The sequence below is a fragment of the Anser anser genome, assembly GCF_964211835.1.
Source record: "Anser anser genome assembly, chromosome: 5".
In the NCBI taxonomy this organism is placed as follows: domain Eukaryota; kingdom Metazoa; phylum Chordata; class Aves; order Anseriformes; family Anatidae; genus Anser; species Anser anser.
In genome coordinates this window covers 5,910,675-6,129,161 of record NC_139725.1, presented here as the reverse complement: position 1 = coordinate 6,129,161, position 218,487 = coordinate 5,910,675, and the positions used below count along the sequence as shown (strand labels likewise).

The following is a 218,487-nucleotide window of genomic DNA, read 5'->3' as shown; positions in this document are numbered from 1 at the left end:
ATTTGAAGTATGGACCTAGCTAGGGCTGACCCAGCAGCTTTCATAGCTGGCACAGCGGGCAGACCAGGTCCAAGTGTAGCAACACCAGTAGTATCTAGACCCTGTGCTCTGCTCTGGTGAGGCCACACCTCGAGTACTGTGTTCAGTTTGGGGCCCCTCACTACACGAAGGACACCGAGGCCCTGGAATGTGTCCAGAGAAGGGCTACGAAGCTGGTGAAGGGCCTGGAACACAAGTCCTGTGAGGAGCGGTTGAGGGAACTGGGGTTGTTTAATCTGGAAAAGAGGAGACTCAGGGCAGACCTTACTGCTCTCTACAACTGCCTGAAAGGAAGGTGTGGGGAGCTGGGGGTCGGCCTCTTCTCACAGGTAACTATCGACAAGACAAAAGGGAATGGCCTCAAGATGCGCTGGGGAGGTTTAGGTTGGAAATGAGGAGACATTTCTTCTTAGAAAGAGTAGTCAGGCATTGGAATGGGTTGCCCAGGGAGGTGGTGGCATCACCATCCCTGGGGGTGTTCAAGGCAAGGTTGGACCTGGTGCTTAGGGCCATGGTTTAGTGGTTGACATTGGTAGTAGGGTGATGGTTGGACCAGACGACCTTGAAGGTCTTTTCCAACCTTAACCATTCTATGATTATTTTTTTTGCATTTCTGTTTGTATAATATGGCTGTTACATTAGTTACTCGGCTAAACAACTGATAAATGTGACTGGAAGTGAAAGGAACTCCATGGTAAAGCATCAGGATAAAAATCTTGAGCATTTCATGGCTACATACAATAGGAGATGCTGGATCTCCTCAACCTATGCTTAGAAGCATGAGCCAGTTGCAGACAGCACACTGCATTTTTATTTTCAGTATTATCCCCCAGAATGATGTTATTTATTTAGTTTTTGTTTAGCCTTGGCTCAGCTGAGTCCAACTTCTACTCAGTGAAAAAAAGTTAGGTTTGAACTCATCATGGGGGGGAGAAGGTAAAGTATAAATGTAGTAGCTGTTTTGGTTATGATGCTGAAATTTCTGTTGAGGACAGGGTTGCAGCTGTTTACAAGATTTAATCTAATAATATCTTCATCATAATGAAGAAAATGCCGAGCTGACAAGGCTAAAACCAGATTTACTCTTTGCAGTCTGTAGTTTCTGTCAGCCCTGACGTAGTGCCCGCTCAGACACGGCTCCGTCCCTCCGAGGGCTCTGCCCGGCCGGGCCCGACCGGAGCCCTGAGAGGGGCGCCGCGCCTAAGGGCAAAGCCCCGCGCCGGAGGCCCGCGGCACCCACAGCTCCCACCGGCCGCCTCAGCGTCCTCCGAGCCCACCCAGGTGGGCGGGCCGAGGAGGGGCGAGCCGGCGGGGCGGGGCCGGGGCGGGCCGGGCCGTGAGGGCAGGGCCGGGGCCGCTCGGCGGCCGCCGCCGTCAGGTGCGGGCAGAGCCGCGGCCGGGCAGCCCGCGCCGTCCCCGCCTGGATGTGCGCGGAGGAGGCGGCGGGCTGCGCGCAGGGTCCCGCCATGGCCCTGGCTTTCTGCGGCGACGAGGGCAACTCCACCGCCTACAACGTGGACCACGGCGTGCTCAACAACGGCTGCTTCGTGGACGCGCTCAACGTGGTGCCGCACGTCTTCCTGCTCTTCATCACCTTCCCCATCCTCTTCATCGGTGAGTGCCGCCGGCGTCGCCTCGCCCCTCCGTCCGGCTCTGGCTTTCGCGTTTTAACCCTCCCGGCTGCCCCCTGCGCCCTCCTGCAGCCAGCCTTGGTGGTGCCCCCGCGCCCCGGTGCGAAACCTGCCCGGGAAGCGAGGGCAAAGCCTCTGCAGGAGCCGGGCGACCTGGAGGCGATGCCGGTGCTCTCAGAAAATCCCCGCTGCAGCTCCTGGAGAGTTGGAGCAGGCGCGCAGACCTCCCTCGTCGTTAGCGGTAATGAGGAAGGCTGCCCGTCTGCTGGAGCTCGCTGTCTGCAGTGGGTTCGGGTTGATAACCTGAAACTGGGGCTACCGGTAGGTGGCTCCGTGGTTTAATACATCCTTCTGTCGCTGCCTTTGAGTACCACTTCGCTCAGCCCGTCCTCTATGCAGCCGCGGTACGTGCGCTGTGATTTAGTACTCGTATCTGCTGATCGTAAGAGATAACGCAAACGCGTGCAGCTGAAGAACTGCTTGGGGTGTACTGCTGCTTAACTGCTGTTTGTCTGGCTTTTCACGGTGTTCCTAATCTTTATCTAGATCAGAGAAGCAGTTACTTCAAAACAAAACAAAAAAAATCTGTAAGATGCGATGAAAATTATTTAGCGATTAAATGCACTGAAGTGGGAAAAAAGTACACTTCTGTATGCATGTGTCATAACTTTCATTTGCTGTTCATTTCATATGCTAAAATGTTTAATAAATGTTTAATGAGTGTCACAATGTAACAATAAGTATAGGAATTTAAGGTTGTCTTCTGTTTTGTTGACTTTATTCTGTATGACAAATGAAGCAGTAAGAACACAGCTCTGAAAGGATACATGTGTAACAACACAGTTCTGTCAACTTTAGTACACTACTTTGTTACGCATGTTTTTCTGTATGCGAGAGCCGTATATCGATTTTGTTGTAAAGAAAGCTCTTAGTAACTTTCTTTTCCTGTTTAGGATGGGGAAGTCAGAGTTCCAAAGTACATATCCATCACAGCACATGGCTTCATTTTCCCGGCCACAACCTACGCTGGATACTAACTTTTATCCTCTTGTTTGTGCTGGTGTGTGAAATCGCAGAGGGCATAGTATCTGATGGGTAAGTGTATGTCTACTTTCTCCTGATATTACTGAGCATTTCAAAATGATTTCAGTGTAGGTATTGTTTCCTTGTTTAAATTGTCATCTAGACTATATTCCTTGTGGTTATAAACATGTATTTTGTATTTCTGGTGATTAACCTACCGACCTTGTATCAAAAATTCCACAGACCTTGCCAAGTATGCACACACACAATTGACCTTAATCATTTTTAGTTCAGCTTAATGACACTATCTTTCCAAAGAGTAATCATAGTTAAATCCTAACAACTCAAGCAGATGGTGACATTTTCATGATACGTTTCATGTCCAAGGACCCAGTCCCACAGTCCTTATTCAGGCAGAACTCCCATGTGCACAGTAGGTCATAACATTTCCCTGCAAGTTCAGTTCTGCCTCTCTTACTAAGAGGAGTAGATTTGATGGGCATCATCATCTCACCTGATAGTTTCTTCTGAGGTGCTATTGATGTTTGTGCAGTACATCCAATCTGTAATCTTAAGCAGGGAAGCTCACCGTTTTGATGAAAAAATTTGGCTACCCAAGAATTAAAATGTGTTAGAGCCTTCATTTGATCTGGTCAGTACTGATGGTGGCTTGATTTGAGTTATAAAGTTGAAGCTCTTCATTATATAGAACAAAATCTCTCTGTTAAGCCACCTATATAACAAGTATCCACCAACCAGTGTGAGAGGCACTGCAGAATTCTGTTGTAGAATCTGATATCGTTATTATTATAACTTATCTTAAATATATATAAATAGAATGTTTCTCAGTGCCAGGTTTTTAAGAGTTTTTCTCGTGCTTATTTGGAATTATCAGGGTGTGGGAGGCTCAAAGCAGCATCTCCTGCCTTGAGTTTTCTGTTTTATTTTGTTCTTTAGCAAACTCTCACATTATGTTTATTTGCTATTTAAATTGGCTCAGAACACTGCTGTTAAGCGTCACCTGACAAGAATCAAAGCTCCTAGCTATACAGGGGGAGTGCCAACCCACAGTTGTGCCTCCCGAGCACTCAGCAGGCTAGCAAGTGCAGCAGTGGATAAAAGCAGGTTTTGAGACTCGCCAGCTTTCTAAGACCAAAATATGGCATGCTGATAAGACCTTTTGACAGTGATTGGTTGTCTAAGTCTTTTGCACCTCAGGAATACATGCAGTCTGCTGGAGATAAGCTCATATAGGAGAACTCTAGCAACTTAATTCTGTCTGTGAAATAAATTTAAAACTAAACCAAAACAACAACAGCAAAACACCTCCCACTCCTGCAGTGTTACCTTCTGAAGCCTAGGGTGTCTGATCTGTTCTTGTTACTTGTTTTTGCCTGCCAAGAATTCAACCCTGTTGTACAAAAAACCCTGTCGTTACTAGGAGTTCAGAGACTGGAGAGTCTTTTCTCATTTTTCTATATCCTCGTTGATTCAATCGTCATTGAATCGTCAATTGTCATAAGAGGAGTTAAGTGTTTATGCCACAGGTTGTCAGCATGGCTCCAGCCAACTGTGTGGAATTCATTCTAGCGTTCACGTGAGGGAGGACTTCCCTTTCCTAGGTACAGACGCAGGAGGTGGCCCTTCCGAGCTCCTGTGGATTTGATGTTTGGGATATTCAGCTCTAAGTCAGGTGAAGTCCTGTGACGGTCTCCAGCTGCCTTACTGCACAGCCCATTTTATCTTTACTGGCTACACAAAAACAGCTTTTGCTGCAGCAAGAGCTTAGCCAGGGATGCTAATTTATTTTCCATGAGGTTCAGAGGACAAGGTGTGAATTTCCCCAGGTGTTTGTGCCCTAGAGACTTCCTCTTGGTGCTTCTTCTCACTGAGATGGATGGGAGATGGAAGAAATTGTACCTCTTGACAGCACAAGACACTCCATTAATTTTTGTAAAAGGTGGAAAATGGGAGGAGGGGAAAATGTCAAGTAGGAGGGAAGAGGAAGAAAACATGATTTTTATCCCCCCAACCTTTTTATTTCTTGCCTAAGCCAACAACACTGGCAAAGAGTACCCCCAAAGGGCTTAGCTGGAAAGATCCCATCTATTGCTTCCTGAAAAAAAGTGTCGGAGGTTTTGCTTTATAGGACAAAACTTCAAGGTATATGATTTTGTTGTAGGTTTTATTTGTTGGCTAGAAGTTACTGCAAACAGAACTCACTGTAAGTTCCTTGCTGTTGTGCTGTTTTTTTCCCTAAAGTGGAAAAAGAAAAACATTTTCACCAAATGTTTCTATAGAAAATCTTAAGCTATGCTATCGGTTGGCGTTATCTACGTATTTTGATGGACAGCTCCCAAACTAGTTTAGCTGAAATTAACTTCCCTCATTTTGGAGCTGAGCTGCTTATTCTAATTTAAACAATGTTCAGTTGATTTCAGTAGGAAATAAGGGTATACACTTTTCATTTTTAGCACAGGGGAAGAATTTGTTATCTAAGTATGTTATTTAAGAGCTTAAATCCCATTGAAAATTGGAGAACTTTACTTCCATAAAACATTTTAGAAAATCTCATCTCAGTGCTGCATACGGGACAGAATTCATAAATTAAAAGGGAAACATTTAAGTAGCAAATATTTGATTTTATTTGATGTTCGCTTTTTTCTTTTTTAAGGGTTTCAGAATCCCGTCATTTACACCTGTACATGCCGGCTGGGATGGCATTCTTGGCAGCCATCACATCTGTTGTCTATTACCATAATATCGAAACATCCAATTTCCCAAAGTTATTGATCGGTACGTTTTGCAACTTACAAGACATGGAAGTGTGACTGTGGTGTGACTGTGTGTGTGTATTCATTCTGTGACAGGTCACTGCAGTCTCGGCACTAACTTGTATGGGGAAAAGCTACATCTGTGTGCAGGCCTGCTGGTTGCCGTGACCAGACTCAGTTCTGAATAATAATGGAGTTTTCCTGAAACAGCTCATTATTTACAATGCTTTTAACTTCCTATAGAATTCTGTATGGTGTTCTCAGGGATCCATCAGGCCAAAGGTTTTTCTAGGAAAAGCTGGGTTTGTGGGAAAAGTAGCACACATTAGAAATCAAACTCTACCTGTAAAAGCTATCGGTATCCCACTACTTGTCAGCATGTTGCATTTAAGCATGATAGAAAATCGAAGTTGTCTTCGTGTGTGTTGAGATATGTACAGAGTCAAGGGAAATGAATGATGTCACTGACTCACTATGACCTTGAATATGTTACTTTGCCTGCTGGTTCTTGCTTCCTGCTCCTAAAACCTCCTTTCTAAATTGCCTTAAGGCATGCCATTTTGCTAAGGAAAAGGTGTAAGAACTACTTGTATACTAAATATGTTCTGCAAGATTGTAAATAAGCCATAGCTAGCTATGGAAAATCTGTTGCTGCTGACAGTCATGCGGCTGGCAATATGCTCTCTGCTGTCAGGGTAGATCACAGAATGGATGTATACATGTTTAGCCATCCTGCTAGCTGTTATTTCTTGGGTGATCCTGGCTCATCAAATTCACTTTTGGATTCTGCTAAGGTTTGTCTTGTGTCATTGTGGCTCTGTTCTCAGAATTCTGTTCTAATACTTGTCAGCTGGTAAAATGTAAGTAACAACTTGATTTGAGAAAGTTTTTAAATACGCAAGATGCTTTTGAACTGCATATTGTGATATGCAAGCATCCTGCTGAAGGAGTCTGTTACTTCTGTAAAAAAAAAAAAAATATATATTTTCTCTTCAAAAGGTCTGATTTTGTTGATAAAGAATAAAGCAACTACAAGAAAATAGGAAAATAAATTCAGATTTCTGTGCAGGTGTGGCAACTTTTGTGGTTTCTCATTCGAGACTTTTTTTTCCTTGCGCTTTTCTCTTAAGTAACATCTTTTTTTTCTTTTATGACCAAGTGGGGTTATACAGTCACGTTTTGATTAGTCAGCAGAGCCCATTTAATGCCTTATCAAAGCTTTAGATGTTACATTTCAGGAAAGCATTGCTAGCATGTTACAGTCAAGTACAGAAAGCAAGCAGGGTTTGCTGTTCTTGTGTTTTGTGGTGGTTATTTTTTGTTTGTTTCAGATATGTAATGCAGTGTTTAATAATTTAGTGTCGCATTCCTGCTGTTAGATCACTGCGAAGAGTAGCACAAATGTAGAGCTAGTAGTTGATTACCCATTTTTGCATAATCTCTTCCCTTTAGAGATCTCTCTTATGATAATTCTGTTCAGTATTTAGAGTGCTGATGCTGGATGAGCTCTGGACGATGTTGGAATAATAATCAGATATACCAATGAATACTAACACTCAAGTTTTATTGGTACTATGTAACTAGTAACTATAGTACTGAAGTTAATCATTAGGAATTCTCATTTTGCAAGAATTTCCAAGGAATAGACTCCTTTAGAAAATCTAATCTTAGTAGCTTACTCTTAGGAAAAAAAAAAAAAGAAAAGAAAATCTAACTACGTTCTTTACTATTTAGGTAATCAGATTTGAAATTTAATCCAGGGTCCTCATAAGATGAGGGTCTTAATTTTTTTTTTGCTTTTCTTTTCACTGCCATTTGTTTGTGAGAATACTGAATAAGCATGTTTTTAAGTCTCCATTGTGTTTTCTTGACTGCACAAATTTTTTATGTAACCCTGAGGATCACCATCTTTCAGTGTTAATTGCAGCTACTTTGTGTTGACAGTTGAGACCAGGCAATGATAATTTTATATAAATTAGTCCAGAATGAGATAGTTTTAATTATACTCATAGTCAGCTATTAACTGACTAGAGCACAGCCTAGCTGCAAAGTAGCTTTCACATAGAGCCTAATATGAATAAAGTAAATGGAATCATGAGGAAAAGTTTAAGGAAACTGAAAGAGGTTTCTTCCTTAGTAAAGTGTTGCAGAGATCTAATATTCCACACTCACACAGTAAATGAGCTGGTGTGGCATCTGCTGCTGCTTCAAGCATTAGTGAAGTTCCACCTAATTGCAGGGCATCATGTGCCTCAGCTGGAGGATTGATGCCTACAGCTGCAGTTGGTAGCAGTATAAAGCAGCAGACTAACTGGAAGCAGCATAAAACTAAGGCTCTTTGGCTAACAAGCCTCATCCAAAAATTACTAAATTCAGTGGAGAAACTCTTCATTGATGCAGTGCAGAAGGTCCTTAAAGGTCTGTTCGTTAACTTTAATCAGTATAAAGTTTCCGATCCTGTGAAACTTTTGAGGTTTTTTTTTTTTTGAAATATTTTTCACTCTGTATCTTAAAGAAAACAAGACCATTTGTAGGTCTTCATAAACCAGCAAGGGACAGATACTATAACAACTTTGGGGATTAGCACGTTGCCTTGGGGTATGTGAGAAAAGGGCGCCACGTTCCTATACTGATCCCACTTCGCAGCTTTATGCCCAGGCTGTTGGCTATTTTGAAGTAGTCCGTCTCATTATCTCCTATCAAAAAAGTTGTCAAGGTTTAGACTATTTATGCTCTGAAGCTAATGATTGAGTCCAGGATCCCAGCTGAGTGTCCATTCCAACTACTGGAACACTTCGTTGATATGATCTGAGTCAGGTTTTCTCTGTATGGTTTTGATTTGTAATTGTATTTCAACAAATATAGCTATTCCAATGTAATGCTGGTACAGTGTGGCTCCCTTAATAATGCTCATTTTAGTACTCTTTGCACAATGTTCCAGAATGGATGCATAACGATATGTTTTAGAATAGTTTTCATATGGAACTGGAAAGTCTCTTAACTTTCTTGACGTTCAAAATATGTAATTGATTAGTAGCATCTGATCGCACTATTTTTGGAATTAATATTTATTTGTTTTTTAGATAAATCTCAGAAATTAAACATTAGTAGAAAACTGAAATAACGGGACTGAGTTTTTAAGCTGACAGGGATAGTAGTGTGGGAAGACTACTATTTTTTATTTTTTTACCAATCTTAATTAGAGCACCAATGACTCACCATTCCTGACAGTAGTCTAGTTTTCTAATTAAAATGTATTGTATCTTAGTATTATAGTTAATTCCTTTGGAATTTGTTTAAAGCGGAACTTTGTGTTATAGTGCTCAGTGCACAAAGTTTTTCTCTGAGCGTACACAGGTTAGTTAACAAATCCCATGTGTGATTTTCCAGATCTTGGGCTTAATCCAGTAAAGGTATAAAACAGTGAGTTCTACATTGCCAGATTTTAAGCAATCTGGCCCCCAGGTGAGAATCTACAAACGGGTGCTGCGGGTTGAGGTCACTTACAGAGTCCAAGAAAAAGCAATGTCGTTTAGGCTGCAGACATCTATAATAGATCCAACTTGACGAAATAAACTGAAGTACACCCCGTGCGCTGGTCTCTAGGCAGCTTGGGTCAGTGGAAGTTATGGGTGATAGTTTTTAGGAACTCTCAGCCAATATACACGCATCAGTGAGATGATAAAAACACAGCTTAAAAGAAAGTGGTGCTATACGTATATTTTTGGAGGAACCTTATCTTGAAGAGCCTGTGAACGTTCACCACGTTGGTTATATGTACTTACAGTTGAAACAGAGAAGGTAGTTAGGGCCAAATGCTTCTAGGAGGTAGGACAGTGGGAGATGTGTTGTCACCCGAGGATGTTGCATTTGGCACCTTCCAACACTGATTAGACAAGTAGTCGTTTCTAAATGAATTCTCTAATCAAAACCATTGGTCATATAGATGCTTAGTTAAATTCCAAATAGGAGAATGGCTCTGCTAGTTCTTACTTCTTCATCCGAGAGCTCTACATAGGAATCAGTTGGCCTGATTGTTTTTTAGGTATCCTCTGCTGGTGTGAACTTTTAGCATGCTACATTTGTACAAGCAGTACCCAACAGGAACTCCAGTACTGTTCCTTTTACTGTCCTTATTTAAGTGAGAGTTTTGCAACAGATTTCCAAAGAACCAGAATTAGAAGACCCCCCGCAACCCAAATCCCATGAGGACCATCCATGCTGAATTTCGTTTGGCTTGGAAAGGGTAGCCCTGTTCTACATCCCTGTGGAGCTTTCTAGGGTACCTTAGAATAGCTGGAACACCACACATCATCTGAGGTTGTGCAGGTTGTTGACAGTTACCCATATTTGCAAGCTAGGCTTGTAATTATTAGTGTCTTGGTAGATGACTTTCCCTGGTGTTGCAGCAAGACACTGAGAAAGCATATCAATGTTTCTCTTGGCAGTTAAAGCACATTCCAGCTGTAGCGCCATGGCAAATACACCAGCAACAAAAAATTCATGTGAAAGAGCATAACCCTATAAGCTATTTCCTTAAGAATTGGGAACGTGAGGTGGCTTACAGTGTGGTGAATGACATGGAATGCGTTCCCAAATCACCAGAGCTTATTGCAGGGATAACTTATCTATAACTGACAGTAGCATGAGCACTTTAAGTTCTAGACCTCTACTGAACTTATTGTCCAAGAGTACCGCATTCAGCTCTGGGACCTCGAACATAAGTAGGACATGGACCTGTTGGACCAAGTCCAGAGGGGGGCCACAAGGATGATCAGAGGGCTGGAGCACCTCTCCTGTGATGAAAGGCTGAGAGATTTGTTGTTCAGCCTGGAGAAGAGAAGACTCCAGGGAGACCTATTGCGGACTTCAAATACCTAAAGGGGACTTTCAAGAAAGCTGGGGAGGGACTCTTTGTCAGGGGATATAGTGATAGGAGAAGGGGTAGATGACTTTAAACTAAAACGGGTAGATTTAGACTACTTATAAGGAAAAAAAAAATCTTCACTCAGAGGGCGGTGAGGCCCTGGAACAGCCTGCCCAGGGAAGCTGTGGATGCCCTGTCCCCACAAGTGTTCAAGGCCAGGCTGCATGCGGCTTTGAGCAACCTGGTCTGGTTGGAGGTGTTCCTGCCCGTGGCAGGGGGGTTGGAAGTAGATGGTCTTTAAGATCCCTTACAACCCAAACCACTCCAGAAGAAACTATAAAAAGTTAGAATTTTAAGAACATGACTTCTTCCACGTGCTTGTGTATTTGTATTACAAATTACATATATGGAGTTTTTGTGGTACAATAGAAAGGAAGAGCAGCAGTAGTTTGAAGATATTTTAATGTCTGATCCTGCATATGCACCAGAGATCTGTAGGGGGAATAAGGTCAATTTTCCTTCAAGCCAAATTCGCACCAGTCTTGTAGTAGTAACCCGATTTGAATTGAAGAACATCATTCAGACCCACCTTCCCTTGTGAGGCAGCTCTCCCCCTTGAACTCACCGTGTGGATGCATGTTTACAACAGATGGAAATTTCCTTCAGCAGATATCACTTTGTGAAACTTTCCAAAGATCACCGAATCTAATGGGAAAGGAATTTGGAACAAACATTGTCTTAATGTTTTTGTGTCGGCAGAATTGAATTAGGCTTCTGTTTTGACAAGAGAAAGGCCACTCTAGTTTTATATATTCGTGTTGCATTCTTTCTGAATGACTATTTAATAAATATCACTATTGTATATTTTTGCAACTGTGGAGCTGATTGACTTTTTTTTTCCCTCCCTACAGCATTGTTATTCTACTGGACTTTAGCTTTCATAACTAAAACCATCAAATTTGTAAAGTTCTGTGATAATGGGGTTGGATTTTCTCAGCTTCGATTTTGCCTCACGGGACTCCTGGTTGTTCTATATGGAATGCTACTAGCTGTAGAAATAAATGTCATCAGGGTGAGGGTAAGTTAGTACTCTAAGTCCCTATTCTTTTTTCATCTTACTGGGTACTTAGTATGAAATTCATCTCTAAAGGAGAGAGAGAAAATCTGGTTAGAAATATATTTGAGAATTAAAGATTAACCCAATTTTCTTAGGCCATAATTTAAGAATGTCAGACTCCACTGTAGATAAATTAAGATTAATTTCATGTGTTTTAAATGTATGTTATGATTCACAGTTTCAGTCGTCAGAAATTAGTATTTTTGAAGCAAGGAAAGACTGGGTGAAAGTAATCATCTGCTCTAAGAGAGAGTATTAGACACAAATAACATCTCTCATTTTCCAGGAGACAATCACAGTAACTGATTTACTGGAGCAAATAGGATTGCTATCTAGCCTCCCAGCTATATACACTTCTTCCTCTACAGTGCCTTTAGTCATAATCCAAACTGAGAGATGGCTTTAGAACCTGCTGGATAGATAATTGCCCAAGTTCTTGCCTTCACCTGTCCCTTGCTTAATTGTGTGTGTAAATTAAACTTAGTCTCAGGAGGGAAATAATTTTTTCCATGTAAACTGTATTGCTTCTTTCTTGATAGTAGTATATGATTTCTTTCCAGTAATGCATTAAGCAACATGAATTGCATGTGTCATGTACTTGTTCTTCTGTGATTTTTGTGTGTGTGTGTTTGTGTCTGTTTATTTGGTAATTTAGGACAAAAATAAGGTTAAAAGTAGCTTTTTTGCTATAATACTTTTGAAATAAGTGCAGTAAAAGCCTCAGTGCTGGAAGTTCAGTATTTGTCTCATAAATGAAAAACAGTGGATTGTCTTGTGGGAAAAGTGAAACAAATGCAGCATCCAAGAGAATTGCTCATAAACCTCCTTATAATAAAACTGCAAAATTAAATGAGGGTAGACCATCGTGGAATTATAGGCCACAAAGAAGAATAAAAAAACTCAGTGCCTACTGTCATCTTTCTTATTTTCTGTTTGTTTGGATTTAATTATTAAAGGATGTCTTTGGTGCATAAAATAAAATAGCCAGAAGTATGGATTTTTTTACTGCCTCTTGTGTCTATGCCAGACTTAGGAGACACAGGCTTGTTGCTTCAGCTGCTCCTGTAAGGGATTGGGATGAACGGAGAGCTGGCCACTGCTGGGATAGGTGGAGTTGGGGGGAAAAAGTAAAAGAAAATAAAAATAAAGGGGAAGGCCTCTGTGAAGCAGAAATGGAAGACATTGGCCTCAGCATTTTTCTGCTGCCTTACCGATCTTCCAGAAGGCAGAAGACTGATTTATTTGACTTTGAGTTCCAACTCTTTCTCCTTTCCTTCCATTGTTCCTCTAAATGTTTGTTCCCCAACCCATCACTCTTTTTTTTCCTAGGATACGAGAATTATTTCTCCAGCTATGGCTGGAGGAAAGATAGCACTGAAGTATATCCAGATACCTTACTAATATCAATAAGATTTAGGTACAGTCATGAGTAGACATTGAGTGAAGTATGTGACTGAGTCTCACCTCTGTGCCCAGCAAGATCATGGAACAGATTGTGGATGAGGCTTTGAGCAACCTGGTCTAGAAGGTGGTGTCCTTGCAGGGGGGTTGGAACCATAGGTGACCTTTAAGCCCCCTTCCAGTCCAAGCCATTCTCTGATTTTATGTCCTGTGTTGTGCTGTCTGGCACAGAGCAAGAGGCAGGGTCAGTACTATGCAAAATGTAAGGTGATTTTTGTTTTCCTGAAGTATAAAAGTTTGTGCCCTTAAACAAAATAATATTAAATGTTTAGGATTATATATTTTTATGCTGGACGCTTCTTATCCCCCAGTATCTCAGGAAACTAGATTGTTGTATTAGTCAAATTTGAACGCTGAAATTCCTTGAGTACTTCTGAGAAAGCAGTTCATCAATTCAAGCAGTTCTCAATTCATTGATTATCTGCTGTGTCCTTATCTCTTCTCTATACTTTGCAGACTTATTTTCTACATGTTTAGTGTGATTCTTTTGGGGGATTTTTCTTAATTTCAGAGATATGTTTTCTTCAAAAGTCCTAAAGAAGTTAAACCTCCTGAGGATCTCCAGGACCTTGGTGTTCGATTCCTACAGCCATTTGTGAACCTGTTATCCAAAGGAACATATTGGTGGATGAATACATTCATCAAGACTGCCCATAAAAAACCAATAGACTTGAAAACCATAGGCAAGCTTCCCATTGCCATGAGAGCTCTGACCAATTATGTTCGCCTTAATGAGGCTTTTGAAGCACAGAAGGTATGCAAAGCATGGAATTATATGTCTGATTTCTCACTATTTACGTTTTTCATTGCTTCTTTATGCTATGAGCATGATATAAAATTGTGCAAACAGATATGCAAACCAAGTAACCAGTAACAGTTTTCCACAAACAAAGAGATCAAAACATTTTACAAATAATGAATTTTCTCTAACTAAGCATGCAGATCAAACACATTACTAGTTAAAGACATGTAAAATCCATATGGTCTCTATTACGATGTGGAAAGTAATTATGGACTGTACTCACTAAACACCATTATCACTTTTCCTAATAAGACCCTGGAACCATTCAATTACAGAGTCAATATTAATGAGGTCTCACAGGACTATTTTTCAATGTTATTTCAGTTACAGTTTGTCCGTAAGAGAATTCAAGGTCTGAAACTACCTTAGCTCAGATTCTGCTTAGTTTTCAGGTGGGAACTTCGTGTATTCGGAGAAGCCTTCTGCAGCCTGTCTAAAAGAGTATAGCTTTTCAGTCTCCGTGTTCAAAAGAAAACAAAATCTGTCAGTTTCCTTCCTTTTTTTCCTGTTCCCCCAGCAAACCACAAACAACACACTTAAATGGATCCCTACTAAGGATAGGAAAGAGGTAACAGTCTCTTCTTGTGAAATGGAGGAGAATACAAATTAATGCTTTGTTCTGACTCTATAAAAACAAATGGAGGAAAAATTGTACTACCTGAGTTCTAGCTCAAGGGTTGCAATTACTGTCAATGAATTAAAGCAAGGGAAAAATAATTTCTCATACCTGAGGTTTATACATAATATAATCCTTTTACTATATCTGCTTTTCGTATTCTGGACAGAACAAAAGGTCACCATCTCCACAAGGATCCAGATCAATTTGGCGTGCTCTCTGCTGTGCTTTTGGAAGACCCTTGCTTCTCAGCAGCACATTCCGTATTCTGGCTGACTTGCTTGGATTTGCTGGTCCCCTCTGCATCTCTGGGATTGTTCACAATGTTGGGAAAGGAAATAACACCATCCGCCCACAGGTACTGTCTGTACTGGGTCTGGCTGGGGCAGAGTTAACTTTCCCCATAGCAGCTCCTGTAGTGCTGTGCTTTGCACTTGTAGCTAGAACAGCGTTGATATCGCACTAATAATAGACTTCGAGCAGTGCTGCCATAGTGGCAAGATTAACCGTTTCTCCTTTTGCTTCCGCGTGCCTTTTTTTTTTTCCTTTAATTAAACTGCTCCTTATCTCAACCCTTGAGACTTTTTTCATCATATTTTCTCCCCTCTGTTCTTTTGAGGAGGGGGAGTAAGAACGATCTGGCAGAGCTTAATTGTCTGTGTGAAACCACCACACTGTCAAAATGCTGTTACAAAAGGAGTCAAAAGAAGCAGCGCTAAAACTATGTATTATTTTTCCTCAGTAAAGAAAGCAACTGTAAGGTATTTTTGAATGCTGGAAGAGACAGCATGTGTGTTACTACCTACTGCTGACATTCATACCTGGACGATGAACAAAATGCGTTACCTACGCATCTAGTTAGGCTTTGGGTTATTCAGGAACATAACCTTGTTCAAAGTAGTGGTGAAACACGTTCAGAATCTCACTAGTATCATAAGTATTTTAGGTACAGCTGTGACTAGAGATTTAATCAAGTACGTGAGTAAGTGCTTTTCAGAAAAGAAAAAGTGTATTTTTAAGAGGCTTGGCTTTTCATTTCCAGAAATGAGGGATGTCTAAGAGGATTAAAGCAGGCTTTTATTATCATGATACTATGCCAACTGATTTAGCCTTGACAAAGAATTTCCACTCGTGTCTCTGGGCAGATTGGTTTTGAAAGATCAACTGAAACAATTATTTAAAAGGTGCTATTTAATTGAAGGCTCCACAAGAAGAAACTTCTTGATTAATAACAAAATTAAAAGCATTAAAAAAAAGTTCAGGAAGCATCTTCTCAAAAGGTCAAGTTACTCAGGCCTCATTTTTATGAGAATTATCATTTTATTTTTGCAACTCACTTATTGTTTGATGTAAGATTGATTTCTGAAGTCTGTTGACACTAATGGAAAGATACCCGTTCACCCAGGTACGCTTTGGATTAGGTCCATTGAAGTAAATATTGAAAAACGTTGAATACATTGCAGAAAAATTAACCAAAGCCTCAAGCTGAAATGAATTATTTATACATTTTGCAATCTTTATCCTAATATTTGGAGACTTCAATATAGCAAGTAGATCTTATGGAAACTAGCTAAAGCAGGAAAATTAAAAAAAAAAAAAAAAAGACTATGTAGGCTAGAGGCTACACTGTGGCAAAGTACTACGGAAGCTTTTGAGCTGATTCTTAATAATTTGTTTGGAATGCTTATTGTTTCAAATGAATTTGTACCAAATCTCTACTAACAGATTATCCTGTTTAATTTTGCTACTGAAGTGTCAGCTAGTGTTCTGCTGTTAGAAATGCTCAGGTCTGGTCCAGATAGGCCCTGAAAGGAGTCTCCTCCTGCCGTGACATTGTCACCATGTCTAGTGAAGTGGTAGCCTGGCTACCATGGCTGTTGTAATTGATACCATCTGGGGATCACATAACAGCAGTATTTGGTGGTGGTGACAGTCCGTGAGTGACAGTTAAGGGTGTATTTTACTTCGGATAGAAGGACTCTGGAAACGCATTTTCTTCTGTTTTGACCTGATTTATATAAGTTTTTCTGTTAAAAGGCTAATACACCTTTATATCTGAAAGGTTTCGTTGAATTAGTTGAAATACCTTTCTATAATTTACAAAGGCTTTCTATTTGAACTGTTTGTAAGTTGAATGGAGAGAAGTCATAATGAATTTGTATCTTTCAAACAGAAATTCTGTCTGTGAAACTGAAGGCAAAGAGATAAATCATAAGATATATTTGTTCTATCCTTCAGGTCCTTTGTGACAGATAAAAACTGTCATGGAGCTGGAACTCTGAGATCATGTGGGTGTCACAGGCAGTATTAACTGCTTTAGTTAGTGCCACAATTAGTCAGAGCACAACAGCATCTTAAATTCTGTCACTCTCTTCATGTATATTTATAACTCCACTATCAATATTTATGGCCACCCCTGGAACATTCCCATGGCATGAATTTCTCTGAGTGTCAACCATTTCACACTGAAGAAGAGACTGACAGAATGATTATATTTTGCTGGTAACATCTTCCATGTCAGTGTTAGGATTGGTCATTTTAGCATTAAGTATCTGCTGACATAACAGATTCAAATGATACAACAAATCTGCAGAATCATTAAAAAAGCTCTAGAAGGCATAGGTCCCAGTGTAGCCAAAGGCCCAGTACCAACACTTTAGACTGTGGGAATGAAGGGTCTGTAAGTATTTATAATAATGGCCTTTGCTCGGCCTTTTACTGGTTAGAGCCTGCTGATACTTTAAGAAGTGATATTATCCGGAAGTCATCAGGAAGGTGGGATACTGAATGTCCCCAAAGCCATTTTTTTGAAAACAAAATGTAGTTCCATCAACTTCTCATGTTTTTTTTTCTTCTGTTTCAAAGGTTCAGTAGATGTTCTGTTACTTCCTCATATTTGCTGCAAGTGTGCTTAGACGATTATTGTAGCCTAGTCACATAGATGTTCGTTGACTTTGTAAACCATAATGGCCTAATACTGCACGTGAAACTTTGTAAATATCTTGGTGAATTGTGTCCCTGTCTGTGTGATGCTTATGTGTATAAGTGCAAGTCCTCTTTTTCTTTCAAGTTGTATACTAGGATAACAAGTTCGTTTCAATTTTCATCCCTGCTCCTCTATTGTGTAATGTTTTAATGTGAATCCGCACTGCACCAAAATCTCATTGCTAGAAGAACATGTTTTGTGAAAATCTGATCATGTAAAAAATGTGTTTTTTTAACATACAGTAAAAAAGCAGTATTAGCTGCAGTAATTAGCAGTACTAGCTACGTGTATATGTAGGACAGCATTAAAATTGTGCTGGGTTAGTCTCTGCCCTTGATACAATACTAAGTAATCTGCAAGCTTCATTGCTGTGATAATACTTACTAACATGACAGCAAAGAGAGAGGATATCTTTGACAGTCTTCCAGTGTTGCAGAGATATATGTTATTCTTATGTTGTATGCCACTCTCCTGGATGAGCCTGTGTTGAATTATAAAGAAATCCCAGTGAAGGACAACTAAAATAATAGATGGCCTGAGAAAGGGTAACTCAGAGGAAAGATTCTCACTGTTGAAAGGTAAGATATGCCTGGGGCCACATCATAAATTTACATCACGAATGCAAATGACGCCATGTTAATCCCTAATGTCCTTTTCTTTCTTTCTTTCTTTTTTTCCCCAAAACTGTGACTTTTGCAGTTATATTTTATTTTGTCTTTCAGTATCTACATGCTGCACAAGAAACAACAGGTGGCTTTTGAATTCGTGCAGTATACAGCCATCAAGATGCCTCCTAATGTAAATAGGAAGCATGAACAAAGACAGAAATGCAGTCATAATTACTTGCTTTACTTTGTGTACAGTCTTGGTCTGAATCTCAGCAGTGTGTAACAAATAGCACATAACCAGGAGAACAGATACTACACACATCTGTGCTGCGTAATAGACAGAAGTGCTTTAACAGCTCTTCAGTCTAGCCAGTGTTTTAAGAGTCGACTGCAGTTCATTTTGAAGTGCCCAGAAGTTTATGGAGAGGTGTCCATGGATGATCTCCCATGCAACTCAGCAGGCCGTTAAGGTGGTGTGGAGACAGGTCAGAGTAGTTTCTTCTTATGAGAAGTGATATTCTTATGTGAGGTGGGAGACACTGTCAGGAAATTTGTGCTGGTTGTATTCTTTAAAGTGTGCACTCTTCTCACAGAGAAAAACACGGAATCTTTCCCAAAACTGTTTTGTTTATTATCTCATTTACTTGTTGCAAAGGCAAGCATGCATTTATCTGCTTTTAAGACTGTAAATTACCATACTGTTGTCAAGGGGATAGATAGCGTGCTTCTTGCAGCAATGGCAGTAGCCATCACGGATGTCAAAAGATGGAGTAAAAAGACATGGAAAAAGTACCCTAAAGCTCTGCTTTCTGAGGAAGATGAAGTGATCTGTTGTGTTACCACTGCAAAAAGGACTTGCCCTTCCTTCTTTCACATTTGTCATTGGCCCTGCACCTGTTCCCTCCTTTGATTGAGCTCTGGCACCCACCAGACACTTTTGTGGTCTAACTTGGCCCATTAAACTAAAAGCTAGCAGTGCGTGGTTTTTTGTTTGTTTGTTGTTGTTGTTTTTCTCCTGGACTGATTTTCTTGTCAGTGATCTGAATTGGCTCAGAGATAGATCCGATAAGGTCCCAAGCTAGCACACAGTAAGCAACAGAAGCATGCAGCTTGGAGCAACCCAGGTGCAGTTAAGGGTAAGGAGAAGCCCATTTCTCTTTTAGCTGGCTCGCCTCATCTTGCAAAACCACAGCTTTGAAAGCTACGTTTAGCCTCTGTATTAATTTGTCATGGTTCTGATAAAATGTACAGACAGTGAGTGTTTGTGAAATGTGATCTATTAAATGTTGTAGCAGTCTCAAAAGATTCAACGACAAAGAAACTGTCTAGGCTAGAAGTGTGCTCAACAGGAATGTAAATTGCAAAGAAGCCCTCTGAGAGGGAATAGAAAGAGATGGCTTACACCTTTTGCCTTTAATGGCAGCATAAGTCAACAAAGTTTTGAAGGAACCAAGTAGAGAAAGGGAAAGGTAGAGACCTTTTAAATTCAGAAGGCTTCCCAAGGTGAGCCAGACTCTGAACTAGTTGTTGCACTGAAGGTGTCTGCTTGTTAAATATAACTTGGAATAAATGCATTGCTGTCCTAGGGAAGTAGTGACACGCTTCAAAATGCACTCCAGTGATCTCATGAACTTCCTAGGAGGTAAAGACCACAAATAAACCAATGCTGAACAAACCTGTTAGAAGCTGCAAACCAAAATAATGTGTGTATTTCCAGGAGAATGGAAGGAGGATGGGTTTTCCACCAAGTTGTGAAGGTCATTTTATAGTGTTCAGTAGCCTGAGGTGTCAAAATAAGGAGACAGATTTCTCTGAATGAATGTTAACTAGTCCTTTCTGACAATTGGCAGTGCATGTCAGTAGCAAATGATGATACTGAGTTACTCAGTGACCTAGAATTTTGGAAGGATATCAAAAATCCTACAAATGTAATTTCACATTTAAATTAAGCTTACTGAGTTGGCACATTATATGGCTGTCTCACTGAACTGATAAATGGTGAGGTTTCAGATCACGTTTGGGAGTATTTTCAAAGTAATAAACTGTGGTTGTCTCTGTTTATTGATTTTGCAAAAGTGGTAATTAGAATTACGTGCAATTGTAATTTAACTTCTATCTTTTTCTTTTTTTTAGACTAAAATTCTTGGTGTTTTCTTTATTTCATCTCAAGAGTTCCTGTCCAATGCATATGTTTTGGCTGTACTCCTATTTTTTGCCCTTCTGTTGCAAAGGACATTTCTCCAAGCATCATACTATGTTGCTATTGAAACAGGAATTAACCTGAGAGGTGCAATACAGGTAGCCAATATATTAACTAACCTGTTTTCTTACGGTCACACGTGTATTTGTGAATATATAGCTGTAGCAGTTCAATTCTGTTACAGCAACTGAAAGAATTCTCCTGAAATAAATTCAATGTACACATTACCATTAAAGATTGCATTAATGTAGAGCTAATTTCTCTGTCATCTAAATCTTATTTGATGTTTTTGTAATTACTTACTAATATTTAAATATACTTTGGACAAAGGATAGGTTGAATTTTGAGTGCTTGGAGTAGTGATTTGTTCTATGGGTCATGCCCTAGAATAACCAGGCACCGAAGAGTTTGTAATTACTGAATGTAAGATTGGTAAAATGGAGCCTGTAATTCTTCCATAACCACAAACAGATAAAAGTATGTAGTATACAAAGATCTGTGCCTGAAAGATGAATAAATAAGAGAATTAGGTGTTATGTTACAATGGGATACTGCCAAGTGCACTGGCTGAAATCTATCCTCTGACAGCTTGAAAGCTAACCTTATGTTAACAGGGTTTACCCACTGGACTGCATAGATCCTGTGAGAGTCTTGATATGGCTGGATGCTTCCAATAGCAGCATAATTATTTAATCATCTTTTGATCATACACTTGGAAACAGTTGTCAGCTGCCAGACTTCCGGATTATGTCCGTTGGTTTTCTCTATTAGAGTGAAGTAGAAAATTTCTAAAGAAATAAAAATTTGACCTAAGATATACAAGGTACAAAACGTATCAAGCAGAAGTGCTGCAACTAACTGAAAAATACATGGACCACAGCAACTAGAAAATGGTAAAAGGGGAATTGCAAGAAAATGGTGTTACATTCCCATCAGTTTTGTTTAGGAGAAGCTGTGTGTTCTGTGCACTGTGTATTACATAGAGGCTCAGTTGTACCATTCAAATCAGAAAATTTCTATCCATCATTCAGCAGAATTAATGGCAGTCTTATTGCCAGTATTTATAGACAAATTCTTTCTTCCTAAAATTTTTCAGTTTTCTTTAAAACTTTTACCTGTTTTACTCCCTTGTATAAACCTGCACCTTTTCGACTTGCTCAATATGACTTTATGCTTCATGAGGGCTGGTTGATATTTACCAGAAGACCCTTAATCAGGGTGCCTCCTATCAGTTAAGTCTCATGACTGTAAAGCATCGTTGGGCAGGCTTTTCCCAAACAAGCTGGTAATAGCACCCCTTCATTATTGCATATTGTGTAATTAAGTTATTTTTGTACATGGTGCCTGGTTCTGTACCGAGGTAACTAATTCGGTATAGAATCAGAGCTGTTAACATTATTTTCCTGTGAACTAATATTTGCAATGGGACTGGGCTTTCTAGCCAATATGTAACAACATTCTCAGCCAGGAATATGGTTTCGAAGTTGGATGAGGCCTAAATCAATTGCCAGAGAAAAATTAAAAGGATTATGATATATTGACTATTCGATATTTAATATAATGATATAATGTTATTTTATTAGCGCTAGTTACAGCAAGTGCACTCCGTGGCATAAATTATGGTTATTGTTCTTGGGCCAGTTGGGGAATAAAGGTTTCATTCTCTTGCCAATCGACAGGATTGCAAAAAGAGAGTAATTAGACAACCATTATGTACTTAATAGCACTGTGGTTTTGGTGGGATGACAGTAGGATAGTAGCTTAAAATTTTTCATCGTAACACAGAAGAACAAACTTCAGTCTTTTCATTCAAGTTCCTGGGATTTATGGTTTCCCTTAGCATGCCTGTGTTTTAGTTGGAACTAGAAGTCTTATTTTATTTCTCTATACTAACAATTTTTGATCCGTCTTCCAGACAAAAATATACAACAAAATTATGCAGCTTTCAACTTCAAACATGTCTATGGGGGAGATGACTGCAGGTCAGATCTGTAACCTGGTTGCCATAGACACAAACCAGCTGATGTGGTTCTTTTTCCTCTGCCCTAACCTTTGGGCTATGCCAGTACAGGTAAGGAGACTGAGCAGTGTGCCTTTTTGTTATTAATGTGCATAAATCTGTAGTGATGGTTTGCTTAGGAATTTTATGAAAGTAAATATACCAAAGAACTTAACAGATATAAATATCTAGAAACATATGTAACAAACTTCATATTTTTGACAGGACTGTAGGTATTTAAGACTGTATTACAATACTGATCTTGACTGCTGGCAAACATACTTTGCATTTCTAACAAGAATTTATAGTAGTTTATATTATTCCAGTTCATTTTGCTTCATTTGCTCAGGGGAGTTAACTGGAATATATTACAATCATTTGTCCTCTGAATCCCCGTAGAAGAGGTAAGAGAAACAGTAGTAGATTCAAAGACATGATCATTTAGAGATGGTCCTTTGGACCAAGTGGAAAAACAGTAGTAGATTCAAAGACATGATCATTTAGAGATGGTCCTTTGGACCAAGTGGAAAAACAGTAGTAGATTCAAAGACATGATCATTTAGAGATGGTCCTTTGGACCAAGTGGAAGGAAAAAAAAAAAAAAGAAAATCCACAACCCAACAACCTGTTTTAATTATTTTCCCTGGATTTGGCTTTTTCCTTAGTGAGGAAAATGCAGGGTAAGTGCAGGCAAAACAGGACCTTCTTCATTGTCAGTGACTGAGTTTTTGAACATGTCTTTTCCTCTTGTGTAGCTTCAATCTTTGGAGAGTATTCTCTGCAAAACCAGATAGTGTCCTCTTGGAATACTCTGGGAGTCATTGCACTTGTGCTGTATGTGTTTGAAACCTGGTATGTTAGTGTATGCCTTATGATATCTCCATGGTAATGAGGGATAGATTGCTTCTGAGACTGCAGCAGGACCTGCAGGAAAGAGAAATCTGTCTGAATCTTTTGTAAAACTCCGGCTTACTCCAGTGAGAGTTGTGTAAGGCCTTGAGTCAGGATAGTGAGCACCTGGAAGTGTAAACAGTCAACAATTTACAAGACAATCACTTTTTTTTTAAACTGTGCTTTTTTAGCCTGCAGTTTGCATTCACTCTACATGTGTGAGCTATATATCACTATACCCATTACAGTAAAAGATTCAGAGATTACAGTCGTATTTTTACAAGTCATAGTGTGCCTGTATTTATACAATAAATGCATGTATTTCTTTCTTGTGCAGGATTAACTGCATTGGGGTATAGACCATATTTCCTGAAGACACTCATATTTTTTCAATACAGCAGTTTAAAACCTTTGACTTTCTAGAGTTGAAAGAGGCTGATGAATATAGCAATATCAGCAGTTGTTTTTCAGAAAGAGATTTGACTTAGGTTTTTAGCATCAGGATGCTATCCCTGAAATTACGAAGGGAAAAAAAAAAAAAATGAACCAGTTTATTTTGAAGTGGGGAAGTGGGTGAAAAAAGCAATAGTCAAGTGACATATGCTAATATTAATTTCTAATTGCAAAAGAGAAGACAAGTATAATGAAAAGAAATTGATATGAAATGTGGCTACAAGTTGGCAGTTTGTTAGTACTAATCTTGTTATCAGGCTATTCTTTGTCCATTTACTAGAAGTACCATGCAGTAAGAAGTCGGTGAGTTATATACTGAAAAAATGCTAGGAGGCATTTAGAGGAGTCCACCCCTTTAAAGATAATATTTAGTGTCCAGTTATCCCCTATGCTTAATGTCCATTGTAAATATGTTAATAAAACAACCTATATGGGAGGTACCAATGTCATATGGGCTTTTTCCAAGATCACTAGCAGTTCAGTGCAGGGAGAGCTTTAGTGTAACTGAGAATTAAGCCAGTTTCGTTGCATATTCTCTAACAACATTTTGCTCTAATGTGCCAGAAGTCATGGACTCATAAAGATTTCATGACAGTCTTATGAAAATATGATTATATTTGCATTAAAATTCACCCTGCAATGCTCTTCAGCAGATCAAGACGATCAGTGTCAGAGTGTGCTCCTGTTTTGTGGATGGCGTATGCGTTGCAAGATACAAACCAATGAGTCATGTTGTTTGCAAAGTTTTCTCCCAAACACGTTTCTGCAGCATTCATTCAGTACCCTGTTTCATGAGGCAGTGAAAGCAATTACTGGATACTTCAGAGATGGTAAATAAAAAGTTGAACAAGCTTCAGTATTATTTAAAACAGACTTACAATGGTTTTGTAGCTCATCACCTATTAGTTTTTCATCATCTGGTGCGAATTTTTTATTTGTCCTTGACTAGAAGACTTAGTCATTGATCACATTTCTATACAGTCCAGATAATTTGAATCCCATCTTTGCTGTGACGGGAGTCAATAGGAACTTGATCATTGCCTTCAGTTACTGTTTGAAGGTCATTGAAATCAATGAAAAGGGGCCCAGGGATGCCTATGAATCGAAAGATGCCCTTGTTAGGTTTGGCTCAAACCATGAGAGCAAAATGAGGCACTGTAAAGGCTTTTCCCCTCTCCATTTTATAAACACCTGTGTTTGATTCCGTTGTGATCATTTTTTAAGGGTCCGGTGTTCTCATGTCTTGGGTTCATTGGCAGGGATAGTGTACGGTGGTAATAAAAGGACATCTGTCTCTTTCAAAACTGGCCACAAAGCAGTTTCTGTCTGACAGTATTTTCCATCTTCAATTTAAAAAAAAATGACTAGACAGTAGACTTATTTTTAACAACAAACAGGTATCAGTGAGTTTCTTGTTTGTGATATATTTCTGGCAGATAAGAGCATTTGGGATTTTGATGAAAAGGAAGCGAAATGTTTCATTGCACAGTTGTTTAAAAATATGATCATTACAGAAATATTGAGAGCCTTCCCATCTGTCAGTTACTGTCCTCTAGCAGTTAGAATATTACCGCTTACTGGTTATTCTTGACTGTTGTGTGCATCTGACAAATACGGAATCACTTGCAGAAATGTTTATAGGTTTTGGCAGTTTTCAGATATTTCTATGCACGTACTTCTGTTGAGAATACATTTTTTTCCCACGCATGATGAATATATTAAAAAGGCTTTCCCTTATCACAATATGAAAGCGAAGATGCAAATGGGATCATTTTTAATCTATTGAGAACAGAATTTTTATTGCAAAGATTGACCCTTTCAATAGCCAGGATGGAGAAAACTAGAGCCAAGTGCTAGCAAGTCCCTCCAAATCCAGTTGTCAGAATAGCTTTACCCTTGTTTTTGTGAGAAGCTGAGGCTCTGTTGAAACAGCTAGTGTGTCCCATAATGACCTTGGCAATCAACCAGTAGCGGGGCAGCAGTAAAGCAGGGAGTCACTGTTCCATGTTGACTTTGTGGTTTTGAGCATCTGTTAGCTGTACACTGTTCAGTGCTTTCCTGTATTTTGAGTGCCTGAGTTGTCTGCCCATGGCGAAGCAGTTGGGAGTGAATTTCTTGATCTGTAAAGACAATTCCTGTTCTGGAGGAGAGCTCTGCCAGGGCGCTCTGGTGGAGGCCTTGCATGTGTTCATTGGCTTTACATATTGATGAATTTCCTAACTTCACATGGAAGCAGATTGCTCGCTCACTCGTTACAGAGAGATCTTTAAATTACTGTTTAACCTTAGCTCTTACTAGATCTGTGCTGTATGTACAATAGGACTTTACTTTCATGATGCCGCATATTTCCTAAATAAATACTGTGACTCATTGTAAGAGTCACATTTCGGTTTAGTTCATCTGCAGATAGTCATCAAAGGATTGTTAAGAAAAAATAGTTTTCTCTGTGTTCTTTTTGAATTCACAAAAATGTTGACATAAAAGTGGGTAAACTATGGACTGTGGTTTTCTTCATGGAAGCACGCAATTCCCATGAATATCTGTGGGAATGGGTGACTGCTGAACTTTGAAATGACGGAAGGTAGTGTTTCTGGGAGGGTTATATGAGTATATAAATGTAGCAAGAGTAGTAGATAATGCTTTAAGGAAATTTTGTAACTTATGTTATTTTTAATTAACTTAAGGGAAACAATATATGAAATTAGTTTTCTATTGCTGTGTCTTATCTAATTTATTAGCTTATACTATATTTTACGTAATAGAGTGTCAATGCTTTAGGTCATTCAGGAGTCAGATGTTAGAATAGTGGTAGTTAACATCGGTAGGTTGCACATCTTGTTTGCTGCTTATATTCACTCTTTCTACCCAGGCTCTGACCTGCTCTCTAAACTATCTTTGCAAAGTCAAACTTTTTTTTTAAACTGCTTTTCTAGCCTTCTTTAACATTCATTGCCTGTCTGGTACTGTGTGTCCTTGAAACAGTTTCTTTCGAGTTTGTTAGTGTTTATTTGAAGTGGAGGTTCTTACTGATATAATTATGATGTTCCTTTTTTCTCCTCTGCAATAATGTCATGAACGTTGAAGAAAGTTAACATTTACAAAATATCAGTTGCATTTCTAATGGTATTTCATATTAATTTTTGTAGTAAGCAAAGAACACTCCTCTGGAATTCCAGTGTGTTGTAGACAAGTGGGTTCTGATCAAACTGGGAGAGGTATTTGCTTGTCTTGGTGTAAAAATGCTTAAATGTCAAAGAAGGAAAAAAAAAAATCAAAGCAAATGCATGCTATGTCATCTGGTCAATGGGGAAGAATATTTAATAGCAGCTGTGGGAGGAGTAGCCCAATGTCTTACTTGGAAACATTTTTTAAATAAATTTTATTTCAAGTTCTCTTATGAATGTATTTCTTTTTAAAATAGTTACTTTACTTAGGTGTGGAAGTTTTTATAGAAGATAAATGGAAGGGTGTATACAAACCCGTACACCCTTGTCTACTGTTCGTCGTCGTGGGGATTCCATGAAACAGAAAATCCTAGCTAGCAGTTTTCTAAATCTCTTGCAGTGTGATTCAAGTCACAGAATCCACAAGCTGGGGAGGAACACTCCAGGTGTATTTGATCCTTTGACAGAATATCCTGGTAGATCAAACCACACTGTGGCAGTGATGCAGAGCATATGAGGTTTTGGGCTAGGGTTGGATGCAATGGTTGTTCTTGAATGTGCTACACAGTTACCCTGTGATTGCTTTTTGTGGTATGTACACAAAATGAAGTCATCCCAAGTCGTCTTCTCACTTTTTCTTCCAACAGATAATTGTAGGAGTTCTTCTGCTCTACTATCTTCTAGGAATCAGTGCCTTAATTGGAGCAGCAGTAATCATAGTACTTGCACCTGTTCAGTACTTTGTAGCAACAAAACTCTCACAGGCCCAGAGAAGCACATTGGTAAGTGTCTTCACACTCACACATGATACTAACATCACCTCTGATATTTATGCATTGGCCTGTGTTTAGAATTGCAAAGCTATGAAAGCCAAATTACAGAGCCAAAAACTGATTCTCAAACACTTGATGCTCAAGAATGTCAAATGCAAGAATGTGTAAACATGAGAAGCTTAAGCAGTAAAGATACAATTTGTCTTGGGGTTTATATTTTTCAGCCAGTGTGTGTTTCCTTAACAGGAAAAAACTTAAGATCTTTCTAACTTGCAAGTGTAAATGGTCAGTAATCTTTGACTGAAATGGCCATGTGCAGCCAAATGATGCAGAAATAAATGAGTCATGCAGGGCAATCTGTCCAAGTACGTATGAAGTAGGAAAGCTGCATCCAACCTCAGATCGCAGATACATCACAGATGTGGAAATCTGTGGAAGTGACTCATTTAATAGCTCTGGACAGTCCTAGCTCTCCTACAGTATGCTGGCGAATTTTGAGGTCTACTAAGTCATGAGTTGTTTCTTGATCCCTCACTTGCCTTGTCTATAATTTGTCAGAATTGCCTGTAGCAGTGCTGAGAAACTTGCCTTGCCCAGCTGCTCTGAACCTTTTCCTCACACTCAGCAATTGTTACACTGCCCAGGAAGCTGTAGGAACCTGTAATGATGCTGGACAGCAGGATTTGCTTGTTGAAATCTCTTCTTACACAGATCATGGGCGGTAATGCGAAATTTGTGCACCTTCCTGGGGGGAAAGTATTGCCTTCACATCAACAGTATACACCCTTCTAGACATTTAGACAGCATTCATCCTTGTAGTATCCAAGCAGACAGTCAGCATCACCTAGAAATTCCTGTAGATGGGAGCAGTGCATTTTGGTTGGACTGTCTCTGCTCTGCTGTAAAGCACAGCATAAAGATCATAGAATTAACCTGAAAACTGGAAGGAGGATCACTTCACCAGTGCTCTGTAGTGCCAGAGTCAACTGTCCCTGCACAGTCGAGGCTCCCTATAGGATCCCAGTTTCTTGCTATTGCAGCCTTGCTGCTTTGGAGCCTGACACCATTGTTTCCACGTCATGGTGACTGGGGTAGAGCAGCGTGTCCAGTTGTACCTTATCTGCTTGTTCTGATCTCTTCTGTACATATTGAGTGTGCCTGTTGAAAATCAATGTGCTGAGCAGTAGAAGTCGTGAGAGGCTTCTTTGCAAGTGATCAGAAAGCTGAGAGGAATAACATTTTCAGTATAAGGTATGTGATTTAGAAGGAGGTGATTATAGACCTTCTGGCTCTTCACTCAGCCTCCTGCCTTTGCAAGGTGAGATTCACCAAAGTCTAACCCTCGCAAAAAACATCAAAGCATCTTGAATGGACAGAGCATCTCTCCATAGCAGAGAATGCTTGACTGATTACAAGGGGCTGCATGCAATTTTTGTGTGATCCTTAAGTTTAAGGGCCAGGTGCTCTTTAACTAAATGTGTATGTAAATGTTGCAGGAGTACTCCAATGAGAGACTGAAGAAAACAAATGAGATGCTTCGAGGCATTAAGCTCCTTAAACTCTATGCTTGGGAACACATCTTTCACAGCAGTGTAGAAGAAACCAGACAAAAAGAAATGACTAGCCTAAAGTCGTTTGCCCTTTATACCTCCATATCCAGTAAGTCTCCTCCCTCATTCTAATCCACTGTTCAGCTGAAGTGCCACTGCATTATTAGGTGCTAATGAGTTTACCATTTCTCTGTTGCAATTGTTTCAGTTGCTCTAGGCTCTGATTCCATACTTCTCACTTTCCATTTAGTCAGACGTTCCATTTAATTCAGTAGAATTTTGCCTGTACAGGAAATATGCCTAAAAGAGAAGGTCAGATTAATGTTTCATAGTATTAACTTTCTCAAGAGAAGCTTTTAAGGGACAAGTGTTTCACAGGCTAGCTCCACCCAGCAATATTCTCCTCTATAACACAGCATTCAGGAAGAAGCCCTTGCTGATATTTATCTTTTTACCCTCCTCCTGCATTTTGCACGATACTATATATCGCAATATCATGTGATGGGAAATGTCTTTGTGTTGAAGCTCCAACAGATAGTACTTACAACTTATTACACAAAATTTGGATTTCTTATTAAAACAAGTGATTCTTAAGGCCATTACTATGTACTAGAAAGGAAAATATGACAGTGCTGGCAATTTCATCTTTCCAAAACCAGATTTCTTCTTTTGTCTCATTTCAAGCTGCTTCAAGGCATTTATCTTCCCTTTTAAAAACATCTAAGGCCAGTCAAACTGTAATTCAGCAGTTCATATGCAACACCTCTATAGTTTCTATTGTAGTACTTCGGAAATAATTAGTCAAGTCATACTGAAGAATACAGTTGATATATTCTGTAAGTTATTAATGCACTGGAAACTTTAGCAAGAAGTATCAAATGCTACAAGCTACCTGTACAAATACCTTCTAGACTAATAAAGAAGATTTTTCCTTAGAAAAGTAACTTCCAGTCTGGGTAGTATTATTTGATTACATTCGCCCAAGAGGTGCGTAGTTGACTTTTTCCTGCCAAACAGTCACATGAGTAATGTACTCTGAGGGCAAGATCCTGTACCCACTGAATTTGACTGAGATTGAGGTTTTCATTGACTTCTGAGACCAGATTTTCTCTCTGGGGAACCTGAGCTTTCTGTGCTTGTAAAGTAGTTTGCATTTCAGCTTAAAAGAGAATTTAGCTGAAGTAGATTATATGACTGTGAACTCTGTTCTACACCCAGATCAGGGTAGGTGGGCTCCTTTTGTTTGCAGGGCTCCACATTGCATTAAAGTCTATTTATAGTCAAGGCCACAGGTTTAGCTATAGGACTGAAGGAGCCGTACAGTCTTATTTGTTTTTTAAATCCTCAGAGTTTCATTTGTAACAGCTAGGAAAACTGTACTGAATATTCTGTAAAGAAATAGTGACATGATAAATGAGAAACAGTATTATTCCACACAATTCTGAATACATGCTATTTGAAACTATTGAAACATTCAGTGTTTACATTTGCATTTTTATTTGTACTTTGTAATAATTGTCTGTAAGACACCATAGATTAGTTTTTCAGCTGGGGTAAACCAGTACTACTTTATTATGCCGATATTGCATATCATTTTGGCTTTTAAAGGTTTTCTCTAATTTCAGCCTAGGAGTTCTTGGCACCCTTTTGTCTGTAGCAGAAGATTCACTGGTTCTTACAAACTTGCATGTTAGCAGATTAGTGTAGAGATTATAAATACAGGAGAACTTGCTGTTATTATTATCATAAGTATAAATGGAATGATAGTCATAATCAGCACAAAGTGTGCTTGCTGATATAATAGTGAACTTAAGATTTAATTTTGTGATTAAGATAATGGCAGAAGGTGACCAAGATTTTGCAGGAAGGCAGACGTCCTAGAAGAGTAAGAAAACAGGAGAACTTTATGTATTTTTAAGTGCCATTTTGAATGGGCTTTGGAAGTCTTTTCTAAGTATATTTAGCTATTAGCATTAGGATTTTCTTTAGGAGTATTAGGAGTCTACTTTTCTAAGTATATTTAGCTATTAGCTATTAGGAAGAATGTGGTTGGATCTGCTTCTATTCATGAGGAACAGATTTGCATTGGATTACAGAAAATATACCTACAAATTTCAGAGCAGTGTTGGCTAGACCACAAGAAAATTCCATTTCAAGACAGAGTGAAATTTGGATCTCATCTGCCTCACCCTTGTGCCCGGATATAGTTTGTAGGTGTATAAATTGTTTGTATGTACTTAAAAAGCTAATATAGAAATTAGCCAGCATTTTAATGAAATGTACCCATCAGAATCAAAACTGGATTACAAAGTTGATAGTGATAAGCTTTTGAGTTTCAACAGTGTATTCTTTAACTGTGGCCAAGAAGACTTTCATTTTTTTGCAGTTATTATTATCTTATGTTCAGCTTTGTAGGTTTATGTATAAGGTATTCAGGAAAGGCAGAGAAAGCAAGGAATGGTTTTCCTATTTCTGTGAATTTTTGTCTAATCTGTCAGAAATCCAGGCTTTCTCACAGGAAATTTACAGTAGTTACTATTCTAAACAGTTCATGTAGCTTATAGTTTTTGCTAGTTTTCTATCTGTCTTTTCTAGTAACAAAGTACTTTAGACAGAATCTAGTTGGGGAAAAAAATTCTTAGCTGCAAAATAAATCCATTTTAGAAATCATTTTATTATACTAGACACTTCCATAATTGAAAACAAACAAACAAAAAACTAACAAACCAGAAATTCCAGTGGCTCAATAAGCATTTGTTTACTTAAAATAAGATGTCCTTGGATGTGCCTGTGATCTCTCATAACAGCAAGATTCAGATCAACTTCTGGGGAGCCACCAACTGACCCATGCTGTCATAACCACAGCAGTCTTTGCCAGCCCTACAGTATGTTTAATCCCTCCAACTTCATCTTTAGAAGGTATTATCTCATACTGCCAGCAGAAGAGCAGGGTCCTTCTCTTGACAAGTTTATCGGCTTTGGTGGTTTCTCTTATTTGATACATACATAAAAGAGAAATCATGTACTGCAGCAGCCTCAAAGGCAAACCACAAATGCAAGGATTTAATAGAATTAAGAATTCCACAGGTAAAGGCAGCAAGTTTTACTTTTTATTTTCCAATCTTCTTATGTTGTAACTACTTCAAGTTTATCCAAAGTGTGACAACTCTGCAGGAGAAACTGCTTTGCATTCCAACACAGAAAAAAATATTTTTTCTCAGAAAATTATTAACATTTTTCTAAGGTGTGTAGTAAACTATGAACTTCTAGGCTTTAATACATGTTTGTCATTCATAGAATGGCTCAGGTTGGAAGGGACCTTAAAGATCATCTAACTCCAAGCCCCCTGCCATGGGCAGGGATGCCACCCACTAGGTCAGGCTGGCCAAGGTCCCACCCAGCCTGGCCTTGAACACCTCCAGGATGGGGCATCCACGGCTTCTCTGGGCAACCTGTTCCAGTGCCTCACTATTCTTACAGTGTAGAATTTCCTCCTAATGTCTAGTCTAAATCTACCCTTTTTTAGTTTAAGATCGTTCCCCCTTGTCCTATCATCATATACCCGAGTAAAGAGTCATTCTGTATCTTTTTTATAAGACCCCTTTAAGTATTGAAAGGTCACAATGGGGTCTCCCCAGAGCCTTCCTTTCTCCAGGCTGAACATCCCCAGATCTCTCAGCCTTGAAAGCTTTCAAAAGTTAAGCTTTTACCTCAGGAATCTATGTATAAATACACCTATGTTTTCAGTCACATCCGTCAAGGAATTAGATCTACATGAAATAACACACGTATTTTATTTATGCTTGAGTAGAGTTTACAACTACACTACAGGATTTATTAATAATATTCTAAACGTAGGAAGAAGGAGTCTCTGACAGTATGTTAAGTTATTTGTGGAGTTTGTGCCCAGAAAAGGGTGGTCATACATTCCACTAGAAGTATTTGTGGGTCAAATGATGGCACTCCAGTTCAGATGAAGAAACTGGCAAGTGCTTTTCCTGCCTGAACTTTGGCTATACCTGACAGCAAAAAGGGACAAGCAAAGGTGTTTCATTTTTTTGTTTTAAAAAGTGACTAGCCTCTTTCTTTTCTGTTAAACATGTACTAATCTCTTAATTCTGTCTTATCTACAGATTCTGTAGTCTTTCTCTGTATTGTTTACTTCATGGAATAAAATTGAGCAAAGGTCAAAATGAAAGGGTGGATGGTTAAATAATATTCTCACAATGTGACAGAGTGGACAGCAGTGTGGGACAGGACCATAGTTCCAGTTCTGAGTCAGGCTCCTACAGGGGTAGCTGTTTATTATTGTATTGTCAACCCATATTCCTGCCCCGTCTCAAAGAGATGCCTGTATACAAATATTATTTGCTTCCTTCTCCCCCTCCATCTGTTTAATAAACTTGAAATGCAATAGTGTACGAAGAGCTATAGTAGCGGAATCCAGGGCACCGTAACAAATGCTGTTCAAGGTCAGGGAGGAAACTGGTTCGTTGTTTGCATTTTAGTAACTCAAGGCCCAGCTGAAATCAAAGCTCTGTCACACGAGTTAGAACCTGTATCGGTCTCCTGAAGATATTCATAATCTAAGTAGCCAAGCCTGATAAAGCAAGTGTAATTATGCCTAACTAAATGGAATAAACCACCTAGTTCAACTTTCTATAGCCTTAGTGTGTAGAAGTGCAAGGTCTTGCACAGGTTCCCAGCTTGAAGTATGCTCACTTTCAGCCTTCTGAGCTGATGTGCTTAGACTGATACCTAGTTAGCAGTTTGAATCAGCTACCTTAAAACTAGCCTAAATGTGACTATTTCACAATCTGTTAAGTCCTTCTAACAAAATAAGTCACTTGCACAAGGTCAAAAAATAACTTGGTATAACTGAGAAAAAATAATCTTTGCCCTTACCACAAGCCCATCTTCTATTCCTTAGCTGAACTGGACTCTAGCTCCATCTCTGTAACTGTGAATCCACTTTCTCTTCTGGAATAAACAGTCCAAACCTTTTCTTTTCAGCTTCAATATGACTACCCCCACACAAAAAGCTGCTTAGAAGAAGCTTTTACTGTGAAACTAGGGGTAGCAGTAACCAGGAGCCTTGAGTGTGACCTTGAGATTTTAATGAGTGAAATGTACAACACTTGTTATACCACGGTTGCACAAACTCTACCAGAAAAACAACAACATCAAAAGCATATATTGAGTAAATTCTCCATAAGAATAAACTGTTTGTCATTGATCCAGTGCTGCACTACAGAGATGCCAATATTTCACTGCCCTTCGATTTGAGTCCCCAGACTTGAGAGTGCCACAAAGCCCTGCACTTCAGAAGTGGTGTCACAGAAGTAGGTCACAACTTGATGCATATGCTAGTGGCTCTCCCAGGAGCTCTTGCCATGCGATGGGTCAGAGCTGGGTGTGCAGCCGCACACAGGGCATGACCTGTACAACCACTGCTGGGTCTCCCTTCCTCTCATTGTCAGGCGTTCAAGTTGTCTGCCAGACCTCGTATCAGCTCAGCATTTTTGTCCGCCATGAGACAGAGACCTGCAAGTGCCCCATGCCTGATCTGTATGTGAGCTGAGCACACTTTAAAATGCATAGATTGTTCATCTCTTCTAGGGTGCATTGCTGGGTTCTGTGTAACTGAAGAGAAGTTGGGTTTTGAGGTAACTGGAGAATCAAACTGTAGGTATTTAAAAGAATGCTGTGTGTAAATAGTTGTGCATTTTTGGTATGTTAAGCATAGAAAATATCATTATCAGACAGTGCTAGTTAGTAGTATTTTAATCTTTATCTTGGCTGAATGGAAATTGTGTCTAAATGTTCCTCCATGTTTTCCTTCACAGTCTTTATGAATGCAGCAATACCAATTGCAGCTGTACTTATAGTAAGTATGGACTTTTCTAAATAACTTTAATTACAACCATGCTTTCAAGTGTAAGCGATGTGGAAATGAGGAAGAAGAAGGAAGGTATGGAAAGCTCCTGCACATTTGCAATTCCTCTGGGAGAGAATGGAAAATGCCCACTTGTTGTCTGTGACCAGAAGCAGCAAGGAGTATGAAGCACTCCTCCAGACTATTAAGAGAACAAAAATTACAGTTCTTAAATAAGAGGCATTAAATGAAATGCTTGTGAAATACGAAGTCTTTGTGCATTTCCTTTATGGCTAAATGCTGATGATAACGTCTGTATCTTTGTAGACATTTGTGGTCCATGCTCATCTGACAAGAAAGGCTGACTTCTCCCCATCTGTGGCATTTGCCTCCATCTCCCTGTTTCACATTCTTGTGTCTCCGTTGTTCCTGCTCTCCAGTGTGGTTAGATCCACTGTCAAAGCATTAGTAAGGTGAGAACTGTAAAATGAATGTCTTTGTTCCCATCTCTCTGACTTTTGAAGCTATGGCTCTTGTTCCGTCATCCAATTATAAGTTTAGAAATAACATGGCAACTATTTATCAGTGGTTTTTGTAATTTGCTTCCCTATCTTTTGCCTTGTGCGGTGCCTTTGGTTGTAGCATGCAGGCCAGTTTCTTTGCTGGTGCAGTTGTAACAAGCAATGTTTTATGGCCTATGGTTACTGCTTCATTTTGTGGAATGGGCTGAGATGTGCCAGTACCACATGCAATGTGTATGTGGTAACAGAAAAAGGAGGTGAAAGCTTACTGAAGGTTTCATTTTGTAAATTACCCAAATGTTTCCACCCACATGAAGCATGTAGAAAGGAAAAAGATAATCCCAGAAGGACCTGTATTTCAGTGTGTATCACTTGGGCAGTGCTCTCCCACCACCTGTCTATGTGAGAGGTGGCCTCTTGGTCGAGAGTTAGACTTAAAAAACAAAACCAAAAACAACAACAGAAGCCAAACCACAACGCTGTAGACACAAAAATTCCAATGTTAAGTGTAGGAGTAAGCTAATGACTAAATGTCTCTTCCAGACTGGATGAATTTTGACTCTCTTACGAGCACATTAGCCTGCGCATTCAAAACCTGAAATAATAACCAGTACTTGAGTCTTTTTTTGGTAGAACTTGTGTTTCACTGGGAGTTTTTCTTTGAATATCAGCAAATCTGTGTTTAAAAAAGAAAAAAAAAAAAACAACTAATACTTTTGTTATTCAGTGTAACTCTACATGACTGATAAGGAATGAGGAGATAGTATGGGCTTCTTACGTTATTATACATCTGTGTGATCTCAAATATAGCTTGTCTAAAAGCTTGTCTAAAGTATGGGGCAGATAGCTGTATTAATTGCCTAGCTTAATTGCCTTTGTGTCACTTTGGAGATGTAAAGGAGACTACAGCAGGAAGCTGATATTGCCCTCACTATTTAGAAATTCCCTGACGGTGCAAAGTCACAACTGCATCCTCTCTCCTAACACATGTGAAACCTGAGAGCATCAGTGGCTGGCAGGAAATGTTTTGCAGGCACTGTGGTGGTCCCTAGAGCCATGGCAAATTGTCAGGCTAAGATTGCAGCCAGTAAAGTATCTGGAGGCTGATACTGGTAATGGGCATTTATTTTGGCTTGTGTAAGGATTTTTTTGTCAACCAGTTCTGTGCCTGTTAATGCCACAGTATCAATGTTAAATCAATTAGTATCAACCAAGTATTAATTGTTGCTAGCCATGAGTGATTCTGCAGTTACTTTCTTGTAAGCAGGCTATTGTCCTGGCATTTGGAATGCGGGCAGGAGCCCCCTAGTTGAATCTGTGTGACAAAGCTGACACAAGCCCTGTCTTCTTGGCTATCCGTATCTGAGTAGTTCACTTAGTGTTCCAGAGTGCATAGCTCCCAAGTGCTACTGGTGCTGCTCTGCATGGGTCTTCTGCGTACCCCAACCTTCAGTGTAGTCCTTTGGAAGCACGTCAGATATTTTCAACCTATGCAAACACATGCTTGCTTAAATAGTTGGGTAAATGTGAAAAAGCAAACAGATACTAAAAAGTTGTGTTTGTGCCAGTTGAGTACAATTAATGTTATACCTGTTGTTATACCTTGCTGCTAATAACTAGCTGATCAATAAGATCAGATAAAGGTAATCTAACTTTACAAAGCCATAATTTAGCTTTTGTTAGGCTATATTCTAATATTCTAATTGGTTTTAGCAAGCATACAAGACAACTTATCCTGTGCTGACAGAAAGGAACCAGCTAAGTGAACCAGGAGATAAACCAGAAGCGGAACCCGCATGTAAAAGGATGTTGAGAGTCTGTTACTGGCTTTGCATCTCAGGCACTTCACAATCACTGCTCTGTTAATGTTGGCCAGAATCTCTGATGCCAGCTGCTCCTACAGAGAAGAATCTCTACAAATAAACTTGTCAGTATCTTTTTATCCTTACATATGTGCCCAATTGCAAAGCATCATCATGGATTGCCATTGACACTATTGGAACAACGGTGTGATTCTTTCCAGTGATAGAAGAGACTTAAAGCTTATGTTCCACATAGGGCCACTACAAAATTTCCAAGTTATGGGGTCAGGGTGTTCACTTCTGATTGAGGGAGGGAACTGCTGAGAAGTCTTTAGGAAGGTAAGAAATTCTGTTCTCTCTGAAAAGCACTTTTAGTACGTATTTGTGCTACTGAAAATTTAACAGCCAATTGATGTATTTCTTAAATGTGAGGTCTTCAAGGACAAAGACTACAGTGTACAATTTCCCATCAGCAAAGGTCAAGTAGCGAGGGTGGCATTATATATTTTACTGGCTTTAATATGAAACTGCTTTTTCAGTCAGCTGTGCAAATAACTGTGTTTTAATCAATACCTCTAGTGGGTGAGTTAAAAATAAGTTCCTCAGTGGAGATATTGGAATTCTGGTGAAATTGCTGCATCAGCTAGAGTTCTGCAGAGAACATACCTTTTTTTTTTTAATTATTATTCTTTAAGAGTGTAGAATGGTGTGACACCCTGAAGTGTGAGTTGATGCCTCTAACTAACAGTTCTCTCTCACAGCTGTAAGTCACTGCATTCCTTCAGTAATAGCCACAGGAACAGCAATACTGGATTTAAGTAGAGAATTAGGCAGAGTGCTTGCAGAGAAAAGTCTTGGCATTTAGAGTACAGCCACCTTGCTACACAACCAGAGAGCACAAATCAAACTATCCAGTGGCTTAATAAAGACCTGGTCTTGTTTAGGTATGCATGGTGCAAGAATATGTTGGCTGTCTTTTCTTCTTCCTTTTCTAGATCCTGGAGCAGATACACAGAGGACTTCTGTATCTGCTCTTTACAACTTCAGAGCAGTTATTCAAATGTCACTGTAGTTTGCCTGTAAAGAACGTAGGTGCAGCTGCATCCCAATCCCGTGTAGGCAATGGCTAAACCATCATTTGATCCATTTAAAGACACTCAAAATGTTCTGTTAAACATCTGGCTCATTGAACAAAGAAAGTCAAGATCGTTCCTAGCCCCATGTTCTAGAGCTTTGTGCAAATAGGTAAGAGTATCTCTGAGGCTTCTCGTTTCTTCTTTTGGTATAACAGACCGTCACATTAAGAATTTGTGGTCCAACATTGGGCCTGAATTACTTATTACTCCTGTTGTCCCATCCCAAATAGTTACTCCCCCTCTTTATTTGCTTAGATTGTAATTCATTCTCTCGGCAAATCCACCCACAGTGGATTGACAGAAAACCTGTAGAACCAATTCTTCCCTAGGAAGGCCCCTGCTGCCCTCAGTCTCTACTTACAATGCCTTGGTCCAAGCACTGCTTTTGCACCAGCAGAGCATCCCGTGAGGCTCTCAGAAGAAACTAAATCTCCTTCTGAAGAAAGAATCCCCAGTAGAGGAAAATAAATGCTGATTATTACTGTTATTTTTTTAACTTGCATACCAACAGGTAGGCAGATCGCACTATGCTGCAGTGGCATAGGTTGCCTGTTGCTCTCCAATTATCCGAAGGCTATATATTGAAATCAGTTATTTCAGTCATCCTCTATAAATTTATTTTTTAAAATTTTGGGCCTTCCATCACTTTATAGATTTGAATACTGATAGTTAACTTATTTGCAGCTAATTGAGCCTCTTTGACACTAAGTTCAATGTTCAACCCGCTTTACAAATTTCATTTGCTTGCCCTGTGAGTAGATTAGACATAAATTTTATAAAGTCAGGTAAAGAGATGAAAATGTTGTTATGCTCTGTTAAATATCATAAAACAGACACATTATCTCTTAGCTAATTAAACGTAAACAGCTTGGGAAGATTTTATATGTTCTTTGGGGCTGCTGTTAGCATTCCTTTTCTATCTCATGTGTTGAATGCTTTATGTTAAGGTATGCTCCTTTTTCATGTTATCTCATACACTTTATATTCCTTGTAAAGGATTGATTTCAGCTCAAGGTGTAAAGATTTCTTCAGACTCCTAGTGTTTGTTCAGAAGAAATGGCTGTGCAGTATTTTGGTAACGTAAATGACATTAATTCTACTTCTGCACATGGCTTCAAAACCAGCTACGGCTGGGGATAGTCTTTGTCACACCAAATACCTGAAAAAATCTTGTGTAATTTGTGTGTTGGCATCACAAGAGGAAAGACGTGAGAAGCACCTGCATAAACCATTGAAGAATCATAGTCCTTATTAGGCAACAGAGCACGTTTTGTCAACTTCCATGCAGTAACATCTCATGGAATATTTTCATAGGCCTGTAACAAAATGGAAACAGATAAACCACACAGCAGACAATGGCTGAAGTAATAGAAGGGATTCTCTGTAATAAACATTGCAGTGAACAGAAGTTTTGCATTCTGGATTGAGCTGTAATTCTTTTTCCCTCTCAGTGTGCAGAAACTGAGTGAATTCCTGTCAAGTGAAGAGATTGGAGAAGAGCATGATAAATGTCCAGAGCTAAGAAGTGCAGATAATCACAGCAAATACCAGGCAGTGGTAAGTAATAATGTTTAATTGCAGGTGAAGTGGGTAGTCATTTGTACCCAGAGTAGTTTTTCTGCTTTTCTACTTCCTACTGATTATTTTGTGCAATTGCAAAAACTCATTTCAGTACCCTGTACTACATAGGTGGTAACATGATTGCTCATGTTTAGGGCACTTTGCTGGTACTGCCACCACTTACTGTGTATTTCTGTCTTTCTGATTTTTCACAGCCACTCAAAGTTGTTAACCGCAAGAGGCCTGCCAGGGAGGACTGGAACAATTACAGCTCTCATATGAGAAGACCGATTAATATCACAGAAGCAGACGATTTTTGTGTAAAGGTGATATGAAGGTCACTCTAATAACAGTTACTATAGCTCATTAATAGTCACTTTTGTATTCTGATAGCTGAGTTTCAAATTCAAGAACCAACTTTTGATGTGAAGCTGTCAGACACTTGTACCAAAGATTAATCTCACCTTTCTTTCTATGGTTTCCATTCTCAGAACTGTCTGCTGGCCTTTATATTGTGATTAGTTATGTATATCCCTCTAGATTTCACTCAGCAAATTAACATTGGCACTGTTTACATTATTAGCCCTGTTTTCATGACAAGAATTTCCAACTTCTTTGAGGAGAAGTTAAAATTGTCCATGCCAGTTGGAAGACCGATACTTTTAATTATCTATAGAAATGGCCAGAAATAATAAAAATCCTGAAGGTTGTTATACAGATGACACTGTTTATTTAGGAAGTCTACTATTACATTTGCATTTCTGGCACAAAAGAATGAATAATTCGGTTTCTTGGGTCTAAGTAGGACAACTGGTTAGTGTTTTCAGGGTTCTTTGGAGGCTTTTGTCTGACATCCTGCTTTGGTGCAGGAAAGTGTAACGAATATTGATGTTGGGTGGGGAGGAGGAATAGACAGGTAGGTCAAAAGATTAGCCTGGAGTGATGACAAAGGAGGGCCAGAGCAGTAAGCTCTGAGAGGATAGTATTTTTAAGATCTTGAATAGCTGAGGACCAGATATAATCTTTGGCTCCATCTGCTGACATCATTGTCACAGGCTGCACTTGGGGCCAGGAATTCTGCAGTTATTGAGTGCTGTCTGTCTGCAGCTTATTGCCCATGAGGGGGCACTTTTTGAGAGGGGATTCTCTGGCTGGTTTCGTTAATCTAGAGGGAGCAGTGCAATATTTTCTTCTGCTTATTTTTTCAAGTTTGTTTGTTTGTTTGTTTTTTCCAAGATAAAGCCATCATTTTTTCTCCAGTGGAAGTTAGCTCCAGGGTAGGATAGAAGTGTCCCATTCCACTCTTTTCTCAATTCAAAAAATGTTGTGCCTTATGTTGCTGGAAGGCTTTGAGAGCTTCAGTCCTTCTGAAAAAGTGAGAGAAGAGAATGCTGTATAAATACAGATCTGTAAAATTGTCTCCTCTCCCATTTTTCACAGTATCCAGTGGAAATCTCCAGTTAAAATCCTGAACAGACTTGTGTCTTGTTGGTGTCTTTTTAAATAAAAAGATTGCTTATATCCAAAGAAGACTACGTCATCTGAGAATCATATCAGAAATATAAAGGAAAATATTGTAATAGGCAGCAACATGCAATTTTTGAGGACAATTCTGCAAATCAACTCAGAATGCAGACCATATAATTGTGTTATATGCTGCAATGTGTCCAGACTGACATTCAGTGCTTTGCAGAGTGCAAACCATGGTCCTGTATGTAATTTAGTCATCATTTCACTTATTTCATGTGCCCACCTTACGAATGACAAAACAAACCCTAAATAGCAACTTTTTCTCCCTTTTCCACAATTATCTTATTGCTGTGCTTTCTTGAGTTCAGAGATTGTTGCACAGGAGAATACAGACCTCCAGAAAATCAGTCACTTGAAAATCTGTTTCCTCCACTGAGTAAAGGCTAACTGTTCTGATGCTCAGTATAATGTAAGCAATAGATGTGTCTTTGTACATTGAAAAAAAAGAAGTCAGTCTAAAGCTGGTTTTCTGTTTCTTATTTCTCTCCATCTTGGCATAGATCACAAATGGATTTTTCACTTGGACGCCTGAAGGTCCTCCAGCATTGTCCAACATTGATATCCGAATCCCTCAAGGTACAAAATGACATCAGATATACAGAGTAAGATGCTTTTTCATGAGCATTTGGAAAATCTGAAGCTTATGTACATTCCCCTCTCTTGCAGGTCAGCTAACGATGATTGTAGGACAGGTTGGCTGTGGTAAGTCATCTCTCTTGCTAGCCATACTTGGTGAGATGCAGAAGATCTCTGGCAACATATTCTGGAGCAGGTAGTACTATTTAAAAATCCGAACTTGAGTTGAGTAGTAATGCACAAAAGACTAAAAATCTGTCCTGGGAACCTGGTTTTGGAATCCAGGATTTTATAGGTGCACAGGCAAGAGGAAAAAAACTTGCCCTAATAGTAGGAGAGCACATCAGAAAGAACCCCCAGCCAGGGTCAAATGAGCCATCCATTCCTCTTGGTGGAATAGATGGGCATTCGGCACTCCAGCAAAATTACGTGCATGAAATCATACTTCAGAAACAGAATTAAGTATCTGAAATGTTGTGCTTCCACAGAATGGCATTTCTACTTTAAGGCTTGCGCAGCAAGACTTTGAATAGCACTGTTAAGAGGCACCGGCTCACTAGGAGTGGTCCTTGGCTGTGCCTCTAGATGTGCACTCCATCCCAGCACAGGTCTAATGCGTGAGAAATGGAGAGCATTTTATAAGTGGCAGTGATCTCAGGATATACCCCCCCAGTATCATCCTGCTTAATTTGACAAGAGGGAGATAGTCACGTCCTTCTCTCCTTCCTCAAGGGGACACAGCAGCTGTGCTCCAGTAGACAGATATAGCCTATACTTCTGTCTAACTTTTGTCCTGGCCATGAAGGGAGGAAAAATGCTACTAAACTGCAACAGCTGTGCTGCCAGGGCTTGCACTTTTAACCCTTACACTAAATGACAAATTGTATAATGTATTGCGACTCCTGTATGTATTTTCTGGTAATTGCTGCCATCTCTAGCCCATTGTCTGATCTTTACCTTTTGGGATACAATTATTTGTCGATAAAGCTTGACAAATTGCAGAATAATCTGCGATTTATTGGTAATCTGCAATTATTTGTTTGTAAAGCTTGACGAGGTGCAGAAGAATCTAGAGAAAGAATTTTATTTCCAAATGAATGGGAAAGAAGGAATGGCAACAATACAACCTTTAGTTACTCTGATGGACAGAGGGTTATTGTCACCTAATGTTTTCTGCACTGATTTTGAAACAATTCTCAAAAAATTCCTTGAGTGCTTGTAAAGATATTATTTATATTCAGCCTTCATGCCTAAGTCAGTCACCCAGCTCAGAACTTCACACAGTTTACTAGTACAAGGGAGGAGGGTCCCCCATTTTATAGGTGGGGGAAATGAAACATAGGAAGGTGACCCTTTTGGCTTGTGAGAGAGAAGAACAGATGCCAAAGTTCTGGAATATGGCGATGTACCCATTAAAACAAACGTCCCTAAACAGAAAATCAGAATATGGCTAGGAACAGTACAGAATCCCTGCAGCCTTATTAAGTGAACTAATTTCATTTCAGCAAGGCTGCAATTTTTTATAGATGACATAACATGATTAAGAAGTGTAATTTGAATGTCTGATGCTAAACTAAAACAGATGACATGATAGTTCTGATCAGACTGTGTTTTTAAATAGCATTTGTTTAGAAGCATGTGTTTCACAACAGCGTAAAGGTCAGAATGGGTTTTCCTATCTTCTGTGTGTGCCAAAGTATCACAAGGTAAAATTCAGTTGTTATCACATTTGCTTTGCTAGCTGTCAGATAAGTATAAAGGGGCTTGCAGCTGAAACAATCTTAGCACCGTAACTGCTGGCTGCACTGGGACAGATTATTTTTTGTCACTTTCCAGAGCTGCTATATTGTGTAGTGGTCTAATCAGAGTGATGGATGTGTTCGGTGTAGGCTGCACACCTGTGTTGTAAAGCTGCCAGATGAGAGCTCCCTTAATTTGATAAGAAAATACTAATGCCTGACCAGGTACATGCAACATTATCCCAGATTCAAGGCGAGTGATTTTATCAAGTAATCACCAAACCTTGTAGCCTTAGCTCATCCAATAATATGTGTCACCAAAATCAGTAAAATCCTTCTTACGTTTATTTCTTTGGGATGAGACAAATGCTTAGGTGTAGTAATTCCTGTTACAGAATAGTCCTGAATTATTTCATTTCAAATTTCCTTCCCCTTCCTTTCCTCCAAGGTCATGGCTATGAATGTGAAGGATATATCCTGCTGACATGTCACTCAGTGCTCAGGAAATCTGGGTTCTATTCCTGGCCCTTCCCTTGGTCTAATGGATAACCTTGCACAAGTCATTTCCCTCCTCTGTGCTTCCATGCTCTATCGATAAAATAGGATTAACTGTATATCATCTTTATTTGCTTCCTGTAAAATGGTTTCTTTCAAAACCTTTAAAAATTACAGTAATAATTTGTTACTGGGCTAGGAATTGGCTAATTGAAAGTTAGCAGTGGCTCATTTTTTATTGTATTTAGTTATTTGTATTGCAGTGTGTGCCTGGAAGATCCAACTCAGATTACTGCCCATTTTCCAAAGCAGGCTGAGCGCATCTGTGGCATAAATATTTTATAATACTGTTAGAGATTATAAAAATAGAGAAATCATTATTTACATTCTGAACACATAGTAAATAGTATCGATTTGACTGGTTACTGAGTAAATAATAGTGTACCCCATGCTGATTTGTTCTGGGCAGTATCACACTTTAAATAGTACCAGTTCAAGTAGTATAAGATACTAGTCTTTTTGGAGTAAATAATATCAGAAGGTGGACCTAAGTGAGAAATATTTTGCTCAATGTTATGTCATTTGTTTCTAAACAAAACATACGCTCATGTGAATCTGGAGTCCTTATAATGTGAAGGAAGTAGTAGATTCATTAAGGTTGTTCACAGTAGCTTTTCTTCCTTCTGTACTCAATGTGGAGTTGACCGTTTTCATCAAATGACAACATATTGAAGTGATCTTGATGCCTAAAAAGTACATAGATTTTTATAAAGATGCATCTGTTGGAGTTTTCAAAAACTTAATTTGATTTTATTTAAATGAATAGCTTTGTTCAGTACTCTAACCTTCAGAATAAAGGTACTAGTGTGAGCTGGCTCTCATTCTACAGTAGATTGAATTTAGATACAGCCATTGCTTTACTATGCATTAACTTTTTGGAAGTGTCTCAAGCTGACCTTTTAAACTGTGGGTATAGTTCTCCAGCCTGGGGATTTATGAACAAGTTGTGCTAGTATAAAGTTAATGAGACTGTTCCCTTTAAAATATGAAGAGCTGCGTTCCTCCTCGTTTTGTTTATATCATTCAAGACAGATTTTTCATTCTTTTTCAATGGAAGCGATTTTAGCTTCAGTAATAAGTATGGTCAGTCATCCTGTCAAACAGCTCCGTCTGTGAGCATCTTGGCACATGCTGAAACGTAGCAAAATCAAAAACTGTTCATCCTGTTCATCCCTCAGACATGCCCACACTTCCTTACACAGACGCATCTCCAAAGACTAGTGCTGCTACAGAATGGAGCATGCTGAAGTCATCTGATTTTGGTTTCAAACTGAACTGCAAAGGTGCAGCTACTGTCATGGAAAAATAGTATCACAAATTATCTGTTGGTTTTACTTGAAAATGTCTTCATTTTTAATGGAACTCCATTCTTATCACATTTGAACTTTTCAGTTCTGTTAGCACTTCTAGGAAAGAGTAGAGGTGATTTTATTTGTTGAGTCAAGTTAACAAGTTTATAAGGAAAAAAAATCTGCCAAGTTTTTGACTGCTAAAATCAAGGCAATTTCTGAAAAAGGAACAGATGCTGTGCTGCAGCTCTGTGATAAATACTGTTTGCAGTCTGTGCACTAAGTGGAATATAATAGTTTTTCTTTCAGGGGCAGATTGCTTTTGCTTACTTAAGTAAACAATCTTTACTTTCTGTTTGTGATGCAGCTGTACTTCTGACAGCGAGACTGGGGAAGATGTCAGGTATGGTATTATATGCAATTATTGGTCTTTCTACTAAGTCAGTCACAATAGAATCATAGAATGGTTTGGGTTGGAAGGGACCTTAAAACTCATCCATTTTCAACCCCCTGCCGTGGGAAGGGATGCCTTCCACTAGATCACGTTGCTCAAAGTCCCATCCAACCTGGCCTTGAACATCTCCAGGGATGGGGCATCCACAGCAACCCTGGGCAAACTGTGCCAGTGCCTCGGATTAAAGACTTTCCTCCTAACATCTAATCTAAATCTCCCCTCTTTTAGTTTCAAACCATTCCCCCTACTAAAATCAGCAGAGGAAAAAATGTCATCTGGTGGCCCTTTTATTGACTTGATGCTAAAGTGCATGTCTTCTACTGGCCAGAATATTTTCTTGTGAAGCACCAACTATTTTACTGCCTTTTCTTTGGATTTATCATCTCTTCTGTCCTGCTTAGCATGCATCTGAGATATGTTACCTGGCTGTCAGACTGAGTCCTGCAAATTTTTTTTTCCCATCTGCCTGTAGATAGAGGGACTTTCATAGGCCTAACAGCTAAATCTCATGATAAAGGATTCTTGGAAATCTCATAGTTCTTCCTGCATAAGAGAGACTACAGTTCATGGGCTGAGTAAAAGTGAAACTGTTTGAACCTATTAAGGTACAAAAGAAATATGATCAGAATTAGACATTTACATGTTCGAAACTGTTACAAGGATATACAGCAAACAGTAAGATAATGTAGAAAACAGGGTGGTAATCATATTTAAAAAAAAAAGAGGAAATATCAGACTATATGAAACAATTGCTTGCATTATCATAGATTCTGGGAGTCCTAGTCATGTTTGTTATATGCACTAGGATAGTGGTTTTGTTGCACTGGCATCCTATAGAATATTTTTGGTGCTCTCAGAACAGAGTATTTCGAGCCAAAATGTTGTGAGGTCTGGAGTATTTTCTCATAGGTGTTGAATACTTTCTGCAGTATTGTTTAAAACACTTCTCAAAACTTGGGCTTTAACCATGCTGGTTTTAGATCAATATCACGTAGTACAGAGCTTTAGCACACTTAGCAGAGCTTCGTTTATGTTACGCAGTTATATTTTTGTATTTTTACTTACAGCAATAATAACCTGTGTTTGTCTTCTGTAGCCCAGAGAAAGAATCTCCTGTTGAGATGGAATTCAGGTATAACTCTAAAAACTAATGTGAATAGTCTTCAAAAGTGTCTGCTTGTAATGAATTGTTCCTCTTTAGAAGCCAAATGGTTTGTCTCTGTGTATGCAGCTGCCATGAGATTTGGGCGAAGTAAAAACAAGCAGGTGACCCTTGCCATTTAATAATAGCAAAAACATATGCTCCTTAATAGTCAGGCATGCCAACATAAGAATGTTTCATTACCTACCATCAGGCTGAAAATAATGGAAGCACGTTTTTTGGTTTATGTAGATGCAATAGTAGTATAGGACATGTTTCTCTTGTGTTTGGAGAAAGTCAGTTTTGAGTTGTTGTTTGATACTAGAAATTCATGAACTGTGCAAAATAATCATGATAAAACTGTAGTCATCAATCCAACACACATAGGAAAGGCTTTGCAGTGTACTATTTCCTCCATCATTATAACTTCATTGAAGTGTGTCTGTTTTCCTTTAGAAATTACCAACATTTCAGCCTTGTTGATAGGCTTATCAAGGCACCAAGATACACACCTGAATGTCCAATTACTAGTCTTTTTTCAGTGATCTTGAATGCATACTGAGCCTCCTGGACTTACAAAGTGAAATGTGAAGATAGATTAGTAGCTTCAAACAAGCAACCTTAACGATGTTGTCTCTGGTTCTAAATTAATGAACTGGGTTGATCCCATCAAAACACTTACTCTCCAGGGAGCTCAGGGAAGGTTTCCTTGCTTATTCTAAGGTTGGATTTTGCCATCTGTCTCTTTGCGATAATTAAGAGGCTATGGTCAGTTTATCATTTGTTATCAAAGGAGAACAATTACAGTCCACTGATAAAAATATGTTTGTTTATGCAGTCCAGAGGTAAGGGACAATTACTTCCACCTGCAAATAAATTCCTTGTAAGTCTTTGTCTGCTAAACCATTTGTCTGCATGAAGTCTTCTGAGCGTGAAATCTTAGGTAGATTCATGGCAGGCTTTCAGAGAAAGTGTTGCATGTTCCATTTCAGAATGTTTTGTTCTCTGGATGTTTGACACTGTTATCATACTGTTTCAGTAGAAATTTTGTTTGACTGCCTGTTTACTGTACGAAGCACTGTAGGTGTGCTGTAGATTCCTTGTACAATCAAGCACTTGCAAGCTCCCTATTTATGCCAAAATACGACCTGCCCTGATATGTCATCCAAGTGTCAATTTGCACCTAAGATTATATTAGATGGGTTTACTAAATTCTAAATTTTTAAATTAATTTTGGCAAGTTCATTGCTTGTTCCCAAATTCCTTGCAGTAATTAATTCTCACTGATGGCCTAAAAGCAGAATTTTAGCCAAAGTGTGAATGGTGTTCCCAGCCATTGTGCTGGTTCTCAGCAGGGAGTGCATCTTACAGGCAGTACCTGTATCTTCGCTGAAAAAAAGAACACTTTTTACAAAACTTTTAAAAACTTTTTCCTCAAAACTTTGCTATTATTTTTCAAAAAATAAAAAATAAATTAGAAGTAACTTTTCAATCACTTTGAGAATTAATAGTAGCAAAGGCACAGTTTCAAGCAATAAAAAGAAGGGCAAGGGAATACATGTTCATCTTGGAATGCTCAAAGCAATTTTTTCTCGGTCACTGAGATGAGAATTTCATACTAATTGAAAAAATACTTTCCTCCTGGGGCAGAAATGAATGCTCTTTGAATTAGATTTTGGGACTACAGGCTGGGCTGCATAGGGGATTTTTTTTTGTTTGTTTGTGTTTCATTCTCCAGTAAGAGAATTTATAAAGCGTAATTAAATTCTAATGAGCGATCAGATATTTGAACTTGGAAGCATGCTACCAGGATAGCATAGCTGTGTGTTCTTTCAGGTCATCAAAGAAAATTGGATCCTATAATGGTTTCTAAGCAAACCTGATGAAAGCCTGAAAAAATGAGCAGGGCAAGTGACCTTAACTCCTGATTAAAAAAAAAAAAAGATAAATAAAGCACCCAATTTGTTTTGTCAGCTCCTCGTTTGAATTGCATTCTGGTCCAACTAGACAGAGGCTGCTGTAATTAATAACTGTCTAGCAGACAAAGGCTATGTTTGGGTGAGAGGTCGTATCTTTTTATTGGATTAGCTGATATAACTGGAAAGAAACTGGATACGCTTTAAGGTATATTATCCCTCTTTTGGCCCTTTCATTTGAGAAACAGTGATACGCCAATGGGTTTGTCCATTTTTTCCAACAGTATCAGTTGCTCTAATAAAAAAATCATGCCCTTCTCCCAGCTCTGCCGTTAGAGGTCCTTGGTAGCATAGATAGCCACAAAAGCACTACTACTTCAGTAGTAGGCAGATACTTCCTAAGTAGTAATAAGAATAATACATATGAAATAAAATATGCTTGGGGAGATCCTGCAGGCCATTCTCTGATAAATTGTTTCTTTCCATGGTACATGATGGGGGCAATTCCACAAGGGAAAATAGTATTTTTTGCCTGTGTTCTCTTTACTTGTCTTCACATAGACATAGAAAAGTATTGTTCATGGAATCCTTCTGACTCAAGTTCCCCTTGTAGTGGGGAAAATAAATGCATTTTGGGGGAGAATTGCCTTTGTGTATGTGTGGAGTTGTTACATTTTTTTTAAATACTTTAAAATATCTTTTTTAAACACTTCTGAAAGGTGTTGCCTAACTAGTGGTTTTTATTAGTCTATTCAAAAAGAGCTGGGTTTTAGTCTTCGGTAATTTTCTTCCTGCCATCTGCACTGCTCAAGAGGCAGGTTTATGGAGCTAGCCTCTGCAAAACCCGCTTCACAGCAGAAAATGGGGGAACAAACTGAAATTCAAAAGAACCAACTCTTGAGTTAGGTGAACAATTGCAGTATTCTGTTGGAAATTGTCCTAAAGAACAGAAATGAAAGGCAGCATTTTTAAAGATTTATTACAAGTTTCTTCCTTCACAAGAAGAATGGTTTCCAGTTACCCCTACTGCACTGGTAAGCTGGAAACTCTTGGTTTGTTTGTTTTTCCAGGAAAAGAGGATCAGTAGCGTATGCATCACAGAAGCCTTGGTTGCTCAACGCAACGGTGGAAGAGAATATCACATTTGAAAGCTCTTTTAACAAACAGAGGTAACAGGTTTCAGCACTGTTATGTGCTTTACTTTTCTTTTAGCTAAATAATGGTGTTGCATACCCCTCCGTTCACACATGGGTCTCCATCTCACTCCAGCATCAAACATAATCCACCTGCTGGAATACAGCAGAAGACCCTGAGTCCTGGGTGGTCCCCCTTTGACTGTGGTTTTCTTGAAGGACACAAGAGAGAGGGTTGAGACTCACTTGACCTTAAGTGTGGAAGTGTTTTCATTTCCAAGGACCATGTTTGTGCAGCATGCAGTATTTTCTTTTTATATCAAATTGACAAATTTTAACTTAGAAGGATATTAACAGTTTGAGAGTGGGAATATTGTTCCTTAAGATTTCAACATCTGGTGTATCATGAAGGACTAATGGGCTGTCTTTTTATTCTGTGTAATTGACCAAAAACATTCTAAAGGATTCAAAAGTTATTGCTGGTATTCCATTCTGTGCCCCCACCCACCACCCTAGAAGGAAGTTGATTAGTATGTATTCACATCCTACACACATATTTTTGTTTGTTTCTGTCGCCCTTGGACATAGAAGCAATAAATGCTCTGGGCACAAAGAAAGTTAAATGCTAAACAATAAAAATTCACTGTGGGAGAAGTTGTTCTTGTTTTGCCTGTTTTTAGCTATTAAATGTATTTAGTTGGGAAGCTGACCTAAGATGCTTTTTCTTAGCCGAAATGGTATTTACTTGCCTGCGATTGAAAGAGATCCCATTAGAACAATTAGTGGCTAACAAATACATTTTCCACTGTGTGATTTTTCCAGCTGGTTAATTTTTGTTCCTTTGCAGGTAGGAAATGTGCTTCTTTAGCAGTATCTGTGTGGATTTTGTGTTACCTTTTTTGTTTCCGCAGGTACAAAGCAGTAATTGATGCTTGTTCCCTCCAGCCTGATATTGACATTCTCCCTCACGGAGACCAAACCCAGATTGGAGAGAGGGTCAGTAAACAACTACGGGCTTCTATTTTTGTTTTAAATATGTAGAGTTTTTTTATTATTTTGTCATGTTCTTAAAATCTTACCGGTTATTTGGCAACAAAGGTAATCTTTTAGCTAAGTGTACGTTTGGGTCATTAGTCTGAAAGCTTGTTGCTTGGTAAACATAGAAACACTGTCATTTATGTGAGATGCCATGATTTAAATGTGCTGCTATCAGAATGTTTGACTAATTCTGCAGACAGTGCATATTTTGGTTTCTTTGTGAATAACCTAAAAATAAATAATTCATCGATTTTTTAGAGCACCTTCATTTAAAAAATGGCAAATTGTTTAATAAAGAGCAAACCAAGCCTTATCGCATTGGGGAAACTAGAGCGTGACGAGAAAGGAACCAGAAGTCACAATTCCATAAACAATGTGCTCTAGCATATAGCGGCACTTGCACACACACAGAAGCAAACCAAACCAACAGCAACCACCAAGGATACGTTTCCATGAGTAATCTCCACACTGGCTACCATGTTGATTTGAAATGCATTAGTTCTTAACAAAATTCATTGTGTAGCTAAACAAATGTGTTTTTTGGCAAAAAAAGTAAAGTAGAGGGGTGAGCAAAAGAGGCAGGGAGCAGGGGTGGTAGCTTCTTTGGCAGCAGTATTGGCTTATGAGAGCTTAAGGTGTTTGTGAAGCTGCGTCTGGATCACAGGAAGGATAAGTAACTTTCAGCAGGGTAGTAGCAGGACTAAGGGCAGAAAACAAGTGCAGTAGCGAGCACATAATGTTCACCTCCGCGTGGTCTGATCTAACAGCTCACAATGACTGGCTATAGTAGTTGTGGTACAAATATGGTATACAATGGAACTAATACAGTATGGTGAAATAGAAGCATAAAATAAAAATAGGTTAGTCAGACTTCGGACTATAACTTTTGAGTAGAAGGTTAGTTTAGACTGTCTACAGAACATCTATGCTTCCTACACCATTGTGTCACCACAAACCATTACACATTTCTCACCCCCTGTTATGTATGGAGCTCAGAGTCCTCTGGCTTCTCTAGCAATTAGTATACTGTGTTCCTAGCTGAATTGCAGGCCCACATTTCTGAAAAAAAAATGTTTTTTTTTTTTTCTAGATAATTCAATCAAAATATGAATATTTTGTTGATGTTTTTATAATTGATTGATTTTTTTTTCCTGCTTATCTCCAGGGAATTAATCTGTCTGGAGGGCAGCGCCAACGTATCAGTGTAGCAAGAGCACTTTACCAGCAGACAAATGTTGTGTTCCTGGTGAGTAGGTGCCAGTATGCTTATGCTGCAAACAGAAGCACAAGATGTAAGCATTTAGAGTATTTCACGGATAACACACACTGAACATTGTGCTTCACTGAGCTGAGCCAAGTGTCCCCTGTTTATTTTATAGCCATTGTTTGCTAGCCTGCAGGTAAGAAGAATTTTGTAAATACTGCAGACAGGTGGATATTAGGATACAAATTGAAATGTTGATGCTTTCCCTCTCAGTCTGTTGAAGTTTCCTTTTGAGTCTTGTGCTTATTTTTGTTACCAAAAATTGAATAGTCTCAGCAGTATTTATAAAATTCCTAAGCTGTCTCAGGCATAAAATTAATGTTGGCCTGTGTCAAAGGTGTTTCCTTTCTGCAGCAAACTAAGCTTTCTTCCCACCCTGAACTGCTGTTTGTATATCCTGCCCAAACTTCAATAGAAGAGTGAGAGCAGTCTCTAAAAGCCTAGTAGGTAGGAAAACAGATGCATCCTACACAGTCACTACTAGTGAGCTTGCTGGCTTTCCAATTAGGACTTCCTTCTTAAACCCTGTTTTCAAGGAGCTTTGAATCCAGCTTTTATGACAGCCAGACATGAGAGTTACATGGGATTAATTAGAAAAGCTGTGCACATTTGAAGTCATACCTAAAAGTCTGGGAGGTTACTTAGATAACCTTTCCCTGTAGTTGGGCTGATCATTATGTGATGTTTCACAGGCAGGGTGTTTCAGGCAATGATGAGAACGCAGAGGTAGAGAGCAGCTGGGCACTGCCAAGGGCCGCTATTGGACCCTAACTTGTTTTTTTTCCATTGTTACTTTACACCAGAACTTTTGTACAGGACACTCAATAATATCATAGTAGCAGATTCTCTGATGGTTTGACAATACAAAAGCATTTACAAATAAGCTTATTTTTCCTGTTAATCATTCAAAAATAATCAGGAATCCTGTATATTAGTACTTGAAAACATCCGGTTCTTTTAAGTCATCATCATTAGATGATCTTGGAGGTCTCTTCCAACCTAGATGATTCTGTGATTCTGTGATCATTTTGATGATGTCAGTCAAAGAAAGCAGAATTTATCCAAATTCAACCCTACATTTTCAGCAAATATCTGGACAAAAGAAAACAAAAATTGATTTTTAAGAAATTCTAGTATTAGGATAACATAACATAAAATACTAATACTGAGTAAATGCTACAGCCATTATCAGTAGTGCAAGCAGAAATAATGTCTTTGTAATTTCATATAAATAGGATTAAGTAAAAAAAAAAAAGTTTCACAAAAGGTAATACAGATTAGTTTATTCCTAAATTAATTTCATATAATTCATTGCTTTAATAAGATGAAGTTAATATAGGCATAAATCAAGTATCTGAGCAGGATCATCAAAGAGACCAAGATTTTTCCTTTTGTGATGCTTTGTTAATAGATTTTAATTATATGGATTATTTAAAAAAAAAAAGTCATCAGAAGGAAATATGTATAAAGAAAATAAAAATGTGCTGTTTGACACTGTCCCTGAAGCAGTTTGGGTAATATACGCCATCAGTGCACATTGCTCCATTGTCTTTAGTCTAACAGAAATCGCATATTGCAGTTACAGGGGCAGTTGAGAGGAGCAGTTCCCAAAAAGAATCAGGAAATCATGGCATTTACACAGCTAATGTTACTGTATGTCATTGTACAGTACTCATTGCAAAAAGGACAGCTCAAGGTCTGTTGTTAGGTATTTTAAGAAAACTGCTCCGCAGAACAATTTTGATCTTCTGATAACCTCTTCTAATTTTCTATATTGATCTAACTGGTTTTACTGGTGCTAAAAGCCATAAGATTCCTTAAATCCTATAAATGTTGACTCCAAAAGCTGGTCTGTTTTCCTCATGACAGGATGATCCATTTTCTGCACTGGATATCCACCTCAGTGACCATCTCATGCAAGAAGGAATACTGAAAATGCTACGGGAAGACAAGCGCACTGTCGTGCTAGTAACTCACAAGCTGCAGTACTTGCCCCACGCTGACTGGGTAAGAATGCTCTTCCCTTTTTTTTTTTTAGGAGGCAGGAAAGTGGCACAAGTATGTCTTGTGCTACACACAAGGCTCTCGCTTCATCTTTCTACCAAGTGGTAGTTTAGTGAGAAGATGTCTTGGTATAATCCAGGTCTTCTGAAAGTTAGCCAGGGGGGTTGGGGTGCCATAATTTTGAAATTCACATTTTATAAAACACCTAAACAGGTCTGATTTTCCTTGAACTGATACTTAATAATCTCATGAAAATGGGCCACATTTAAAATACATGAAGTATCCAAAACCAATTGTTATATTGGAAAACTTTTTTCATCTTTTGATCTCAAAATGGTGAAATGTTGGAGTAACATAATTAATTGCCTCTGGCTGTGATGTTACTATGAAGTTGTCTGTGGTGTCACAGAAAAAGGTGCTTTCATGGTTAGTGAGCTGTGTGGGGAAATTCAAGGAAAAAAAGTACTTCCATGCATTTGGTAGCAGTAGATAACATTAATAACTATTTTTCTCTTTGTATGTTGACAAACTTTTAAGAAATGGTTATTACGTAGGTGTTTTGTTAGGTTTCTTTGTTGTATCTTGCGTTTTACAGGAAAAAAAATGAGGGTGTGCTTTCTTAACAGTTTGCTATTGCAAATGTCTAAGATGAAGTAAATCAGATAGGATAAGGCTGTTTGGTTTGTTGGATTTATTTTTTTTTAGTTCATTGGTTCACACTGGCCTTGTACTTCCCCTGCAGTTATCTAGCCCCAGTGTCACAGGTTTTTCTGCCCACAAGGATTGATTACTGCAGTTATGCCTCCTAGCAGGGATTCTCTGTCATTTGCAGCTTGCACAGACTATAGCAGCAGTTATTCTGTCTCAAGCAATAATCATATTTCAGCTGCTTTCTGTTCTTCATATTGGCTTGCTGTAAAGTTGCAGATAGACATTAATCTTGCTTTCGTCATGTTTTTGGTGGGAAGCATTTATCCTTTATGGTGTCTTCTGTGACCTTGTCCCTCAGCTGTACACCTGTAAGAATTACTGCTGTTCTCAACACAGTTCTGCTTTTGCTGTTAACATCTCTCAGAATAAAGGAATTTTCTGTCTTCTTCCCCTACATTTGAGGTTCTGGCTTAGCTTCCTCTTTTTTAATTGTTAGCATTCTTTTTTTTCAATATGCACAACTGTGGTATTGTGTCAGCATAATCTTTCATTTTCTTTTCCAAATGTCAGATTTATTTCTAGGTGCTCTTGTTATATGAGATACTCAATGAGAATGTTGTCAGTATCTTCTAACTGGGTTTCAGTAATGTGTTACGAAATAAACTGTTCCAAACAGCTTGTAGGATAGGAAGAGTTTGCATTAATTAAGTTTATAATTAATAACTGCTTATTAAGAGAGAGTTCAGTGGTTTTTTTTCTGAAGCAAAGGTCTTATTAAGCCTTAGAAAGTTTTACGCAATGTGGTGCAGCAGGAATAATTTATTCTGTTTTATTTTAAGGAATTTTAAATAAAAATATGACCTGAAGTATGTGTGACGACGGCCTTCCTAAAGCTTCATAGCAAAATCCTCAGAAGAGTTTAGGGTCCTATTCAACCGGGGTTTCCTGAATAAACAGACCACAAAAAGATCCATTTGCTTTTCTTCCTTTCCTCTGGTGCAAATTCTCAGCAATAAATGGAATATATTTCCTTTTTTTTCTTCCATTGAAATTCTGAGTTTCCAGGAAGAGAGAAAAATAAACACTGTATTAAACATTTTCTAATGATGTCACATGAGTTTACAATCCACACGCCTCATTTTCCAATTCTCCTTTTCAGATCTAAAGTTAAGTTAGTTACATTATGTGTATAATGTGGTTGCACTGATATAAACCTGGAAACCACACCCTTCAGACTTTGTCTTGCATATATAATTATTTTTTTTCAGACTGTGTCTACCATTTATGCTTTTAAAAGCTTTAGGGATTCAAAATCCCTAGCTTTTCCTTATCAAGTCCATGATATCAAACAGACGGTGGAGCCAGCACGCTCATATCTAATTGCCTGAACGAGGGCAAAATTTATTGCACGCAGTGTGTTGCTAAAAGCCTTTTCCTTTTAGGAGGTAAGAGAACTCTAAAATCTTATCTTGCTAATGACTTGTATTTAGAAAGAGTAATGCATTCTCCTGTCTGCTGAAGAGGACACCATTCTTCTTTTTTCTTACTTAAAAACAACCTTCCTTTCAGAAAGTCTGGAGCGCAGGAAGCTTCTGGTTTTGCAGTACCTCAGGTAAAAGGGATAAAGTTGAAAGATAACTATCTGTTTTCAAAAGACTAATTTGTTCATAGAAATATTCTTATAAAAGAGAAATTCTGTCCACACACAACATATCCTTAAAATAAATAGAGATATACGTGACTCCACAGCTTCTGTTTTTAACTTTTTAGATAATTGCAATGAAGGATGGAAACATCCAGAGAGAAGGAACACTCAAGGACATTCAGAAATCTGAGACTGAGCTTTTTGAACACTGGAAGACGCTAATGAATCGACAAGACCAAGAGCTGGAGAAGGTTTTTGATGGGCTAGGCAATTAACATTTGTGAAAAAATGTAACAGTTTTTTTTTAGGTTGAAAATATTAGCCAGGATTGACATTCTGTGTGTGATTTCTAACTTAGTATGAATGTACTATTACTGTTACCATTTCCTTTATCTTTTATTTATTAAGAGAAAATTCCTGAATCTGGACTTCTCCCACTTCCTTGATATTGTTGACTCTGGCCTATTCTTATAGTGAAGTCCTATCAAAATATTCCTGTCTAAGGAATATTAAATTGGGCCATTTTAGGGGAAAAGCATTGGTAATGTGCGATACTGACAACTGTTTCTATAAAATACACTTGAATTTACTCACGTCATTAGGTGAAATTTTTCCAGATGTACTTGTAACAGGCCCTCCAAATCCCAAATCTCTTTAATACTACAACAGAAAATTAACAAGATGTTCATCTTAGTTCTTTTAATGCAGGGATATCTGTCTAAGTTAGGAACCCAAGACTCTGAGAGTGCTGGGACTGACAACCTGAAATTAATGTCAGTTATATAATTTATGCCCTTTGGTTTTACATAGTGGTAGGATATCAGTCACTTATGACTGCCTTCTGTCAGATTCTCACTACTTTTATCTTTGACTGATGTTCTGATTGAAAACAAGCTTTTTAACGGTTAGTAATTTTTTGATTAATTCTCTGGTCGAAAGCACACTAACCCTTCCTTTTTTAGGAGACTATAATTGAAACAAAAACTGTTCTGGAAAGAACGAATCTCCGGAGGACTATGTATTCCCGTGAAGCTCTGCTGAAAGATGATGAAGAAGATGAAGGTAAAAGGCCATTTAGGCCCAGTACCACTACGTTACTGTTTTACAGTTAAATTATATTAGAATGGATTAGCAACTTGTAAACTGGCAAGAGAATTGTTTTTTAGGTGGGTCATGATTTGTAAGAGTGCTGTATCCATTGAGTTTACGTCTAGACTACAATGTTTTGAACATTCAGAAGACGTAGCTTCCGTCAAACTTCTGAGGGTTTTTTATTATACTTGAACACAATTTGGTAACAAGAGATGAATTAACGTTGAATAATTTATGTTGGTATGTTGGGTGAGCTTCAAACCTATCAGTAGCTAAGCACACTTGTTTAAGGTTTTACCTAGAAAAAAAAAATGCATTTCTTTAATCAAGTCAACACTTTTAAACTGACAAAACATTTTTTTTGTGTCGTTACCATGTATTACTACTAACTTTAGCAAAGTCATATGTGTTTGCCTGAGTAAATAATTTCATTTTAAGCCATTCTTTATCTTTTATTATAACTCATCTTTTGTAGCTGCCTCTTGCCAGTTCCTATGAAAAGTCTGTAAGAGTAAATCAGTGAGGTTGTACTTTTTTTTTCCTGCATGTTGCAGAAGAAGTAACAGAAAGTGATGATGAAGACAACCTGTCCTCTGTGCTTCATCAGAGAGCAAAGATGCCCTGGAGAGCCTGTGGAAAATACCTCAGTGCGGCGGGAATCCTCCTTCTGCCGCTGCTGGTTCTGTCCCAGCTGCTGAAGCACACAGTGATGGTGGCCATTGACTACTGCCTGGCACAATGGACCTCAGAGGCCATTTCTGAGAAAACGGAGCTAGAGATGAAAAACTGCTCTCAGTGTGCGGTATGTAAAGTCTCGTTCACCTTTCTCCTGTGACTTAACCAGTGGTAATCTCCCACTGCCAGAATCTACTCGAAGGTTTATATGCAACATGCTATATTCCACACTGGAGTGGCTTTATTACTCAAAACCATTTTGAAGGTTAATGCATGTTTGGGAACACAGTGCAATAAAGCTAACAATTAAGTTTTGTTCATTGTTGTTCTGTTCTCCTACGTTTTCATCATTTGACTGATATGCCTAGACCTTGGACTCTAAAGTGATTTTGATATTGCAGCTCTTTTATCTTTCTCCCGTACTGCAGCATTCTCACTGCAGTAGGGCATTCAAGTTTTGGAATATATGGTAAACCAGATTTTTATGATGAGCACGTTATTTTGGTTGTTCTTCGTGTGAATTTCACGTGGAACTGACTCTGGTGTTACCTAGCAGGGTACTCTGTATGTACAAAGTAATAGCAGAGGGATTTTATTAGAACTGGGATTGCTTTGTTTACAGGAAATTAGTGCCTCCAATAATCTACATGAATGTTTGGAGGTTTTTGTTTGATTTCACTGGAATCATTCTTTTCATCTCTAAAAGATGTTTTATTGATGCTGGGTTTGAATATGAAATTACTATTTCAAAATAAAAGCTATTGTATTCTATTCTCATTTAAAGATGAGACCGAACCCCCAAGCTGTAATAAATGCTTTGAAGATGTGTTTTGTTCCTTCAGATGAAATTACCAAAAAATATTAATCTTTTTTATAGTATTCTGTGATTTTAAACTTCTAATTTCTCTCTTATTTTTCATTCAAATGCTCCCCTCTCTGAAGGGTTAACAAATTGTGGTTTAACAAGGTTGAAAATCATTGGCAATTTAATTTAGGGAGGATTTGGGGAAGGAAAAAGGATTTACTGCTCACATTATTTTTCAATCCTGCATTTGTGCTTTTACAGTAATTTTTAAGCATAATTTACAATGAATAATTGGTTGTTCTTTCTTTGTTTCTTAGATTTTCGACCATTCTCCATATTCAAAATTTTTCAGCATTCTCTCTTGTCTTGGAATTGTATTATGTCTTGTCACATCCATAGCAGTGGAGTGGACTGGCTTGAAAGTCACCAAAAAGCTGCACTCTTCTTTACTAAATAAGATAATTTTGGCACCAATGAGGTATTCCTCTGATTATAATACAGACTGTATTGTAGACATTCTGTATTCCTTAGTTCAAGGCAGTCTTTCTAAGCACCGTTTTTAGTATGAAGCGACTCTGAATCACATGTTATAATGCATCATTGATAATCACCAGGTACCAAACTACGGAGCGGTTTTTGAAAACGGTACCCAGGCTGCTCAAGTTCCTGGACAATAAGTCAAGTGCCTCTCCCATCTGACTGTGACTTCAGATACTAACTTCCTAGCATCTTTCATTTCTCTTTGCTGTTTTTAATTAAGGAGAAAACACAGTTATTGATGAATATGTTGTACAGTTCATACAGAGTGTGCGTCATAATCTTAATCACTGGAAATATTTACTGTCAGGCAATGATTGTGCAAGCCCATGAAAGATAATGAGCCTAGACAAGTGTCATCACAGGCATCAATAGTGTATACTGGGATTGCACAGGTAGTAGTAAAGGCCTTTGTTGTCCTGCATAAGTTTTATTTCTAATGCTGTCACGTTAAAGTTTTAGCCTGATTGGAACTTGCAACTGTTACTGAACATTAGGAAAAAGACCTTCTTATTTTTAAGTTACCAATATTTGACCCAGAATTCACGAAGGAAGTATAAATATGGAGAACTTCATTGCTTTTTTAAAAAAAACTTTTTTTTTTTCAAACTTCAGATTCAGCGTAAGCTATTGGACAGTTAACAATAAAGCAATAATGAAGTTTGTATTTTGCATATGCAAATGTAAAGGAAAGGCCTTTTAATGTATTATGCCAGGAGTTATTCTTATGCATTTCTCTTCCCAGAAAAATGCAAGACTTGTGATTGAATTTTGCTTGTGCTTTTCATGAACTGAAGAGATTTCAGATTGCAAATCTGGAAGTATTCTGTTCTATGCAAATCACATGATTACAGCTCTTAGGCAGTAAAGGGAGCTGAGGAGATGTTTGCTGTTGTTGGGGTACAGTCAAGACTGCCATTTTATTGGAAACCCATGGTTAACATCAAAAAATAAGTAACTTTACTGTGGTTGTTGATTGTGTCTGTGGCACAGTGCCTAGCTGAAAAGAAAGAGAAAAAATATTTTCATATCAGTATTGTAACCTTTCCAATTCATTGGCTCATTTCAGGTTTTTTGAAACAACACCTCTGGGAAGTATACTCAACAGATTTTCAGCTGATTGCAACACCATTGACCAGGTACTGTGAATAAATAAATTCAAGCTCCCAAGGTATCTTATTTTTCTCAGTTGGAAAGATTGGATTTTCATTTTTTATACTGTTATTTAGGTGAAGTTTACTGATGATCTGTAATGTTTAATATTATATCAATTTGTATCACAACTTTCTAGGTTCAGGATGAATTCCTCATCTTTAAATGCACATAAGTGGAATTTAATAAGTGGAAAAAACACTTATTTGATTAAGATGCCCTGCAGGGGCATTAATTTTTGCTTAATTTTTTTCCATCTTAGTGAAAAGGGAAGAGAAAGTAGATCAATATTAATATCCCCAAATTAAGAGCGTCTACTCTACTTTTTTAATGAGTGGGTAAACATTTAATTTGAGACATATGAGAAAATGAAATGAGAAAAAGGCCTGAAATATTAATGACTAAAATTCTAAGTGCCCATATTTACCCCAGACTGCACTGCTCTCCCAAACCAGCAGTCAATTCAAAAGCAGACCTGTAAGTTTAGTGTTTCAGATCCTTCTTTTTTTTTTCATTGTGTTATTAGGAGACCAGTATATGAAATAATGTTATCTTTTAGTTGATATGTTATGCGTTTATTTCTCTGAACCTGTGTGCTTTTTTATCTGTCTAGCATATCCCTGCTACCCTGGAGTGCTTGAGTCGCTCCACTTTGCTGTGTGTATCTGCTCTTGCTGTAATTTCATACGTCACACCAATGTTTCTCATTGCCCTGGTTCCCCTTGCAATCATGTGTTACTTCATCCAGAAGTACTTCCGAGTCGCATCACGGTAAGAACATAGACCATTGTCCTTCTGGAAATTGAAACGTCTGCAATGCACAGTTGCAGAATTGCAGTGCTAAGGAACTTTATTTTTACATTTGGTCCTGTCAAAGACATGGCCCTGTCTGAAAGCAAGCCAAATCCACTGTAGTGAAAACGTGTCATTTTACAAGTGCCTTCTGTCTGCAGCTCTTCGAGCAAAACTTCTGGTAGGTAGGAGCAGGGTCTTTGTCCGTGATCAAAGTTTCTTAGATTTCATGGAACACAAAACAAACAAACAACAAATAACAAAACAAAAAATACAACAGATTCTGTCCTCCCTAAGGGCTGCATGATGGACATGTCCAAGGAAACGGGGTGACAGAGCAGAGAACGTGGTGTTCCACCTGCCCATCCAGGTGGAAATGGAGGTCTGTAGAGCCAGGGAGAGAGGCTGAAGAATGGAGCATTACATTACGCCGCTAGTAGTACTGCCCATGGTTCCTGGTGGCTCCTGCATGCAGGAACATCCTCACTTGTTCTTGGAGTCTTTGAGATCTTAACAAGTTGAAAAATTTCTGACATATCTGTGATTTTCTCCTCCTATGGTTGTGCTACTTCCCACATGGTAGTGCTCAACAAGCCTTTGCAGCAACACTGCATTTTTTCTTTCATCTATGCATGGATCAAGAGGGAGTCTTTGCAACCAATTCTACTTGCTGCTGGAAGGACTTGAGACCAAATAGAATTTCACCCAACATGTGCTTCCAGTGATTCGATGACAAAACATGAAATTGAGAAGCAAGATCAGTGCAGGTTCTTATTTACTGAGTGTATAAATTCTGTTAGCTCAGTATGAAGTTGTGCTGTCATTTGAGGACAGAGAAGGAACAGAAAGGAATTTGCATTCTGCCTTCGTCTTAAATGGAGCTGTCCCATTAAATTCATATTCAGTATAGAACCAGAATTGTGTTTAAATGAATAAACAATTGAATGTAAGACATAGTAATATAGGAGAAACGAGGGAAGGCAGTGAAGGAAGAGACCTATTAAGAACTCCAGGGTCATGTGCACTAAAATTTAAACTGAAAAGTCCTCCTGGGGTCTTCATTTCCTGCTCAGAGACCTGTAGCACTTTCAAAGTATCTGAATGTTGCATATGTAATTCTTGTGTTGATGTTGTTACCTTTCACTTTCTGAAACTGCTCCAGGAGAATAACTGCACAACAAAACTGATTTTTACAAAATTCTTTTCATAACCCTTTCCAGGGATCTGCAGCAGCTGGATGACAGCACTCAGCTACCATTACTTTCCCATTTTTCAGAGACTGTTGAAGGTCTGACCACCATCCGAGCCTTCAGGTATAGTTTTATAAGAAAACATCTATCACCTCACTTTTGAATATCCATCTCTGATTCTGTTCTGCAAGTGCGTAGATAAAAGAATCTGTCATTTGGATCACCTGGAAATCCACAGTCCCAAAAGCACTAGTAATGGAAACTGTGAAACGCTAAGGACCTTTAACACTAAGCATTTTGCATGTAAAGGAGTTACTGTAGAAAAACAAACTAATGTGTGTCAGCTGCCCTGCAGTAAATCTCCACACAGTCGCACGCAGTCTGAAAAAAACTTTGTGGGCAAATGTGATTTAAGAAGCTAAATTGGCTTGCAATTACCGCAGCATGCGGTGTGGCAGACTTTGTGTTTGGACAGTTTCCATGGAACAACTAATATGCAGTAACGTGTTGTGCCAGAATAATTTGTGTATGGGTCGATGTCCTGGTAAGATAAACTGTGCATGCTAGCAACTTCAGAAGCTACAGTCACACCTTAAGTTATTTTCCAGATTGCTAGCTGAAAATGTGGTTGTTTATATTGGTTTTGAAAATATGTGACTTGGAGACACAGTCTTCTATCACCTGTTTTGATTCATTTTTCTGTCTGCATAAGATCACAGGAGCAGCCTATGAATACCTGATGACATGCCTGGGTTGTGTATCTGTGTTACAAAAATGGCAGTCACACTGACACTAGTAGAGTTACCACTGCTGAGCTAACCAGATGCTTTCTTTGCACTAGTGCTATTCTTGTCTTTTCCAGTTGACTCAAATGCAGTCAACTGTCTTCCACACCCATCTCATCTAGATGTCTACACGTTTTGCAAGTTAATACTGTTACTGTTCTATCTGTGAAACAGAAATATTTATTGTTCTTAACCTGTAGATCTAATTTTATAATAGAAGTAATGCACAAAGTTATACTATTCTTAAACAATTCTAACTGGGATATCAGGAGCTCAATAAAAGAATAACCAGTGTAACATCTTTTTTCTTTTTGGCTGAAGATAGCTGCCTGAAGAGTGGTAGAACAGCAAATTTCCATTTTTGATTGCTGTTATTGTATATTTAACTTAAGTGCCAACATTATTCTCTAGTTTGTAGCTATGTCTATGTTCACTTTTAAAGATACTTAATTTATATTTTAATTGTTGCTTTTCTCATTTACCCATATAAGCTTTTACTTTATCAAAAGGATCTTTAGGGTATTATGGCTGTATATTTTCAATTTTTAATATAATAAGTTATATTTAATGCTATCTAGATAATATTTTCAGCCATTTGGACCATTCCCTCTTGATTCTTCCTGTCACCTTAAGATGAATTCCTCTTTCAAAGAATTGTATTTAGTGCCTCTTTTTTTCTTAATCCCTGCACTAAGGGATGCGTCTCTGACCCAAACAGCTACGTGCTTTCAGTAGGTTCTGTATTCCATCTGCCTGCCAGCCTCCTGCATCAGCTGGTTACCTAGCTATTTTTAGGACTGTGAAGCTTTTGAGCTGCCTAACATATTAGCAGGAGTGGAGTTCAGACTTGCTAGCTTGAGCATCCCTAAAAATAACACTAATTCAGGAATCTAGTCATATAGTTAGGAGGTGCCAGTTGTTCCTGAAGTGTCCTTACTCTTGGCAATTCTCCATCCTGCGCTTACTCAGAATGCATAAGGGAAGAAATGTACAAAAAAATCCAGAGGGAGATCAGAAAGACAGCTACTGCTGCAGCTATAAATACACCTCACGCAGATGCCCAGGCCTAATTTATAGTTTGCAGGTGCTCTGTGGCACTTCAGAAAGTATTGGTTGGTGCCAAGTAATTGATAAATGTAGAGGTGAATGTTTCTGCAAAGACTGGGTTGTATTCTGAGAGACTGGTAATCTGGGGACATTTTCTGAAGAGAAATTCTGGTATTTCTGCAGTACCCCCCCAGCAGCGGTAACTTTGTCTGCACTGCCTTTCCACGTGCGTGCTCATGACTGACTCGTAATGCATACCTCGCATCTTTTAAGGCATACCTACATCACATAACGTCTCATGCTGTGGAGATGCCAAAGTTAAATGTGACTGAATGACTTCTGGAAGCAGTACAGCCATTTCTATATGGTAGGGTGCCGAGTATAATTAGTCCTGAGGAAAGGCAGGGTTCACTAGCTCTGCACTGGGTGATGCTAGTGCTCACTTTCAGGAGCGACCATTCTACGCCATGCAAACACACCAACATGGTCGGAGCCAGCCCTGGTTTCTCAGAACCATTTTCTGTTGCATACAGCAGACGTGTCTATTATGTCTTGGCACATAATTTAGTTGTCAACAGCTAAATTATTTCCACGAAGTCACACTTTCTTTTCTGAAAAGCGTAAATGATTTATGTCGGAACTTTATTATACTGTACTCAAAAGAAGGATTAAGATACTTGGTAGTGGACAAATCTGAAAGCATCTCTAAGACATGTAGTTCATATTAAAACATTGTCATATCTTTCTTTCATACCAGTATGCAGGGAGCTGAGTTTATAAATAAGTACTGCTTGCTGCAACCACAATATCAAAGGATGTAAGTAGGGCAAAGTTTATAGAGAGGTTAGCAAGTTCTTTTAAATTTTCTAATGTAATAGAGGGGGAAAAAGGCAAGCTTCTGGGCGCATAAATTAGATCTTCAGGCCTTCAAGCTTCTGTTACTACCCTGGAAAAGGTTTTTGTGCCACCCTCCTCCTTTATTATTAGGCATAATTATTGACACACTTTATTAACATCACATCAATTTACACCTGTACAAATAAATAGGCCCAGCTAAAGGAGTGACTGGTTGACTTGTGTGCCTGCCAAGATCTCAGTTTAAATACATGTAGCCGGGAATCACTTTCCTTATCTGTTATGTTCAAGGCAGAATTCATTCATGCAGTTTTTCTCATAAGTGGGTGCGGATCCTCTATAATAAACTGTAAACAGAACTTTTTACCATTAATCTTATTTTGTATTTTGTGGCTAGCTCATTTGTGAGGAAAAAAAATGGTTCTTTCCACTCTGTTACTTTTTGTTGCACCGTATGCTTGGCCTTTTGTTTTCCAAAGTGCTCTAGTCATTAGTAATAAGGACAAACATGTAATTAACACTAGGGCTACCATTACCAGAGGTACTTTGAGTTTATGCTTTTAAAATGGTTACAATTTCTAGGCGCTACAGTAATATAAATTTTAAAACCTTAGCTTATATGATAAACTGAGAAGATGAACTACATTCTGCATGTGCTAATACTTCTTTTCACAAGTACATGCATGTGTTGTTTCTCTTGGTTTTTTGTTTTGTTTTGTTTTTAATCTCAGATTTGTCTTTCTCACAGTTAGTATGTAGTAAAAGGCAGTTAGAAACTGCCCCCTGTGAATCAGAAGTCTACACAGAGTTTCATCAGTGCAATAACATCCATTTACTCCTGAGGACGCTTTAGAGTTTACATGTGTCTAATACAAATCTATGAGTGATGTCACTCCGAACTACTGACAGGCTGACTTAAACCTGTGTCAAACTCCCCGTGGACACAGGTCCCCCAGAATTAAATATTACTTACTGTTTTAACAATATTCTAAGGCCTGACTGTTTTCTGTTTTTTTTTTTTGTTTGTTTTTCTTCTTCAAGGTATGAAGCTAAATTTCGACAAAAGCTTCTTGAATACACAGATTCCAACAACATTGCTTCCCTTTTCCTTACAGCTGCTAATCGATGGCTAGAAGTTCGTATGGCAAGTACTTTTTTTTTGTATACACAATGAATTGATTTAACTTCATTCCAAGCAATCTGATGAAGCACCCACAGTTATCCAGCCTCGTCTGTGTTCTTTGCCATAGATAGATAGATACATAGATAGGTAGATAGATATCTGTACTGAACATGTGCCCAAACCATCCAGAAAACTGAATGGAGTATGAATTTTTCCTGTAGCCTGCAGCTGTTTCTCCAAGACAGGAATAATTCTTAAAGGTCATATTTCTTCCTTTGTGTATGGAAGAGTGATCAGAGAGTTGCTCTGGCTGTGTTGCCAGCCAGAATGCATTTGTGAGACTGTTAGCCACTGCAGGCCTTTGCGTTGTCAGTCCCCCAGGAACATTTCAACATCCCAGAAGCTCTCTTAATAAGCAGAAGGATGCAGACAGGTTTTTGCCTGTTTTGGGTCATCTGAAGAATGCTGAACATACTCAGTTGCTCATTTCCTCAGAGTGCTTGGTAAAGTGGACTGGCATAAAAAATATTTATTAAAAATAATTCTTTGAAATTCAGTCAAGGAGTTTTATCTTGTAGATGATGATGTTTGTACCAGGCTTTGATAGATACAGGTGCAGTACTGCTGCTAATGGTAATGTGGGCTCTTTTTATGTGCTCTCAGTGTAAGTCATATTTTGTGTTTTTCTACCTCCATTTTGGACTCCATGTTAGGTGATGTCTTTTGCTACTTAAATTCTGCTAGTGAGTATAATAAGATTTTACTAGTCTTACAAGTTCAGTCATAGATGATCTGAAGTCTCAAATTCTGTCTCTTAATACCTGTGTCACGAAACAGTACAAACATAGAAGAATAACAGCTTCCCTCCAACAAAGTTCATTTTCTAGTCTGTTACATAGTTCTACTCAAAGTCTTGTCTTTGAGAAGTCAAATCACTAATGATTTTAATTAAAGTGACAAAAGTCCATCCTGAGTAGACACAATCCAACTAATAGTTATGTGCTGTGCAAGAACAGCTTGTCTGAACAAATGTGATGGTAGCCACCCAGAAGCAACTGCCGTGCCTCCCAGCAGTTTGTCATCAGCCACAGAGAGGCTGTGCTCACAGAGGATCATGTGAGCATTTCTCTCACCTACCACAGGTAGCAACTGCATCGTTTCAGCCTTCTCCATGACATACTTAAGATGCCTGTGTTGACTTTTCCAGAAGATCAGGAGTGCTGGTGCAACTCCTGTGTACAAAAGCATTCCCAAACAGCACAGCTATGCTAAAGGCAATGCGAATGGATTCACGGGCAGGGTCAGAGGAGTTATGTGCTGTCTTCTGCCTCTATTTTCAAACTGTGCAATGGGTTTGGTTTTTGGTATGCAAAGTTATGAGAACATTTTAGTCATTTGTAGACTTACAGTGATGGAGCTTATTCATATTCCTTCAGGAGTACATTGGAGCATGTGTGGTACTCATAGCAGCTGTCACTTCTATTACCAGTTGCCTGTATAGAAAACTCTCTTCAGGACTTGTAGGCTTGGGACTAACCTATGCTCTTATGGTAAGAATCTTGGGACCGTTCTTGTCTCTCCCAAACATTTTTTTTGTAATTCTTCAGGGTGCAAAGATGAACAAGAAGATCGAAGGTGTCTGTATATCTATCCATGGGTACTGTAACATCACTGAAACCAAGTGTTAACTTCAATTTCTATTCAGTGGTTGACATATTTGAGAGTACTCTTTTTCATTTTCTAGATGAAGTATTCACAGAAGCAGTAGTTCAACTATGTCAATCAAATATTGCCAAGTTGCATCACATTTTTATAATGTCTTCCATTGTGAATAATAATAGTTTCAGTGCATCAATTGTAATTATGAGCAAATACATCATTCCAGACTGTCAAACCTTTTTAGTTACCAAATGATGTCTTTCCACTTGTCTTTACTGTTTTCTTTCTTGTTTGCTGTTGGTGTAGATCTCCATAGTATCAATCTCTCTGTGCTCTGCAGTCAGGAAATGTAACCTGAAGTCATTGTTGTCACCCTGTTGATGTGTACAGTGAAGTTCATTCACAACTTCAGCTTACTAAGGCTGAACAAGTGGTCAGGAATATAAGGTGCATGCTGGTTGAATGATGCAAACTGCTAAAAATCTGGAATTTAGGAGTTTGTTTGCTTTATATCAGGTGTCTAACTATCTGAATTGGATGGTTCGTAACCTGGCTGATATGGAGATCCAGCTGGGTGCAGTGAAAAGAATCCATGGCCTTCTCAAAACAGAAGCTGAAAATTATGAAGGGCTCCTTTGTAAGTGCAGTTTTGTGCAGCATGCAGAAAGAGCTTGCTGAAATACTAATGATTTTGCAGTGTATTACCATGAATAACTCAGTAAATCACTTAATGAGATGATGAATTCATCATGAGAAGGTGGTTGTATTTGTTCCCCTATGCTCCTGGTACAGCTTCCTCACAGATTCCCCAGAACTGGCCAGACAGAGGCGAGATCCAAATCCAGAACCTCAGTGTCCGATATGACAGCAACTTAAAGCCAGTGCTAAAACATGTCAATGCCCACATTTCTCCAGGACAAAAGGTAAATAACTGAATTGATTTTGAAAAGCTTTTTAGACTAGCATATCATAGAAACCACAGACTTGGAAAAAAAAAAAAAACAGTATGTTTTAATGACTGAATTACAGATTTTTTTTCTCTAAAAGAATGTAGTGCACTGGAGAGAGATCTGTGGGTTTTTTAGTTTGTTGTGCTTAGGAGTATATTACAGTGAGAAGTTAGAACTACACACTGCTTATCAGTATCCCAGTGCACTGCTGTCAGCACACAGTGATGAAAGAAGTGACAATGACCCCTTATTGTATTGGATCTACTTTCCATCATTCCCATGTGGCTCCCCTGCAGTTATTCCCATCGTTGCTCTTCTGCCTGATTGTGTCTCTTTTCTCTCAGTTGTTTTTCTCCTGCTTAATCCTGTTTGCCTGTGTCCTTCCTGCTCAACAAGGCCACCTCCAGATCCTAAGCTTTGCTGGCAGCACTGGTCAGCCCTCCTTCTGCTCCTCTGTGTCACTCTCCACTTGTTTCTGTACATAGGACTGGCCTTGATTTATCCCTAAATGCTCAGACCTTTAAAGACAAAGACTGTAATTAGGGATGCTGTTACGGCCAGTACAGTTTGACTGAACTGTCAGGAGTACGTGATGATCATGTAGATCGGCATAGTATCTCCATCTTAAATGTCGAATACAGACACTGTCCATTTCCACTCACTTGATGCTCATCGTCTTTCTGTGTCACAGATTGGGATCTGCGGCCGAACCGGCAGTGGAAAATCTTCCTTCTCTCTTGCATTTTTCAGAATGGTTGACACTTTTGAGGGTAAGATTACACTTTTTTGTGTTGGTCAAGCTTAGTTCCTGAATCTGCGTTGATATTCCTTTCCTGAATAGCAGCAGCTTTGAAGTGCACTTTTTGAATCTGAGATACGCTCTCTGGCCTCATTTAAGTATGGTGTCATCTGTCATCTAACAGCTGTGCCATTGACTAGCTGGATCAATAAAAATTCTCACTCTGCGTAACAGAAGCAAGAGTCCAGGAGTGACAGAAGACAGCCTTTTGTGCTGCTAAATCACAGCAGTAGGAGCAAAGCATAAAAGGAGAAAAGTGTTCAAGTATAAGCAAGGATCTGCACACCAGGCACAGAGCGGATTCACTGGGTCTGGAAGACTCCTCCACTGGGGACTGCAGCTTGGCCTGCTGCCCTGGAATTTCCTGCCATATTTGCTGCTGTGTGTGCCATGGCCATGTGCCTCAGAGGGTGTCTTCCTGGGCATCTTAAGAATCCTAGCCTCAGTTTCCCAGCCACATTGCCTACGGGGCCCTTACATGAAGGTAGACAGTTGTTGTATTTGAAGATAAAATTTCAAAGTGCTCAATAGTAATTTGGCTTTCTGAAATGACCATTTCCCTTGGTAACAAGTCCTTAATTGAAGTGAAGTCTTACCTTGTTGTTTGCTACATTTTTATTAATGGTCAAGCAGATAAGTAGTGTGTCTAACCATTCCTTAAAATAGTACAGGTCTACCTCACATTCTTCACAGCTGAGTCTTAGTCTTAAGAGAATTGTGCATGCTGCTTAACCAAAACTTGTTTCATTAGTGAATGAAGGGATATGCAATTCAAGGCCTGTTCCTGCTGTAATGTATTGCAAGCTGAAAGTGAGCCATGTCTTTGCCAGCAGCTGTGTGGCATGATAAACAGTCCAGCAGACTCTCCATTTTCTTTTGAATAGGAAGAATTATCATTGATGGTATAGATATCGCTAAGCTCCCCTTACAGACGTTGAGATCCAGGCTGTCAATCATTCTCCAAGATCCTATTTTATTCAGTGGAACAATCCGGTAAGCACTGAGCCCTAGCAATAAAAAAATAGTGACTATCTGCATTGTCCCATGTAATGACTTCTACAAAACCGCTGATAGCAAACTGTTCAGTTTTGGTCGCCTCAGTCGGAGTAGGCGGGAGCGCTGCTTTCTGTCTGTGCTTTGTACCTGCTGCTACCGGAGTGCACCTTCCAGTGCCTGAGCCTGGGCAGCACCCTGTCAGCAGAAGGCAGCCCATGCCTGGGAACTAGGGAGCATAACTACTGCTTCAGGATTGAGTCGTCAGTTTAGCCCACTAACAAACACACCGTCAAACACCCATAACCGCTCTGCACTTACTGAAACCTTTTTTCTCCTATGTGTTTTTGCTTCTGTCTGCCTTAAAAAATGAGATGGAGAAAATGCAGACTTAAAAAAAAAAATAATAAATAAAATAAAAAGTAGAAAAAGGGGAAGCAGCAGAACTATATGAGAAGTACTGCAGGACTTCTAGGGTGTTTTATCTTGGAGCCTCTATCCTCTGTTGCTTTTCTAGTCTTTGAGATATTCTTTCATCTACGAGATCAAACACCTTGTTTATGCTTTACTTTTTTTTTCTACCTCTTCCTTGTTCTTTGAGAAGATGATGCAGTAAAAACAGTGGAAAAAAACACCATGGTTTCCACTAAATGTCACTCCCTACCTCAGTGTCATTCACCTTAGAAAGGAACAGTATAATCTTCAGTACAGAGTAGCATCACCCGCAGTTATAGTTTCTATAAGAAAAGTCATTAGAGTTCACTGAAAATGATGGAAGTTTCTGCCGTTTGCTGACTTGAGACTAATACAGATCCCAAGATTATCTCCTGAACTTCCCTGAATAAAGCATGATGCATTTATGTCAGATGACAAGGTGACTGTATACCTTTGTTTTAATAATTTACCTATTCAAAAATTTATTTCAGGGCCATCATTGATTACTCAGAGCACGTACAGTAGCAGTAAACAGTAAAAACAAAGTGTCCCATATCACTGAATCTTTTATTTCTGATTATCATTCTGTATATTAATATGATCTGAGATTCACATTCGTCGCTATCAATTTGGGGCCCCAGTAAGCAAAAATAACACTCATCTGTTCATAAATCCAAGATCTGTTCAGTTGTAGTGAAGACTTGCATTTCATAAATCATTATGAGGCTTATTTGTTCTTTTTAGCACTTCCTTATCGCTAAGGGACAAAGGGACATACTGGATTTAAAAGGAGAGATGGCAGAATGAGAGATGTTAAATGGTGACCAAGTCTGCTGAATTCAGTGGATTTATACCAGTAAGAGATGGCAGGTCTTTAGCATATGATTCCAGTTATTTGTGGGTTTGTTTCTGGGCACACCAAAAGAAGAAATACATTGCAGAAGTTGATACTAACTAATGTTCTTGAATTGCATCTAACTGTAGGTTTAACTTGGACCCGGAGAAGAAGTGCACTGACAGCATGCTGTGGGAAGCACTGGAAATAGCACAGCTCAAGCATGTGGTGAAAGCGCTACCTGGGGGCCTAGGTAATGAGACTTCCTTCTTGCGAAGATTGCATCCGCTGTTTACAACAGAACAGCGTTTCACACTGCCTATTTATTAGAAAGGCAGTTGCTGAAGGGAAACCTTCTGAGGTTTCTGGAAGGTGACAAAAAGTGCTTGCCTGCAGGCAAAGGTGCTAGATCCATCTAATTCCCTTACCAACTGCACCTGTGGGGCAGAATCCTGTTTCTATTTCAAATTAATGGTAAAATGGTTTTATTTCAGTATGTCTTTGTTACGAAGTATTGTGGCTCATGAGTCTTGTGCATTCAGATAAGATGTCAACAAGTCAGGTGTTATATAGAATATGTTCTTTTGCATTTTACAATATTCCATTGCGCAGAGAAGAATTCAAAGGGGCAATGAAAGTTTAAAGGTGTGAATTATTTGGTTACGCAAAAGCAAGCAAAAACTTGACAATAAAGATGCACACACACAAAACCGAAAACCACAGACCCTTAAAATGCTAAGTTAGAAAGCCTGAGAGTAAAGAAATGATGGCTGTCCCGTGGACGGTGATGCAGGGCCCTAGACTGCACGCATCTCAGAGAAATTCGCTCTTAAACATCCTTAGCTACTTTGATGTCTAATAGGTATAAAGAACATAGTGACACGGAAGTACTGGTTATTTTGAGCAGTAGATATAAGCAGACAAAATTGGGCCATCAGCAGCTTCAGAGGGTAGGAAATGTTACTTTGAAAATCTTTATGCTGAAGGCGAGACAGATGCTCTGCTCTGATCCATCCCTCTCATCCACACCTCACAAATAATGTTTTTGCTGTATCCTTTCCAGATGCTATAGTCACAGAAGGGGGTGAAAATTTTAGCCAGGGCCAAAGACAGCTGTTCTGCTTAGCAAGGGCTTTTGTGCGGAAGACTAGCATCTTCATCATGGATGAAGCCACAGCATCTATTGACATGGCAACGGTGAGTTTGGAATGTTTCCAATTTCTTTTTTTCTTTGTGAGGGAGACAAATGTTAATATTAAAAGAAATTGAGAAGATGATTGTCTACACCGTAACATGCTTATACCATATTTATTGCAGACTTGTTTATAAGTCCAGGTGGTTGTGCATCATTGCAAACTAGTCTAAAGTGCTTTTAAATCATTTTTTTCTGGGAATTTAAAAGTTATTACAGCATTGTTTGCTTTAGGAAAATGAAGTGTGTTATTTTCGTTGGCAGTTTGATTTCCTAAAGTAAACAAAGCTTTGGAAGGTCAGCTGCAGTGGTCAGTGAAGGGTAAATTGGCAAGCAAACAAATTTTCCCAGCATGGTGGACAGGACAAGTCAGGAAGTTGGAAGTCTTGAAAGCAGGGTCAAAGAAATAAACAAAGACATACTGGATTATTGCATTAATTGCCTGAAATTGCTAGACAGAGGTTAAACCACACAATAATAGCACACTGACTGGATTTTAGCCAAATAGAACAGTACGTTCTTAGGATTTTTTACTTGGTTATGTTGTTATGAGAAATGTTTCGGTGTTCTTCGTGATGACAGTAGTCTATGAGTGAATAATGTAATTGGATGGCAGTTATTAAAACAGTTATGATTTTTAATTCTGTAAAATGTTAGTGTGGTAAATGTCAGTACGGTTGGGAATTACACTGTACACAGCCCAGTTAAAATGCATTTTGAATTTTGATGAAGTAAGGATGCAGTTCATCCCTTGGGATATGTGTCTAAAGAACAGATGATAGCAAACAAAGGTGTCTGTGCTAGTGGTGTGCAAGCAGTCTGGTACACAACGTGTTTCCTAAACAGGAATGGATGAGTACTGGTTGAGTGAGAACTACACATTAAAACTATCATAAATTCTTCTTCAGTGTTAAATATGCCAGGATCAGCACACTCCCATGCTTATCCCTGCCACCCCATGGTATTAGAAGTCCCCAGTGTGTGGGGACATGCCTGAGCTTCCAGCAGAGTGAAGAATATACTGCAGAGGTGTCAGCATGCATGCAGCCTGGCAGCACCCTGAATTTGTCTTTAATTTACTACACTGTAAAACTGAGATCAGGATAGCGGGGCTTTGGGAGCCGTAGTGCAGCTCATGTGCACGCAGCACAATGGCACAGAAGCCCAGAGGGAATGCAGGTGGCAGGAGCAAGCAGGGCTAACTGGAGACCACTGACTTAAGTTCTGACATGGAGTTAATTTTTCATTTCTGCAACAAAGGATGTAATAATCAGCGGTTATTTAAGGCTTCTTCAGAGTATCTGTGTGCCTACTGTGTAACTTCTGTTCTACGAAAAGCAACAAATGTTTTCCTTTTCATAGGAGAACATCCTCCAGAAGGTAGTCATGACTGCATTTGCTGACCGCACTGTGGTTACAATAGCAGTAAGTACAGTCTCTACTGCCGTTCTAATCCAAACAAGAATCAGAAAGGCCCCATTTGTTCATTCTTGTCAACACTAAGAACTTTGTGAATTTGGCCATTAATCTTTTTTTTTTTTATTGCAGTGTTTAAGCTTTCTTTTCCATTCTAAACTACTTTCTTATTTAGATACATAACAACAGTTTCTTAAATGTGTTGCTTGGTGCCAATTCTGATTACCTGCAAAGGCATACAAGTTTGTGGTCTATTTTTGTTCACCCATTTTAGGCTAATTTCTAATACAACATGACTTTGACTATTGTGAAATATAAGTTTCCTCAAGCTAAAATAATGATTTAACTAAGAAAGTGTAAAATTACGTGATTAGTTCTGCCACAGGATAGAGCAATTTCGATTCAGTATTTAAACAAATGAAGGAGAATTTTACTGACTTCTGAAAACCACTCCATCCCTGCTGACAGTGATTGAATTTAGGTTTGCATGTTCTTGAAATGGTAACACAAAGATCTCAAGTATTTATAAATAAAATTGTTTATTGACCTGAATCAAAGCAGTTGGCTTGACAAATATGTCAGAACTAATACATCTCTTTGTCCTCTATTTTGTAAAAATACACATTTCAGGGAGCTGAAATACAGTAATTTTGCTTCTTAATATTTAAAGATCAAGCACAATGCCAAAAATGTATGGTCAAGAATAGTACAGCATCTTTTTCTTTACACTTAGCAGATGTCTAACAGAAAACCTGATTTATCTCATGGTATCCCTTCATTGTGTCTTTACAAGAAAAGCAAAGGAATAATAAGCACACTATTTCCTTGTTTCTCTGCATGAAAATACTGAGTTGCACTGCATTGTGCATTTGTGTATCTTTTTGTTTGGAGATGGGCTGAGGAAGTTCTGTTTATTAGCCTTTCATTCTCTTAGTTTTAAACCACACAATTCAAACAAACAGCATTTTGGAGTAAAGTTGTTCAATGTTTTTACTTCTAATTGTAAATGCAGTCTATGGAGGGTGGGTTTGTATTTGAAATGTTCTTTGGTAGAAACAATGTGTTGTTTGTGCTTAGGAAGAAAAGTAGTATTGGGTCTATGTTATCATCTATGTTCCTGTACCGGGATGGCAGCACTGATTGTGGTCAGACAAGGGCAGTGAGTACAACTGGAATGTGACATTTCGGTCCCCTCCCCCTGCCTGTGGTCTGGATAAATGTCACATAAAGACTGCAGCAGACATGTGACTTGTAGATGCCACCAGTGATTATTTTATAGAACACCTGGCTAGGAAGCCACAGAAGGAAATAGAAGACTTGTTTTGATCCTGAGGGTGCCCAAAATCAGATTGAGAACCTTATGAGTGAAGAGTTCTTGTGTAACAGGCACCATAGTGTTCTGAGATTAAATATCCCTGCAGGAGGAATACAAACCAAAAATGTAATGCAGTTACACTCACCTTTAAAAAGTGGAATTCTGTAAAAATTAGGAGGCTTGCTATAAATTTTAAAAAAAAAAAAAAAAAGGAAGAAAATAATATGATGGGGATCATGAAAATTACTGAAGGATTTTATTCAAAAATCATAGAGCCAATGCGTGCTTTTTATTAGGAAAGGCTTGAGTAAGGGTGGAAAGAAGCAGGTATGGCTAAACAAATAAAGAAGGCTATTAGAAACAAGGAGACATTCTTGTAAAACCTGAACTCACAGCCAAATGAAGAAAACAGAAATGATCAAAAGCGTATATACATAACAGATATATCAATTGCAGTAAGGCAGGCCGAAAAAAAAAAAAAAAGAGGAAAAATAAAGCATATGAAAGCAACTTCCAGAAGGCATTAAAAATGATAGTGAATCCCTTAAACACATCAGGAGCAAGAAACCCATTGGTTTATAGGGCCATTTGATGTTGAGTACATGAAAGGAACACACAGGAAAGAGAAAGATACTGCAGAAAAACTAAATGAATTATTTGTAGTATTCACTGTGGAAGAAACTGGGGAGGTTTCTTCCCAATAAAATAAGTTAATCAAATTTTTATGTGGAAAGAATGTGAACGGAAAATCTTTATGAAAATTCAAGGGGAAACATAGGCAAGGTCATAGGAGAGACATCCCTTCAGCTTTACAAATGGACAAACCACACCAGGCTCAGGAAAACCCCTGATCTAGAAGCACGCTGGGACTGGGAGAGTACTTGAGAGCAGTACCACACGAGCTTGCCCTGTTCCCAGTCCTCCTGGCGGCAATTCTTGGTAGCAGGCATCTGGACTGGGGGTGTCCTTAGCCTAAACTCACGTGACCATTCATACTCAGGTATTATGTGTGTTTAGGTATTTGAATATCTACATGGATCTTGATCTTCATATTTGGCTGCAATATTTGCATAGTAAATCAGGATGTAACGTAGGATAAAGTCATCTTAATCAAAGTTGATGGGAAGATCAACTTCTGGAAGGCTGTCTTATCCTGGAATGTATTTGGTAGGTACACTGAACTGGCATTTTATTTGTTTTCAGCACCGCGTGCACACGATCCTGAATGCAGATTTGGTTATTGTAATGAAGAGAGGGGTTATTTTGGAATACGACAAGCCTGAGGTTCTGCTAGAACGAGAAGACAGTGTATTTGCTTCTTTTGTACAAGCAGATAAGTAGTAAAAATAAATGAAGCATTTTAAAGTAAAATTGTATTACCTGTTTTCTAAAAATGTAAAATACCTGTAAATAAATACTATTTCATAATAAAACTGAGGTTTTCCTTTTTTAATAAAATGAGCTATTTCTCCATCTAAAGTATTAATGAATTATCCATGTACTCTCCTCTTTTGTATAGTACTATTCTTTTTTATTTTGCTGCCAAAGAATCCTGAAATATGGTTAATAGAACCTACATGGATGAAGTACGACAGGATACACATAAACAAAAACATAGCCAGCATGGACTTTCTGTGTAACTCATAAATCTCTCTTGTCATTTTATTACCATGTTATTTTTTATGCATCGTAGCCCTGCTGTAGATAATGCTTATTATTGACTAATGCAGAAAGAAATTATATACCAAAGGTATTTCTGGAAAGCCTGTATCTCTTTTAATCATATGACTATGTAAAGCTTTAATATCTAAATATAAAATCTATAAAACTTTTTATTGCAGTTTATTGATACTGCTTGTGTCTCTTGGTCTCTTCTTTAATACCTTTAAGAAATTAATCACAGTCTAATTCCCTTAGTCTTTCTTAGGCTGCCTTGCCTCTACCCCTACTGAATCATGTATTGATTCCCAAGGGCCAGACTCCCTCCCACATAGTGAGGAAACGAAGAGGCCGGAGGCTGTGATAAGGTATCAGTATTTAATGCACACTGTTTCCAAAGCACTGCAGATACAACAATTCATCTAGAAATTATCCTTCCAAATGTGATAAACAAACGGTATTAAACCTTACACTGTAGCTCAGAGCCACGGGGACTCGACTCATTCTCTCCTAATTTCACATAATTCACCCACTGTCACACTGTTTCTAGATTCACTGTGATCCTCACCCATATATACTCAAGATTAAGCACTGAAATTATCCTAATTTAGCTGGACAACTACTTATTCCTGTCCAATCAATTAACTGTGGCAATCATTCTAGGAGTAATTAATGACTAAGCAGTTAGAATGTCAGTGACCCAATGGAAGATAAAAATCAATTTTTCACTGGTATTCTTTTTATAGCATTTTCTTTCACATCCCTTTTTGCCTCCCCCTATTTGAAGAACTCAAAGCATTTGGGGAAAGTACTTTGTGTGTTTTTTTTCTCCTCTCTTTAGCCAGTTAAATTAATTTGAAATCTATTTTTAAGAGTTCAGTTCCTAGAGGCAGACATCTCCATGTTCTCATGGGGTACATGATATTTTTAACGCATTACTTCTCTTCTAGCACTGCAGCAGAAAGCAGAGGAAAGAGAAGAACTGTTGCTGTTTAAGCAGTGTTACCACTTCCCCAGGGGAAACAGCTTAGTGATAGGACTGAGTAGGTCAGGTTGATGGTCGGGCTCAGTGACCTTGAAGGCCTTTTCCAACCTAGATGATTCTATGATGCTGTCACTTGCACAGCACCTAAGGGCACTAAACTCGGGCCAGAGAACATTTGACCAACAGAAGAGTGTAGCTCGTGCTACACTCCTGGTTAAAGTGCAGAGGGAGAATATGGTCACGCAGACAAAATGCGTAAGCTCTTGTCATTGCCAGCTGAAGAGAGAAAAGGGGTAGCTGGAGACATCTGGGAATCATTTTGCTGAGTAGCTTCAAAGAAAAAATAGCTGCCCTAGTATCGGTGTATGTTCACCCTGAGACACCAGGCGTCTCGTGAAAGCTAGGAAAGGAGAAATTGGATGCAGGTGACTGTATCCTTCCAGGGCAGCAGGAGGGCACAGTGAGTGCCAAATAGGTTCCTGCTACTGCCACTGTGTGCTGCCTCCTAACTGCCCAGCACCAGCCTAACACAAGTATTCATCCCATAAAGACTTAGGAAATCACCACTCTGCAGGACTTGCCTGGAAAGGGATGCAAGGGAGCAAAACACACAGCTCATCATGATTTTTGGAAGTGGAAGACTGTATTAGATCTTGAAGTTATAAAACATAAGATCGTAAAGTGCAAGTGACTTTGTAATTGGGGGTAGGTTTCCATTGTAAATGGGGCTTACATTTCATAAGGCATCATTGCAGGACAGCAGGGTATGAGAGTTGGTTTGTAGCCAAATAGTATACATCTTTTTCATGGTATCACACTACCAGATAAATGTGTGAACATAGAGGCCTCTTAGCTGCCACTTGGACAGAAGACATTTTATGTTTCCTCGGTGTATTTTTCTCTGTTTATATAGGGCCAAATCCCAGAGAGTTTGTGCTCCCTAACTCCAAAGGCTTGGCGTCTCAACAGTGAGCAGAAGCCATATCTAAAAAGATTATTCAATGGTGGGAGCTGTAAAGTCAGAGATGATGGAAAGCTCACTGCTGTTATTGGGTCTTTAAACCTGTTGCTTTGGGTCGCATGGTCCAGAAGTCCCTGTTGAATCAGGCTCACAAACATACAAAGCACAGCAATAGCGCATTACTAAGCAAAGTATTGCACTAGATGAGAACAAGACAGCCCCAGAGCAGCCATGTGAGGATGGGGAGCTGTCACATCTAGACCCTATTTCTCCTCTAGCATGGGGCTTGGCTCAGTCCCAAAGATGTTGGCAGGATAGGCTGCCCCTGGCAATGCAACCAGGGCTTTTTCCACCCTGCTGCCTTCCATAAAGACTTCCACTCCACAAACATCTTTTTGTCTTTATCCCCTTGTCTCACCACAGCCACTTCATCCTGTTGCACTCATTTCTAAGGGAATGCTGTTTTCTTGGAAGGCCAAGAAGCACAGCGTGCCTGCCACATTAGCCCTCTTCCATCTCTGCTCATGCCTTCCTCTGCGATTTTGAATGGCCAGCTCTGATCTCTGCTCTGTTTCCCTGCTCATGCAGCGAGGGCATTTGTGAGGCTTAGTTCAGCTTAGGCTAGCGCTACATAACCCTTGAAACAAAGGTCTATTTCCACAGGTGCCAAATCAATTTTAAGTTAATAGTTATAGTAATATCTTATTGGTAGTCATTAAATTAGGAAAAAGCAGAAGAAAATGTTTCAAAATGTAAAAACTATTTCATGGATGAAAACAATGTACCCTGCATGATTCCACACTACAGCCTTCAAGTGTGGGTTTGTTCCTGTGAGCCCAATTTGTTCAGCAGCTCTTAACACAAATATGTTGGCTCACACCAAAGATCTGTCACTTTTCTCCTTTAAGTATCTGTCACTTGATCCACAAAGACAGGGCTTCTTTTCGTTCTGCTCTAGAAATTCTTCAGCAGAAGCCACTTGCTTTCCTGTCCTAACTAAACCAACAAGTGCTGGATAGGAAACAGTGAAGGAAAAGAAGGTAAGTGGAAGATGACAGTCCCAATAAAGAACAGAAGGGGAAACAAGGGAACACCCTTCTAGCACTATAGAGTTCAGGATTCCTTAAACCAACAGGGTAAACATGTTCATGCAGCACTCCTTGCTGCAGTAGGCTGCACGGGTCATTCCTAGCACCAGCCTAGGAAGCAATTCACCTTTCTGATACATGGGCTTTAAAACACACTGCCACCTTGATGCATTTTTTTCATTCTACACTCATGTAGTTGCCGCCCTCTGGAGGAAGAGGTACAGAATAAGACAACGCTGAGAGAAAAGCAAGAAAAAAAGTGCAGCAAAGGCATGTCTATTTCCATCTCTGTAAAAGAGTGACATGCTACCAGTACGTACTACTACTACATGATGGTGCAGAGCCTCTTTATGATCACTTCAGAAGTGCTGGAAATAACTGTGAGCTGCCCTCGGAGAATCGCACTTTTCAGAAGTAGTGTTTCAGACTGCCTTTTTTTTTTCCAAATGTTTAGGAAAAAAGTACAAAAGATCATTTTTAAAGTTAAATTGTATATACAAACCATGTACTTGGAGCATTTAAATTTTAGCCTTTTGTTTTGTTTGGTGCAGGTGGCATATTCACAGCAAGAACACACAAAGTGTCTAGCAGAGAAAACAATACAGAGAAGAAGTATCTTTGGCCAAGTTCAGCAGCCTGGCAGCCAGGTTCCAGGACACCTTGTTGTCATTTCAGTATTATTTATCAAAGCAGCCAGAAAGGTGACCCAGAACAAGAGAAAAAGTGGAGTATTGGGAAATCAATCCTGTCAGAAAGAACATTAGCGTCCAAGGACATGCAACTAGTCATAGTAGAATAGCAGTAGTAGAAATAGCCTCAAATAACAGTAAGCAATTAATTACAAGTCCTATAATGCTTGCTTAGAGACCTCAAAATGATTATTTAGAAAATACTAATTCTGATATCCCTTAGTAGGCTACAGTTAGCAGCTGTTGGTGGTGAAAGTTAATTCCAACCTCCTCACCTGGCTGGCTCCCAGCCAGCAGCTGGGCAATTGCATTGCCCCCGCAATCGATAACTGCTTACCGTGTACACCAGAGCACTTAAGAGCCAAAACTGAAGGGAAAGTCCACCAACACACGCAATTAGAAAAACACAGTATTAAATCCACTAGCACTTAAGAAAAAAACCCTTATCCAGAATATGCTAGGATGCTTTAGCAAACCTACAACTTTGGTGTCTAGACTGAAATAGAAAGAAAATACTTAATCAGAGTAAGTAAACACGATGGAGAATATTGCTATTTAATCAGCACGACAAAAATGTCAGAGTGTTTTTAAATAACCCATCTTGTCCCAAAGACATGCCCTTATCTGTACACATATATATGTATTTATACGCACACCAGCACCATACCATTACACGCAAGTTCTAGTGTCCTGCCTCTTTTTGTTCTGCCTTCTGGCAATTTTGGTGTCTTTGTCACCACGGGTTAACGATTTGCAGCCAGCTCACTCCTTTGCAACTTTTACCACTATTTAGGCAGTAGACATTTTCCTGAGATGTCAGCTGCCATTACAGCTCAAGTCATTTCACCAGATCCTTGGTTCAGAAAAAGCCTTCCTTAGTAAGGCTGAATAACGCTGGCAAATTTCATGAGAGTGAGTGGGAATGAGCCCTTTAATTCCAGATCTCTTTTTAACCATTACACCCTCGGCCTTGGCCTCTTCAAGCAAGTTTCTTCCCACTCCCTGCCTGAATTTCTCATTAGCTATAAGCTTACACCAAAATGCATAGGCAAATTGCAGGAATTCGAGACTTTTTTTTTTTTTCCTTCTGTTGAAGATTTCATTTTACAGAGAATCCCCCAAATCATTTTCCCCTCAGTTTCACCCAATTATCACCCGACCTGCAATCACGCCGGGTAGCCGGCGCTAATGGAAGCCAGCAACTGGCGGCGAGTCCGACCTCGAGCAAATATTGACAGAAACGGCTTCCAGAGGCCGGGGGGGACGCTCGCACCGCCCGCGCTCCCCTTTCCTGAGGTAAACCTGGGGTAAAAACGTAACGAGAAACGTCCCCGGCGCTCACCGGGGAGCCGTTTCCCCCCGGGACGACGATCGGGAGCGGCGCCCGTTACCCGCGGACCGTTACGCGGAGCTCCGCGCGCGCGCGCAGGGGGCGCCGCCTCAGCGCCTCGTCCCTCAGCGCCCCGGGGCCGTTCCCGGCTCGCCGACCGCCACCCCCGAGGCCGCGACCGGCCGAGCCCGGCCCCACACGCCGAGAACCTCGGCGTGTGGGGCCGGGCTCGGCCGGTCGCGGCCTCCGGGGCGCCGCCTGGCGGCCCCGTCCCCTCCCCGCTGCGGCGGCGCCGTGAGCCCGCTCGGCCCCCGCCCCCGGCGGCAGCGGGAGCGGGCATGGGGCGGCGCTGAGCGGCGGAGCGGCGGCGGGGAGCCATGCTGTCGAGGAAGGGGATCATCCCCGAGGAGTACGTGCTGACCCGGCTGGCGGAGGATGTGCCGGAGCACGCCCGGTACCGAGCCCGGGAGCGGCGGGCGCGCTTCGTGGGCAAGAACGGCGCCTGCAACGTGGCCCACAAGAACATCCGCGAGCAGGGCAGGTTCCTGCAGGACGTCTTCACCACGCTGGTGGACCTCAAGTGGCCCCACACGCTGCTCATCTTCACCATGTCCTTCCTCTGCAGCTGGCTGCTCTTTGGCATGGTCTGGTGGCTCATCGCCTTCGCCCACGGAGACCTGGACCACAGCACTCGGCTGCAGCGGGACCCGGCCAGGGCGGCGGAGGGGGTCCCGGACGGCTTTGTGCCCTGCGTGACCAGCATCCACTCCTTCACCTCCGCCTTCCTCTTCTCCATCGAGGTGCAGGTGACCATCGGCTTCGGGGGACGCATGGTGACGGAGGAGTGCCCGGCCGCCATCCTGGTGCTGATTGTGCAGAACATCGTGGGGCTGGTGATCAACGCCATTATGCTGGGCTGCATTTTCATGAAGACCTCGCAGGCCCACCGCCGTGCCGAGACCCTCATCTTCAGCAAGCACGCGGTCATCGCCCTGCGGGAGGGCAAGCTCTGCTTCATGCTGAGGGTGGGCGACCTCCGGAAGAGCATGATCATCAGCGCCACCATCCGCATGCAGGTGGTGAAGAAGACGGCCAGCCTGGAGGGGGAGGTGGTGCCCCTCAACCAGATCGACATCCAGATGGAGAACCCCGTGGGGGGCAACAGCATCTTCCTCGTCTCCCCACTCATCATCTACCACGTGATAGACAAGAACAGCCCCCTCTACGACATCTCCCCTGTGAACCTGCACCACCATGAGGATCTGGAGATCATCGTCATCTTGGAAGGGGTGGTGGAGACCACCGGCATCACCACTCAAGCCAGAACCTCCTACCTGGCAGATGAAATCCTCTGGGGCCAAAGATTCGTGCCCATAGTGGCAGAGGAAGATGGGCGATACTCTGTGGACTATTCTAAATTTGGCAACACAGTGAAAGTGCCCACCCCTTCATGCACTGCCAGGCAGCTGGAGGAGGACAGGAGCATCATGGACACCATGCCATTATCCCCGAAAGGCACCATAAGGAAGAGGTCTGTCAAGCTAAAGCCCAAGTTCACCATAACCGATGAGCCTTCCTGATGCCTTTTGACGGGGAAGCTCTGTTAGGGCTTTGTGTCTGAAAGATCTCATAAACTCAAAACACTGAGGTGGCCTCTGTTGCTTTTTTTAAAATTCAGGTTGGTAGAACAAGGTATGTTCTGGTGTTATTTATTGTGGGATAAATCTAAAGCTAATTATATTTTTTTAAAGGTGCAAGAGATTTCAAGCAGCACTGTATGAGTAGGAAAATCATGATCTGCAGCTTTAAATTTCAGTTCAGACTGTCGTATTTAGTTGCACGATCATTTTGTATTGATTAATCTGCAGGTAATTACATATTTTTCTCAAAAAATAAATGTATATTTATTCTCGGAGATTGCAGTACTTAGGGTCTTGCAGTGTATGTCCTAAAGTCGGTAGATTTTAACTGTATTTTTCTAACTTGAACAATCATATATAATATAGCAAAATAAAATAATTAATAAAGTCAGCTGAATTTAAATGATAACAAAAAGGTCAGGCAGTGCTATATATGACATAAGACCAGATCTAGGACTGTTTATGCTATTACACTCTATGTCTTAAAGAAATTAACTGCTGGATTTGCTTCATCCATATTGTATTGTATGAAGCCACTCCTACTACATGCAATATGAAATGTATTTGAATATTTAATTTTGTTTATTTTAAAACCCTTTACACTTCCCAAATAAAACATTCAAGAATACCTTTTTGGACTGCATATTTCTGATAGTAAGCAATGAGTTGCCTTTAAAAAGAGCAGCAGAACTGAGATTAATTATAAATAGGAAAAAAATCTGTATTCTAATTGTCTAAAGGGAGAGGAGGAATGGCCCCTCCTTCCACACACTGAGCCACACAGCAATGGGATACCCAGTAAAAAAAATTAATCTCTGCTTTAGGTCAGAGTGAATTCTGTTAGATAATCAGGAAATATAAATAGAATTAGATATTTTAGCTGAAAGGGCAGTGCTGTATGCTGGAATATATCTGCATTCAGTGGGCAAAACTGCTTAGTCCTTTCCCTTTTGTGAAAGAAGCAGAGGTTTTCTGCTTAGGGACAGGAGGGATGTGTAAGACAACGTGGTCACTTCAGGGATGTTGTGTCACAAAAAACTACTGCTGAGGAAATGGTTTCCTCATTTAACATCCTGACCTCTCTACACAGCTGGTGCCTGCTGTGGTTTTTAGTTGAATTCAAGAGCAGGTGATCACTGGCAAAGGTAAAGGAGCCATGTTCACTGTGTCAGTTCCACTAGGGCAATAGGAGCGATTGCCCTTAACAGGCTCCAGCAAAAAATTTAGGTTGGGTATTAGGAACAACTTCTTTACTGAAAGGGTTGTTAGGCATTGGAATGGGCTGCCCAGGGAAGTGGTTGAGTCACCATCCCTGGAGGTCTTTAAAGGACGTTTAGATTTAGAGCTTGGTGATGTGGTTTAGTGGAGGACTTGTTAGTGTAAGGTCAGGGGTTGGACTGGGTGATCTTGGAGGTCTCTTCCAACCTAGATGATTCTGTGATTCTGTGATTATGTGAAATCCTCTATCTGGGGACGTTCATAACAGCAGCAATTTTATTTCTGTGTTATTACGGGACAGCAGCAGCCTTAACTACAGTATGCTATTAACAGAGCAAGCTGCCACTCAGGTAAAAAAAGGTAATGTCCAAATAAAACCTAAATAAGCTTTACAGAACTGATCTAACACCTGGTTACACAAGTTGTGCAGAGAGATGGTCACCAAATCACCACTGAACTGCATTTATTTAAGTAGTTCCTAGTATCAAATTCTTGTGTGTTATGCAGTTCACAACACACTCCTGGTTTGTAGGAGCAATAATATGGACACTTTTTTAATGCCGCATCAGTGTAAAAATATGACAAACATTCAAAAAAGTCACAAAAATCCTTTCTGACTATAGAGTATTTACAGGCATCTATAATAAAATGAATATTGGGGTAAAATCACAGATTGTTTTAAAATGATAAAATAGTAGCTACATTGTCAATATTTATCTATTTCAGTTTTATGAAGGCCTGTGTCAGCATTATCGGGCTGCCAGTTAAGTGAAGAAATGTCTATTTGGTTTCCAACGTACTATTCTGTGTACAGCTCTTAAAATGTGCTTTGTGTTTCACGGCAAAAGGACACTGAAACTAGCGTTAGCAAGGAAAATGGTTTTACATTTGTAATAGTAAAAAATCATTTTTTAAAAAAAATAAGGAATTATGCAATGCCTTTGACTATTAAATTTCTTCTCTGAGTACAATTGACACGTTATTTTCCAGCTTTCCCTTTTTCTGCCTCTGCTCCATCACCCACCCAAGGAGCACTTAAAGTAGAGCTAATTGCTTCTCCTAGACACCTTTGTTCCTTTGAAAGTTCATTGTTATTTATCAGCTGTCACAATGCTACTGTTCTGTTCTTACAATAACCATAGATAAAATTTTAGAGTTAGCTTTCCACGGACTTAAAATCATCAGCTTCTCCTTAATCTCATTAGTGCCTTCTATCAGAGTGTGAGATACATTCAGTGTTGTCACCTAAAACCTCTTCAGATCTGATAGTGTTTTAAAGCTCTTTTCGAGATTTGACCTAAATGTGAAGCAATTTCAGCAGCACTACCATGCGACTATTTTCAGGAACTGATGCAAGCCTCCTTTTCCCTGAGGGAGATCTGTGCTACAGAGAGGTAGACAGTTTTTGTTCACTGTGAGATGGAAAGGGGAAAGATGGAAGGAAACAGCCTGTATTCGTTGGGCTGGTTTCAGGACTACCTTTTAAGCTACTTCTTTTACAAGAATCTGCCTAATTTTCTGAAGTCTTGCAATAAAAAGGCACCACAATATTATGAGGAAGGCAGGATTTGTTCTGTTAAAATCACTGTAGCTAATTATTTCAGTCAGTTTGTTGGTGACTTTGAATCTCAGGATTCTTGTCGTTTTAAATTCTTCTGTTCCTTCATCATTTCAATATTCAAAAGTATTTCAGGGGCAGAACAAAGAAAAAAAGGGAATGGTACTTATTTGTACCCTTTCGTTTTGCCATTTACAAAGTATTTGGGAATATAAGTATCTGAAAATTTTCTTAAAGCTGTATTTATGCTGACCACCCACATGCTCTGTAGGAAGTGTTCTGAAGAACGTGCTATCTTTTGATGTAGAAAAATCCTCATTCTTAGCCATGAGTGAATGCTTCATTTTCTGTAGGTGAGGTTCAAAGTGAGTGCTTTTGAACTTGCTCTCCCAGACTCCAGCTGTTTTTTGATGGGTGGCATCCTGGGGTCCTGCTGAGCAGCTCGGGCAAGCATGCTGCAATTCCCGCCGCTGCTCCCTGCCCACATTTATTCTGCACAGCAACCAGTGAGAGGGAGCCTGCAAATTACATGCTTGGGGCTTGCGCTGACTGGGGGAGGACATGGAGAGAGGAACTGGGAAGCTGTAAGTTTTGTAGTGACCCGCTGGTCCCTTATTTAGGGTTTGGTGAAGCCAACTGTATCCATGGAAATTGCTTTTCATGTGCTCTGCAGTCTGGAGACCGTTACCAGTTTATACTCACAGTTCACACTGTTTGGTGCATTCAGATTGGAGGTTGTTAAGGTGTTTGGATGGACAAAAGGATCACAGAGCTTATTAATGAGAGAGAGAGGCTGAAGAACAGTGATGTTATTTGCCATAGTTTTAAAATACTTGTAGTGACTTCTGGTGAGAACATAGCCACTGAGCTTATCAGTTTCATGTTGCATTTCCTAATGAAATCAAGTGACATAAGTGTAGGTAATCAGACGATAACAAGGGCTGATTTGGTCTCTTTATCCCCCAAGGCATATGATAAATATAGTATTACGGCAGTGTATTTCAGCAGGAAAGCCTCGCTGTAAAACAGATAAAAACCAGAAGCGAACTCAACAGGCTGCATATTGAGGCAAAGGAGGGTCAGGGACACAAAGTAAACGCATTTGAAATCCACCAGTGACATGGTGGGAAGACAACGTCAAGAAGTAATAAACTATTTTCATTTGAAGTCCTTCATACCAGCAAAGGTGTGAAGATGCTGAGATGAGACAGCAGAGACCTAAAAAGTAGATGTGGGAGACTCACATAAAAGTATTTAACAAGACCAGGGCTTCCATACCAGGATAGATTGGCAACAGGGTCAATGTCAAAACTCAGGCTGCCCTGTAAGGCAAGAGTGCAGGCCGGGCATGATCAGCGTTGCTCAAGCTGGTGGGTAAATATTGCTGTGCGTCGGGCAAGGTACCAGCCACACCAGAGCCCTTCTGGAAGCAGTGTCAGGAGGGCTTTCTGGTGACTGATTCTTGTGGTTAGTTACTTATTAATAGTTAATAATATCAAACTAATGAATAATTAATAGTCATCTGACGGTTCAGTTTGTTTCCTCATGTTTTCCTTTCTCTTCCACTCTTTATGTCAGTCACCCCGACTTGATAATTCTTGCAGGCCAGCTGGCACTGATTGTTTTTGATGTGGGATAAAGCACAACGGTGCTTAGAGAAAAAAAAAAAAGGTATTAGAAACACACACACACAAAAAGTCTGTGAAATTGACAAGCCTGCAACTTTCATAGCAATTTCTGGTACAAAGCACGGAAATACCTATTCCTAGGAACTGGATATTAATTAACTACCGTAGATTATTTCCTGTTCATTTTGCAGGTCCCTGTGGAAGGGAAAGTGGTTTAGCCCTTCAGGTTTGGGTTGAGGGAGAAGAGAAGAAGATTCAGAAATGCTGCATTTTAGGCTTCCTGGTTACTGTTGGCACACACCTTTCCCTCTTCCCGCACTCAGAGTCATACTGGTGTTGCCACTAAAAGGGGAAGGATCGATGCTCTTTGTAGTTCACGTTTCTGTGTTGCCCTGCATTCATCCAGGGCCAGCTGCCACATTCCAAGCTGGTATCTCAAACTCAATAGCCCTGACCCAAAGCTCCTGGAAGGCAATAGAAAAACTCCCACCTATTTCAATGGATTCTTGAATCAAAGGATTTAATCTGCTGACCTGCTAAAAGCACGTGCCGCAGCAGCAAGGTGGATTTAGTCAGCACTGCAGACCTCACTCAACCAAAGCTGCTGTAGAGGTGAGAAGACCCTTGTGTAAGGAGGCCTTGGGTAAGCTGGACCGGAGCAGTTGGTGGGACGTGTGCTCGGCGTGGCTGGTGACTTTCTAGCTGCCTGTAACAAATGACTCAGTGTACTATTTTTGATTCAGCAACAGGAGAAAGATACGTGATACAAACCTCCACCCCCCCCCCCCCAAGAAGAACTATTAAAAGAGCAGAAGACATTCTTGAGAGGCTGAAGATACCGCTGCCTCCATCCTGCTCACAGCCCTGCTGGGCGCACATGGGGGACGATATGCTGCATGTTTTTCTGACTTACGCCGCTATTTTGATACATAATGTAACTTTAAACAATCAGCACAGGGGAATGACTCAATTTAAAAGTTTTCTTCAAAATACCGAAACCCCTGCAGCCCTGACTTACTGAGTTTAAATGCAGATTGCAACTCCATGAGGGGTTTTCTAATCGGCTCCTCTACTGTAGCAGCCTTAAGCCAGCAGCCCTATATGCACCCCATATGAACTGGAGTGAAGCCAGAGGCCTCAAAATGGTGGCCCTACAGCAGGAGATCTCCACTTTCCTCCCCTCAGAGCTGGGGCCAGCCCTGGCAGGAGGCATCAAACATCCCGTCCTGTCCCACTGCTCCTGATGTCATGCGATGGCATGGGGTGTAGGTCACCCTTTTCCTCCCTATTGCTTTCCTTGGCCATCCCTCGTGCATTTGCCATTTTAAGTGGCAAACACCTGCTTATTGTTTTGTAGTTGTTTACTCCGTCAAAGAGAGGTTTGGCACAGTGCATAAATGTTGTTGTTGTTATAGTAATCAGTTATTACTGAGCAGAGCTGAGGCATAGAGAGTGCCACTGACTACCCGTGGTGGCAGCAGGAGTCCTTGACTTGAGGAAGTCTCAAATCAGACTCCCCTGTTACATCCTGAGCCTTTAAATCCAAGAGAGTTTGTCAGGGGGTTCATCAGCACCAGGATTTCCTTCTTGGTGTTGAGCACTATTAAATTGGTGGGATTATGCAGCTGGCCCAAACTGGCCTTGATGGTGTTTTTACTGCAACAGCTGTGCTGTTCCCCAGGTTTTGTGTTAAAAGTCTTCTTCCCATCTAGCAGTTCCTCAGAACTTCTTGCTGTGTCTTGTAAGTAAAAAAAAAAAAAAAAATCTTGTTTTATTTCCTCTTTTCTAATGTGAGCAAATAGGGATGTTATGCAGCTTGTATAAGTCTATTTGTTGAGGTACTTGAATGCTTATGACTTGGTCTGAGATCTGTTTGTTGAGCTCCTGCTGTCTCCCAGGGAGGGTGGGTAATGGGAACGGTTTTTTCAACATCTTGGTTTTTCCCCTGATGTTCTTTTCAACTGTTGGTAGCTCTATTTTAGCTTTAAAACTTGAGGGGAGACAGTGCTGATAGGTTAATGCTTTTTGATTTAGAGCTTAGTGATATGGTTTAGTGGAGGACTTGCTAGTGTTAGGTTAGAGGTTGGACTTGGTGATCTTGGAGGTCTCTTCCAACCTAGATGATTCTGTGATGGGTGGAAAAAAAGACCTGTAAGACAAGTAGGAAGGCTGGTGTGTGAAAGGTGTGGGTTTTGTTAGAGCAGTGTGTTCTAAGAAGAGCTTCCTTTACATAAAATCCTGATAAACTTAGACCCTAAGGAAATAAAGAAATTGCCCTCCGCAACTAGTTCTAATGACATTTTCGTAGAATGGCAAATACTCTGCAGGCATACTATTTGCTGAACACACAAGGGTGGCTTGACTTGAAAGAACTGATGGTTGGCTTCACCAAGCATGGGGATAGCTCGTGTTTGCTGAGCATTTACCTAGAATTCCAGGCAGTAAAGAGATGTTTTTCTAAAGGCAATTTCTATCTTTATAAATGCCTCTGTAGGAAGTAGCCATTATTTTCTCCTGATTCTTTTCTATCAAGTGTTGTCTGGACATCCATAGCTGAAATCTTTACATTCAAAATTTACCTGTAATGCATCCTTTAATTGATGTATTCAACATGAATTTATATATATGTACAAATCTGTGTGAACACGATCATGCAGCTTGTAAGGTGTGTGCTTGTTGTGTTTGTTTTTTTTTTTATATATATTCCTGATAAATTCTTATTCCTCTGTTTGATTTTTCTACTTATTTTGTTCATTACTGTATGGACCTGCAAAGTATGTCACTTCTGCTGTGTTCCTCAATAGCTTAAGGGGGGGGGAAAAAAACAAGTTTCATGGCGTGCTATAGGCCTGTGACCTGCAGTCAGAACTTGGACAATATTACCATTCAAGATATTTCTGTGGTATCGCAGGTCTTCCTACTGTTATGTGCAGGTCTGTCTTCGCTGGAGGGAGTCTGCTTCCTATGCTAAGTGGAGATAATCAAGTTTACATACAGGTTTCATCAAAAGCTTGATCATCAGTAGAAACATCATATTTGAGACTATATCTCTGGCTCTGCTTTTTTGCTGTGAAAATTGCACAGGAGATGAAACTAGATCTGTCCTCATAGTCCTTGTTTGTTACTTCTTTCTGAATTGGGAATGGCCCTTTAAACCAGCTAACAAAACCCATGCCGTTTCTGTTCCTGCCAGATACACAGCACTGCAGTGTAATATACCCACCAGCCTTTGGATATGTAATGACATATGGTATCTTTGAAGTGGTAGATGCTTCTTGGCTAGAAGGACCAGAATTTATGATTTTTTTTTTTTAAGAAAGGGGGAAAGGAGGGGAATAAGAGAACTTGGGGGGGGGGGAAAGGCAATCAAGAAAAAAGGAATATGCTGTCTTGTCTCTGTCTCTGGTAATGTTTGCCTTGTGAGAAGAAAATCATGCTCTGGATTGATGTTATTGAAATGGCCTTTTTAAACTTTGTTCCATTTTAAAGCTAATACTTGTTCTTTATGTGTTCAGTGTGGCCCTGATCCGCAGTCAGAGATAGTTTATTAGTAGCTTGTTAAGAACCTTTTAAGTGCTCCTACAAAGCAGGAAGAATTGTAATGATTTACAGTAGCAATAGTCTTTTACTGACCTATCATAAAGGGAGTTAATGTATTCATAGAAATATCCCCAATCGTGCTTTAAAAAGTAGTGCCAAATTACCACCAGTCCACAAAATATTGAATAGTATGTTCTTATTCCCCAGTTTTCAGTGATCACTGGTTTTCACATAGACTCACAGAGAAACTACGCTAAAGTATGTTAAATTCAACAGATGTCTTTTTACTGACTTTAAAAATCTGGATGCAGTTCAGAGAACGTCTGATTAAAACGATGTGCTGGCACTTGCAATTCATTCATTTTCTGAAAGGGCTTAAGTAAAACCAATACTGATAGGCATTAATTGAGAGGTTTGATTTGATCCTTCATGAGTTATAAGGGAAAAGCTCTGTCAGTTCATTCCTTAAAGTTTAAGGAGTGGCTCTAGATCAGTCGGTACATAACTGTGAGATGGAAAGTTCAACGATTTTCACATTATTATGACATTATAGAAATACTTTTAAAATGTAATCTCTTTTAAGTAAGACTCCAATACCTTTAATAACTCTGGGGAGTGTCTCATCCCCTTATCCAAGTGCTTTAAAAGAAGTTTAAGTATTAGCAAACTAGAATCTAGATTTAAACTAACCTTTGAAAGATAGCAAATAATAAAACAGTTTACCTGCAAACTTGAGCTTTCTGTATGGTATTATGTTGCTGGATGAATAACCTCTCATCCTAATATAACAGCTGTATGCCTTTGGAGGGAGCTATAGTTTACTCATTAAAAAAATACAATCCACTTTCTCTGGTGTAATTTTTTGACTTGGTTGGCCTCGGGTAGCTCTGTCCAGGCTTTATATCATACAACTCCAATATTGTTGGGTACAAAATTTGATATGGAAACTTCAAGACAGTCGTATTAATGGTGCTTTGTATCGGATTTTTTTCTCATCTCTGAGACAACGGGAGACTGCTAAAGTGAGAGAGAGAGGCTTCTTTTAGAAAGCTGCTGGAATAGAATATTCCTGGGACACAAAACCAAGAGTGGTTCTTTACAAAAGAAAGAATTGCAAAAGAAAAAGGATTTGCCTGCTGCTCTTCGAGTCCTCAATACCTCATTAAGATACTGCACATACTAAAACTGAGAAATCTTGCTCTCAGTTAAGGGGTGGGTTGGTGGGTGGGTGTGTCACTCCAGCACCTCAGCAGCAGGAGTAAGACCAAAAGTATGAATCCTCTATCAACATAAACACTGGTCTCGGGCAGGCTGTTTCCAGCCCGTTCACCATCACCTCCACCAACTAAAATATTCTGTTACTTACCTTGCTATAAAGTCAGAGTAGAGAGAGCTCTATAGTTTGGTGTCAAACTAGTTGAGAAGTAACCCCAAGACAAGGGTATGATGCTAACGCTTCTCAAGTATAAAATCTAAAATCAATATTACTTTCTTAATACTAGAATATTAGAGCAGGGTAAATGTGAAATTAGATCTTGGACTCGAGAGGGGAAACTGAAATTGTTTCTATGAGATGAGGTATCTCACAGAAAGCCAACTGGTGGTGGAATGGCTGATTTAAAGATAACAGAACATCAATTTTTGGCTCTTTTATGTGTTTTTGTTTGTTTGCTTTTTAGCCAGCCACTTTACCCAAATTTAATAGTGGGAGATAAACCACTTTGAAATAAAACAATTCACGGAAATAAAAAATCCAAGCTTAAATTCAACCATTGTTTATAGCTGTTCACTGGAACTTCTATGAAGTCTCAGTGGCAAAATAACACACCAAGAGAATATATCTGCTTGGGCTCTGTATGGACTAATTCAATAGCTACAGCTGAGGTCCTGAATCATGCTTGCACTGTGACTCATTAGTTATACTCTCCTGTCCCAAATGATTCTTTACACCTGAACCAAAATTACTTCCCTTCAAGTTAAATATAATTCCTTTACAGGGAAAGGACCCAAAGATGTATTATACATACCTGGAAGTCTTAGCAATATCTTTTTTTTTTTTCTGTGATGGTTTTTCCAGGGTTTTATACGTTACTTGTACGTGACTTTGAAAGCAAATGTTTTTGCCAAACATAAAAGCTGTAGGAGTTATCTGAAGCACAGATTTAAAGTGGAAACAGTCATCTGAGTCGCCCAGTAGCTCCTGGCTGACATCATCCTTGATTATATCCTCCTCCAGTAACCGCTGGGTTTGAATCACTTCACAAAGACAGGTGTTTTTCGTACTCTGGCTCACTCAGACTAAGAACAGTATCTGTGGCTTTTAGGAAACCTACATAATCAAAAGAACCAGATATAGTGTTTGCTAATGCTAGATAAGCAGATAAGAATGTGAAAAGGAGGTCAAACTCATTTATCAAGCTCTTCACAGCCTTGGTGTTTACATATTGGAGTATTTATACAGGAAGCACGTTGCAGTCTCACTGAGGAATACAAGAAGCATGAGACGCGATGTTCTGTAGACAGCTTAAATACTAATTTCTAGTCCTCCGTATAAGAAAATGTACATGTAATTTAGTAACTAAACAGCTATAGGGCTTCTGTAACAAAATATGTAATTACATGTTATATTTTCCTTGGAAATTAATCTGACATATGAAGTTTGTCTGCTAGTCTTTCTCACAGTCCCCCAAACAGCTACACCAGCACAACTTAAAAGGTGGTGAATTATGGAGTATGAGCACTTTCCCTGCAAACAATCTACTTTCTGGTAAAGCATCAGTGTCATACTATTCAAAATATCTCCTCAAGAAAGTACTTCATAAACTCCAATAACTATACCTTTTCCATATTTTGTAAGAGTTTCTTGAAAATTCTTAAAACCTTTCAAGTCTGCTGAAGGGATCTGTCTCCCTGATTTCAAGGGGAAATACAGATACTGCAGACACTTGAAATTCCCAAGCTAGCTCTAGTTCACCAACTCAATCTGGACCTCCAGCTAGATTTAAACATGCATCTGGATTTTATTTATTTATTTATTTTTGCATGCATTGGCTTGCAAGTGCAGAGCTGTGTAGGTGTTTCAAATTGGGAGAAAATGTGAATCAGACCTGGGTGGGATGACTTATTTTTTTAATGCTTAATTAAGATAGCTTGTGACAAAGCCTGTGAAGTTTCACCAGGAGCAGCACTTTTGCTCTTCCTTAGCATCAGCCATCTTAAAACTCTCTGCACTTCTATGGATGTAAAGTTGGATGGCCAGGACATAGCCACCTTCTGGAAAGAGAACGTGCCCTCTCTGGGGAAGTGGTTTCCAAATGTCTTAAATAGCATCTACCAAAATGTTTTCCGTCCTCTTAGTTTCTGAGGGCCTCTGAGGAAAATGACCTGCTGTTAGAGAACTGAGTGTGGGTGCTATGATGATTATGTAGAAAAATACATAGTGTTACAAAGAGCTATCCTGTGTGATCACACAGGTATAGTTGTGTGTTCATGTGAGGATGTCTGAGGTAGAACAAAGGATTGTCACAACTCCGGGATGAGGAAACACCCACCCTTCTCATGGCAGGATAAAAATTTGGGAGTCCTAAAGTGGACTTTAGGGGAGGGGAAAAAAAAATTCTTGTTTTAACACGAGCTGTAGTCCTACCAATTTGTAAATCCAGACAGCTACTGTCTTCCAGAAATTATACCATCCCCTCACTGCATGGCAAAGCAGTTTGCTTACCTATGGCAGTCAGTGGCATCGCTGGCTCAAGATGTGACTGAAGAGTGTCGTGAATGACTTCGGTGGAAAGCTCTGCCCTGTTGAGCTCACGTACTTCTGGAGAAACGTGAACAGTGTGTGGAACCATGAAAGCGCTGTTCTCCTCTTCCACGTGTACCTGAAACTGAAGCACCCGTGGATCCTTCTGATCTTCTAGCAGAACTGCTGCTGCTTCTTTCAGCATTACATTGTATGTTACTTGAAAAGAAAATTTGCGCCTTTCTCTCTTGGGGATAACTTTTCATAAAATGACTGTTACTTGTTTAGGATGAAAGCCCAAAATCTGGTAATTCAAAACAGCTTCTTCCAAATGCTTCATTTCTACACTTCCTTTGAATGCTACTATTTCTGGAGTAACTGTAAGGGGATTGAGGATGGAAAAAAAAAAAAGACGCACGTTTCTAGACACACATGAAATTACAATGAATAGCAAAAGGAAATGAAGGCTCATTGTTGTCCCTCTCCACAGGAGCTACCTGCACCCTGCAGTATGCATGCTGCTGGGAGGGGCTTGGAAACTTTGAAGTTTCTTCTGCGTTAATTTACTTGTGAAAGGGTGATTTAGATGCCATGTCAGTGTTTCTTTGTTAATAAAGAAGAGATCATATCAAGCAGCTAGGAGTTACTGTTTTGAAGTTCTGCTGGTGACGTGAGCCTATCAGGTGTGCCACTTTGGGTAAAGCTGCATCCTACCACCTAGTCCTTCTGTGGCAGTACCTGAACGCAGTGCATCTGATCCCAGCACCGTTCTTCTCCTATTTCATAGCTGATACGTTGCAGCTTTTTGTTTAAAATGTTCAGTGCAACCCTGGTTTTGTCCTCAAAAGGACAAAAGAGACATCTGAAATGTTTAGGACAGAGCTAGACTGAAAGATGAGCTATGTCGAGGCATGTACGAGGCAGCTGAGACCAAAGGGATACGATACCCACGGGTGATCCCTGGGTCTCAGGGAGGCAGGTGCTGTGCGGGCAGTGTCAGACAGCTGTGGGATCCAGCCTGAGAACAGCCAACATGGGTGCGCAGTGTCACATAACCTCACTGCAGCCACCAAGGTACCAAACAAAACCACAACTTGTGAGCAAAGGGGGAGCAAAAGCATGCAAATAATTAAAGGACACCGAGTTCTTCTTATAAATTTGTTTGCAGCAAATTTAGGATTGGAGGCTGGGGTTTAAAAAAAAAAAAAGGCCTTTTACTGAAGAGAGGTCTAAATCAACAGAAATATTAAGTGTCCACAAATGTTGTAAAGACAACATGGGTTATCAGTGAGGAAACGAAGGTGTTACAAGTCAAGACAAAATCTTCCTAAAAGTTCTCTACTTGCTCAGCATAATTTTTCTCACTTCAACTATCTTTTTTTTTTTTTAAAAAAAAAAGTGCTTTTTTTTTAAAAAAAAAAAGTGCTATATTCCTTAAGAAACAGATGGCTGCATGTCAGCCCTTGCTTTCTACAATTTCTTTAGCTGTGGGCAGAAGAAAGGAAGTATGTTCTGGCAGTATGTTTGCCATTAAGCCGTGCCCCCCACAAGTACTGGTGTGGCTCCTGCTCTCCAGCTTGTCTGGAACATCAGCTCTCTGGGGAAGGACATCCAGGCCAACATACATGCACTTAAATGCTTCGGCTTCCTAACAGCTGAGTTGAGTGTACATGAATGAGCATAAGATGCGGGGAGCAGCACTGGGGAGTGGGAACACCCATGACTGCCAAAGTAGCACCCAGCAGTACGCTATCAGTCAGTGATCACACCACATCTAATAAACACTGCTGTTGTTTTACAAAGACAGCTGAACCCTTAACTTGCTGAAAGGCCTCCTGGGAGATATTTTCTCTTGTCACAATAGTAACCTGATTGTCCTTGGAAACCTGGAAACCTTAATCCACCTGAAGTCAGGTGAACGTGGCTAGTATTTTCTGACTTTGCATGTCAAGGTCACCTTGCTGCTCTCTATTGTGGCTTCCTTGTTATGGCCGAGTTGCATGGAAATAAGAGTCAGTGAGCCTGTTCCTCTTCACGGGCAGTTGTTTTTTTTGCATTAGTGGTCTGTACATGTGTGCATATGCTAGCTGAATCTAGGATCCATGCAATGATGACATTGGAGTTTTTACATTTAACATTTTCTTATATGTGAGAACATAGCAAAAATACATATTAAGACTATAAATAGCATATGCAATTAAGTTCTTGATAATTTTGTAATGCTCAGTCAATATGAATAAGTGAACATTTACAGCAGACTTTCCTTCTTCCTTGCTGAAAAAAATGCATGGAGTGCACTTAAATAAATAAATGTAAAACTATTGTAGTTGAAAATGAGCTGTAGTCTTAGTTGTACTAAGTAGCACAACACTAACGACAGACGATTAAACTAGAGAAACAGAAAAACTGATCATAAACATAAGGCAGGTTTTGATCACAACAGCCTCCTCTTTTATCCCAGTTCTTATATTTAACATCATGACTTTACTGGTTTGCTTTGCTGTCCATTGGTAACTGTTCTTCCATGGGAGCTTCAGAGCCTGAATGAACTAGCTTCCCTAAGCTGGCTCTGATATATACAATTCTTAAGTTCAGAGTTCCTGAAGGGAAAAACAGAAGCCAATATGGGGGGGGGGGGAAGGAAAACAAACAAAAAACAATAACTTACCAACTACCTCCAAAGAAGCTGTTCCTTAAGCAGCATCAGGAGTGACAATGACTTGGAATCTGTTTAGTCCAGCTGTATTTTTGGCAGAAATAGTGCAGCATTGAGTGTTTTTGTTTTTATTGCACTGTTTGATGTGTAGGCTCCTACTCTGGAAGGACTCTGGTTTTCAGCTGTAAATGTAAACAGTATCTTTTCCTGGCTGCTGTCTTGGGGTGTCTAAAATACCAAGTGACTCTCATATTGTTGACATCCAGCTGTGGTGTACTGCACTTGGAGATCAAGCACAGTATGGAGATGTCTTTTCAGGAAGAACATCATTATCTTACTGCTCACTTGCGTTTTCAGGGTCTCTTCATAAAGGAAATAGCATATTGTAAGAAACGCATCCTTAGAAAAGGGAGAAACAAAAAGCCCTTTAGAAACACGGCAGCTTTTATTTGGCTCTTGAGGGATCATTCAGTTCTCAACATCCTATTTTATTATGCCACCAGTCTGCTTTTCAACTTGTTTTTAGGAGCGCTCCGTAATCCTTGTGTTAGACTCCCTCTAGTGAAGAAATGGTATGCAACTGTAAGCGCTGGTCATGTGAGAAAGCGTTCTGCTTTGTAAAAGATGTTGTGGCACTTCTCCCTGGTACTAAATGCACTCGCAAGGTCTGTGCAGTCTCTAGTATAGACGCAGGCTCAGGAGCTTCACTCATTGCTACTAAAGTATCTAGTGTCTTTTTGTGACTGTGGAAATATCCGTACACACAAGTTTGCATAGACTTCTATGCTATGGCCGAATAATTCATCCTCTCCTACTAGATGGGCTCTGAATTCATGCCGCAGGGTTGCCTGGTATGATGCACAGGGTGGAGGGCTGCCTTTATCTCCATCCTACTTTTGCCAGTGTCATCGGCAGTATGGAGCATAGAAACTGAAGTCCTCTTCTTAATGCTCTATTGACAACGGTTACAGGCTAATGGGAAGGTGTGAAACAAGGTATTAGAGGGGAAAATCTTATATACACTGTCACTTCCTATAACACAGAAATGACTCCGTAGGCGGATTCCTAGAAGATAACTCATGTGAGCTATTGTGTTAAAGGAGTGCACATCTGAATGAACAGAAGCTGTTTGAAACAGGCTGAACAGCAGTCACTGTGTAGGCATTCAGACTGACAGCCTCTTGAAATGATGGAGAAAGGGCAAAGAGTGGAGAGGTCAGCACTGTAGTGCTGCTCCATCTCCATATTTGTCACTGAAAAGTGTACTAGCTTTAGAAAACTGAGTATCTTTGTGGAGGGAAAAAAATACTTTCCTTCATTATTGTTTTTACTTTACCATACAAGCAACTATGCAGGCTGTTTAAGACAACATCAGATAGTATAATTTCAAAAAGTTACTATTGAACACAAAGGGGTTCTGACAGGTATCACTTTTAAGACATTTAGAACATGGGGGAAACTGTAAATTGTTTTGGTACTTGCTACCTGCAGATGCATAAATTATGGAACTCAAGCTAGTTCCTCATTTCCTATTTGTACCAAGAGAAAGTTCATTTTTAGAAAACCCTCATCATACTTTGGTTACTTACTCGATTTTCAGATGGGACTAACTTAACTGTTATGATACAACCACCTCTTAATTTCAGTAAGTAGCAGATATTGAGGGTGCAAACAAATGTACCTCTAGGGCCAACCTTAATGACAGCTCCTGGTATCTGCTACCTACTTTTTCATGTATTACGAAAGGACACGCCTTAGCTCAGAGCTCTACTTCCTTGCAGAATGCCACCGTGCATTTTTTTTATTATTCAAAATAAATTTACAAAATTTAAGTTTCATATGGTTGCATGTAGCATCATGTCCCAGGCATCTCCCCAAAATACACATTGCCACAGCCATTCTGACATCCCGAAATGGCTGACAGCTGGCTTTGAAGGCAAAATGTGAAAGCAAAGAAAAAGATCTACAACAAAATCTGCTCCTAAACATTTCAACTTCTCTAGGATTTCTCTGGAACAAGTCAGAGATGTGCGTGGTGTTAATAGCTAGAGTTTCTCATGATGTTACAGTTTCATTTGTTGGTTTTCAATATTTATGAATATAGAAAATTAAGCATTTAAATACATAATCAGTGAGTGAATAGACATTGCAGTGACACAGCTGGTACCCGTAAGAACAAAAGGTACTTATCTTATAAAATCTTTTTTACATCTTTCCAGAAAGGAAAAAATGCAGGACAAGCAGGAAAGGCAAGCTGATCATACAGGCAAGATCTAAGCCACCAAAAGACTTTACTATTGCCCACAGACCAAAGCCTGCCCAGCCACAGCTGCCTGGCTGGATATGCTCACCCCCTACACAAACCCTCTAACAGGAAAGAGAAACCAAGCACGATGTCAGCACCTTGAACCACCACCTGTTTTCCCTTGGGAACAGCTCTGGGACTGTCTCAAGTCCTGCACTGACAGACTCCCCCAAGCGGGCATGGGGCTGGCACAGCCCCTCCCTGGCCCCCAGACCCTCTTACCACAGCCGACACATAGGAGGAGGCAGAGAGGAGTGCTCCCTGGCCTGGCCGCTGCCTGCCCAGCAGCAGATGCCCATTTCTCACCCTTTTAAAATAAAACACTAGACGTCTGTCACTGCGCTGAGTTTCAGTTTAATCCAGTTAAAAACTAATCAATACAAAGTATTGAGTGGGGCTTTTTTCTACATATATTGCACTGAAAAATATGAATTTGTACACCACTGACTAAATCTTACCCCTTCATCCTCCTAGTGAAATCCCAGCCAAGTACAAAACCAACTCTTTGCATCTTTGTCTTGGAACTGGTGCCCGTACAAAGTTACGTTCAATTTTCTTGTAATCACCTCCTAAATGAAAGGTAGAGTACAGGTCAAAGCACTGGTGCCCAAGGTATTCCAGTCCCTTGTTTCTGTGATTATAGCTTTCTATTTCCTGTCTTCGCTGTAAGTGAAGAATTTTTTAACTTTTAATAGCTCCTGAGAAATCAGTACCATGGCAGAAACATGCTTTAAGTGAATAATACAACATTTTAGTCTCTTATGAAAAAGAGAGAACCTAATTAAAAGAAGAAATCATCATTGAAAACAAGACATTTAAAAAGCATCAAATCAGTTAAACATTTCATGTGTAGGTATGACTTTAACACACTGCATAACCTCTATGGCAGATGTTCCTTACAGTGAGATAACTCTTAGTTAAACTGTATTTCAGAATGAATCCACAAAATTAGTTTGACTGTAATGTGCTCAGCCAGAGACATGTTTTAGCTTGGGCCTGAAGAATGATGTCCTTCCTTCACAAAGGAGGACTAGATAGGCAGTATCAGGTCAAGCTTGGCTGCTGATAGAGCAGACCTGATGGACCATCTTATGAGAGAATGTCTACTCAGTTCTCGCTCTCTATGCAGACCTGTGGAAGAGGTAACAATGCATACAAAATTTTGAACTGGACAAACAAGCACGAAGCTGTAATTTGGGCTCTCATCTCAAAAACATCTAGGCAGCAAAATTAAAGTCTATTCAGTTAGGAGTTAAGTAACTTAAGTGTTATTGAGGACTAAGGCGTTGACTTTCACATAATTTAGGGCAAATAGTTGGACTAGAACTTTGATTACTGTTAGAGATGAATCCAATCAATTCTAAAATTTAAAAAATGGACTGCTTCTACTTCAAAAAAAATGAGCAAAAAGACTACAGCATATTGTTAAAATGCACGCCTACTACTAAAATTAACACTGACAAGAACATTTCTGAACATTTAGGTATCAGATAGCAGTTGAAGGAAAGGTATGCATTGCTTTATGCCGAATGCACCTCTGTGGTTAGTTGAAATGTAAAACTAGAAACTCTCACTAACTCATGGAATGACAAATGAAAGCTCTGGCTTCTCCTAAGCAGCTGCTTCAATCACCACTGACACTCACAACACTGCAGCAAGCAGATGAGTTCAGCATCCATGTTACAATGGTTCTTGACAAAGCTCTCTGGATGTTTCAAAGTAAACAGGGTAAGGGGGATATAATGCTCTTCTCCTGTATCAGGGAGAGTCAGGTTTTTACAATGAAAATGTAACAGATACTATGCTGAAATCAAAGCCTGAGCTGTGGCAAGCACTTGAGAGGATATACTGCATCATATATAGCAGCGTTTGCTTATGAGGCAGTTGTAACATGAAGGAATAACTTGTACGGTAGAAATGTTTTCAGATCAAAGTTTTTAGTCCCTGATTCTCTACAAACATCTGTGGCTGTATCATTCTTCCTTTGTAAACTTCCACGTGGGACAGGAAGAAAAAATTCCCTTCATCTTTTCCATGACGTTTGAATAACTCACCCTTTGTTTTCCTTCCTTGCTCTGCTCCTAACTGTCAGGCTACAACCCCAAAGCCAGGACTCTGCCCTGAGAAGCGCTGTTATTCTGGTTGTAGCTGTAACTACATCTGGGCCTCTTAGCAAACAGATAAAGTTGTTGAAAGGTATTTCAGTCTTCTGGCAAAGACATAATTAAACTGATGCTAGAATTACATGGAAGTAACAAACAGTGGAGATGGTGTTTTGTTTGTTTTTTAAGCTAAATTAAAATGTGAACTACTTGCAAATAGAGCAACAGCAAAAAAGATAGTCTAATTGCTTGAGTGGTATAAATAAAGGAAATGTGACATGACAATTAAGATGAAACAGATAAAGAAAGCTAATGTATTCCAGCAGTGAGTTCTATTACATTGTGTGAAAAACAAGAATGTGCTCAATCCTGATGTAAGTATTAAATGCGTAGGGAATATGACTAGCCTCTATCAGTTACAACTCTTAGTGAGAAACTTCTCAAATGCCAATACAAAATGTTAGTAATTGCTGCCCATCGCTTTTGAGTTTGCTTAAAACATTTTGAGTCTTATTCTGAAAGGAACATCTCTTCATAACTTTCATAATACAGGCTTGGCCTCTGCTTCTTTGCTCAAAACCCAAGTGATCTCTTTGACTGACACTTGCTGTTAACAGGAAGGGAATTCAAAGGATGCTTGCTAAGGTGTGTGTACATCAGTTCAAAGCCAGCATTATACAATCAAAACAATCCATGTTAAAAAAAACAAAAAAACAAACGGTTTACACCTTAGGGTAGTCTCAATAGATGACAAGCAAGGACAATCACATAGCTTTTCAACATTATAGTAAAACCCCCAGGTAAATCAATTTTTGCAGTGGTTTTGTACTGGTGTAATGTGTTTTTGTTTTGTTGGTGGTTTTTGAAAAATTCTGGCTTACAATGTGAGGGAGCTATCCTGGTTCATTACCAAAATCATACAATCTAGTAGCACCCTTGTTTCTGGACATTTCATAAACTAACTCTTAAAGACTAATAAGCGTTAATAGTGAGACTCTTAGCAAGTCAAAAATTCATGTCTGAGAAGAGCTTTTTGAAGCACATGGTGCATTCTGAAAAAATCTGGTATTATCACAGGAGGTAGGATAATCTGTACAGAAGAAGACAGTGAGTCTTGTTCTGCTTTGCACAATATTTCCATCAACATAAACTTATTTAATAGCATGCAAAATTTTGAGATCAGCTGGCACCTGATGAAAGAAACAGGGACAAAAGCACTGTCCCGAGAGCCAGTTCGGTATACAACTGCTACACAGAATTAATCTTAACAAGGACGGTTCAGACCAATACACCCAAAGTTGAGTATTTGTTTTGAAGGCTTACAGTGAAATTTTCAGGCTTCTGTAAACATGAAAAATTCAGTATTCCATGCATTTTTGTGGTGGTTGGATTTTAGAAAGTGCAAATTTTCTAAAGGTTAGGCGTAAGGAGTTTGACTTTTATTTGGTCTCAAGAAAGTAGTTGGTAGTACTGGAAATGGTAGACCTTCACCTATGGTCTCTGTTTCTCCCTACTTTGCTTCTCAGCATTTCTGGAAGGAGTTTCTAGATAAAACAAGACCTAGCTTGATATTCAGGCCAGTTCCTGTTTCTTCTCTGAAAAGATCCTGATTTATGCCTAAATACACAATGGCAGACATCTCATTCTTTCTAAAATAAGAATGCAATGGCTCTCTTGGCCACAAAAACCGTTAAAATTAGTTTCCTTAATTACCTCCTCCACTGTATCCTCTAAAGGATCCCATTGTTGCCTTTCTCACTGATGGATTGGAAAGAAAATTAGTTTAATTTATGATTCAAGTCTGATTGACATTTAATCTCTAACATTCCTAATGACTTTTATAATCTGGGGAAGAAAACGGAGTTTGTTTCACTGATTATTTTTTCCCCTCCCTCCCTCCCTGCCTTTTACCCTCCCCCAAAATAATAAAGATGCTATAAAGTTGAGGCACAAGTGGTTAAGGGTGAACTTGGTCAGTTCTAGCAGCTGGTTCTTGAACATGTCCTGGGGGTAAAGGCTGATCATCTCCTGCAGGATGTTTTGGTGCATCTCCAACTTTGTGCTCCCCAGCTGTAAAACAAGAATAAAACTACTTACTTACAACTTTTCAATTAAACTGGCCCCATATGTTGAAAGTATCAAAGAAAGTTTTTCTAATATTGTAACAATCAAATAAAACCTTTTAATTCTGTTTCTAAATGAAAGCTAGAATTTTGTATGTCACAACAAAATCAGATTGAGATTACACAATAGACTGCAAAATTACAATATTCAGAGTTTACTCTTAAATAGCTAGTTGTTTCTATTTTCTGTAAAGTGCTTTTATTTGCAAAACACATTGGCTTTTGGGAGATTAATTTGTTATTTCTAAAATATTACGTATTTATGAAACCTTTATTTCCAACATTGGAAGCTTGGGAAAAATATAAATGACTTGTTCCTATATTTTACCCATCATGGCATTGACAATCCTTACAATTTTCTCCTTTTGTCTACCTTGGAATAAGGGTAATTTTCATAGTTTGGATTTACTTAATGCAGTGAATGAGTTCTGGCTAATGCAATGAAAGCTGAGGATACCTAACTAAATGTCTTTGCAAAAAGTTTTTACATAAAATAATACAGGTATTAAGAACAGTATCTGTTACAATGCTGCCATTTTTATAAGATGTATCGCTACAGCAAGTCCCTGGGCATCTGCTATTACACAGTGAAAAGTTAATGAAAGGGAGGGGAGGGGAGGAGAGGCTCTCATAACTAAGGGTCATAAATTGAAGTTGGCCACAGGCAGCTTTGAAGCAAATCAAGATAAAATGAAATTGGTACTCAAATTTGGTTATTTCTTGCTCTGCTCACAAAACTGAATAACTTAGGGATAGAATTTCAGGGCATTCAGCCAAGTGAGCTGTAATCACTGAATATAGCATTTAAGGTTTTAAATCTCACTGTTGGCCCTGCAGGACCAGTTAAGACCTTCCAGTATTCAAAAGGCTGTCTGGATATAGCCTAAAGCCTTACGTTTGAGATGATTGTTAAATTCTTGAGCTGTACTTACAACGTTAACATATGAACGTGGAAGCCAAAAAAAAGGTGTTATTTTCAACCTTTCTCGAGGGGGAGGAAAAGGTTAGGATGCATATGAAAGCAGAGGATAAGAAGTGTTAAAATATACCTGACCACTTCCTTTAGTCATCCATGATAGTATGCAATGATTTATTATGACCTTATCATCCTCTATAGGTGTTAAAGTAATTGGTTGCTCATGCTATCTAAAACTTGTCATGTCATATTGTGCCCAACTGCAGATAAGTTGACCACAGAAGACAGACAGATTGAAAGCATTTAAATGTTTTGATTTTTTTTTTCCCTGCAGGCTTAGCCTGGGATTGCAGTTCTGGATTACAATCTCAAATTTCAGGAGCTAGCAGAATAGCAAGCAGCTTTCATCTAGTTGCCTAACTACAGATAGCCATGAAATGATAGCTGCATCAACATCAGTCCTTGTGTAGACATCCAAGATCAACAGCAGGGATGTACAACAATCAGCGAAACTTAAATTGCTGTAACTTCACATTCTTGCATGCTGTAATATACTTCATTTGAGTAGCATACACAAGGCAAACTACCTTTAACACACCTATTTCTGCACTGGTAATGCAGCTAGGGGATATCAGACAGACCTGGTCACTTTCATGTCCATATTCTCCTCTGCACACTCAAATCTTAGTTATTCTAGATAATGTTATTTTCAGGCTAACAGGCAAAACACTCCCATGAACTGCAATCCTTCCTCTCTGTCCATTTGATGCTGTTAATTAAAACTGCTGTAAAGCAGTTTCCCCCTTAAAGACAGTTTAATGAATCTCCCTATGCAGATCATTAAAACTACAGTATACAAAGAATTTCAACAGAAAATATATTTTCTTACTGATTCTTATATTGGAGATCTTAAATTTTGTCTATCTACATAGAAAGATACATACGGGACTGGAACTTCAGTTCTCCAGCTGGTCCTGCAGGTGGATTTCCTTGCTGTAGTTTCTTTTGTTCCATCTGCTTTACAACCTGGTGAAAAATACAAAAACACAGTTTAAAAACTTCACTCTGTGACATCACTTTCTCTGATGTGACATAAGTGAATACACTTGAAAGAAATACGCGCAGTCATTATGTAAAATCTTGGTTAATGGGCAAACTACTGAGGTGAGACACTTGCACTGTTTCATAGAATCACAGTATGGTTTGGTCTGGAAGGGATTTTAAAGATCATCTAATTCCAACCCCTCTGCCATGGGCAGGGATGCCTTCCCCCAGACCAGGCTGCTCAAAGCGCCATCCAGCCTGGCCTTAAACACAGTAATGGGGCATCCACAACTTCTCTGGGTAACCTGTTCAAGTGCCTCACCACCCTTATAGTAAAGAATTTCTTCGCAGTATCTCATCTAAATCTACCCTTTTTTTTCAGTTTAAACCATTTTTCCCTGTCCTATGACTACATGCCCTGACAAAGAGTCCCTTTCCTGCTTTCTTGTAGGCCCCCTTTAGGTACTAGAAGGCTACAGAGGTCTCCCTGGAGCCACCTCTTCTCCAAGCTGAACAATCCCAACTCCCTCAGCCTATCTTCATAGGAAAAGTGCTCCAGCCCTTTGATTATCTTTGCGGCTCTCCACTGCACTTATTCTAATACATCCATATCCTTCTTGTGCTGGGGGCCTCAGAGCTGGGTGCAGTACTGTAGGTGGGGTCTCACAACAGCAGAGTCGAGGGGGAGAATCCCCTCCCTTGCCCTGCTGCCCATGTTGCTTTTGATGCAGCCCAGGATGTGGTTGGCTTCCTGGTCTGCAAGCACACATTGCTGGCTCATGTCGAGCTTCTCCTCAACCACCACCCCCAGGTCGTTCTCCTCAGGGCTGCTCTCAATCCATTCTCTGCCCAGCCTGCACTTGTGCTTGGGATTGCCCCAGCCCAGATGCAGGACCTTGCACCTGGCCTTGCTGAACTTCATGAGGCTTGCACAGGTCCACCTCTCAAGCTTGTCAAGGTCCCTCTGGATAGCATCCTTTCCTTCCTGCCTGAGCAAGTGACAGTTTAGTTTTACAGTTTGCTGTAAGTTGAAATAATAGACTATGATGTGCTGCAATACCAGTTATTTAGAATTCAGCTGAGATTCATATGAGAAATCAATGTAAAGGATGCTCCAGAGCTGGGGATTGTCATTACCTGTTACAGCTTCTGTACAAGGATAAAGAAAAGGGGAAAAAAATACTGTTCTCTTAAGTGTACCTGCTGAAGCTCTTGTTTCTGAGCCTGAAGCTGGTCATGTTGCCTCTGTAGCTCTTCCTTCTGTTTCTGAAGATCTTCTGCCTTCTTTCTAAGTTCATCTTCCTGCTGAGAAATATGACTTTCAAATTCCTTCAGCTCATCCTCAGTGAAGAGCTGCTGTTGATCTAGTGTCTGCAAGAGAATACAAACAAGCATGAATACCTAGGCAGGAATGCATATCTATTTTGATTGTTATCACTGAAATTATTAGCTGAATTGTACAGTTCACTGGATGTCACTAAATGACAACGCAAAGGGTTAGTATGCTTACTCAAACAGTAAAAATTGCTACTTCTCAGCTATTTTCCTAGCAAAACTCTATGACATATTTAGAGTTAGGAGAAAAAAAAATCATCTTGCTTCCGGCTGAGCTCTAATCCTCCCTCAGAATTGATTCGTATTTTAAATGTCCATTTTATGTTTGAAAAAGCAAGTGGAAAAAGATCTTTTAGACTCCACAAGGTGGCGCAAGACTTTGTCTGTGGACCGCAAAGTTTACATCTGCGTTAAATTAGTGTGTTAAATTTTGTACATTACATTTTGCTAAGGCATTTAACCACACACGCATACCAAAACAAGACTGAAAAAAGGCAAAGGTCATAGACATGCCATTTGGTTTCCTGGTTAGAGTGATGGTAATAATGCAGTATGTTGCACTTGGAACAAATTCTCATTACCTCCCAGCTATCTGGCTCCAAAAATTCTTTTTTCTCTGTAGCTCGCAGGAACTCTTCCAAAGTCACTAGTCGGTCCTTGTTGATGTCAACCTATTAGAAGAAAAAAATCATACTCAACCTAAAGGATGAGTTTTACTGGAGACGACATTTAAAATCATTATGTAAATATTATGTAAATACCTTCAAATACAACCATTTTATTTTTAAACTGTCCAATTTTCAAATGAATGCCTGCAACAACTTCTAAAAACTTCTCACATGCTCATGTAGTTTAATAAAAATGGAAGTAAGAAAATCTTACTTTACTTCAAAATTGATTAGAAATATGTGTGGTTGTAGCCCCAGCAGTAATAGCAGGATGTCTGATTTTTTTTTTTTTTTGAGAAAAACGGTTTGTAGCTTTCTGGTAATAATTTTTTGATTCTGAGTCAGAGTAATCTCCACTGTTGGACAGGGAAACAACAATGACAAAGTGTCAGAAACGTTTAAGGGTAAGGGAGGAAATTCCTCCTTTCACGAGTAATAGGAGTCCAGGCTTGCTCCATTCCTCAGCCTTAAGGAATACAGTTGAATAGAGGAAAAAATACAAGTGGAAAAAACGGTGGTTCAAAACATCCTTTTCCCTTTCCTCTGTTTCCTGAGCATTAAAAAAAAAGAGAACCAACACTGGTATTCACTGCTATAAGTAATGCCTTTAGTTCTCAGGCCTCTTCTGAAGGGACAAAGGCCAGCCATGTGAAAGAAGGTATGGCTTTACTTATTTTTCCCACAAAATCTTACCCTATTGCTAGGTGTAAGAGCACATTTAGAGTGTTTGCTGTTTGAGAAAATTCACAAGAAATTTCTGTTCTGATTTACTGGTTATCTGCAAAAGATGGAAGCTACAGCACAATTTCTCCTCTGGAACTTCTTAAATAAAAATCTAATCTGCAAGCATTTACATCAATATCTAGGCATAGGACTTGAGAATTTTTTGTGACTTGAGAATAGTTTTGTGAATCCTAGCAACAATAGTGTCATGTCCTTGCACTGTACTTAGACAACCTGTCACATCAGGAGGACTCTATTTCTTCAAGGTAGCAGGAAAACAGCAGCTCTATTAAATGTTAGTTCATACCTCATTCATTACGTGTTCTCTCATTCTCAGCCTCTCTTCTTCCATTTCGACCATGTCATCCTCTTCATTTTTTGGGTCATAAACTTTTTCTAGCTGAAATTCAAATTCTTCAAATATTATTTTGGAGAAAGAGCTACTCATTCAAATCACTGAGCATGGAACAGTAGTGAGACACTGCTGAAAATGTGAGTTCACCATTTTCCAAGTGTCTATATAGGTATAAATCTCCTCTTTTATGACAGTATTTAGGCAACAAGTAAGCCTACTTATTTTTAATTACAACATTGTAAAATGCTGGGACATACCGGTCAAAAAGACTGCCATATAGTAGTATTGAAAGGGATTATGGCAAAGTACTGTTAAAAATCTGTATTTTCAAATTTCACATCTTCTACAACTTACAGTAGTTTGAATTTATCAGCTTGTATATACAGTGTATAGTATACTTACTCCCTGATTTGTAAAAAATCTCTTGAACTAGTTAGTTGCAGCTATAATAATGGATCTCTGAATGGGAAGTTGTGGAGTTTTTTTCCTGCTACAACATGACAGAACCTACTGAAAAAATTAAGCCAAGGACCTTTTTTCACTCATTGTTCCCGCAGCTCCAAACTAGCTAGACAGAAACGCTGTGAAATCCCTGTAGCCAGTTCTGCAGTGCGCAACATGTCCTTCACTGTATGTATGCGTCTGATGAGGCAAATTAATTCATTTCAACTCTTTGTCAAAAATTTCAGCCTAAGCATTTAAGTTTGTGACCCTCTTTCTCTCTATAGGCTTATGACTAGCACTGAGTGCACACAGCTACTTAGCTTCAGAACCTCTACCAGGCTATACCTAGCCAAAGCAGGTGTGCAGTTCAGCACTGCAAACTGTACAGGTACAGCTTTTCTGCAGATTAATTATGAAATCTCATAATTAACAAGCTTGTAGCAGAGGAATACATGAGCAATACATCTCTGGTGTCTGAGTTTTTTCTTTGAACTACTTTATTTTCCCTGCTCATGTTTTTACAATTCTGTAGAAACATGTAGGGTTCATACATGTCAACATGAACATCCAAAGCCCCCATATATACTTGGGGAAAATACAGACATTCTTGCAAGCATTTTTTGAAACAAGTAAAGTTTTTGTGCTGGTTTTTTTTTTTACCTCTTTAGTAAACAGGGCTTCTAATTCTTGCTCATCCAGGAAGCCATCATTATTGACATCTAAAATAAGTGTTGAAAATACAAACTGATTATGTACAGAAAGTAATACATCTAATAGTTCTCCATGGATTTGAATACTTATCACCATACACATCCCATATAGATTAAAAACCACATTTAACAAGATGCTGTTTTCGTATGTCAGTTCTTCTCTTCAGGTTTTTATCAGGCATTGGTTGAACTGTATTGCCAGTTTTGGTTACCTGACTGTTTGTTAACCACTGGTTAGATAAGTCTGGCACATTCTCCCTAGTTGTTAGATTAGCAAACTGAAATAGGTCACAGCAGGACTGCAACCAGTGTAATTGCCAGAAAATATTGCTGAGAACAACTTGTCCCAATTTAACAACTACATTGGTAAACAGATCCAGGAATAACATAAGTCAGTAGATAAACATTGTTAACCAGCAGTAGGACTCTCCAAAAAAACAACAAAATGCTGTGCAAAATTTATATAAATATATATATAATATATAAATTTATAAAAATGTGCAGTGCTTAAGAAAAGATCACTGTAAAGTTAGTTTTGATGAACGTTTTTGATGAAAGAAGAGAATACTTGGCAACAATCCACCTTGTATGCTATGTTCTACTCTGAATAGTTATATTGTTACTGCTATCTGAAATTGAAAGGGAATGTCTACTTCAAATAAGTGTTATTATGCAATATTTTTGTGTAATTGCTCTGAAGTTTTTGATACACTCAGCTTTAAGGCAAAAGATTATTTTGGTTACTGCTGTTTTAGTAAGACTTGCATAAAATAGTTACCAAAATTTTACAAAAATCTACATTTCAAGATCCCTTCCTAGAGAGAAGGAATAATGTTTAATATCTAAATATAATAAATACATAAATAAAACAAGATAAAAGGTTAGACTCAAGCTAGGACATTCCTTCAATTAATTTATCATTGGCATTAGTCAAATTCGTTGTACTGTTCAACCCTTGAGTCCAGTGCCACGTGGGTTCTGCTTAAGGATACTTTATATTCTGACATTGCTAAATGCTTCATAATAAGGTTACGTATTTATATAATCATATTTAAAGCAAAACGCCTATTGAGATGCATGCTTGTCTCTCCTATTATTTCATTGTTCTAATTGCAGACTGCTCAGAAACGTAGAGCAAGGGAGTATCAAGGGAGAGTTTGGAGTTGTGTTTTTTAAGGAAGTCTTGAAACTTCTTAAGAGGCTTGGCGCTTCTATGACCATTCCAAAGATAAGGGGTGTCTGGCACTCATCTGCTGAGGTGTTGAGAAAGCAGGGTTTTCCCAAACACCTCTGAAGACTTATTCCTTGCGCATGGTGTGTGAACAACGTTATAGTTATGGACAGACCTGTGAATACCCAGAATTCCCTGAGCAACTACTTCTGGTTATTTGCTCTCTGCTTTTGAGTACTTCAACAAAATTTCATTTTCAGTGTTTAGACCCCACTTGACTCCACAGTAAACTTTCAAACAGTAACATAGCTGTCTTCTCTATGCATTTTGGACTCTTTCAAATTGCTTGAGCTTTAAGACTTCTTAGCATAATACAAACATGCTGGATAAGTGTCTTCAGCAGAATATAACAGTGACAACATTTGCTAATTAAATTAAACTAAACCTCTTACCATGTAATTTGAAAAATGTTTTGGGGTCAAATTCATTAGGATCTAGTCCATCTGCTTCTTCCCATACCTCTTTCAGTTGATCTTTGCTTCCCTGTAGATTAGTTACAAAGAAAACTATTCAAAAGATGATTAAGTGTAATTTTACTGCCTTAATTTTGCATTACAGTTTCTCTGAAAGGCCTTTTTTTCCCCGACTAGTCATGTTCCAAATAGAATCAATGGAACTTACTTCAGTTTCTTTTTACACAGGTCACATACTTCCTTTAGACAAAAAGGCCCAGGGAAAGAGGGAGTGTCAAGAAAACGCCTATTCTGTGGAAAGGAATGCCTGTATAATCAGCCACGGCCACACAGACTTATCTGCAAACAACAGCTCAAGGGAGTTCAATCGGTTTGCCATTTCTAGAGAAAATGGTGCACTGAGTTAGTTCCTTGCAGGCCAAGTATATGATGAAGGCATTCCTACTGTTTTGAATACCCTTCTTGCCTCTTTCTTGTAAATTTTAGCTTCTTTGTAAATAATAATTCTGCCAGCACACAGACTACCTATACAGGAGAAAAAGACGAGTATATATAGTGTTTTCTAATGTTCTCAGCGCTCTTCCCACATTCTGCTCCCACATCAATAAGAAGCAAATCCTGAGAATAAACAGGATATACCCTTCCCTTTATTAGTTTTTTCTTACTGGAAAGGAAAGTTTCCTTACAAATACGTAAGGACAGACTGTAGCCTTACAGGATGGTGAACTTTAGGGTGATCTCCATGTTTTTTTTTCATCTCTTCAAATTTGGATTCTTCTCGCTGCCTCTTTTCTTCATCCAGTGTTTTTAAATACTCTCTCCTCTCGTGTTCTTTCATCATCTCATATTTCTTAAATTCTTCATGGCGGGTTTTATCATAATTCTCCAGGTCACTTGTAGCCTAAAAATATAGATACGTACACATGATTATGCCACATAATTACGTTAACACATGATACATGATTATGTAAAAACCCTGCTTTGTTCAGGTCTAGGGACAAGGCTGGTAATACTGCCGTTTCCCTTTTAAACACAAGGTAGACTAGTCTGTGGTCCCCTTTCACACAACAGTGATACATAAACATCTCTCTTCGCTCCCTCTATTACGTTCACAGCATTTAATTTGCAAAGGTTCAACTGCTTAGAAAACTTTTGCATAAGGCACCAAGGTCTCTTTTCTCATCAATTAATAATAAATTAACTCAAGTTAAGTAGGTGCTAATTAAGCACGACTTCAAATAGTATCATTAAGTCCTTGTTTACTGCAGCATAAGAACATTTGTAGCTTACCCTAGAGCTTAATGAAAACAGTGCCTCCATTAATAACGGGAGTTACTATGCAGTAGTTTATTACAGATTAAATCAACAAAGCCATTTATATAGAGAGAAAGGTGTGAGGGGAGAACTTCTGACAAGTACTTGTATGGGATTTAGAGTTGCATTATTTTCAGATAGGTCAAGGTATTAAAGGATGTTGTGGTATTCCGGTGCTTTTCAAAGTTATGTTCATACCTGATATTGTCTGTCCACTATTTACATTTCAATTTTCAGATTCACTGTACCTTTTCAAAAACAATTCTAAAACAAAGAACACCTCCCCTGCAAATACTCTTTACACTCTGTCAGTATCTTAGCTGATGAGAGAAGACAAGAAAAATGATATAAGTGAAATAACTGTCCTGCGGAGCATATGCTTCTCCTAACCAACTAGGATTTCTCCAGAAGTGATGCTCAGAAATGGTAAGAAATATATTTAGAAATACATACATAAAAATAATTTTACAGAAAACTGAGATGAAGTTCTCCAAGGACAAGAAATCCACAAAAAGTGTGGAAAGTTTAAAATATACCTCATTTTTTAAAAAAATCAAGTTTACTTCGAAAATATAAAAATGCTGTTTCCATCTTAGACACGTATTGTTCTCTAAAGCATGTGTGTCTTTTTTCCCCCTTGGGAAACATTTTTTCCAGCAGTTGAAAAAAGCTATGCTATGCTTAGCTTAACTGCACCTCCTTAATAAACATGGACAGCAAAAAAAGAAGTGCCTGTTATTGATACTGAATCTGCTAATTGGACATCAAATTCCACACCCAGTATATGCAACTTCTAATATTGGTATTTGAAATTCTGTTCTCCTGTAGTCTTTTGACGTTGGCATAACAGATCCCCAAATTCAAATGGCTAATTTAGGGATGACTATGTCATTCCGTGAGACATCTATATCATTTAGAAATAGAAATCAGAAAATACACTTGAGAAAAATATGCCCCTACCAAAACTGTGCTAATTCAACTGCTCCCAGAATGTCATGTTTTATTCCCAAAGTTGTTTGTACAGGCACGTGAATGCAAATCCTGTTAAGATGCCACCCCAAAATTTAGGTTCTTTTTAGTGTAATGTACACTGACAATAGTTTTCAAGAGTGCAATGGAGACAACTGGCTTTTCTCTGAAACCAAAAATTGCGTATCAATCACCTTTACCAAAAAAAAAGGTGGTAGATAAAGAAGGGTTTGCCTTTACCAGATGAAAAAACATATAATACCAATAAAAAATAGCCCAGAGTAGTTGATATCTAGCACTTACTGCTTTGATCAGCATATCTAAGTCTTTAGGCTCGAATGTGTCAGGATTCTGATGGTTCAGGTGCTCAAATTGTTTAAGGAGAGCCTGATGGTCTATGCCAGTGTCTGAAAGAACACAGTACAAAAGTAAAATGTTAAAACAAGGTTGAAAGCAAAGAAGATCAGGAAGTTAAATACATTCACGCAGGAGCTTGTGCCTTGTGAGTACCTCAGGCTCCCTGAGGACTGAATAATTTTTTCATTATCAAAGGAAACTATAGTAACACTTACAAAGCAGCTTTACCTGAAGGAGATCAGCACACTTGACAGCAATTTGCACTGTATTCATCCTAGTGTGTCAGGTGTTGCCTTCCACACAATAATTTAACATAATGGTTTGTGTTCACAGAATCATCTAGGTTGGAAGAGACCTCCAAGATCACCCAGTCCAACCTCTGACCTAACGCTACCAAGTCCTCCACTGAACCATACCACTAAAATTCCAGCAAGAAAATGTGCAATCAATATGAGCTTCATAGAGACAGACATTCTATTCTTCTCTTTGTATAAATGATAGTCGAAGTTACATGCAGCATCACAGCTAACAACTTGCATCTTTCTCCTGAACTGGGAAAATTCTGACTCTTCTATTGCCCTGCGCATTTTGCAAATGACTTATTGTATGTACATTGTTGGCCAGATATATGATTTAAAATTATATTAAATCTGATAGGCAGAGATTCTAATTTAATTTGCGCAAAAGAAGAAGTGCAAGATGGTGGAGAGTCAGGTTCTGTGTCTAAAAGCTGCAAACATTTTCTCCTTCCTTATGAGAGGGACTATACCCAATAATGTAAATACTACAATGCACTAACAACAAAATACACTTCTATAATGACAGGCTTCTCTAGCTGCTACCATGGTTTCTAACTGGTAAAGCTAGATAATAATGCTATCTTAAGCAGCATATATTTTGATCTGGACAACAATGTTGACAAGCCAGATGTCTTAGTAAAGAATATTTGTTTTTTAAAAAATGGAAAATATCATTTTGAACTTGTTATCCCTTGGTAAACTATTTCTCTCACACTCAGTGCTGTATTTGTATTATCATAAAACAGCAAACACTGGCTGGGGCATATTTCAAACATCATTCCTCCCTGGTGAGATCATATTTTTTCTGAAATATATGCAACTTAGCCTGTTTATGAAACACTTTTTGGAAGTGTAATTTTAAGCTTTTTTTTTTTTTAAACTAAAAAAAAGCCCCCAAACCTGTTTTCCTTCATTCCTTACAAAGACGGAGAAAACTCATTCTGTTTGACAGCATTTACTTGCCACATTACTGTAATATCTAAGAGTTGACCTTGGATAAAGTCACCCAACCCCTAACATTCTTGCGTCCTGTACTGGTCAGTTCAGTAGAATCTTGGTGCAAGTGTTTTAAAATACATCTGGATCAAGACACAACATAGACAGAACATACGTTCAAGTCTTGTGGTTTTTTTTAACCTGATCCATCTGAGAAGAAAGTAGTTTTTTGTATTTTAACAGATAGAAGGCTAAGATATTACATGGTATTATATGGAGAAGATTTTGCATATGTATACAGATACAGTTGTATTTTATAAATAATCTGAACATACAGTTATACGTGATGTGAAGTAGCTGCTGGCAGGGCCCACTACAAACTTCATGAAATATTTTCCCATTCCTGTTCTTTCACACTAGTAGTCATCTGAATATTCTGAACTGGTATAATCTGTTCTTACTCTTTCTGAATGTAAGCTCTCTCACGGCAACAGAATGTATTTATATGCTTGATCTACTGTAGGAAAAAACAACTACTTCTCTAAAGCATGCTCTGCTAGTCACTCTTGATTTATGGAAATAGAGAGGGCTAGAACTTTTTAGTTGATTAAATCACTAAAAAATAAATCAAAGTATATAGTTATTACCAATACAACTAGGTATCATGAGCCACTGTCAACTAGCTCACCGTGTCAACATGATGTTGCTGGACTGCTTGCTTGCAATAGGAGTACGAGACCAAGCTCTCGGCAGCTAAAAGACCACCTGAGAATGACAACGCACGGGGTCTGACAGGTACGTGAGGCAATGCACTGACTCCTGTGGAGGTCTGGTCTGCACTGTCTAGCTACTGGTGGACTGCACTCTCTGGACTAGAACTTCCAGGAAGAGAAAACAAAGGACAGAAAGGTGATCTTGAAGCTCTCACCAATCTCTGTATCATTATTCATTAATTGTACTACAGCTGCACCAAAAAAAATTCATTGGAAAGGTAGCAGTATACTAAAAATGCTTTCTTTCCCAAATTAATCTGATTTTTTTCCTGACATCCCCATACACACAAATTTGTATACACATACTTCTTCGGCCTATTTACCACCTCTACATTTGACTTAATGGAATTAGCCTAGAAGACAGATCCTTTTTCTTGGAGTACTTTAAATTGATATATTACCTATTCCATTTAGTGGGATCCCTTCCTCCAACGTGACAATGTTTTTAATGAGCAAGAAAATAATCTGCCCAGGCAAATTAAGTTCTATTTATTCAAGCTTTGTTGTGAAAAACAGTTTTGGATACAAGATCATGCAACCCATTATTATGACCTTTATTTAAGGGCAACTAATTATCTTCAAAAAGTAACACCTAACAAGAATCTTAGATTTAGTTCTAAATAAATATTTTAAAAATTCTTCAGCAATAAATGAAAAGGGATAGCACCATTTCCCAAACAAACATACACCAGATTCTTCAGAAACCTGTACACTTTATTCTTTTAGAGACATTGCATATGTTTAAGCAATTTCATTAGCAAGTAAAAAAAATCATAATTTTCACCCCAAATGTTCTTCTTTCATCCAAAACCTTAAAGTTTCCTCAAAAACAAGAAAAATCATCTTCTGAATTTAAATGTTTAATGTCTGTTATAAACCTGTAATATAGTTCTTATTGGTGGAAAGGGGATTTAAAGAGAAAATGAAAACTTAGTGTTAACTGACTATAAAAAAAAAAATCATTTTCCACCCTGCAAAAACATGAAACAGTCTTGTATTCTGAAACAGCCTAGTTAGTATATGTTGCTAGTTCTCAGTGAGTAATCTATAAATTGATGTGCTACAAAAACAAAGATTGAGAAAGGATTAGAAGTATCTGAAAAAACTTGATTCTGGCAGTGGATATTTATAAAATAGATGGCTTTTTTCTCCAGTTTCCTATAAAGATGTATATTTACTGTCCCTTGGCCTGGTCAGAAAGGACACTTACTTTCAGATTACGGTTGTATGTTGCCAACAAAGAAAGCATAGCTGTTACATTCTGGGCACCTGTCCAATGCAACCCCATCTGTTAACTCACCTAGTTAAATTTTGTATTCTTACCTTGAACAGAATCCATTTTAGCTTTAATTAACATTCTTAATCTTGCCACCTCTTGTCGTTTTAGTTCATCCAGCCGTGTTCTCACATGGTGGCTTACTAAATCAAGTTCTCTACTTAGTTTTCCACTCTGTCAAAAAAAAAAAGTTATCTATAAAAACTAGGAGAAAGTAGCCTTTACAATTCCCATTAGAGACAAGCTACAAGACAGCAGACTACTGTCAGTCTTTGCCAATACTGTAGCCCATGCTATTAGAATCTCAAATTCTTTTCAAAGAGCACATTCAATTTTTTTAAGCTTATAGTTGTAGAAACAGAGAATCCCAGAAGCTTTCTGAGAAGAGAATTTCTAAACACCTTGCTCCCCTAAAGAGCATAAGTGTGACCTTGCAGCAGCAATACCTCATGAAGTTGCAGAACTGACAAATTGCTTGATCAAATGTTCTCAAATTGGTTCAAAAGGGCTGTGAGATAAACACACAATGCTGTGTTCCCCATACATTTGATGACAGCTGAAAGACTTGGGAGAAGATACAAGCACAATGACAGCATGTACTGCAAGAATATTTATCAGTCTCTGCAAATGGTTAGTAACCTTCAAGAGTTACACTAGATGTAGCACAGAAGAAAGAGGAGTCAAGTACTGCCAACGGCACCATGAGAAATTAAAAGAAATGCAGAAAGCAGTCCTCTCTGTCTATCACTTCAGACTGTTTCCTACCTGTCCCTTGCAGAATTGCTAGCTCAGAAAGGGGAAAGTAGAACAACCACTACCTAGAGCCAGAAACTGAAACATAGAAGACAAAAATGAACTGGGGTTTTGGAGAGAGTGCTACTTGGATTGGCACAGAAGAAAGGACAGCAGTGGAGAATGCCAGAAGCCTGTTATTCTGGACTTTATACACAATGACTTTAGCTCTAGTACAATTCCTCAGCTTCCCCAGACTTCAAAATCAGACTTTCTTGTAATTCTCTTCTATGTTTTCATATTAGTGATACACTATCTTAATCTCAGAAGACACATAAATCCCTATGTCTGAATTAATGTTCCAAGCTGCTCAGCAGGAAAAAGCAAATGAGAGCTAGGCTTGCAGCTGTTTTGAGGTACATGAACATACATCATGGATGGAGTCTGAAACTGGATTTTTAGTGGATTGTCAGAAAGCAGAAACTATGCATTCAAGTATAGATTTTGTTTTATGCTACGGGATCTTCTTGAAGGAATAGAAGACCTGCTGTCCCTTTACTAAAGGGAAAGCTCTAGCAAGAGTTGAATACCTAGGTAAATGAAAAATGAGAGGAAATTTAAGCTCACAAAAACTAAGAGGAGTGTGAAGGAAAAAATGAAGAAAGATTACAACATCTGTCTTCCACAGTTCATGATTATGGATTTAATTAGACTCACTTAACATTATGTACCTACCTTTATTTCTTCTATGTCAGCAGTCTGGAGTTTTTCCCTGAAATGCTTATCTGTTTCCAAGACATCTATTACTTGCCTGAGATATTCATCATAATAAAGCCCTGTATCCTTCAAAAAAGAATGTTACATTTAGAAAAGAATACGCTACCACGTATTTTACTTCATTTAAATACAATTATTAAACTGAAATCCAATTCTCAGCAACACAGGGATTACGCTGTCTTAAATATCTTCCATTTTTCTGATCTGCATTATTGCCCTATAGCAACTTACTCTTACGATTCATTTGTCAGTAACTGACAACAAAGAGGAGGAAGGTATTTAAGAATCCATGTCATATGCAAGCATCTGTCATGTTAACATTGTGTTGTTTTGTTTTTTTAAACAGTGCAATTAATTCGTTACATGATTTCAGTAGCAGTTCAGAATAGTGCCTATTCTTTCCCCTCAGATGCAAAAGAAAGTAGAGACTATTTGCTGCATTTCCTAGAAATCTTTCTACAAAGACAGCCACCCCCAGTCTGCCAGAAGCAACGACCAGAAGTTTTACTTGGCTTTAATCAGCGTATCTTTCAAAAAAATAAGCAGATATTATGTCTGGGAAACATTTAACGGAAATATGAGATTACTGAAACTGCACAGCTGAGGGCAGATGAACCAGAGCTACAACCAGGACTTAACCTATTAGGTAAAGTTTACACTAGGTCAGTTCATGTTCCTGTGGCATATGCTATATTCTCTTTATGCGTTTTCCTGCGATGCTGTGGTGCAAATGAAACACTCTCAATAAGGCCAATCCAGTGGAAATACAACTGCTAGACTCAATAATTCCATTTTGGAAAAAAAATCTGCTTCAAGAGTTTATTTGGCTTTCATGGAACAACGTTATTGTTCAGCTATTAAAAGCTGATACTGGAGATTTGTTTCTTGAAAAAAAAAATCTGCAAGTACATTACAAAGTATTTTAGCAAGTACAAGATCTCCAATGTGTTTTCATTCAACATGCTTGTAGCACTTACAAACACAGTATGTCTGTTGTTGAAAAAACTTCATACTTGTAAAAGCTAACTGTATTCCCCTGATCAAACATTTTCCTGTTCTATTTGAAGCACTGAACTGGAAACATTGAATGGAATTTCCTAAGCCACCACTTTGAAAGAAGTCTCTGTGGAAAAATAAGCAGTGCTTCCTGTTGTAAACTGGGGAATTCATTCACTTTGCTACCTCACCTTTAGCAGCTCACAGAAAATAACTAAGAAAAGAGAATAAATTTAAATGGAGCCCCACTACAGCAGATGGTAGACTGAAAATATCAGCTAATATTCATTTCTTTCCTGCATATAGCTCCAGTATAAAACATCTAAATTTCAGGACAGAGGGCTGCTATGACCAGATTACTATTAGTACAGACTACTTAATTAGATTAATTTCATTATACTTACTGGATTTTCTATCTTCTCGCCTTCTACATGGCCTTCTCCTTTGACTTTTGTCTTATCTATGTCTATAGGTACAGCTTCCAAAGCCACTAAGAGACACGTCATCAGCAAAATACATTGCTGGGGCAGGAGAGATCGCCTCTTCATCTGAAACGAGACCAAGTCACAAAAATAACATAAGTGACGTTATCATACTGTACTGATTAGAATTCTTTGACATTCCTACATAGACACCTATAATAACCTGTAGTTATTATATATAGTATAATATATATAGTATAATATATAATAACGTATAGTTATTATAACACCTCATGTGTTCTACTGCTCTCAGGGAACACTGGAACTCAAAGAATTAAATAGAGTGTTAATTGTTGATATGCTTTATTCATAAAAAGTAGTACATGAAAGAAAAAAATTAAGAAAAGGGAAATACAGAGATGATATTCTCTCTTTTATTGGAGACTAGGCAATAGTTGAAGGTAAAAATACACGTACTCATCCATCTTTTGTTTTATAGGCTTGAGAATGACAAGGATTCTCTGAAACTCTCTTTTATTAATCACATCCTCAGCAAAAAGAATGTTAATGGATTCTGTTCAGTTATAGCAAATACCTGTTACTTTCGATTTTAAAAAAACAGCTAACATCTGATCACTACCAGATGGGATGGCAGGAGCTATTGTTGCTGCCCCATTGAGTGTATTGGATTCAATGTCAGCGCTTGTCAGATCCCCACTAGAAAGTCAGATTAACTGGGCATAGGTCGTTCCTAGGGCCTTCTAGGGACATGTAAATTGTAGAGATGGGGATCACCAGTTCAAGATGAGGGGAGCACACTTGAGTTCTGAGGAATTCTTCCCCTTGCTGCTCAAGAAAACTGCTATATAACGTGGTCAAACTGAACTGAAACTAACGAATAAGCAAATACGTTGGTCTGACAACCCTCGTATGAGGGATCAGTAACCTCTAGCAGAGATTTAGGATGGGCAACTGGCACTGTATCATCTTAAACTACAGTAGTCACAGAGCTTACGCAACAAAAGCCCTAATCAGATTGAATGCCACTGGATCTGCTGGCTTTCAGTGGGATTCGTGCTCATGGGCAATTTGGGTTACTTTGAAAATACCAGTCTTTGTAATTTCATGCTGTTATACGTAATTGGAGAGATTGGATGGTACCACAAATTGTTTCTGACATCTATTTGAAGTGATACACTGCTCTGGAAAAAAAAGGCTATCTACTGCCCATCAAGCAATTTTGCTTCAGGTTGTGCACTGGATGTTTGTATTGTCGCCATGTTGATACAACAGGCAAAAATAAATAAATAAAAATCCACATGTACCATAAAGAATTAAAAGCAGAGAAGGCAAAGTAGGTAAACAAAAACATCTCTATCATCACAGCTGACTTTACAGACTACGTTGCCTAACACAGGATTTCCAGTAGCACTTTGAGGAACCCACTTGTTTATACCACCTATGCTATAATGAGTAAATTGGCAATACATTTATTAAAATAAAAAATAATTACCTAGTTAAGACAGAGTTACTGTATTTAGGTATGTCATACTCCAAGACTATAAAAAAAATATCGAAACTTACCTCTATAAAAGCAGGTGACTAAGACAAGTCAACCTTTAGACAGTCACAGTGACAGTCCAAACTGACTCACTGAACACGCTACTCTGATGTGTATTAGAAAAGAGAAACCAGGCCTCTTGCAAAGTCAGCTGTAGGAGAAAACTGCATGATTCTCAAATTCAGCTACTAGAGAGAAGTGATGAGAGGCAGGATGAGAGAAAAATGGGGTTCGGTTTTTTGTTCCAGTAAGTACTTTGTTATTAAGAGTTCATCCGAGGCCCAGCCTGTTATCAGCTACCTTCAGCAGTTCCTGACTTTTGAGAAACCCATTCCAAGATGCCCATCCCTTTCCAGGCATTTTAGAGTAGATCTAAAGATGACTGATGCTGACTCAACGATGGGGTTTCCTCTGTAAGGACCAGAAGCCACCAAGTCAACAGCCAATCGCAGTGCTGCAGAAGGGGAGCAATGTCAATTTGGGCCCTGCCATCAGTGCTACATGAAGCACAGCAAAGATGTTCCTGCCCGGCCATGGGGGCCTCGCTTTAGCCTATCGTTACTGCTATTCTTCCTGCTGCTATTTCGTAGTTTAAGAGAAATTTAAATTCTACCAGCTGACTTTAATAATTCAATGGTTACTATCGTAAAGGTAAATAGACAGAGCTATTGTTACGATTTTCATTGGAAATTAAGTGATTCTAGTAACAGACACGTAGCCTACCAAGATTAAAAGGTAGCAAAACTCTAGTCTGCTTGCATCACAAACAAGAAAACTCATCTTTCCAAATTAACTAAGTTCTACAATGATAAAGACAAACATTTATACTCGTAACAAATAGAGAGAAGTAACAATAAATGTAGTGCTCCAGAACTGACAAATACTGTAGTTTATAAACAAAGCCAATATTTGGGAGGAAAACCAAGTAAAAACTTCTCTGAGTAGGAAGCATTTAAAAAAAAAAAAAAACAACTCTTAGTGAGAGCTAAAAGAATGAGGTAGTCAGCAGGAAAAAGAGCCACCAATGTACTTGTCTGAACAGAAGAATACAACTGGAAAAGACAAGAAGTAGGATGTCTGCCAGCAACCTTGATCTTGCTCCCACTAAATTCAATCACAAATTCCTATCAACTCCAGTGGAAAAGAATCAGACATTTGGATCATAAATGGCTATGAGCTTTTAAAGATAAGTACAAAATGCAGCTTCTAAAGCTTTACTTACTACTTCCAGCCACATTAACACAGGCAGCAAAGCGTGGCATTAGCACACCTATTTTACACAGCTGTCGGGTGATTATAATAAATTTACTTTTTTACAAAATTTACTTTTCATTCACCTAACAACTCTTGCCCAGAAAACAGCATAGTTCTGGTACCGATGTCTCCGTTGCTTTCCTAGCAAAGCAACAAACAGGTTTTAAGAAGCAATGTCCAACGTCTGAGATAGGCAAACACATACAGTGCTAGCAGCGTACAGCGTCTGCACATCTAGAAACCCAGCAGATGATAAGAAGCAGATGATAAGCGCTGTAAATGTTACATTGCATGTTTGCATTTGCCACACCAGTGTATACACCATGATGGGTAATGTAATCTTAAATTCAGATCTGCAGAATAAGCCTACCTATTCACAAAATTTGCTGCACGCCTGCTGTATCTGATGTGGAAGTAAATAAACCTGTGAGAAACGGCGCATACATAAAAGACGACTGCAACATTCTCTACAGTCACAGCTGTACTATGGCTTCCTATTTTAATGTTGTATTGTTGGAAATGTCAACAATCTTCATAGGAAGTGCTGCTTTAAAAAAAACACAATAAATGGATACAATAATCCATTGATCCAATCCACTGATCCTCATGTTTCTAAGAATATTCTAAACTCAATACTAGAATATTATTATATTACAAATATGATATCTGAACGAGACAAAGCACTCCTAGCAGTTTGAGCTAGCTGTCACCTCTGAGTGATATACCTGCACATACAATTTCACAGCTTACAGAATGTTTAATTCCATGTATTTTTTCTATTTCTTTAAAAAATTATTTGAAAATGTATATAGTGATTAGCTCATAAAATCATATAATAAATGTACTTTAAATGTTTGAAATAGGCATAAAGTGATTATTCTTCTGCCACATTTTCTGTTTGGAGATACCTGAAACATCAACGTTATCATGTTCTTTCTGGGAAGCTTGCTGTGCAGGTACTGTAAGCTACCATACCTCAGCCAAAGATAAAAGCTAATGAATCTACAGATAATGCATCTTTTTCCACAATGTCTTTCCGTAAGTTAAACTGGTATTAGCACAGATAAAATGTGGAAACAGTTTTCAGAAGCAAGTGGAAAAGTTCCTTTCAGCTCAAGAGGCTAAGCTAAAACTGGCTGCGGTGCAGATGTCCTTTTGTTACGTTATCGGAACTCTAGATCTAGATTTCTCCTTGAAAACATGCGCAGAAAGTAACATGAAAAGTGAAGTGTCTACAATCTGCAGTAATTTTCCAAGTTACCTTTCAAAATACAAAACCAGCTGCATACCTTTCTTCCTAAATGCATTTAATCCTTTTAAAAATTAGTATGTAATCATCGTTTTCCATCACTCCTCTTTCAGTAAAAGTCCCACCCACACAAGGCAGCAACAGTTTTCCTTTCACTATCCTTCACGTACTTCTGTTCTGTCAAAGTTGTCCATTAATCCCATGATTCAGATGTTCCTCCTTTTTTCTAGCCATCATCAGCAGTATCCCACAGGTTCCAATCTGGACGTCCTGTCCTAATCTTCTGTTAGAGTACATCCCACTTGGTTCTCTGCACCAGGACGCGCTCCTTGTTTTTTCAAGAAGCTTTTTAAGGTTGTGTATAAATATGACATTATTTAAACAATATCATTTAAGTACATAAAGACATTGGAATCCTTCCTTCTCACCATGCTTACTTAAGTTCTTTTGACTCTTGTATTTATTTTTCTCACTTTTCAACAGAGTTTTCCTGCTTCATCCTTTTTACATTTAGAAGTTGGCTGATAGAACAGCTTCTTTTTTCAGCTTCTCAGAAAAGACAGCATGCCTCAGCTGTGTGTAGTACAACATTTCCTGACAGAACCTTTTTTTTTTAAAAAAATACTAAAAATACTGTTCAGCTGTTTTATTAAACGAGTCACTGAAATGCTGGGAGATCCTATGTAGTAACAAAATATGAATGTTCAAGTGAGAAAGAACCACATACTGTTTTCAATGTAACTATAGTTTTCTCTCCAGAAATAAGGATGGCACAGAAGCAAAACATATACAGACTGCTCCTACACATGCTTAGATCTGTCAGAAGTAAAGCCTGAGAGGACAACTGTTTTTAATTCTTGGGGCAATATATTTAAAAACCTGTGTGCACGCAAATACACATGCATATTTATATAATACTCGTCTCCAAGAAACTAACATCATTGTTTCAGAAAAATAAATATCAGTGTCTATAAAGCTATCTTACAAACTGAAGAATACTTAGTATTAGTCTTGTTTTTAAAATGTGGTTGATTTTATCAATTCTTTACAGTAAAGTTGTCTCAGAAAAAAAGACTTCTGAAACTAACATGCAAGCATAAACTTGTATTGAATTCAGTGCATATCTGATAAAAATTCTGATCAACTTAAAAGGCATATTAAAAAAAAACACTACAAAATGTAGCTTCCTATACTACAACTTCACATATAGAACAAATACAACAGCAAACCTGGAATCTCACAAAATCATTTTGGATAAGTGCAAGCAGCAATTTTGTTAGAGCTGGCACAAAAACCAACCTCATTTCAAACATGCTACCATCTGCAACAGTAATATTGCTTGTAAAAGTTTGCTTTTACTCTAACCTCAAATCAAAAATTATTTCAGTTATTCTATGTGATGATCCACTAGTACACATTTTGCTCTAGACAGCAAGAAATGACCATGCTAAAGTAAACCTTGATTGCATCAGGACCTCAATAGCCTTTTTTTCCCCTTTGGTAAGGAAACCCAATATAGCCAACAAGAACAAATTTACATCTAACAAAATGGAGCCAGATTAAAAAATATTTGGGCACTTAATGGTAGTTGCCTAATGAGATTTATTTCCATAATCTACTTCACATTGATTTCTACACTTTTAGAAACAGAAATGTGCAAAGACATCTCTCTCGTTTTATAAAGAACATAAAGCATGAGAAATGGAATCACAAAAATAGACTATACATTGCCTGAATTATCTATGATGAAGACAAATATTTACAACTGTACAACTGTTCTAATAAGATGCAATTTCTTTCATTCTTCCAACTGCCAAACCATGCATGCTGAAGAAGAACAAGAACTGTTCCTGTTGAAATTAACGTGAATTTTGCCTGTAATTTACTTTGATTTGGCTTAAGTACCTGGCAGTGGTTTTAGCTACAGATAAGCATAACCCCATCTGGAAGGCTTGTGTCTGGTACGCATCTTACAGGAGCTTCACAGAGATCTCTTCTGCTTACTGAGCAAATGAATAGATGAGAGCACAATAATTTACTAGATAAGCACCACTGTTGCACAGGCGTTCAAATCAAGACAACGCTGATACGGGCTTTCAAGTTAACAGTAAAGGATTTTATCTTTCTTTTTTAAAGCATGTTTGTTTAGTCAGTATATCACTATAAGTATGGGTCAATATTTTCACACCTCTGATATTTGAGTCAATATTATAATATTTTACATTTTTTGTTACCTCAGAGAACTACCGCGCTCCCTTTCATGATTACAGTTTAAGTTATATACACATCGCTTGGGGGCAGCTTTTGAAATAAAACTTTTAAATACGCTTAAAGTGCATCGCAAGCTTATGTTCAGCAACACTGCCATTGCTACACAGCCAAGTTACGGAAACTTTTTCTGACTCTTATTCAAAAACAATCTTTTTTTGTTGTTGCTGAGTTTCTATTTCCTCAGTGGGCTTTTCTGAATACGCCAAAATAATCACCTGCCAACCTGCATTAGAGCATCAAGCCACGAGCAAGTTTACATCGGGCGTCTATGCCAAATGCCTTCTCATCTAATAGACCGTGAAGTTTTAAGCAGACCGATGGCCAGTGTTAGTTTGAAACTTCGCGTTACCTCCCATTTTAATGTCAATTAACCTGGTTAGAGGCGAACGAGACTCGCGCTGCTCCCAGCTGCAGCACCCTGAGGCCCCGCGAAGCCCAACAGCCCCCCAACAAGCCCCAGGCCGAGCTGGCTCCCGGGGGTACCGCTGCCCCGCTCCGGGGGCCGCGATGCTGACCTCGGGAACGCGGGGCTTCGTTTCCCCGCGGCACACCCGCCCCTCAGGCACCGGGGGCTGTTTCAGGAGGCCGGGGGAAGGAGCCCTTCACCTCACGCGGCCCGGCGGAGCCGAGGGCGGCCGGGGCCCCTCAGCGGCCCCGCCAGGCGCCAGGAGCCCCCGGCCTGGCCCGGCCCGGCCCGACGGGAGGCGCGGCCGTTACCCGCCGCTGCCCCTGACAGGAGCCGCACCGCGCCAAGGCCCCCGCCCGCTCCAACCCCCCGGTACCTCGCGGGGCCCGGCGGCGGCACAGCGGCCGCTGCTTCTGCAGTGCGCGGGGGGGGGGGGTCCCGGGGGGCTCCTCAGGAGCTGCGGGGCGCTGCGGGGCGCGGCGAGGCCCGGTACGGTACGGCCCGGTACGGCACGGCACGGCGCGTTGTGGCGGCCCAACAGCGCTCCGGCGGCCCCGGCTCCCGTTGCCATGGGCACAGGTCCCGCCCCTCGGGGCGCGGCGATTGGCCGGGCCTGACCCCGGCGCGGCCGTCGCGGAGAGCTCCGATTGGGCAACGCCGGACGCCCAATCCGTGGGGGGGGGGGAGCGGGAGCAGGAACGTGGCGGCCGGCGCGAGGCGGGGCTGGCAGCGGGAGGCGGGAACGCAGTTGGAGGGGGGGGGGGGGGCGGTGATGGCCGCCTCAGGCAGCGAGGGCTGAGGTGGGACCCGGCTGCTCCTTCCTTTTCTTTTCAATAACTTCTCACAGCTTTTCATAGAAATGAGGAAAAATCAACTGTTTAGGGATTCAAGGAGTTCCCAAGTGGTTCTTGATAGCCACTGGGTTATGCGTGTGGGAGAGAAGGGGGGTGTGAGCTGTAAATAACGACACCTGTGGTGACAGAGAGCGACTGAAGCAACGGGGCTGGCACTGCTCGCACCTTCCCCCTCTCTCCAGGAAATACTTACTGCTCGATACTACGAAATGATGTTTTCCCACAACGTTTTCCACTTCAGAAACAGTTTTGTGGCTAGTTAACCTCCCTTACTAGCTTGCAGACCATTCGTTTGGGACCTGGAAGCCCTGGAATCGATTGTGCATGAATTCATGTGAGCGGTTCAGTAATCACGAGCAGCTTACTGTAAAAATGTAAGCAGCCTTTTTGATGGCACAACTGAAACAAGCACACAATGATACTTAAAGTCCAGTTGAAAACGTGCCAAAAATCTGTACAGAAAGAACCTGCAAGCTTGCTGCTCCGTGTTCTGTCTGGGAATACCTCAATGCTGCAGGAGAAGAGCTGGCTGTCTGGGACCAGACCTTTGACATTTACATATATATATATACACACACATATATATATATATACGCCTGGTTGTCGGCAGGGACACGGTGCCCTGACTGCGTGGCACAGGCCCAGTGTCATCACCTGCGTGCTGTCGGGAGCGTTTGTGTTGTGTGTCCTGGTGCCCTGGCTGACGTTTCCCTGAGTGACGTGGAGCTGCTGGGAATGCAGTCGTCCTCACCTTTTGCAGCTTGGCTGAGTGTTATAGCACAGCTAGGTTTTTATAACACGGCATATAAGGGCACAGTTTGCCCTTTTGTTTTCTGTGAAATATAATTGTGAGAAAGAAGTAGTCTGTGATGGGAGGATGCCATTCTGTGCCCCTTTATCCCCAGCAGCTGTGCCAGCCAAAGAAGCTGACACCACCATCTTCCAACTGCCATCCTCATGCTGTTCTGCCACGCTACTTTGTCTTTGGCATTTGAATAAGAAGTTGCAAGGTTGCAAGATAGATCAGTTTGTTTTCTTGTATTTAAAAGGCGTGCTTTTTTGCCTGACTACTATGAACAGTGAAGAAGGGGAGCATGGGGGACAGGTGGAACCACTATTGGCATCAGAGAAAAAAGAAGCTGGGTGGAAGCGTGCCCTTGATGCTTGTGGTAATATAGGACATACAATGTTGTTTTCCCCTGTCAGGCACAATGCCAAGCTCTTTGAGGGCTGATTTAGAATACATGATAGTAAAAATATCTGTGGCCAGGGTGCCCAGCCAATAATCCTATCACTATTGGCTTTATCAATATGGGACATGCCCTGGCATGTCCGAATGCAGGAAAATGCATCTTGGTGTATTCTGTGAGATTAAAATACATTTGTTCACTTTAATGCAATGACTAAGTTTGTTCTGTTATGATTTCCTGCTTTATGTCTATTCAGTTTCTTCTTCTGTTACAATTTACAAGATGTCAATGCATTTAAGATTGATTCTACTTTTTCAGGCTTTTGCTTTTTAACCTTTTCTCTTTTTATTTAATTCCTTTGGGTTTGTGGGGGGGATTTGAGGGTCTGTTTAGATCTGAGCCCCACTGGGGTTGGCTACATATCTTCTGAAGCTGTTTGATTGCTGTTTTAGGTGGTTTAAGAAATAGTCTTTGGGTGTTTAACCGTTACTTCAGTTTAAACATTCAGGAAGCTGCAAGGTTTGAAAACCACTTAGTATTTCAGTATTGCAAGGGAAGTAGTTGATTTAATCTGGAATTGAGAAACACTGTTCTTTGTGCTGGACATAGTATGGCAGAGTAGGACTGTCTTTGGCTACCATTTTGTTATGCTGTTCCAGTATGGTAGTAAAAATAGGGAGAATTTGAAGAGGGCTTCTGTATACCAGAATGCCCTTGATACTTTTTTGATGTTATTCTTTTATTATTTCGTGGAAGGTTATTGATACTACAACTCCCACTGGTAGAGCATTAGGTAGTGAAATGTCTCTGATGCAGGAGTCCTAAATTCTGCGTCCTGAGCCTTGCTCTTCTGTCTCTCTGCTCTGGGAAGTGCAATGACAGATGCTACTTTTGGCATTAACAGCAGAAAGTTTTACTGCTTCAGAGTAAAAGTGTGTAGAAAGGCTAACTTATTAGCACTAGTTTCTGTTTCAACCACAGAGTCAGATGGTAACTTCAAGGCTGTCCTGAGTAACTGTTGGTGCTAAGTATTTTTTTTTCCCCACACAGTTCTGTCCACCACAAGCAGCAGTAGTGACAGAAGCCGTATTAAAGCCGTGTAACTTCTTAATTGAATTGGGGAAAAAACAACTAGCAATGAAGGGGTGGGGGAATGTCTGTTCTCCATGCCTTTCTGACCGTGGCAGTGGTGTTATTGAGAAAGCCATGTTTAACTAGCACAGCATGTGGTTTCCTGTGACGTGTACAAGTACCTGCTAGCCACTGAACTGAGGCTGCTGAAGTAATTTTCTCTGTTTCTCAACAGCAGCGAGTTAATAGACATAACCACAGACCTGAAATGGAAATGAAATAGTGATGGTAAATTTAAGTGTCATGGTTAAATGCCTAATTTGTCTAGAATGGGGGGGAGGAAGGCAGGGGGAGTATCTGGGCTGTAGATTTCGTATGAAAGTGTCAGGTAAGAATGCATTTAATTCACTGGTGAGACTCTGCTGTGGTTCATGTCTGCTTGAGGAGGCATTGGTTTCCAAGGAATTGTATGAGGTTTCTGTTAGCCTGGCGTATGGCCCGTGCATTTTCTTTCTGTGTTAAACCTGTGCCTGGAATCTTTCCCAAGTTTGAACAAGTATAGTTCATGTTCTCAGTGATTAATACTACCCAGGTTTATTTATATGTGTAAGCAGTTGGAGAGTCTGTATCCAAATGTAGTTATTGGCTTAATTAGTTTATCAGTTATGGCCATATCCTGGCTTTCTGGATGCTTGTTTTGTCCCAGTTACGTATTTTATTGGGTGTTGGCCCCTGTTGTAACAAGGCTAGACTTTCTCTCAACAAAATTACTTCCTTACATTTAAGCTGTGGTATGAGTTTCTGACTAATATGGGTGTAGAGGACTTACGGATTTACGGAGGAGTTCAGCACAATACCCAGGCGAAAATTCAGTAACCTTCAGGCTGTTAATGGTACTTCACAAATCTAAAAGGGTGCAATTACAGGGTTGTGGGTTTTTGTTTGTAATTGCTCATTCTGTCTTCTAGTCAGGGGGAAATATTTGCCTCAAAGTGTGCCAGATCTTTTGTTGTTAGCAGATATGGAAGTTGTCTTACTCTAGTAGTTGATATATGGGTCTGATTTATTAATCCCTGTACAACTGAGGTGAACTTACTGTTGTAAGATACCTCTTTCTACTGCAGAACTGCAGTAGCATTGTATATTATTTTTGGCTACTACAAGCCTAATGAAATCTAGAGCAAAAGACTTTGGATAGAGCTAGCCCAAAAGCTGCAATTCACAGCTGAAAACTGCTATCGCTTTTAAGAACCCCTTCCTGGCTGAGCAGAGGGACTATTTCTAATCTGTTGCCTTGTAAGACAAAGGTGTGGATTCATGAATAAGTTTCCATGAATGAAATCACAACATGTTCTTACATCACGGCAGCTATTCTGCACGAAGCTTGAGATCTCAGCTCTCAGTAGGGAAAAAAGCAGAAAGGTTTTGAGGTTCTAGAAACAACAAGATTTTTTTTTTCTTCTTGCAGGTCCCGTGTTGTTGTAAATCCTGCTGCTTGGAGTGGAGAAGACGTCCATCATAGGTTTGACTATTTCAGGATAGTTTTCACATTCAGTTTGACAAGCTGACAAGTACTTTAGCTTAGTTATGCTGCTTATTTTTCTTCACACGCTGTGGCTATTTCATTTCAGGCTGGAACCTGCTTTAACTCAAGGGTGGAGGGGTTTAACTGTAGGGTGTATCCCTGGTTTTCTGGGGCTGCACCAATGCCCCCTCACACATCTGGCAGCACAACCACAGCCGTGGGGTGGGATGTGTGCCTGTCTCGTGACTGGGAGTGCCTGCAGTTTGGTCTCTTGGTGGATCTGCTTCTGGTCATGTCCTGTGATTAACTGGAACAAAAAAACAGGTGGATTGTTCTGGTTAGCTATTAGATACCTCTTCAACCTGTTCTGGTGTTAGTTATAATTACATTACATATAACAAGAATGTATTTATTGCATTGCTTGAGGAAAATTTCATTACACTAGTTAATTTAGAGAGGTAGAAATGAAATTTATCTTCTCACACTGACAAAAAAAATGTAGAATAAAGAAGAGTTATCCTTATTACTGCTATCTATTTTGCAGTAGTAGGAACTCTGGGACCTCTTTCTATTAGGTGCTGAACAGTTCAGACACAGAACAAGAAACCTCTGTCTATGCAAGTTGTAACTCTAAAGCTATCCTGTCATCTTCTGCCTGTCCTTTCTTGGGCATGTATCTAGTTGGCCTTCTGCTGTAGATTTTGTTGTATGACGCATTAATTATTAGACTGATTATCTACGGTTAAAAATGTTTCTGTGTATTCTAAGTGAAAAGAAAAACAAAATACTGTGAACTTAGGGTTGAAAAGTGTGAGGATAAAGAAATGCTTTCGTAATGTAAAGTTTTATTTACTGAATTTTAATAAGACGGGTCCTTTAGAATAAAAATAATAAATTTTGATCTGATCAAAGAGGATTCTGTTGCAATTGGATGTGTTTTATGGAGGTAAACATGCTTAACCAGATGCAGCTTTTAAATTCAACAACGCTTAAACTTAGCAGCCAAATAATCTGAAAACAGGAATATATAGGTTACAGTGCAGCAAAGCATTTAAGCATTTGTTTAGATCTAGGACTCCTTTTTTTGAATATCTCTGTTTCTCTGAAACTTAAAATATATTTTTCAAAAGAAGCAAGCCAGTGACTGAGGGCTTACAGTTAGAAATAGGCGAAGGAAGGCTTCTTTGACAATTTTAGCTTTACGTTGACAAAGACAGTTTTCTCTATGTAGAGGAAGCTTTACGTGCATGTTTAACAAAATCTCGTAAAAATGCAGGGTATTCTAGAAACAAAGAAGGGAATGTGGTCAGAGAAACAGATGTGATCTTGCTGCCTAAATATTTATAGTTATAGCTGAGGCAAGAGCTATAATGTATTCTGGAGGAAAAGACAGAGTGAGTTGAGGAAGATAGCTTAATTTCAAAAAACAAGTTTCACTCTTTAAGGTGGAGGGAAAATCAAATGAATACTGGTGCAGCACATGAGGATAACTTTAGACTTGCATCAACATGGAAATGTTGCAAAAAGATGAGGAATGATATCTTGCTTAAGAAGGAGGTAAGACCTCTTAGCTTGTAAAAACTCTCAGCTGAAATGGGGGGGGCTTGGAAATGACATAAACTGCAAGAGAAACAAGAAGTAAGTGGTAGGGTACTGTGGTTGCAGGAACAAGTGTGTTGCTTACACCACTCTATGGGTTTCTGATTTCCATTAAGGGAAAAACTAAAAAGTAGAAGAAAGGGTTTGTGGTAAAGCATGTACAGTGTATGCATCTCATAACAGTTTCATGTTGGGCAAGAAGTACCATAAATGTCTCTATAAAAGAAAATCTACTTCTTTATTCATGATACAGTTTTTATTTTATTTCCCAGGTAAATCAGCATTTTATTATGTATTTTTCAAGTCACCTGAGGTTTATATAATGCCTTTCTGGTCATAATGAATATGAGTAACTCCTGAAAATCAGGAAAAAGCTGACATTCTTCCAGATATTTATAAGATTGTGGTAGTCGTTTTAAAAAATTCCTGTTCTTTAAAATCGTATCTACTTTTTTTCCTGTCATAATTACATGCTTTTAATTATTGTTGTTATTGCAGGAAAAGTCAGGGCTAAACAGAGGGCTTTATGCTTGTGGTGTTTAAGTTTCTTGTTGTATTTACTTATTTTTAATAAACTTGTGGCCAGTGGAGTGCAGTCAGTGGTAGTGTTTCCCAGGAACTTTTATCAGACTGCTCTGCTTCAATGTTATCATAGGCGATCCCAAAAAGGGTAGAAAATGATGTGAGAAAGCTTGCTGGTGAAAGGGAATTACTTAGTAATAAAATTGGAAGCTGACCTTTACTTCCAGAGCAGCAGAGGCTATCGCGATACTCAGCTGGGTGAAAAAGCAGCAAATAACACATTAATATGTAAACTGATTTGCCTTGAGGAAAAGGTAGTCTTAATGTTTCATCCCAAATAGCAGGCTTCAGACTCTCTTCTATTCCTCCAATTGTGGATGCATAATAAGAAAGTTCTGTGAAAATATCCGTGCTCAGTGGAGGCAAAAACGTTAAGTATCAGAAATGATGGAATTGCTAGGAAAACGAGAGTACAAAATGCAAAGGATTGTTATGTAAATATAAATGTTATATAAATCCATTGTATCCATTGCCGCATCTTCAATATGGCATGCAGATCTGTTCCCGTAACACGATGAGTGGCATACTGTAGGTAAAAAGACACGTTCACTGTCCCTCATAATACAAGCAAAAAGGCCATCAGATAAACAATCAGCTGGCAGATTCAACAGTATGTGCTGAACACTGCTATCTCTGTTTTGCTGGTTTAGCGTGTTCTAAACTGTCTGTTCTATGAAATTATCCCACCTTATGGGCTGGGTTGCAAATCAGAGTTAAAATATAAGCTTAACTGCTTTGTGGGGAGAGATGTGGTAGGATCTGATGTATCCCAGAGTAAAGTTCAGCACACGCTTTTCACTTTCCTGTGTGTTGTGCAAAGTACAGGTCTGCTCTTATGGGTGAAAAGTGCTATTACCTTGCATCATGAATTGTACAAGCCAAAGGTCTTCAATTTCTTTTAGGCTTTTTAATTAGCAGTGCTTAGTTCCCAATGAATTTAATTACAGACAAAATAACTAGCACTATTAGCAAAACTTAGTGTTAAAAATACAAAATGCACAGCTGAAGAGCTACCAGTTCTGGTAAGAAAATCTTGAAGGGGGGGGGGGGGGGGGGGGGACACGACACTTGTTAGTGCAAGGAGTTGCGGCTGTGTAAGTAGGTGTGTGAGTACATGGGAGTGTGTGTGACAGCAGGACTAAGTGTGCATGAGCAAATGGCCACGAGGGAGGTGTGTGCGAGTGTAGAGTTGCCAGTATGAGTGCGTACTTGTGAGTGTAAGCATGCATGAGTGTGAGCCAACATGCAGGTGGGTGTGTATTTTAAGAATATTTTTCAGGAAGTTGAAGATTTAAACAAGAATTTACCACCTTTCCTTTTTGTGCTCTGTAGCCATGCTCATGGAGAAGTGGCTGTCACTCCCCTGAATCCTCTGTGCGTCTACAGCCTGTTTTTTCCCTGCTACCATTCCATGGGGAATGTGCTGGAGACTGAGTCTTCTCATGAAACCATCACAAGAGCATTTCTGGTCTGGAGACCATTTCCCTGATCTTTCTAGACATTCCACAGTGTGAAGCAATCACCCTTTTGTCCATGCTACTTCTGGCTATGCTGAAGTGAAACATGCATATTTGTCAGCACTGCCCTACAGATGTCCACAGTATTTACAGTTTTGGAAGTTGAAAACAAAAGAATACATTGGTGTGCTCATCAAAACAATGAGTTAGATGGAGGTGTGTGTTTCCTCACACGGGAAAAAAGGAACAGTATTTAGCAAAAAAGTGTTACTGGTGTCTTTGTTGGCTCCTATATTATCTTGTTTCTGAAAAACTTGCTGAGGAAATTTGAATGTTACAGTGATGGGAGGCTATGGCTTGTTCCATCCTGCATTGGTTTGGACCCTGGCCATCAGGAAACACTTTGTCTACATCAGAGATGAAACACTTACTCTTTAGTAGTAGTATGAGCAAGAGGTGTAAATACTCTGTAGCAAGGGCTGACTTTATTACAGAAAAGGAAACCATCCCAACTCTTCCTTTCTTTGAAGCTTTAAAAAGGGATTTCTGCAAGAGGTGTCAGAGGGACCTTGCATGCTTTGTATAAACCCTAGCTAAACGTACAAGTAGCTTAGAAGTAGTTTCACACTGTCTGTCACAGGTTGCACTTTATCAGCCACTGTTCTTTATTCTTTGTCAATTCCTACTTTTTTAATACTGCACTGCAAATATCTTTCCTTACCTCAAAAGCAAAGAAATGTCACAAAAATCAGACTGGGTAAAAATATCTGAAAGAGTACTGCGTGTAATTTGCTTGTCTCTGCCAAGGTGGGTGTTTAAAAAATGAAAATGCAGACTTCTACCTACTGCAGAGGAATAGAAATAAATCATAATTCAAGACTGTTCTAAAGAAGTTAGCTATCCTGGAGCAGGCCAATGGACAGATCAGCATAATATTTTGTTGCATAGCCTGAGCTTTATTTCAAAAGACAATCTGTACAGACATGTGCTTTGATATCTAACTGTTAATTTTATTGACTATCAGATTTGGATGGGAAGTTGTACTTGACCTGAATGGTCTATTTCTTGAGAAGCAAGAAATGTTAGGAGCAAGCACCATTCTGGAAAAGAAAACCAGAAGCTTTCATTCTGAAATGGTTGATACAGCTTAAAAGTGCAAAAACTGCACTGTGACCCAATGCCTATGTGCTTCCTAGAATTGCTTAGCTACAAGCTGATTACCTTTCTGGTGTTTATGTTGGAATAATAGATAGCTAATGCCACGTACCTTTGTGGGACTTGCTGCAGCTGCTGGAAATGTTTACAGTTGTGAAAGGTGCAGCTGGGAATGTTTGTGAGACAGGCTGACCTGGAAAAATAGATCAGGACAGCAACACTTCTTCTGGGCTTTATTTCATTTTCTGTTATTTCTTCTGGCCTAACTTTCCCAGCATTGCGCTTCCATATTCAAACGTTCCACCAACGCAAATGTCAAATGCAATGTAAGAGCTTTCATCGGCATATCTGAACGCACTCTGCAATTGTTCCTTGTGTCACAAAGCCGCAGTTAGATCATGTCCATTTTGCAGGCTGGTAAGCTGAAGCCAATGTAAACTGGTTTGCCTAAGCAAACTGTGCCTGTTGTAACAGTGTTACCAAACTCTTTCAACAAGCCTGGTACTGCAAGCATGGAGCTTCATCTAGGAAATGGTTCAGTTTCAGTTGTCTCATTAGCAGAGGATGACAAGCCTTAGAGAGCAACAATTCCTTTTCATCTGTTCTTTTCCAGCTTGTCTGAGCCTTTCCTCAAAAATCCTTGTGCAAAGGGACATGTGCAGCCCCCACCAATCCCCCCCAGGAGACATCCTTCCCCAGGCTACTGCAAAGGACGTGGGTTCCATATATTGAGTGAAATTCCTCTCCTTGCAGAGATAGAAACAAATATTGCTGCTTATATCCTTTTGAGATTAATAGTATTTTCTGAGGCTTTGAGGAACTTTACCAATTGAAGTGACCAGACAAAGGTGTTGGATTTTTTTTTAAGATACTTGAATACAACCTTCAGGCCTTATTGTATCATCCTAAGGCAAAACTACTTAAATTAATGACTGTGGTCATAGGGTCCGTCACAGAACTCAAATTCTAGGCAAGAATTGATGTTTTCCGTGCATCAAAATGTTTTGACTTCTGTGTCGCTAAGGGTTAGTAGTAACTACCATCAGATTATTTAATTGTTTGAGGGTTTTCAAAGCCAGTAGAGATACTGGCACCAGATTTTTGTAAATCCTCTTTCATAGCAATAGCCTAAAGCTTTTATTCCTAGTGCTTAACGATTACACAGCAGCATACAGCTTAAGCATGGGTTTCATAAAATAAAAAAAAAAGCTTTCAATATAAGCTCCACCTCTGTCATTGCATCTGTCTGCCTTTTGCCATTAGGCAGGCGCAGTGTTTGTCTTTCAAGTCCTTTATTTGCAAAGGTGCTAGTCATGCTCTATTAGTACTCTCAAGTTGCCATGCGTGGCAGTCCATTCTGTGTGCACTTCGTTGAGAGCATAATACAGCATTTGTTCTCTATTAATGAATTAATGGTTCCTAATGAGTTGCAGAGTTTTCATTGTCACAAAAGTGCATTTTGACTCTTAATGACTTGGCCCAGGTCACTGACTGCAATGCTATGTGGTGAAATAACTGCATGCTTGTGTAAGAAGGGGAAGAAAAGAAATACCACAGTGGAAAAATGGGTTTGGTGATTATGCTCATAAAGGATACTGACTTCTTAAAAGCAGGACGCTTCAAATGAGATTCAAAAGTGATGAGGATTTCTGAAGTCATTTAGGGCTCAGGGGGAGTTTCTGGAAGAGCTGTTGGGAAGTTGGATACCTGTGCTCTGGTCTTACCCACGTGCTACCTACCATGTGCTGTGCTTTTCAGAGGCTGGTTGTACTCTAGGCTTTGCTGCAATTCGCCTGTACGGAGGTGTGAGATGGAGTCTTGTCAAACTGCATTACAATACGTGCTGCTACAGAGTTTCAGCTTTTTGCTATGGTTCTTTTCTTTTTATTTTTGTTTTTTCTTTTTTCTCTATGAATCCAAGGTGTTAATAACTCCTGAGACTGCATGTAACTGATTCCAAACTTTCAGGGAATGTTTTAGTTATCTGTGAGATCAACCCTGTTAATTTTGGTGCAAAGAGAAAGTGAGTAAAGCTTAATTTCCATTAAGATCAGATTAAAGAAGAATTCTTTAAATGCTTTCAGCAAAAGCCCTCTGCAGCTGTCAGGCTACCTTGCCATTTTCCTTTGAAAATTGTGTGGTGACTGCAGAGTTTATGAATCTGTGGTATTTAAAATATTTTTTTAAGTTATACAGTTGAGACTAGGATTTTAGTCTGACTATTCCAAAATCTGGAATTTGTGATAGCAATAACTTTAGGAAAGGAAAAAAAGAAAATCTTGGCCTTTTAGTGAGAGCTGTAAGAATTCACTGTATACATACTCAAAGCCATCCAGAGAATTTTCTAAAAGCCTTGGAAGATGATAGCTGTTGTTTCCTGTATTTGGGGGGCTTGAAAAAAGTCCACTTCTGTCTGTCTTTTGAAGAAGCTATTAAAGTCTCTTAACCAAAGAGAGATCAGTGATGATCAGTACTGCATGTTCTTTGCTGCTTTAGCAAGTATAGTAGTCAGGAACTACATTTATAATACTTCACTGCATGGCTGGGCCATTTTATAAGACTAGCGTATTAATCTTTATTCAGGTTTTGAATCTCAGAAAGGATTTTTTTTAAGAAAAAAATACTTTTCTCACTTAAACCTTGCAGATTTTAAAAGGCTTTTAATATCAGATAGGAGACAGGCATTTTACTTCAAAATCTAATGACCAAGTTAGAGTCAGATTTGTTTCTAATTATGTGAGACTAGGAAGGACAGGACGACCTTGCTAACAGAGTACGAACGAATAGCTGGAGGACCTACCTTTACATTAGTTTGGTATTTTAATAAGTAGTTTCCCACAGGTCAAAGATTCAGCTAGGTATCTTTGGGGGTTGCCAAAATGTTGCAGGTGGAATCATCCATTGATTTTAGTTGAACAAAGCAAAGGTAATTTTGTTCTTAGGCTCTGCTTTAAATGAAAGCAGAGAAAAACATCAAATACCAAAATATTATATACAAAATGAAGATCAGGCTTAATGCTACTGTGATGTGATTCCTGACTTGGGTGAGGCATTCCTGCTCTTCCAAAGGGCTATGCACTACGCTAATGAAAGTAGTATTTATATTAACTTTTTTTTTTCCTTGAAATGTTTGGGATTTAGTTAAAATAGGTAGCAAAAAAATTTTCCACTAGAAAGCTTGAAGGAGTCACTAGACCACTCTGTACTTTCACCACACGCAAGCATGAACTTAAATACTTGCTGCACTGTGTCAAATAAGGTATTGTGTCATAGGCAGAATTAGCCTTTGGCACTCCATTGAAGCGCCATGCTCTCACCCGTATGGTCTTCCATATCCTTCAGCTACTCTACAGTGTGTTTCTCAAGCAAAGGCCTACTACTTCTTAATATTACATTTATATTTAGAAAATAAGTCATTTTCTTAATGTTAATACTAGGTTTGCAAAAGCTTCAATACTTGCTCGAGTGATGCTTTTAATTAGGGTGAGTGCTGTATTTCTTTATGACCTGATGTGTCACTGCTTCATTGCAGAGGAATGACTGTGGATCTTGAGAAACTTTGCTGACCAGGCGATTCCTCTGACACCCTGGAAGATAAGTGGTGTTCGTAATGTGTTCTGCACACACATGCTTGGGTGCATAAACCTGGTTCCCATAGAACTCCAGATAGATTTGGTAGGATTACTCTGGTGGGCGAGGAGTATCCATGAAGACAGCTTTTGTAATGAGGCCAGAACTGTGTGGTGTGCTGATGAGTAGTCCTCCTCCTTGAAGTTTCCCAGGAGGCGTGTATGTGAACACACGCTACTTTTCTCCTCCCACACGCACATGAACTCTATCTCAAGTTGTTTAGGTGAGTTGCAACATGTATTAATGATGTTAGCTTCTTTTTGCTGGGTGCTGACTACTGCTGTCTTATCTGAAAAGTCTTCCACTGAACTCAGAGATCACTTTTATTAAAACAATATTCAGTTTTGTCCTTCAGATGCATGGGTATCTTTCTACTCATGAAATAACAAAGTAAATAACAAATGCAAGCAATAAGTCCCTTTGAATAATGTGCCAGTACTCTGCTCTTACATAAGTGTCATTCCTAAGCTTGAGATGCTTATTTACCAACTAAAGCATCTTGGCAAGGATTTCAAGCATTTTAAATCAATTCTGCTGCTTCCAGAGCATCCACTAAGTAAAATCTTGAATTTGAATCATTGACCCTTAACCTGATAACCAGTTTTACTAATGTCCTCCAGGAAACACATTGTGTGCTTAACTTCCCTTGTGGAAACCACAAAAAATTTGTATAGCAGAATACAAGGATTAAGGGCCAAGCCATGATAGAATTAGGCTTGGACTGGGGTATGAAAACTACCTCACTGAATGCATTTGATACGAGCATTTCTTCTCAGCATCGTATACTGTGTGATTATGAACAAACGTATGACATAAGAAATTGTTCCTTTTTCTTAAGGGTAGAATATCTCCATTGACTTGCAACGCTTGAAGGCCTGAGAAGTCATGTTACTGATGAACCCGGGGTTACTACAAGACTACAGGAAGCCTCAGGCGGTTAGCTCATACTGGAAAGGAATATCAGATTTTGCTGGCGAGGGCTGGGATTGTCCATGGGGCTGCAGGGTTTGGGGCAGCTGGGAGAAGTCCCTGTAGCCTTTTTCTCAACAACCTGATAAAGATCGCTGTGGAAGTCTCATGCTGTAGGATTCCTACGGCTGTTGCTGGTTTTGTTTTCTTTTAATCCTTCAATAAAGGGCAATTCTGGTGAGCAGTCAATATGAAGATTTATCATCCTCTGTCTTTAGATGTCTGATTAAGCATGACTTGCTGTGATTGGGATTTCAAGCACCTAATTTGCCAGAAGTCTTCCCAATTACCTCAATTACCTTTACCAAGGAATGATTGCTATTTCCAGGTACGCATCCTGTTGTCCACAGTTTCTCCCTCGGGTTTTTCTGACATCATTCTTACATTAATTGTCCTTACCAATGCATACTGTAGGCTATAAACTATCCCATATTCGGTGCCTCCCGAATATGTTGCAGCACTGACACAGCTTCTGCTTGTGTTTTCTAACTTTTCCACTTCCACTCCATTTGAGGAATGTTCAGAAGCTTCTTTTTATTTAAAACCTTCAAATGACAGAAATAGTGCGTGTCTTCAGTTGAGCACAGTCATTCCTATCCAAAACCATTTCATATAATTTCCTCTCTATGCAAGCAATCTGTAAAAAGTTATATGGAAAAGAAAATTTATCACAATATTTACAGTAAAACCAGTAGTAAAATATATTAAATTGTTTATGTTCTTAGGTTTCCTGGTCCAACAGCTCTTCTAGACATAATTTGCTTGAAGAAAATTGGGGTAAATATGAGAAATCTTTTATGAATTTCAAATGTGTGCCCTGTCATGCTATGCCGTAGAGATGCTATTTAAATGATGCAGGGAATACCTAATTCTCTGTGCCAAGATCTGTAATAGTGTTTTCGCTTCTAGTACCTAAATTCTCGCTTACTGAAACAGGACCTGGGTCCTAAGAAATTAACCTAAGAGAAGATTTTACTTGCACTTGCAACTATTAGTGTTTTTTCTTTGTTGTTGGTTTTGGTTGTTGGCTTTTTTTTTTCTTCTATTTTGGTTTGCAAAGGGGAACTTTCTTATGTTTGAGCTTAAATGTAACTCTTACATAGCTGAAATTATTGTGTAGATTTTAAGAGCTATATATAAACCTTACCCAGTGAAAACACGTGATCTATTGCATAACAGTGAAACAATAAAAACAACCATGGCCTATTTATCTTTTTCATTCATTACCAACACTGATATCCCATTTCTTCCTGAAAGAACTTCACAATGAATTAGTAATAACAACATACTATTAAATAAACATCTATAGATGTAAGCAGTAGGTATTTAAGCTTGAGTAAACACTTAAAGCAATCCAAATGAGTATTAATAATACAATTTAAAATTAACAAGAAAAGATATTGCGAGACTAATGGAGGAAGTTGTACTGAAAGTTCAACTTGGCATGTTTTTGAGGAAATAAGACTTTTGTTTTGGAGTAAAAAAGAACCTGTCTCCCTCTGCTGGTTTTAGGGAAAAAAAAGTGTTAAAAAAAAAAAAAAAAGAACTAGCTAAAACTTTGATGCAAATTACCAAATGCAAGTTACCAAAACAGCTTAAAACTGTTGCCTTTAAGTAAGCAATAGTCACCTCGAGGACATTAGATCTGTCTTGGTTACTGAAGATTGGTAGATTTGTGTAGCAGTCACTCTGTTCAAGCTAATGGATTCTAAGTATATTCTAAAATTATAATTTAAGATTAATTTAAACCGTTTAGCTTCTAAGTCAAACATCACTGAATGCCATAGCTTTCCTGAAAAGCAGCCTAACGTTGGAGTCATAAACGTAGATGAATAATTTTCAATTCCTGCATAGTCTCAGTGTGTATCACAATTAAGCTTTTTTCTTTCAAACTTGAGTTCCTAAGGTGCATCATACGTGTAATCCACAGGCCATAATGCTTTTGAGGGCCACATGCCCAAGACTAGCTAGAGCCCCAAGCACAGTTTGCCAGCTGTAACAACTGCACAGGGCTTCCTTGACCTGCACGGGCCCTGTGATGTTGAGGCTGGCAGCTTTGGGATGGGTGCTGTGCACCAGCCACAAATGCACCTGTGGGCTCCTGCAGGGCCATTGTCCCACACTGCTCCAGGAGGCAGCGAGGAGCCCTGACATGGTCTGCGATGAGGACAGCGTTCAACAGGACGGAGGTGAATTTCATGTTGTAGTCCCCACCCTGATGAACAAATGTTTGGGAATTTCCTCGGAATACATGTTTGGGGATTTCCTGCACAAAGTAAGTACCATATTCTGGTACTTGTCACGGTATTTGCAAAGAGGTTTTTGTCCTTGGCGTAATATGCTCCATCTTCCGATTTTCAGAGGAAACATATTTGTCCTTCTAAAATCCCCGTGCTTCTACTAGCAATTTCTCATTCACAAAAAGGATGCTCTAACAATAGGCATCAAGTTTATTGCTTCCAATTAGTAAAGGGTGAGTAGCAATTCCAGTAGTTAAATTAAGGCATTCATCTGTTAAATTTAGAAGGCTTACATAAAATGTGTTTCAGGCTGAGAGGAAAATTAAGGCATTTTTCTTCTAAAAGTTTTTTATTTTTTTTTTTAACTTCCAGATGTTCCTTCACCAAAACACTTTTTTGTTGTTGTTTTTTTGTTGGGTATAGCTGTGCTTTTAATCTGGGTCTACATCAAGCTTTCTTGTATCCTAAGTATTGTTTTAAAAGGCATCTGCCAGCTGCAGTTTATCAGAATGCCAGTTAATCCCAGTATTAGTATGGTTATTTACACAGGGTGATTTGTTTTTTTGCATGTGTTATGTTGGAATTATTTTGTGAAGTTTGAGTATTAGCACTACTGAGCACAGCACTTTGTCCAAACATTTGAACAAATTCTCTGTTTATTCTGCCTCTAATTTACAATTTAAATTTTAGTAAAAATACTACTCCATAAAATTATATGGATTTTTTAGTGCTCATCTATCTGCGGTACACCTTTTTTTCTCCAAGATGTATTTCTACGAGGTGTTTCCTGAGAACTCTCAGGGCAGCTGCGATACTCGGTGGATGTCTCAGACACCACAGATAGTAACAAGGCAGCGAGACTGCTGAGACACGCACCTTGCGCATTGTACTTACAGCAACACATTAGTAACTTCCTGTGTAAGCAATACTTAGGAACTGACGTCATGTTTTCATGCGGTAATGTGTAACTTGTAATTACCCATTTGTAAGCCAGTCTGCAGGCTATGTCATTGTTCCCTGTATTGACTCAACTGGGGGACAGTGCCTTTCTACTTTGAAGGTGGGCTTCTAATGCCGAGCAGTTCTCTCTCGAAGCAGAACCATTTTGCCTCCCCATTAGTAAAGGCCAAGCTACGGAGAATGCTTGTTGGCATCAGGTATAGAGACGCTGTTTCCAAAAGCTGTGTGGTACTGCTTCTAGACCATATCTGATAATTCGTATACATTTAATGCGAATGTCACTGAGAAACTATGAAAGCAGAGGCAAAAATATTGGTGTTGGAGTTGCTCTTCAGTGTAAGGGGTGAAAGCTAAGGAAGGAGTAGCATATGCGGTTTGTATTTAGTGTGATAAAAGGAAATTGGTGCCTATTTAACATGAAGTACCTCAAGAATATTTTGCAGTAATGACATCACTAAAAAGGGTGGGATTAAATTGTTAAAATACATGCTAAATAGCAGGGAAAATTCCTGATAAGAAGGAGATAATTTCTAAGGGAAAGTCCCAGAAGGTTCTAGTTATCATGGGACTTGTACGCAAGCGTGAAAATGGTCTTCTATGATTGTGCGTTAATCAGCAGAATGAACCAAATCATCTTTCCTTTCTCAGCTTCTGGTTCACATTTGACCCACTTGTGCTGTCACACATTGACCAATATTATGACGGTAGGTAGTCAATCAAATAGTCACGGTCTTGTTGGAATTCTTGGATATGGTAGCTGCCTGTTATTCAAGCTAAGCAGATTAACACTCCTTTGTTTAGTGATGGATGAAATATAGAAAAATAGTTGTCCCAGGACTAACCCCCGTGGCCAGTGACTGGGAGGTGAAATCCAGGGCGGTTTCCTTTTCTGAGAAGGAAAGCAGCACACACATCACAGGTTCTGCTTTGTACCAGGAGGTGCTGGCCCATCAGTAAGAAAGGCACTCATACTCTAAAAAGTGACCTTCTAAATGCTGTTTATTAGAGCCAACACTACACAGAAAGGGCGGATAATATAGAGATCTCACCTCCCTTTAGAAGGTGGAAACCCTCAGCTGCGCAGCAGAATGAGCCTCCAATCCATGTCCAGCATGCTGTGCAGACCCTCTTCATAGGAAAGGGTTTCCCACGTCAGTTGTTACAGGATTTTCTTAGAAGAAAACAATGCTATTCGTTATCTGTGCTGCCAAACAGAAAGGATGTGCACATGGGCACCTCTTGCTGCACTTTTAAAGGACAGACCGCTGCCTAGCAAGAAATCTGGACCTTGAGAGCCAAGTAGATGTCTTGGGGGGGTAGATGTCAAAGCGGGATTTTGTGCTTATTGATTGCAAATAGCGGTCTGCTATCAGAAAGCATCAGCTTCTTTTCTGAATAACCGACAGCCTGAAACCTCCTTGATGGCTTAGAGTCAAATGGCAGTAAGAACTTTGTTAATCTGCGTAATTAAAGAATCACGCCTATGATGCTCCTACAGGAACATACTTTGTGTTAACTTTTCCAAGTTCTGGTTTTGCAAGGGCTTTCACTGGCGCTGCTGGTGCCAGGTCAGGATTTACCCTACAGAAGATGCTTAGATTGTGAAGCGATGGGGTTTAACTATAATCGCACGGCAAACGGCAGTCAGTTTGCGACTCGGCTTCGTTAATTCATTTATGTTGTGGCTTCTAAACTGGCTCTTCTCGTGTGTCTTCTGCGTTTCGCGGTGTTTTGTATCGCGTGGAGCTTGTGCGGCGATGGGGGCCCACAGGGGACGAAATGGCGGTGGGCGGCCCGGAGCCGGGCCCTGCCCGCGGCTGCCGCTCGGTGCCCGGCCGCGGGGCCGGATGTGAGCGCACGGCGGGCGGGAGGGAGGAGCGGGGAACGGGGAGGGACGGAGGGAAGAGAGGCAGGGACCGGAGCAGGGAGGGGGGACCGGAGGGCGGCTGCAGCCCGGCGGCGGGCGGGAGGAAGCGGAATGGCCGCGGCCGCGGGGCGGCGGCGCTGCGAGGTAGGCGCCGTGTGTCGGGACGGGGCCGCGGCTCCGCTCCGGGCCGGGTCCCCTCCTCCGCTGGGTCCCCTCGGGGGTCGCGGCTCCGCCACCCTCGGCCTCCGGGGAGCCTCCGGGGGGCCTCCGGGCCCGGGCGGGCAGGTGTGCTGCGGGGAGCGGGGCCTGCGGGGCTCCGCCGGTGCCCTGCGTTTCCTGGAGCGGGGCCGAGGAGCGGCGAAAAGCCCCCGCTGCTCGTGGAGGAAACGCCGCTGTGTCCCGTGGGCGGCGGGGGGCTCAGGGTGCTGCAGGGGGGTAAATCCCACCGCCTTCAGCACAAAACTCGGGAGCGACTCGGGCAGATCCGCTGAGAGCAGACGGACGGTGGAAGGAAGTTGTGGAGAAGGTAAAGCCGGTGGGAGAAGGCGAGTAAGGCGTTTGGAGCCAAGTGGCCTTTCCTTGAAGAAACCAATAAACTCACTGGAGCCTGTGCCTCTGTAATGTTGTGCTCTGCTTGATAACCTTTTACGTGAAGGTGGATGTTGATTTAAAAAAAATATACGTCGAAGGTCTCAAAAAGACTTTCAAACTTCCTTTTTTCCTGATTGTTTGTTAAAGTAAACTTGTCCTACTTGATCACAGTCGTAGTAATCCTGCTTTGGAAACTCGAGGTTCCTCTTTCTTTATGGAGTATTGCTCTCGTCACCAGCGAGGCAAACGTACAAGCTCCTCAGGACAAACAAGCAGCGTATACGAGCATACATTGGTGACTTAGGTGCTGGTCTCTCTTGAGTAGCTCTGTACAGCAGCAAAGAGAAGGGAATGCTTGAAATGGAAAATGATGCCTTTCAAAACTTCAAGTAAATAATTCCTTTCTGAGGGTGTTCTTCTGTTTCTTACTTCTCAGACTGAGTAAAATTGAAACTGCTGATATTTGTTACCCTATGCTGCTATTATTAATTTGTCCCTGCTGTGTAGCTGGAGAAACTTGAATTAAAACCTTGCTTACAAACATGAAAATGCTGAGATGATGTTTTTTTGCTGTTGGTTTGTTTTGTTGTGTTAGGTTTTGGTGTTGGACCAAACCAGACTAGTATAGGACTAGCTAGAAAAACTAATCCCATGGGGAATTTGAATTTGATCAGAGCAGGGTTGCATACTGTGTATTTTAAAAATCTTGATCAATGTGAAGGGCATCCTATGGAAGCTTCAAGAAAGAAAAATAAAGTAACATTGATTGGTAGGACACTGTAAGGATAACATGAGTAGAGTTCATAACATAGGACGTGCTTTGAGGCCAGCCTTAATGATGTTCAGATAAAGCTCTTATTTTAGAACGATTGCCTCTTAGTGTCTGCAGTTAGTGTAGAAATAACTGTGGGATGGATTTGTTTGTTTATTTTTAGAGTAATGCAACAAATTTAAAAATGAATGAGGGCGGTACAAACGTAAATTGCTTGCTTCACAGCAGTGTAACTGTAAATATGTTCCTGTGATGTGGATGTGATGTGTAATTACTTACCAGAACCAGAGTTCAGTTTTTATCGGCAGTGGTCAATAACATCAGTCATCTCAGAGAGCATTCATCCAGCCCTTTGTGCATGGAGAGGCTGCTGGGGTGTCACTTTCTGCAGAAGAATGCAGAAGCTGTTTCCAGACTGGGCAAGTAAGTGAAGGAGGAAATGTTTCTAAGCATGCCAGTAATGGTGAGCCTCATTTATTCTATAAGTGATTTAGAATAAAATGTTTTCCTCAAAGCTCACGTTAAAAAAAAAAAAGTTAGGAGAAGTGCTCCTTTGATCTCTGCTTTTCAGTAGAAATGCAGTCTGCAGTTGTTTAGAGTAAATTCAGTTTGTTCCAAGTGGTGGTCACTCAGGAATGCTTTCATTGAGAAATTGAAGTAGAGAGAGATGGCTGCAGATTTTGTGTACCTCCTAGTTTTCAGGTGCTTGGCATTAAAATTCTGACATCCCTTTTGTTGATCCGTTTAAAAAAATTTAAAATGGGACGCTCGTGTGGTGTTTGCGTTGAGACTGTCGCTTGTTCCGATCTAGAGGTTGGTTAGTGCAGGATAACCTGGATGAAATAACTTCGTCTGCGCAGAGGTTGCAGCTGGTAGGTCTCAGTGTTGCTGGTGATGTTAGGAGTTGCCGAAGACGCATCAAGAACAGGTCGGTGATAACTGATCTGCTCTCCTGCCTAGGCTGTAGTCACAGTGGAAGAGCTCAGGGTTGATGACAGCGTTGAGTTACAAGGTAGGTGTTCCAAGCCCCATGTGCAGTTGGACAAATTCCTGCAGGAAGAACACATCACGGTTGTTAAATATTAGACAAGTTAACTGAGGAATTCCTTGAGCAGCATATTAGTGGAGACTGGAAGAGGATTTTGGGGAAATGTCATTGCTTGCTTGTCCTGGTTTAACTTTTTTTCACCTATGCCCTTCTGAAACCACCCAGAGACAAGTTAAGGACGAGATGAACCTGTGGTCTGACCCAATATAGCCATCCTGTTACTTTTCTACTAGGGAAGTGTAGTGGATTTTGTTTATTTTTTTAAAAGCTCATTGCTTCAAGTAATCTCATAAGTATTTTAATATGTAAAGCTAAGAGGTCCATGTAAACAGTGCATTTGTTTTGTCAGTAATTAACAACTGTTTAATACTTCCATGCATACCAGGTTGGTGACTGAGAAGCATCTGCTGGTTATAACTGAAACTGTGCAAGTTTCCTGCCTGAGGGGAAACTTGTCTGCTGAAGCAAGTGGTAGAAATAATTTGGCTACTGCAGCAGAATTGCATTTGTTAGACCAGCAGGTTGGTACTAATACAGTGATGCAGAGGTAAGTCTAGGACAGAGCTGCGATGACATGGTTTTCTCTGCATATTCTATTAATGCTTTTGATATGTTAAAGGAATATCCTGTGCAGAGCCAGGGAACAGATTAATAGAATAGGAACTTTGCAGGGGAGAGTTTTCTCCCTAAATAATAGCATGAACTTCTTGCATTTTGGTGTGTTTTTGGATGTTTTGTGAAATTAGGAGGATATTTGGAGGGCTTACTTCGGGCATATAAGTTAAGAAACTTTTTTTTTTTTTAAACTCTGTGCTGTAGAGCCTTACGTGGCTATATGGTGTTTGGGCATCTTTTTTCAAGTAATTGGATGGCACGAACATTTCTTTCCTCTTTTACCCTGTCCTTCCCACCCCTCGAGACTTTGTATATTTTTGATTGAAGAGGATATTTAGCTTCTTCAAACCACTGCTATGAGGGGTTAGTGGAAGTACTTCTACAGGTGGATGCTGGGGATGGTTCGTCATGCCCTACTGTGAGCAGGCCTGTGCTTTATGAATAACTTAAACTCTGTGATGTTGCTGTCTGGGTAGAGCCTGAGCACTCTTCTCATAACTGACCCTTTTTTGAGCAGGAGGTTGAGCTAGGGATCATCTGAGGCCCCCTGCAATCTTAATTGTTCCATGATTCTTTGAAAGTGATGCTTTAAAGTAAAATTACTTTGCAAATTGTGGATTACTGGGCGAATTATTCAGATGGGGAATCCAAGTATTTGGGGCACTGGCATTGCTTAAAAGGAAGGCATACCTTAAACCAGCAGCTAATGTTGATTCTGTGTGGAATATTTTGCATTACGTGTGGGTTTTCAAGTGTGCGTTGAAAAGAGAGATTGATGGGAAAAGCATGTGAAAAATATGGGTGAACTAGACAAAAGTGCAATTTTAGAGCTGGTTGAAAAGCAGAAGAGTTAGTAAAAAGTTTTTAAAAGCAAACTTCTGAAATAAGCAGAGGGAGTGGATATGAAAGCATTATTCTGCAAGGAGAAACATTGCAACAGAACCAAAATTCTTAGCCTTTGTCAAACAATGCTGGTAATAGGCTTGGCTGTGAGGGATGGAAAAAATCTTGGCCAAGTGCATTGGCGTGAAATAGCCTGGGATGCCATCGGTTTCATTATTGCTTTTTCTGGTATCTGCATTCAGAAAATACTGTGCAGCAGGAGCAGAATTGCAGGTAGGCTGTTAAAGAGCTGGGAACAAAACAAGGCGAAATACGGAGATGTAGAAGGCGCTTCTACAGCTAGTGAAACCAATGTCATGTTTCTTGTTGATTTGTGCTTTAAGGGCATCTTGACGTGATTTGAGTACTTAAAAAGATTCTTCTGGTGATAAATCTTCCATGTCCAGTATTGTGAGCTCACGCTACTCTTTTCTTCAGCTGCGGCACCCACTGTTGGCTGTGTTGGGTTGCACGTTTTTATGCAACTTACGCACAAGAATTTAATTCTCTTTAAGACCTGTATCTCTTTAACAGACAACTGAAATGGCTGTTGGGTTCAGAATTTGAAGGGAGGGGTGTAACAGCGCAAACGTTTACAGGAAGCTGGCAGACGTGCTGTACCCAATCTGCACGTACCCACATCCACTGGTGGAGTGGGTTGCAGTGGCTGGTGGTGCGAGGCACTGCTTTGAGAAGGGGAAGAAAAGCTTTGTGGCAGCAGAAAACACGTGCAGGTAGCTACAGCTGCCTATGCTGAAATTTGGCTAGAACACTGTGCTGGACGCTTCCTTGGAATGCTGTCTGGGAAAGTCGATCCAACATTGAGATTCTACATTTAGAAAGTATGCCTTATCTAGAGTCTTTTGCACAGTGGCATGGATGAAAATAGTTTGAAGTAGTGGAGTTCGTAAGTGTTCCTATAAACACTGAAGCGGCTGGGGTTTTCGAGAGGCTTGTTGCCAATATCGAAAGACCTTGAAGTATTCCTGGAAGCTTCTGGTTCTAGTATTAGAAACACCCTATTCTTATTTAGCTCTCAAAATCAGAAGCTTTGTGATGAAATTGTACTTCCTGGATGTAAATGAATTGTTAAAATCTCAGTTAAGAGGTGCAGTCGTTGGTCTCAGTACAGCTGGTGAGGTGTTTAGAGGCTATCCTGAATGACTTGAGTGAAATAGGAAAGTGCTGGGTCAGAGTTTGTGCCCAATTAAAAATCGCACCTTTATTTAGACTAGTGAAATTGGCTTTGAAAATTCTATAGATACGATCTGAACTGAAATGGATTTGACCTTTCAGTTAACAGTTAATCTCATCCATGAGGAGGTATCCTCTGATTTTGCTACGAGTGTGTTAAAGAAGCTGTTGAGTGTTAATGGAAAGGTAGCGAGATAGAACGGTAGCTGAAACGCTAACCTTTTGCTGCTTCTGTACGCCTTATTGAACAACTTGCAATCTAAATCTAACAGTATTTTAAAAGAAAAAAGGGACTTCTTGTCTGAAAGGATTGTTGTAGATCTTGCATGTCTGTCAGTAAATTCTTTACAATTCGTTTGACATAATTTATTTACATTTCTTAACAGGTGTATCTGCAGCCCATTAAGTTCTTCCAAACTGAAACAGAAAAGATAAATGAGCAGATTGATGTTGGAAGTATTTTTTGACTTTAAGCAGCTGCTGTTAATATATATATATGATATATATATACTTATTTATTTTGAAAGAAGATCAGTCTGATTATATCCTTAATTGCTTAGGTTATTTGACCTTTCTAACAAGTAAACAGTTCCCGTACTTTGTGGAGAGTGATGATGTAAAAAGAAAGAGTATAAGCTCAGGACAGGAGTGATAAACCAAGTAATACCAAAGTTGTGCTCGATGCACAGTCCGTCACGCAGCTGAAGAATCTGTTTGTTTCCTAACGTATAATGTACCTGGAAATAATTATTTTATTAGATGCATGGGAGGGATAAACAGTTGTACCCCAGCTTAATGCATATTCAAGAATTAAAGTATCTGGTACGTTAGTTGTTGCGTGTATTTGAATTAAAATAAAGCCTTTGCTCTCTCAAGCATTGCTGGGATGATTTCGCTGCTTTTTCTGTATCTTCTGTTTTCACTTCATGCGTGGTGATGACACTGTCAGAATCTCTTCTCTGTTAACGTTTTGTCCTAGTTCCTTCCCAGTCTCTTTCTGCCCCCCCCCCCCCCCCCCCCAAATGCACATACTATGTTGGCAAGCCCGTAAGTAACTCTCAGCTGACTGACTTGATGAGGTATCGGTGCAGTTTTCTCTATTAGTAGCAATCTGTGAATGCACCTGGCAGGGAGGCTTTTAAATGTCCGAGTTCCTGTGTTTTTTCTTGCTAAGGAGTTTTCCTGCTGTGGCAAATGTCTGGCTATGAATTCCTTTCCAGCTGACTAGTACTTTCCGTAGTATATTACTGCTGTCTTATTTTGCAGAAGTTTCCCCGGCTATCCCACAAAACTGCTACTGTCTCTGGTATGCAGGCAAGATAGGTTAATTTTTAAGTTAGCTATTATTCAGTATTAGGCAAATGCCTTACATTTTTTTTTATTTTTTATATTTTTTAACAGGGAGGTATTGTGAAAATTGTGCTTGTTTTGAGGAAGCTCTGCCTACAATATGTGAAGGTTTTACTTTATAAAGAATTTAGGAAATGGTCTGACACGTTATCATTACTTCTGTATTTAGTGCTGGAACTCCAGAGTGTTTTTGAACTGATTTGTTGTCGTTATAAAGTGTCTCTTAAGGATGAATTGCAAGTAGTATGAACTCTGTGCTTGTTTAGCACTAGAACAAATTACAAAAATAGCTAAAAACAAACAAACAAAAAAACCAACTTGATTGGCTTTCGTTTGCTTTTTTATTTTTGAGGAGAAAATTGTTGTGTAACTCAGCTGAAGTAGAGGAGAATGTTAGCATGGTCATGAGCAGATGGTGAGATTACCTCTGCCTGAGGTGGTGGGATTTGTCTCTGATAAAATGTTCCTTGCTTATTAAGGTAGGAAACTAATTTAGATTTTTTGAGTCTCTCTCCTGGTAGAGATGTGACATCCCGTGCATCATTCTCCTGATGTTTCTTACCAAAAATCTTTAAATTCCTCGTTAGAAAGAATTGCTTCCTGGTTCATTTTTGTGTATGTGCTGGAGCGGTCCGTAGGTAAATATGTTCTGTTTTTATGTAAGCCTCTGTAACTGAGAATCTGTTTTGAAATAAATTTTCATCCCGTTTAGAGGCTTTGATGTGAAGGAGATTGTCGGACGTCTGCTGCTTCTTGGCTCTTGTTTATAAAGTTTTGCTGCTGTATACTTGATAAGCATTATTCTGTTAAATAAATTTGCATGGCAATCAACAGGTACACGGCTGAGCAAACGAACATTGCACTCTAAACAAGTGTATTCAAAATTGCGACCGAGGAATTGTTGCTTTTAGGGAAACCCAGCCTGACTCGAGCCAGAGAAAGGCCTGTGGATTTCTACCTTCCTGCATCTGGTGGAACGCTTCCAGAAAATACTGCTTACAGGTACCCTGCCTCACTACAAGGCAGGGATTACCTTCAGTCAAGACTGTAGATAAGTCAGGTGTTGAGGTTTTTAGACCTCCTTTTAAAGAAATGTTGAAGCAGGCAGTATTGATCAGTTACCACTAGGGCCAGGCAAGCATGGTGATGTTACACAAAGTATGGGTACGTATGTTTTACTGCAAATTTTGGGGAAAGTAAGTCATGGAGGGGATCGTTTTATTGCTTTCAAATCTCCGTTGTAATCCCTCCAGATGTTCCCAGGTTTTTGGTTTTGTTTTGGGAAGCGTTTGACGAGTTCTTTAAGGATTTCGAAAGAGAATTGTGCCTTTGAAGGTGAGAACCTCTTTTTGCTGAGAACTTCTTTTTTTTACTGTTGCTTAAAATAGAGTGTGCAGTAGTTGAGATGAGAACAATCTTGGCTCTAAGGATTACTTTCAGGTCTTTCGATGCCTTCCAGTTGTTGCAGACTCTCATGACTTCTCACGGTGTGGCCCCGAGTGGCTCAGGGATCTCTCTTTCCCACCTCTGGGATTTGATCCGAAACATTCTTCGGGGTGCTTGGGAAGTTCCTGCTGATGGTGCAAGTGAAATTTGCCCTTCTCTTTTTAAGTGCTGGAGAGGTTTAAATTTTGCTAGCTGTCTGCCTTTGAATTTACATGGCTGCAAATTCAAAAGTTCAAAGCGAAGCTCATCTTTTTATGTGAAAATGTTAGCCGACGCAGTGTCATTAACATTAAAAGTAGGCTTGCCTTTATTTTAATGATCCTCAAGTCGGGGGAGCTTTTCTTCTGATCTTCTATCATGTGATGAATTTACTGTTTAAAACTGGTGTGCAGGACAAGGTTTTGCTAAAACTCTTGCGGTGTTATCAGATGTTTTTAATTTTGAACTGTTTGAAAGCTGCAGTCTGCTTATCAAGTTTGACAGAGATTTACACACTGATTTGATTTTAGAATTGTCCTGAGGACAGGGCTTAAATAAAGTGATCAAACTTGAGGGTGTACATGGTGGCAGAGTCTGCCTTGCAAAAATAAAAACCCAATTCAGATTTCCAGATAGCAAGTGATAGTCCTAATCTTCAGGTCAGCACTCCAGCTTTCTGCCAGTGCAAGCGTGCAGTCAAACCGAGAAAAATGCAGCACTGTCGAGTGAAATTGTGAAAGAAATGAGCAGTTATTGAGAGAGTGGGATTCTCTGGATGTACGGGCGGGCGTGCTGCAGTAGCTGTGCACCATGTTTCCGAGCGCCGAGGAATGCGTGTTTGTCTGCAGGCATGACTCGCTGAAACACTGCCTTGTTGTGAGTGGGAGACGGCTTGGCGAGAAGGGAGATCAAAGCTGTCGAGTTCAGCAGAAAAATAAGGTTTCCTACTTCTTAAGGAGCCAAAGCTACTGTTACTTGGTTTATATATAGTTGCGTTGAAGGCCATATAATCGTGGTGTTTTTTCTCCTTCAGAAAAACGACTTGCTCTCGCTGCTACAATTATCAGGCGGCACCAGAATGCGCTGATAATATTCTGCCAAGTTGTTGCCCAAATAGTTCTCAGTAGTCCTAGCAAGTGTGATCATCTTTCAGTTTGTTTGAATAAAATTCGGGAGAAAGATCCTGCTGCTGTTCAGAATCCTTGGGCAACAGCAAGGCTGCAAAAACTGCACTTCATGCTCCTGCATCTTGGAAAAGCCAGGTAGGAATAACTGAGAAAACTTCATGAATTGGGAAGTGCAGGGTGGTCTTGCGTCTGGAGATTTAACAGAGCGATTTTAACCATCTGCGAAGTATTCCGTATAGCTTTAAGAGAAGATTTAGGGAGACCGTCCTGCCAACAGGAGCCTAGTAAATGACCGAATGTTGCGGAAGGTTGCAGCTCCGCTGTAAACCCGATCGGGGCCTGGTCCTAACCATGGAGAAAGCCAGCCCAACATTTTTCCTCATCGGTTCCCCTGTGGGGTCCAACACTCTGCTGTGCAGGTGGGCAGTAGGTGGGGCAGCACTTCTTTCTAATGGCAGTAGTTGTGGCTTTGACGAATGCCAGCCTGTGCAGCCTGATGTCCTGTAAGGGAATGGAGCTGGTGCCTGCCTCTGCGGTAGAGTTTCGTCTGTGTTGAAAATCATTATTTCGTGGAGCGGATGCATACGAATAGGCTCTTCAAGACTTCATTCCCCAGGAATTCAGTTGTGTAGCTTTCAGTTTTTAACTTTGTTGGTCTGTCACTGGTTCAGTGATCAGCATCTGTCTGAAATACACCTAACAAAGCAGGAACTCCATAAGCACAGGATGTTTGTTTAGCATTGTGCTGATTTTGAGATACATTGTACGTGTTGGTCTTAACCATTCTAAAGAGAGCTGTTAAGAATGTAAAGTCCTAGATTTTAATAGGGAAGTTACATCCTCCATCATAAATCCATAAATCATCTAAGCTAAATTTAATAATTCTTTAGATAACTTGCATGCTTTTTTTTTTTCTTTTTTTTACTAACTAGTAGGGGTTTCATTTTAAAGATAGAATAAACCTTTCCTCTCTTAGCTTACAGCTAAGGGATAGGTTGATGGGAAAGGATTTTGGTAGCTCTTAATTAAAGAAATGGTAAACAGCTAAGTTGCATGATAGTGCTATGGGGCTTTGTACAATTAAGGTCAGGAAAATGTTGTATTCTTGAGCTGCCAGTGGCATTTGTTCTGTTTGAGCTATTCCTTTCAGTGCTTAGCACCAAAATATTCCTCATTTCCAGGGGACATCACAGTTCTTGACCTAGGACCGTGTTGTAGGCATTACAAATACAAATGTCTTTTTTGTTTTCATCACCTTTTTGGTACAGTTTATCTCTAAAGGGTGGTTAGAAAGTTGTTACAAAAATTGGTTGACTTCACCCTTCACTGGAGCAGGCTTGTTTTAAAAATAAAATGGGGGAATATCTCTGGGAGAGTGGAGAAGGGGAAAAAAAAAAAAAGAAAAAAAAACCACACATTTTTTTCCTGCAGTCTTGTGGTACCTGTAACATCAGTTCTGGTATAATCTTGGTTTTTGAAGGGTTTGACCTGAATCAGGCTTAGCTGAAATGTATAGAACCTTTTGTAAAGAGTCCTTCATAGTATAAGCCACTGCAGTGAAGTAGATGAAACAAAAGCTTGGCCAGAGTCTTAAAGAATTTAAAGAATCTGTTAGAAATCTGCTAAGAATCTTGCTGTCCATGTGGCGGGTCGACAGAAGTACAGTGTGGTTGAAGCACGTATCTCTGGTCTGATTCGAGGAGAAATAACTTCTGATGGGTACGAATAGCAGGGGAATACAAAGACAGTTTTTATCTGTATTTTCTGCAAATAATTTTTTTGTCTTTTATTTTGTTTGATTTGCTTGTTGCACGACTTAAAGCCGTGATGATTTACATTGACAGGGCACATCTAGTTCAGCGAAACTGTGTTTTAATGAGGATTGCTGTTTATGTAAGCCTCCTAGCAGAAACTCATTATTCATGATTTTTATCTTGCTGCTTGATATGCATACTAGCTGTTGCTGGAAGACAGCTTATCTCTTGGAGTCAACGCTAAGCCGGCTGTGTGTAAAAGCTGTAGAATACAGCAGAAATAATATGGAAAACTAACACACTTCTTGTGACGATCTGTTGTAAGATTATTTTAATACAGAGGCATAAAGATTGTGGTGAATATGGGAAGTAGTATAATGGTACCAAGCAAAACATTGGAATTGGAGGAATGTTAGATGTCGTTTTCTTGGAGGTGGCCTTAAGCAAAAGCAACCTTCCAGAATTTCTTCCCTTACATAAGTGAATGACGCTTCCTTTCAGGGGCCATTAAAGCAATTACTTAATGAGCAGCTGCACTTAAATAATTTATCTTGCTTGTCCAAGGAATAGCATTTCATAAGTGCTATTTACTGGTTAAGGGGGTAAAGTACAACTTAATTTTCCAAATGAAGTAAGGTCATTGAGCATTGTAACCATAAGCATTGTAATCATGGTACAGTGACCAATTTGCCAATTCTGTTGTTGTTGTGATATACTGAAGTAAACTGGGAATCCTCCAGATTGTGTGCTTTGTCAGTACTAGTATCCGTATGGTTTTCAGAACAATTTCTATTTTTCAGGGATTGAAGCTGGTTAAGTGTACAGAATTGCTTCAGAGCTGAAGTCCGTTAGGTACCTGAATACACCTTTTCCGTGTCTGAGGTTTAGTGGTGCAGAAAGAAACTAAGTAATTCTCTACCTACTGGTAAGAACTAGTAAGAAAAACGGATGGGTCTTTCAGAATGCTAAGGCTGTGAACTTAATTGTGTGGCTTCTCTTAACTTGGATCAAAAAATCTGTTCTCTTTCAGGATTTTCTGCTCTAGGCTTCTGAATTACATGTGCAACCTTGTAATTTGGTGGTGTATGGCTTAGTAGTTCTCTGCATATGATTTCTTACATGGTTTTCTAATGTTTCATTTCCTTTTCAGAGCTGCTGAATCTATTCCGAAGCCAAGGGTAGCCAAGCAGTACAAGGCAAGTGTTGCTTCTTTCAATGGACATCTGCTCTCGCGGTATGGCCCAGATATCCAGTAGCAATGGATTTAAACAGCGCTCGTCACCTTCTTTGGCAACAGCAAGGTCAAAAGATGTGGACAAAGAGGAGGCGTTGCAGATGGAAGCTGAGGCATTAGCTAAGATGCAGAAAGAAAGAGGTATAGCTGGTAACAAACAATCTTTTCATTCTGTAAGCAGCACCAGGCAAAAAGCACAGACACACAACAAACAGGACCACGATCTCATGGTGTTTCCAGAGTCTGATGCCAAGAGAATGGAAGATAAACTAAGTACCATTGACATAGAGAAGCTCACTCATGCTGAGCTAGAGAAACTGCTGCTGGATGACAGTTTTGAATCTAGTAAAGCCCCTACGTTACCAGTAACTCCTATTTTGAGCCCATCGCTGTCTTCACAATTTTATATTGGGCCTGCTGGTCAGAGAGGACAGTGGACACCTGGGATACCAGCACCTGTGACATGCACTTTACCTCCTATTTACCCCTCAGCTTCTTATACAAAACAGACTGGTGTATTTCAGAACGGATTCCATCCAAGTATGTCCTCCTATCACTCTAGAGAACCTCTTTATCTTGGTCTTCCAAGGCAGTCGCAATACATTTCATATCCGTTGGCAGCTACTACACCTTTCCATCCGCAAGGAAGCCTACCTATATATCCTCCAGTACTTACACCAGAAATGGCAAAAGTATTTGACAAAATTGCAAGCACCTCAGAGTTTCTGAAAAATGGGAAGTCAAGCACTGACTTAGAGATGACTGCTATAAAGTCTGCAGTTTCTGACCTCCCAGCCTCGGAAAGCTGCAGGGACATTAGTAAATTTGACTGGTTAGATTTGGATCCCCTAAGTAAACCAAAAGTGGATAGCGTGGAGACTTTATATAAGGCAGAGGGTGATGGAGAGATGGCTTCAAGTATGACAGCTGAAGATCCATGGGACGCTGTGCTGTTGGAAGAAAAGTTGTTAGTAACTTGTCATCTGGAAAGAAAAATTAATGGGAAATCTGCTGGAGCAACAGTTACAAGGAGCCAGTCCTTAAACATGCGAACGACTCAGCTTGCAAAGTTACAGGGCCAAACATCACAGGTGAGTAAACCAGTATTTTTAGGTAGTGGTATAATGGTAAAGATTAATCACAGTACTTAAAGACACTTCAAGTTCTGTTGTTAAGTATTACTGGGCTTGTGTGTCCAAATAATGTGATGTTACTGACATACGCATACTGACATTCAGAAAATTGAACGTTCCTACTAAACTAAGTCCAAAAGTAACTGGGATTATATGTAATTTTTCCAAATTTACCAGGGAAACTGCTGGTATTCAACACACTACAGAAAAGAAATAGCCTGTAGAGCAATGAAGTATTTAAATTACATAAATTCTTAAATTCATGAGTTAATCAGAAAAGGCTACAAAATAAAGATGGTGAGCTAGATGTTGAGAGCTTTCATCATGAGCAGGCTTTATCTCAGAGTTTGAATAGCGGGCTTTCCACCTTATATTTGAAGCTGTGTGGTTTTTTTGTTTGTTTGCTTGTTGTTGTTGTTAGCTTTGACTATACTGCCTTTGTTTTAAAACAGTTTTCTGCTCTCCCGTTATGACTTGCAATCTTTTGCGGGACCAGTGTAATTTTCTTTTGTAGGCATAAATCTTTCCTTTTGTGCAGGAATGCTGGAGGGATGGTAACCAAACCTTTTGGATGTGCTGTTGTTGAAGGTGGGATGCCTGATGGGGGCGGTTGGGTCAGAAACCCTGTAGTTCTGCGCTGGAAGAGGGAAGGCCTTCTTGGTGTGAGGTTGTTTGCCTTAAGCAGGGCAAAAAGGTCATCTCTGCTCTAGAATCGTGGTCATTTTCATTTAAATTTCAAGATAAAAATGTCAACACAACCTTTGGTTATAGCACTCTTCCTTTTGGACGATGAGCACGTGCAGTTTCTATTTAAACTATACAGCAGTGATAAATGCTCTAGCGATCATAACTTTGTAGGCTGTCTGTTCTGCTTCATTGTGCCCTCAAAAGTACGTCCTACCCTATTCCGGTAAGAGTCCAGTAAGTGACTGCAGATTACTTCATTTTTCTACATTTTTAAATTCCTGTTTTTGCGATAATTCCATCATAAAATAGGATGTAACTTTATAAAATATTAGTCACCTCACTAGAAAGTGAGTATGAATGCTTGTGCGTATTTTTATTATTTTTTTTGGTAGAGAGAGTACAGAGACTGAAGGAGAAGTCTTCAGTGGAAAAGTCTACACCCTGGCAAGGGTGGTGGTGGCAGGAGAAATCCCATTTGTAGAAACTGGCTGAAAGTAGGGGGCGGGGGTAAAAGGTTTGTTTGCCTTGGAGATTTAGGATTGCAGCTGTTTTGAATCTTATGTATTGTCTTTCTAAGTGTTTTTAGCAGACTGGGGACAAGCTGTAAAACCAACTGTTGCCAGTCAAGGTCATTTTCCAAACTGCTCCTTTATTTCCCACCCACCACCCCAAACGGGGCCGTTTCTTCCCCCCAGGAAAAGGAATATCCACTGGGCTGAAGCTTCATGTCTGAATTTCCATTGAGGTGAAATTGCTGGCTGCTGACTTGGAGTATTTCCTGTTTTTCTGGGCTAGTTGTCAGTATTCTGGCAAAAGTCTAATAGAAAGCCAGTGGAGAAAGACAAAAAAAAAAAAATAAACCTTTACCTTTTTTTTTTCTTTCCCTACGATCACATTTTTAAAATGATGTGTGTGAAGATCTCAGGTCTAAGCTTTTTGTTTTTTTTTTTTTGTCCCCCCTCAGTGTGAAGCTGGTATGTCTGAGCTGAGTTAGGCCAAGTGTTTGTTGGAGAGGCAGGAAGGCTTGGGCTCTGCAGCAGTTTGCTTCTTCAGTTTGTCCTGTTGTCCAGTGGTGGGTTTGTCCGTCTTCCAGGGATGTTCAGGTGGTTGTCATGTAACTTCTGACCGGAACGGTGCTTCTGAGGCGCTGTCTGTAGGAAGTAATATCGGAGTGATGGTTGCTGAATGAAATCTTTTTTCCACCAATTCCATTTTCCATAAATTCTTTCAAGAATGCAGGATTTAAAAGGGTCTTTCCTGTTCATCGGGTCCAATCCCATGCTGTTTACAAACATTATCCAGCTAATCAAATTCTCAAACTCTGCCTTCATGTGTTTTATTTTCCTCCTGCTACTTCTGATTTAAAGGCTGTTCCAAGCCCTCACTGTTTTTCAGTCATCTGATTTCCATCAGAAATACATTTATAACTAGTTCCTAGGAAATTTTCTTCTTAACAGGATGGAACAGCAGCAACTTGAGATGAAGATCCATTTTGGTGTCAACCCTTGCCCCTCGATGTCTTACAAGAAATTTCTGACAGCTTTCTTTGCAATCTCCTGTGTGGCAGCTTCTTTCCTGTTTTTTTTTCTTTTTGAAGATGGTTTATGGGAATTTTAATTCAGTGTATGAGACCACATGTACCTTAATGCCTTGTACAGTGGCATTAATAAACTCTCATCACTGGGAGAGGTGTCCTGCTTCATATATTTCTTGTGTTTGTTTTATTCATGACAGCATCACATGAGCATATATTGATCCTGTGGTCAGCTAATGTATCTGAATCTTGTTAAGCCAACATTGTGGTATAATAGTCCAGTTCTAGTCTGTATTATAAAGTTAGCTGGCGATAAAAGCTGTAAATTACCAGCAGGGCTGTTTCTGTCTCTTGTTTAATGACAAGCCCCTCAAATTGATATCCTTTCCACGTAACCTGTTGCTTTTGCTTGTCCTGTGCATCCTCACTTTTTCTAGTTTAAATAACTTTCCATCTGGTATAGTATGAAGCTGAGCTCTCTAGATAGGCCCTATTTTTCGCAATTCTCTTGTATTTTAACCCATTTCCTCCAGATATGTATTTTCTTCAAAGTATTTTCTGAAGTCTTGTATCCTAACTAGCCTGAATCACATTTTTCTTGCATCACCTTATAGTTTCACTGCTCCTTTAATCAAATCTACTAGTCAAAATTTCTAGTCATATATTTTGATTCCATCATGTACTTAATATCTTGAACCAATAGAAGGATTTGAGTTTTGCTTCGTATTTGATAAAGTATGTATGTATTTGGTATTTGCCCTTTAAATACTTCAGTGTTCATCTGTCTCCTTTCTGAAAGCAGAGGCATTTTGTCCTGGTTTAGATGTTGTCTTCTCTACCATTCCTAACCACAGGGTCTTTAAGCATTATATACTTGTGGGATCTAATTTAATTTGACTTTTGGTAGTTTACTGAATGGTGGGATTTTTTTTGAATGTTAAGAGAAATTGTATTTGCAGAGCACTTCTATTTTTGCAGGCTGTGCTGATAAGAGGCCTCTTGTTTAGTTTGGCCTGAAGTCCTACCTTACAAGTTATTTCCTGGTTGACTGATAGCTTTTGCACCTCTTAAATTTGCTCATCTGGAAGGTAAAGAAATTCACATCCTACTGGTAGCCCAAGAACCTAGTCACCCACCTAATGACTTCAGTGGGTTTTAACAAATTTCGTAGTTTATCAAAGCTTGTCCTCCTGAAATTATTTTCCAAGAAAATGATCAAAATCAAGTACTGAAATTTAACTAAAGAAGCAAGTGGGTATTTAATGCTCTTAAAGTAGGAGGTAATTCCCAACAAAGCATGTGTGATAACTTTAGATCTTTCTCCTCATCCAGATGTGCCCCTGAGGTGAACTGTGGATAACCAAATGAACTTTTTTTTTCTTTGCTCATTACGTTTGAATTTCTTTTTTTAAGGAATCTCCTTTTGTAGTGCTTTTATGCTCTGCTGTGGGTTGTCAAGTGCTTACTTGTAGTATCGCTTCTCACAGAAAATTTAACGTTTGTAACAGAAAATTTACCGCTCGTCTAGCGAGCTTCTGGATTTGAAAGTGGGGAGCTTTGTGCTGAGTCCTGCCCAGCAGTTCCTTGACTCTTTATCAAGGGTGTTTACCTTTCGCTTGGTGTGTTAGCTTCCTGTTTCCTTGTGGGGCTTTTTGTTGTTATTGTGTAATTGCATAAAGGGTACATGTGCTGGAAACAATAGCACAGGTTTGTCAGCGGGTCCTAACGCAGTTGGCCAGAAGCTATTTTTGTGTGCTAGAACTCATCTGCGATGTTAGGATGAAGCTTTCTAAACTTAAGGCCTGCTCCTGAATCTCTTTCCAGGCTTTGTAGCTTTCCTGCTCTTTATCGCTTGCCACAGTCTGGCTAATGCCCACTCACGTAGAATTTATCCTTTTGAACTGATCGGTGTTCATAAACCCAACCTTCCAGCTGGAATAACTAGATTGAAATGCAATTCAGATGATACATATTGGTTGTGTATATTATCCTGTTTAAGTGAATGCTATAGTACGTAAACATTGATTTGTTGGGCAAAACCCAGTGCTAAAATAAAAAGTGGCTACGGGTGGTCCAGGTGTGAGCCCTTTTCTCTGTCTGGCTTGACTCTGTCTGGTACCTGGTACGGTCTAATGAGATGCTAAGCTCATTTTGTCAGCTCATAATAAACAACCCATGTACTGGTTAAGTAGTTATTCACTATTTCAGCTAGTTAATTCCCTTCTAGATACTTCGTGGTTTACACTTTTGGGAGCAGCTGGTGGCTCATGGGGCATAAGGTATTAAAACAGCACTAATTTGATACCGCCAGAGGAGCTGTCAGTTTGCGTTCTGCATGCTGCTTCCTTCCAGGGTACGATTTACCTTTTCCTGCCTTGTAGGAGAAGGTGGCAGTAGTCAGAACTGGTGTGTAACAGTTCTTTGTGGGACTCCTTGCTGAAGGCTGAATGGCAGAAGCGGAGGAAAAACGTTTGCCTTCCTCATCACGTTCAGCGAAGTGTGGCCGAGTGCCTGTTGTAATTGCTCACTACTGAGGGCTCAGGAGCTGTTCTGCTTGCAACTTATTCTTAACTAGTATTGATACTGTCAAATAAATCAATTCCTTTCTTTAAGGAACTCTTTGGTTCAGTGAATCTTTACTTTTCAACTTGGTAATGACGCATGTTTTTCTCACTATGTAAATAGACAAAACTAATAATAAACCCCAGATATCTGAAATTCTGTCTGCTACATGTGACTCTGTAGGCTCTAGGAATATGTTTGCAGTTATTTAAATACTGTATTTTCTTTCAGTTGCAGAAAGACAATGGGACCACTGGCTTGCTGACAGAAAACGCACTTCTCCAAGAAATTGAAGGACAGAATCAAGAACTGTCAGCTTTTTCTCAAACAGTTATGAAGTAAGAAATTGATGAAATTAAATTAACTTTCGGAAAAAGAAGTTAAATAAATCATTATTACTTTTGTATTGGAAAAATTAAATTCAGTCAGAAGTTTTCAGTTTGAGAGGGCCAGTCCTAGGTTTTGGGGTTATTTTTGCTTGATGAAGCAGGTTTTTGGTATGTGTTTTTTTTTCCATTTGCTTGTTCCAGTTTTTCCTGTTTTTAGCATGGTTTTCAAAAATGCAACAAAATTCTTAAGGTGTTCAGTAGTATCAAGTTTTCTGAGTGATTTTTGTCTCCTTTTTATTCTTTTGGTCCTATGACCTTCTACAGTTGTAGATTTTCCTCTCATTTTTTTCCCTGTGTTTGTAATACTTTCTATTTTTACTCTCAAAATATTTTTTGTATCTGCATATATATCCTTCTTATATATTACTGTTTCTCAGTATAAGTTATTTGGAAAGAATTTGGTCTTTTTCTTTACTGATATACCTCAGCAAATCCTATTACTCAAATGGCTTTCTAAATCTTAAATACCCTTTTTTTGTTTGTTTGGTTGGTTGGTTTGTTTTTTTTCTTCCACAAGTGGAGCTCTTTAAGAAAAATCTGACAAAAACAAATACAAACCCTAAATTTGTTCCTGCTTTGATGGGGTAGTGGAATTTCTTAAATAAGATACCAAGGAAGATAAAAAGCAGTTAGCACAGTACTGTCTATTCATTACTAGGTGAACATGTTTTATGTTGTTTGTGTCGTAAAGAACAGCCTTTCCCCTAATTTAAGCCTCTTTGTCAAATTCCACGGCTTAATTTAAACTTCTGAGTAGTATCTAGACTTCCACAAATTTAACATGTAAAGAGTTTTTGTGGTCTTTTGTACATGAAAGAAATTACCCTGTTTTTTTTAAAAATTCAATTTTAGGCAAATGTTGTGGATTAGCTTTTTCAAAACTGTTTTAGAGCTAAGCTTCTACAGAATCTGGGTATGTCCTGTAAGCGTTGACCTATTAAGTATTTTAAGCTATATGAAAAATCTGCCTAATTAAAAACTATTTTTTTCCCCTCTAACTACTGACATATAATTATTGTGGGCAGTGTTCTGTTGAGAGTAGAAAAATTAAATGTTTTTGTGTATACAGTTTAGGTAAGAGCAATAGGCATTCTTTACTGCTTTGGCTTGTGGTTATCACAATGTTCTTTTGCTTTAGTCGTAAACTTGCCATTGCGATGCTTCATAAACTCTTTCTATTTACAGACTGAGGACCAAGTTTCCATATGCTAATCAGCAAACAAATCCAGGATATGTGCTGAGTCCAATCATGCTGCAAAGAAATATAAGTGGGGAGAGTGCCAGTATCAAGGTTTCTATAGAAATCCAAGGATTCCAGCAACCAGTAACTTTTACATGCGATGGTATGTTTCTACTTTTTGAACTGGAACTTGCTTGTAAGGCTTAGAATGGTGGGCTGAGACTGCATGCCCAGTCTAGGCCAGTGGCTTTCAGTTTTTATAATCCCTGGGTCTCAGGTGCGTGGATTGTCTGTGGGGAATGTGAAAAAGGTAATTGAAGAAAGAACCTGAATGTGGGTCACTGCCTCCATCTATCAGAAGATATTTAGAAGCTGACAAAACGAAGTAGTTTTTTTTTCAAAAAAAAAAAGTAAAACAGCTAAACAGGAGCGCAGTTCTATCCAAAACTAGGAATATTAAAACCAGCTTTTCTAGTGTTTGACCTAACAAACCAAATTACCTACTTAATGGTAATTTGGGGGGGTGGGCAGAGGGGAAATAAGCTCTTAACTTTCATCAAGTTTTTATTCAAATGTATGCTAGAATGCTGAAATAAAGCTATTTCAGGTTATCTGGAAATTCAGACAAATTGCTGTTGGGAATTGAGAATAAATACTGAAATTATGCTAGCTATCATGCAAGTTCAATATGTACTTATGAACATAAATACTAAAGTAATACTAGTTTGTTGTGCTGCAACTAGCTGGCCAAGTTCATGGGTAACCAAGCATATTATCTTGGAACGGAATTTTTGGGTTTGCCTTGTACAAAAAATCATATTCTGTGCAGTCAACACTGCATGGCCTGTCTGTATTAAGGCTGTAACCCTGGATGCCATCAACTTCGGGTAGCTCTTGGTGATAAAATAACTGCTACTACTAAACAACAAAAAAACACTGAGGGTCCTGCTGAAAAAATAAAATGCCTTTATATAGTGTTTTTAGGGAATATCGAAGCATTTAATATTTTTGGCAGATGATTTAAAGATGATCAGAAAATAGGTAGGGAGGTGTATGGAGCATTTTGTACTTAAACCTTCTGTGTTAAAACATATGACTTTTTTTTCCTGAGTGACAGTCAGTGGCTGTAAGGGAATAAATGTGGGGGCTGAGATTATTTCTTTTGCTCTGTGTTTGCTGGGTGGAAAGGAAAGACTACTTCCAAACCAGCATCTGACACCTTGTGTAAAAGCATTGGAGTTGCTGTTTGCAAAAGCTTGGTGATGCTTCCTGAGATCTGATCTGTACAATGTGGAAACTGCCTTAGACAGGTAGAAAGGGAAAAGAAAACTGTCAGTAGGACTTGCCTCTGCTACAGCTGACGTTCATTTCCTCAAAAGCAGAACAAATAGGAAAGTTCTGTCTTCAACTTTTAAGATCATGATTTTTAAACTTCTGTAAGCTTTGGCTTCACTTAATTGTGTGAAGTACTTGCTGAATAAGGCCATCTTATTAATAAAATAACACGCTTTTCTCATGTAAAAACTCCTGCAAAGCATGTTGCAAATTAGCTGGTTTCGTACTTTTAGTCAAATGACTACACTGTATCATAATTTAAATAGGATTGATTCATTTCTGGCAGGCTTTAGAATATACCTTTGTTTGCGGTAAAACGTGAAGATTTCAGACGATGAAATTCAGGAGAATATAAAAGCATAAGTCTTCTATGAGTATAAAAATAAATTTAAATAAAGAACAACTACAACCTGTTAGTGAACTATGCTTAAATTCATTTGCAATACACCTATATTTAACTTGTAGATGTAATTTCTTTGAACAGTGAGTTCCCCTGTTGAGCTTATAATAATGCAGGCACTTTGCTGGGTGCATGATGACTTGAGTGAAGTGGACATTGGCAGCTATATCCTGAAGGTCTGTGGCCAAGAAGAAGTTTTACAGAAGTAAGCAAACTCTTTTTCATTAATGTTTAACTTCGTACTTTTTCAAGGCACAGTAATTGGCAAGTATATTTTTAATGATTAAATGTGTGAGAGCAGAACTCTTCAAAATGTAGAAGACGCATGTTTTGCACAAAGATCAGAAGTCCTTAGAGTTGCTGTGGGATACAGCAAATTAGGTTCTTAACAGCTTCCTAGAAGTCTATTCTAATCTGCCATCTGTTGTGTTGACATCAGGGTTTTGTTTTTTTTTCAGATGCAGATTTCTAGATCTTTTCTGTAGATGAATGTTATAGTTTTCAGCTGCTCTTTAAATCCCAACAGTCAGGGGAAAAAAATCTGCTGGCAATTTCTAATCTGAAATAATCTGAATTCTTTCAAAACTAATGGCTTGCAAATCCCCATTGGTTTTCTGGATTAGAATATTTGCTTTCAGTGTTAACTGTAGTAGTTAAGACCTTTAGCAAAAATGTAGCTATCTGTAATAGTATACTAGAACTTCCACAGAAGTGAAAAACTGTATCAAGAAGTTTGATGTGAAGATTGATTTACCATTTTCTTATTGTGAACCCAACAGGTGGCCTTAAATATTCCACGTCAGATCCCTGAAAAACACTGAATATTTTTGGTGTAAATAACTATAGCTTTCATTTGTTTAACAGTAAGCACTGTGTAGGAAGCCATGAATATATTCAGAACTGTCGGAAATGGGATACAGAAATTAAACTGCAGCTCGTGACTCACAGCGTAATATGCAGAGGTCTGGCACGAACAGTAAGTACCTCCTAAAATGCAGCAGCAATATAAACCTTCAAGAGTATGGGAGTTTGTCAGAGTTGATGGATCTGAGGTGTAACTGTCTTGTTTAATTAACAAATAAGTAAATCTGTACGGTGTTGTAAATCGTATTCTCCTGTACTAAGAGTATGTGAAATATCCTCAATATCGATAATGTCTGTTATTGAGACCAAGTATTGTAACTGGAAAATGTGCGTGAGCACGTGGACTAAGCTTGAGGTCTGAAAGAGAAGTGGCAAACGTCAGCATTAAATCCAAGTTGAGAACAGTTTTTGAGTTCAGTTAGGTAGGTATCTGACCATCAAAGAGGGAACAAAGAGTACTTGATGCTTGTGGAGTTAGGCACTCCGTCGCTGTTTATCCGCTTTCCCCCCGTGTCAATGTGTACACCTTTCCTAGGCTACCAGTTAGTTATTTCTTTTTGTCTTTGAGAGACCACTTTGCGTCCTTCCCCTTCCGCAGGTATTAGTAATGAGATTTCTAAAACAGTATTAGAAATTACAGGAAGTTGGGAACTCGACTGAATATCTAATATCTTACTGCAGGAAGAAGATGACAGAACACCCATACACCTAACCAAACACCTCTACAAGGTAGAAAAGCCTTTCAGAGAACCTATTATAAGGTAATATTGTGTGGTTTTTTTCATTACCAAGTGCACTGCTGAATTTCTGTCTTGAGGTTATGTTACACTCTTGCAGTGGCATTCAACAATTACTATTTCTTGCAGGTGTTCTATTGAAGAGCTTCTTGAAGTCTATCATAAGCAAATTGAAATAGTTCTTAAAAATGAGGTAAGTTCTTTGTAAATTATTGCTGAACCAAAAGTAGCATGAGAACATTTACAGATAAGATAGTTGGAGGAAATAGACTTTCTTGTCTTGGGGAAACTAAAGACCTGAACAAGCTGTCAGATGAAATTTGGAATCATGGATTTTTGCATTGCTTTTCAGTTTTCTTTCTAGCTTTTCTTGCAAAGTAATCATTACCTAATCATCACAACTATCAATGTGTCTTCCAAGTCCTGGAATGCAAAACCTTTTCCTCAAAAATGCTGGAAGAGATTAATATAGGGAAAAAGGTCTGAGTCTTGACTGTCAGTTATTATTCATGAAGGGTATATTAGTAACAAAAATTTACACAAGTTAGCAGTAATACTTGTGCACAATGGGAGTTAGAAGTGAAGCATTTTTGGAACAGCGAAGCTGGTTATGCTTCATGTATATGAAGCATATTATTCTTATATAGCTTCTTATTCTGTGCTATTGAGTTAATTTAAAATACAATGTCAAAATCAGTGGCTATTTCACTGTATCACAAATAATCTAAAACAAGTTGATGTGAAATAATTTGGAGTAATTTCCCGAATGCAAAAGGTAGCTGAAGATGATAACCTACTTTGCTCATTTCTGGAAGGACTGTCTTAGTTTAACTCCTGAGAGTAATTTAACTTGGAGACTGAAACCTTAGATAGCTTCTTTAAGAAGTATGTTTCTTAACCAGTTTCTATAAGGAAGAGTCTTAAAATGAGTGCCTTGGTGGAAATGAAAAACATTGTGATGAAGTCTGTTTTATTGCCTTTCCAGGAGTGCAGGTTTCAACAAGCTTTTGTCTGCTATTTACATATCCCCTTAATACCATTCAATCGTAAGATTTTCTAATGCCTTTGGTGATTCACCACACTTTCAGGGGCAGTTTTGAACACAGTTTTGTTGTAGAATAATGAGATATTAGTGCTCCTTGAGATAGTGGTGTTTTTGTTGCTTTGCTCTTGCAGCTGCCTCAGCTTGGTTGTTTAACTGCAATTTCACAGGCTGAGATGAGGAATGCAAAACATCAGAATTCACACTTAGGTTCTGCTCTAACCACAGAGTATTTCTGAAGGTGGGAGATGGATCTTGTAGGTAATGACTAGGTCCAAATATCAGCAGTTACTGCATTTAATTTTAATGCTTCCTGAAATGAATTTATGTATGTATTCAGTAGCTGAATCTTGCTAATCAAAGTGAAGCAGGGTAAAAGTGAAGTCATCTGCAAATCACTTGTATTTAGCCTTTGATTTCACATCTATGGACATCTTAAAAGTGAGCTACTGTATTTTTATTAATTTGAGAGCATGTGAGGAAGATAACAGTGGAGACCTTGCTTTTCATATGCCTAACAGCTGTTATCTTCAAAGTGTTAGTTTTCGAAGTAGGCTTAAATATTACAATGTCTTCCAACTTTTATGGTTATTTTCAAACCAGGACGAAGTTAATTGTTGCCAGGTAACTGCCAATCCCATTTGTTTTTTTAATTCAAATGGCTGCTTTGCTATCCATTTGCAGAAATGTTGGAGGAGAGAGGGTGTGTGTGGGGGGGGGTATAGGGAAACAGTTTACATCTTAAGAAGAGAAGATTATACTAATTCCTCCTACTCTAACTGCTCAAAAGTGATTGTGAAAGGTCCCTATACTTTAAGCCTTTTAAAAGTAAAGAGATGTTATTTTGAAGACTTTGTTTATATTAAAAGAAAATCTAAGATTCTTTGGATTTAAATTAGGTATTTTTTTCTTCTCTCTGAAGAGGAGGAGGAAGGCAATATTAGGAGATTCCAGATAAGTGTGCAATCTCCCTTCCTTTCCTTCTCCAAGATGGCAGTTTGCCATTGCTTCATCTGTAAGAACTATTTAAGCTTTGTAATATGCAAGGCAATAGTTGTAACAAACATTTTTCAAACAATATGTTAAAGTGAAGTCAAAAAGATAAATGTTCCATTATGGAAGTTATACTGTAGTGTAAGTGTATCTTGAATCTACATGTTTAAGAGGGCTGAAATTGAAAAGCTCCTGCTTTAGCATGATTCCTTCCTCACACTAATTGAATATTTTTTAACTACGCTTTTTTTAAACGTCATGTGGGAATTTGAGTTTAGTATCTCATTAGACAACACTTACCTGCTCAGAACTTAATGGAAAAATGATTGGAAACCGCATGTTTCTGGGGACACCGTGTTAGAATGTGTACCAGTCCTGGATATATGACATTGCTAACTGAGCTACAAGAAAATTCTCAGTACTGAGGCTTTTTGTTTAATCACATTGTTACATCGTAGTTTCATGTAATTGAGATGTGGGTCTCATAATAAAATTGTCTTGGCAATTCATTTAAAAAAAAAGTTTAAAGAAACACTGGGTTGAACAATTGTGATCAGATCAATCTGTTCTTTCATACATTCCTTATCAGAACCAGCATAAAGCAGTAGATCAATTAATTAAGACTGTCAGAAAAATCTGTTCTACATTGGATGGTGTAGAGACTCCTGCAATAACGGAATCTGTAAAGAAGCTAAGGAGGGCTGTTAATCTTCCAAGGACTAAAAACACCGAGGTAAACTTTAACACTATAAGTTGCGTTCTGAGGTATGCTTTCTAACAGCAATGAATATTATTTCATAATCTTCAGTAGCTGCAAATATTGACAACAGTACAGTCAGGGTTATGGTTTTTTGGTGGTGGTGGTGGTGGTGATTTTTTTATTTGGTAACATCAGTTTATTTTAACAATTTGCTATTAATGCATTAATCACTTTGGTCTTGGAATCCTTTCTTGTTCCAAACAGCAGCTTTAACCTAGTTTTAAAGTCACAGCAGATGCTGTTAAATCTGACCAGGGAAACTGACAGCTAGCTCATGCTCTCTGAAATCAATGCAGTTACACTTAGATAAGGAATTCACATGTTGTATTTTTTGTGCAGTATTTATGTGAATAGTAACAACGTTTTAAAAACTCTAGCAGTCCATGTTCCTGGATTCCTGAACATATGGACAAAAATAAAATTTCTCCAGTAGTGCAGAATTTGATAAAACTGGCTTACCATGAGCAGGTAATTTGAGCAGAATTGGCCTCGCATCACTTTGTCAGAAAGTCATTAAAGCAAAAAGTATGCAAATAAAAAAGCTAAATAGCCTTGTAATGCCATTTCTGTTGTCTTGCTGTTGTATTAGAGAGAGTGGTGATTCCTGTGCTGTTCTATTTGCTTTTTTTGGCTTCATCAATGTACTGATATATTTGGAATACTGAGCTGAATTTTTGCAAAATGCACAGTCTGAATAAATATAGCTGTCACCAGCACTAAAATTCTTGCAGACGAATACAGGAAATTGGTGTAAAAGCTTAGGGAAATACAACATGTATTTCTCCAGTGTTTGTGTTTTTGGTAGGAGAAAACCATACAAATAATTAGACTGCATTGTAAAAATAACTTCCACAAGAAATGCTATCCCAGCAGAATTTGGAAAAAGTACCTCTTTATCAGTAAAAACCTTCAATTTTCTTGCGATGAAAACTGGCTTGAATGGCAATGTATACGAAGGATTGCTTTCAGAAACCTAGCTAAACCTTTTGTAAGATACTGTTTGTGTGTGTTTTTTCTTTAGTAATTGGTTTGTGGTTCAATGTTCTGGCCAAACATGTAAAAGAAAATAGTAGATTCTCAAGCAGAGAATTACATCTGTAGTGCTGTTCCACCAGTGTTTGGCATCCTGTCATCCAAAGTACTTGGATTACTTCAAGTATGGTGGAGACATGGCAGTTCTTCTGAGGGGGGAGAAAGATGCAATCCCCTTACCTGACACCCCTCTCCCCCCAGGTTTCTGGTTTTTTTGTGGTTTTTTTTTTTTTTCAGCAGAAATTTTTGACAGTTGAAACTTAATGTTGTCAAGGTGCTCAGTTAATGCACAGAAGGTGTAAGGAGAGCTTTCATTCTGCAAGTCAAGGAATTCATTACGTTTTGCTTTCAAATCACCAGCTCAGTTTTCATTAAAAGTTACAGTTTTATCAAAGTTGAATTTGGCAAGAAATCCTTTCTTATTTGAAGGGAGTAAGTTCCCATAATTTGTTTGTCACCTGTAGACTGCAGCAGTGTCCTTGTTGAGACTAGACATTGCTATGATACCATATCACGTTTAGACTTCCATTTTAGCAGACCAAGAAGCAGACACAACAGATAGTGGCAGTACTTACTCCTCAATTTCCTCAGGTTAACCTTTTTTTTTAAATTCAGAAAATTTATGGTAACTATGCATACAAAGATGCCTGAACAAATGCCACAAAACAGCTGTTAGACTTAAATTGTCGATAATGGAGCTACCGGCTTCTGCTTTCATCTACAACAGCCCTGAGTTTCCTCTTTATTCGGGGACGATAGAGTATCCTAAGCAATATTCCAACGTAGCTTGTCTTTTAAAAGTTCATAAAGGATGTCAGGATAGTTGTGACTTGACAAAACATGAGCTTTTGAACTTAGTGAGTAGTTACTACACGATGTGGAAATATTGACACTGCCTGTTAACTCTTGGGGAACTTAAATTGAATAAAAGGTATGGTGCGTAAACCCAGATATGGCCCTAATTGAGATGTTTTGTAATTTCTGGAGAAGATAGTTTTTAAGGGCAATGGAAAATGAGTATAGGTTTCTTGTTACTGAAATTTATTCTAACTTAATGTGTAGGTATCCTTAAAATGTGGCGATGACCCTAGCAAGAGTTCATCTGGTGAGTAAAGTTCTTCAATTTTATCTGAAAATTGCTCTAAGGTGGTTATTTTAGGCAGATACACATTAAAGGTAACTTATAAATTAGGTTCACTACAGCCTGAAAGCCCTCTGAAAGTGAGTATAGACCAGTTAACAAGAGCAGTTGAGGCCCTTCTGCAACTCCACATGAATTCATGTAGCAGCAGTTTGGCAGCGATTTCTCCGAAAGATAAGAGTACTAAGGAAGCATGGACTGCCACGGAACATCTCCAGTTCACAGTATTTGCTGCACATGGAATTTTTCCTGGTTGGGTAGCAAAGTAAGTAATTCATTAGTTGTAAAATTCATCCTTTTTATTTTATGGAGTTACTTTTTGTTTACTTCACTTTCTTTTCCTCGTCCAGTTATGAAAAATACTACTTGATTTGTTCTCTGACACATAATGGAAAAGATCTGTTCAAACCTGTTCAGTCCAAGAAGGTTGGCACATACAAGAACTTCTTCTACTTGATTAAATGGGATGAACTGTAAGTGATTTTAGAATGCTAATCGGCACCACCCCCCTCTGCAAAATACTTTGTTTTAGCTAATACCTACCTAGCTGGCTGCTGAATACACTAATTGAATCAGCTCTTGCTTCCAAAGTGTTGAAAGAACTGTGTAAGAGACTGGAGAGCAAAATGAGAAATATTATTCTGAATGGTATTTCGCCCTGTGTTTTAAAACTGGGAATGGAAATTCTGGACAAGCGCCCTGTGCTAATTTATTTATAGTATACAACTATAATGAGTTGGGAAGGTCATAGCATTCTTTGTAATGGGAACAGCTTGCACTGCTTAAAGAAGAAGGATGAATAAAGCTTGCTTTTAAGCAGTGCTCAGATTGTCTAAATGGGGAGGAAAAGCAGCTGACTTTTATTGACATTAATGCTGAATAGTTTTTTGTTCCAAATATGTCACAACAACTTCGTATCTAATTAATAAATCTAATTTAGGATTGTTTCTATAAAGAGATCAGATGCATAAGTGCTTAGAGTATCTGTCTATAGCATATGAGAATGTCTGGTTTGAGCTACTAAAGTTAGGTCTCTTTTTATGGGGCAGGGGAAAAGGGTAGAAAAGGAAGAAGCAGGGGCATGCAGAGAAAAAGGATGGCAGGTGATATCTGAGAGGGGAAAACGTCTTTCATTATCTATACACAAGTTACTCTTTTTGACTTTGTAGTTACCAGGCAGCCTGTCATAACTGAGGTGTCAGATGAGCTCCCATGTTTCCTTATTTCTCTTTTCCTGACTATTTTTAAAGGTCAGAAATGGACTCCAAGGAATACTCCAAAAGTCTACAGTGACAAATTATTTCAGGCCAGGAATGAAAGTTTCAGGTTCTGGAATACATGCCTCCAGAGAGTACTCTGGCCACTTTTTTTTTTTTCTGATATTGCAATGAATTAATTGTCAGGTCTTTTGTTGACAAGTGATAGTGTATTACAGTGAAAGATGTTAAACAGACTGCTTATAAGCTGCTTAGTACAATTGTGGTCTTTTATATTGTAACTGGCTTAGTAGCGTGCTGTGATACCGCACCAAAATGTAATTCAAAAAATTACAGAAAATCAAAGAACGCTTTAAGCAGTGAAAACACTGTAAACAACGATCTGAGTTGTCCAGTGGGGTGTATGCTCCTCAGCTGCTTTCAGTGTGGGTGCTGGGTTTGTACCATCTGGTGAATTTAAATTTCAGTAGTTCTTCAGAGATTAATACATTGGGACAGGAAACTGTTGTCAGCTGCCTCTTCAGTCAGATCTGAGAGATGAGGAGGCAGCTAACATGGAATTGTATGTGTCCTGGTAGTGAGTAGAGTGGGAAGACTGGTTATGCTGGACTGTGCAGTTCTGAGCAAGGAATGTGATTTAATAGACAAAGATTAAAGAGGGTTGTTCTACTGCATATTAAAAAGGTTGTTCTAAATCTATCTACAGTGCAGAATTGTAACTTGGTAGTTTTTATGAACTATTGGTGTGGGAGATAGTGGAGTGAAATATAATTGCACGGAAACATTTGTCCTTCAGTGTTAATTGCCTTTTTGAAAGCCAAAGGCAGCAACAGATTATATGGATGACAAGCCTGTAATTTACTAATAATTGTTTTTCCTTCTATGTCTGACTTACTTTAATACTTTTATTTTATAGAATAATTTTCCCCATCCAGATTTCACAACTGCCTTTGGAATCAGTCTTGTGTCTGACTTTGTTTGGAATTCTGAATCAAAGTAGTGGAAGTTCTCCTGATTCAAATAAGCAGAGAAAGGGCCCAGAAATGTTGGGTCAGGTTTCTCTACCTCTTTTCGATTTTAGGCGGTAAGTATGCAAAATATGGGTAAGTTTGTTAACATGATTTATTCTGTATAAAGTTTAGTACACCTAACTACAGAAACTGCTTCTCTGCTGCTGAATGTAGCAGGAAGTAACAAAGGTAAGAATCTTCAACTGTATCGTTATGGAAATAATATCTTCAGTTAAATTCAATTGGATGGCCCATAGTCACGTAGGCCAAAAGAGATCATGGTAGCAGCAACAGTTTGTAAGTATGCAGCAGCTGAGGATGCAAGCACACCACCACCACAAGTGGTCCTTTGAGGAATTAATTCACTGACATTTGGATCTGGATCTGTTGCTGCATAAGTCATATGCAGTTAAAGTATCTGCAGGTGTCACTGTCTGCTGAACTGAAAGCCTCCCTTCTACACTGAGAGCGCGTTGTCTTGATGGGTGGCATTTCATGAGTTCTGAAAGTATATCATATTGGCTAGAGATAGTTCAGTTGGCATTCATGTATATTTTAGCACATGAAGTGCAGGCAGCCACTTCTCAGCCAATTCATGAGCTACAGTGATAGAGAATGCAACTTGCAAAAGAAAGTATTGGCAGCGAGTGATGGATTCAGGAGGAATAGTGTCTAGTGCAATACAAAAGAGAACAGAATCCTGACAGCAGGTAACTAATGTACTGTCCTTCCATGTCACTAGGTAAGAGGGCCTTTTACCTTAAAACTGTATTAAGATAGGAAAGAATAACTCTTCATCCAGTTCTTTTTGTAAAGCTAAATATGGCGATGGCTCTGTGTTGTAACTAAAATACCTTTAATTCAAGGTTTGCAGTATTTCTAAGTACTATTATTCTTTAGAGGCATCTTTGCTTTGGCTGTAAAATAATCAATGCTGCATGTTTCATTAAGTTTACATATACAGGAGCAAAATCAGAGAATTAAATTCGATTAAATATCTTATCTTTTGCATGGATTGATTTTAATACTCTTAAATTTCTAAGCCCGTTCGTTAATAGGGTGGCAATAAATAAGCCAGCAAGAGAATGAAAATACTGTTCTAAAACACACGTATCTTTTAAAATACATGTATAGTTTCATAGCAGAAATGGCTCATTTTGCCTGTTAACCTATATGAGTAATAGAGATCACGGGATATTCTGAAGTGGTTCCTTTTGATTCAAAGCTGGGTTTCTTTAAAAAATAAAAATTAAAAATTCTGTTTAATCCTGTTACACTTCCGGAGTACTTCTAGTTTGAACTGATCTTTCTTCAGATGTGGTTGTTGGATCCTGTTAAACTTCTTATATCACTAAGAATGAAAAGCCTACTGTAATTTTCCTCAGATAATGTTCCTGCACTTTCCTGTTCCTTGAAACTTTCATCACTAAGTGATGAATATTCCAAAATGCTAATCATCTGATGAAGTGTGTGTGGAGTGGCTTAAAATATCTTTGCTTGTGGATGAGACAGAAGGCTATAGCAAGTGTATTAAACTGAGAAACTCTTAAAAAGAAGAAGCTGTTCAGCTACGCTTTGTGGCATGATCTAGTAATTTTTATTGGTGCCACAAACTCCCAGTTAATCAATATTTACATAAATAAAGAACTGTTCTTTAAAACATATGAATACCAAACCATTTCTTGAAATATACTGAAAGCTTGGCCATTGAGCGGTCTTTTGAGAGATGTTATTTTCATTTTTAAAGATGGACAGAAGTCTGCTGTGCTTAGGATTACAATGCTTCTTGATTTATGAAATACCTTAGTTGTGCCTCATTACAGTTGGAAACTACTAACATTGGAAATAAATTGGCAAATATCAATGTCACCTGATATGCCCTAGGAGAACCTAGTAATGTGGAAAGTCCAGGGAAGTGATAATTTCTGTAATATTCATATGCTTATATCTTTCTTCTGAGAGGGTAAGGAGGTTCTTGTGTTTAGTTTATTCCTCAGTGGCAAAAGTATTTGTTTTTTCTTTAAGAAGTTGAGAACGCTTCATTTAGCGGGGTCGACCATGTCAGCACCGAATTTTTCCTCTGCCTTTTTCAATAACAGATGTATGCAGGTTCAAGCATTCTAAGGGACTTAAAACATAAAACATGTCCAGTGAAAGGAAAAAATGGAAGTGACGCTTGATGGACGTGATCCCCTTTTTTAAGCTGATGTTATTTTAATAACTAATACTCCGTTGAAGTAAACAGATTTTGACACTAATACCTGTACATGCTTTTCCTCTCAGATTGCTAACTTGTGGGACAAAGCTCTTGCAACTCTGGACCTCATCGCATCCAAATCACGCATCAGGGATGGCCAGTAAGAAAGGAAATATGGAAAGAATAGTATTGCAGGTTATATATATGCTTCTGACCTGACTACATTTTGTGTGAATGTTGTGACTAACTCATACAAGAGTGGTAATAGATTGTTCTAGGGAGAGTGTAAATCTTTTCATATATGAAAGCCAGCATAGAATAGCGATTACTATCCTTTACGGGCAAGGGATAGAAAGCTGCATTAAATGTATACAACTCAGATATAGAATCACTATGTTGAAATTGGAGACATTGGAAATGCCTTAATAATACGTGCTATCAGTACTGGGAGAGAAAACCTTTGAAAAGCAATCTGTAGAAATGTGTGCTGAAAGGGGAGTTGTCTAGATCCAAGTAATAGCAATTCCAGTTTCTTCATAGAACATGAGTGCCTCTCATTCTCAATTCAGTGTCCAAATTTTGGTCCCAAGGGAAGGTACTTTGTTAGGCATGGCTTAGAACTCCCAAAATATGGTTAGAGTTGATGGTTTGATTGATACCACTGGGTATGTTTTTTAATAGTTCTGTGTTTACGCGAAGCTCTAAGCATCCTCATTTCACTTCAGAGGAGTACTCCGACTACTGGTTTGTACAACACCACAGTTGTCATACAGTTAAGGACCACAATTCTGTGGAATAATTGAGATGGGGGCAGGCAATATTCTGGAAGCAATACCTGAAAACTGTTACATGTGTAGAACTAAAGAATTCAGATGCCTAAACACTTGATGCTGCTGGAAAGGGGAGCTTTCTGCACTGTTCTTAAGAACTTTTTTTTTTTAGGTTGACTTTCCATCCCATGCTTTTGATATTGAATATAAAATTCCTCAGGCTGCAAAGACTACTGTGCAACATTCCATAGAAACATTGGAAAAACCACTGAGAGAACGTCTCCTCGCCATTCTCTCTAAGGATAACACCATTGGGTATGTTCACCTCTTTGTAGCTATGATCGCTTTGTACATGACAATTGTACATCTAGGGTGTGGAATATTAATTGATGCTTAAGCTTCTTTAATGTGCTTCTAGTATATTTTGAAGACCTGTGGAGATTTAAACGAGATTGTATGAAACCTGCAAAATAATGGTGCTGACTTAATAAATTCACTTGTGTTTTCTCTGGCCAGTGCCATAATATTCTCCTGTTAGAAAACTGCTACTCTGCCTGGCTGCTGTATATGCCTATTCCTGCTTGATATTTCTTCAGTTACAAGGAGCAGTGACAATTTCAGCAGTTCATATGCCATGAAAGCATTTCTGGCAGGCTATCCTAGTCATCTGCACTGAACTAGCACGAACATTTTGGTTTATTTCAGATTACACTAAAACCTATTCTTGTCCTCTGAAATTTATAACTTTGAACAACTGTTTCCATAACATTTGAGTCTTGTTTTGCACCTGTTATAGATTTTTATGGAGGAAATAGCCATTTTACATGTCATTCTATTTTGTGTGCAAGGTTATCTGTACGTATACTGTGACCAGTAGCACTGGGGATATGTGGGTGATGTTCTGTAACTTGCGTTATAAACTAAAATGCTTTTGTCTGCAGGCTGTCAAAAGAAGATAAAGAATTTTTATGGGAGAAGAGACATTATTGTCATACTCATACTAATAGCTTACCAAAAATACTGGCCAGTGCCCCTCACTGGGACTGGGCAAGTCTTCCAGAAATATATTCATTACTTCAGCAGTGGCCTCCTTTATCACCCTTAGCTGCACTGGAACTACTTGATTCAAAGTAAGAAAACAAAGTAAAGTTTTGTGTGTGTCAGACAAATGACTTTTCTTCAGTAGAAGATAAGCTAAATAAATAAATAAAAATAAATAATAATAAATAATAAATAAAATTTCTCATACCTAACTTTATTCCGACAGGCTTAACCAAGTCATGTAGTCAAAGACTAACAGTTACGGTTAGGATTCTGAAATGTAATTTGTAACAGAAAGCAAGGTATATAGCAAAGCTATCAAGACTGAAATTTTGAGAGGTCGGTATGCTTGTCTTAAACACATGTGTTTGTGTCTTACGTAATGCCTTTGAAGCATCTGAAACCTGTAGGTCCTTTATCGAGCTGTTACAGACTTTATATTGATTCTTTTCTATCTAGCTAATCTTAAAAAAGGAAGTAAGTCCTACACAAACAGAACAAACTTAATGTGGATTTGTGATGACTTTCTAGGTTTGCTGATCAGGAAGTGCGAAATACAGCTATGAATTGGATAGAGACATTAAGTGATGATGAATTAACAGATTTCCTCCCTCAATTTGTGCAGGTAAGATTTACTGTTTACGCTGAAGTTTGAATTTTTTGCTCTTGAAAATCTGAAGGAGTCCCTGACTAGTAGTCATGGAAATGCAATTGCATACCTCTATACTTAATAACCTTAATTATTGCATAGGGTGGAAAACAATTTAAGTAGGTAGTTGCTCTGTGACTGTCCTCTGGATTTGTAGTGGTTCTATCAGTGTGCCAGTCATAAAATCTGTCTTCATCTAGAAGTAAATCTATATCCCATTTATTTCATTTTCTTTGCATTTAGGCATTGAAGTATGAAACTTACCTGGACAGTGCTCTTGTCCAATTTCTTTTGGCACGGGCATTGGGAAGTATCCGAATAGCACACTACCTTTACTGGTAAGATGTTCTCTGTTCCATTGTTCACATATGATAATTATAAGATTACTATTTCCGGAAAAAAATGCTGTCTTAATAGCACAGTTCATAACAAAGTTACATCAGATGAAGAGGAGACAAAATCTACATCCTGCTTTTTTCCATGAAGAAACACAGTGCTTCTATGAGGCGCAAACTTCTTGCCTTTTAAATCAAGATACTGATTATATATGCGTGTATATAAAAAATACCTATTCGCTAAAATATTTCTCTGTTTGACTATTGCATTGTTCACAGTATTTCCTTGATGAAAATTTAATTTAAATCTGTTATTTCAGGCTTCTTAAGGATACGCTCTATGATTCAAAGTTTGGTGTAAGATATGAGCAAATTCTTGGAGCCTTTCTTTCAGTCTGTGGAAAAGGGTTGAGGGAAGAGCTGGAGAAGCAGACCAGACTGGTTCAGCTTTTTGGAATGGTAGCAGAAAAAGTCAAGCAAACAGGTGTATCAGGTCGACAGGTGTGTAGATTAAATTTTTAATATTCTTTAAGAAGATTACCTTCAAAGCAATCCACTCAATTACCTTTTTAGTCTAAGTTCAATCAAATGATATATATATAGGAAGACTATGAATCTGTTGCTCTGCATTGTAGCAAGCTAATGACTTAAAGAAGTCAATGTCTTTGTCAAATTTGTTGTCAACTGCAGCATGGATTTGTGTGAGGTGATAAGGTAAGGAAGCGGGATGCTTTCTGTATACAGTAAGCAGGATTTAGATTTAAAGCTATTACTGTTGAAGAGTGATCCCCTTCTGCAAAAGAATGGGATATCTATATGATAAGAATGTAAGTTTACAGTTTGATAGAGTGGGATGCTATTATCTGATTCAGTCAGAAAACTTTAACAAAAAGGGATATTAGTATTGTACTGCTAAGCATATGCATTTTTTTAATAGCCAAAACAATAGTTAGAACTTATATTTGGTATTCCTTTGACACTGAGGAGTTAAAACATTGGTTATGGTGTATTTCAGATATAACTTTGTCCAGAAGTTTCCTGTAGATGCTCCAGTTAGTAGAATATCAGCTGAACTTTTTTTTTTGTGTCTGCAGGCTGCTTTACAAAGTGGTATGGAACGTGTGCAGTCATTTTTCTTGAAGAACAAATGCCGTTTGCCTCTCAATCCCAGTCTTGTGGCAAAAGAACTAAATATTAAGGTACAGCACATTCATAGTTTTAAAACCTTTTTGTCACAATTACACATAGGCAAAGCTTTTACTAATTGGAAAATCGAGTTCTTGAAAGCTCTTTGCACTAGTTGGGGAGGGTTTTAATTAAAAATATAGATTGAAGGAGGGAGTAAAATTAGCTAAGAAAAGACTAAAGTTATCCTTGTATAAAACCAAGTGAAGGTACTTTTATTTAAAAAGGAAAAAGTAGTAGTTTATTACGTCTTCAGACCCTGTCTGCTTTGAGACCAGCAATTCTGGCTGTAGTAAAGGAGAGAAATAAAGTACATGAAAAATATCTTGTTTGCAGTGGTAATCAAAACAGAAAAGTGAACAGATACCTGTTACTGGTTATGTCCAAGAGATGTACTAAATCAAGGGAGGCAAACAATAGCGTTATTTCATTATGAAGATCCAACAAATGATAGTGTAGGAGAAGCAGGTAATTTTCTCCAGAACTCTGCAAGGTTTGGCAATATCCGCTCTGACAACCTTGTTTATCACATTGTGCGTGACTAGGAACCTAAAGGTCTCTAACGCTGGATTTATTCCTATGTAGAGAGTTCTTTTGCTTTCCTTCTCTATTATATCTACTAATTAAACCACAGGTATGTACTTGAAAGCAGATAACAGAATATAGCAAGAGATACAAATAACTGTCTTTTATAATTAAAATTTAAAATAGTTGCTGATAAAATATTTATTCATATTTTACTCACTTTTCAAAATGTATAAACCATTACTGTTTTGCACTGTTCGCTTTCATACAAGAACTAAACGAGTATCAGCCGAAGAGCTCTTTATTCAAAAGAAGCACATATTCACCACAATTGCAACGTTAAAAGTCTGAATATGCACATTGTGTGTCATACGTGCTTGTTGTCAGAATGTCCTATTTTCTGGGCTAGCGGGAGTAGTCCTTTTCGAGTATTAACACTAAATCTACTTGTAGGCATGTTCTTTCTTCAGCTCCAATGCAGTACCACTGAAAGTTGCACTGATAAATGCAGACCCTCTGGGAGAAGAAATTAATGTGATGTTTAAGGTAGGCCTTATGTGTGTGGTGGAGAGAAAAATGTTAAATGATAATGGATACCACTGGAACAGCGATTAAATTTACTGTAGATCAGTAAGCTTAGTTACTTTGTGAGTTTCCTCCTGTGCATCTAGAAACCATCCCTTCAGCTTAACAATTAGGAACGGATGTCTGAAAAAGGTTAATTTTCACTAAACAGCTAATTTTTATAATTGTAAAACTGGAAACTCCCACCTTAGTGCTGGCATGACACCATGTAAATGAACACCTCAGAATCTTGAAAGTATCCATAGAACTTCCCTGTTAGTCAGGAGAGTATGTTTTTCACAGATGATATGCACATCTGACATAACTGCTATGACCTTTCTAAAGCTGCATGGGATAACAGGTAGTGCTTGGAGTTAATGCGCTCTTTTAAGGACAAGTACAGTTTTCCTTGGAACAGCTATTACCTAGCATCTTCTCAGAGAGGTCGTAAAGCTTTAATGATAAAAAGGAATAAGAAACGCTGTAGTGTTTTTGTAAAATTTCTCTAAATATTACAATTTCAAAAGTTAACCAACATTTGAACAAGTGGTACGATCTGAAAGTCAGTCTACTGCATGTGAAAATGGTATGTGTAGTTTCTCTTATTAAATTCGTAGCTGTGAGGAAATAAGTAGCATAATGCATCCCTTACTAGAAATGTAAAGCAATTAAAATCTGAAACTTAGTTTTGCTGAAAGCATTTTATGTCTCCAGTTAACATTTATTTTTCCATTTAAGGTTGGAGAAGATCTGCGACAAGATATGTTGGCTTTACAAATGATTAAGATTATGGATAAGATCTGGCTGCAGGAGGGACTAGATCTACGGATGGTTATCTTCAAATGTCTCTCAACTGGAAAAGATCGAGGTGCAAAACCAGATGCTGTTTATAATCCAGTTGGTGTCTTCCCTCCTGCTCTCCACCTCTCCCCCCCCCAACTTTTTGTCATGCTCATAGAGAAAATTTCTACTCAAAGGCAGGCTCAAGAAACAGTGGAAAGCCAAAGGCCTTCTTTACGAGGAACTTCCATATTCAAAAGTATAGAAAGTTGAATTGTTTGGAATTCCCTGGTGGCTGAGTTGCATTTAAATTTGTTTCTTCTCTTGAGTCCTGAGGTTTATGCATTCTGCTGTTGATGAACTGTGGTACAAATGCATAAATGTAACAATAAAAGCTTAAGGCTTCTGATGTTCGTACTGCAACACAGGAAACTAATGGTGCCTTGGCAGTCCTGATTCTGAAATTTAGTTATGGTGAAAGAACGTATTCAAGTCCAAACTGACATTATAAGGTATTTGGAATCTGCTGAAGTTGAGTCAGGGAGTATTGAAACACTGCGTCCATTTTCCAGCCCTCCTAGAATTAATGTGATATGCTTCTCAAAGTTCCTTGGGAATGTGAGGCTTTTAGGTTTGAAACTTAAATCACAGAACTTTAAGATTGCCTCGCACCCTGAACGCGCTTTTTGCTAGTTTAGTTGCTAATTCTCTAGAGGTAGCCAATAGGAAACACATATCTTTAAGAGCATGTGTAGAAACTTATTTTTTCAGCCAGTCCTTAGAACAGCATGATGAAAACTCCCAAATAAATAAAGATGATGGAAATTCAGGTTTGCAAAACTAAGCAAAAAGGTTCGATTTATGTAAGACTTTGTTTTTTCAAGAAACAGATGACATTTCTTCCTACTTTAAGCAATGAATTGATGGCATAGCATGTTACATTTTTGTTGCTGCTCATATTAGTATTCCTAAAGCATGTGAAGGATTAAAGTGAAAAATAAAAAAGATGTAAATCGCAGATTTGCCTGTAGTAGCTCTCACCAGGATAGAAGTAAAATTCTTTTACTCACGTCAGTGTTTTCCTTTTATGATCTAGCTATACAAATATTTTTAGTAAATGGTATCTCCAAAATAAGGCCACATGTAAATCCCACTCTGCCTTATTTCTGAAACAAGAGTCTGGTCTATTTCAACACTCAACAGCCATTAGAAGTTGTTACATTGTGTCTGTGAGGAATGTCAGTATCAAAATGTTTTACAGTTATAGACCAATACTAGTTTATGTAGTAGAAAGTAAATTACACAGTAATGCTTTCAGAGAACAATTTCTATGTGCATCGTAGCATCCAAAACTAATTGTAGTAAAGCAAGCCTAACTTGGATCTCTACACATGCTTCATGGCGTGCCTTGTAATAAGTCTTTTTAAGTAGGAGTCAATTTTGAAAGAAGCAAATCTGAAATTATAAAATTCATCACTGTTAAGAGACTTTCTACCAAATAGTGAAAACACAATGCAACTTAAGGAGATAATAAATATATTTTGTTCTATTTTATACGAAGGCATGGTAGAACTCGTTCCTGCTTCAGAAACTCTTAGGAAAATTCAAGTGGAATATGGGGTGACGGGTTCTTTTAAAGACAAACCTCTGGCAGAATGGTTGCGGAAGTATAATCCTACAGAGGAAGAATATGAAAAGGTAACCTTTTCATTGTTCCTTTGAAGATCTTTCAAAAGGGATAAATACCATTTTAAAGAATGTAATTCTTACTCTACATCTTCCATTGAAATTCTCGTTTGCAATTTCCAGGAAACTTATTTTTTTTCCCTATTTTTCAGAAAGAGTAAATGAAAATTCCTTATGTACAGGGGATTAACTACAAATGAGTCAGATGAATTCTCAGGATTCACTTCGGAGGGGGGTTATTGGATATAGAAAAAAATTAAACTTTAAGATAGAAAGGAATGGTAGCTCTCTTCATTGTGGTTTAGGAGCAGTGCTTCTTGGGACATAGGATGCCAAAAGTAAAACGTTTTCTATTGGCTATGATGCTGTTACAACACATTAGAAAGTAAATCTCTTGTACCCTTTTCACTGTTTGCTTACTTCTTACATCTTGTGATTTGTCTTCAACTCCTCCTTTCTCTTGTATTTATTAAAAAAAAAAAAAAAACAAAACTTGCTGGAGAGTGTGATTTCTAAAGATTTTTGCAAAGAACACTCGAAAAGGAATTTTAGGATCTGGCTTGTCTGACTTGAATTTTACCCTTGTCAAGATTGACTATTGAATGTATGAATGCTGTTTTTCCCATTGACACTTGTTCTCAATTGACTTTTTTTTTTTCTCTCTCCTTCCCAGGCTTCAGAAAACTTCATTTATTCTTGTGCAGGATGCTGTGTAGCTACTTATGTGTTGGGAATTTGTGACCGCCACAATGATAACATAATGCTTCGAAACACAGGGCATATGTTTCACATCGACTTTGGAAAATTTTTGGGTCACGCACAAATGTTTGGTAGCTTTAAAAGGTATTTTCTGTAGCTAAGCAATGTAGAGAATGAAGTGATTTTTTTAAAGTATATATTTATAGGCATTATAAGCATTAACATTTAAATTCCTGATGAGTGATGTTCTCAGTTAGAAGCCAATATCTTCCACTTTAACCACTAAGTTTCCAGAATGCATTCAAACTTGTTTGTATAGAATTCATTCCGTAAAGTCTCCAGCTTTCTGTTTCCATGTTATATCTCTAGAACTATTTTAAGCCAAAGCACATAGGTGTATCTTTCAAATAAAATGCTTATTATGTAAATTTTATCAATGAATGAATAATTGAGTGCCAGAAATGTTACATAATCCAAATACCTCTGAGTGTGAAACAAATGAAAACAGTCACTGGCTTATAAAACAGTAGTGAATGCCAACGTTAGAGACAAGAGCGAGCAGCAAGTTTGTCTTTACTACTCCTCTGCATTGGGGAAGATGGTTTATGTCATCAGGACAGAGAAGTTCAGGTGACCATTTATTCGCTGCATTTTTATCAGTGTGTTATGGCTTCTAGAAATGAGGGACGAAAGGCACTGTAAGGTAACCTGGCTTCTAAGCATTGCTCTGGGCAATCTGTAGGTCCGGTGCCGTGTTAATGTGTTGGGAATCAAAGATGGCAGTAAGCAGCTGATCCCAAACTAGAAAAGTAATGTGGTATTAATGGATTATTTGATACGAATACCTGGGAGTGGAGGGAAGCACGTGACAAAGTGAATAGACCTTATAATCAACATAGAAATTCTGTGCTTTTTGGACAGGGATCGGGCTCCTTTTGTGCTAACATCAGATATGGCCTATGTCATTAACGGTGGTGAAAAACCGACTATTCGCTTTCAATTGTTTGTGGATCTCTGTTGTCAAGCTTACAATTCGATAAGGAAACACGCAAACCTCTTCCTTAACCTACTTTCCCTGGTAAGCATTGTATTAAATTCAATTGAAACTTGATAGATCTGTAATGTTGGCTCATATTACATTCTAAGCTTTTTATGGTGCCGGAACTCTTGCATGTCTTTAGAAGCCAGAAATATCAGATGTACTTTTGGGGAAGGTTTTATGTGGTGAATTTTTTTAGGCTCCTTTTTAACTACCTACCTATTTCCTGAGAATGTAAAACTTCAAAAATACCATAAATTACACTGCAAAGCTCTGTTAGGTGCTTTTAAGTCAGCAGAGGTAAGACAAGGGAATAAATGCTGATTGGAAGCAATTATTTGGCTATATCTGTTAGCATTCAGCAATTTATTGCAGCTTCACTTAAGTTTGAAGGTCTAAGAGTTTTAATTATTTCCACATAAGAATGTTTATTACATTAAAACTGCAAATGTAATTTCCTACAGATGCTTTCTTCTGGATTACCAGAACTAAGTGGTATTCAGGACTTGAAGTATGTCCAGGATGCTCTTCAGCCCCAAACAACAGATGCAGAAGCTACCATTTTCTTTACAAGGTACTGGATAAGTGAAAGAACTAAAATAACCACCAGCATCATTCTTCTGATGGGAGCTTCCTGCTTTGGTGAAAATTTACTAAGGACGTTCACAAGCATATCTGTAGAAGTTGAGTTAGTTGCATTGTACAATCGCAGAATACCAATCAGTGAACCAGTAAACTGCATAAGTAAGACCAGTTTCATATATGATTAATGCTTGTGCTAAGATACTTCGCCTTTAAAAGTAACCTCATGCAAAAGAATGGTTTGGAAGAGTGAGAGCAAGCAATTCTATTCTGCTGTTTGAGACTTGCATTTTGAATGCATCCAAGTTCCTTAATAGCAGTGTATGTGTTGGTATCCTTGAAATGCATGCAGTGTAAAGCAGCTTTCCAAAAAGTGCTTTAGTATGCTGGGGAGGGAAGGATGACACTCCAATATAGCAGGTGGGTGTGTGCATATAGTGTAACTGAGTTGTTGCTATGTGTTACAAAATGTGTTATTGTAACGCATTTTAAATATATGGGGGGGGGACAGACTGCAATAGTATGCATGTAATTTTTTAAATTTTTTTTGTTACTAACTCTGGAAAACTGTTGCTTCTTGGATAACAACCAGTTCCAAAGTTCGAATACAGAATCTCCTGTTAAATGCTTGTGTGGTGCTATTTATATAGCTCATCGGTCAATTTTAGTTTAAAAACTCTGTTTCTCTGTCATTAATAACTTGGTTTTTTATTTTTCTTAAAGACTTAAAATTTGTCTGATTGACAGAACAATTTTTGTGTTCTGAAATGCGCTCTAGTATTTGAAGTTACTTTTTTCTTCCGTAGGTTGATTGAATCCAGTCTAGGAAGCGTTGCCACAAAGTTTAATTTTTTCATTCATAACTTGGCTCAGCTGCGTTTCTCAGGTCTACCATCTAATGATGAACCCATCCTTTCATTTTCTGCTAAGACATATTCTCTGAAACAAGATGGCCGAATCAAACAAGTGTCTGTGTTTACATATCAGAAGAGATATAATCCAGATAAACATTATGTGAGTATGTAGAATCCCTTTCCACGCATTTTCTTTCAACGAGATCCGTTCTCTGTCTTGCTCTAAGTTCAGTACATAGTCACAAAGAGTTAGTCCAGGTGTGACTTGCCTGGTTTAGCCTTCAGTAGCTACCTTTGAGATAGACAGCTAGGTTTCCTTTATTGTCAGATATTAAGTAAATACAGCCTTACATGTTGAATTATGCACGGATGACAGATAAGGATGAGCTTAAAAATTTTCTGAATTCTGACCGCATAGACTATAAGGGGAGCCTGGACATGTGCACACCCAACTGAGCCCCACTGTGGGTGAAGTAAAACCAAAACCCACCACTGAAATCTAGATCTTACTGGGAATGGGCCTGCTTGCTTGCTTCCTGAAGAAGAGCAGAGCTGTACTGGGTCTGACCGGGATGGAGTTAACTTTCTTCACGGGAGCCCATTTGGTGCTGTTCTGGATTTACGGCCGTTGGTTTGGCTGTTGCCAAACAGCAGTTGTCCATTGCCAAGCCTTTCTCTTTTTACCCCGTTCCGCAGCTGCCTCCTGCAGTGAGTGGGCTTTAGGTGGGCGAGGAGTTGGGAGGGGACACAGCAGCTGACTGGAACTGACCAGAGATGTTCCATACCCTGGCATATCATGCTTGGCTTAAAAAATAAAAGGGAAGAAGAGGGGCTGGGGGGTGGGAGAAGAAGTGGGTGGGAAACCATCTTCCAAGGTGGCTGTTGCTTGGAGACTGACTGGGTATGGGTCTGCATATGGGAGGTGGTGAGAAATTGCATTTGCATCACCTCCTGCCTTTCCACCCCAAGGACTGTCTTTTTGTCTCAACTTTGAGTCTTCTTACTTGGCTTTTATTCTCTCCCCTGTTCTGAGAGTTGGAGTGTGGGAGTGAGCAAGCAGCTGTGTGACTGCTTAGCTGCTGGCCAGGCTAAACCCACAACTTGGTTGCTAAAGTAGAGATTGGTATTTTTGACATCTAAGAATGTTCTTCAAAATGAAGACGCACCTTGAAAAGTATCCAGAAAAAAGCGTAAAGGGCAGAAGTAACAGCAAACAATACAATTTGGGATTTTGATAGACCTGGCTTACACTTTAAGACTTTTATGGATAATCATATCCCTATGAAGATGTGCAACAATGTTATTTCCTTCCTTATTATCGTTATTTCACTATGGCTGTTTGCTGGCCTAGACTAGTTTAGCCCAAGTTACTTTTTCCTCAAGTTGATTTTAAAAGTGCTATGCTAATATGGTAACGTGTATCTGTTTCCAAGTTGCCTTTGCTGTGAATGACTTAATCTCCTAGACACCACGTAGGTAAGTTAGAGTAAAGATAAATAATTCCAGAGTCGAAGAAAAGCTTTGCAGTGAATCACTGTATTATTAATGTATTTGAGTACTCCTGATCTAAGCCAAGGCAGCCTTTTATTTTCCAGGAAATTGCTAAGGTGATGTGATCTGCTTCTGTTAAAAAAAAAAAACAACAAAAAAACAAACAAACAAAAAAAATCTCTAACTTCTTTGCCCATAAATTGAATCCACTGAACTTAATTTTCCGTGCAGTTTTTCAACTTCCATTTCCCTTTTATAATGACATGAATAACGGCATCCTAGGGATGTATCACCAGTATTTTTTTTTGAAGTTCCTTTTATATAATGCAGTACATTTACATCTGTCCAGCATATTTAAAAAGTTGAATCCATTAGAATCGTAGAGAATTAGACTGGGGAGGAAGAAGCCATTAGGTTCCTCCATAGTCTGCACCTGTAAATTTTCACAGTAGTACTGGCTGCGCAGGTATGTGGCTAGATAAAGTCTTGCACTGATCTATTAAAAGTTTGTTCACCTGCTATACTCTATGAACTTAGAATGAGGCTTAGAAGTGGGAATGCTGACAACTTAGCTTTAACTACTTTTATCCCACTGTCAGATGTGGACCTACATTATGGGAAAATCATGTAATGTTACTTTGCATTACAGTAGGGCTATTAATAATTCTAACTTTAAAATTCAAACAGCGTTACTGGGAAACATGCAGGAGAAAGATGACCGTAGTAGGAGGAGTTAATTGTTAAAATACGGTCACACAAAGTCAGTTCTATAACATTACTACTACTGTCTCTTTTTTCTGTATTTTTGACAGATATATGTAGTGAGAGTTTTGAGAGAAGGGCAAGCTGAGCCAACATTTGTTTTCCGAACATTTGATGAGTTCCAGGAGCTCCACAACAAACTTGGCATTCTCTTTCCTCTTTGGAAGTTACCAGGGTATGTTCCTCACTCACTCATCACTGTTATAATGAGCAAAATATAATGCACTGCTAATAATATAATGCAGCAAAAAATGATTCCAACTGGGTGGAGTTAAAGATCGCTTCTCAGCAGTTTTGCCTCCATTTCAAGCTAAGTAGACCTCAGAGATGGCGATTAAGGGAGAAAATTGTCATCTTGAAGTATTATGGAGGAGAGCCAGAGGACCAACACGGTATCTTTAGTTTGTGATATATCATTTGTAACAGTTACCTATAAACGTTTCTTTACCTTTTTAAAACATCATTGCCTATTAGCATGCCGTACCTCCACTCACTGTAAAAAGGGATGTTAATGCTTCAGGATGGAAATTGCAATGACATTTTTACTGCACTAACTTCAAGGAAATTAACTAAAACCTTTATATTGTTCTCCCCTTACAGCTTTCCTAACAAGATGGTTCTGGGAAGAACACACATAAAAGATGTAGCTGCTAAAAGAAAAGTCGAGCTCAACAGCTACATACAGAGTCTGATGAACAGTTCTTCAGAGGTGTCAGAAGTGAGTTCAAGTAACTTGAGCAAATCCAATGAAGGTTTTCAAATTTTAATGCTCATTATCATTTAATCTAATATGTAACATTTCTTCCAAATCTAGTGTGATCTTGTCTATACATTTTTCCATCCACTGCTTCGTGATGACAAAGTGGAAGGAATAGATGGAATAGCCAGATCTACAGGTAGGTACTATTTTCAGGGCAGGAGGTGTGATACTTATAAATTGGGTGAATGTAGAATGACACCTTTTTCATGTGTTTTATAAGGAATCTTTTAAAATTAACTGCAGTTTTCCCTCTTTGAGATTTTGTATAGCATTCCTTCTTTACAGATGTGCTTGCGTACAGTTACTAGGAAATGAAAAAGCATACCAAAAATTGCAACAGTATGTGTCATCACTTAGGTTTGCTTGTGACTTGAATAAATTATTTAAGTTCTTACTCTAAACTTCCAGGTTGGTTCTTACAAGAGAAGGCAAAAATCTTTTAAAAAATGTCCTTTCTTTTTTTTTGCCTGTAAATAATTAGTGTAGTACTGATGATGATATACAAATATTACAAAGGAAATAATTATATATTTTTTCTCAGATGCAAGTCCATCAAGTCCTACCTCAGGCAAAGTGGGAGGAGAAGTGAAGCTATCCATATCATATAGAAACAGCACTCTGTTTATCATGGTGATGCACATTAAAGATCTGGTAAGTAAGAGGAGATGAGCTCCCTGCCAAAAACCTTTCTATTTTGTCAATTACCTTCTTGAATTGGATTGATGTAGAGATGATGGAAGTGTATCTCTTCCTACAAATTCTCCAACCGCTAACCTAAATCAGCTGCTGGTTTTGGTTAGGTTGATGGCTAAGACTAGCAATTTGAAAATAATCAAATGGGCATGCACTACTTAATTTTCTAACTTGACTTGGTTTTGGACTGTAGGTTACAGAAGATGGTGCAGATCCAAATCCGTATGTGAAAACATACTTATTGCCAGACACGCACAAAACATCCAAACGCAAAACCAAAATCTCCCGGAAGACGAGAAATCCAACTTTCAATGAAATGGCAAGTTAAAATTTATGTGACATCTCCCTGTAGTTACAGTCTTTTATTCTAAGCAGTAATTAAAATAACGTCTAAATAAATCTGTAAAGATATATGAATTTAAAAGGAACTTGTTTCAAAACTTTGCCCTGTTTAAAAAATAAAAAAATCAGAATAGGTAAATGTACTGTTACAAATGAAATTTCTGACTCTGACTTTGAGGAGTGATGGAGAGAAGTAAAGGGATCTTAAAATTAAACATTGTCTCCCACCCCCGATTCATTGATTCAGGATGAGGAAAAGAATTAATTCAGAACTCTTGGTGTGTAAAAAGTACTTGCATCTGAAAACACTGGTCCTCTTAAACGCTTAAGAGCACAAAACAAAATCTGCATGTGCTTCAGCCTAGTCTCTGAGAAACAGACGTACTGCATGGTCATAATGTGCAGTTAAAGTATCAGTGGCTAGGCAGTCAGAAAAAAGGAGTGATCCGTGTAATTTCATTTGGATAACCAAAAAATTCTTGACTTCTTACCTTCCAGCTTGTGTACAGTGGATATAGCATGGAGACTCTGAAACAGAGAGAACTTCAGTTAAGTGTGCTCAGTGCGGAATCATTACGAGAGAACTTCTTCCTGGGTGGAATTACACTCTCTCTAAAGGACTTCAACTTAAGCAAGGAGACTGTTAACTGGTATCGACTAACTGCTGTACCCTATCTATGAACTTTTTCCAACACCTGAGTAAGAACAGATGTATTCACTTGTGCTTTGTGCATCTTCCTACTTGAAAATAACTTGTACATCTTAAAATAAGAACCTCTGCATTTCAACAGACATGTTGGACCAACCTTCGTGAAGCCTAATTTGAAGGATTTCTAGAAATCCATTGCTGGATTATTTTTATGCAATGTTATCAAAGCATTATTACAAGTCTTTCTTAAGAGCTGCAGGTAAAGGAAGGTGTTTTTAAACCATCCACAACAGTAAGATGAACAGTTTGACCATGCTGGCTGGTTAAACCATAACTTAATCGTTAGGCTTGGGGATATAATGCATTTTTGCTTTATAATTTTTTTTGTAATCCGTTTTATGTCATTCATGGCATAATGCTGGAGGATATCAAAGAAACTATGTACTTTTAGGATTACACTCATGCTATTAACTAAACATCACAGAAGCAGTGACGGGTAAAATTTCTGTGGCTTCACACACGCCTGTAGAAATTAAGGTTGAAGGGCTGGAAAAATTCTTTAGCATTGCATTTGTTTCCAGATGCATGCTTCTCAAAGATTTATTGGAGCGAGTGCCAATAATGGAAGTTGTAAATAATGGTGCCTTATAATTCAAATGCTTCTCTTTTACCTCATTCCTGGTATTTAAATATGTATACACGTTAACTTTCTGCTCCTTAAAGAGGGGTAACGTTCTCATATTTGATAACTTGCAGATTCTAGTAGAAGTCTTTTCCTGAGATGTGTTAATTACAGATAAAATCGCTTATGCTGATCTCCAGTGCAACCTAAAATTTTGTACCCCATCTTCTACCCATGATCTCCAATGCCAGTGAAGACTGTCTGAATGTGATGCCGTAGGAAATGCATCCAGGTTATCAGTGTTTTACAACATTGCAAAAATTCTAGAACTTAAATAACAGCAGTGATTAAATGTATAACAGATTTGGACACTAAATCGAAGTGGCACTTGCACCTACGTTACTTACCTGTACATCCGTGTAAATGATGGCCTCTACGTAAAAAGCACAACTGCTGGATATTTGCAGGCCAGAAATAAGTGGCATTAACAGAACTTTTTGAGCGAGGAATTTGGTTGCACTTTTTTCTTTTTCCATTTGACAGCAACAGTAATTCCACTTAAAAAAAAAATATAAAAATTTCAAGCAGCACTAGATTTGAAATATACTGTGATAGTGGAGTACAAATACGACTTACTGTCTCCTGTTAATACCACTGGTTACTTAATTAGGTAGTTTCTGCACTACAGGTATAGTGTTTTTACTCACCTTACTCGGTGTTTAGGGTGATTATGTTCTGTCTAGACAAAGCGATAGGGTTAAGTTTCACACTTTAATGGTAAATGTCGAAGCGTGTTTGAGAAAGGGTGACAGACTCTCAGCGCTGAGTATGACTAGAAGTAAAATTTACAACGATGAATAAAAACTCAATACAGGAACGTCCTCTGCCTACCCAACACTAAAAAGCTTGTTCAGAATCTGATTTTATTCCCCTGCTACTGACCAATCTCCCTTCAGTACAGAAGCAAGAAGTAAACTTGAATCTCTTGGTGCCTAAAATAGTTATGGTCCAATCTCTTAGGAATTATTGCAATTAAAAAGCTAAGAATATCTTGAATGTTAGAAACTGGGTTGATGCTAATGGACACTAACAACTCCCAAATCCCAGTTTTATTAAGTATCTTCTGCATATTCTTCATTTAGTACATAGCCTGTAAATAGTATTCTATGTAACTGACTAGATATATTTCCTGCTCACTTGATGCTTTTGAGACTTACTCCATTCCATCACTAGAATCACAAGTCACTTAAACACAGGAAAGTAGACTACTGTTTTTGTGAAACGTTCCGTTGTGAAATAAAACGAAAGCAATATGTACTGCCTTTTTCGCAGTTCGCTATTGAAGCACAGTGTCTTACAGCACAAAATACGAATAAACTGAAATAATTTTAAAACGGTTTTGATGGTCGTGTGGTCACTGGTGAGAAACGCGTGACGCCGCGTCGCTGCTAGCGCTCGCCCTGACGCACCGGACCCCGGCGGCCCTCAGGGGGCCCCTCAGCGGGCGGGGCGCTGCTCGCGGCCGCGCCGCCGCCGATTGGCCAGCGGCCGGGCGCTGAGGCGGCTTCCGGCGGCAGGCGGGCGGGAAGCGCCGTCCCCTCGCGCCGCTCCCTTCTTTTCCGCCGCCGCCATCATGGGTCGCATGCACGCTCCCGGGTGCGGGGCCGGGCCGGGCCGGGGGCGCGCTGCGGGGCGGCGAGGGGGGACGAGGAGGGACGGGGGGACGGGAGGGAACGCGGCGGGCCCGGCTGCGGCCCCCCGGGGAGCGCCCGGTGCTGCCGGCCGGCGCTGAGCGTGTGCTGTGCTTCCTCCCGCAGGAAGGGCCTGTCCCAGTCAGCGCTGCCCTACCGCCGCAGCGTGCCCACGGTAAGGAGCCTGCTTGTGCAGCGCCGATCTGTCGCTCGTAGTACAAGCTTGAGGAACTCCGGCGTGCCTTCTGTTTGTTCGGGGGGTTTTCACTTAAAATTAAGGCTTACTAAAGCACTAAGCCAGCAGCTGCTTAACTCACCTTGTTTTCCAAGACTGGTCTGGGGGATCTGTTTGCTGACAGAAAGATCAGTTTGTGGTGCGTATAGAAAACCATACACTGAAAAATAGCTCATCAGAACCGGGAAGCTAAAGCACAGGAATATAACTGAAAATAAAATATCGTGAAGCTATGTGAAGTATACTAACATTGCTTAAAGCATTTGGATAATGATTGGGATGCTCAAATGCTATGCTTGCGAAGAACCCTGTGGGTTTTATTTGTTTTCTAAATTGTAATCAACAGAGCATTTCCAAATAAGTCTTTAACCATTTCTATTTTTATAACTTAACAGTGTAAAAAAGGGAGGGGAGGGGGGAAGAAAAACTCTTGGGAGCTGTTGTAGCTTGTGGAAGGAGTTGGGATTACCCAGTTTGTTGGTGTTCTTCCTCTGATAACCACAGAGCAGTGACTCCATTAGCACAATTTAATGCATAAAATAATAGAAAAGACACAGTTCTATCTGGATAGAGATCAAGTTCTTTCATTTTCAATTAATTTGTGTACTTCGAGTCTGACTTCCACTAATCTCTGTAGGTAGTGTAGCAGGGAATGGATGGCTAAATGGTTCTCAGCTTTGCCTTTCTGTCAAAGGCCCAGTTAAAAAGTTCCTTCCCAGTGGCAGTGATTTTTTCTATAAATTTGTTTTCATGTGTTAAGTCTGGCAGCTAATGATAAAACAGCTGTTTGGAGGCTGCATGGGGTATTTTAAACAGTCTTTCTTCATTCACGTCTGACTTTCTCCACCATTTTGACTAGCACTATGGATTCACAGAATCTAAATAAGTTTCTGTATCATTAAAAGTATAACTTCTCAACTGTTTTCTCAAACATTACAAAACAGCTATTTCCATCACGTATCATAGGCTTTCATAGTTAGTCTGTGCCTTTGTACTAATCAGTGTTCATCAGTTGTTGTTTGTTTTGTTTTGTAATTTTCTTCAGTGGCTGAAACTTACTTCTGATGACGTGAAGGAGCAGATCTACAAGCTTGCAAAAAAAGGCCTGACTCCCTCACAAATTGGTAAGGTTCATGAATAACACCGGAATGTAGGCAAAACACATCTTTCTGACCGTGAAAATGTAATAATTACCTCAACTTGTGTTAAATATATTAAGAAAACACAGGTTTTCTGTGGTGTGTATGTATTCACTATGTGGATACCACTGGAAGTATGCAGTGTGTCTCTTTCTTGCAAGAAGCATATTTGATGAAGTAGGTATTTTTTCAGTCAGAAATTGTGAGGTGTCTTTAATTTTAGAACCTCTCTTTAAGAGTACTAGTGTGTGCTATTGGGAAGCTTAGTTTCTCCAGTTTACCAGTTCCTGTTTTGACTTTACTGTTAACTTTTAGCTTGGAGCTCCTGAGCAGAATGTTCTAATAGAACACGCTTACTTTAATTCCGAAGTAGTCCCTGAAGTCTTTGTTACCCCCAGAGCAAAGGGTGTTTGTATACCTAGCTTTAACAAGTTCTGCTGAAGATCTCCATGTAGTGTTGTAGCACTTACTGTATTACCTGCCTGTATGTGATGGGTGGGTCAGTTGCCTCTAACATGCTCTCTGATAGTATTTCAGCTTCTGTGAATAGTATTTTGCTCACTTACTGTCTACTGCTGTTCATGGTTTCTACCAGAAGAGTTTAACCAATATTTAGAGAGAACTTTTTTTTTTGGATGTCTGGTGAAATGGACCTTAAAGTAATAACATCTGTTTGTGTAAGGTTTTTCTCTTCAGTGCAGTATGTAAATGTTTGTTTCAGGTGTGATCCTGAGGGATTCTCACGGTGTTGCCCAGGTTCGCTTTGTTACTGGCAACAAAATTTTGAGAATCCTTAAATCAAAGGGACTGGCCCCAGACCTTCCAGAGGATCTTTATCACTTGATCAAGAAAGCTGTTGCTGTTCGCAAGCATCTTGAGAGAAACAGAAAGGTGAGTGCTAATCAAAATAGGAACTCCACTTGTTTTTTCAAATAATACAGTAGTTCCCTTATAACTTCTTAGAATAGATTCTAAAACTTTATGCAACCAATCCTAGGCACCTGGGGAGAGCCCCTGTGCTGTCCTATGCCTTGTTTTGTATCACTATCAACTCTCACATTTTCTGATTTTTCAGTATCATGTTAAGGAGGGGTTTATGAACTTACCATACGCATCGGACTTAGACGGTGGGAGTATGGATTTTGCAGCAGTAGCTTTGGATATTTGACTTTACTAGAGCTCATCTGAAATGTACGTTGCCTAGAAGTCAAAGTAGATCCTGGTTGTAATGCAATGTTATTTTATAGGATAAAGATGCCAAGTTCCGCCTGATTCTGATTGAAAGCAGAATCCATCGTCTGGCTCGCTACTACAAAACGAAGAGAGTACTGCCGCCCAATTGGAAGTAGTAAGTCCTATATTTTAGGTTATTGTTTTCACTGCAGTCTTCTAGGTCTAGTAAGCAATATGCTGGGTCCTTTGTTAGAAGGATCAAGAGTGCATTTGTGATCAGACATACAGGTAAACCAGCTTGCAAAGAACAGATATTTTCATATTTATTAACTGGTAAATTCATGGAGCTCATTGCTGGGTAAAATGACTGCTACAACACTTGGAAAAGGAGAGTTGTCTCAATGAGTGAAGCCACTGTGTACTAGACAATTTTTCTAACACTTTACACAAAGCGCACTCTGTTCTTACTGAGATACTTTTATAGTTTGTGTTAGTCTGAAAATCTGTTGAGAAATGGCTCAGTAGCTGTGGTGACAATTGATAGTCATTTGTAGTTGTCATTTCTCTAGGAAAAAAGTAGCCAACGTTGCAGAATTCCTGTAGAAGTCTTAGTCGCAGAACTTTTCTTTCTGAAAAGGCTGAAGTGCAGCCAGCCAGGTTTTTGAACAGGGTTTAGTTCTGTTGTCTATTTGTATTTTAAAAGGAAGGGTGAAGTCTGTTTTTATCCTATATAGAATTTTAAGAGTTGTGATTAAGCTCAGGACTGGTGGGTAAAGCTTTGAACTGAAGTAGTGGTTTTTGGCAACTGGTTTGTAATAATTGTCCCTGCAATTAATATTTCTCTCTCTCTCTCCCCCTCTTTCTATTTTTCTCTCTCTTTTTAGTGAATCATCGACAGCTTCTGCCCTGGTCGCATAAGAGCTGGCTATGACTTACTGAAAGAATAAATTCCCATTGACTACGTTTGTGCTGTCTCTAAGTGGTTGGTGTCTTACAAACATGGGTCAGTGTCAGGAAGCTAGATGTAAACGGGCGGTTCTCGGACTGAAGCACAAGTGTGGTGGTGGTTTCCACGTTGCCATCCTACATTTGCACATCTGGGTAGTGGCTGTTGCTGGTCTGGATTAGCCGTAGAGTGTGTGACTGCTAGAACTTGATTTTTGATCTGGTAGATTCAAGTTAGACAAGTAACCTAGTCGTTCACAGCAAGTGCATTTTCTTAATATGGTGCCATTCCTGTGTGTGTCCTGCAGGAAGAACTGGGGAAGAAAACAAAGGCAGGAGGAAAAATTGGAAACTTAAAGGTGGAGAGGAAAGAATTGGGGGTGACGGAGGGAAACAAAACTGGAAAGGTAGATGGGATCATCGTAGGTTAATGTGGATCCATTCCTCTTGAAGAACGGGTGCAGAAAGCTTAAATGGATCTGAAACAGTTCCTGACAGCTGAGGGAAAGAGCATGCCTCTGTGTGCATGTCTGCACACCTGCACAAACCGTTTCAGGACTCCTTGCCCTGTGGATGCCAGCAGGAACTCCTTTTTGAAATGCATCTTCCTGGTCCTGGGGCTCCTGTTGCTTCCCTCTGTAGTAGCACTTGCCATAGGTCAACGGATGTTCTGGGTAACTGTTGGTGTCATTTGTAAGTAATTCTAAGAATCATCTTTGAGGTTTGGGTAAATAGAACCGTTTAGCGCTCCTCAGATGCCATGTCTTTGCTGAGGCAGTTCCCCTAAACCCAAAGGGCAGTGGCTGGGCTACAGTCACTGTTACTGAAGTTGTGCCTCCAGGTTCGAAGTAGTTGTGACCCAAGGAGTCATCTTTCTGCTAAAATGCAGACGACAGGCTTTTGTGTCTTTTGTAAGATAAAATTTTAATTGGAGGTTTTACTGAGCTGTTGTGACCAGTACTTCTTAAATATTGGTGCGCTACTTAACTTTTGCTGCATTAAAAGGCATTTAAGTAAATTTAAAATAGGCCTAATGTTTTTTTTAAAGTGTAGTAACTGCTTGCTTAGCCGTAAGAAATGGATCAAAAAGGCACCAGGCTCCAGTTTTGCAGAAAGACAGGTTTCCTGTACTCTGATCATGAAACTAAATATAGCATTTGGGATTAAGACAGTTTTAAAAGAAGAGCATTGCACTCCAGCTGAACTCTACGAAGCGCTGCTGTCTGGTCCATCTTAAAGTTAGATTGCCAGCTTCCACGCTCTGTCAAGATACCTGCTGTTACTTCTGCGTAACTAGAAATTGGTGAGCTGAAGAAGAGATTTCTCTCTGCTTGCAGCTGACGTGGCAATATGGGTCAGTCTTTTTCTTGCTGTTCGTTAGCTGTAATGGCCAGCATTTAAAAAAAGTCCTTAAGCTTTCAGCCAGGTGTTTACAAGTGTGAATTTTTGCTTACGTATTGTTTCAGAAATGAAAGAGGAGGCAGAGCTGACAGTGCACAAAGTGTCATTTTTCACTACAAGACAGCATAAGGGTAGCTCTTGCGGAGCTTGAAAGTAGGCAACCCTACACAAGTTCAAGTATAAATGGTTGCCAGATCCTATTAGTGTAGCAACAGCTTTTCCTAAGAGTCTTTGCCAGTGGTTTTCCTTCAGTGCTCCTGGTGTCTGCCTGCCAGGCTCTTGTATTTATCTATTAAGTGTTTTGGGATGTAGTTGCAATAAACTATGAGAATAGCAAAAAAAAAATAAAAAAGTGCTATGGGTCTTTGGGGTTGAGGTACAGCTAACTCCATGAGAACTCTGCAGTCACTTTCAGTAGCCATTTCTCTGAACCAGCTCTGTGTAAATAATTCGAGTACCAGCAGATGGCACTTTGAAACACCAGTTTTAAAAAGTTTGGTATTATGAACAGTGCCACCTAGGGATCAAGCGTGAAGGCAAACAGTCTGTCCACACCGGTGGATATATTTAATAGTGATGTAAATATATGCAGTGCCAAGTGATATAATGGCTTTGAGCACAGTAGTACTGAAGCTTACGCAACTTATATTTCATGCTACTGCAATATTTTGGTCTCTGCATGTTCTGAGCTGTGTCCTTTTCAGCATGAGTGGCCCCGGCTTGCTGGAGTGGCTGAGGGCAAGTTGCTCTGTGCTCTGGTGTCACCTTGCGTTTCCAGTGGTGCTGAACGTTTCTGACCGTGCCAGAAAGAAAAGGGAATGGCAGGGGTGGCTTGCAGTGGTGGGGTGTGCCTCCCAGGAACAGAGGAGAGGGGGAGTACTGGGTAAATGCTGTACTGTGATGTCGAGAGCGAAGTTATAAAGGGACAGATCCTGGTCCTGCAGTAAGATCAAATCCAGGTGTCGAAGGTACTCCTGAGGACAGAAAGGTACACCACGTTTGCTGCCTCCAGAATTTGGCGTTGGGAGGATGCGGTCCTACAGCGTGCCTCTGGAGAGAGGAGCCCGAGGCCAGGGGAACCTGTTGCTGTGGAAATGCGAGGTAAGTTTGATCTGGGGGGCTGTGGGACAGGACTGCGCCTGGGTGATGGTGAAACTCGTTCAGGTAGTGTCCTACCAGCCAGCCAAGCAGCGGGACTGTCCCAGGCAGCTCAGGACTTGTGCTCCAGCTGCCAACGTCAGCTGGACGTCACACAGGTCATGGCTGCTTGGGAGAATGGTGGAGCCTTTCCTGCCCCTCTGGGTGAAGGTACTATCATTTCCCTTGGATGGAGGGATGTAATAGTAGGAATAAATGCAGATGAAACGCAACAAGCCATCTCTGTCCCACGGTTACCTCCAGGTACCTCTCTGGCCTACTCCTGCCCAGCAGTCTGGGGTGTTCTGTGGGCTTTGGGCAACGCTGCTTTCTTGCTTCCTCCTGTCAAAAAATCTCTTGCCTTCATGGTTTCTTTGTCTTGGCTTGAGTTTCACAAGCTGCGTTTGTTTCAGCCTCATGCCTGGCAGCTTAGCTGAATCTCCACTGTTCTTTGTCTCCTGCTGTCTTTTCGCTCTCCCAGCCATTAGAGATCTGAGTGATTATGGTTTTCTTTCCTATTCCTGTGTGAGGTTTTTCCTGTGTCATGGCAGGACATGCCTCAGAAAGGAGCACTCTGTTCTTGTGGACCTTGGCACACGGCTTGCCCTGCTGCCTTTGCCTCTCCAGTGCCGTGAGGCCTGTCCTTAGGAGAAACACAGCTGCCGGGCTGTGGGGTTTATGGCAGAGGCTGCTTTCGTTTGGCTCGTAAGCAACTGCTTTTGAAGCTTGGCTGCTGAGGCACCCTGCCCTCTTGCAGAGCTGCTGGTAACTGGCATTATTTGCCATTCCCATGAGTTAAGGAGGGAACGGATGGTTTTCCTTCTGTTCTGAAGTTCTCCTCTGGACACGGCACAGACACAGGGACAAGGGAGTTGTTTGGGATATATATATATAGGTTGTTTTTTCCACTCAGATAGCCAGCCATTTCATTTTTCTTCTGGTGGGCACGAAGCTCTTCCTTCCGTTGCCTTTCTTTGGCCTCAGCCTTTGCCTTTCTTTTCATTGTTCCAAGTTTCTATGCGTTCTCTGTGTTTGCCCTGATAATTCTGTAGTTTGTCCTGAAATGGTAAGTCCAGAAAGGTGAGTCTTTATTCCTATTGTTAAAATAATGATTGCCACACGCAAATTCTATGTTTGTTTTTAGAGAGAGATTGGGAGGTAACTGTTAGGGATGGGGAAAGATTAACCCTGACAGGAACTTAAGAGAAAGCTTTGATTTGGTCATGTCCAGAGGACTCCCTCAGAGCTAAATATTTGCTCCTCATTGAGGATTTTGTGACTAGTTTCCCTGTGGATGCAAAAAAAAACCAAAAATTCCTTACCTCTGTCACTTTTTCTAATCAATAGTTCTGTTTACAAGTACTTCTGTGAAAACTAAGCAACTCTTCTTGTAATAATTTGTTTCAAGTAAGGAAAATTCAATACCAATTATTCTGGTAAGTCATTACCACTGCTGGAAATAGATTTCTGAACCTGAAAAGGGCAAAAAAAAATAGTATCATCCAAGCTATAATGCAATTGTTACAAGAAAAAAAAAGTTTGTAAATGTATGGCTGCAAGTGTATGTTCTACTTTTTCTTGAAAACACCTTTTAAAGTGTTTCAGTTTCTGCCTGTGAGACTTTTAGAGCTTTCAACTCAAAATCACTGCGTGTGAGTTAATCCCAAATAGCACAATGTGGGTGAAACGTATGTTCTGATTTTTCTGTGTGAAGGGTTGTGTGTTACTTTCTGCCACTGTTTTCAGTGTCACTTAAGTTCATGAAAAACAATGTAGTTAAAAAGCACTGCACGTGTTTCTCCAAACTCAAGGGCCTATTTCTTTCTATGTTCCCATTTAAATAAAGAGCAGTAGGGCCTACTGAATTCACCAAAGGCAGGTTTGGTACTCCCACAGCTCTGGGGTAGCTGGTGGTTCTGGTTGAAACCAATGTTGCTTCACGTTCACACAGTTGTTTTGTTTCATTTTCAGTGCTAGGATCAAACTGGTGAAAAAAACGTGCTCTGTTGCCGGGAAGTCCCTTCAATGCCTGCATCATTTGCATGACAATTCGCTGCCGTGCCTTGGTAACGTCCCTCGTCGAGCTCCTACCTTGGCAACAGGAAACGGTTCAGCACTGGTCGCTGCACAAATGGGATGTCTGTGAATGTCCTTTCCTTGCTTCCCGAGGATTTCTAGACATGCTTGCAGTTGGATACATGTCTTCCCTCATTCCTCTCCACCGTCTCCTGCTTTTAGGATAAATTTTCCTTCTGGTTAGAAACCTGTGAGCCTTAAAATGATCGGTGTTGCTGACTAGCACAAGTTCTTTCCTGCCACCGTAGTACGCAGTGAAGACATTGACCAGTGCTGAGTTAGTAACCAGCATTGCATCGGCACAAAGGTTAATGTTAGCGGCAGAGCAGTATGTACTGGCTGTGAGGATAAATGGTAGCACTGTCCTGCAGGACGTGGTCACTAGAGTAGAAGTTCTGGTGGTTCTGGGGGCTTGCTCAGTACTTAGGACAAAAGGAGGTGAGGTACGGTCTGTTACATCAACCTGCGAGCTGGAGCTAGTGTGGCAAGTAATTATGTTGGCTGTGCCTGAGGCAAGTGGTGTACCTACATTAAAAGATCACCTGAGTTTTCTAGTGAGTGCTGGTTTTACAGACTGATATTTTATTCCCTTTGAGGCTGCTCGCTCAAGACCCCTTTTCAGGTCAGAATTCTCCTTCTTCAGAGCCAAGAAGGGGCTTTCAAGTTTAGTGCAGCTGTCAGGGATCAATCTCTTTTACAGCTCCTTCAAGTTCTTTATGATGCAGATGAATAATTTCTGTAGATCCTGAGCCCTGTGTTATGCCAGAGCGGGAAGAGGGTGGCTGGTGTTTTGAACTGTAGAAGCTGTTGACTGACTGGGTGAAATAACCAGTGACAGCCATTAAAAATTGATCAGGTTAAATGAACTTGGGGAGGATCCAAATCTCAGAGGATCAGTTCTGATGGTGAAGGCATTTGAGATTTGCAGGGAAGAGGATGGAAACATATTTCTCAGTATAACATACGCTATTGGATGCTGGGACACACCGAAAGCTGTGGTGAAATTCAGGCTGTTAACATATTTCCTTGTGGTATTTCTTGTGTTTTTAGGTTTTTTAACAGTGGAAAAATTGTAGCATCTTTTCCTTGAACTCAAGTCCACCCCACCTTGCTCAGCTCTGACATTCTTGGAAAAACTAGGGCTATAAATTAATGACTCTTCAGAAACTGCTAACATAGTAACACTTATTTTCTGCATTGGGTATTCAATTTAAAACTCAAACTCGTCCTACAGATAAGTCCTTAGGCTTCACTTCAGTAGTGATTCCTGGTAACTTTCTTTAGCAATGAAGTCAGATCTGGGTTCTCCTTGTTTTAGTATTTTGCCATTCAGATCCATTGTATTTGGAAGGCATGATGAGACTAATACCTAAAATTTGTATTTTGGTAGCTCCTGTCAATCACGGATCTCAAAAACCTATCTGATTACCAAATGAAGCTGACATCCTGTGATGCAGAGGGAGGTAACTGTTTGAGTGGTACCAAGTACTATGATTGCACTTGATAGTGTTGTGTAATGTCCAGGATAGCTTCTGGAGAAAGTGTTTGGTTTTCTGCAGCTCACCAAATGTGAGTGCAGCTTCAGTGCTGCTATAACACCATTTTACCAGTGCCTAGCTCTTGCACAGTGCTTTGACCCGTGCATTTCAGTGCTTTCTTTGTGTGGGGATAGAGTGCTGCTCACTGTTCCTCACCCTTTACCGTGAGACAGACACTAAGCAGAGAAATAGTTTGCCTGGGGGCAGCAGGAGTGCTAGGTATGGGAGCTCCTATGCTCTGGGTCCCCCCGTGTCCTGCCTGGTGAACCTATAATGAAGTTACACTTTAACCAAAGATGGGTGTTTATACGCAAATGGGTGTGTGGTGTACAGCTGAGCGTGGAAGCAGTTAAAAGTGACATTCGGGGCATAAACTCTGGCACTCAGTCCTGACACAGGGTACTGTAGTGTGATGCTTGGTGGGCAGCAGTGGGCAGTTACTGATGCCCCTGGTGACACTGATGGATGTGCAAGGTTGAGAGTGAAGGTAACAATTCCCCAACCTTTTCCTGTCCTAGGTGGGGGCCTAGTCTCCTTCCTTGACAGAGTGCCAGGACCAAATGGACCCAAATGTGGTCTCAGAGCTTTGTCTACATGGCTGTGCTCCTGCGGGGCACGTAGCTCCATGCTCCTACCAGCTCAGAGCAAGCCATCACGTGGTTGTCCTCTGCTATCTTGTCTTCCTGTGTACGACAGTTTCAGACATCGCAGAGCAGGATATATAAGGCAGGAGAAGTTAGGAATTTAGTCCTGTTGTACAGCCGAGACGCCGACACTTCTTACTTCTCAAGCCTCTTGACTTACAAGCTCAGTGGTAAAGTACTGCACAGCTGTCCCCTTGGTTTAGCTGCTTAATATCTGGGCTTCCCCTTACCTCTTGGATAGAGGTTATGTTTCAGTGGACTCTAGAAATGTTCCATTTGTGTGTCTTTCTCTCTTAGCAAACATCAGTACCTTCTGCAGTTGTGTAATAAAAATCTGAGGGTCGCAAATTGGTCTGGTGAGAGGTTCTATTTCAGGTAAGGATTCCCATCAGCCTTGCTTCTGATCCGAAGATCAAACTTAACAGGGCTGAATGTGAGTGGGTTAATGAAACAATGTTCTTCACACAAAGCACCTGCTGCAGTGTTGTTTGGTATTAAACGGCAGTAAAATTCTTCTCCCCAACAAGTTTGGAAGCCTGTCTGAAAGAATGATAATGGGAAGTGTCATAGTGCAACCACCAATGGTAGATACAGTTTAACAAAACGGAGCCTTTGACTTGAGTTGATCACAAAGATCGATAACCCTGTGGCACGCTGCAGTTTAGCACTGTTTACACAGCTTGTAGTTTAGGTTGAGAGCATTCCTTTTCCTGTTGCATACGCGCGCGTATTTTGCGTTTTCATTCCAGTGTGCCACATGATCAACAACCATGTTAAACTGGAGTATTTTGCTCATGTCACCTACTCTGCAGGGAAACAGTTGGTCCAGTGAAATGGCATTTGGGACGATGATGCTGAGAGTTCCTCCCAGGTAGCTGTTAACAGCACACATATTGAACGCCAGGCAGCTATTTGCAATGGCTACTCTACAGAAACACACAAAACTAAGCACCCATTCCAGAAGGCAGCAGTGACAACGGTGAGCATCAGGCAAAACTCAACACCAACAGTAAAGCAGAAGTGCTGGGGGGTTACACAGACTTTATGTGGCTGGATTTGATTCAGCTGCTGAACTCGGCATGGGAACTTTCACAAGAGCTGCTTCACGGATTGCGTAATGCTCCATCTGAGCTCATGCAAATGTGCAAGAATTTTGGTTCATGTATTTTAGCCAGTCTTAAAAAGCAGAGCTATTATTATTCAGAATAACCTGACTAATAAGCATTCCTCTCTGCATTCTGACTTCTAATCTTCAAACATTTGAGACGGCATATTAGTGGTGATAGAAAGCAAGCCCTGTTAACATCAGACTACAGAGCAGGCGCAAGCACCTGATGTGTGCCAAGGTACTGGCTGTCAGTACAACTTCAGTCTTCATACTCCCTCCCGCGTGAGCTGGAGATGGTAGGAATTTCACATCTACAAAAATGTGACAGGCTGTGGGTTATAATTGTGATGTGTGTTTGGAGCAGTGGCTTTTTTTCTGGTCCCTGAGTAGTCCTGCACTTACTGAAGTACAGAGCCCCATCGGGGAGCATGTTAGAGTGCCTGCCGTCCTGATGTGCGTTATTTGGAGCTTTCTCTGACGTGTGCCAGAGAGATAGCTGGGGTACTCTGAGTGCTCTCTCTTCCATCACTGCCCTTCCAAGACAACGCGTCCTGGTGATCTGCTGAAGACATCTCCTTACCTGGCTAAAAGTCTTTGTCAGAAGTAGCAGTGCCTGGCTCCACAGCATCTATCCCCAGAGGGCACAAAGATGGGCTGTCTGATTGCTGTACTCCCGTTTCTGGCGGGCTCACACTGACCCCTGCATCAGTCACGCAGGCAGCATCCTGCAAGTTTCCCTTGCTGCAGTCCTTTTAACGCACAAGCTAAGAGTCAGCTTAAACAGAAGCCTTCCGCTTAAGTTGCAGACATTTACTTCTCCTTGCCAGGAATTTTGTTCTGCTGTCAAACAAGAAACCACAAGCCATTTATCTGTTTGGATGTAGGACAAAATAACTGTCTTTTCAATTACTCAAGTAGCTGGTGAATTACACTTGTGTAGATCGGTAGCTGGACTTTACCAAATCGGTGAAAACCTTTGTCATGTTGCAAATTGGTCTGTGTTCAGTTCTTTCCGTACAATCCTGATGTATCTTGCCCTTTCTATGGCCTTTAAGTGCCCTTCTCTTTCTCCTTTTTTTTTTTCCCCCCCAAAACACTGGTTCTCTCTGTGCTTTTCTTCAGCATCTCTAGGTGGCATGACCATGCTGCAAATGAAGTCGTGACTGCTGTGCCAACAGGTAGTTCTGGTGGCAATGATCTAGCTCAGCGGCGGTCCCACAGCCTGGGACTCTGGCAGGGAGCACAGTCTGCCTGCCTTTGCTGTTCCAGCTGTGGTCCCTCTGGATAAAGTAGATTCAAGCTAACCTTAGCTATCACTGCCCATCTTAAATTGCAGGCATCTCTTTGTGGAGGAGGAAGGGGAAACGTATTTATCACCTAGTTTTTTGCCTTAGTTTCCCAAACACAGGAACGGGCCCTCTCACAGCTGCCAGCATCCAGACTGGCTCCTGGTAATGGGAACCTTCACTGATTCCATGGCTCAGGAAAGAGCCAAACCTCATACATATTGACAGGGGCTTCACCTTGCCTTGCTCTACGGGTGAAGATCGTGTGAAGAAGAATGTCTTTGGACATGTTCCCTGTCCACCAGGTGCTGGGCTGTTTTCTGCTCACTGATCACCGTCCTGCCACCAACACCTTTGACACCCTCAGCAGCACCAAAGTGAGTGGGTGCAGGGCTCACAGCTCGCTCTGTGCTGGGGAAGGCTTGTCCCCTCAGCAGGCATTCAGTCTGTGCTCAGCAACCCACCGAACCTGGGGAACTGCATGGGATGAGCTCCTGGGTCCTGCGGCTCCCACCAGTGCCTTTTCTGGGGAACGCTTCCCCTCCCTGCTGTGTGCCCCACACAGGTCAGTGGTAAAAAGAGAGAAGGCCGAGAGGAACACGCTGCGGGCTGGAGGAATGCCTTGCTGTGCCCTGGGGGCGTGCAGGACACAGCCCGGGCAGCCCTGCAAGGGGCAAGTCAAAAAAACTAGAGAATTAGGACAATGAGCCTTATATGTAGCAGCATCATAGTTCCTCTCAAAGGGGTGCCAAAGCACTTTGGGGATTTCTTAGTAGTTTTTTTTCCCAGTTTTATGGCTGTTCAAATGTTTCCTCCCTCATTCTTGAATCACTCTGAGTGCTTTTCTTGTGCTAGAGTTAGTTCTTCGGGATAATTGAGCCGTCATTGGTTTTGCTTTTATTTTTTCCCTTCCCTTTGTCTTTTAAATGTCTACCATACTATTACAGCAGTATTGTCATCTTTAAAATGATGTTTTTATGAACCATAGGTCTTTTAAAGTTCAAACTTGCTACAAAAGCAAAATCCAAATGGCACTGCACTCCATGGAGAATTACGAGCGTGTTAGGTAAGGCTGTGGCTTCTGTTCTTACTGAAATAACTCTAATAACAAAGACATCTTTCTTCGAAGCAGCTTCCCTCAATTACCTTTTTGTTGTTGCTAATGTTAATAATTCAGTACGTGGAAGCAAAGCCTTAAGAGGGACATAAACACTTTACGTCCTGACGAGCACGATGGACATTCTGATTTTCAATTCCCTTGATAAACGCAGTCTGTGTTTGTCAGGCTGTGGTGTGGCCTCAATAACTCTGGGGCATTAAGTGCTGCTACATCAGGCTGCCTTAGGAAGCTCGCGAGAGGACAGTGCTGTGTGTCAAGTGCTAGGCCGTTGGGCAGTTTGTCTTAACTTTTTAGACTCATTTATTCAGTCCTCTGGAAAAGCCTTTTACCACTGTGCTGTACATCATGTTGCCTGCTATTCCTGGTAAGTAAAGAGTTCTCAGGGAAGGCATTGGGAGCGGCGTGTTTTGCACAGTGATAGTTACGTGGGGCTGCAATATGGGGAGCTTTTGGCCTAGCTGCCACTCGGGCCGCATCTGTCAAGTTCAATTCCTTGTGCCCCATCCGTCTGTGGGAGGGTGTGGAGGTGTTGGCCTCAGCCGGAGAGCTTCTGCGCGCTTATATATAAGTGCAGCCTGAAAGGTAAAATCCGGGTGGTGCTTCATCACGTATCGAACCAGTTCAGCGCTTACCTTCCCACCCTGAGGAGCGCTCTTGCCGGGAGGTTGTGATGGCCAGCGGTTAAAACGAAGGCCTGAGATCAGTGTTGTTTCTGTTTGGTGCTCAGCCTCTGCCACAGTTTTGCCTCGAGCTGGTTGTTTTAGGCTGAGGGAGGAAATGGCAAACCCATGCAGCCGGGGGTAGCTAGCGGCTCAGTTTCTGCTTGTTGAAGTCGATCTGTTTGGTTGGCCGTGGTTCTAGATTTCTTCATAAATTCTGGGTGTGGAAGTAGAGGCACAAAACCGCAGAGTATAAATTAAGAGCATTTTGGCCCCTATTGTTTAGTTTGTCCTTGGGTTGGCCCACTCCTAATTACCGCCTGGTTACTATTGCTATTATTCTTGTTTAATGAGATAATCCAAATAATCTCATTTCAGTTTCACAGATCATTAGATCCAGCACACTTATTAATAAGGCATTTGTGAGTTCTTTATGTCCACTCAGCTGTTTTCAGCCCTCCTCTTATCCTCCGTAAAGAAGGAAAGAGATGTGCCGAACACTTTGGAGTGGAATATGTTTCTTTAAACTATTAGCACCTGTCACTACCCGTTGGTTAAACGGCAGCTTCACTTTGTCAGTGGAGGTAGTAAAAATATTGTGCATCCTGGGCAGAGGCACTGGCTGTGCTCGTGAAGGAGCGTCCTTCCCAAGGAGGGGAGCGCTGCAGCCCTCTCCTGCTGAGCGGGGTCACCTTCCCGGCGCAGACGGGAACGCACAGCAGGTGCAGGGCTATTTCGCTCCACTGACGGCAGGATGAGAGGGAGCAGGGACATTCTCGTGCCTGCTTTGCAATGGCAATCAGAGGCAGGGAAACACGAGGGGGACCATCTAGCTGGTTGCTTCCCCACCTTCTAGGCGGCGTGTTTACCCATGCAGCCCATTCCACGTTCTTCACGAGTCTCCCCGGGGCGCGTCAGCCACAGATGTGTGCCCCATGCCTCATTTGCTGTTTTTAAGATCCTCACTGGTGAGATGCGCCTCGGAAGCAGGGAGTGTGGATCAGGTACATCTGGCAGGATGGCAGGGAACATAGGTGTGTGCCCTTGGTTAAAATATTTGCAGTCCTCTGTCATGTTTCCCGCTGGTAGTAATATCTGCAAATGCTTTCTAATGCTGTGGCTTGGATTGTGCTTTTGTTTAGAGCTGGTGAAGGGGTGGTTGGCTATCCATGCTCATGCTGGGACACTGTCGTTGCAAACAGTGACAATTCCCTGAAGGCTTGAGCCAAGCAGGTATAGGTGTGGCTGTGCTTTTGTGCCAACAGCGAAAAAAGCTCTAGTTTTCATGCACGTGTATAGAATTAAACGCAAACAGCAATGAATGGTATGCTACTTTTGGTAGGGTGAACCTGTAACTCTGGAAGATGTACGTTCCTCCATTCTTGTCAGCGGGCTGCTGGCTGTGACAGTCCTTGCACCAAAACTGTCGTAATTTGGCACTGTGGTTCGAAGATAGACCTACGTCGTTGACTCAGAACGGCAACCAAACAGTGAAATGACAAAAGGAGAAAGGTTAGAAAAATCAACCCTATTTCATGGTTAAATAAACTGGTATGGGCTGTCTGAGCAGCTGCGGGTGCTTTGATTAGATTTCCTGAGGCTTCTCCCTGCTGTGTGAGCCGCGGGTGTCTGTGACAGAAATGGAGAGAGCTGCTGGAAATGACTGGGGGCTGGAGGCTTTGCCCTAGCAAGCCGTGCGTGGCACACAGGCCACAGCCCATAGTTCTTTTACCGCTCAGACTTGCTACAAAGGCAAGATCAAACCCACACTGTAGTCAACAGCTGATGAATTGTCAGTGCCCAGTGAAGCCCTTTTTCCCAGGAAAAACTCCGTCTGCTGCACTCCTGATCACCTTAGGCCTGTCTTCACTGCTAGAACACTTTGAAGTTCAGCTCAAAGCATTGCCTCTAGTCCAACCTGCATTCACATGCAGAAGTCTTTAGCTTGGTTAAGTGCTAGCTCTTCAAGGAAACGTTTCCTCGAGGCTTGCTTTATGTTGCAGTGGGGACGAGGGCTGTGGATTTCCCGTTTGACACCAGTGCTGCTTAAGGAGGATTTAGCAGTCTCTTCCTTGGCACTTGTTCCTGTCCTTTCACTGCCCTTTCTGCAGTGTTGGCAAGGTTACTGATGCAGCAGGGTGCTTGGTTGGAGTGAGAACTCATAGTCTGGGAAGAAAAAAATCATTGTAAAACGTGTTAGGGATCAGTTTGGTGTATTTCTTTTCTTTGGCACTGCAAAAAATAGCTTTGACAGAGAGCGGTGCAAAGGCAGGAGCAAATCCCTGCCCAAGAAGAGACAGGGATTGCATGAGGTTGACTTTCCTGTTTGGTATGGCCAGAAAAGGTGAGCTACCCCAGGCTAACACCACCCGCACTTACCTTACAGCGCTGTCACCGCAGTTGCACCAGCGCTGCTGGCTGCAGGGTCGCACTCAGAGTCACTCGGAGCAGCTTCCAGGCATGACACCAGCGTGTGCCAGCTCTGCTCAACCTCCACACAAGCCACGCTGCTGCGTGCTGCAGCCTGAGCAGTGTTTCTGACTCTCCTTACGCACAGATTTTTGACGAGCAGGGAAGGAGCTTAAGGGTAGTTAATCCGAGTAAACGCTGTGGTGAAAATAAGGCCCTTACCTCAGCTGCCACTCAGGGCTGTTCCGTCCCTCCCAAACCTATTGACTTCACTGTCCTTCAACGGCAGCCGATATTCTTCTGACATAGACTACAGCAGAGAGATTTAATTGATCTGTAATGACAGGCCTCCTTGTAGGAACTGGCCTTCTGTTCTGTGTAAGTGGATGGCAATCTGCCTCCTATCAGCAGACTGGTTCCCTTGGGGAAACAGCCTCGCAGTTCTTCCCAAATTCCCCTTACGCTACCGGCTATGGGCATCTGTGTGAGAAGTCTCTTCTTTCCTCAAGATTTGCTACATTGCTGCACATTTTTTTCTCTTAATTAATTTCTTTCAGCTCTGTCAGTGTACAGGATAATTAAATGCTTCAGTATCTTGTCATAAAAATGCCACTTTTCAGAGGAATTGTCTTAATGAGCCTGTTTTTCAGTGTAGCAGAAGCCCATTTATTAGCCCAGTGTATATTTTTAGAGCATGGCATTAGTCAGAAAAGCCCGTTAGATCGTTATACAAGTGGCTGAATCAGCAAACTGTATCTGCTGCTATCCTGTCAAAGCAATAACGTTAACATTATCAAAGTGATTAAAAGCCATTCATTCATTTTGCATTTGAGTTGACAAGTTCATTCCTGTAGAGGCACACAGTATGAAGCTGTAAGAAAGGAAATCTGAAAGCTCATCATATATCTCAACCTGAAGATCTACTGGCGTGTGACAGATGCAATCAAAATATGACAATTGAGTGAAATATTGGACGCCTCTGTTCTGCCGTGTGGCAGGTTGTCAGTGGCAGAGCAAAATGAGTCTTAGCCTGGGACACTTTTTTTGTAAGGACGTGTGTCTTTATGTTGTGACTTTAAAAAGAAAGTTGTGTGTGTTTGAATAGGGCAGGGTTTCCATAAGAGTCATCAGCCTTCATCTCTGGGTCACCCTCCTGGAGCTTCAGAGCAGCAGCAGTGCTGCTGGTCTTCCCTCGAGGGGTGTTACGGGGTGGGTTTGACTGGTGGGTTCCCCGGCTCCTCAGGCTCCCAGGGTAGCTGTTGAGGGCCGGGTATTTTAGATGCAGTTCTCGGCCTTGGCATGGGGCTGTTGTTTGTCCAGGGTTATTCATATTTAGAGGAGAAGTTACAGGAAGGATTGACACCGATGCCATGACCTTTCTGAAAAAGCAGAGTGGACAGAAAGGTTCAATTTCTAGGGGCTGCCCTGGGGAGGTGGCTCAATTAACTTGTTTGTAAAAGGCGCAGGAAACACAAATTCTTCCTCTGGGCAGCGTGATTGTAAAATGCATTGAAGTTGGAAGAGCAGTCAGTATGTCTAAGGCACGAGTTCATGTTGCGACTTAAGGGAAATGTGCCCATCATTGTTCTGCAGGGTATCAAGTACTAACTACATCATGTGCCATGCCCCAGCCAGACTATGTTCTATGAGCTCTGGGCTGTTATAGTCTGAATTTCCAGCTGTCAAAAGTAAGTTATCAGCTGCCGCTTGGTGTTTTCAGATAAACTGGGAGCTGGCCACTTGCGTGGCCTGGTCCCATCTGACTGTGACACAGGGAGATGCTCCAGATCTCCTCTCACCTCCTGCAAACCACTTCCAGGGTGCTCCAAGATGCGTCACCTCGGCCTGTCCTGCAGCAGTTTGAGCAGGCAACTTGGGCCATGGGAGGTCGGCTGTCGCCAGCTTGGGTGCTGTCCCACAGAGCTTGCTTCAGCTCCTGTGCTGGGGGAACTGATACTTGGTTTTGGAGGCAAAGCTTCCTCTCCTGATTGCCCGAAGAGTCACTTTAGGTGGTCTTTTCAGGTAAGAAACTAGGGGATTGCTGCAGTAGAGTTACGCTTTTTAAAGAAGTGTCACAAAATGGGATTATTGTTTATAAAAGCAGGCTCTGCTTTGTTAACGTGGGCCACCGGGCCCAACTTCGTGATCATAAACTGACTTTTAGAAATCTGAATCGACATGAAAAATCTGTGGAATATCAATAATTTGTGGGATTTCATTTGCTAAAATGAGGAGGATGAGACCCGTTTGGAACCTTCATTTTCTGAAAAGAATTCTAAATATTAAATCAAGACCTAGGAATCTTAAGGGCATTTTTATCAGTTTTTAATGGGAATAGCTCAGCTTCTTTTGGCTTACCAAAAATTTTACAGTAGGAATTAAAATGAAAAAGAAGTCACAAAACACCTACTGGCTAGAGTGGGAGATTTGCATGCAGCCGTCTGTTTTTCAGTAACAAATGTAAAGCAGCTCTGACTTCTGCAAGTCAAATTATGCCTCAAGGAAGGAAAAGGCAGCGGATGGGAAGCGCAAGTCACTCCTTTGTAAAAACCTGCTTTCACTAGTGATCTCACCTACTTTGCACTGATCGGTACATGAATGGATTGAATGATGTCCCAAAGTCCCTTGATAATGATCCACCCAGCTATCAAAGCACAGTGTATGCTTGTACGCACCTGTTTGAAGGATATTTGCCCTTTTAATGGTTATTGTGTATGCTACGCACAATTGATTCTACCACGATGAAGCAAAAACATGATTTATTTTGGCATTTGTAACACGCAAAGAGAAAAAGTAGAAAACCTGCTGGCAGGTGTTTATCCAGGGAAGAGTTTATCCAGTAGCTTTTCTAGCAGGGAATCAGTGGTGTTTTCAAAGCCCATGAAAATGATACTCCACAGACACTGGTGGTGATTTAGACATGTTAGGTACCCAACTGTGAATTGTAAATTGGGAATCTCTCATTTGTAGGCACATACTTTTTAGTCATTAGGTAGAGTCTTCCTGCTTAAATGTGTTTGTCCCCTCATTGGCACTCTCCAAATCAAGAAAATGAATGCTTGAAGCAGTTTACTAGATTATCTTCACTAGCTTGCTAATATGAATCATGCCCGGGATATAATCATTTGTACTGATTTTAAGGAAGAAAAGGAAGAAGTGGCTGATTTACAAATGAAGTGTAAATTCAAGTGATGAGATAACTGAGGCCTGACAGATAGAACTAAAGATAGTCTTTCATTTTGAGGAGCAAAATCTGAATTTCTGGAAGGCATTTGAAAACTCACAGAAAGACTGTAAGCTTTGGTCTGATAAAAATGCATCTCAGAACATGTTGGAGAAGGGAATTGCAGTAGCAGTGCTTTCTGCACAAAATCTTGGCATTGATATAGGCATGGGGATGAACAGCTGAATATTTTGCATCTGAGAAGGCAACGTCTAATGATCTGTCATTGCTTTTCATCTCTTATCTATCAAAAATCCGAGCATTCATTTTTATTGGCGATTTGTTA

The 218,487-nt window shown here is 39.7% G+C and overlaps 5 protein-coding genes and 1 long non-coding RNA gene across 12 annotated transcripts; 5 read left to right on the top strand and 1 right to left on the bottom strand.

Moving 5' to 3' along the window:
• Window positions 1-272: 272 nt before the first annotated feature.
• Window positions 273-77,863, top strand: ABCC8 (ATP binding cassette subfamily C member 8). Of its 3 annotated transcripts, XM_083839612.1 has the most exons (40): window positions 273-1,653; window positions 2,624-2,765; window positions 5,368-5,489; window positions 11,246-11,412; window positions 13,424-13,666; window positions 14,100-14,282; window positions 14,500-14,688; window positions 20,058-20,222; window positions 22,040-22,195; window positions 27,279-27,413; window positions 28,901-29,063; window positions 34,801-34,841; window positions 35,157-35,302; window positions 39,740-39,845; window positions 40,064-40,174; window positions 41,879-41,954; window positions 42,045-42,150; window positions 45,905-45,940; window positions 47,088-47,123; window positions 50,119-50,217; window positions 51,093-51,177; window positions 52,385-52,465; window positions 54,353-54,490; window positions 56,909-57,034; window positions 57,746-57,845; window positions 58,430-58,677; window positions 59,673-59,833; window positions 60,962-61,031; window positions 61,658-61,815; window positions 63,057-63,149; window positions 66,755-66,857; window positions 68,273-68,386; window positions 69,012-69,132; window positions 69,288-69,418; window positions 70,137-70,215; window positions 71,129-71,237; window positions 72,657-72,760; window positions 73,571-73,704; window positions 75,062-75,124; window positions 77,634-77,863. In XM_083839612.1, the coding sequence occupies exons 1-40, from the start codon at window positions 1,464-1,466 to the stop codon at window positions 77,769-77,771; spliced, it is 4,968 nt and encodes a 1,655-aa protein (XP_083695738.1). In that variant the 5' UTR covers window positions 273-1,463; the 3' UTR covers window positions 77,772-77,863. The 3 variants fall into 3 exon arrangements, with proteins under 3 accessions (XP_083695738.1, XP_083695739.1, XP_083695740.1); XM_083839613.1 differs by lacking the exon at window positions 14,100-14,282 and having other exon boundaries at window positions 532-1,653; XM_083839614.1 differs by lacking the exons at window positions 273-1,653; window positions 2,624-2,765; window positions 5,368-5,489 and adding an exon at window positions 7,271-7,885.
• Window positions 77,864-83,402: 5,539 nt separating this feature from the next.
• Window positions 83,403-85,406, top strand: KCNJ11 (potassium inwardly rectifying channel subfamily J member 11). Its single transcript, XM_083839617.1, has one exon. It carries the CDS (start codon window positions 83,520-83,522, stop codon window positions 84,720-84,722), a length of 1,203 nt encoding a protein of 400 aa, XP_083695743.1. The 5' UTR covers window positions 83,403-83,519; the 3' UTR covers window positions 84,723-85,406.
• Window positions 85,407-101,766: 16,360 nt separating this feature from the next.
• On the bottom strand, window positions 101,767-129,671 carry NUCB2 (nucleobindin 2). Of its 2 annotated transcripts, none has more exons than XM_083839615.1 (13): window positions 129,462-129,671; window positions 122,327-122,470; window positions 120,885-120,992; window positions 119,465-119,591; window positions 116,080-116,183; window positions 114,209-114,394; window positions 113,473-113,563; window positions 111,800-111,858; window positions 110,648-110,740; window positions 109,531-109,620; window positions 108,815-108,985; window positions 107,515-107,596; window positions 101,767-105,601 (listed from the first exon to the last, which is right to left on the bottom strand). In XM_083839615.1, exons 1-13 carry the CDS (start codon window positions 129,654-129,656, stop codon window positions 105,489-105,491), a joined length of 1,563 nt encoding a protein of 520 aa, XP_083695741.1. In that variant the 5' UTR covers window positions 129,657-129,671; the 3' UTR covers window positions 101,767-105,488. The 2 variants fall into 2 exon arrangements, with proteins under 2 accessions (XP_083695741.1, XP_083695742.1); XM_083839616.1 differs by lacking the exon at window positions 129,462-129,671 and adding an exon at window positions 126,579-128,233.
• Window positions 129,672-129,847: 176 nt separating this feature from the next.
• On the top strand, window positions 129,848-143,816 carry LOC310900915. The gene is made up of 4 exons (XR_014585457.1): window positions 129,848-131,108; window positions 133,669-133,722; window positions 142,051-142,371; window positions 142,987-143,816. It is a non-coding gene; the product is annotated as an uncharacterized lncRNA (long non-coding RNA).
• A 4,362-nt stretch (window positions 143,817-148,178) lies between these two features.
• PIK3C2A (phosphatidylinositol-4-phosphate 3-kinase catalytic subunit type 2 alpha) lies at window positions 148,179-197,811 on the top strand. 4 transcript variants are annotated; one of them, XM_083839608.1, is made up of 33 exons: window positions 148,179-148,328; window positions 160,093-161,267; window positions 166,330-166,430; window positions 167,667-167,824; window positions 169,481-169,601; window positions 170,261-170,372; window positions 170,942-171,021; window positions 171,127-171,190; window positions 173,622-173,765; window positions 175,887-175,929; window positions 176,017-176,230; window positions 176,316-176,438; window positions 178,099-178,266; window positions 180,476-180,584; window positions 181,332-181,474; window positions 182,101-182,289; window positions 182,732-182,825; window positions 183,093-183,187; window positions 183,505-183,685; window positions 184,279-184,383; window positions 185,348-185,440; window positions 186,197-186,326; window positions 187,800-187,936; window positions 188,598-188,767; window positions 189,545-189,701; window positions 190,127-190,236; window positions 191,051-191,258; window positions 193,402-193,526; window positions 193,952-194,069; window positions 194,166-194,247; window positions 194,653-194,762; window positions 194,998-195,123; window positions 195,645-197,811. In XM_083839608.1, the coding sequence occupies exons 2-33, from the start codon at window positions 160,158-160,160 to the stop codon at window positions 195,825-195,827; spliced, it is 5,103 nt and encodes a 1,700-aa protein (XP_083695734.1). In that variant the 5' UTR covers window positions 148,179-148,328; window positions 160,093-160,157; the 3' UTR covers window positions 195,828-197,811. The 4 variants fall into 4 exon arrangements, with proteins under 4 accessions (XP_083695734.1, XP_083695737.1, XP_083695735.1 ...); XM_083839611.1 differs by lacking the exon at window positions 148,179-148,328 and adding an exon at window positions 148,353-148,710; XM_083839609.1 differs by lacking the exon at window positions 148,179-148,328 and adding an exon at window positions 154,343-157,323.
• A 154-nt stretch (window positions 197,812-197,965) lies between these two features.
• On the top strand, window positions 197,966-201,618 carry RPS13 (ribosomal protein S13). Its single transcript, XM_083839618.1, has 6 exons — window positions 197,966-198,073; window positions 198,235-198,283; window positions 199,389-199,467; window positions 200,204-200,373; window positions 200,730-200,830; window positions 201,540-201,618. Exons 1-6 carry the CDS (start codon window positions 198,051-198,053, stop codon window positions 201,571-201,573), a joined length of 456 nt encoding a protein of 151 aa, XP_083695744.1. The 5' UTR covers window positions 197,966-198,050; the 3' UTR covers window positions 201,574-201,618.
• Window positions 201,619-218,487: the final 16,869 nt, after the last annotated feature.

Excerpts from the sequence above, each read along its gene's own strand:
- ABCC8 (XM_083839612.1), top strand. The coding sequence starts at position 1,464 with ATGTGCGCGGAGGAGGCGGCGGGCTGCGCGCAGGGTCCCGCCATGGCC. Across the intron at positions 5,490-11,245 it reads TTTCCCAAAGTTATTGATCG|CATTGTTATTCTACTGGACT; the intron begins GTACGTTTTGCA and ends CCCTCCCTACAG. Across the intron at positions 34,842-35,156 it reads CAATTGCAGCTGTACTTATA|ACATTTGTGGTCCATGCTCA; the intron begins GTAAGTATGGAC and ends GTATCTTTGTAG.
- KCNJ11 (XM_083839617.1), top strand. The coding sequence starts at position 83,520 with ATGCTGTCGAGGAAGGGGATCATCCCCGAGGAGTACGTGCTGACCCGG.
- NUCB2 (XM_083839615.1), bottom strand. The coding sequence starts at position 129,656 with ATGGCAACGGGAGCCGGGGCCGCCGGAGCGCTGTTGGGCCGCCACAAC. Across the intron at positions 107,597-108,814 it reads AGAAACAAGAGCTTCAGCAG|GTTGTAAAGCAGATGGAACA; the intron begins GTACACTTAAGA and ends ATTTTTCACCAG. Across the intron at positions 105,602-107,514 it reads AGAACTGAAGTTCCAGTCCC|CTGGGGAGCACAAAGTTGGA; the intron begins GTATGTATCTTT and ends CTTGTTTTACAG.
- PIK3C2A (XM_083839608.1), top strand. The coding sequence starts at position 160,158 with ATGGACATCTGCTCTCGCGGTATGGCCCAGATATCCAGTAGCAATGGA. Across the intron at positions 171,022-171,126 it reads TTCAGAGAACCTATTATAAG|GTGTTCTATTGAAGAGCTTC; the intron begins GTAATATTGTGT and ends TATTTCTTGCAG. Across the intron at positions 182,290-182,731 it reads CTGGAACTACTTGATTCAAA|GTTTGCTGATCAGGAAGTGC; the intron begins GTAAGAAAACAA and ends ATGACTTTCTAG.
- RPS13 (XM_083839618.1), top strand. The coding sequence starts at position 198,051 with ATGGGTCGCATGCACGCTCCCGG. Across the intron at positions 198,284-199,388 it reads ACCGCCGCAGCGTGCCCACG|TGGCTGAAACTTACTTCTGA; the intron begins GTAAGGAGCCTG and ends AATTTTCTTCAG. Across the intron at positions 199,468-200,203 it reads CCTGACTCCCTCACAAATTG|GTGTGATCCTGAGGGATTCT; the intron begins GTAAGGTTCATG and ends TGTTTGTTTCAG.